A 250,297-nucleotide genomic window follows, 5' to 3' on the forward strand; every position below is an offset into this window, starting at 1 on the left:
ATTCGGTGGTGTGCGTCCAAGTACCGGGGCTAGCGTCGATTTCTGCACCGTTGCACTGTGGGTAGCAATTCCATAGCTATCCCATAGTTCCCGCAGTCTCCTGCGCCCATTGGGATTGTGGGTTAAGATCCCATTGCCTGATGGGACAAAAAACATCGTCGCAGGTGGTTCTGGGTACAGCCTCACTCCCTCCCTCCCTCCCTCCCTGCATGAAAGCAACGGACGGCAGACAACCATTTTCGCGCCTTTTTTCCTGGGTGGGTGAACACTGCAGACTCCATACCACGGCAAGCATGGAGCCCGCTGAGGTCAAGACAGCACTCATGAATATTGCAAACACCTCGCGCGTTCTTGTGGAGTTTATGCTCAGCCAGGACCAGAAAAACGAGGCGAGGAGGCAGCGGCGGCGGCAGCGCAGCGACAAGCATGATGAGGACATGGACACGGACACGGACACAGAATTCAGTGAAACCACAGGCCCCGGTGCTTTGGAGATCATGTTGTTAATGGGGCAGATTCTATCCATGGAACGCCGATTCTGGGCAAGGGAAACAAGCACAGACTGGTGGGACCGCATAGTGTTGCAGGTCTGGGACGATTCCCAGTGGCTGCGGAACTTTCGCATGCGTAAGGGCACTTTCATGGAACTTTGTGACTTGCTGTCTCCTGCCCTGAAACGCCAGAATACCAAGATGAGAGCAGCCCTCACAGTTGAGAAGCGCGTGGCGATAGCCCTGTGGAAGCTTGCAACGCCAGACAGCTACCGGTCAGTCGGGAATCAATTTGGAGTGGGCAAATCTACGGTGGGGGCTGCTGTGATGCAAGTAGCCAAAGCAATCACTCAGGTGCTGCTACGAAAGTTAGTGACTCTGGGAAATGTGCAGGCTATAGTGGATGGTTTTGCTGCAATGGGATTCCCTAACTGTGGTGGGGCAATAGACGGAACCCATATCCCTATCTTGGCACCGGAGCACCAAGCCACCGAGTAAATAAACCGCAAGGGGTACTTTTCAATGGTGCTGCAAGCACTTGTGGATCACAAGGGACGTTTCACCAACATCAACGCGGGCTGGGCGGGAAGGGTTCATGACGCTCGCGTCTTCAGGAACACTACTCTGTTTAAAGGGCTGCAGCAAGGGACTTACTTTCCGGACCAGAAAATAACCGTTGGGGATGTTGAAATGCCCATAGTTATTCTTGGGGACCCAGCCTACCCCTTAATGCCATGGCTTATGAAGCCATACACAGGCAGCCTGGACAGGAGTCAGGAGCTGTTTAACTACAGGCTAAGCAAGTGCAGAATGGTGGTAGAATGTGCATTTGGCCGTTTAAAAGGTCGCTGGCGTTCATTATTGACTCGCTCTGACCTCAGCCAAAGAAATCTCCCCATTGTTATTTCTGCTTGCTGTGTGCTCCACAATCTCTGTGAAAGTAAGGGGGAGACCTTTATGGCGGGGTGGGAGGCTGAGGCAAATCGCCTGGCTGCTGATTACGCGCAGCCAGACACCAGGGCGATTAGAAGATCACACCATGAAGCGCTGTGCATCAGAGAAGCTTTGAAAACCAGTTTCATGGCTGGCCAGGCTACCGTGTGAAATATCTGTTTGTTTCTCCTTCATGAAAACCCGCCCCCTTTACTGACTGATTTTCTGTAAGGAACCCACCCTGCCCCTTCCCCCAGCTTTCTTTCAAACCAAATAAAGTCACTATCATTTAAAAATCATTTATTCTTTATTAATAGATTAGAAAAAGAGGGAGGGAACCCGGGTGGTATTTGGGAGGAGGATTGCTGGGAAGGAAAAAGCCACAAAGAAAAGGTTAAAAAAATGACAGCCTTTTGCTTGGGCTGTCTACTGGGGTGGAATGGGAAGGTGTACGGAGCCTCCCCCCCCCGCGTTCTTACACGTCTGGGTGAGGAGGATACGGAACATGGGGAGGGGGGAGGGTGGAACAGGGGCTGAAGCGGCAGTCTGTTTTCCAGCAGCCGTTCCTGAACCTCCACCAGACGCCGGAGCAGCCCCAGCGTTGCATCCTTCATCCTCTGGTCTTCCTGCCGCCATCTCTCATCTCGATCGTCTCTCCTCTCCTCACGTTGGTCCCTCCTCTCCTCACGTTGGTCCCTCCTCTCCTCACGTTCACTGACTTCTTTCCTATACTTTGAAACTGTTTCCTTCCACTCATTCAGATGAGCTCTGTCACTCCTGCTGGATTGCATAATTTCAGAAAACATGTCCTCCCGCGTCTTCTTCTTACGACGCCTTATCTGTGATAACCTTCGGGATGGAGGAGGGAGGCTTGAGGAATTTGCAGCTGCTGTAGGGAGGGGAAAAAAGAGAGAATTGTTTTAAAAGCTACATTTTGCAGAACAATGCTTATACTCTTTCACGGTGACCAACACTGTTCACATTACATAGCACATGTGATTTCTGTGCAAGGTCGCATTTTGCCTCTTAATGCTGAGTGCTTGTGGCTTTGCTGCTAGAGATCACAGGTCTGGGCAACAGAATTCGGCTTGCATGCGGCCATGGTAAGCCATTGTTTTACAGCTTCTGCACCCTCCTTTCCCACATACCAAGCATAGCCTGTAGAGTGCTGCAGAAGCCTGGCCAATCTCAGCCAGTTGGGGGAGGGGCAGTGTGGGGGGGCTTGTCTGGGCCCCTTCAGGCAAGTAGAGTGCTGCGGTTTTTCTGTTAACATTCAGCAGCACCAGAAAACAAACTAACCCCCCCCCCCGCCATGAATTCTCTGGGATGATCACGGTACCCCTCCCCCCACCGCATGGCTGGTATCAGGGAAGATCCCTGCAGGCACCAAACTACCCCCCCCCCCCCGCCGCCGACCCCCCCCCTCGCCATGAATTCTCTGGGATGATCACGGTACCCTCCCCCCACCGCGTGGCTGGTAACAGGGAAGAACCCTGCTAGCCAAACGCGGAAAACTTCAGGGCCAATTTCCCATCTGCGCTTGGCTAACTGCAGGGAAGGATTTATTTTCCGCCACAGGCAAACAGCCCAGTAGGAACGGCCACCTCTGTCCCCTTAATTAAGTTCCCGTATTTCAACCAGGTTACCAGGAGTGATATCACTCTCCTGAGGATTACACAACAAGATAAAGAACGGATGTTGCTTGAATGCCAGCAAACACCGGGACCATACGCTGCTAGGCTTTGTCAGGCAATGATACCAGATTACTTGCTGCAAGCATGGCGTGGTCAAGTGTCCTACCATGGAGGAGGGAATAAGGATGCACTGCCCAGAAACCTTCTGGCAAGGCTTTCGGAGTACCTCCAGGAGAGCTTCATGGAGATGTCCCTGGAGGATTTCCGCTCCATCCCCAGACACGTTAACAGACTTTTCCAGTAGCTACAGACTTTTCCAGTAGCTGAACTGACCGCGAATGCAAAGTCAGGCAAAGTAATCATTAAAAACCGTTTGCTTTTAAAACAAGTTTTATATTTTAAAAGGTAAACTCACCTGAGGTCCCTTCCATGGGGTCAGAGTCTTGGGTACTGGCTTGGGAGGCTTGGGAGGGTACTTCAGTCAGGGTGAGAAAAAGATCCTGGCTGTTGGGGAGAATGGAGTGCTGTGTGCTCTCTGCAAGCTCATCCTCCTCCTCCTCCTCCTCTACCCCATCGGCAGAATCCTCAGGCGTCGAGACTATCCCCGACCCAGAATCCACGAACAAAGGTGGGGTAGTGGTGGCAGCCCCCCCTAGAATTGCATGCAGCTCGGCGTAGTAGCGGCATGTCCACGGCTCTGACCCGGAGCGACCGTTTGCCTCCTTTGTTTTTTGATAGGCTTGTCTGAGCTCCTTGACCTTCACGCGGCACTGCTCAGAGTCCCTATTGTGGCCTCTCTCCATCATGCCCTTGGAAATTTTTTCAAAAGTTTTTGCATTTCGTCTTTTAGAACGAAGTTCTGCAAGCACTGAATCCTCTCCCCATACAGCGATCAGATCCAGTACCTCCCTCACGGTCCATGCTGGTGCTCTTTTTCGATTATCAGCCTGCATGGTTACCTGTGCTGATGAGGTATCTGTGGTCACCTGTGCTCTCCACGCTGGGCAAACAGGAAATGAAGTTCAAATGTTCGCGGGGCTTTTCCTGTCTACCTGGCCAGTGCATCCGAGTTCGGATTGCTGTCCAGAGCGGTCACAATGATGCACTGTGGGATAGCTCCCGGAGGCCAATACCATCGAATTGCGGCCACACTAACCCTAATTCGAATTGCTAAAATCGATTTTGGCGCTACTCCGCTCGTTGGGGTGGAGTACAGAAATCGATTTAAAGGGCCCTTTACATCGAATTAAATGGCGTCGTTGTGTGGACGGTTACAGGGTTAATTCGAATTAAAGCTGATAAATCCGAATTAAAGTCGTAGTGTAGACCAGGCCTTAGTTTACTGCCACATCTACCTGCCTACATGGAAAATAGTCTCTTCCCCAAAAATTCATTACTTAAAAATATAATAAAACCTCATGAAAATGATGGAAGTCATGGGCCCTGACCATAAAGCATCAAATGAAAAGAATTGGCCACTGAGCTCCCACACCTTAATCTATTGTTCACTGATGAGATCCTTAAGGCTCTGTAATTTATCAGACTGCTATCACCACCACATATCTGCTTGCCTTCACACTTTTCTTATCAGTGCCTCCAGAGCAGTTGTCACCTTTAAGAAACTTGTATTACTTAACATACAGGCAAGAGAGGTATTTAGGGCAATTCAAAATGTAAGGGAGATCTCTTATATGTATGCTCTTGGTATACACAAAGTCTTCACAGTAAACCTTTAACTGTTTTATTCTTCTATTAGGTGTTAGGGGTGGGCATTCCATGCAGCACTAACTGCTGCATTTAGCATGCTAATTCATTTAATAGTTTTGTAATCCTTTAGTTTCACCACTTGGAAGAAACTAGGAGCTTTAATTAAGAGGTAATGTCAATGGAATAAGAACAATTATCACAGGACAATGGACTCCTGCAGCTTCACAGCCTGAGGCATTTGAGGAAAAATAAATGTTGAAATGAGGCACAAGAACTGCGGCACTGCATCTTTTCTTTTTGCTGTTTCACTGCCGTCCTTCACAATGTCAGCTGCAGTGATAAAACAATAGGCATGGCTACAGTTTATAGTATGGTAGTAGTCACATTACTTATGGACTGTGGGGAGGTGCTCAGATACTACAGTGTTAAATGCAGTATAAGAACCTATGCAGACAGTATAAGATGGGTGCTACAACTCCATCTCTTTGTGAGGATGAGGCCTTAGGCCAGGGCATCAGTGCAGCTACATCCATTGCTTGCCACCAGTGGTGGAGTTGAGTCCCTAGGGTAGGCAAGTTCCTAATGCAGAAAATTTATCAGCTGCTGGTGTTTTTAACTCTGTTGATTAGACCCTCTCAGACAGGTTACATGTCAGTGTTAAAAATGCCAGGCGCAACTGAAAATAACACTATAATCTCTTACGGGGGCTGACGCAATGGCCACTGAAGTCAGGGCAAGTGGGAGTCTGCCCATACGTATTGAAGCAAGTTTATATCATGCTTTTCATCCTGAAATCTCAAAGTCCAAAGACACCAGGAGGAAATAATTAGGAGTACCGTCCTTTGTGTATATCTTTCCCCTAGTTCCACTATCCCTTCTTCTCTCCCTTTGTGGCACTTATATTTTTCTTGGTCCTTCATCATGTTCCATGTTACTCTTGGCTGCATTAGGGCTTATGTAAATCAGGGATATCTGCAGTGGTGTAACAGTCACCCCGGTGCAATCCCCCACACACAGTCACAGGGTACCAGTGCGAAACATGCCAGTTTCCCTAATCTAGACAAGCCCTCAGGTGCATTCAGTGTCCCCCCTCAGGCAACTTTTTCATTACCCATTTGACATCCCCCCCTCCACACACCCACACACCCTGTTTCCTTTCTAGTTCTAGACCAGTGATTTTCAGCCTTCATTTGAGGACCCCTACAATATTTCAAATGGAGGTGTCGACCCCATTGGAAAACTTAGACATATTCTGCGGACCACAGGTTGAAAACCACTGCACTGGAGAGTGTCTCCCCTCTAGTCCCTGGGAGAGTGAAGGGGTTGGGTGGGAGAGGGGGGCGGAATGGGGTCTCCTGTACTGAGCTGTCTGTTCACACTGACAACGGAGAAAGGAAAAGCCATGAAGTTAGAGCGTGACCAGTCCCTGGTGCATTAAGTTACTGCCCCATGGCACAGAGAATTGGAAAGCCTCCAGGGCAGCCATTGTAAACGGATTAACCTCAGTTTTGGTTTGCTCAGGGCCCCCTCCGGCTCCGAATGGATGGGAAACCAGAGCGAGCCGGCTGTGTGTGAGCCTGCCATGCATAACAGTGTGCACCGGCTTCCCCACCTCCCCGGGCAAATCGCTCAGCGGAGACAGCAACAGACACAGCCCCAGGAGATGGGGGAGGGGTCTGAGAGACTCTTTCCTGTCACTATCCAAACAGCGATTTTTAAATCCTATTTTGTCCCTGGGGCAAACATCTGTGTTCAGAGGGGGCCCATTGCCCACAAGCATCGGGATCACCCCTTGTTACCCCGCCGCAGCGCAGCGCAGCCCTTCCATTTGCCCGAGCTTGAGCTGCTGGCCTCTCAGGTAACAGGTGGCAGGTTCCCCAGTCAGGCTCCAAGGGCAGCAGAGGATGACTTCATAGGGGTGGGGCTCTGCGAGGCTGTAGTCGAGGTGGCAGGCAACCTGAGTCAGGGAACAAGTGAACTTGTGAAGTCAAAGACAGGTGAGCTGAGCTGATAGGCAGCTTTTACACTCACCTGGGAAACAAGCACTAAACTCAGCTCCCTAAGAATCGACATTCTCCCAAGGAAGAGGGTTGTCACTGCTGAAAATGGAAACCAAAGAAGCCCCTGGGAAAGAAGGCATGGGAGCCAAGAGGAAGAATTTGACCTTCTTGAAGCACAGACTGTACATGGTGGAGAGAAGGAAGACAGACACTGTTGTTGAGAACAGTGTTTCTGTGGACCAGGGTAATTCTGGCACTTTGAGGAGGAGCCAATCTGACAGGACAGAATACAGCCAAAAGTTACAAGGTAACAAAAAATTACTTATTTATTATTTGTATTGGAGCCCATTCAAAAAGCTTAAAATCTAAGTGACCATTCCCCCTCCCCCCGCCCCACTATGGTAACCATTCCTGGCTGGTTTTATATTTATAAATAATGCCACTTGCACAGGATTCCAAATGGGATTCATATGATGCCCAGCTTTTTAAAGCCTATGTATAAAATATACATGGAACTGAAATCCTACTCTATATGTTAGCCATATTATCTACCAGTTCTTCAGTATTTTGAAAATATGTCTCCGCATGAGCTGATAGTCTTTTGTGGAATGGGATATACACTGTCAAACTAATAGAGGTGGGAAGGGATATTTTTGTTTAAGTTAAGCTTGATTAAATTTAAAAGAAAAATGTGCCTGTTCATCTCTTATCTAGATTGAATATGTCTGAATTTCAAGTATATCAAATTACACGCCTTTAATAGTTATATGAACTATGTCATCAGAATACCTTTTATGGCAATAATCTTGTATCAGTGGAATAAAACAATAATGTGTTTTAATAAAATATGTATGGTTTTGGTGCATTTAATAAAGGAACAGCATTCCCTCAAACGGAAAATATAATGTTCATAGCTACTGAGCTGTTGAAATGCAGTTAACAGGTCTGGTGATGACATTCCCTTTCAGTGACTAAAATGCTACCTATTCAGATGTAGTAAGTAGTATGAAGAGCTTTAGGTTAATTTTTCCTCTCTGCAATACTGACTTTAAGGAGAAATTCACTATTAGTTAATTTGCTGGTGCTTAGTGAAAAACAATTTATACTTTGGAATTTGAGTTACTTACAGCTTAATATTTTGAGAAAACAGTAATACTAATACAATTATATCAGTAAAGTGGGAAAAATCTTACTTCATTGTTCTGCCAAAAGAGAAAAGGAACTTAACTATTAGCATATACCAGAATACATGATAGGTGATCTTTATTGGACGTGCTGCTCCTTCCTTTCACACATATTAGGCTTGAGTCTCTTCTCACTTATATTACTGTAAATCAGGAGTGAGGAAGTCACAGAAGTCTATGGAGTTACAGCAGTGCAAAACTAATTTAAAGTGAGAGAAGATTAGAGCTACTGGGTTTCAGAACTATAGTCCTCTTCTAGTGAATTCAACGAGAAGTCCTTTGGCACCATAGAGACTAACAAATTTATTTGGGTATAAGCTTTCGTGGGCTATAACCCACTTCATCAGCCCATGAAAGCTTATCCCCAAGGTGCCACAAGGACTCCTGGTTGATTTTGCTGATACAGACTAATGCGGCTACCCCTCTGAAACCTTCTAGTGAATTGTCATTCTTGATAGCAAAATGAACTGTAACTAATTTGAAAAGGGCCGTGCAAATTTATACTTAGCGGATCTTTAGCAGAGATAATTTAGGGTTTATTTGTGGGGAAGAAAATCTGCAGGGCTGGTCAAACTTGTTAATAAAAATAAGATCTACAGAAGCACTGATGTGACAGTTAACAGTGTCTTATCAAACATTCTCTGAACTAGTGTTTTTTTGGGTGGGGTTCAGGCAGGGTTTAAGAAATTTTAGTTTAAGTGAAAAATGCTAACTTGATAGATCTGGCCACATTCTCTGAATGGATAGAGAAAGGGAGGCAACCCTGCCCTTTCTACAATGTGTCTCAATCCCGTTGAGAAGGCCTCACACATGAAAGGTCTTGTCTACAATGGTATTTAAGTTAAGGCTGTTTATATTAGGAACATTTGTGAGAGTTTTGGCTGTGCAACACCAGTTGAAACCTCCAATGTAGGTGCACTGTACTGGTGGAAAATAGGGCTCTCTAAAAATACCACCCCCACGAGGGGCATAGCTACCAGTGCTGGGAGCATGTGCACTGTCTATACTGGTACGTTACAGCACTGAAACTTGCAGCGCTCAGGGGGGTGTGCTTCTGTATCATAGACATAGCCTAGATGATGAGAGCAGCTATAATCCATGCTATAATTGTGCTGTTGTCATCCAGCCCTTTCACAGGCACTAGAATTTAAAGGTTGTTAGGCACACAGAAAAATGGGTGCAATTTGTATGAATAGAATTACAGACATGAAAAATCCACAATTCTTAAGGATCTAGAGCCTCCCCGTGGATTTCCATTAGATTTTGCCATTTTCTACAGAATTTTTTTCTAAACTTTCATCTAAAAAGAGTTACTAGATCTCTGGTTGCAAAAGATAACCAGGAGCATTCAGTTAGCTTTGTGAATCGAGACATTGAAACAACAGGATTACAAGAGGTGTGAACTTCCCATTGTAAAGGCTTTTCACTTTAAAATTTAATTAGCAACACAGCTATGGAAATATTAACTAATGATTATACCAGAAACATCCAGTTAATGCACTTATCTAGTGTGAGTGGTCATTCAACATCTTGATGTTTCATTCCTTTAAAAAATTCCTTTTGAGAAAGGCTGTACATTTTGCATGTCAAAGCATCGTTTAATTATTAAATTTCACAATGCATTACAAATGTCAGTCAAGTCTCTCAGTATCTTTTGTAAGGTAGCTAGGTACTATTAGCCCCATTTTACATATGGGTATACCTAGACACCTACTGATTGATGTCACAGAGCACCTCAGTCAGTGGCAGAACCAAAATAAAAAGGAAATTGGTTGGAATTCAGGAGATCTGTGTTTGTTTTCTGGATCTGCCACAGACTCCTTGGCTAAGTCATTTCTCTATACCACAGTTCTCCCCCTGGTAAAGTGGGGGTAATACGTTACTACTGCACATGATTTCATGAAGATAATTCATTAATGCTTGTGATTTATTTAGAAACATTGATGGGGATCTTATATGTGCTTAGATGCGTCTTAGGACTTCTGACTCCCAGTCCCCTGAAAATAATGTCATTTGCTTTTGACTGAATAATTGAGGAAATTAATACTGTCCTTAAAAATCATATAAAAAGTAATGGTAAGTTTGTCAGTTTTTAGAACAAATTGTTGGTCTCCTTACTAGTAAGATTTGGTCTTTCCTATAAAACTTGGACCAACAGCAGTGAAAGTCATTGTTATCTATGTAAACATGTATGTATTGCATCATAGCTGGGCTTGGACTACTCTAAGGCCTCCATCCTGCAAACACTTTTGTACTTGAGTAACTCAAGTTCAGCGAGTGTAGTTACTCACATGCATAAGTGTCTGCAGTATCAGGGCGTAAGCGAAGCCAGGTCTACACTTAAAAATTAGATTGACCTAGCTATGTTGCTCAGGGCTGTGAAAAATTTTGCACCCTGTACAACACAGTTAGGTTGACCTAACTCCCTGTATAGGTGCTGTTAGGTCAATAGAAAAATTCTTCCATTGACCTAGATACCCCCTTTAAGAAAGATGGATTACCTCCATCAGCTACAGCGCTATAGCTGTGCTGCAGTCGTGTAAAAATAGGAGGAACACACAAAATATTTGAAGAGATTACTTATGTTACGTTTGTTTCTTTTAAAACCTAGATATATAAGAGCTTGGCATATTATTGTCTGAGGGATTATGGAAAAAATGGGTTTCCAGAAAGTATCTGATTTAGGGATTTGCAGTATTTTACTTTAAGGTAATAAATATTTTTGAAAAATCTTCATGTTGGAAGTCTATCTAGTATTAATACCCTTGCTTTTGACTTGTCACTTTAGTGGTGTACTGATCAGCTGTACTGTCAAATTGTTGGCAATATTCTTGGAGGGTAGCAGCGCTACCCTTTGATGTTATAAGAAGTCAGAGAACAGCCCCTCCCCCAGCCTTTTTCTGAACAGCATGCCTCTTCTTCCTGTCAGCTGACTGCTTCTCCAACCCCCTCCTCACTGAAAGCCCACATATTTCTCCCCCAATTTCCTTATATGCTTTGGACTATATTTAGATTTTAAATATACATAGAGCTAATTTCTTATTGTACTGCAAAATTTGTTGCTCTTTGGAGCAGCTGGTTTCTTGATTGAATTAAAGTCCAATTACGAGTAAAAGTTTGCATAGCTTACACTAGTGCAGAAGATACGCCTATGTAAATATACCCATTGTCTTGAGATCATATAAGGCAACAAGTCCACTTGTCCTTCCATGTTCAAATTTCTATTCAGTGGGCATAGGTCTGCTTTTACTTGCCCCAGTGTAAATCTGGAGCAACTCTGCTGAAGTCATTGGAGTTTCACTGATGTAACCTCTTTGGGGAACCATTTTTGTGTTCTATGTTTGTACAGCACCTAGCAGAAAGGGGTCCATGACTGAGGCTCCAAAGGGCTACTGAAATAGTCTTCACTCCCTTAGAGTATGTCTAAGACCCAATGTTTTTAAAGTGTATAGAAATTCCATCTCCATACACATGGTCAGACCCACAAATAAAAGTTTTATTAATCAAAACTGTTAGATCTTGGGTCAGAGACACCTGACAATCCTTGCAGACGATCCATGCCAAAGCTTGACATGTGCATATCATTGGATGTAGCCCTTCCTCAGGTCTTCTGTTACCAACATTAACCAAGTAGCATAAGACTGATATAAATACACCAGCCCATGACATAGTGGAAAGGATTATTTGCAGGTAATAGCACTAACAGTCAAGGCATTCTGCTGTCACACAGCAATAAGCTTTCTCTTCCAGCACATTCCCATGGGGATCTCTCTAGTCTCCTGTCAGTACACACAGAATTAACAGTCTAATGTCAAGGAACTGAAGAAAGGAATTTCATATAATATGTGGATTTTTTCTATACCTGATGCAAAACAAATAATGACAGAGTTTGTAATTAGGTAATTCAACCATCTTTGGTCCTGATGTTCTGAGAAATCTCATTGCTCTGGCAACTCATGCAAACTCACATATACTATAATATTCCTCTTCTTGTGTTCTAAATACTGTATTTTTTCTTCTTCTTATGCACTGGTTACTTTCATAGCTTCTTCAGGCAGGGTTAAATTTCCCTGACTGCAGAGTGTCAGCATAAGGTTTATGCACCACTTAAGTGCCACTTGAGCCCTCAAAAATAGGCCATGTACTGACCCTTTGCAGAGAGGGCAATTTCCCCCTCTAGGACCACTAGTTTTGTTTTACCATATTATACTCACCGACATATATCCCACCATCAACTCAATTCTCCAACTCTCCTCCAATGAGAATATTGGGTATGTACACAGGAAGTAAGACAGGGCCCTTGGAGCAAATCCAGCATCCAACTTGAGTACCTCATCTGGGAACTTAGAAAGAATCCTACTCCCAGGGCTGCCCGCTCTATGAAGTAGAAGGACTGGAGGATGGTGGATCTTCTGGCTCTGGCTTCTCCCAAAACAGGCCCCAACACTTCCTGCAAGTTGCTGTACAGTGAGGGAGCTATTGCAGAGAAGGGATCTATTGTGTATTGCACACAAGGTATATAGCTCCACAGATCCTACCCAGACTCTCCTACTGCACCTGTGGAGGTAAGTGCAGGGATTTGCCTCTTCATGATTAGCTTTGAGGGATGTTTTTAGACTGCATATTTGCAAAAGGAACAAGTAAAACACAGGTAGCTCCTTAGACAATGTCATTACTTGGAGAATGTTATGCTCATATAACCGGACATCTCTAAGGACAAAGGGACTGTATTGTACAACAATGGCACTGAGCCTAAGCAATACTTCTTCTTTCTCCTCCCCCAGCCCTCACCAGACTTATACCACTGTTGATGCAGGTGCCAGATGGAAAATAAAGTCTGCCTATATTTGAAGTATGTGTTTGCTATAGCTGCATTCCTCAAGCTTTCCCTCTTTCCCTTCTGACCATAGAATGCTATTAATATCCTCAAAGGGCTCATAGATTCATAGATTCTAGGACTGGAAGTGACCTCGAGAGGTCATTGAGTCCAGTCCTCTGCCCTCATGGCAGGACCAAATACTGTCTAGACCATCCCTGGTAGACATTTATCTAACCTACTCTTAAATATCTCCAGAGATGGAGATTCCACAATCTCCCTAGGCAATTTATTCCAGTGTTTAACCACCCTGACAGTTAGGAACTTTTTCCTAATGTCCAACCTAAACCTCCCTTGCTGCAGTTTAAGCTCATTGCTTCTTGTTCTATTCTTAGAGGCTAAGGTGAACAAGTTTCAGAGTAGCAGCCGTGTTAGTCTGTATCCGCAAAAAGAAAGGGAGTACTTGTGGCACCTTAGAGACTAACAAATTTATTAGAGCATAAGCTTTTGTGGACTACAGCCCACTTCTTCGGATGCATATAGAGTGAAACATATATTGAGGAGATATATATACACACATACAGAGAGCATGAACAGGTGTGGGTTGTCTTACCAACTCTGAGAGGCCAATTAAGTAAGAGAAAAAAACTTTTGAAGTGATAATCAAGCTAGCCCAGTACAGACAGTTTGATAAGAAGTGTGAGAATACTTACAAGGGGAAATAGATTCAATGTTTGTAATGGCTCAGCCATTCCCAGTCCTTATTTAATCCTGAGTTGATTGTGTCTAGTTTGCATATCAATTCCAGCTCAGCAGTCTCTCGTTGGAGTCTGTTTTTGAAGTTTTTCTGTTGTAAAATAGCCACCCGCAGGTCTGTCATAGAATGACCAGATAGGTTAAAGTGTTCTCCCACTGGTTTTTGAGTATTATGATACCTGATGTCAGATTTGTGTCCATTAATTCTTTTGCGGAGAGACTGTCCGGTTTGGCCAATGTACATGGCAGAGGGGCATTGCTGGCACATGATAGCATATATCACATTGGTAGATGTGCAGGTGAACGAGCCCCTGATGGTATGGCTGATGTGATTAGGTCCTATGATGATGTCACTTGAATAGATATGTGGACAGAGTTGGCATCGGGCTTTGTTACAAGGATAGGTTCCTGGGTCAGTGTTTTTGTTCAGTGATGTTTGGTTGCTGGTGAGTATTTGCTTTAGGTTGGGGGGTTGTCTGTAAGCGAGGACAGGTCTGTCTCCCAAGATCTGTGAGAGTAAAGGACCATCTTTGAGGATAGGTTGTAGATCTCTGATGATGCACTGGAGAGGTTTTAGTTGGGGGCTGAAGGTGACAGCTAGTGGTGTTCTGTTATTTTCTTGTTGGGCCTGTCTTGTAGGAGGTGACTTCTAGGTACTCGCCTTCAGCCCCCAACTAAAACCTCTCCAGCGCATCATCAGAGAAGTTGCAATCCCTCCCAGTTTGGTATCATCCGCAAACTTAATAAGCCTACTTTCTATGCCAATATCTAAGTCGTTAATGAAGGAGGTTGAACAGAGCCGGTCCCAAAACAGACCCCTGCGGAACCCCACTTGTTATGCCTTTCCAGCAGGATTGGGAACCATTAATAACAACTCTGAGTATGGTTATCCAGCCAGTTATGCACCCACCTTATAGTAGCCCCATCTAAATTGTATTTGCCTAGTTTATCGATAAGAATATAATGCGAGACCGTATCAAATGCCTTACTAAAGTCTAGGTATACCACATCCACAGCTTCTCCCTTATCCACAAGGCTCGTTATCCTATCAAAGAAAGCTATCAGATTGGTTTGACACGATTTGTTCTTTACAAATCCATGCTGGCTATTCCCTATCACCTTACCACCTTCCAAGTGTTTGCAGATGATTTCCTTAATTACTTGCTCCATTATCTTCCCTGGCACAGAAGTTAAACTAACTGGTCTGTAGTTTCCTGGGTTGTTTTTATTTCCCTTTTTATAGATGGGCACTATATTTGCCCTTTTCCAGTCTTCTGGAATCTCTCCCGTCTCCCATGATTTTCCAAAGATAATAGCTAGAGGCTCAGATACCTCCTCTATTAGCTCCTTGAGTATTCTAGGATGCATTTCATCAGGCCCTGGTGACTTGCAGGCATCTAACTTTTCTAAGTGATTTTTAACTTGTTCTTTTTTTATTTTATCTGCTAAACCTACCCCCTTCCCATTAGCATTCACTAGGTTAGGCATTCCTTCAGACTTCTCGGTGAAGACCGAAACAAAGAAGTCATTAAGCATCTCTGCCATTTCCAAGTTTCCTATTACTGTTTCTCCCTCTTCACTGAGCAATGGGCCTACCCGGTCTTTGGTCTTCCTCTTGCTTCTAATGTATTGATAAAAAGTCTTCCTGTTTCCCTTTATTCCCGTAGCTAATTTGAGCTCATTTTGTGCCTTTGCCTTTCTAATCTTGCCCCTGCATTCCTGTGTTGTTTGACTATATTCATCCTTTGTAATCTGTTTTAGTTTCCATTTTTTATATGACTCCTTTTTATTTTTTAGATCATGCAAGATCTCATGGTTAAGCCAAGGTGGTCTTTTGCCACATTTTCTATCTTTCCTAACCAGCAGAATAGCTTGCTTTTGGGCCCTTAATAGTGTCCCTTTGAAAAACTGCCAACTCTCCTCAGTTGTTTTTCCCCTCAGTCTTGATTCCCATGGGACCTTACCTATCAGCTCTCTGAGCTTACCAAAATCCGCCTTCCTGAAATCCATTGTCTCTATTTTGCTGTTCTCCCTTCTACCCTTCCTTAGAATTGCAAACTCTATGATTTCATGATCACTTTCACCCAAGCTGCCTTCTACTTTTAAATTCTCAATGAGTTCCTCCCTATTTGTTAAAATCAAGTCTAGAACAGCATCCCCCCTAGTAGCTTTTTCAACTTTCTGAAATAAAAAGTTGTCTGCAATGCAGTCCAAGAATTTGTTGGATAGTCTGTGCCCTGCTGAGTTATTTTCCCAACATATACTTGGATAGTTGAAGTCCCCCATCACTACCAAATCTTGGGCTTTGGATGATTTTGTTAGTTGTTTAAAAAAAGCCTCATCCACCTCTTTCACCTGGTTAGGTGGCCTGTAGTAGACTCCTAGCATCACCCTTGTTTTTTACCCCTTTTAGCCTAACCCAGAGACTCTCAACACTTCCATCTCCTATGTCCATCTCCACCTCAGTCCAAGTGTGTACATTTTTAATATGTAAGGTAACACCTCCTCCCTTTTTCCCCTGTCTATCCTTCCTGAGTAAGCTGTACCCATCCACACCAACATTCCAATCATGTGTATTATCCCACCAAATTTCAGTGATGCCAACAATGTCACAGTTGTATTTATTTATTAGCACTTCCAGTTCTTCCTGCTTATTACCCATACTTCTCGCATTTGTATATAGGCATCTAAGATACTGGTTGGATCTTGCCTCCCAGTTTTGCCCTGACCCTCCTTTCTCCCTGCCATTATAGCCCACACTCCCTCTTGTTTCCGACCGATCTCCCAGGTCTCCATGTTCCCCACTTACCTGTGGGCTTTGCTCACCTGTCCCCGTTGAACCTAGTTTAAAGCCCTCCTCACTAGGTCAGCCAGTCTGTGTCCAAATAGGGTCTTTCCCCTCCTCGAAAGGTGAACGCCATCTCTGCCTAGCAGTCCCTCCTCGAATAGCATCCCGTGGTCAAGGAAGCCAAAGCCCTCCTGGCGACACCATCTTCGCAGCCAGGCATTCACCTCCATGATGCATCTGTCTCTGCCCGGGCCCCTACCTTTGACAGGAAGAATCGAAGAGAATACCACCTGCGCTCCAAACTCCTTCACCCGTACTCCCAGAGCCCTGTAGTCACTCTTGATCCGCTCAGTGTCACACCTCGCAGTATCATTTGTGCCCACGTGGATGAGTAGCATGGGGTAGTAGTCAGAGGGCTGGATAATCCTCGACAATGCTTCCGTAACATTTCAGATACAGGCCCCCAGGAGGCAGCATACCTCCCGAGATGAAATGTCAGGGCGACAGATGGGCGCCTTCGTCCCCCTCAGCAGAGAGTCTCCGACCACCACTACCCTACGTTTCCTATTCACAGTGGTGGCAGCAGACCTCCCAGCCTTAGGGGTACAAGGCTTCTTCTACTTTATTGTAGGGGGTGATTCCTTCTCTCCTGTATCAAGAAGAGCATAACGGTTACCTATTACCACAGCGGAAGGGTTCAGAGCAGGGGTGGAGCACCAGAAGTAACCAGCTGCCAGTGTCCACCCTGAGCCATCTCTTCCTCCACCAGGTGTATCAGCAGTCCTGTGTACTGGGACAGCTACCTCAGCTGTCTCCACATGGACACTGTCCAGGAATTGCTCGTGGATTCGGATGCTCCTCAACCTAGCCACCTCCTCCTGTAGCTCTCCCACCTGCTGCCTGAGAGATTCCACCAGCAGGCACCTTTCACATTGAATGGTCCCCCCAGCCTGGATATCAGTAAGTGGAAATTGCAAGCTACAGTCTCTGCAAAACCACACCAGGATCTGGGTAGAAGCATCCATGCTCAGACGCTCTGTCTGGCTACAGGCGCAGGTGGAGGAGACAGAAGCAGTGCTGGCACAGGTGTTGCAGGTCTTCCTAACCATCGTAAGCCTCCCTCTGTCAAACTCCCTCTCAAACTCCCCTGTCTGCAGCCCCCTGTCTGTTGAAAGGGTTGTTTAAGCAAGAAGTTTTGAATGTAGTTGATTTATAGGTTTTAAGGGGAATAAAGGGAAAACAGATAGAACCAACAAGGGACCCTCGCTCCCTTCCCAACTCCCTTGCGAAACTCCCTGTTAGCAACCCCTGGTCGCAAAAGCTCCCAGGTTACTTGTGCGCTGCTTTATAAAGCCCTGGCCTGTATGAATGCCCCGCCCACTGATTAAGGCTCAGCCAATTACCAGAGGCTTCTAGCTTTCAGACCTTCCTTTGAAGCTCACGCTTCCAACTGCTAGCCACAGCACACGGTCCTTCAAACAACCAACCAACCAACCAAACAGACTGACAAACACAAGCTCAGCACACACAGCAAGTAACCCCCAAACACAAACACACACACACACACACTACAGACAGTCACTTACCCCAAGGGTGCCTTATTGCTCCTCCTTCACCTGGAGAACTCCCTTACGAAACTCCCTGTTAGCTCAAAAGCAATCAGCTGAACATAAAACCACAAGTTCTGCTATAATCATTGATTCAATAGCTCCCTTTTGTATTGTATAGAGACAGGCACATCCAAAGTAAAAAAGTAAATATAGTTAGCAAAAATGTAAAGTTATATTACAAAAATACAAAGAAATATATTACAAAAAATACAAAGAAAACAAGATTTACTGAAACTTCTCCTAGCTATTTCATGGTGTTGAGGTTGAGTGTAGTTATTTCCTGGTACCTGTATTATGTACCATATATTAAGACTAATAAGTGAGTACTGACAATACAAGGATTGAATTTGATCAAGCAATTTGAATGACAAACCAAAATATTAACTCAAGGGTTACATCTGGAAACCCAAAATGGGATGCAATAGTTTTATTTTGTTCATTAAAAAAAAAATTATAGTGTAAGATTAGAATGTTTCTTTTCAATAAGTCTGTTTACATTCACATTTCTAACAATGTCCTATTAATCCTGATAGCCAGACAGAGTGATACTAGCGAGATTTTCCATGTTATCTGGTGCTTTATTCACAAGATAGATAAATTATTTTCACATGCCACCTCAATGGAAATGTTGATTTTTGTGCAGAGATCGCTACACATAGAACTTAAATGGATTCAATTCTGCAGTATTTTCAGTGGTTCACTCTGAAGTTTTAAATATAGTTACAAATCAAGATTTCTATAAAAAAAATGAATGCACTATTGCATAGAAGGAGCAGACGGAAAGTTCTGGCCCTATGTTTTTAGCTGGGAAATGAGAAGTAATTGGAAGGAGGCCATGAAAAGGTACAAATGACCCCTTTGTTCTCCCCTTTACCGGTGTGGGCCAATTGCTGGGTATAACAACAGCCTGTTCATTTATTCCACTTTGCAGCATCTATGATGAATGGGTATTATAAGTGGATGCAGCTCCACTGAAATCAGTAAAATTGCACCGGCTCACATCAGGGCTGAATTTGGCTTAAAAATCTGCATCAATTGGGCCTGGAGAGGAGAAACCTCCTTTGCCTAGTTTGCCATTTTGATGGCAATGTTTCAACCTGAAGAAGAAAACATTCACCCCTCCTGATCACCCCTCTATTTGCACATAAAGGCTGAGAAGCTCAATGGTGGAAATAATGATTGCCCAAGAGGAGAAAAAAACTTTAAGCAGAAAAGTGCCTAACTGAATAGGTCTACAAATTTATTCAGCCTCATCCTTTGTGTTTGCCTCAATTTTGATATTTTCAAAGAAATGCTATGATAAAAAAAAAAAAAAAATCATGGCCACACAGGCTTACTAGTAAGTGTGTCATATAATGAGGGTAAGATTAGCAAAATAACTGCCATTTCTGAAGATCCAGGGTCAGCACTCAGCATAATTATAGAAGATGATGATAACATGTCGGATCAATAACAATTTATGACCCGTGCTAAGGAACAACTCAGAATATTCCATCTTGCAAGCTTGTTGGTTCTCTCACAAACATTATCCCAAGTATCAGAGACATAGTTCTTCATTGTCTTATGCAGGCATTGCTGGATGTTTATGACTCTTCTCCTCCTAAACAGTTCATTCATAAACTACAGAATGTTAAACACTGGTTATCACCTTGCAAAAATAAAAGATACATCTTGTTATTGGCTCGTTAGACAATAGGGTGTACACAAGATGTTGACACAAATAGCATAAGAGTATGGGTCTCAATACAGGGTTCCAGTGTATTGCCACTCAGCTGTAAGTCTCTCTGCTGTCAAACGGTTATACGAGTATTGCACTGATACTCAGTAATGGTATGTCCATTTTTTTCTGATTCTATACACCATCTTGTGGCTAGCAGTATCTTAAACACCCTCCAAAGTCTTTCTTCATATTAAGCAACAGAGGGTCCTGTGGCACCTTTAAGACTAACAGAAGTATTGGGAGCATAAGCTTTCATGGGTAAGAACCTCACGAAAGCTTATGCTCCCAATACTTCTGTTAGTCTTAAAGGTGCCACAGGACCCTCTGTTGCTTTTTACAGATTCAGACTGTATCAGATGGCTACCCCTCTGATACTTGACACCATGCAAGGCTCTTCATATTAAGTGTTTTTTCCTGTGAAAAAGAGGTAGATCTGTGCCTACAGATAAAATACACAATCTGTCTACACAGCTCACACAATATATCTGCCAGATTGGCAAACCAAATGCCTTACGAACCTGTGAAAGGAAGGAACCTCATTACAGACAAATTCTCTTTCTTCTCTACCTGTAACACATAAATATGACTCATCAATATCAAAGGAACATTTCCAAATGTCTGGGATAAAAATAGGTATTTTAGGTTTATTATAAGGGAAAATAGTCATGAGTGGCCACATCCCCATATCTCTGCCCTTTGGATCCTTTGTTACTGGATATCACAGCTGACCTCATTCTCCTAGAATTTCTCAGCAATGTCCAAAGGAACCTATTCTGATAGAATTACAGATTTCATCATCATTACAGATACAGGCATAAATATATGTAAGGTAACTCCCTTTTCTTCATGTGCCAGTATATATATTTATGCCTGTATCTGTAATTTTCACTCCATGCATCTGAAGAAGTGGGGGGTTTTACCCACAAAAGCTTATGCCCAAATAAATCTGTTAGTCTTTAAGATGCCACAGGATTCCCACAGTGAAGCTCCCCATTCCAGGGCAATGAAATGACATGAGTCTGCTGCTTGTTTAGCCTTCCTTGCTTCAGCCAACGAGGCAGGCTTTATCTTTGTCTGAGATACACCAAGCATCTGAAACCACTCTGAAACCAAGCATCTTCGATGACTCTGAGTAGACTAAACATGTATCAGTGACTCAAACCAGAGGCATGACAGTGGGAATAAAGGTTCTCACACTACAGTTCTCACAAGTGTTCTGTAATAAATTTTAACAGAAAAGATGGCCCCACAAGCTGGGTCCTTGTCACCCGTCACTTCACTGCAGGAGAATGAAGAGCAGCTGATCAGGCGAATGATGGCCAAGAGAGTAAAAATCATTGCAGAACTGGTGCAGACAGAGAAAGACTACCTCAATGACCTGGAGCTGTGCATCAGGGAAGTGGTTCAGCCCTTGAGAAACAAGCAGGTAAGAAAGTGTTGGGTTTATTTGTTTTGTTTTTTGGAGGAAAGGCTGATTTGACACAGATCTGAATTTACCACTGCTCTGTCTACAATCAACAATAAACACAAATGTCTGCCAAGGGATATGCAGGAATGGCATGGTGCCAGGTACAATTCTAGGCATGACTTTTTTGAGGGGGTGGGGCTTGCGGCAGGGAGGGCAAGCAGGAATACTTTAAATGCTCAAGGCTTTCAGGGTGAAGTTCATTTCACCTGCATAAAGCTGGAATAAATGGGGCAGAAACAGGACTGCAGCTCAGACCTCCTCACCCTGAACCCCATGCCCATTATTCCAGGCTATGAACTAGAATAGCAGCCGCAGCTCCTCCACGCGGCTTGAGCAGCCTGCTGTGTAATCACAGATTACACATCCCCTCCCCTGGCTTTCTCCCATCACCATGGAAGCTCCATTATACAAATTTCCCCAGTAAGGGGCTTGAATGTTATGATCCTTCACACCGTGGTGAATTTCACCCTTGAAGACCGCTTTTATTCAAACAAACTCATCCTGGTTGCTTGAACAGCTGTTGTGGGAAAATGCTAGGCAAGGCAATCCAGTGAGTCCTGAGGTATTTGCATTTTAGATAGTGAAGCTACATGTAAGCAGGATGGATCAGATTACATCTTTCCTGCAGATCTTGCAGTTCAGATTATACCCATTCTTCTCTTCCACAGAAACTTCAAACTTGCTGGGCTGCTATTCAGAGAGAGCACATTTTCCCCCAAAAGCTTTGCAGTTTTGGGCAAACTGTGTGCTGGAGTACCAGCATTCCCTGCAGGAAGGAGCACTCATATGCTGGGTGTGCAACAGGTTCTGGCAGACAAATTTAACTTGTCCTCCTACCTCACAGCCTACCAGGCCAGGCAGCTGGTATATGCTAGTAGCACAGCTCAGAATCCACAGTAGGTCATTAATCAGTTATCTGAACTGTGTATATATGATTCCATATGAAACAGTTTGGCTGCTTAAGTTGGGCCAAACTATTTTTCAACTGCCTTGACTCCACCTCTCCTGGAATCCTACCTATTTTAGGGATGACAAAGTACATTAGAGGGTTGTGATTTGTGAAACACTCTAACATGTTGCTCTAGAACAGCCTGATGTAGACCCTGCTGGTGTGCTCTATAAGGTAAGGTACTGCGCCAGTAGGGCCTGTAGCACACACATTAGAGGAGTGTGATGTGTGATTTGTAAAGTGCTCTTATGTGCTTTGCTGACACCATGTAGACAAGCCCTTAGAGACCCTGGCACCTGCTGGTGTTATTGAGAGGACAACATGTCTCCTTGTCTCTCTTCCTCTCCTCACTAGCTGCACGCATCAATTACAGTCTTGCCAATGTTGATGTGAGAGCTTTCTCCTCTGCAGCTCCTGGCATTTGGAACCACCTTATGTATCCATTTGCTGCTCTTCATACTGAAAACATTTTCTCCGTTGCCTGCTACTTTTAGCAGTTAGGCACATATACCAATTTGGGCCTTTGTCATTATGTGCCCGTGTATTTCTGAATACCACATACACATTGCATTAGGTAAGATATCAGAGATCCACTGTTAAAACACAAAAGCTTATAAAAATAAGATCACAACCCTACATTTTTCATTTAATATAATCTGTATTTTTTTAAAGCAGGCTTTAAGAATGTCATATGCTTTTAAGATTATTTCTGGAGGTGAATAACCACATTTGAAAGCTTGTTTTTTATTTATTTGAGGGCAGACTGCTTCAACAGAGAAAAAATAGTGTCTAGAAAATTGAGCTATAGATAAATCTTTCACATTTCCTAATGGATCAAAAATGTTGTTAATCTCTATAATCAGAAATTAACTACATAAGCAATTAAAACATGGTGTTGATTCTGTTACTGTAACATGCAATTTGATTCTCCTGGACTCCTTCTGTAAGCTGCTGTGTAAACACACAGTTCTATTACTAATGGATAGGCATGTTCAGAAGAACCAGCATATCTGCCAAAATCAACACTGCCTTTAGTTTTCTGCCTTTCCACATACTGGGTAACTCTAATTGTTCCATAACCTTAATCACTGTCCTTCTGTCCATGGAAGCAAGTTGCCAGTATGAAAAGTATATTTTCTAATTTTTTTTTTCCTATTTCAAAATAAGCAGTGAGATAATTTTGCCCTATGTATTAAGATTTCCTGCTAGTGTAAGTTGGTTCAGCTTCATTGAAGTCAATGAAGTTGTGCCAGTTTGCATCAGCAGAGGGTCTGGCACACAGATTATGTTAATGACTAACTATAAATCTACATATGCAGTATTGTTGTAGCTATGTTGGTCCCAGGATATTAGAGACAAGGTGGGTGAGGTAATTTTTTATTGGACCAACTTCTGTTGGTGAGAGAGACACGCTTTCAGGTTAGGAAGAGGTCTTGGGCCAGAAGTTGGTCCAATAAAAAGTATTACCACACCCACCTTGTCTCTTTAATAACCATAAATATTCTAGCCAAAATACACTGCCTTGATTTTACTCCTATCACCTCACATAAAATGGCCTCTTCTAGTCCAGAAAGGCTATTTGCCTGATATTTGGCACCTATGTAAACAAACAATCAGGGCTCAGTTTATGTAGTCTTTATGGGTAACATGATAAAGGGATCAGATTCTTTCATAATTGTCACTTTCAGTTGTACTGTCTTTTTTTCTTTATGATGAAATAAGTAAACATTTTAGCCAGCTACAGCTCTTCCTTTAGCTAGCTAATAATATTTACTTCTCTCCAAGACACACATATTCCCTTTAGGAATTGTTCAGAATAAGTTTAAATACACTTGATAAAGTGCCCCTTGTTAACTGCTTTAGCCCAGCTGTATTAATTAAAACACTGCACATGTGTCCTTGAAATTGCAGCAAGGATGTTTACATAGGCTTTTGCAAAAGTGGCATGTCTTGGAGTTTTGAACACTTGAGAGGCTAAACAGGAAAAAACCTGCACTATTCAGTGTCCCTCCTTCTGCTTCTATCAGTTGTTGCTCAATATTTGTGTTCCATCAGATTGTTAGGTTTGACGTGGATGGCTTGTTTAGCAACATTGAATCAGTCCATCAAATATCAGCCAAACTGCTGTCATTGTTGGAAGAAGCCACAGCAGACGTGGACCCACCCATGCAAGTAATTGGTATGTTTACTGTCTTTTTGAGTCCTACATAATGGTATGAAGGGATAATATAAGAACATTTGTCCATCCCATACCCCCACCAACCTTTGTTCTAAGCTAGTGCCACTCCCATTGGGAGCAGGCCCTTACTAAATCCCCATAATGATTCATAAAAATAAAAAATGTACAGCCTATCTAGTGATGTATTGCATTCATATAATGTAGCCCTTACTCCATCCTTACTTGATTTCAGTTGGGGAGTAAAAACTTTAAAAGGAAGTCCTGACTAGGATGCCACAGGTACTAACTGCAGGGTCACCCCATCCCCCCACCCCACCTTTGGCATTTCCTACTTAGATAATTAGGCAAACTTTCATATCGTACTGTGATAGTAAAGAATTTAAACAAATGATTAGAAAAATAAAAATATCAAAACATCGTTGTACTGATGTTTACTTACAATATATTATTCAGCCAAGAATTATTCGCATTTGAGCATGGCGAATAGACAAGTGGTTCTCAAACTTTTTTTCCGTGGACCACTTGAACATTGCTGAGGATCTCAGTGGACCACTTAATGATCTTTCCAAATGTTGTTTGTACCATTAGCTAACTATTGTAAAGCACTTTGGATAAAAGCGCTATATAAAAAAATTAATAATAATTAATGAGTTTTTTTGTTCTACAAATAAAAGCACACAACTCATTTTAATATCAGTAGTCTTACCTTTCTGATGCGATGGATGTGCCTTCTCTTCCCTGCCGCAGTAGCTCCTGAGCTGGGGCTAGGAAGGAGTGTGGGGGGGTCTCTCCCTCTCTCCCCCGCCACGGCAGCCCCCAGGCTGAGGTTGGGAAGGGGGGGTGTCTCCCTTTCTCCCCCGCTGAGGCTGGGAAGGAGGGCTGTCTCTCCCCAGCTGCAGCCCTTGATCTAGGGAAAGTCGCCTCTTTCTCTGGCCGCCACAGCCCTGCATGCCCCAAATTCCCCCCACCCCCTCTTCTCACCCCACTGCCTCCCCACCTCACCCCACTCCCCCTCCCTCCTATTCCTCCAAAGGCCATCACCTCACCTTACCTGTGCATCTTCTCCAGGGTCCAGGCACCTAATTAGTGAAGCCACACCTGCACGGCTCCACTAATTAGATGGGTGGCCCTTCATTCTCTTGTGTTCAGCCGCCCAGGCGCACACCTTAGAAGGAACTATCCACGGACCGCCTGAATGGAGCTCACGGACCACTGGTGGTCCACAGACCACAGTTTGAGAACCTCGGGAATAGAGTTCCAAACAGGGTGTGGTCAACAAGGGAAGGTAAAGCAGAACACAAGCTGTACATTTATGCCTGTAGTTTGCAGTTGTTTTAATCAGATGGACTGATTACATGCATCATGACAATCACCCATTCAAGAGTTCTTGTGTGGTTTTAAGGATGTGATAAATCCACTCTTTAGGTTATTAGACACTACAGGCCAATTATGGCGATGCAAGCCTCTGGAATCCTGGAGTATAGGAAGCACCTACTGTGCTCCCATAGTTGGAGAGAAAGGTGTTTTGCCTCCATAATCAGGGCTGGCTCCAGGTTTTTTGCCGCCCCAAGCGGTGAAGAGAGAAAACAAACAAACAAACAAAAAAGCTGCGATCAGCAGCACTTTGGCAACTGCTCTACCGTGCCGCTTCATTCTTCGGTGGCCGGTCCTTCCCTCCGAGAGGAACTGAGGGATCCACTGCCGAATTGCCGCCAAAGATCCAGACGTGCCACCCCTTTCCATTGGCCGCCCCAAGCACCTGCTTCCTGCGCTGGTGCTGGGAGCCCGCCCTGTCCATAAGGCACAAAACCTCCAAGGGCACTAGGGTAAGTGTGCTCAGCTGTGGCACTTCTAAAAGTGTGGAGGCAGCACTCCCATCAGTGAAAACCTGCTAGTGCTTACTGGTGCATAGGAAGGACAATTCCACCCCCTCACCCCCTCTTGGCCTATAGCAGAGTCCTACTGCTTGCATTCCTAAGCATAACCAACCACATTATGGCTGTCTCCTGCATAGGTGCACTGCAGAGGGTTTCCTTGTGCTGTCTTCCCCTCACAGCCAGCATGATTTACTCCTAAATATCCACACAACAGTTTTATTGGATACGAAATCCAGTTTTGGATAATAAGAATTCTATAAAAATTTTATATACTTGAAGAGAGATTTCACTTTTAAGTCCAATTTATTTTCTGCATCACTTACTCGCAGATCTGTGAGGGCTTACCATGAGATTTGCTCAGCATTGGACCCCTCTTTGTGGCAACATCTGAGGATTAGCACTAGTCAGGTCCGATGCCCCCTGCCAACAGTTGTTCACACCACATTCCTCCTCCCTCTCCAGGACTCATGGAGCTCCCTCTTCATAACTCAGCCCTCCAGCCAAGTCACTGTCTAATCTGCCCCTTCCAGGGTATCAAAGGCCCACTGTATCAGCTGTCCATATGCTGTTTCAGACAGTCTTCTGCTCCAACGCTGGGTCCTATGCCACTTCCCTAGTGGCCGGTAGCTACTCTATGTCTAGCAACTCCTGTTTGCTTGCTCCAAAACCCTGTTACTATTTTCCTAGACTCTTTCCTACTTCCCTCTTTGACTACTTGCCAAACTCTGTAGCCTCAAACACACCTCCCTTCTCCCAGGGAGTGACTGCGGACTATTTCCTCTGCAGCACCCTTCTGCTTCTCATCCTGGTGGCTTTTCACAAGTTCAGTCTGCCCCTGCCCCTGCCCAGCTGGGCTTCACAATCAATTAGTGCTTGTTTTTCAAGCCTAAATCTCCTTCCAGGTGCAGTTGACCAACCTATAAAAAATAGGAGTTAGCAGAAAACCTTGATTAGTATTAGAACACAGGAAAAGAAGAAACATTTATTATTCTATAGTTTCAGCTTCCAAAATCTGTTAGTGCTTTCCAAGAGTCAAGAGAATGAAACCTGAGCAACAGAGATGGGAAAGAATTCTTAGCCAGACTATTTAACCATCTTTGTATTTTGTCAACAGCTACTTAACTTCAACAACTAATAAACATTTTGGGGACAATACATTTTTGTTAAATATGCAACACCACTACCCAAGGTATACGATAATACATTATATAGGCTTTGAGACAGCCAGAAGATTCTCCAGTAAAACCAGAGAAGCTCAAAAATGGCATTCCTTGGGTTTTGGATTAAGACAGAAGAGATCCTTCTTCTTCTGTCTCAGAACTGCCCCCAGAAGGCAGCACCAGCCCTTTTTACATTGCCTGCTGGGCCTGGCTCGTCTAGCTGCTGGAAGACCAATTCTCATTGGGTCTGCTAGCAGCTGACCCTGCGTGGTCTCTCCAGGCAGCTTCTGGAGGTCTAAACTGACTGCTGTTTTCTCCCAAAAGGTACCTCTTTTGGGTACGGTGTGTCAAGGTGGGAGTGCCTCCAGCAGGGAGGCATCAAATGCCTGGTACACCCCTTCATACCAAGTTTAATTCAAATACCTTTTGCAGACCCAATTTAATGAAAGCTGTACATGAAGCTTAGCAAATGTGCTCACCTCCCATACTCAGAACTCAATCAAGTCATTACGCACAAAGAGTAGTCAAAGGACAGTTTGGGGTTTTTTTGTTTGTTTGTTTTTTCCAAATTAGTCATAAGCCTGAGGCAACATGCTAGAGAAAAGCCCCATGTGCTTGCAAGAGAATTGAGAAAAAACTATAATTTGCCACAGATTTTAACACATATGATGCTTGGCCAAAGTACTGATCTTAGTAAGTCTGTATCCTGTTTGCCAAGGCAAACAGCTAAATGTAATTTGATGAGACTGTGCTGTTTGATGGTATTTCAATAACTGTGCGTCATGGTGATTCACACACCTAATAAAAAATGTTGCATTCTATCAGGCAGTTGTTTCCTTCACAGCAAAGGGAGTCAGTGTTTCGAGTCCCTACCGTGTCTGGGAGAAAAGACAAACAATTTCATGAATTTATTAGGTTCTATTTAGCTATTTACATGGAAGTAGTATGGACATAAGAGCTATTTATGAAACTATATGTGGGTCTGGTTCAGATGGATGGCTAAACCATATTGTGTCAGTGACTAGAGTGGGAAGGATAGAGCTGGAAAAAAGTGAAAGTGATTCCTTCTTGTACGCTTAGTTTCTGAAAAAGGGTGGTCATATCATTATAGAGAGTTAATTTAGCCTTTGGCATCCCAAAGGGATAACTTGTGAAGATAACTTTGTTTGTGGGGTTCTAATATTCACTGTGTGGGATGTAAAAACAAGCCCTTGAAAAAACAATTGTCTTGAGGAAAAGGAACAAAAGAGGATCCCAAAAATAATTTCTGACTCTTTAACCCATTCTCCAGTGACTAGGGGCTAAAAAAATATATTTAATGTAGATATTTTCCAATGTACAATCTTTCTCTTGAATCCAATCAGTCAGTGTAACATTAGACTGCGCTGCTAATTCACCAGTCTGACAACCAGAAATGAGATAGGTCCTGTCTATATTAGAGAAATTTGCACTGGTGTAATAATATCAATGTAGTTAATTACACCAGGGTAAATCCCTAACATAGACACACTTACCCAAGTAAATTGCACCAGCATAAGCTCTACCTTATATCAGTGCAGTGTGCTCACTAGGGGTTTGGCCTGGCAAAACTACATATTTCTCTAATGTAGAAAGTTGCATATTTCTCTAATGTAGAAAGGACCATAATGTAGTTGGTTTCCATTTTAACGTCCCCTGGTTCTTGTATTAAGAGAAAAGGCAAATAGGAGCACCTCACTTTACCTTCTCTAATGCTATTCCTTGTTTTGTGTACCTCCATCATGTCCCCTCTTAGTCGTCTCCTCTAAACTAACCAGTCCTACTCCTTGTCTACACTTAAAACACTGCAGCGGAGCAGCTACACCAACCTACGCCAACGGAAGGGCTTCTCCTGTCAGTGTAGGTATTCCACCTCCCTCAGGAAGAATTGTCCCATCAGCCTAGCTTTGTCTACATTGGGAGTTAGGCCAGTTTAACTGTGTCGTTCAGGGGTTTAGTAGTTATATTTACTAAATTTCCTAGTGTAGACCAGGCCTTAGTCTTCTTAGGGCTTGTCTACACTTATCGGGGGATTGATGCTGCAGCAATCGATGCATCAGTGGTCGATTTAGCGGGTCTAATGAAGACCCACTAAATCAACCGCAGATCACTCTCCCATCAACTCCTGTACTCCACTGGATCAAGAAGAGATGCTCTCCCATCGACATCACGTAGTGTGTAAGTAGAGCTAAGCTACGTCGATTTGAGTTACACTATTCATGTAGCTTAGATCAAATTTCCTCTGTAGTGCAGACAAGGCCTTATTCTCTCTCCATTCCTAAGTTTCTTCATGCCTCTAATTATTACCGGTATCTGTCTCTGGACCCTCTTTTTTTTCTGTATCTTTTTTTAGACTGGGTGACTAGAACTAAACACAGTATTCCAAATGAGGAGGTGCCATTGATCTACATAATGACTTTATATTATTTTCTGTCACATTCCACACATCATAAAATATTGTTTTCCCTTTTGAATATATTGAGCGCAGATTATACACACTTTCCAGGTTTCAGGGTAGCAGCCGTGTTAGTCTGTATCCTCAAAAAGAACAGGAGTACTTGTGGCACCTTAGAGACTAACAAATTTATTAGAGCATAAGCTTTCGTGGGCTACAACCCACTTCTTCGGATGCTTATAGAGTGAAACATATATTGAGGAGATGTGTGTATATATCTCTCCGCAATATATGTTTCACTCTATATGCATCCGAAGAAGTGGGTTGTAGCCCACGAAAGCTTATGCTCTAATAAATGTGTTAGTCTCTAAGGTGCCACAAGTACTCCTGTTCTTTTTGAACACACTTTCCAGTTCTCCTCCTCTTGTATATTTTTTCTCTCCCCATTCTAGTGACTGGATGTCACAGGAATGTGAAGTTTTAGAAATTTCAGCAAGGCTTCAATTTACCATTTGACCCCTTCTGCCCCCTTCCCTTTGTTGTAGAAACAGGAAGCACCACTTAAAGTTGTGGGGAAAGGTTGTTCCCTCATTCAAGCCTTTCTGGGGTTTCATCTCCAAGATCAATTTACCAGAGCATTCTAGAATGTACAGGAGAGCAGTCAGTGTTGGATTCCCCAGATTACTCAGAAGACTGAGACTGGAAGTAATACCAGTCCCCAAAGACAGCACAATAGTTTGGACTATATAGAGTATACTGGAAGCTGCCATAATAATTTACCTATGTCTGTGTTGGTTGCTTCAGTTCATATGGTCTGGGATGGAGAAGAACTTTAGACTTAGGAAATACGTCTATCTCTATAAAGATCTATCATTTGAGTCAAATCAGTACATAATCACAACATAAACTCCAGTTAATTAATTTGGCATAGTGGCACACTATACTACTGCACAGATTTTGTGGAGCTCATTTATTTTGTGGGAGTGAGTAACATTTTTGGTCCTATTTGGGAATCTGCTGAGATGAACTGTGAGCCTGTAGTTGGCATTTGTGATGCTGAAAATAAAACTGTTGCTCTTATCAGAGACTAATGCACTAAAGGTTGTGCTGAGCAGTCACAGCTCCTATTGAAGTCAGTGGAAACTATGAATAGTCAGCATCTCAGGGCTTGTCTACACTACCGGCCAGATCGACAGGCAGTGATCGATCTAGCGGGGGTCGATTTATTGTGTCTAGTATAGACGCAATAAATTGACCACCGATCACTCTAGTGTCGACTCCGGTACTCCACCTCAACAAGAAGCGCAAGGGGAATCGACAGGAGAGCGTCTCCTGTCAACACACCGTGGTGAAGACATCGCAGTAAGTAGATCTACGTATGTCAACTTCAGCTACATTATTCACGCAGCTGAAGTTGCGTAACTTAGATCGATCCCCCCCATAGAATAAACCAGCCCAAATCAAAAGTAAGGGAACAGGACCCAGCGAACGTTTGTATTGTTTTCCTTGCACTTTTGGATAATAATGGTCTATATACAGGGTTAATGGGAAAGTCAGTCTGCAATGAAAGTTGCTAGCTGTTGGTATTAGCATTTATCACAGAGAAAACAGAACAGACATGATGTAAGTACCTTTGCCTCCAGGATTCTGGTAGATTTCTTATTTGTGGTCCTACACTAAGTGAAATGAACTTGGTGGTCTTATCTCAGTCATTGTTGTTCCCCTATTCACACCTTAAAACCAACACACATTAGACAGCCCAGTTAACCTTCTCTGCTGTGGAAAAAAAACAGAGCTGTTGTTACTGTGGAAACGGAATCACTTTTCACTTCAAGCCAGAGTGGTTCATACAATGTATTATGAGACGGCATTCCTGAACGGTCAGGCTGAAAGGCAACACGTACACTGCACCTGACAGCTCTGTGCTTGACCTGTGAATGGTGCGATGGATCCCAATTAATGTATCATTCTGCTTTTAATTTTAGTCATTATTACTATAACTCCAATGGAACCTTCTTGTTTATAATTAGAGAAGAATTTGACTGGTTGCCACACAGTTGTAATTTTTCTATAAATGCCCAATACAGTAGTTCACATTATAATTATTATTTATTATGTGCATTCTAAGGTACATCTTGCTGTTGATCCTGGCACCATTACTTAGGGTTAGAAGAACAAAAAATAAAACCACCCAGGAAAACAGATGTACTCAGCTTACTATCTCTTACTAACAAGGAAACCAAGCTAAGAGGTTTAGACTGGGGGCGCAGGCTGAGGGAGTTAGGCACACAAATCCAATTTATATTCAATAGGAGATGGAAGCACATTTGAAAATCCCAAATATAATCCTTAAAGGTAGAATGGTGTAGGGTGTGGAGCTGCGGGGAAGGGAATGTAAGCATGTTCCTTTATCCTTTTCCATTTTGGTTGCATATAAGCCTAAATGGTATATAATAATGACTCCAGTCCACAGTATTTCTTTGGTTCTCAGTGATGTGAAGAAAAACTCTATCCTGGGCCTCAACTGTTGTTGCTTCAGTATTCTACAGAACAAATGAAAAGAGAAAAACAAATAGACTAATGGGAGGCTGGAATTGTTATTCCCATTATGACCCATTTAGGTTTATATGCAGCTGAAAAAGCATCAAAAAGAAAATTAGCATGCTTACGTTCCTTCCCCTTGACGCCCACGCACACCACCATTCTTCCTTTAAGAGCTAAACCACCCAGTTTGGTTTCCTTGTAAACTGAGGGGGATTGGGTGCAGGAGTGGGGGAGGAAGAGAGCATTTCATAGCTTTCCCTGAGGGAATTTTTGTTTTTTTCAAACTGTTATAATGGTGCCCAGCTATGACAAAGATGAGCAACTGAGGAAGGCATATAGTAAATAATGCACATACACACACAAGGTAGCTTCTAAGGAGAGTAAAGTGGAAACCAGCCTTTTTAGCTCATGACTAATGTGGAAAATGCCTTCTGAGATGCTGTTGCCTGGCTTGACGTGCTTTGTTTTTCTCTTTAACAGGAGAAGTGTTTTTGGAGATTAAAGGCCCACTAGAAGACACATATAAAATCTATTGCTACCACCACGACGATGCGCACACCATGCTCGAATCCTATGAAAAGGATGAAGAACTGAAACAGCATTTAAAACACTGCGTACAGTCCTTAAAGTAAGATCTTTTCAAATGATGATTCCGTCCATAGTCAACTGCCTGGCAGGAAACATTTTAAATGGATGTAGATGAAAGGTCCCCTGTAAATCCGGAGTTTTATGAGGCTTGCTGGGAGCTCTGGCTTATGCTGCTTTCATGAAAAGATGACAAGCCAGGGGCCATGATTAGATTTCTTTCTCTCTAGGATGGCCAAAAATAGCACAAGGAAGGTTTCTCTTCCCTTAGCTTCCGTGTCCAGACTGGCAAAGAAATGCGGTATCATAAAAGGTGTTGAGAGAACCTTGTCCAAGCCCCCCAAAGACCTGTCACACACGCCCCCCTATCTTCTGTAATTCCATCAAATGTGTGTGCACAGAATAATGTCACTGGAATTAAAATGTCATGTGATTGTAGCTATTTGCTTTCTCAGACAACATACTCGTGCTTCAGTCTCCCTACAGCTTTCTCAGGCTACAGGGATTAGAAGTGACTGCACTATTAGATACCTTGTGTTGTGGGTGTTAGAATTCACAGTTAAGGCATGCTGTGACTGCCTGAATGGCAAGTGAATTTGCTCAGTTCCACAGCTTCAATTTCCAGTTCTCTAGAGAAGTTCTATTCAGAGTTGGCATGGAACAGGATGATGTGACTTAATCCTAAACCCAGCCATGTGAATCTGAGCACCTCAATCCCAACCCACCAAATTCTCTTTCCATCTCCATTTTGTCATCTAGTCCAATGGCCTATCTCTGATTGTGGCCATTGCAGGATGCTTCTGTGGGAGGAAACCACCATAATGCATCTAATTACTGGATTCCCCCATTCAGAGCTTTATTAAGCTTTTCATAGCTGGAAGTGGCTCTAAAGTACATCACTATGAAGCCTTTTTTTCTACTCTGTTCTTTCCTGGTTAACCCTTAATCTTTTTTCAGGAACTAATGGGAAAAAATCACTATGTGTATTGCATTGTGGTTTTTGCTCCCCCCCCCCCTTGGTTTTGTTTACAGTGACTAAAGATGACAAGCAGAACATTTATATCCACTTCAGCAAGTGTCAGAAATGTTAGTTAAAAAAAAAAAGAGTTGGAAGTACTCAATTAAAATGTATAGCTGTATTCATCTAAATCTGTAACTATCCTGTAGAGAGTACGGCTCAGAAGGGGGAATTAACTAGAGTTCCTACTAAAGAAGGCATAGATTCCTTTCCTCCATGAGGCATAACACATTCAGGTGCCCACAACTGTTATTCTTGCAAAATTTCACTTCTTAAAAACAAAGACATTTTTGTTTGGGCAAAGTATTGCCAAATTTAAAAAAAATACTGAAACTGGATCCAGATGATTAAGAGGTGGAGCTGCTGCTTCTCAGCTGAGCTATATCCTACAGTATTAAAATACTTCCATATTAGGACTGTCGTGAGGTTTGTGCTCTGCACACCTGTGCTGGCACACTGTATTTAATTATCCTTGTCCAGTCTCTTACACCGCATGCTGATTGCTGAGGAGTTTCAACATGCCAGAAATTCCATCCAAATTGTAGGTGATACCTTGGAGATAACAGCATTAGTAAATTCTGTAGAATCTTATAATCCAGTAGTGATATTGTGCATTAGCTTAGCCTATGGAATTCATTTTGTATACATTAAATGTTGCTGGTGATCACCTGCTTTACTTTTAGCCAGAAGCATCTTGGTTACCAAAGAGAGCTCTCCCAAAGCTATCACTGCAGGAACACTACAGCACTACTATATCAGCTTCCTGATGCTCAGTTAGTCAGCTGTAGTTGAGGGGGCTTTGTGCTGGGCAGCCAGTTGGCAATGGGTGATGATTTTGGAAGAGAATATTGCTCGGCACTGGGCAACAGAGAAGTCAGGTATGAAGAGATGCTGAATTTCTGATTCTAATGTGTTGTTTCACTAAACATACCATCCTGTCCAATGGCCAAACTTCTTCTGTATGTTAAATCATACCTTTAATAAAATATCCCATGTTAATGTATCTATGTGTGTTTGTTTCCAAAACATTAGCACACATCCCTGCATATTTTTGGTGTATAAATTCATAGTATTTACACATCTGTTGATTTTGAGAGTTAATCTACAGAAAGAGTCTTTCAGGAAGTAAATATTTTCATTGGGGAAAAAAAAAGGAATCCCAATAAAAATACAAGGGAACTTATATTCTAAAAGACTGAAATACACCGTCCATCTTTCATTCTTTACAATTGTATTTCTATTTAAAGAGAATAGAGTGGACATATATATAGCCCAAGAATTTACACACTTCCTTTTATTGATTAGTGATTTTGTAGCTAGGACTTAAACATTAATTACTGCTAGCACAGTACCCTCAACTCCCTCATATAAACTATCTATGAGATGGTTGAGTTTTATCAACAAAGCCTGATTTATTAAAGTCCTTACACATTAAGGGCTGTATTTTCAAGAAGATGTGGGGCCAGATTCACTGGTACCCACTGGCTGCTTTTTTCTTAGGAGGAAGCTAACACTTGTTTTGTTTTTCTCCTTTTGCAGAAAGATATATGAGGAAGAGTAAGTATCATGCCAACTTTTTTGTTGTTTTTTTAGAAAAAAAATCTAAATTATCTCCAGATGTTAAAAATGTTTAAAATTGCATGTATGGAAATGTTCAGAACAAGAGCATCATTTTAGTAAACCAGGTAATCCTGTGCAGCAACAGAAATTAGATTTCTCCTAGACATTCGTGATAAAGTCTTTGACTTTTAATTTTTCCTAATCTATCTGGTTTTCTAATTACTATTGCACCTGCTTTGCAGTATCTTTCAAAACTGGTTTATGAAGCTACTTAATCTGGTTCCCAGTCCTTCCAGCGCCCTTTATTTTATCGCCTCCCTTCAGAACAGATGTATTTCTGTGATTCTAAAGCATGCTTCTCAAAAAAAACAACAACAGTGCTGTCCTTTGAAATCCTAGACTAGCACAGCAAGGTCCAGTGACAGAGATTTGAGCTCTGGATTCAAAACCTCTCTAGACTCTTCTCAGAATAAAATTCTTTCCGAGCTAATGACTGTCTCTCCTGCCTTAAATAAGGCAATAAAGAAGGATACATTCCTAGACTGTAGTTTTGGGAGACCCACAAGCCCAGGGCCATCAAAATGGAACAAATCTGAAGATATCTTGGGAGAGGAGTGAGAGAAGAAAGTGCTTGAACTGAAAAAAAAAATTACAATCCTAGGCAAAAATATTAATTCTGATAGAGAAGAGGTAAGGTTATATTGCTCTCCTAAAATTACTCTGCTAAATACCTTATGGGGGTGGGGAAGGAACACTTGAAAGCCAGGAAATTCTAAGTTAAGGCTACAGTCATGGGGGAAAAAAAAAAGCAAATAGTTGCAAGTGTGAGTGTTTGTGTTTATAGCGTGAACTGGCCATACTGACTTGCACTGCACTATCAGAAATTAACATGCACTTTTATCCCTCAAAGAATGTCCAGTAGAAACACTAAATTGTGAGTTTCTCACTGAGTTTAAATCGATCAAGGATTCATAAGCAATTACCTCTTAGATGCCAAATTGTGCCTGGTCCTTGTGTGGTTGTGATTGTGACAGGTGCAAGGAGCCATTCTCCTGAGCGAGGACCAGACATAATCACAGTCCATGTACTCAGGAATGCTAAGGAATATTGTAGTCTATGCACTGCAAATACCTTCTCCTGAGGTGTTGCAGTGTCATGCCACCCCTTCCTCAGGATTGTGGTTAAAAACCACCACTGAGCCCTTACCTTGTAGCAATTTGAAGGAGGTTCTGTGGCCTGCAATGTGCAGGAGGTCACACTAGATGATCATGATGGTCCCTTCTGGCCTTAAAATCTGTGAGCTTGTAAAAAGGATTGCTTCAATGGGATCCATTGCTTCTTCTTCCATTCCTGCTCTACACAACTGGTTTATCCTGATTTAGAAAGTACACTGGTGTTTACCCCAAGCATCTCTGAGGTCATTGGAACTGTGAGTCTACAGATTGCTTTTCACTGTAGTATAAACGGGAAAACATCGTCTTCAGTGTCAAAGCATACTACACTTAGCCATCAGTTGGATGGGTTACTCCAGCTGGACAATCAAATCTAACCGAATTCTGTGCTTATTTATACCTGTGCAACCTCATTGAGTTCACTGATGTTGCATAGGTGTAAGTGACAGCAGAATATGGGTCATAATGATTTATTTGCCCTGTAGATTTTGTGAAACAGTGAATTTGCACACACAAAAATAATGTTTAAGTAACATTACAAGTTATGACAAACACACACAGCAATAACTTAATGTGACCCCAACTCCACCTTAACACGTTTTCTGCTAGTGTGTTCCACAATGGAATTATATATTTCATAAAGAGAGCATGCCAGACTTAACATTGAATAGTATATTTTTTCCTAGTTTGCCACCATGACTATTTAGACGCACGTATCCATAGCCCCACCCATCTATGACTTTATTTTGTTGCATGCAGTGCAGAGGGGTGTGCAGTGGAACCCGATGCAGTTAAACCAGCTGTGTTTACATGACTGCAAAGCAACAGCAATGATTTGCAATGAGATTACTGCAGCTACTTATGGCACTAAACTACTTGCTACATTCAGGATAAGACTGGGTGGCTACAGTGGCATTACAAATGAATTATTAGCTTAATTTTCTGCACAAAAGATGTCACAAGTCGTTACACATCTGTTTAAATTGTGTGGCAATGCAGTGTTCTGATTGGCTGCAGTGTATTCTAAAGGGGTGTATTAGAAACAGGACTAATCTAGGGAGAGTGGTTATCGTAAAATAATCTTACTGAGTAGAATTAGATGAGTTGAACTTCGTGGCATTTTGTGCCGCAGGGAGTCATCATCTCGCAACAAACCTACTATCTTTCAAACCATATTGCTAGGCTGTGTCATGCAGATATGTGAACAGAGGGCTGTTTATCACTTGGGTGGCTGTCCAAAGTGCAACTGTATGGAGAGAAGACACTTGAAGATTTCGATTCATGAGGCAGCTTTTAAAAGATTTGCATTCATGGGGCTTTTCAGGGAAAACAATAACAATTTAAGATTATTTTTATTCCTGCTGCCAGAAGCTAAAAGAAGGGAAAACAGCTTTATATTTGATGCAGGATAGATGGGGAGGAGGAAGAGAAAAGAGAAACGATGAAAAGGTTTGGGGACATCAAGAGGCTTTAAAGAGCATTTACTGTTAAAACTCCTTTTTTCATGCAGGACTTTTTATACTGAGTGCCTGTGCATGAGAGATGGCTTAAATATGCAGATGCCTCTTCTCCAAAGCATCCAAATCATGACTTAATTAGTCAACAGTGCTCCAGTATATTTTTATAAGTGGAAGCCAAAGTTCGTTCTTTCTTTCTTTCTTTCTTTCTTTCTTTCTTTCTTTCTTTCTTTCTTTCTTTCTTTCTCATCAGCTGGGTTTATGGCTGAACACAACAAAAGTTGACAGTTTGCAATATTCAGTGGGTATTCCCTCTATGTTCCTTTTATTTTCCATTAACCCGGTCCCTCCCCATGCTCAGACATTCTGGCTCACCTCTCATTAAATCTCACATAGTTAATCTCAGAACTTTTTTCCTTCCAGAAATTCTTTCTTTAGGATGTAATGGAAGCACTGCTCTGTGTTTCTGTCATGAAAAGCTGCATTACAGTCAGGGCTCCTGTCTTCTTCACACTATTATCAATAGCTCCCTTCTTTCTTTAAAGTGCAGACCTACAAGAAGGTCCCCAGCAGTTTATACGTGATTGCTACCAACATGGGGTTGTAGCAGAGTTTCCCAGTGTGTCCAGAAATTTCTTTCCTTCTCTTTCTCTCTGGAAACACTGTCACTGTCATGAGTGAAGAGGCAAACAGGCCCTTTTTACCCACGTGCTGCAGAGGAAGCAAATTACCACAATACCTTTCCATAAAAGAACCTGCAAAAAGAGGTGGGAGCAGGGCTTTAGAATGTTTGCCACTTGGTGGGGATGGATTGTGTGGGAAAGGAGGGAGTCACAGCATGATAGGAGTGGGGTCAAGAGCTCCAGATGGCTTGGATAAGCTTGGGGTAAACATCCAAACTGGAGAATCCAGACCAAATTTTGAATCCTTTTCAAATTTGTCCATCGCTAGCTGTAATCCACCAATCAGCAACCAAAGCTACTAGTATCGACCCTGTCACTTCTGCAGCAGAAAGCATAACAAAGGACTGTGGTTACAGAGGCAAGCTCAATGGTGTAAGGTACACAACAGTTAGTGGGTGTAAATAAGGAACTTTGAGCTGATGTCACTTTCACACTGAGGTGCCTAAATGAGTATGTATGTAAATGCATACTTTAATACATTCTTTTTGTTAGTTATTTTTCCTACTGCATCCCTCTCTCCCAGGCTAGGTGTGTAAAGTGTGCCATACAGACTCCTTTAGCCTCAGTGGGCCAAATTCAGAGGTCATGTAGAAATTATATGTAAGTAAGTAGATGTGAGTCTAAGAAAGTCTAAGCTGGTGTAACTTTCATACTGAGGGAGCCAGAAAAAGTTTTCAATTTACCCCAACCCAGACTCCTCACTAAATGTGTTTCCTAACTGTTCCATTTAAATGGGAATTGCACCTGTGTAACTGAATGCAAAACGACAGGTTTCAGAGTAGCAAAACAAGGCCCCAGTTTTGACATCTTCAGTAATTAAAAACTCAACTGTAGATTTTAAAAGGTAATAACTTCACTGACTAGATAGGACTAATGCATTTTTTTCTTCAGGGGGTTGCCATTTTACATGACAGTTCTGTTTGTTTGTATAAATAATAGAGGAAAACCAAATTTAATGGACATGGGATCCCTGATGATCAAACCAATACAGCGTGTGATGAAATACCCTTTGTTACTGTGCGAGCTCTTGAATTCGACTCCTGCTTCCCACCCTGACCACAAGGCACTGCAAGATGCCTTTGCTGCTGTGAAAGACATTAATGTGAACATCAATGAACTTAAAAGAAGGAAAGACTTAGGTAGGGAACAGAGATGGTATATTCCTTTCTCCTATTAATTGTATTCATACATTGTAGCTTTTGGCTGGTGATTATGGGAGATGGTTTCAGCTCCAATTATGTTACCAAGGATATTGTTTTCTGGCTTTATCTGGGCTACAAAACCTGCTGGGTTTTGAGATACATAACTGGTGTATAGACTGCATTGTAGTCTCAAATTTAGAAACAAACATCCAGGTTGGATCACTAGGGATGTAAATTTCAAAAATGTGAAAATGAAGATAGTTCAGTATTGCATATAATACATTATACTAATGTCAGTGATGCTCCTGCAAACATTAATAATAATTAATAAATAAAAAAAAAATTTAAAGACCTGCCATATTTAAGCCTTAACTTTACTACCTCTTTCCAGCATTTTCACACACGATTACAGCAAGGGATATCAAAGTCTCTTGTCTCAAATGGTCTTATATTAGAGTGCAGAGCTGTGTTAGAGCCCTATGAATACAGATTATTAATGTTGTGAAATTCTCTGTCTACAGTGTTGAAGTATAAGAAGAATGATGAAGAAGAATCTCTTAAAGAGAAGTTTTCCAGACTGAATATTCACTCCATTAGCAAGAAATCCAAGAGGGTTACTAGCCATCTGAAAATTCTGACAGGGGGAGAGCCTCAGGTACTTAGTCAGCCATTTGCAAATTTGCATTGAGGACTTCATAATGTTACTTGTTTTACGGTATTTATCATGTCATTTTCCGTATGTCGCATCAAAGATGAAAAGATATTATGACCCTAGATTGAAAGGAAAACCTTTCAATGTGTCCTCCATCTTTTCTTTTGGATCTAGCCTTTTCTACAAATCTCTGACCTGCAGCAAAGAGGTACTGGTCAGCAATTCTCAACAAAATGAATATGCAAGTCAACGCTCAATAGATGGGTTGGTAGAAGATATTGTAGGTGCAGGATAGCTACAGAGGGCATTTTCTGTGCATTTTATTCAGCATCATTCAGATCCTAGTACACTAGGATCATCAAACAAGACTTATATGCTGATTAGTATGGGCAATGTGTTTTCCCCTACATGCATAAGAACCTTTGACTGTCAAAATGATTAGATGACTACACATTTTTTAAAATAAATCTGCTGCAGTGTGTTGAATGCAAATAATTAAAACACTACTTTATTGTTCCATTGCCCTAATTAAATAATTTTTGGTTTATTGGGAAAAAAATTTCAAAAGCACCTAAGCCATTTGGGAGGCTAAGTCCCATTGACTTTCACTGAGACTTAGGCTCCTAAGTGACTTATTTGCCTTTGAAAATGTTATCCCAAGAAATAATTTAATTAGGGCAATGAAAATATAAAGAAGTGTTTTAATTTTTCACTTAAGCCCCATTTTCAAATGTATCTTAGGTGCTTCAGACATTGTGTCTCAATGAAAGTCAATGGGACTTAACCTCCTAAATGCGTGAGTTGCTTTTGAACATTTTATCCTGTATACTTTACTATGATTGCTTATCTAAGAACATTTGACCTTTGAAAGGTTACCTGCAGCCTTGTGCTTTTTTTCTGTTTCTTTTTGAGGAGTCGTTTCTCCCTCCCCACTCCCTGCACCTCCCCATTCTCAATTTTTTTTTTAACATTAGAAATTCAGATTTACTTCTGTTTTTCCTAGAAGGCTCCATGGCAGACTGGGGGATTAATAGGATTATGATATCTGAGATACAGTGGCATCTGACTGAGAGGGGAAATGATTTTTATTCAGTCTGTTAGACCTATTTACTATTTGTTTTTGTTAACACTTTTTGAATTCTAAAAACTTGAGAATCACTTTGGAAAAAAGATGCCTTTGTTAAAGATTCAGCATTCCCTCTCCTATAATTGGAAGCTGAGAAAGCTCATGACGCACATCTCTGAGTCTTTCAGTGACTCTGACAGTGAAAGCAGTGAAGACTAGACTTGACATTTCTCATATTTCTAAGGTAAAAAGCAAGCAGAAAGGAAGAATTAAAAAAAATAAAATTTAGGCTTTCTTTATATACCATAAAGAAGTAAAACAACCCCTTTAGAGATAATGGGACTGTAACATGTACAGGGCCGCACAGTGCTACAGAAATAATAGCAACAAAATTTCTGCACAGGCAGTAGTTGCCCACATCTGCATTAGGGAGCACTGGAGGAAGCACTGCTATGATGTGAAAAGACTTACGTTGTTACCTATTATTTCTTGCACAAATTGTGTAAACATAAAAAAGGAGGGGTTCATTGATAAACATAGATGTGCCTACAATTAAATAACTTCATGCTACCTTAATGCTCTGCAAAACTCAAACTCTTTATCAGACACATTCCAGTATCCTTGTTTTTTCCTCTCTTTAGACCTGATAATTGTAGGTGGGTTTGGAAGAGTTACTTCAGTACAGTAATCCAGCTTCACAGAGAGGAATTCATGGGCTTTTCTTTAGATTTTTCTAGCAGACCTCTGGCCATTCCTTTCATTAGTTCACTGCTGCCCTAACCATCATGTAAACATCTATTTCAGGTAAAAGACCAGACCTTTAATAAGGAGGAAAAGCTATTTAGAAGTTTAGAAAAGACTGTGAAATTTTGCATGAAGAATATTTCATTCTCCCTACAACATCTACAGGTGGGTATATCACACACCCACACCTCTATGAGCTATGCACACATAAAACATATATGTGAACAGTTTAACACACACTTTTCACAGTGTCATATAATACCAAATCCTAAATGGCCCTGTAAATATGCATACAACCCAAAATGCAGCAGAAATGAACAAAGGTGAATTTCATATTTTCTGAGTAAGCCCTAATGGTGTGGAATAATCTGCTAAATTGAATGGAGATAACCCTGTTCCTTGAGAAATGTACAATAAAACACGGGATAATATATCATAGGATACAATCTTGCACTGGTAAGGGATGGAATAGATAACCAAAGAGATGAATATTATTGCAGGGTTTGCATGAACAAGTATACTGTATTACAGCAAATTATCAATCTATTTTAATTTTCCCACCTTATTCCTTTCTAGGATTCCATGCTTCTAGCTGCACAGATTATAACTGAACTACAAGGTATTTTACACCACAAAGATGATGAAGACAATGGCTGTTCAAAAATGCTGAATAGCATTGGAAACCCCTGTGAAGGCTTTGTAAGTTCATGAAACATGCCAATATCACACAGCTATCAGCATGTATGAGCTGTGGGTCATACATACAAATATGAAGGGAAAAGAGCAGAAAAAAGTAGGTCTCCATTAAAAATACTGAGAAAAATATAACTTTTCACTTAAGTTTCTGTAGGAAATAAGATACGTTACAAAAATTCGTGTCAGTTTAAGTACAATGTAAGCTGGATCAGGCCTCTGCTTAAACTAGCAGTGTTGCCAACTCACACAATTTTATCATTAGTCTTATGATATCTGGTGTTTACTTAAAGCCCCAGCTCCTGGAATCATATGAATATGTGGGAATTGCAGCTTTTCTTTTCTTTTCTTTTCTTTTCTTTTCTTTTCTTTTCGTTTCTTTTCTTTTCTTTTCTTTTCTTTTCTATCCCTGGTGGTTGCAGAGAAAAAGATTGAAAACATGAGCTCTAACGTTTAAAGGCAAATAAAAAAGAACCCAATATATATAATTTTTAACTCTCATGACTTTTGGGGTCTGACTTGTGATTTTTGAACTCCTGGGATTGGCAGTACAAGCTAAGCTTCAGGCTGGAGTACATCTTTCAAGGTAGGGAAAACGTCTGCCTGAACCAGGCTTTCAAGCTAAACTAACATTTTCAAGCAAGGGGCAAATTTTATATCTCCTTACTCTTACACCTCCTAAACTCCAGCCCACCAGTTTCCCTCCACCTAACTCAAAATGGAGTCCCTGTACTAACAGCAAATACTCTCAGTGACAAATCACTCAATCCCAACCAAAGAAAGGACTACTAGTTATATTTTTTTACTAAAAGATAAGCTGTTCCATTCCAAAACCAAACCACCAAAATGGGGTCTGTAACTGCAATTCTACTTCCTTTCTAATTCCACCATTTAAAATAATTGCATCATTTAAAAGTATATTTTAAAAAATAAATAAAATGAATATAGTGAAGAAAGGAACACAGGAATCGCCATTCTGGCTTATCACAATGGTCCACTGAGTGCAGTAGGTTTTGCAGTAGTGGCGGGTATGAGATGTTTCAGAAGAAGGCACAGGAATCGCCTTAGTGGACAATTATGGCATAACCTGTGCATAGGGGAAGTTTCTGCTTAACCTCAGTAGGTTAGAAGTTGGGCTCATGACCTGACGCATGAACGTTTATATCCCTTCAAAAAATTTTTTATCTTATCTACTATAACTGTAAATGTTTACAATATCCATACAGATATATTTTCCTTCATTTAATCCTAGTAGGAGTTTGGCAACAAGGATATCTAGAGCAATAAGTTCTAAGGATTAATTATGCATTAGGTAAAAGGGTATTTCCTTTTATGAGTTTGAAACTGCTGCCTTTCAGTTTAAATAGCCCTGTGCTTTTGTATTGTGACAGTAGGTAAATAGAAGTGCCTGATTTACCTTCTTTATCCCATTCATTATTTTGTATACCTGAATCATGTTCCCTTTTATTTATCTCCTTTGAGAACTAAACAGTCCTAGCCTTTTCAATGTCTCCTTATATGGAAGTTTTTCTATGCCTGTAATCATTTTTCTTGCCTGTCTCTGAACCACTTCTATTACTGTTATATCTATTTTTGAGGTAGTCTGACCAGAACTGAATGCAGTAAACCAAGCAAGGGCATATCACTGACTTATATGTTGGAATTACAATATTTTCAATCCAATTCGTTATACATCCTAACATTTTGTTTGCACTTTTGACCACCATTTCACCAGGAGCACAGATTTTTATTGTGCTGTTTCATGTTTTTTTCTTGAGTACTTATAGTTGAGAACCCAGCTATGGAGATGAATAATTTAAATTATTTCTTTCCAGGTGCATTACCTTGCATTTGTCAATACTGAATCATCTCCCTAGCCCTCTTAGTTAGGGACAAATCAAGAATAGCCTCTCCTTTCCTGTGCTCCAGAACCAACAGTTCCAATAAACAACTGATTAAGGTGCTGAAAAATTGTTTACCTAAGTATTTGTCATAGGTGCCAGCTTTTCACATGAAAATGGAAAGCTTTCTCCACAGAACAATTAAATATCAAAGGCAGTACCAATGTGAAACTACCACTGTACATCAGTCCTCACCTTGAGGGACCACTCCTGGACATGATGGACATACAGCCTTTTGCAGCAATGGTTTTTGTTATGCAGGAGCCTTCCTTCTTGTTAGTGGACTGAGTCTAGCAATTAATTTCACAAAACTATCCAGCAGCCTTTAGAATCTAGATGGTAATGAGTATCAGTCACTAGCAGTCTGTGTTGGATGTGAACCAATGACCTATAGGTGAAACAATCTTTAAGCCTGATATTAATCTCTTGAGCAATCCAGATACCCATAGGCATGGTTTTTAAAAAACATATATATATTTTATTTAGCCACCAGTACTGTGAATTTATGACTCACTTTCAGTAAACTAAAGGAAACCTTACAAGAAAGCATACCACATTTTAATCAACTCAAATCTTTCTATCTGTCTGTGTAGGCATTTATACTGCATCATCAGGATATTAGACCTATCCTCAGCAAAGTGGTTGTTCCTTTATTTTATTCAGTGGGAAAGACTGCCATTTAATTGAGATTGCACTGCCTCATGCCTCGGATGGTCCTTCCCAGTTTAAAGGTCCCGGTCCCAGTGAAGCTTCACAATATTTATACTGTGGCTAGCACAGGGGCCTGGAGGCAGGAATTCCTGCTTTCTGATCCCAGTTCTAACACTCATCCTTTGTGTGCCCATTTAATTTGTCTGTGCCTCAGTTTCCCCATAAGGATAATAATAAAGCCCTGTGCAGTTAGAATTGTTACTAGGCTGTCTGGAGGTGCTGTCGGGCTTAATTAGTTACTGTCGGAAAGCAATGTGAGTGCTACAAATGGGTGAATGCAGTATTATTATTTTTGCTTTGTTTTTAACTTTAGAACATAATTGTAAGTGCTACAAATGGGAGAATGAAGTATTATTTGTTGGACTGATTTTTTGCTTTGTTTTCCCTTTCCCAGGTGGATCAATTGGAAAAGCTGGTTTTGACTCCACTCTCAGCTCTACAAACCTTGTTTCCAGGCCCCCAGAAGCTTATCCAGAAGCGTTATGACAAGTTGCTGGATTACAATGGCTACCTTGAAAGGTCAGCAGGAGATGAACTGAATCTGGCAAAGAAGGACTATGAGGCTCTCAATGCACAGCTCGTGGAGGAACTTCAGGTGTTCAACAGGACAGCTAAGAAGATTGTGATGAACTGTCTGCATTGCTTCAGCACTCTCCTCAGGGACATGATGTCCTCAGCATTTCAGTCCTATTCGACCATTGTGGTGCCTGTTCCGGTGAGCAGACTATCTGTGTGCACGTGTATGTATGGTATTTGGCCAGAGGTACTTAAAAACCCACTGTCTGTTCTGGTGATCACAGTGGATATTTTTTTCACATTTCATGTCCTTCACCCATGTCTGCTTTGAGCTTTTTTGTTGTTGCTGTTCCTCCAGTAGTAGCAATGGTAGGAGTCAGCAGTTGCTAGCATTTTAACCCCTGTATTATTTACCGCTGCCCTGAGCAATGTTAGATAACCCACTAGGAAGAATGCCAGCAGCCACTGGAATCCCTTCTACACATGTGCTCCCACCACTAATACTGGTGGAGCCGTGGCGTGTTAGCAATGGTAGGACAATGCTGTTGTCACAAAAGCCTACTGCAGACACCTCCTTCAGAGTAAGGAACAGCTTTCTGGTTTGGTTACAATATCAACATTTTAAATATTTTGAGGTGTATTTACACAGTGCCCGCCTGAGCTGCATGGAAGTGTATTGGTTTGCATAACATCCTATTCACACACAGCATTAATCATAACTCTAAGATATGGAGCCAACACTCCATCTAAATATAATGACTGAGTTAGGGTGAATATCAAACAATGCTAGAGTTTTGTTGTATTTCCCCCCCCAGAGGAAATAAGTCATCTCCTTGACTCAGGGTATGTCTTCACTACCGGCCGGATTAGCAGGCAGTGATCGATCCAGCAGGGATCGATTTATTGCCTCTAGTCTAGACACGATAAATCAATCCCCGAGCGCTCTCCCGTCGACTCTTGTACTCCAGCTCGGCGAGAGGCGCAGGCGGAGTTGACGGGGGAGCGGCAGCAGTCGACTCACCGTGGTGAAGACACCACATTAAGTCAATCTAAGTATGTGGACTTCAGCTACGTTATTCACATAGCTGACATTGCATAATTTAGATCGATCCCCCCCAGTGTAGACCAGGCCTAAGAGAGTCCGAAGGGTGTCCCCACAGTTCCAACCCCCTACACTCTGAAGAAGCCATGTTCTCCTGGCTGATATCTGGACAAGTTTCCACACCACTCCTTAGTAAGCCATAGAGGTTACCTTTGGGTGCTGCACTGCACTCCCTCCAGGGGAGGATCAGGCTATTTCCCAGCCCCTGTCAAGTTAGAAGTGAGAATCCATGCAAGGGTTCAACACAGAGCTTTGCAGTTTAAGGGGAAAGTGAGGAATTTTCTACATGAGGAATTTTCACAGTATAACTTGAATTAACTTTTACATTGATATAACAAACCAGTGCAAAAGACAGTGTGGACACACTTATTTCATTAGAAGAGTGGTTTATTCCATTTAGCTTAAATCAATTAGAAAACAGATTTAATTAAACCAAAATAAGCCTTCCACACCAGGTTAAATACATCAGTATAAATTCACACTTTAAGCTATCCTTGAGCAACTTCCTCCTGTAGACAAGCCCTATATTATTAAAGAGGGCTTTATGTTTTTGGGAAAGCTGTGTATACCAGGCATTGTTTTCAGTGGGGATTTTCCCAGTGTCACTTTTAAGTTCTCCTGTTTACATCATGTTTCAAATTAGGGATGGGCCTGAGCCAAACTCACAGATCCAACACCACAGGGGCAAGTTAAACTGACATGACGAGTTTAAATCGTATCGAGTTAAATAGATACTGGTTTTTAAACTGATTGAAAGTAAACTGATAGCACTTCTGTGTATAGACAAGCCCTAAACAGCAATGATGTTAAGATCATGCCTTCTTTTATATCTGCCTGATGCCTAGCTCCTTGTGGGCAATACCAGAAACCATAATAACAACAACTCAGATTTCATGAGTCCTAGTGCTTGATCCACTAGATTAGAGCTACTGTTCCTTACCTCCCTATCCTATGTAATGTACATGAGATCTAATCTTCCTATTTGCAGCTGTCTTCTTCAAATATCTGTGAAGTACAAAATCAGGTGTTGGAAGGGTTTCACAATCTAAATTTTGTAAAAGAAAACAGCAGTGCAACATTTATTGAGAGAAAACTGAGCTTTGAAAAGAAGAAACCTGCTCCTATTCAGGTGAGTATCATGCCTCTGTCAGTGAAAATTTAACATGTGTCAAATGCATCATATTTTGATTCTCCTGGGGCCTGGGCATTGATTTGCCACACAGAGTTTAGGGCCAGAAGGGACCACCAGATGATCTAGTCTGACCTCCTAAATGGGGATCCAAGCTTGCTCCCTGGCTTTTGGGGCCTGAGCTTAAACCTCAATTCCTGGGATGAGAGTGCTACAGTGACCAGTTACTCTTTGGTGATTTTCAATTGTCTTTTCGTTACCTTTGCTTTTTGTCACGTAATCACCTTGAGACTTTTCCTGATCATCCCATAGCTCTTAGCTATGTATCAAGCTATGAGCTAACCCTAAGGGTGTGACGGGTTCAGTCACAGAGTGAACTGTCACTGGATAATCTGAAATTACCTCTGAACCCGTTTTCCCTGACAGCTTGGGACTCCAGAACCTGAGCCAGACATGCTACCCTGCTGCAACACAGACCCAGGTCTGGTCCACGCCCCCAAAGCTGAGACAAAAAACTGCTCAGCAGGTCACCTATTGCCAGCACCCAGACACCCAGTTCCCAATGGGATCCAAACCCCAAATAAATCTGTTTTACTCTGTATAAAGCTTATACAGAGTAAACTCATAAACTGTCCGCCTCTCTGATAGAGAGATATGCACAGCTGTTTGCTCCTCCAGGTATTAATCACTTACTCTGGGTTTACTAATAAACAAAAGTGATTTTATTAAGTACAAAAGGTAGGGTTTAAGTGGTTTCAAGTAATAACAGACAGAACAAAGTAAGTCACTAAGCAAAATAAAGCAAAAACATGCAAGTCTAAGCCTAATACATTAAGAAACTGTTTACAGGTAAAATCTCACCCTCAGAGATGTTCCAATAAGTTTCTTTCACAGACTAGACTCCTTCCTAATCTGGCCCAATCCTTTCCCCGGTACAGTCCTTGTTAGTTCCAGCTCAGGTGGTAACTACGGGTTTTCTCATGACTGGCAGCCCCCTTTGTTCTGTTCCACCCCCTTTTATAGCTTTGGCACAAGGCAGGAATCTTTTGTCTCTCTGGGTCCCCACCCCTACTTCTAAATGGAAAAGCACCAGTTTTAAGATGGATTCCAGTATCATGTGACATGGTCACATGTCACTGTAAGACCTCATTCTTCATTACCCATGGGCTGACCCACATGTCCACAGGAAGGCTTGCAGGTAAATAAACCACCTACAACCAATTGTCCTAGTCAATGGGAGCCATCAAGATTCTAAACCACCATTAATGGCCCACACTTTGCATAGTTACAATAGGACCTTAGAGTTATACTTTATATTTCTAGCGTCAGATACAAGAATGATACATGCATACAAATAGGATGAACACACTCAGTATATTATAAGCTTTGTAATGATACCTTACAAGAGACTTTTTGCATAAAGCATATTCCAGTTACATCATATTCACACTTATAAGCATATTTCCATAAAACATATGGAGTGCAACGCCACAAAGAGTATATCTACACCATAATCACAGGCTCCAACTTCTCAATGTGCCAGGGGTAAATGCTCACGAAATTGGAGGTTGGGGTGTGGGAGGGGCTGAGGGCTCCGGCTAGGGGTGGGGGCTCTTGGGTGGGGCCAGAAATGAAGAATTCAGGGTGTGGGAGGAGGTTCTGGGCTGGGGCAGGAGGTTGGGGTGTGGGTGTGGGGGGTAAGGGCTCTGGCTGGGGGTGCAGGAGGATGGGACAAAGGGGTTCGGAGGGAAGGAGGGGGATCAGGGCTGGGGCAAGGGCTTGGGGTCCTGGAGCGCATCAGGGGTGCAGGTTCCGGGTGGCACTTACCTCAAGCAGCTGCCGGAAGCAGCAGCATGTCCCCCCTCCAGCTTCTACGCCTAGGGCAGCCAGAGGGCTCCACATGCTGTCCTGTCCGCAGGTGCCGCCCCTGCAGGTCCCATTGGCCATGATTGCCAGCCAATGGGAGCTGTGGGGGCAGTGCTTGGGGCGGGAGCAATGTGCAGAACCCCGTCTGTTCTATGTGTAAGAGCTGGAGGGGGGACATGATGCTGCTTTTGGGAGCCGCGCAGAGCCATGGCACACGTGGAGCGGGGCAAGCCCAGGATCCCGCTCCCTGGCAGGAGCTCGAGGGCCAGATAAAAATGTCTGAGGGCCAGATGCAGCCCCCAGGCCATAGTTTGCCCACCCCTGCACTAGAGGATGTTGGGTGAGCTAATGGAGAGCTGCTGGTGGGTGCTCAGCACCCTCCATTTTTTCACTGTGAGTGCTCCAGCACCGGAGCACCCATGGAGTCAGCGCCTATGACCAAAATCTTAAATCAACCTATGTTAGGTCAACTTACAGCCATCGCAGTAGTTACTGTGGTGGCTGATGTCCGCACTACCCTTCTTCTTCGGTGGGGTGTGTCCTCACCGGGAGCACTTCCACCGACTGAAGAGGGGCAACATGGAGGGCCAAAAGCCAGGGCTTTCAGCTCCCTACTGGGAGCCCCACTGTCCCTGGGGGCTTCTCACACTCTCACTACCAGCTGGGAGTGGGGGGAGGGGAGCCATGTGGGGATTCTCCTCTCCGGTGGGAGGATCTACGCCCAGAGTACCAGGACCTCCGGGGGCAGCACAGCTCCCAGTGGGTAGCCTGGATGGCAGCACCACTTGGAGGGGAGACCTGGCAACAGCCCAGCTGGGGAGCTGGGAGCCGGCTTTCTTGTCAATTTCAGCTGAGACATGACAAGACAGCCAACAGCCAATGTAAGGAACGCGTCACCCTAACTACACCGACATTAGCCCTATGCCTCTTGTGGAGGTGGAGTTATTATGTTGGAGTAGTAGGGCACTTACATCAGCAGGAGCAAGGCTGTAGTGTAGTGTCGACACTGACATAGTTAGGTCAACATAAAGCATTTATGCCCAGGAACTAATTCTGTAGTCTAGACCCAGCCTAAGACTGAGCATGCAAGTTATAGTTGTTTCACTTGTTAAATATTCTCACACATACATTAATCTTGCAACGTTTATTTTGTTGAAGTTTTGTGAGTGGGTTCAATGGTTTTATATAGCTAGAGCAGGAGCGGAAAAATCTACCATGGAATTCAGACATACCTAGCACACAGAGTAGTCTAGAAATGTACAGAACTGCAGGAGCTCCACTTAGTATAATAATAATTAATACGTTGCCTTTTATATAGCAATGTCATTTAATATAATATCACAGTCCAGGGCTCCTGATTTGGCTCCTGACTTGTAATATGTTATATGACCTCAGTACATTATGCCAGTTTTTGGGTTACTTCAAAATACTTTCAGTCATTTTACATGGGAATTGTAAGTGCACTGATACAGAGAGACAAGGTGAGTTAGGTGATACCTCTTTTTGGACCAACTTCAGTTGGTGAAAGATAAGCGTTTGAGCTTACAGAGTTCTTCAGGTCTGTGATCGCTTTGTGAAAGTGTTCACCCACAGGTTTTTGTCTTTTAATAATTTTTCTGTATGAGTTCATTTGAGAGAACAGTGATTGTCTCATTTCACTATGCTCTTAAGTGAACTCACACAGAAAAATGATAAAAGACAAAAACAGTAGGCGAACACTTTTCACACAGTGATCACTCTGTATCTGACCTCTCTGTCTTCAGTCTCAAAGGAAACCCGCACAACACCTTTGAAAGATGAGCTTGGGAGCTTAAATTAATAAATCTGCTAGATACTAAAAATTATGGACAGAATAAAGACCTTAGATTTATGGTTTACAATCTCTAATCCACTTAACCCCCCACCCACCTTTTTTTTCTTTTCCTCCTATGACTTGGAGAGGTGTTAATGGGTCACTTCACCTTGAATGTTCCCTTGAAATATATGTTAACTATTCATACAATCTGTTCCACCTTGTATTTAGCTGTGTCACTTGGAGTATATTTCCCAGACCCGAAGAACAGCTCTGTGTAAGCTCAAAGTTTATCTACCTCACCTACAGAAGTTGGTCCAATAAAAGAAATAAGATGGGTACGGTACTATCTCTAATATTCTGGGACCAACACAGCTACAACAACACTGCATAAACCAAATACCTGACAGTTCACGTCCAGTACATTTTTTTTATCCTTCAGTGACTATAGTTTCAGCCATTAGTGCAACAGGTGACAACACACACCTACAGTTCACACAAAACTCACAGGTTTGAGAGCACAGTTTAGGAAATTTATACTCCTAACTGACAATGGGCACGTAAGTGCATGCTCTGCCTGTTCAAATGTAGATTGCTGCAATCAGACTGGTGTGCATTAGTTTCATTTGTACACAGCTGTTAATCCAGAAGTCTTAAAATACATTGCTTCCAATTAATGTCTCTTTTTTCCCTGTTTTTAGCCTGAATCTCCACGTCAGACAGAGAGCCAGAGATCCAAGCTACTGTCTATATATAGCACAGAATCACTATATCAAGCTAAGCGCAAATGCAATGCCACACAGGAATTTGATATTGATTTATATGAAGGTGAGCTGGTGGCTGTTGTTGAGCAAAAGGATCCCTTTGGAAGTACAAGCAGGTGGCGTGTTGACACAGGAAGTAAGTCCTTTGCACAAACATCCCAATAACAGCTTTCCTTTTGGCTTTTGATTTTCTTTTCAGTCTAGGCCCATCTGTTTATCTCTATCAGATCAACAGTTTGTAAAAACAGGTGACTGAAACATATTTGAAATAATTTTTCTTTTCTTTTTAATCTGATATCTAGTTCATAAAGGGTATGTGTATTCCTCCTTCCTGAAGCCCTACAATCCAGCCAAGGTGCAGAAGGATGTAGCAGAAACCAGTTTCTGTGATGACGATTTCGATAATATCAGCCTTTTTGTCTCTTCACGGCCTACCAATGATAGCAGTGCAAGAAATCTAGGACATAAGAGGAGTGACAGCAGCTCATCTAATAATAGCCTATGTGAAAAACCTACAATTAATGGGACAGAGACTGATCACGACATGGATGATCAACATGTAAGCATAATATATGCAGCATATCTATCTATATCTGTTTTTCCTATTCCAAATATAAAAGTTGTGCACTACTGCTTACAATTTAAAGGGGAAACCTTAGTTTATAAAAGGACTGTTCTAATCTATTAGGATGCCATAGGATTTCACACAACATTCTTACCCTCCAGGTCCTCTGAGGTAATGTTCGTTGGGTTTTTAATGAACCACACAATGTGTGAAAAGGTAATCAATGCTTATGTGTTAAATTGTGGGATTTAGCCATAACCTTGAATTGAAAGAAGGGTGGAGCTGCAACACCCCATGCAGACCCAATGGCTCTAGCTGCTCCTGGACAGTAAAGCCACCTCCCCGCCCTTACAAAGAGAGCTGGGGTAATCCCTACTAAGGCAGCTAGCTCTGCTTTGTGCTGTTTTCATCTATTTTACTAAGAAGGTCATGACCATTCTTTTCTGATAAGGAACCCTATGCCTTTATCTAGAGCAGGTTGCTGCAATGTGTGCCTTATAGAACATCTGGTGATTGAGAGAACTGAAGTGCTCAAGTTAGCAGCTGCTAGATTTAAATGTGTGGGACCTACCCTAGCTCAGTCTTGTTTATTTAGTCTGGTTCTTTTTCAGCAGTGACTTAAAGGGCTGAGTATGGTTTTTCTGGGGATGTACTATAGACTCATAGACTTTAAGGTCAGAAGGGACCATTATGATCATCTAGTCTGACCTCCCGCATGATGCAGGCCACAAAGCCGTCCCAACCCCTTTCCCTTGACTCTGCTGTTGAAGTCCCCAAATCCTGTGGTTTAGAGACTTCAAGTAGCAGAGAATCCTCCAGCTAGCGACACCTGCCCCATGCTGCGGAGGAAGGTGAAAAACCTCCAGGGCCTCTGCCAATCTACCCTGGAGGAAAATTCCTTCCCAACCCCAAATATGGCGATCAGTAGAATCCCGAGCATGTAGGCAAGATTCTCCAGCCAGACCCTCATTGGCCATTGATACTATTTACCAGCGATGGCAAGCTGTTCATTTGACTAAAATCATGTTATCCCATTAAACCATTCCCTCCATAAACTTATCTAGCTTAATCTTAAAGCCAGACAATGTGCCCCCCTTGTGGCCAGAGGTGGCCTTATAAGCATTTTGCTCCTGTTAGCCCTCCACTTGTGCACCCCTTAAAAGAACTACACATAATCTCTGTTTTGGCTCATAGCACCCCACACCTAGGGCTAGTTTAATAACAGAAAATGTGCAAGCAATCCTTGGAGTTCCCAAAATAAAGTCCATAACAATAACATAAACATTCATACTCAGCCATGGTTCTTCTGCCACACCTATAGCTCTTCCTCTTTCCCAATCTGCACTACCCAAAGCCACCAGTCCCAGCCTTTTGGGCTGGAGCTCAGCCCTCCAACCCTGGCTTCCTTCTTTTTTACGGTCTCCTTTGTTGTTTTTGGTGCAGCAACTTCATTACCTGAGGCCATGGCCACCACTTTTTTCTTTCATTATTCACCACATTATATATATATATATATATTAATCTATTCTCTCTCTCTAGTATCCCTAAGGAAACACAGCAAGGCCTTTTTTGCACTATTCCATTTCCCTGACATTCTCACTAGTCCCTTTAGGGAAAAAATCTTTGATTCCGAGCCGACTCAATTTTTCATAAAGAAACGTTCTTTCCATAGAATGTTGCCAACAGTGCCAGAGAACATGATCAACAGTTTCTTTGGTTTTGCACACTTTACACAGCCTGTCTTTATGTCTTTTTAATAAGTTTAACGTACCATTTAAGGCACAATGACCTGTTAACACTTTAAAAATTACTACTTCATTTTTTCCACCATGATTGTGGAGTATAGTATTATCTTTGATTTTTTAGCATACATCATAGAACTTTCATCCTTTTGTTTCCTTAATCCATAGTTCTTACCACTCCTTTGCAACCTCCTTCATTTTTGAATTCTTGTCTATTTAAGGTTATCTTAATATGTACCTCCTCATTTTTTACAGCATGTTTTGCTGTTCTGTCAGCCATCTCATTTCTAGATACTACACATGGACCACAGCTCAAAGAGCCAGGAAGTACTGGAATCCGTGCTATTGTCATGGGCAGTGGGTGGAGCCCCCCTTTGGGGAGCCTAGCCCCCGGCTCCGCCCCTTCTGCCCACGGCCAGAGCCCCAAGACCTCCTTCCCTCCTGCCCGGAAAAGCCCTGATCTGGCCACAGGGCAGCCTGGAGTGTCCCCCTCCCCTCGACTGGAGGAGCCCCGGGTTGGCCGCAGCCCTAAGCCCCCCCCCGCCCCCAGTCCTGAGCCCCGGACTGGCCGAAGCCCCAGGTGCCCCACTCCCCTGCCAAGAGGAGCCCTGGGCTGGCCAAAGCCGTGCCTCCCCTCCCCTCCCCAGACCCAACCCACGCAGGGAAAAAGCGTCTGTTAGAAGATGCTTTTGATATGCCCCATGCAGGTTCCAGGGTGGCTGAGGAGGGGTATGGGCCTCCTCAGGCGGCCCAGAACCTCATGGGGCATAATAAAACAAAAACTTTGACGCCAAACCCCGCAACTGGGGGTTTGTCCTATTATACCCGCCACCCATGGCTATTGTAATAGAGATATCTGCTTGCATTATTTCTGTAGTTAGGAACATTATTTCATTTATTATGGCATTTTGACTTTCTGAAGTTCCTGTTCTGATTGTCATTGTGACTGACAAGGAATCAGATAAAATTACAGCTGCAGCCCATTGCACATCTCTTATCAATGCTCTGTACATCGTCAATACATTCTTATTGGTACCTCATTTGTTTCCAGCTACATTTTAAAGTAAGTTCATCCTACTTTACACTTTTGTATGATATTATCTATGTGACTGTTCCAAGTTAATTTATTATCAAACATTGCTCCAAGAAACTTAAACTTTTGAACTACTGACTTTCTCACCATTCTTTCCTAATTTTCTTCCTCGTTAAAAGTATTCTCTTGGTTTTTGCAAGTGAGAATTTAAATCCCCAATTATTTCCCCACTTGGAAATTCTCTGGAGTGCTTAATTTGTCTTTTCCACGGCTACTCTAAGTCTTTTATGTTTAGTCCATATAGCACAGTCGTCTGTGAAAAAGGAAATACCTATTCCCATCTGCATACTTTCCGGGAGGTCATTTATCATAATGGAACACAAAGTAGGGCTGATAACTCTCCCTTGTGGAGTTCCACTTGTAAGCCTGTCCATTTTTGATAAAGCTGTTCCCACTTTGACGTGTATAGTTCTATCACTTAAAAAGTCCCTTATCCACCACACATTCTCCCTTTTATTTCAATTTTGGCTACAACAGGAGGCCTTTCCTTCCCTCCATAACATGTAATCTGCTTTTCCGCTGTCCAGGCAGATTATCATAAAGTTCTTAGTCCTTATATTTTTTTTGTACCTCTGTTTCTAGTCTCAACTGTGAATTTTCCTTTCCTGAAACCACGTTGAACCTCATTTTTCTCCAAGCATTTCACTATCTTATATTTATCATTTTCCCCCTTATTTTCCTCACACATGATGTGAAAGCAATAGGCCTATAAGCATCTGGTCTTATATGTACCTTGCCTGGTTTACTAACTGGTCTCAGCAAAGCTTGTTTCTAGTCTATTGGCATTACTCCTTTCCCCATACATCTTTATATTAACTGCAATAGAATCTTTAGACTCCCTTCTGACCTGTGCTGAAGCATTTCATTACTTACGGTATATTATCTTTACCTGGAGCTGTATTTTTCCTTTTCCTAATGGCTACAATAAGCTCCTGCATACTTAATTTTTTTATGCATCATCAGTATATTCTCTCCAGCCATTTAATAGTTCACAGTTATCCTCAATAAACCTCTTTTTTCATGAAACTCATTGTTTTGATCAGATCAATACTGACCTTTTGGAATTCTTTTGCTAAAATGTCTGCTTTTCCTAAATTGGAGATCTCAGTTTCATTGTTTACAATAAGAACAGCTATACATTTACTTTTACTTTGAATCCCATTCATTCTGTGAGTTTGCTTATATTTCTGAAAGATTTGAATCTTTGTCGATTTCCCACAGAAATTTTCTCCAACTTTCTTTTTTATTGTTTTTTTGATAATCCTTTGTGCCACAACCTTACACCTTTTATAATTCATTAAGTCTTTACTATTAATTGTGTGTTTTGCTTGCTTGTTTGCCTTATTTTTTTCCTTGATTGCTAATTTGCAATCCTCATTCCACCAGGGAACCGGATTTCTACACTGGGGGCAATTTGATGTTTTGTAGATGGCCAGATCAGCTGCTGCTGTAATTCTTTTTATTATATCATCACAGAATTCTCCTAAGTTGCTACTTATATACTTACTGCAAAAATATTCATAGCATTTAATTTTGAAAAGGTCCCAGTCAACTTTTTGAAAATTCCAGCTAGGAACTCTTTTTGTGTGTTTGACATTTCCTCAACCTTGGTACTCAATATGCATAGGGAAGTGATAACTTCCTATTTTGTCTTCTTTATAAAATTCCCAGCTGCATTTACTAGCTATGTTATTTGTTGTAGTTCCTGGATCCAAAACAGAAACGGAGCTGTTCACGGAATTAAATCTAGAAGGTGCTCCTGCATTCATTAGCAGCAGGTTATATATATCAATAAATTGTTCTAATCATAGTTTTCTTACTTTTCCATATTTCATTATGACTATTATAATTGCCACAAATTGTGAGTGGGTTTTTTACATTAATAACTAATTTTTCTAGTTCTAAAATAACTAATTTTTACATGGATTATAAACAAAAATCTATATATGTTTTTGTTCTGCATCGGAATCTCAGTAGCACTATTTTAAAAACTTAGTTTCTGCACACCCTTTTGACATTGCTAAGTCTTTTATGAATATACAGACCCCTCACCCCTTCCTCTGGTAGCCACTTGATTCCTCTAGAGTATATCATATCCTGGTAGATTGAACACAAGTTTACTTATTAGCTATGTTTCTTGCACACATATAACATGAGCCTTTTTTCCCATTTCAAAGATGGCTTTCTTAAATTCCTCTCCATACATTATTAAACTATGAGGATTCCAGCTAAGGATCATTAAAACCTTTAATAAGCTGTATTATTTTCTTCATTTAAAATTGGGTGAATGCGGTCTATCAAGAGATTGTCTATTTTTAGATCTTTTTCTGCTGCTTTTGCTATGATTTTAATCCTTTCATTTTTTCTCCACGTCTGCAAGGTGCAGTTAATTACTTCTTAATGAATGTTATAAACTTCCCTTTATCTACAAGCAATATATCATCTCCCATTCCTCTCATATTCTCCTCCCTGCCCAATATATTTTTCTTTTTCTATTTTCTGCAGTGGCTACCTTTTGGTAGCCTCAACATATGATACTTTTCGAATAATTTTAATTGTTTGTATTTCCCTAGCTCATTCTGATACTGTATATCCTTTATATGCAGCACTGTGCAACTAGGTTCTGTTTCCTCCACCATCATAGCGTTTCACAAGGTGGGGGAGAGGAAATATAGAACAATAGATACCACAGTTGGATCCTAGCCAGGATCATCCCTCCCATCAAGCATGCCAGGTGGTATAAGACTCACGCCCTTATCTGCAGGGTTGCTATGCAAGAGCCTTACCTGCTGCACCACCAAGTCAGATGAGGGAACTACAGATAAGGCTACACCCACTGACTCAGCTGGGTCAGGTGACTGGCAGCAGACTTGTGCTTGGACACCACCAGGCATAAAGCTTCCTGCTCCTGTTCCACTCCCTGGCTGAGCAACTAGTTGCTGGGTTTGCTGCTGAACAGACCCCTGAGTCTAAGTTCCTGCTGCTGGTTCCTCACCCTAATTCCAGTGGGTGACTCCAACTGGACCCTTAGTGTCACTTCTCACTCCAATTCTGGCTTAATCCTTGGCATGGCTATTGATTCTGACCCTAGCATTGACCATCTTGGCTCCTGACTCTGGCTTTGATCTATGGTGTGACTTCTGAATTGACCCTGATGCTGCCCCCTGGCTCTGACCATTCGGTCAAGCTGCCCTATTATGACTGACAAAGTGTTATGTGTACAGCTGTAAGTGGCTGGTTTTCTCCCTCTCCCACTAAATAGTCATTTAACAAAATACTTTCGTTGCCTATTGTCTTTTTTATATCATCCTCGGACAATCCTAGTGGCACTCCATACGTCACCCTCTTGCTTCAGTCAGGAATTTAGCCAGTTGATGAGTAACCTTCATTTTACCTTAGGTTACATTTTAAAGAAGTTTTTCAGCTTGCTCCTTATGTGTACATTTTATCAATAGATCTCCACTCTGCATTCTTTTAGCTTTTTGTACATCACCAACACTTTGTTTTATCCATTCTGCCATTTTCGTTGGGTTAACATCTCCTATTTTCACATCTTCTGTCATTGATTTGACAATTATGAAATGTTGACTTTTATCCTGTTTTTCATTTAATTACTTCTTTAAATCCTGATATATTGAGTCTTTCCCCCCCCTTTCTCCTGATCTAAGACCATTCCTCATCCCCCTACTTCTTCTCCTTCATAGTCCAAGGCAACTTTCTCTCTCCCCACACATCCTCCATTGTCAGTTTCAATGTTCAACCTCATTACAACTGGGGGCCAGCCGAAGCAGCTGTAGCTCATCTTTGTTCTGAGGGAGAAGGTAGCCTATAGTCTGCCTCCTCACCAGAAAATTCCTCCTGATAGACTGAAAGAGAGGGAAGCCCTAACCCACACTACAGGTCTCCTGACACCAGTCCCTTAAAGAACAGTGTCCTGGGATTTTCCTCCCATCCACCTCCTTATTCCCTGGGACCACTTCCCTTCTTCTGCTACCAGGCCATTTTCTGGGCCTTTGTTCATTCCAACTCCCTGGAATGGGGTCTTCTGGCCCCCTCTACTCTTAAAGGGCCAGTATACCCTGTTACAGGGGATTTCGTTGGGTCTTTTTGTCGAAATTATCAGTTTTATTTTGTATTAATGCCTTTTTATATAAAATGTACCCCATTCTGAGTACATTTTATATATTAAGATAAAATTTAACTACTTTATGTCCCATTAATTTATCAGTTCAGGTTTCATTTCTGCTGGTTGTTTCTTTTTTCAGACTTTCTATGCTGTTTATGCATTTCAAGCAAGAAGCCATCAGGAACTTAGTCTTCAGGAGTACCAGCGGGTTCGGATACTCCAGTTTTCTGACCTGAGCGGCAATAAAGAATGGTGGTTAGCAGAAGCCAAAGGACAGAAAGGATATGTACCTGCTAATTACCTTGGGAAGATGACATATGCATAGGAACAGAAAGGATTGTTGGGACTATTTTCTCTGAAATAGAGACTCATAGTCAGAATAATAATCTGTTATAATTTACATCAAACAGAGTGAACGCACATGTGGTTTATAACCAAGCTATAATATCTGGAGAGGTACATAGGCTACACTGAGAACTCCTACACGCTAAAAACCATTACTTTGTCAAGACCTGAGGAAGTGTTTAACAAGATTCTCTCTTAGTAACATACTTCATAAGTCAGGAGTTAACACACACATACAAAGCACAGCTAAACTTATACCTTTCTATGGGTGCCTCTCCAACATATTTAGCAAATAATATGTGAACCCAAGAGAATTAACCTTGGAAAAGGATAAATTGTGTCATCAGAATTGCTGTAAAGACTCTCTTGTTCAGACTGAGATGACTATTCCATCCCAACTCCCTATTAATGCTCAGAACATTACTTTTGGGCTGTGAACATTTACAGGAAGTCCATCGAGCCATTTATTAATTATTAGAGATGAAAAAAGTTGTCTTTTAAGAACATTGTCCTTTTTGGTACTTGATCACTCAAAAAGAGCTGTTTTAAAACTTAAAACCTGGCAAGTACCTAACCTTCACTCAGAGAAGTGCACTTTGCCAAATTTGGAATAAAAAATGTTGGTTGAGAAATAAGCAAGTTATCTTTTGACAATGACATATATAGCATGCACAATGCGTAATTTTTCATAACTTAAATCTGTACTATATAGATCTAGATATATGCCCCACTAATATGTTTATATTTGGAGACCTGCACATTGCCAAATCCTGATTATTTGCAGTTATTAGACTTTAAAATAAAATCAAGTGGTACCTTTATTTGAATGCTTTATTGCAGTGGTTTTCAATCTGAGGCCCCCTAGAGGTCCCCAGACTATGTCTAAGGGGTCTGCAAAAGGTGACTATGAAAATAAAGTTTTAGATCCCAGAAAAGGCATTCTGTTTTTCTGATCAATCAAAAGTATGTGAATACTCCCACCTACAGGTCAAAACCTGGAAGTGTTGTCATTACCATAGAAGCCCACAGTTTAACGCCCTTTCTCACATTGCATCAAACGCCATGCTGAGCACATGCAACATTTATAGTGGAATTCTGTTCAGTCAGTTTTCAGTCTAAAACTTTTATGGTAGGGTCCAGGGACCACAGGTTGAATTTTTAGAGGGGTCCATTTCCATTTGAAATGTTTTAGTGGACCACAAATAAAAACAGGTTGAAAACCACTGCTTTATTGCTTGTGTGACCCCTTTGGGGGTGCAAGTCTAGTCACTGAGAGAACAATGCCTTGAGGAAGTGCATCTAGGTGCCCGGACTCATGGTGTGTCACGGTATCTTCTTCAGATGCTTCTATTACTCTTGGAGTATACGACCATTAGATTGGACAGTGGAAAAAAATTAAAAGTATTTGACTGTGCAATAATTAGATTTTCTAGTGTTTGCAGGATTAGGGGCCAACCTTTATCACTAAAATAGCTTTAAATACTCTAATATCATCAGTGAACACAGAAATACAAAATTATGAGGAAAGATGTGATCACTGCAGTACTGCTCTTATAGGTTCCTATCCATTACACAGTGGAAAGACTCCTGTGGACTACAGTAGTCATCAGATAAGACCTGCAGCCCACCTCTGACCTGAAATGGTGACCTACTAACATATAAGCCCTTGTCAGGTATTTTCTGTCCTACAACATCATTGATGACTGACCGTGATAGTGACAATACAATGAAAATTGATTATCAGACTGAATGGTCAACAATACACATAGGCAACAGTCATAGGCAAAGCCACTGACTGCATGTTTCCTGCTCCCCTAGCCCAAATGTACTATTTAAAGATAAAATGAATGAAACCATTTAATAGGATTCAGAAAAAAAAGAGACTACCAGCAAAGGAAGGATGAGAGAAGGTAGATTTGCTCATGAAGTGCAAAGAGGTCTGTCAAAAGAAAAATCTAGCTTTAATTTTTCCAAGAAAGGGAGAGAGACTTGTTGAACTCGCAGAAGAGGAGAAGTGTGGCAGGTCATGGAAGAACTTTAGCCCTCTGTACATTGTATGACAGAAAAGGCTTGAGAGTTCACTGGTATGGACATACAGATTTTGGTATTTGAACTTCTGTGATTGATCACAATCCAAATGATAAATAAATAACAATGTGGTTACACTGCCTTATTTGTGATGCACAGGATTGTACCTAGCTGTTGCAATTTCCATGAGTGGAATGTGCCCATCCCTTCAACAAATGTTACCATCTCATTTGATCTGTTCAGAATGCAGTTGATATTGTAAATAATATTGTCTTTATGTCAAGTAAAAATCAAAAAGCTTTGGGGTAGATTGTTATGTCAGCTTGGTGCTGCGCAGCCTTCATTATATTTAATGGGGACTATGGGCTCAAAGCCCTGCGCGTAGAGTTGAATATACTCCAATAACAAATTGCACTAATTTTGCACTACAAACAACAAAAAAGTTTTGTTATTGGAAAGATCCCCCACAAGAAGTTTTTCAGCATGTCTTATATTTCAGAATATCTTAATTAGAGAGGATCTGCTATCTGCAGTAGCTGAAAACTGTTTTAAAGTAGCTGAATTGTGTGTAATAGGCTTAATAAGCTCCTACAAGCACAGTGATGAAGCTTTGTATGCTAGGGACTGTAGTTAAATGAAAGAACTAGGGAGTAAGATATTAAAAAGGGACTAGTGATTTTGGATGCCTCAGTATTTGTGTGCCCAGCCTGACCCATCTTAAAGGTCTCTGATTTTGAGAAAGTGCTGAGTATGCACACTATGAATATCAGCCACTTTTCAAGTGTCTCAGATTGCATCCAAAATCACTACTCACTTTTGAAAATCTTGGCCTAAGTGTCTTGATTTCACAAGGAATGAAGGACTGCACTCTAGTACTAAAGGATGAGCTTTTCAAAGGAATCTGAGGGAGTTGGATACCTAAGCCCTATTGAATTTCACTGGGATTTGGGAGCCAATTCCCTCAGGCCCTTTTGAAAACTCCAGCCTTAATTGCTGGTGCCCAGAATATATTTTGTATATTTTAGGATAAAAATAATCTATATATCTTGAATTATATTCGCTTTCTTCCATCAACCACAATCACTTTGGAGTCACAAAAAGTTTCATTGTAATGTACTCCGTATTGACTGATGGGATTGGCTTTGATCATTTCTGAAACCTTCTTCAGTTTTAACTATTATAAATGAATGAGAATATATTTATTTTGCCAACTTTTATCTGTTTTTTAAATAAATAAACTCAAGCCAAGAGCATTGCCAAGATGATGATGAGAAGCTGTCTGAATTAATGCCTTGCCTACAGTGGAGGAATTTGGCAAAAATTCTAATGGGACCTGCTTAAAGCAGATCTAGTTGAGACAGTGCTTAGAACGCTAGAGATCCATCTACATTAGGGTTCCCTACATCGCTAACATCAGTGGAGGCAAACTGGTTTTAGTAAAGGTGTGATGGGGGTGGGGGGGAAAGAGGGGCAATTTTTTTCTAATGCAGACATGACTTCAGTGTTTGAAGGGCCTGCTCCTGTTAATCAATGACAAAACTCTCATTGACTTCAATGGAGTAAGAGTGGGCTCCAGTTTAGTAAACCAATAAGGCACCAATCTTGCAAACACTTAAGCATGTGCGCTTTACTTACTTGAAGTCAATGGGATTGTGCACTTGCTTAAGTGTTTGTAGGACTGGGCGCCAACTTTGTCACAGTGTTTCTTCTTCGATAGGATTTTTTTTTTTTTTTTAAAGAGATGCCATTGTGCTCTGCACAGCAATTTCAAGCCCAGTAGTTTCCAGAGCCAAACAGGGACTCAAGTTTTATCTTTGGCAACCACCTACTGCACTATTTTCCTTTTTGTTTGCAGTCCCTGTCCTAGACAGGATATTATTCACATTTTCAGTGAAAACAATATTGAGAATTATTCCTTCCAATACTTGTTTTTAAATTAATACATTTCAGTGCGTTAGCATCTATGTCTAAACTTCAAGAACACTCCTGCTTTTACTTTAAGAAAGCTCAGAAAAAATGCATATAATAGGCCCAGTCCTGCAGTGGGATTGGGTTTCCTGTATGAGAAAGGGCTGCAGGAATGGACCCAATAATTGCAATAGAAAATATAGCTATGACAATGCTGAGTGAATCCAGATTTTTTTATTGTAAATTCCATTTACAGCAATATTGTTTGCACACAAATTTTTAAATTCTCCTTTTAAATTATTGTAACAATAAAGATATATTTTTGCACTTTTGTGTTGTCTTCTTTTAAAAACAATAAATTTCTGCCTGAAGCACAACAGAACATAGATCCAAGACCTATTTTCCGTTCTGTTATCAACTAGAGACCATGCTGTGATCATGATGGTAGCAGAGGAAATGAACAGTTGCTTCAAACACTGCACTTGTCTATATTTATCTTATCAATCTATCAGTATTTATAAAGTGCCATTTAGGCACTGAACAACGTTTAAAAATACATTGAGAAAACTGCTGTGGAGCAGTTAGTTCGGTTCTGTCCTTCCCTAGCTGTAATCTAGGCTACTGATTTGTGAACATTATTAGTTCTCTGTCTTACTCGTGGATCAATCATGAGTTGTAATAGTGAAAAGCATGTTTCATTCCTGGCTCTCAGAGAACTTTGTGCCAGATTCTGATACGCTTACTCACAATCAATAGCACTTTGCACCATAAGATTCCCAATTAATTCCAGCAGAACCACTTATAAAGCAGCATTCAACGAAAGCAAAGTGATCAGAACTTGGCCATTTCTGAAGAATAAGCCTCCCAACACCTCTCAGAGGTAGGAAAATAGTAGACCGCCTATTTACAAGATGGATAAGTTAAGACCTTGGCCACACTATAAATACTTTGCCAGTATAGTTCTATTGGTATACTTGTACCAGCAGAGCTCCCTATTGCAGACATAGCTTACACAGACAGAAGGAGTTTTACCTGTCAGTATAGTAACACCACCTCCCCAAATGACATTAACTATGCCAAAAGCAGCGCTCTTCTGTTGGCATGGCTACATCTACAGTGGGCATTTTGCCAGCATAGCTATGTTGGCTAGAGGGTGAGTTTTTTCCACATCCCGACCACACAGCTATGCTGACAAACATTTGTAGTGTAGATCTGGCCAAAGGCAGAGAGATGCTGTTACTTCTAAATCACACAATAATGCAGAGTCAACCTAGAACAGGGAGTGACAACCTTTGGCACACAGCCTACAGGGTAAGCCCCCTGGCGGGCTGGGCCGGTTTGTTTACCTGCTGCGTCTGTGGGTTCGGCCGATTGCGGCTCCCACTGGCCACGGTTCGCTGCTCCAGGCCAATGGGGGCAGCGGGAAGCGGCGTGGGCTGAGGGATGTGCTGAACCTGCTCTAATTTTTCAACATCCTTCTTGAAGTGTGGACCCCAGAACTGGACTCAGCATTTCAGGAGTGGTCACAGTAGGGCACAATAGAGAATACAACTTCCTTAAAGGTTTTTCATCAAACTTCCCAAAGTCAGTCACAGACACCAAATAAAGAGAGTTTTGTTCTCGAAGGAGAATCGTTAGAAAAGTTATGAACATGTATAAACAAATGTAACATTGTCTGCATCCTTAATTATAACTAAGGTTAAGATTTTGTCAGTTATTTTTAGTAAAAGTCATGGACAGGTTGCAGGCAATAATAAAAAAAAAAAGCCGTGACTATCACTAAAAATAATGGGGAGAGGAGGGAAGGAAGAAATGACACCTGGAACCCTATGGAGGGGACTGACAGCCCGAGCCCCACCACCACAGGGGCTGAGGCAGCTGCGGTTCGGGGTCTCCCAGCTCCGCCCCCGCCGTTGACAGCTGAAACCGAAGTCACGGAAATCCAGTAAAGTCATGGAATCCATTACCTCCGTGACTAAATCGTATCCTTAGTTATTACATCACCACTGGCAAATGCTACAATACATTGTCTATGCAAACTTTAAACAAATATGAACAAACGTTTCTTCAAACTTGAGAAAGGGGACATGTTTAGTCCGCTAGATCTGAAGCATACAGTATATTTACAGTCTGTTGCAGATGGAGAAAATACACAGATTTACATTGTTAAGCATATTATAGAAAAAAAGAAGCCAATCTAGAAATTAGCTGCATGGATATTTATTAAATGAATTATGTTATACCTCACACATATCTTTGTTTTGAAGAAACACAGAAACAAGATTTACAGACAGCTCTATTACTTCTTCAGTTTCTTTTGGGCAGCCTTCTTCTTGACCATTTGTAACCTTTTCATAGCATTGAGCTGTGATTCCTGAGAAGTAGGGCCCTTTAGGGACAGTGACTGATTGCCAGAATCTGCACTTGATTTGCTGGTGCTGCTCCCGCTGTTACCTGTTGTGCTACTGCTTCCATTCCCACTATTCACCTGGCTGCTGCTGCCTGGGGCCGTGCTGCTAGGACTAGGAAGACCTACTTTGCTGACATTGTCACTGCTCACTGAACGACTCAGACCTGTTTTCCCCAAGGTCAGAGGTGGAAGAGGTTTTAGTTGAACAGGGTTTGTGTTGTTATTGGAAGCTATTTTTGACCCTAGTCCTGTTTTAGATGTTGTTAACCCTGACAAACCCACAGGTTTCTGGTTATTAGAGGAGGCTGCAGGTTTTCCGCTGGTACTCTGTGCTGTTGATCCCAGTTTGGTGGTTGATGGACCGGTGGAGGAGGTTTTGGCTGCAAAAGCCGCCCATCCAGTAAGGCCACTGGTTGCTGAAGAGGAAACACTGGTACCGGTTGAGTTCCCCGAAATTGCTGCTGTGGTCTAAAATCAATCAATCCTATATTAGTAATGTCTGAACACATAGCAGGAATGGTTATGATCAAACTTCAGTTTCATATTCTTTACACAAAAATATCTATTAGACAATATTCTGATATTTCATCCTGGATTATCTCAGTCAAAAGCAACACAGAGAAAGGAAAGGAGACAGGTGCAGAGCCTTTGTCTTCCCTGAAAATGAAGTTAGTATTATCATTTCTTTCCTTTTTCTAACCAGTGAACAGCATACCATATGGCACAATGATCCTTCACTAAACTCTATAAAAAGGCAGTCTATCTGAAGTAATTAAAAAGATCAACACTTGTGAAGTATAAATGAGAAAGGCAGTCCACTAGATTGTATGTGATTCTGTTACTCTGAGCTGCTTTTTAAGAAGATAACAGATGGTCTATCACATAATCAGACCGCAGGCAATGAAAATAATGCAGATACCAGAGTCTCTTGATCATTTTATAAAAACAGTATTTTCCCCCAGCCCTCCAGATTCCTGTCCGCCTGTACCTGCCATGCCCCCACCACATACACACTTAAACTATTCACAAAAGTTACTGGATTTGTTTCCATTTAGTGTTTCTGTTAATGCGCTACAATAAATAATACTCAGCACTTATATAGTGCTCTTCATCTTCCAATATACCTCTACCCCGATATAACGCTGTCCTCAGGAGCCAAAAAATCTTACCGCGTTATAGGTGAAACCGCGTTGTATTGAACTTGCTTTGATCCGCCAGAGTGCGCAGCCCCGCCCCACAGGAGCACTGCTTTACCGCGTTATATCCGAATTCATGTTATATCGGGTCGCATTATATCGGGGTAGAGGTGTAGCTTTAAAACAGTAATTAATTTTCACAACACATTGTGAATAGTTAGCCTTTGTTTACATTTGAGGAAAACTGATACATGGATATTAAGTAATTCACCCAAAGTTATTCAGTGAGTGTGAGTTAAGGCTTAGGGGTTCTCTGCTCCAATCCTCTGCTCAAACCATATTTCCCCCCCCCCCCCCCCCCCCGCAGCACATCCATGAAGTTTCTAAATGTTGAGAATTATGACTGAAATTAGGCATTGATCCTGCAATTATTTATGCAAATAACTTTTCAGATGTATAAAGTTATTCACATGAATACTTGTTTGCATCATAGGCATCATATTATCCATATGGGCTCCCATACATGGAAAGCAGTTAAACATATGAATAACTTTCTGCACGTGAATAGTTCTTCTGATTTCAGCATGCTTCGGCTTAGTCTACACGTAATACTTACATCAGCACAACTATATTAGCCAGGGTGTGAAAAAACCAACCCCCTATGGAAACAGTTATGCCAATAAAATCCCCCCATGTTGACGCGGCTATTCTGACAGAAGAATGCTTCTGTCGACATCGCCAACATCATTCGGAGAGGTAGTATTTGTACACCAGCAGAAAAACTTCTTATGTCATTGTATGCTGCAACTACACTCGCTATGCTGGCGTAGCCATCCGTAAGGTAGACATTGTGACACTGGCAGACCAGGTGCCAACTCATGCCAAGGCCACTGGGCCTTGCTGAATGCGACAAATGTGTAGCTGGAAACCAGTCTGGCTTGCCTGTGCGTTAGCATTGTTAAAATAGATATCAGAGTTACAAGAATGTGTTTAGACTTCATGAAATGCTTGTAGGATGCTGCATGTATTAATCTTAATTATAACATCTGTATCCCATGTTATAAGATAATATTTAAGTGTTTGCTTTGGAACTATAAAAATGTTTGCTAAGACTGTAAACCCCACAGTCAACAGACAAGCATTACCAGGTATGAAATACTACAAGAGGTGTCATCTCCTCCCCCCAAAAAGAAGGCCTATAGACACCAGTCAAACTATTGTGGAGCATCAATGAACAAAAGACTTTGTTGATTGCTTCCCCCAACACCCATGAAGTGAGTACCCATACAAGCCTTCATCCCACCACAGCTTGAATGCTGGGGGAAGGGAATAAAAATCCCTGTTAAAGAGAAATTGTGATCACTATGCTGCTTGAAATTCAGAGAGGGCAAAATTTCTAAGCAAGAGCAAGAGATCCCCAAGCTGATTGGTTTGGATTAGCCCTAAAGGATATATAGAGCTTGCATATTATAACAGCTACTATTATGTTTTGGAACCTAAGACTGTATCTCATTCGTGTGTGTATGTTTACCTACTTTAACCTTGTAAATAATTCTCGTTTCTTTTTCTTAGTTAATAAATCCTTAGTTTATTACAGGACTGACTGTTAGCACTGTCTTTGGTAAGAGATCTGAGGTGCCACTGACCTGGGGTAAGTGTCTGGTCCTTTGGGACTGGGAGTAACCTGAATATTGTTTCGACTTTTGGTGTAAAAGATCATCTATCACAAAGGTAGGCTTGCCTGGGTGGCAAGATAGATCAGACTGCCCAAGGGGACAGTCTGTGACTCCATGGTAAGGCTGTTATAGAGTTTGTGGAGTTCCCACTTGTTACTTGGCTGGTGAAATCTAACTATAGAACATACAATCAGTCTGAGGTTTTGTGCCCTGCTTCTTGACAGTCTGCTCTGAAGTTGGCACCCACGCTCGTGGGCCACTCCAGACAGCTTGACTGACACAGCCTTACAGTTTCACATGCACTTAAATGCTTTGCTGGACTGGGGTCATAGTTTATTGTTGCTGTGGCTTCTGGTTTATCTCCTTTTATCATCTCATGACAATCTTTAACACAGAAAAATAACCCAGAGAAGGAGAAACATGAGACAAGGTAGAAGAGGAAGGGATCTCACAAATTAGATCTTACAGAAGCAACAGGGCTTCTTCAGTATCATAAGAGAAGTCTTGCAATTGCAAATGTATGCATGTTACTTAAGAAAGGATGTGAATTGCTGTCCTTTCTATGAGCGTGAAGATTTCTTACTTTTATAGAAATGCCATTTAAAAAAACAAACCAGAATAATTTACGTTTTTTCCTCCTTATAAAATAAAAAAGTCAAGAAATTGAAAATTCACTATGTTACAGCACTACCGAATACAGATAAGGACCTGTATTTTCATTTGGGGTTTTGATCACGTGAAAGAGCAAGGTGGCGTTCTGACAAAGGAAAAAAACAGCTGTACAAAATTTAAACAAGAACATTTCATATATGCAATAAAATAAAAGCACTTAGAGAGAGAGTTTAATGTACAGCACCTTGACTTCTGTCCTCTTGAATGCTAGGAAAGTTGTTGGGGTATCCAGCTTGAGCTTCAATTCAGGTTTCTTTACCAATGGATCTTTCACAGTTGGTGCTACTGAAACTACTGCAGGAGCTGGTTTCTGAGGTGGTTTCTGAGTCTTTTGAGCCTGCATAAATAATAATTAAACTCAAATTCGTTATGTTTCTGTACTAACGATGAAGATTTAATCAGAGTGACAATAGAAAACATGAATATTATGAGATCACAACATTAGCTATTAGAATACTATCTTAGATGAGACCTGGAAATTAAGCATTGAGAAAACAGGTCAGGTGGAAACCCAACTTAGATTTGTAGGGAGGTTTCCAGCTGACAGGTAGGTGGGATTGAGTCCCATACCATGGGAAGATACCAGCAACTGAGAGGCATGCTGGGTGGGACCATATATTTGAGTGGGCAAACAAAGGCGGGAGGAGGAGTCAGGAGTTAGGCTTGATGGAGGAGTGTACGGAACTGGAGGATGAAAGGACAGGGAAGGAAAATATTGGGAAAGGTTATGGTTTGAAACCAGCTTCTGGGAAGCAGATTGCAGGGCTCTTTTCAGAGAAAGCAGGTAAGGTGGCAGCATTTTTGTTGAGGTAGCAAAAGGAAACTGTAGCCTGCAAAGGGAAAGCTGACGTATGGCAGTTTGACTGGGAGGTGAGTGAGACGCTCTGTACCTCGGGGGAACACACTATGCCCCCATGTTCATCTTTATAAAATGATTGTGTAGTATCCAATGCAAAGTTTGTCATGTTGGGTGTCTTTGGAAGGCTCATGATGCACTAAGCATGGTTGTTATAGTGATTTTATAGTAACTGTTAAGTAATGTTTTAGAAAGGTTATAAGTTATAATTTCATGTATATAGTTATGAGGCTGAAAATGTATTCTCATGGCTTAAACCAAGCTTAGGCAAAAACTCTCCAAGAGCAGAGAGGCAGTTCACACCTCATCAGGGCATGTATGGGATAAGCCCAGCCCAGTCTCACAGGAACAAAGGATACTGGCCTAGGAAACAACAAAAGGATCTGTTAGACTCTCAAGTGAGTCACCCCCCCCTTCCTTTGGTCAGTTTGGAACTGCGATGAGGTAATGCTCACCTGACTCTGAAAGGAGGGAGGCAAAGCCAAGAGGGAAGAAAGAACACGATAAAAGGGAGAGATGTTTGCCATGCGCTCTCTCTTCCACTTACATCTACAGACATCACCACCAAGCGACTGAAGCGCTGATCAAAGGGGAGAACCTGGTTGAAGAGCAACCAGCCAGCCTGTGGTGAGAAGCATCTAAGTTTGTAAGGGCATTGAAAGTGTTAAGATCAGCGTAGAATGCATTTTACTTTTATTTCATTTGACCAAATCTGACTTATGCTTTGACTTATAATCACTTAAAATTTATCTTTGTAGTTAATAAATCTGTTTGTTTATTCTATCTGCAGCAGTATGTTTGGTCTGAAGTGTGTCAGAAACTCCCCTGGGGATAATAATTTGGTACATATCAATTTCTTTGTTAAATTGATGAACTGATATAAACTTTCAGCATTCAGTGGGCATAACTGGACACTGTAAGACAGAGGTTCCTAGGGTAGTGTCTGGGACCAGAGATATTGGCTAGTGTCATTCGCTTGCACAATCCAAGGAGCAGCTTACATGCCAAAGGCCATGCGTGAACAGCCCAGGAGTGGGGGTTCTCACAGCAGAGCATGGTAAGGCTGGCAACCAAAGTCAAGGATTGGAGTGACCTAGCAGACTACCAGTCCAGATAACGCCAGAGAGGAATGTCACAGTGACCGTGAAATATTTATATCGATGGATGAGAATGGTCCTGCAGTGCAATTTACTGAGCACAAGTAAGCAGTCCTGAGTTCAAAGGACTGAAGATAATCAAAGTAGTAAAACGACTACTGAAATCAATTAACTTTCACTGGCTATAGCAAAAACATTTTACATGAGATTTTCCTAATAGAAAGGTCATTTCAACAGGGAACATTTTGCCGGGTTATCACAAAGTAGTTTCAAAATTTAACAAAATTTCTTCTGTATAACGTCTCAGTTTTAAAAGGTCTCAAGATGAATGAGCTGATGATTTATGGTTTGTGCAAATAAAGATGTTTTCTTATTCCAGTAATAACTTACTTTTATGTTATTTTCAGCTTTTATAAATTGTTTCTAATACTGAAAGACACTTTTTACCAACAGATTTTGACTTGTTATGAAACTCAGAAGTCAACAGTCTGCTTACTAAAGAAATTAGTTAGACGCTATCAGATTTATTTCTTATTTTGGCTTGTGAATCTCTTCTGTGCTAATGCTTTTGTTTGCTTGTAACCTTTAAGCTGAATCCCCAAGAAAGCTATTTTGGGTGCTTGGTTTTTGGAATTGCTCTTTTAAAATCTAGCAAAAGCCTAAGTTCCAGAAGTATTTTCTTTCTTTTTGTTTTTAATAAATTTTACCTTTTTTAAGAACAGGATTGGATTTTTAGTGTCCTAAAGGGTTTGTGCATGTTGTTTGATTAGGTGGTAGCCACAGCTAATTTCCTTTGTTTTCTTTCTCAGATCTTCCCCGGAGGGTGTGTGTGTGTGAAAGGGCTTGAGGGTACCCCACAGGGAGGAACTCCCAAGTGCTCCTTCCTGGGTTCAAAGGGAGTTTTTTGCATTTGGGTGGTGGCAGCGTTTACCAAGGCCAGAGAGAAGCTGTAACCTTGGGAGTTACAAGCCTGGAGTGGCAAGCATTAATTTTTAAAATCCTTGCAGGTCCCCATTTCCTGCACGTGGAGTGACAGAGTGGGGATTTTAACCCTTTACAGGTAAATCAAGCAGAGAACAGATACTAAGAGGGATTTTACAGCTAACTGGCTGATTGGGTGTCCATAAGGGAGCTCCTTCAGTTGTCACACAGGCCAATTGCTGTCTCCAATTACTACTCATGTTAAACAAAAAGCTGACTCTTACCATTCTCTTCATCTGCCTGGTACAGCGGGCACAATACCACACGAGGCGAGGATCATTGACTTCTTTGTCTGTCACCTGAGGTTTATGACAATCCTGGTGGTAGAGATTATGGCACTCCTGACACTCTACTAACTGATTTCCAGAAGTAACTGTCATTTGCCTGCAGAACAAACAGTTGAGAACACGTTACTGATGAAAGCACTTTAAGGTTATCTAGTCTTAATCTTTGCAAGGCTTAATATAAAAAATTAGAAATATTCTTACGCTATGGATACACTTTCTATTCTTAGCAAAATGAAAAAGATCCTTTTTCTACTGTATGAGTTCTTCCTAACAACCATCTTTCAAACTTTTTGTTGCTTTGAAGTAGACTCTAAAGAAAAGCTCAGAATTTTAGATTATTATTATAAACACATCTACAAGTCACCTGTAAAGGAAAAAGTCATTTGGTTTGTTCCCTTATGATGTATAAAGCTCTGAAAAATGTCCTATTACTATTACTAATACTATTACTATACCATCTGAATGCCTAGGGAACAATATTGTTGTAAGATGTTGAACTGTATTGCTCAACAACAAATAGAGTCTCAATGACAATCATTCTTATACTCCTGGGGGAATTCTGTGCCACTGTGCCTGTGCAGAATCCATGTGCCATTCAGAATTTCCCTCTCCCCCCCGCCCAGAAAATACATTCTGCCAGAAAGGAGTTGCAATTACTCCTTTTGACCACCAAGGGCTGCTGTGGCACCAGAACAGAGAGCAGCCACCCCCAGGCTGGAGCAGCCCCAGCTGCAGATAGGGAAGAGAAAGAGGCTGCCTTCCTCACAGCAAACTGCCCATGGGGCCAGGTCAGGAGGCACAGAATATGGGGGGATGGACAGCATGGGGCACGTGGGGCTGCTGGGGTGTGTGTCACAGACTGGTGTTCCGAAGGGACAGTGTGGGGGACAGACTGGGGCGGGGGCGGAGTGGGGGTGGACAGGGGGCTGCAGGGACACATGGGGAGAGGGAAGTGGCTGAGTGGGGGTGCAGGGACACACAGGGATGGGGGGTATAGGGACATATGGGGATGGGGCAGATGTGCTTGACTGAATGAGAGAAGCTAGGGGTCAGCATGGCAGAGGCTCCCTAACAATCCTTCCCCCCACCCAAAATCTGTTCCATACTTCTCCCACCCACACTCAATAACCCTCCAAGTTTACACCCAGGCTCCTTCCCAGCAATTACTTCCCTCTCGCTGAGCTCCTCTGTTATCCTTGACTCCCCTCCTTCTCAGGGAAGTGGGAAATATGTTTCTGTACTGTAGTTTCAATGAATTATTACTCAGAGTTATGTATTAATATGCCTAATAAGGAATCTATTTGTCAAAAAACATTTCCTTTTTTGTTGTCTGTATTGTTACAGACATAGTTGCTGACAGGTATTTTAAAATAAATTACCAAAATAATTGAAACTGGTGTGATTATACTGTGCTATTTTGACAAGTAAAATATGCAGAATTTTAAAATATTGTGTGTGGAATTTTAATTTTTTTGGCACGGAATTCCCCCAGGACTAATTCTTTCAGTTAAAGGAGTCAAAAAAACCAGGATGCAAGTAGTACACTATTTTGTGGAACTTTTAGTAACCATCCTTCGCTCCGCATCACAGACAGACATTAGAAACATAAGACAATGCCAACATCATGGAGAGATGGAACAGAAAGGATTAGCTATGCAGTTCTGCTTTGAAACAAATATGTAAGCTGGTGATGAGGACTTAGTTTTGTGTGGGCCTCTGCTGAAAAGAATCACATTGTATAAGTGACAAATTAGTGACGTACATAAGACTGGAAGTATGTCTGTGAAATAGTCAAATTGCATTTTCCTAATGATTTCTTCTTTCAGATGACAAATCAGGCTATTTAATTGCTAAGCTGCTTTTGCTCATCTCCCTGAGGAGCAGGTACCTAGGTAACCATGGAAACTCTATTTGTGGATGGGTGGGGAAAGGTAGTACCTTTTTTCTTTATATAACAAGGAAATGAAATCAGAAGATGTTGTCGATATAGCTGTAAGAACAATTTCTGAAAAATATCTATTTCTTTTTTAACTAGGCTATTTAAAAAACAAAGAAAGAAATGTTTCAGAAATTCTGGGGCACATTATTTATATTCAGGATATTTCAGAAGCCATTTGATTCTTGAAAAATAGATTGGGTCCGAACAAAGCATCTCTGTTTCAACTGCATGTGACAAGGGAACAGACTAATCTCCATATTTTAAAACTATAAAGGACAATTTTGGACGGATTACCAAAAAAACAAACTTTTCATGCCAAGAAAAGTCAAAGCCTGTCTTACTTTAAGCTAGTCTTTAAATCAAGGGACAGCCTGAATGGTTTTGTATCTTTCAAAAATGGAGACAAAATTAATGTATTCATTACAGTTTAGAAGGCTATTCTTGAAAAAAGAATGCGGATTCTTCCTAAATGCTCTTTCTTTGACAGGACTTCAATGTCACCTGCAAGTCACACACAACATTTTCCCTTGTAATATTTTTGCTTTTGATTCTTTAAGGTTCCCATAACTAGTGACTTGTGTTTTTTCCTTAAACATCTGTAGGCGGAAGGGAGGGCCAGGCATTAGAGCCGGGGGAGGAAGGGGGGCAAACTTTTTGGCCCGAGGGCCACATCTGGGTATGGAAATTATGGCGGGCCATGAATGCTCACGAAATTGGGGGTTGGGGTGCAGGAGGGTGTGAGGGCTCCGGCTGGGAGTGCGGGCTCTGGGGTGGGGCTGGGGATGTGGAGTTGGGGACGCTGGAGGGCCGGATGTGCGTTAGAAGGAGGGGATTTTGTACTTCCCTCCCATACTGACATTAAAAAAAAAAAAAACAGAAAAGAAAAGAAAATGGGGGTCACTCTAGAACTGCTACTTGCATTCCTCTAATTTGCAAAGCTGCACTCAGATCTCACTCTACAATAGTGCGAAAAGTGAATAGGCAGTCTCACTGTTAGTGCACGTTTCAGGGAGTTAGAACACTTCCATTCTAATGCTGGCTCTGCAGTGACTTGCTATGTGACATTGAGCAAGTCACTTCATTTCTCTGCATTTCAGATTCCCTATGTGTAAAATGGAAACAACACAGATAGCAGTACAGATAAACGGGCAAATGACTCTTTTTTTGTTCTGTATTTGTACACTTCCTCACACAACAGGGTCCTTGCCAGGACTGGGGTTCCTCAGTGCTACTGCAATGCAAATGAGTTATAATAATAATAATAATATTTGGGCTCTCCTTTTCTTCTTAATGCAGTTTAGCTAAGTGTTTCACATTTGGATATGAAGTTTTCATTAGCAGTTAGCCAAATATTATGAAGTTTCACTTTCAAAACACTAAGTATTTGCTTTACTTTACAGAAGAATTCAATACCTTATTGTTAAAATGTTGTGTTTAACATTGACACTTTTTTGTAGATTTAAAAAGAGTCTAAACCATATTTGTTTACAGTATTCAATATTTCTGCTCAGATTAAACAAAAAAGCACCAATGTTGAAGCAGGAGTTAATACTGGAAATCCCAATCCTAACTGAAGCCTCACTCAGTAAGCCTTAATGAAAAAAAAAAAAAAAACTTTCTAATTCAAGGCTATAGCAGGACACAAGTATTAGTGTCCTTGAGTAGTACTGTGGAAGCAAGGACAGGTAAATAAAATATTTGACAGAGTAAGAACGCTTCTTACATAGTTGTAATAAATCTAATAAACAGCATCTTATCTGCTGTCTTAAAATGTGGTTGGGATGTTGTGCACAGGCCTGTATTCTAAGTTGCCCCAGGTAACAAAAGTTCAACTCTGACTATTAAATACAATTTTTATAAAGGTAAGCAAAAGTTGAAGATAGAAAGACTGGTCCAAACTGTATTGTTTCAGTTAGAAGAACTAGGATAAAGTTGTGACAAATATGGCAGCTTCCTACAATTTTCTTGAAAAATCTTATTGAATTCAGTTTAAGTATCTTTGGAGTCCATTGTACTAAATGTAAAGTTTAAGTGTTAATTGGATTTCTTGGGAAATACCTAGAGGAAAGAATGTAAATTCCCCATTTCTAGTTATGCAAAAAACCTGATTTTTGAAGTTATGCCCTGAGCAGAGGGCCTCTGTCTGCCAATTATCCGTGCCCAGAGACTGGTGACCAAAGGCCAAGGCTATGGCTACTCTAGAGTTTGCAGCTGTGTCACTGTAGTGCTGCTAGTGCAGTAGCCCTAAGCCAACAGGAGAGACCTCTCCTGCTGACCTAGCGCTGTCCACACTGGTGCTTAGGTCAGCGTAACTTACATTGCTCAGAGGGGTGGCTTATTCACACCCCGAGTGACATAACTTATATCGACATAAGGTGTAGTGTGTACGTAGCCTGAGCTGTATAAAGAAACAGCTAAAATGGCCAGACTTTGTTCTGGTTCTGAATCTGAGACAATTATAGACTTGTAACTATGGTGAAACCCAGTTGTGGGTTTTGAAGGACTGACACCACTGCCTGAGGTTGGATTCGGGGGTGACTTCTAGTTAGCTCTTTAGCATGCATGTGGGTTCTTTTATTGTTTTAATGCTTTCACCTTAAGAATAATGTGCTTGTTTAGAAAGAGCTGTGTGGTAACTTATAATCGCTGGCAATTACACTGGGCATAGCCTCCGCAGAGAGAGTTAAGTGCAGCTGGTGGCCTTTTTGGTAGTCTGGCTTGCTGAGGCTATCACAGTGTAAATAAGGGAACTCCAGTTTCTGCCAAAGAGAGATTCATAGATTCTAGGACTGGAAGGGACCTCGAGAGGTCATCAAGTCCAATCCCCTGCCCTCCTGGCAGGACCAAATACTGTCTAGACCAGTGGTTCCCAAACTTTAACAACCTGTGAACCCTTTTCACTAAAATGTCAAGTCTCGTGAACCCCCTCCTAAAAATGAATATTTCCAGGGATTTTCTCCTTTACCCGAGTATAAATTATAAAAGCAGTGATCTTGGAAATATAAAATTTGTTTTTATGACATGCTTATTACAAACTATTTATTAGTAAACATTACAGTATTTTTATTAGAATCAAACGAAATGCAGAGACAACATTTCTCAATACTTTAAATGACTGCTTCTTGGAGCAGCTAGTACAGGAACCTACAAGGGGAGAGACAACTCTCGATTTAGTCCTGAGTGGAGCGCAGGATCTGATCCAAGAGTAACTATAACAGGACCGCTTGGAAATAGTGACCATAATATAATAACATTTAACATTCCTGTGGTGGGAAGAACACCTCAACAGCCCAATACTATGGTATTTAATTTCAGAAAGGGGAACTATGCAAAAATGAGGAGGTTAGTTAAACAAAAATTAAAAGGTACAGTGACTAGAGTGAAATCCTTGCAAGCTGCATGGACACTTTTCAAAGACACCATAATAGAGGCTCAACTTAAATGTATACCCCAAATTAAAAAACACAGTAAAAGAACTAAAAAAGAGCCATCATGGCTTAACAACCATGTAAAAGAAGCAGTGAGAGATAAAAAGGCATCTTTTAAAAAGTGGAAGTCAAATCCTAGTGAGGTAAATAGAAAGGAGCATAAACACTGCCAAATTAAGTATAAAAATGCAATAAGAAAAGCCAAAAAGGAGTTTGAAGAACAGGTAGCCAAAAACTCAAAAGGTAATAACAAAATGTTTTTTAAGTACATCAGAAGCAGGAAACCTGCTAAACAACCAGTGGGGCCCCTGGACGATCAAGATACAAAAGGCGCACTTAAAGACGATAAAGTCATTGCGGAGAAACTAAATGAATTCTTTGCTTCAGTCTTCACGGCTGAGGATGTTAGGGAGATTCCCAAATCTGAGCTGGCTGTTGTAGGTGACAAATCTGAGGACTTGTCACAGATTGAAGTGTCACTAGAGGAGGTTTTAGAATTAATTGAGAAACTTAACTGTAACAAGTCACCGGGACCAGATGGCATTCACCCAAGAGTTCTGAAAGAACTCAAATGTGAAATTGTGGAACTATTAACTAGGGTTTGTAACCTGTCCTTTAAATCGGCTTCTGTACCCAATGATTGGAAGATAGCTAATTTAATGCCAATATTTAAAAAGGGCTCTAGAGGTGATCCCGGCAATTACAGACGGGTAAGTCTAACGTCAGTACTGGGCAAATTAGTTGAAACAATAGTAAAGAATAAAATTGTCAGACACATAGAAGAACAGAAATTGTTGGGCAAAAGTCAACATGGTTTCTGTAAAGGGAAATCTGCCTTACTAATCTATTAGAGTTCTTTGAAGAGGTCAACAAACATGTGTCTGTACTGTGTACAGATGTGGTCCCCTCATCTCAAAAAAGATCTACTGGCATTAGAAAAGATTCAGAAAAGGGCAACTAAAATGATTAGGGGTTGGGAACGGGTCCCACGTGAGGAGAGATTAAAGAGGCTAGGACTTTTCAGCTTGGAAAAGAGGAGACTAAGGGGGGATATGATTGAGGTATATAAAATTATGAGTGGTGTGGAGAAAGTGAATAAGGAAAAGTTATTTACTTGTTCCCATAATACAAGAACTAGGGGCCACCAAATGAAATTAATGGGCAGCAGGTTTAAAACAAATAAAAGGAAGTTCTTCTTCACACAGCACACCGTCAACCTGTTGAACTCCTTGCCTGAGGAAGTTGTGAAGGCTAGGACTATAACAGGGTTTAAAAGAGAACTGGATAAATTCATGGCGGCTAAGTCCATTAATGGCTATTAGCCAGGATGGGTAAGGAATGGTGTCCCTAGCCTCTGTTTGTCAGAGGGTGGAGATGGATGGCAGGAGAGAGATCACTTGATCATTACCTGTTAGGTTCACTCCCTCTGGGGCACCTGGCATTGGCCACTGTCGGTAGACAGGATACTGGGCTGGATGGACCTTTGGTCTGACCCAGTATGGCCATTCTTATGTTCTTATGTATTACATTATGAAAACAGCAACACTCTTCCAAGATCTCACTTTTGTAGCTTGTATCATTTTGAATAAGCCTGTTATAAGACAAGGCTCCTATGTTTCATCAAGGAGTATCAGATGTGAAACAGCATGAAGGTATTTAAGAAGCCAATCCAAAGAGTTCCTCCTACACCAGCATTTGGGGCTTGAGCAGTCCAGACAAACAACGCACGTTACAACAAAACTTAAACTTGTTCTTCATAATAATTTTAAAAGCAAGATTAGCTGCCTATTTAATTTTAAGAACAGCAAAAAATATCCACCTCCCTTTCCATTCCTTATAAGGAGTCTTGAAGTTTAAATCTCCTCAGTGTGATAGATCTGCTTAGCTCTCGGAAGTCCAGGGGCTCCAGGCTGCTGGCCCTGTGCTCCCTAGCAATGTGTGCCATTAGGAGTCTTTTCCCGGGAACCCCCTGTAAAATTTCGTTAACCCCCAGGGGTTCACGAACCCCAGTTTGGGAACCACTAGTCTAGACCATCCCTGATAGACATTTATCTAACCTACTCTTAAATATCTCCAGAGATGGAGATTCCACAACCTCCCTAGACAATTTATTCCAGCGCTTAACCACTCTGACAGTTAGGAACTTTTTCCTAATGTCCAACCTAGACCTCCCTTGCTGCAGGGAGTTCCATCTTTTGCAACAGAGCTATAAACCCATAACCAAAAAGGCTAGTTAAAAGCAATGCCTTAACAAGCCTGACAATGGTAAAAGTTTGCCAAGTCATGGAGTGGCTAAAAAAACATATGCTGGGCTTGTGCTTCTCCAGCAGCAAGACTGCAAGTGAAAATCAGCTCCACAGACAAAAGCTGCATTTTCTTTCTTGGCTGTTCTTTTACCTCTTCTTTTGTGCATGTTTTTTGTCTTAAAAGAAACCGGATCTGACTTCGAGGACAACAGCAGCAGTAACATCTCAAGACCATCTAAACTCAAAACCTTTTCCCCTCAAAAGGACAGTTAATACCATTGTTAATACTATCTAAAAAGTCTGTCAAATAGGGGTAAAAGACTCTATTCAGCTAAAAGGGAATAAAGTAAATTGTTAAAATGAAAGCTTTACTTAATACTTGGCATTTCAAATGCTTTAACTGTTTTTCCTTCTTTTTCTGTGTCTTTAATAAAAGATTAAAAAGACTTTCTCCCATTTATAACAATCATCATAAAAGTCTGCAATAACTTGACACAAAAATTCAAACCACAATTAACTGTTTGAAGTTGTAACTGCAACAACTTATCCATTGTTGGACCCGAGATACTCCTTAATTAACACAGCAAGAGCCTGAAAAGTGACTGAATAAGTAAGTAAATAAATAAGATACATTTTCTTATTCAACAACTTTGATCCGTGTGTGTGTATTCACAAAATACGTGCTTGCTACTTTTTCCTTCTACTAGTCCTGCAAAGCTTGTACATCACCAACAGAATTGTCACTTAAGTTACAATTTCAAAGTCATTATTAGTAGTGAAGATGCATAAGTCAGACAAACCCATCTTGACTCATGAATTCCAAGATAAATTTTCAGGGCTGGCCATTCAAAAAAATAAAACAAAAACAAACCATTTTTACTTGTAAACCAATTGAAAATCATTTTGGAAACATGGAAAAACAAACATAGAATGTTATCAATGTCACTTTTAAAACACTTCAGAATAGAGCCTAACTTGAAGCGCACTGCTCATAGGTAGTGATTATCTGTAAAGTTTGGCTGCCAATATTTAAAATGAATACTTGTTGTGCTATATTTATATACTGGCTACTTAAGATGTTCAATGATTCTCCCGCTCCACCCAAGATGCGCAGAAGTCTTATCATTAGCAAAACATTGTTATGGTAAATAATTCCTCCAAAGACTTGATATTTGTCTTACTGTGACTTAGAAATTTTTCTTCTTAAAGGCCTCACATTTCAGGAAAACATCTGTATTCAGGAAGCCACTTAAGCATATGATTAATTTGAGGTATGTGCTTAAGTCCCATTGAAGTGCTTTCTACAATCAGGTCTAAGATTATTTATAAAATAAAAAAAAACTCTGGTCTAATTTGATATGGAGATACTGAGAGACGACAAATATAGAACTAATTTGTTATTTTCATAGAAGAACTCATTAGAAGAAGTGTGTGTGTCTGACAAAGCATGAGTCACTTACCGGCAAACAACGCAGGCTAAACCCATTTCCATGGCAAAATCATCAGCACTGGTTTCATCAAAACTAGACAGATCAGGCATGGATAAATCCTTGCTAGTCTGGACTGTGATAGGGGACGAACGAGTCTCTTGCTTCTCTAGCCTGGGTTTCTTTGGAACATCAACTCCTTCACCAATTTCCACTTTCATCTATTAAACACCACACACAGAGATGGTGAAAATGTGAAAAGTTAGTGGTTAGTTGTTATCTAAACAACTAACTGGCATAATTAATTTACAAATACAAGTAGGTAAATTATGCGCTGTGGATCTGCACAATACATCTGGCATGCTTTCCTAGAGATAGAAATACATGCCCACCAAAACATTTGCGAACTAAAAGCATAGAAAAGTCATCAGTTGTACAACTTACAGTGATTTGTAAAAGATTCAGTGGTCTTATATATATATATATGTATATATAAAAAACATATTTTTATTGATTCTTCTCCTCCCAACAAAAAGTAGTATATAAAGACATTTGGGAAAAGTTATGATAAATCCTCTGTTGTACTGTCGGGTCTGTGCTAACTTATGATCCTATGGAGCGAGAGGGACATGCTGCAGATGCAACTACAATGAGTCAGAATAGCCAAGTTCTGCATGAACAATTTGGTTTTGGATGAATAATAATTTTAAATTCAAGCACAAAAGGAGCTCTTTTAGTCCACTGTTATTTCACTATTAGAACCAAAATTGGGCTTACTTTATCAGCAGTCCTCTTCTCTGTTTCTTTTTTCACCTTTTCTGTTGCGATGGGCTTGCCATTATTGTTGCCTGAAGGCAGAATGGACGAAGCTTTAGGCTCCTGCTTACTGGAAATTGGCTTGGTAATAGACACTTTGGGTTGCTCTACTTCCTAAAAAAATGAAAAAAATGCTGATACACATAACACATAACAGACTTGCTACTTGGCAACTGCTTAGGTCACAAATCTAGGTAAGCATCATATTTTCTATACACTCATTTAAAAAATGGCACAACATTGTATAACCAGTCGTATAACAAGTGTTTCCATTTTTTTTTTAAATCTTCTCAGAGGTAAATATTACTGGGCTCTAGAACAACATTAACCAATCAAATCACATATGTGAATAAGTGTACCTTGGCCCTCTGGAGTGAATTCTACCCCACCTCCATCTCCTCTTACTAGTCACCATTTCAGAGAGAAGTTTGTTTATTTTTCTGGATCCCTAAGTGCATCTTCCCTTTGGAACGTTAATATCAAAGGTAAAACTTTCATACTTCCAAAATTCATAGCCACAATGAGCAGATATTTTCAGATAGTTCTGATGACAAAATTCAATTTACGTAACCATATATAAATTGGCTTCTGGTGTCAGTGAAAATCAATATCTCATTCCTTCTGGGAGGAAAATATTGACCTTTGCTTAATCTTGGTCAATATTTATCTCTTGGGTCAATAAATCTTGATATGCATCTCAACACAAGTCAATAACTGCTTATTTGTGTCAGTGATGGATAATAATCAGGTCAATTTTGAACATAAGTGATTAAATTAGTCCCCAAAGCCAAAGCAATGTGTGTGAAAATCAGAGACTGAGCAAGGTGCCATGACTGAAATTTCAGTTCCTTTGGGAACAAGAAACCACAACTGGGCACTTAATACAGGTTATCCACTTGGCAGTGGAAAACAGTAGGTTATTGGTGGGGTCCCTTTAATATAATATTCTCCATCTTAAAAAGTATTTAGTACTTGTTTGCTTAATGCACTACTGGAAGAAGCTCAGACACTACAGTGATGAGCATGACATAAGACCCTATACTGAATAGAACATGACACACAATTTTTTTTCATTTGTCATGTGCGCTAGTTGTTTTGGTTCTGCAAATCATTTTGACTTTAAAACCTGTCCCTCAACTTTTTTTTTCTTCTTGCCGCATACAAATTAATCAACAGAATGTACAGAAAACTGATGTGGTTTTACCATTATCTGGCTACACTTCTTAAGATTTACACTCATCAACAATAATTAACCTGCATTTTTATGAGCTTTTAGTTCTAATTTTTGATTCAGGATGGATGAGCAACATGGTACAGAAGTAATAGACACACCACCACCAAAGCCAGGATAAAAGTATTCAGAAAGCACCATGTTACAAAGAGCCCCTCCCACCCTAACAGGGAACAGCTTTCTTCCAAGACCAGACACTGTGCCACTGAAGTCAATATGAATTTTTCCTCTAACTTCAATGGCACCAGAATCAAATGCATAAAGGTCAGTGATCAAGTAATAACATAGCTACTCCGCAAGTCTGTTTTCTCCCCCTTTCTGACTCTCATAGTTCTTCAGCTATAAAACTTGAAACAGGAATAGCTGGAGCTTTAATACTGCATATAAAAATGACCTACGTGTTCTATTCATGTGAATACCTTTTGTGAAGGACGATAGCTTGAATCAGTTCCTCTGGCCAAAGACTCATCAAGCAGAGCTTTTAGCTTTTCAGCAGAATCCTTACTCTTTGAATGCAGGAAGCCCAGGGCTTTCAAAAAGATGGGATCAAGTTCCAGGTTCACTGTAGCAGCCATAGTAGCTTCTTTGAAAGGAAATGAAAAAGAAGACATTGAACTTTATTCATATGGAGTACAACTCAAATAACACAACAGCTAATAATCTTAAAGACAACTCTTTTCAGGTACAAGAAATGGACACATTATTTATTATATCAGTATAGAAATAGATATGAATTTAAAAAACAAAACGGATAAACAAAGCCACAAAAGCCAACTACCTTCCACCTCCATTAGGAGACAATGAATTCACTGCCTTCTAGAAAAACAGAGAAGCAGCATCTTATCCCACAGCTGAAGTAATGTCAGATTCTGAATTTGGCAACCCCAAAGTCAGAAAATCAAATGTATTGTATTTATGAGAATGCAACCCGTATTTCAGAATATCGTTATTCAGAACATAAGCAAAATTCAAGTGCAATACATTAAAAGTGAGTGACAGCTTCAAGAAAAGAAATTACTAGGTTGTAGATTTCCTCCTTATATAATAAAATACTAAACTTTCATTGCACGCACACTGCCTTTCATCTGGTTGCTCACTAACACCAACGTATATTTAGAAAAACAATTTTCTTTGGAGACACAATTTCACTTTTTGAACTTTTCAGAACAATAGCTTCTCATTATAACACCTAGAACAGTTACTTCACAATTTTTGGTTTAAAAAAAAAATGATAAAATCTAGATGTCAATTGCTTAATTTTAACTGACAAAGCAAGGAAATTAAGTATGCAGGCTATTATTTGTCCAAGTCCCTTTGTGATTATTGATTACATTTGATGACACGTAAAAATTATCTAGGGTATGAGATGCCACAATATACAATGAGGTGAAGTGAGGGAAAGGGACAGAATTAATCTAAAAACATCTTTTCTTGATAGCAGCAATTTTTTTCCACATCTGAGTTTTCTCTGCTCAGTTAAGCTACATAACTAATTCTTTCTACCTAGATAAGCAAAGAGCTGTCAGTATCAGCAACATAAATTCCAGGAAAGGGCAATTACATAAGAGATCTTCCTTACAAAAGAAGAAATTCTCCCAAATCAGCAATATATCTTTATTATTTCAGTTTAAGGAAAGCTACCGCAAATAAAGGCTTCCGGTCTCTTCTAAAAAGCGTGAGATGTAAGTATTCTTAATCCCTTTTATCATCATCCCACATTTATTGGGATTTCTTATTTCCAACCCTATAATTTAGAAAACTCTTTTAAAAAAGAGTGTTCATGCCACTCTCCTAAAAAGTACAGCTTGGACATGTACTCTGGTTCCAGCTTGCAGAGCCTTGCCTGACTGAATTCTTCTTGATGTTAAGCACAGTGAAAATAGTGAACTTTAACCTCTCTGGACAATCCACCAGCAGTGGCAAGCTGCTCCATCATTGCTTGCCTGGAAGTCTCCAGGAGTCTTTATCTCATGCTGGGCTTTCACAAGACACTAGAGAATCACTCTACCAAGATCATCAAGGAGTTCAGCATATAATAGACTTCATAAGGATTTTATCAATGGACCCAGCAGAGAGCTAAGAATTCTATTCAGAACCTTTTCTCTATTCCTTAATCATTGCTTCTTGTCAAATCATATCTCAGTGGCCACAGAACTTCTACTAGTATCTCCAAAACACCAGTAACTCTGGTTTTGTACTGATCAAGCAAAGACTACAGTATAAGCCCATCTCAGAGCAACTCAGTTTCCCTTTGATGTATATAAAAATGGAATTTAATGTACATGGAAAGTGGTTATCCTTCTCTCTCATACATCCACCTATGGTAACTGCTCAGGCCACTCTTGTGATCTGTGGGCTGTATTACCTGCTCTTTTTCTTTGTTCAGTATTTACGGTCTGCGTTTCAGTAGCATAGACTGTATCTCTAGGTCTCTGTTAAATCCCCAAAGATATGAAGTATGTGGGATAACAGAACCCTTATCACAGACATTGGAATAATGCACTGCTTGAGGAACTTGAAGTTCCTTTCTTGTGAGTTTTCCTGTTTACAAGGCTCCATATAACATATTGACATAATCAGAACAGATATTAGTAACCAGCAAAACTCAGGATGTGATTTCTTGAATTAAAAGAACTCTGAGAAAATGACTATAAGCAATGTTGAGTCCAATAGCACAAGGACAATTTTGTTTTCTAACAGGTAACAGTTCGTAGATCTAATTCTAACTTCAGCTTTTAAGAACTCTACTGTCAAGGAATTGTTTAAAAAAAGAGCACTGTTTGTGTTCAATCCTTTGATCTGCATACCATGGCTTTCTATCTCTCTTCTGACCTCCAGGTTAATATCATAATAATGCTGCATACCAGTACTGTCATAGTTAAGAATTTGTCTCTCTCTACTATAATCTCTCATTTTCAGGGGGTTTATAAGGCTATTTAAAATATGCAGCAGGCTGAAACTTGGCACACAAGGGCTCAGCATGGAAATGAATTTTCAATTTAAAAAGATCTATTTTGTTGCTTTGTAAGATAAAGAAAGTGGGAAAATTTATTTAGCAGAGTGAGATGCTCATATGCTAACTTAAAAATGGACTTGATCTGCAAAAATAAGGTTGATGATCTGCTCTCCTTACATGCACGGGTCTCTTACTGGAACACAACAAAAAAGGAAGTTTTATACTGGCCCATTGTCTGTCTGATCCAGCATCTTGCCATTTACAGTGGCCAGTACTACAAACATTACAGTAATGAAAGGAAGGACGATCCAGTGGTTAGGTCACTAGACTGGGGCTTGGCAGACTGGGGTTCAATTTCCCCCCCGTCACAGTCTGCCTTGAGCCAATCACTTAGTCACTCTGTGCCTCAGTTCCCTATCTGTACAATGGGGATAACAATATTTCCATACTGCACAGTTATGAGGAGAAATAAAGTCAGTGAAGCACTCAAATACTATGGTAATGGAAGTGATATAAGTAGTATCTTTAATAATATGCAAGAAACCCCATAATGGACAATTATGAAATAACCTCCCACTTATGAAATAACCACATTTCTTAACTGCTGTCAGTGGTTGGCTGAGTAAGGCCTGAGAGCTTATCTCTCTAATCTAAAGAAAACAAAATACAAAAAACCCTCCACCCCATATAGTGAAACCAAGGATATTCTCATTCATATATATGTCTAATACTCCTCTGAAGCCTATAAACCTTGTGGCCTCAATGGTATCTTGTGGCAATGAGTTCCACACTAATTATGTACTACCTGCAAAAAGTATTTGCTTTTATCATTTTAAATTTATTCATTTAAATTTCAGTTTAAAGGTCCTCTTGTTCTTATATTATTGAAAAGGATAAATAGAAGCACCAATTTCATTGTTCATATTCTATTCATTATTTTGTATATCCCTTTTATGTCTCTTCTTATTCATCCTCTCTTAACTAAATGAACCCAATCTTTTTCACGTCTCTTCATATGGAAGTCTTGCCACTCCTCTAACTATTTGCATTATCTGATTATGAACTCCTATTTATGTCATATCTTTTTTTGAGACAGGGTGCCAGAACTGAACACAATATTCCAAGAAAGGGCACACCACTGATTTATATGACAGTATTATAACAGTGCAGTATAATCAATCCTATTCTTTATAAAACCTAACATTGCTTACTATTTTGACTACTACTAATTATCAAGAAGAGCTTTTTCATTTACAATAACAACCTAGGTTGACTTCAGAAATAGCTTAGAATCCAGAAATGTGAATTAATAGTTCAAGGTGAAACGTATTGGAAGGAAAATTTTGTAGCTGTCAATACTAAATTTCACTTGTCAACATGCTGACAATTCACCTGTGTTTTTTTGGTTCCACTATTCATCACAGTCTTCTCTGGTTTTGACTAATTCAATAATTTTATGTTTGCAAATTTTGCTTTCTCACTGCACCCCACCCCTTTTTCAGACCACCAATATATTAAATACCCACCCTAGCACACTGCATGTACCCACCACCCAATATAACATACTGCCTGGCTAAAAACTGACCTTTTATTCTTACTCTTTGTTTACAGTTTTAGATCTATGACAGAGCACGACCTTTCACAGAAAGGCTTTAAGCCTCTCATTAGAGACCTAAAAAGCTTTTTGGAATATACTATATTAACCAGTTCTCCTTTATCCATTATTTAGTAAATTACAGCAATATAATTTTTAAGGCTGTTGAATAATTGCAGTTAACTCAAAAAAATTAACTGTGATTAAAAAAATTAATCGTGATTAATCGCACTGTTAAACAATAGAATACCAATTGAAATTTATTAAATATTTTTGGATGTTCTTCTACATTTTCAAATATATTGATTTCTATTACAACACAGAATACAAACAGTATAGTGCTCACTTTATATTATTTTTTATTACAGATATTTGCACTGTAAAAATGATAAACAAAAGAAATAGTATTTTTCAATTCACCTTATACAAGTACTGTAGTGCAATCTCTTTATCATGAAAGTGTAACTTACAAATGTAGATTTTGTTGTTGTTACATAACTGCACTCAAAAACAAAACAATGTAAAACTTTAGATCATACAAGTCCACTTAGTCCTACTTCTTGTTCAGCCAATTGCTAAGACAAATAAGTTTGTTTACATTTACAGGAGATAATACTGCCCTCGTCATGTTTACAATGTCACCTGACAGTGAGAACAGACGTTTACATGGCACTTTTGTAGCTAGCGTTGCAAGGTATTTACGTGCCAGATAGGCTAAACATTCATATGCCTCTTCATGTTTCAGCCACCATTCCAGAGGACATCCTTCCATGACGATGATGCTTGTTAAAAATTTGTGACTGAACTCCTTGGAGTAGAATTGTGTCTCCTGTTCTGTTTTAGCCACATTCTGTCATATATTTCATGTTATAGCAATCTTGGATGATGACCCTGCACATGTCCATTTTAAGAACACTGTCACAGCAGATTTGACAAAATGCAAAGAAGGTACCAATGTGAGATTTCTAAGGATAGATACAGCACTCGACCCAAGGTTTAAGAATCTGAAGTGCCTTCCAAAATCTGAGAGGGACGAGGTGTAGAGAATACATTCAGTCTTAAAAGAGCAACTCTACAATGCGGAAACTATAGAACCCAAACCACCAAAAAAGAAAATCAACCTTTGGCTGGTGGCATCTGACTCTGATGGTGAAAATGAACATGCGTCGATCTGCTCTGCTTTGGATCGTTATTGAGCAGAACCTGTCATCAGCATGGACGCATGTATTCTGGAATGGTGGTTGAAGTATGAAGAGACATATGAATCTTTAGCGCACCTGGCACATAAATATCTTGTGATGCTGGCTACAACAGTGCCATGCGAACACCTGTTCTCACTTTCAGGTGACATTGTAAACACGACGTAGGCAGCATTATCTCCTTCAAATTGCAACCAAACTTGTTTGTCTGAGCGATTGGTTGAAGTAGGACTGAGTGGACTTGCAGGCTCTAAAGTTTTACATTGTTTTATTTTTGAATGCAGTTATTTTTTGTCCCTAATTCTACATTTGTAAGTTCAACTTTCATTATAAAGAAATTGCACTACAGTACAGTAACTCCTCACTTAAAGTCGTCCCAGTTAACATTGTTTGATTGTTACGTTGCTGATCAACTAGAGAACATGCTCGTTTAAAGTTGCGCGATGCTCCCTTATAACGTTGTTTGGCAGCAGCCTGCTTTGTCCACTGCTTGCAGGAAGAGCGCCCCGTTGCAGCCAGCTGGTGAGGGCTTGGAACCTGGATGGACCGGCAGCCTCCCTATCAGCTCCTCGTTCCCCTACGTTCCCTGTGCGGCAGCCGCTCAGCAGGCTATCAAATGCCGGCAGTTCAGCTGTCCCTCCCCTCACTGCCATGTGCTGCTCCTGCCCTCTGCCTTGGAGCTGCTCCCCGGAGCCTCCATCTTGCTGTGCGGGGGATACAAGGGGGGAGAATAGGGTGGCAAATGTCAGGGTGTCCCGCTCCCCCTGCTCCCCACTTACCCCATCTTCCATAGAGGCAGGGCGGACACCCGACAGGGCTCGATGGAGGGAGCTTCCTGGCAGCTGCTGCCGTCTCAGCTTGTTGATCAACTTAGAAAGGGAGTGTACTTAAGAGTGGGGTCAGCCTACTTAAAGGAGCAATGCACAACTCTCTCTCACACACAGAGCGTGTCTCTGTCTGCCATGCTGTCTCCTCTCCCTCCATTTGTGCTGCCTTATAGAGTGTGAGGCTACATTAACAAGTTAAACCTCGAGGGCTCAGACAATTGCTAGTTCATCATTTAGCAGTAAGGCATTCACTGGGAAATATCCCACCCTCTGACTTTACCACCTCAACCAAGCTGCACAATCATCATTGCTGTGTGTGTGTGTGTGTATGTGACCATATATATATATATATATGGTCTTTTGTCTGGTGAAAAAAATTTCCCTGGGACTTAAATCACCCTATTTACATTAATTCTTATGGGGAAATTGGATTTGCTTAACATTGTTTCGCTTAACGTCGCATTTTTCAGGAACATAACTACATCGTTAAGTGAGGAGTTACTGTATTTGTATTAGGTGAATTGAAATAAACTATTTCTTTTGTTTGTTACAGTGCAAATATTTGTAAAAAAAATAAATATACAGTGAGCACTGTATGCTCGGTATTCTGTGTTGTAATTGAAATCAATATATTGGAAAATGTAGAAAACATCCAAAAATATTTAAATAAATGGTATTCTATTATTGTTTAACAGTGCGATTAATCGCAATTAATTTTTTTAATTGTTTGACAGCCCTAATAGTTTTCCTTTGCAGAATAAGTGCTGGTTTGTGTTTTATATTCAATTTTCCTTGTACTGCAGTGCAGTTCATTGGTCTGTAATTACCAGGACCATTCCAATGCCTTTTTATATGAAAGTTAAATTTGCTACTCTCCAGTCCTCACACAGAGGGAATTATGTTAAACTGAATTTTTTGTTAGCAGCTCAGCCATGTAAGTTCCTTTGGAACTCTGATTTTCACCATTTGGTCCAGCGACTTCTTGTTCTTTATCAGTTTATTCCAGCACCCCCTCTTCCGAAACCAAAGAATACCTCCAGCTTTACTATATGAAAAGTAGGGGTCTAGAGCATGTATCTCCAAACGTTCCTTTGTGATTAAGAGAGATGCAAAGAATCAGCTGAGCTTTTCCAAAATTGCTCCCTTCTCCCTGATAGCCCAGGAAACCCAACAATTCTCTTGGAGGCTACCTGCTTCTAACGCAGTGGTTCCCAAACTTTAATGGCCCGCGAACCCCCTGCACCGCTTCCCGCCGCCCCCATTGGCCTGGGACGGCAAACCGCGGTCAGTGGGAGCCGCGCTCGGTCAAACCTGCTGACGCAGCAGGTAAACAAACTGGCCCGGCCCGCCAGGATGCTTACCCTGGCGAGCCGCATGCCAGAGGTTGCCGACCCCTGATCTAATCCCTCAACCTGCTGTCTGTCTGGTTTTAGATTGTGAGCTCCTGGGGGCAGGGATTATGCCTTCTTCTCTATATGGAAAGTACTTATCACATGATGGGGTGCTACCACAAATAAAGAATAACTGTCCAGAGCCAAATCTTTCAGTTTTATTCCAATGTTAGCCATTTAACTAGTTTGCATTTAACTCAGGTGTGAATATACAGGCTGTGTCTTCAAAGAAAAATGTGTTTTAATCTTGAAAGAGATTTAGTATTCAAGTGAAATTCAAAAATCATATATCAGAGGGGTAGCCGTGTTAGTCTAAATCTGTAAAAGGCAACAGAGGGTCCTGTGGCACCATTAAAACTAACAGAAGTATTGGGAGCATACGCTTTCATGGGTAAGAACCTCACTTCTTCAGATGCAAGTGACCTCTTGCATCTGAAGAAGTGTGGTTCTTACCGACAAACGCTTATGCTCCCAGTACTTCTGTTAGTCTTAAAGGTGCCACAGGACCCTCTGTTGCTTTTTTCAAAAATCATACAATCAGAATTGGAAAAGACCTGACAGAAACAAGTCCCTGCTAGCTGTTTATAACAGCAGCACCCAGGAGCACAGCTAATGAGAACCTTCCATTATCAGTTACTATAGTGACCTAAACTCAGCACTGTCTACAAAAATCAAGTATGCGCATCTGTGTGGCAGGATAGGGAAATTATTCATTGTGTACAGCAAAAAACAAAACTGCACTGAAGATTAAAGCAAAATAAAGTGGCCATTCTTCTACGGGGAAACTTCAGCATTACAAAGGGGCAGGGAAGGGGCCTCATCACTAGATCGATAATAAACCATTGGTTTGTACAGTGGTAAGTTTCCTAAAAGGCTGAAAACGTAATCGCGTAGTCAGGAAACCAGGAAGCCAAAGGAGGGGGAATTGCTCGGCCCAGTGATCAGCCCCCCTGCACTGCAAGAACCCGACGCTGCCCCCCTGGTCAGACAGCCTGAGCGCGACTCCCAGCCGGGCCCGGAGGGAAGCCTCGGCTCTGGACCGTGGCAGCTCGCCCAGCCCCCGGCACTGGAGGGGTTTCTCGGCACATCTGGGGTGTATCCGCGGGCTCCGTCCTTGCCCGGGCTGTGCAGCGCCGAGCTCGGCCCGGCCGCTCGCGGGTTAGGCCCAGCGCGACTGCCGGGCAGGCTGGGGAGCCCGCGGGACTCACGGGGACGGTATGGGGGGCGCAGCCTGTGGCCCGGACCTGCCGCCGCCCTGGGCCCACCTCACCCGGCTCCTCCCAGGAGCCTCCGCCCGCTCCTTACCCCTTGTCGCTGGCCCGGCTCCGTCCCGCTTGCCGGTCCCCGGCGCCCGGCTAGTGACGCAGCGCGGAGCCCAGGCGGCGGGAAGGACCGGCGGGCGGAGGGACCGCGGCGGCAGCGGGCGGAGGAAGAGGCGGGGCCAGGGAGGAAGCGGCTGAGCGGACTGAGGCGGGGGACCGGGGAATCTACCGCGTGGGGCCGGGGCTGGGGTAAGCGGGGTTGGGGCGTGTGAGGCCGCGGAGCCGAGCCCTGGGCAGCGAAGGGCTGAGGATGTTGTGTGAAGCCGACACGGGGAGGGGCAGGTGCTGAGGATGTGGGGTGCACCCCTGGGGCACAGGGGCCCCAGGGAGGGGCAGGTGCTGAGGATGTGGGGTGCACCCCTGGGGCACAGGGGCCCCAGGGAGGGGCAGGTGCTGAGGATGTGGGGTGCACCCCTGGGGCACAGGGGCCCCAGGGAGGGGCAGGTGCTGAGGATGTGGGGTGCACCCCTGGGGCACAGGGGCCCCAGGGAGGGGCAGGTGCTGAGGATGTGGGGTGCACCCCCGGAGCATAGGGACCCCAGGGAGGGGCAAGTGCCGTGGATGTGGGGTGCACCCCTGGGGCACAGGGGCCCCAGGGAGGGGCAGGTGCTGAGGATGTGGGGTGCACCCCTGGGGCACAGGGGCCCCAGGGAGGGGCAGGTGCTGAGGATGTGGGGTGCACCCCTGGGGCACAGGGGCCCCAGGGAGGGGCAGGTGCTGAGGATGTGGGGTGCACCCCCGGAGCATAGGGACCCCAGGGAGGGGCAAGTGCCGTGGATGTGGGGTGCACCCCTGGGGCACAGGGACCCCAGGGAGGAGCAGGTGCTGAGGATGTGGGGTGCACCCCTGGGGCATAGGGACCCCAAGGAGGGTCAGGTGCTGAGGACATGGGGTGAACCCCTGAGGCACAAGGTCCTTTGTGTGGGACAGGTATTGAGGACATGGGGTGAATCCTCTGTTACATGGGGTGACCATAGTCATTCATCACAGAGGCTACCCCTCTGGTACCCAGTATTTTTAGTCTCTCTACATATAAAAATATTTTCCATTTATCTGGTCATTATTGTGAGCTTTTTCTGAACTAGGGTTCATTGAAAATTTTGCATGGAAACTGTTTTTGACCAAAAATTGTGTTTTCAATTAAGTGAAAATTTTTACAGAAAGTGTGTGCTTTCTTTGAAATTTTTTTTAAATATTTCATCAGAAAACTAGAAATGTTTAACTTTTTCCCAGAAAGTTAATTCTTTAATTGTAACACTTTCATTTTTTTCAATCAGCTGTATTGTATACTCTATTTTTGTACCATTCTTTTTGAAATAAGGTGACCAGATCTAAACACAGTATTCCAAGTGAGGACATACCATCAATTTGTGTAGTGTAAATATTTAATGTATTTTTCTATCCATTCTTTGTACAGAAATCCTTAAAATCCTCTTCCCTCAAGTACTTAAGGGACTGTTCATGTGAGTAAATTACTCCCAGGCTCAAAATCTCTAGGATTTGGGGTCTCACATTATGTCAACTTTTTTGTTTGATTATGGGTTGTTGGTTTTTTGGTGTTATTTTTTGACTGCCATTGCACATGGTTTTGATGTAGAGAAGAGGATTTGTGCCTTAATTTCAGCAGTAATTCTTATACGAAGAGAGACTAAAAATAAGTTTGTCTTTAATTTTTCATGTGTCCCTTATTTTCCTGAAGTGTATGTAGTGACTAGGTGATTTTAGTTATATTAATGTGCCCATCCTAAATTCTATTGTTGTTTTTATATCATTTTTCATCTGAGATACTTAAAGAACTTCACAAATGATATAAAACCCTCTGAATTTTACCCTATTTATTGATGGAGAAACTGAGGCACAGAGGTTAGGTGACTTCCCCCTGGTCACACAGCAAATTGATGTAAATGGGAATATAAATTTATATTTCCTGAGTCTGATGTCTTAAAACCACAGGTACTATTTTTGCTGTGCTACATATTTATTGGAATAACCATTACATTTGTAAATAACTAAATGTGTTGTGATACATGTTAAATGAAAAGAAACATTGTCAAATGTTGTCCAGAGTTATATTTTTTCCATAATTAAACAAACAAAACGTTTTGCAGAAACTAAGAGCAATGGAAGTGTTTTCATTTTTTGTTTATATTTTCCTGGAAACATGTTTTTAAACAGATACACAGTCCTCTGCAGTGAAACCCAAATTTGTAGCACAGTAAAACAGACTTAGGTGATATTTAGCCCATGTTGGAGAAATTTTAAAAAGTAAATAGCATAATTAGTTAAAGTAAATTGGACTTTTAACGTTTTTCGTTCTAACCAACTAAGCTTGTCTTAGTTCTATAGGTAAATAAATTTGTTTGTTTACAATATCTGCTCTTTAAGCTATGCAGTATAGCAGATGTTGTTAATTATTTGTATTGCAACAGCAGCTAGAGGCCCTAACTGACTCTGGGGCTCAGTTGTGCCTAGTACTAGTATAGAGTAAATGGCAATCCCTCTCCCAAAGATTTTACACTCTAAGGGTATGTCTACACTGCAATAAAAAGCCTGCAGCACTGGGTCTCAAAGCCTGGGTCAATTGGCTCGGGCTTGCAGGGGTTGGGCCATGGGGCTAAAAATTGCAGTGTAGATATTTGGGCCTCAGCTGGAGCCCAGGGACTATTGTGAGGATGATGGATCTCAGAGCCTGTGCTCCAGCCTGAGCTTGAACGGTATACTGCAACTGTTAGCACCACAGTCCGAGGGCATGGCTACACTTGCAGATGTAGAGCGCTTTGAGTTAAACCAGCCTTCGGAGAGTGCAGTAGGGAAAGCACTGCAGTCTGTCCACACTGACAGCTGCAAGCTCACTGGCGTGGCCACATTTGCGGCACTTGCAGCAACATTGGGAGTGGTGCATTATGGGCTGCTATCCCACAGAGGACCTTTTCCCATTTTGTCGCTGTGGCTTGTGGGAAGGGGGCGGGAGGTGCAGGGCATTCTGGGTTCTGTCCCAATGCCCCGCGATGCATCGGTTTGCATTCCAGCAATCCCTCTGCTTCCGTCCACATTTGGTGCCATCTTTTGTGCTGCGCGCTCTGTCTTCCCTTTCGGTCTGCGGGAGTAGAGCCCGAACTTCTTAGGAATATGCTGAGGAATGTCGCCAGCATATCACGTTTGGCAGTCGAGTTACTCCTTAAGATCCAAAATGACAGTGAGGACTCAAGGACAGTGATATCAACTTGATTAACGCATACAACACGAGATTGCTTGTGGCATTCACGGACATGCTCACCACCGTGGAACGCCGCTTTTGGGCTCGGGAAACAAGCACTGAGTGGTGGGATCACATTGTCATGCAAGTCTGGGATGAAGAGCAGTGGCTGCAGAACTTTCGGATGAGAAAAGCCACTTTCATGTGACTGTGTGATGAGTTCGCCCCCACCCTGCAGCGCAAGGACATGAGATTGAGAGCTGCCCTGGCGGTGGAGAAGCAGGTGGCTATTGCAGTCTGGAAACTGGCAACTCCAGACAGCTACTGATTGGTCGCTAACCAGTTTGGAGTGGGAAAGTCTACCGTTGGAATCGTGTTGATGCAAGTTTGTAGGCCATTAATCGCATCCTGCTCAGAAGAACCGTGACTCTGTGTAACGTGCATGACATTGTGGCTGGCTTTGCACAAATGGGGTTCCCTAACTGTGGAGGGGCGATAGATGGGATGCATATTCCAATTCTGGCATCAGCCCACCTAGCATACAAGTATGTTAATTGGAAGGTGTATTTCTCTATGGTTCTCCAGGCGCTTGTGAATCACCATGGGCATTTCATTGACATTAACGCAGGCTGGCCCGGAAAGGTGCATGACACATGCATCTTTCGGAACACTGGCCTGTTCAGGAAGCTGCAAGCCGGGACGTTTTTCCCAGACCAGAAGATCACCATAGGGGAAGTCGAAATGCCCATTGTGATCTTTGGAGACCCCGTTTACCCTTTAATGCCGTGGCTCATGAAACCCTACACAGGGACCCTTGACAGCAGCAAGGAGCGGTTCAACAACAGGCTGAGCTGATGCAGAATGACTGTGGAGTGTGCTTTTGGCCGTTTAAAGGGCCGCTAGTGCTCTCTGTATGGGAAGCTGGACCTGGCCGATGACAGCATCCCTGCGATTATATCCGCATGCTGTACCCTCCATAACATTTGTGAAGGAAAGGGTGAAAACTTCACTCAGGCATGGACCTCGGTGGTTCAACACCTGGAGGCTGAATTTGACCAGCCAGAGAGCAGGGCTAATAGAGGGGCCTAGCACAGGCTTCAAGGATTAGCGGTGTCTTGAGGGAGCAATTTGAGGCTGAAAGCCACCAGTAATGTCTGGTGTCCTGCACAGGAGTGAAGTACAGTGGTTCCAATGTTAGTAGGAATCTGTGTTTGCTACGCTGACTTGCAGTGCCTGTTGCTTTCCTGGGCTAAGATATCTTTTACTTCATGCAATAATAAAGAATGTTTTCAAAGCCAAAAAATCCATTTATTGAAAAGAAAATTCATTTATTGAAAAGAAACAGATCTTCTTGGGAAACAGAAAGGGCAAGGGGGTGGGATGAGGAACGGTACAATCACAGATTTGCGTATGTCCTGTTATCATACTCACCCTTCCTGTCTGAAGTGCTGTGCCATGAGTGCTGCACTTCAGGATGGCTATACTGCATGGTGATGGGGGTTGAGTGCAGTGGGTAAGGGTCGTAGTTTTCAGGGCTGGGTGGTGAAACTACAGGTGTTGGAGGCAGCTGGTGGCGATAAGAAACCGGATGTTGGGGAAAGTAGGTTGGAGGTGACATGGGGGCACCAGAGAAGGAGTTTTGGGACAAGAACTGTGGGTGGGGGGGCGGGCGCGGTAGTGCTCCACCTGCATGGCTACGAGCGCCTGGAGCAAGTCCACTTGGTGCTCCATGATGCTTATTAGCTGATCCGTGCTTTGCTGCCGGAGCACCGCGCTTTTGTGCCAGCGATCCGCATTCTGCTGGTGGATCCTCCTTTCACTCTTCCTCCACTCCTGCGCTTTTAGATTCTCGTTAAGTGAGTGTTGCATTACTTCATGCAGCATGTCTTCCTTGCTTCTACGTGGCCTCTTCCTGAGTCTTTGCAGTCTCTTGGCCGGTGATAACACGGACGGCTGAGATCTCAAGGTTGCATCTGTAAAGGCAAAATGCAACACTGAACAGAGGCAGCATTGTTCACACCAGACAGAGCAATGATTCCCCCGTACTTAAGGAGGGCAAACACAGTCTACACAATAGCATAATTTGCCCATCCAAAGCAAGCGCACATAACCCACGGGAGCCCCAAAATGGTGAGTAAGCACAGGGTCCAGGTGGAATGATTGTTTCATGGCTGTACTGTCCTCTGGGTTTCTGTGCCTTGGGGAGAGCCAACAGCTGTTTTAATGCGCTCTAACTCACAAGTGTAGCCATGCCCTGAGTCTCACAAGCCCAACTCAGCTGCAGCTGTGCCGCTGGTCTTTTATTGTAGTGTAGATGTATCTAAATAGACAAGGGAACGGAGAGAAGGGAGAAGATAATATACAAGCAGAGTGAACAATATAATGGTTTGAAAACATTGTGTTAATTTTGTGATTTTTTTTTTTTTTTTAATGTTTTGGGTGTGGTTTTATAAGGAGGATTAGCTAAAGGACAAGAGAAAGGAATGGTGGTGGTGGAAGGATATATAGGAGAGATAAAGAGGAAGGGGGACATGGAGTGCAGGTACATAAGGCTGATGTGGAGAAACTGTGCAGGAGGAGTTTGATCAAGCAGCCAGTCTGCACAGGGGAGAGAAAGTTAAGCATATGTCTGATGATGTCACTGGTGCCCAAAGGCATGCTGCAGCTGCTTATAAGTTTTAACAGTACTGAGAGAATGATTTCAGCTGGATAATTAAAAGTTTGGCTGACATGACAGTCAGGATGGCTACAGAGCCCTGTCTCAGTGCTACAGCTGGTTTTGTGAGGAAGGAGTCATTTGCAGGATTGGAGTTCACTTTTCCTTACCTGTGTAATTTAACACGCACTTTTGATTATTAAAACTGAAATAACTTAAAAATTAGGGTTGTCAAGCGATTAAAAAAATTAATTACGATTAATCGTGCGATTAAAAATAGTATTCTATTTGAAATCTCTTTGGATATTTTCTACATTTTCAAATATATTGATTTCAATTACAAAACAGAATACAAAGTGTACAGTGCTCACTTTATGTTTATTTTTGATAACAAGTATTTGCACTGTAAAAAAACAAAAGAAATAGTATTTTTCAATTCACCTAATACAAGTACTTTAGTGCAATCTCTTTATTATGAAAGTTGAACTTACAAATGTAGAATTATGTTAAAAAACAACAACCCTGCATTCAAAAATAAAACAATGTAAAATTTTAAAGCCTGTGTGAGTTAACTGCGATTAATCGACAGCCCTATTAAAAAATCTAATTTACTTTTCACCATTAATGCTATTTATATTTTGCATTTCTCTTGTCTTGGATTGTGAGAATAGGCACTAATTAGGGCTGTCGATTAATCACAGTAAACTCACGCAATTAAGTAAAAAAAATTAATGGCGATAAAAAAAATTAATCGCGATTAATCTCAGTTTTAATCGCACTGTTAAATGCTAGAATACCAATTGAAATGTATTAAATATTTTGGATGTTTTTCTACATTTTCATATATATAGTATTCTGTGTTGTAATTGAAATCAAAGTGTGTATTATTTTTTATTACAAATATTTGCACTGTAAAAAACCAAAAGAAATAGTATGTTTCAATTCACCTCATACAAGTACTGTAAGGCAATCTCTTTGTCATGAAAGTGCAACTTACAAATGTAGGGGTTTTTTTGTTACATAACTGCACTCAAAAACAAAACGATGTAAAACTTTAGAGCCTACAAGTCCACTCAGTCCTACCTCCTGTTCAGCCAATTGCAAAGACAAACAAGTTTGTTTACATTTACAGGAGATAATGCTGCCCTCTTCTTATTTACAGTGCCACAGAAAGTGAGAACAGGCACTTCTGTTTTGCATGGCACTTCTGTAGCCGGCATTGCAAGGTATTTACATGCCAGATATGCTAAAGATTCATATACCCCTTCATGCTTTGGCCACCATTCCAGAGGACATTCTTCCATGCTGATGAAAAAATTGTTAAAAAAATAACGCGTTAATTAAATTTGTGACCGAACTTGGGGGAGAATTGTATGTCCCTTGCTCTGTTTTACCCACATTCTGCCATATATTTCATGTTATGGCAGTCTCTGATGATGACCCAGCACATGTTCATTTTAAGAACACTTTCACTGCAGATTTGATAAAATGCAAAGAAGGTACCAACATGAGATTTCTAAGGATAGATACAGCACTCGACCCAAGGTTTAAGAATCTGAAGTGCCTTCCAAAATCTCAGAGGGAAGAGGTGTGGAGCATGCTTTCAGAAGTCTTAAAAGAGCAACACTTGGATGCGGAAACTACAGACCCGAACCACCAAAAAAGAAAATCGGCCTTCTGCTGGTGGCATCTGACTCAGATGATGAAAATGAACATGCATCAGTCCGCACTGCTTTGGATTGTTATCGAGCAGAACCTGTCGTCAGCATGGACGCATGTCCTCTGGAATGGCGGTTGAAGCATGAAGAGACGTGAATCTTTAGCACATCTGGCATGTAAATATCTTTCGCAGTCAGTTACAACAGTGCCATGAGAACGCCTGTTCTCATTTTCAGGTGACCTTGTAAACAAGAGGCAGGCAGCGTTATCTCCTGCAAATGTAAACAAACTTGTTTGTCTGAGTGATTGACCCAACAAGAAGTAGGATTGAGTGGACTTGCAGGCTCTAAAATTTTACATTGCTTTATTTTTGAATGCAGTTTTTTTGTACATAATTCTACATTTGTAAGTTCCACTTTCATGATAAAGAGATTGCACTACACTATGTAGAAAACATCCATAAATATTTAAATAAATGGTATTCTATTATTGTTTAACAGCGTGATTAATCGCGATTAATTTTTTTAATCACTTGACAGCCCTAGCACTGATCAGTTTCACTTTCTTTCTAGTTAGTGTTTACATTTGGTTCTCATGCACTACTAAGAACACTCAAAATGGGTTGCAAACACTATAGAGAGTTATTCAAAATAATTTTTTCCACTTTCTTAAAGACAAGTTCATGGACATATTTTTCATGGTCTTTTTTTCAGAAGAGCCCTGAATTTGGCACAACTTGAACTGACAATATCTGTTAAAACCTTTTTTATGTTTAATTATTCATTAATGAATGTGATACGCCTGACTGCAAAACCCACTAGTCCCATCCATATGTCACCTATTGACACTTAATAAAAATACTTTGCTTCTTTACTGAAACAAGAGCCAAGTATAACTTTATATAATGTTTTGAACAGTAATTACAGGCATGTGTGAGAGCCCAGCGTGTCCAGAACACTTTAATAATGACTCTGTCATCTCTGTCTTACACACTTTCAAACTTCTTGTGCTAGAGGAAATGTAATGACCCAACCAAGCTGGAAGAAAAAGGTGATCAGCAAAAAATTCCTTCCTCCTCTTAGTTCTCTTCACATTACTACATTCTGATTTTCAAAAGGATGACAACTATTTGAAAGTGTATATCTAATCCCCATAATTTTTTCCTGTCCAATTTTGCTTACATTTATTATTGCTCTACTCTGCTAAGAGACAGAAAAAGGAAATTTAAAGCTGGAAGAAGAAGAGGAAAATGCCAGTGAATGAGCATCTGATTTAGATCACCTTGAGCATGTGGTTTTAATGACATGAGGCAAGGGGTTAGTGCTTCCAGCAGGAGGAGCCAGTGAAACTCACTATGGCCTAGTGTAACCTTGGAAAATTAACTGTTGCTGCAGAGAGTATCAGCAGTATCTGTACATGGTTGAACAGCAAGTATAGACCAGGATAAACAACAGAAACAATTATTTTATTTTCTGAAATGATGCTGAACATGGTTTGTACTGGTCTACATGTGTACTTTTACTGTGTTCAACTGAAGCCGTTGTCAGCAATATGGTAACTTTTCTGGTGTAGGCTTATGTGAACTACATTTTTAACCATATTTAATGTGCCCTTGTATAGTGTTCATATACAGTTGTCATTTTTTAAAATGAAGATGAAGGCAGTATCATTAACTATAGAAACTGCAGTGTTAAAGGGAGAGAGAAAAAGCTCCTATTTGAGAGAACAGTTAACTGGGAATAAAAAGCAGGTGCTTTTGAACATAGCAGGTGGGTTTGCATTGATCACCACCATCTGTCTGAGGCTGAATAAGAAATTTCCTAGATAAACGTTTGAGGTAATGAATTATCTGTTTCATGACGAAAAGGTTTTTGATGGCTAGGAGAGTGAGAGCAAGAGAAACTTGCTGGATTAATCTAATCCTTCAGACTTCAAAGATGAATGAAAAATATAACTGAGAGACCAAGCTGAGCATATAATTGTGTAGTTGGTACAGTTGACTGTGGAAGTTAGAGGTCAGAAAATATACTGCCCAATTCTTTGCAAACTGGTTTGTGTAAGCAAGGGAGGAAGGTTTTCCTAGCACTCCTTCTGAAACTGGAATTGTGATATATTACCTGCTCATAGAAGTTGGAGGTTTGTTAAAGATGACCTTCAAAGGATTTTTTCAACAATTGGCTTTTTGCCTTTTTTGCTTCTTTTATGATATATAAAGAAGGCCTGAAAAGTTTGTTGTTTTGAAGGTTTTTTCCCCTAATTTTTTTTTTGTTTTTGTTATAAATATCAGGAATATCTAATGTGCTCTTCTCTGGTTATGCTGGAGGACCCTCTGGAAGGTCTCAGGGATGTTTATTGAGACTTCTAACACCTTAATTGAAAGGGTAAGGAGGTTGAATCTTTAACAGTGCTCACTTTATTTGGGATTTTAGTAACTGAAATTACGTAGCTGTAAACATTAAAAACAAAAAGTTTTAAACACTGACTAAAAATCTCTTCCCCTCTCAATTGCTCAGATTTCTCTTGGCTTTTGTGATGTCACCATTTCGGTAGTTTTCCAGTCATCACAGAGTCTTCCAGCCTTGCCATGACCTGAACGTTTTATATGAAAAACAAGAAGAATTAAATTAAATTAACTTAAATTAAACAAACCCCAAGCTCTACTTTCAGACCACCTTTACATATCATAAAGAAACAAAAAGAAAGGGCATGAGCACAAATTTCTCTCTTCTTCCCCATTTACTGCAGATTATCTTTAAATCTTGTGTGGAGGTTTCTGATGCTCTGTCACTAGAGGCTCTATATAAAGAGCCAAGAAAAAGCCAGAAACAACCCAAACTCTCTGTGGTGACCTATTGTATATCTTTAGAGGTTTATTCTTTTTCTCTAACAAATTGTTTTGATTTAACCTTGTTTGAACTATATTCTGAAAATTAATTCTATATTAAGATATTAAGGACTGGAGTAATTTTTATGGAACAGTATTTTTTCTCTACTGGAAAGACATAGTCTAAAGCATAGATATGAAATGGACAGTGATAATGTACCTAAAAAGGTATGAGTTTTTTTTTCCTCTGTCAAACACTCTGGAGAATTTAAGATTTAATTTAAAAACATTTTCTTAGCCACTCTGGTTGCAAAAATAACTTTCCTAATATGAACCAATATAGTGTTGTCTTCTCTGCAGACAAAGAACTCTGAAACTTTCCAAAAAAGCTCTGAGAAATGTTGTGCCACTGTTCAACTCAAGATAATGTTCTCTCAGAAGCCTAATGATGACACATTAATATCAACATTGTTAATTAGTTCACTGCTGATTATTTTAAGGAAAACATCTAGTTATTGTGTTTTGTTCGTTCCCAACAACATTCAGTAGAAATAGACTAAGAGATGGCTGCCCTCACCCCAGGAGTGTTTTTTAAAGTCTCCTATTGTAAGCAGTGAAGCCCTGTAATAGATTAGTCCTTCCTCTGTCTGACTCTCAGAACCTGAGTCTACACTCAGTCTGAGCTTCTGTCTGCAGCCAGCAATTGCTCATCATCATCTTTTCTCAGTGCAGTCTTTGATAGCTGTTTCCTACACAGTGTAGTACACTGAGAATCTACCAGAGAGCAGCTGGGGAAAGAGCAATAAGCAAAGGAGGCTCTGTTAAGGAGATTGTAGTGGGAGAGAAGAGGATACATTGTAATAAATCTCCTTTTGATGCAGGCCCAGGGAAGTGGGGAGAAAAAGATCTGGATGATAAAAGATGGTAAGGTGAGGTGTGAAATTCAAAGGGTGGGGGAATTATTATATTATTTATTAACTGCTGGCAGGGTACTTAGCACTATATGCATGATGATATTGCAATTCTAACGGTGTTTACATCCTACAAGACAGGCCCAAGTAAGATAAGGGTGAACCAGAAGAGGTGTTCATTGTTGAATATAACTTTGTTTTTTTGTGTAGTTTGGGAGAGGGGGTGCAGACTAGAGGCCAGCATGGTTAAAATGGCGTAAATGTGAAGTATTGACACAAGCAGAGTTACTTCGCACTGGTGTAACTACATCAGACTCTGACCATAGGAGTTCAAGCTGCTTCAAAACAATTCAAGAAACCTGACATTTTTGGGGGGTTCATTGTGGACAGAGAACAGAATGTAATTTGTTTCATTCCATAGAATGAGTTTTATACTGCTGATCTATCTTAACTATCTCATAAGCTGAATTCAAGAAAACAAAGGAGAGAGACCACTTAGGCTGTGCTTTCATTAGCAATTTTTTAAAAATTGCCCCATCATTATCACTTTTGCAGCTTCACCTTTGTTGCAATATTGGGAATGCTAGTTTTAGACTGGCTGCCTGTGTGTTAACCACTATGTCATTGAATCTTGTTCATGGAAGGTCTAAACCAGGAGTCTCAAACATGCGGCTTGTGGGCCGCATGCGGCCCGCGGAGTTATTTCCTGCGGCCTGCCATAGGCACCAACTCCACCAGCAGTCAAGCTGCCCTCCCCCCTGACCACATAAGGAATAGATACAGGTGTTTATATTTTATTAAAAGCTCACTTCGTATTACAGTTTTTAAAAAGTTAATACATTGACTTTTAATAGCATACTATATTACTCTTCATTTTTTTCATTTTTGACTATACTTTTGTATCATTGTATGAAAAGGTTTCAGTGATGCGGCCCTCGGGCCAATGTACTAGTCCTCATGTGGCCCTCGTGGTGATTTGAGTTTGAGATCCCTGGTCTAAACCAGATAGCAATTAAAATACTGGTGGCCGATCTGTACTAGAGTCTTTATGAACTGAGGGTTTTTTTGTGTATGTGGTTACACGGATATAGCTGTATCAGTGGAGAAACCTAGTGCAGGTGTTCCATACTGGTATAAAAGTGACTTGAACCAGTGCAGCTTCCTGGGGATAACTACACTAGTACAAACCCTACCCAGCATAGACATGGCCTTCTGTTGTCACCATTAATACCATCAGTGGTGCCGCAACAGTGGAATTTAAGAAAGGTGGTAGATTCCAAAAACAAAAAAAGAGAAATGAAGAATTAAGATTTATAGGGTGAAATCCTGGAACCAGTGGAGTCAATGAGGGTTTTGTCATTAACTTCTTTAGGGCCAGGATTTCACTCATATACTCCAGAAGGGACTATTGCGATAATTGAGTTTGACTTCTTGCAAGTTTAAAGATGGTGTATATTTCACCATGGCTGTCAAAGCATCTTTGAAATTTGAACTTGAACTCTCTGGCATTGAAAACGAAATCTGCCACTATGCCACCAAGTCAAGATGGACAGAGGAGGAGAGAAGCAGCTGGATGATGGAAATAGTGGTTTCCTAAATGAGTCCAATGCTATTGTTTTCCTCCCCTGAGTGAAGCTCATCATGACATTTTTGGGAGGTCCACTATTGACAGAGAACGGTATATTGTCCTAAATGGACTCTATTTAGGAATGTTATTTGTTCAACTCCATAGAATGAGTTTTAATTCCTCTGATCTAAATTAACTATCTCAGAAGCTGAAAAAGAGAGTGGTTTCTTCCAAAATCACTATAAACCTCAAGTACTTCTAATCTGAGGGAGAAAGTGATTTTGGTGGGGAGAAGACCCTAAGCTGCAAACATGTATGTGAGTTAATTACAAGCCTTAAATATTTGTAAGATTAGTCCCTTAGTTACCTGCTCCAGAGCTCACACCTATGTTACAATATTATAAAGCAGCAGCACTCCTAAAATAATTTATTTTTCATCAGTTCATAATTTACATGTAGTTTACTTTGGATTGAAACTGCCTAAATGCAATGATTAATGATCATCAGCAAAGTTGTTTCAGCCATTCTTTTGTGTACATAAGTCCTAAAATTCCAATGGCTGCCCCTGTTGAAGCTGTTAATCGTAATATTAACTAATGCCTATGCTTTCAGGTTTTTTTTTCCCAGGGGAAGGGAATTAACTTCTCAAACAACTGTCACATGAAGGCGTAAAAATTGTTAAATGTAAATGTACTCTTTGAAGACTTACATAAAGGCATTTTATATGAATGGCACATATCCTAAATATGTATGACACTCAAAGGTCTCTTGCTGCACTGGATAATTATGGCTTTAAAAAAATTAGTTAGGATAGCTAGTGGAAAATCCACGGTTTATGTTTTTAAGATCTTTCTTTTACGAGACTTGTAGAGACTTCAAATGATCATTTACCAACAAAAAACCCAACCCAGTTTCTATTGCTACTTGATTGTGGAAACAGCTTTCCTTATGTCTCAGAAAACTCTGTGCAAGCAATAGCAGCAGCATGGGTGAGCATTACGTCTTCATTGAGTAGCTGTTTTCAAAACCTTGTTAGAAATCAACTAAGGATATGCTTTCACTGCAGAGTTAACTTGGTTGATTGGTGACCGGGTATGAGCAGCCATACTGCACAGCGATACTCTTTACAGTGTCCTCCCTAGTGCTGCACTAAGTGTGTGATCAATCACTTTAAAAAAATACCATAATATAACCATTGCAGTAATTTGGATCTTTACTTTAGTCTCAAAGGTGGACTAGACATTTTTTCATACAGAAGTCCTGGAACAACAGTTTTGGCCCAGTTATAGTGATGTTATTAAATAGATAATTTTTTTAAAGAATAATATTGGTCCAGAGTCATTTGCTTTCTATACAAAACATTCATAATGGCATCTTTTTGTACTGTTAAGATACCCTTTCTCCGCTGATGTTATTTGCATCTACGATTGCTTCAAAAGGGTGCCATCTAGTGGTCTAAAGATTGCAATATGAATTGCAATTTATAAGGCAGTACCGTAGATGGGAGTTTTATTAGGTGGTGGTGCAGAACAATTATTACATCATAATTCTTAAACTGCCTGGGAATAGTGTAAGATTGATAGAGGAAACTGTGACTCTTGAATGAAGTATTAAGGAAATTGAATTGGTTTTTTTTCATATGATGACAAGAATATTAATGTGAGCCATGAGTATTATTTTAATTAAGTCAAACTTCTCTTTAAATGAATTGTGTTTGCTTGAGATGCACACATATAGGATTCTTGAAGTGCATTCAGCTTGTCTGTTTTTTGCTTGCTCGTGCCTTCAGTGAATGACCTTACAGAAGTTGGATTTCATTTGTAGTATAGAAACTAATGCTGTCTTCTGGTTACATGAATATGTTGTATTGGCCTTATAGTGATCTCAGAAACACAAATCTGTGCCTCATAAAATCAGCTGCTATAGTCATGCACGCATGAGCAGTACCAGATTTTTTAAAAATGCATGAGAATACTAGGCGAGATCTGACTACTATATATTTGACTTTTAGAGCGCTTGTTCCCATAATTGCTAAGTGCTTGCTTACACATTTTTAAGAATACCAAATAGTAAATTGCATAAAACCATTCAAAGGCTCAAGTTTGATTGAGTTAAATCAGTTTGATCAAAGTGATTTAAATTACTGTTTTAATAGGGATTTAAATCAGTGGGCAGGACATCTTGATTTAAATAATTAATGGTAAGGTTGTTTTGCATTTGTACTTTGTAGTTATTTTCCTAAAGAAACATTGATTCTCATTGATTGGTAATCATTAAGGCATATTGATTTGCAACTAGACATAGCCTTTACACTAAATTTGGTACTTCTTTTTGCTAACAAGGATGGTACAGATGGTACAGATTTTTAAAATATTGAATGAATTAAAGTACACTTCTACTCCGATATAATGCGACCCGATATAACGCGGTAAAGGAGAGGGGTGGGGCGGGGCTGCGCACTTCGGCGGATCAAAGCAAGTTCAATATAACGCGATTTCACCTATAACGCAGTAAGAATTTTTTGGCTCCCAAGGACAGCGATATATCGGGGTAAAGGTGTACTTGTTTTTGGCCACCATGCCCTTCACATTTTTAGAACTAGATTAATCCTCTCTCATATTATTTTTATTCATAGATTGGAAGAAGAAAACAAACTTAGGCCGGAATAGGTTGTTGTAATTTAAGTATAGGTTGTTGTAATTTACAGTTTAATTATAAATAGGTTATTTTGAAAAAGAAATGTATGTAATTAAAAATCCATTTTTTATTGTTTTTTTTTTAATTATTGAATTTTTCTGCACTGGGCTTTAAGAAAACCAATGTCCTTTTTTCAGGAATAAATAAAAATGGACCAAGGTTTAATACAAATACAAATATTTTAAAATAATTATATCAAGATCACATGTATGGAGGAAGTAGACTTTGTAATTATAAATTACAGCCAGTTATTTAGTTTCCTAATTTATACTGCTTCAGGGGCAGTCTGGATTAAAGGTCTGATGCTGGAGCTCACAAGGATCATCCCCTGACGAAACACACTGTCTGCTATGGATGATGCTGAGCAATAGGTAGCTACATGTCCACTCGGGCAACCAAGTCAGTTTGCCCCAGTTCCTCATCATCGGACTGCCGTAAGGCTCAGTATTTGCGCTGACGGTTTTCAATGTTTACATGAGCGACACGCCTCCAACGAAGTCGTGCAAATTTGCATATGCGGATGACCTTCCCTGGCAACTCAAGCTGCCACCTTCAGTGACATCAAGTCCACCTTGAACAGGGACCTAAACATCATAGAGGAATATTTCTGGAAATGGAGGCTCAAGCCAAATCCTCACAAAACAGCAGTCACTGCATTCCATCTTGATAACAGGAATGCTCAGCACACCCTGAAAGTGACCTTCTGCGGCAACAGTGTGTGACATGACCTCACTCCGACCAATCTCAGAGTGAAGCTGGACTACACGCTAACTTCCCACGACCATCTGAAGAATGTAGCCGCCAAGACGAAGACAAGGGTCAACCTGGTCCAGAAACCGGCAAGCACAAGCTGGGGAGCATAAGCATCGGTGTTACAGACATCAGCGATGGTCCTTGTGTACTCTGTAGCCAAAGCCTATGCACCGGTATGGACCAGAAGTAACCATACTTGACTTATTGATGTCCAACTAAACACTGCAGTGCGGTGCATCACTGGAACCCTCAACTCGACCCCAACACCTTGGCTGCCAGCGCTGTCGCACATTGCACCGCCATCCATTTGCCATGATGCCATAACCCTTCAGAAATTTCAGAGGATCGTGGAAAATGAACATTTTCCCATCCACCAGGACCTTAACAATGTCCTTCACATCTGCTTGAAGTCACAAGCTTTTTTTGGACCCAGGCATTTAATCATCAACAATGCAACTTCAACCCTGATGAAGCTTACAAAGCTGAATGGAATTCACAAGAAGTCACAAATAAACACCGCATGAAAGACCCCATGCAGAAGATCTCTGGCTTCAATCTCCCGCAAAGGTTATGGGTAGCCTTAAACTGTATCCGCACAAACCATGGCAGATGCGGATATTTGCTGCAATAATGGAAAATTAAAGACTCTCCAATGTGTGACTATAGTCACCCAGAACAGACCATGGAACTCAATGCCCAATTCACAAATATGAAGGAGGCATTGCCAGCAGTACACTCTGCTACTCCAGATGCAATTATCTAGCTTAACTATCTAAACGTAAAATTATAGTTGTTGCTCTACATTTACCTCAGCCATACGAAGAAGAAGGGGCAGAAGAAATTTGGAAAGGATAGGAGACAATTGGGAAGTTAAAAGAATCTAAACCAGCAGTTCTCAAACTGTGGGGTGAGCCTTCCAAGAGACATGTGGGAATGTGTCAAGAGAGGCATGAGCTGTGTATTTTGTTTTTATTTTTTAAGTACTCTGGCTGTCCGCTTCAGGTGGCTGGGGCTTGTGCAGAAGGACCAGGCACACTCAGGAGGCGGGGATAAAAGGGACAGCTGGAACCCTGCCACCTTGGCCCAGGCTCTCCTCCTCCTCCCCCCAATCCCTCACCTGGAGGCGGTGGGGCTCTGTCTGTCAGCCTCCGGGGTGGCAGGAGCAGTACAGAAGTAAGGGTAGCAATGGGGCGCTAAGTCTGCTGTGAAAAGTTATATTGACGAATATCACTTTCCACATTGCTACCATTACTTCTGTGTTCCTTCTGGTGTGGCGCTGCCTTCAGAGCTGGGTGCCTAGCCAGCAGCCTCTCTGCTCTGCCTTCAGAGCTTGGTGGTGATGTATGTACTTGGGGAGGAGGGTGTAAACAAGTACAGACACAAAGAAGGGTCAAATAAGTTTGAGAACCACGTCTAGACCCATTTCTGACAGTTCAGTCATGATCAGTTTGTTTTCTTTCGTGACAGATAACTGCTAATATATTCCCTCAAGCTTTTGGGGGTGAGCATCTATTAGCAGAGAATAGATGAGTTTAAATACAGATGGGTGGCTTAATACTGTGCCTTTTCTACACTTAGGCCTTGATAGTGCAAATACATACACATGAGTAGACCTGTGTGAATACAGCTAGAGGATTGGGACCTTAGTCATTGAGTGTGAGTGGGGCTCATTTATGAGGTGTTAAATATATATAAATACACATCTGGATTCACTTATATCTCAGAGGGGACTGCAGTACACTTCTTGTTATTTCAACTGGCAAATATTTAAAAGAACGCTTGTCTCAAGTTAAAATCACCTGTCTCAAACAGGTGCAATGGTCATTATTTCAAGTCTTTAAAAACAAAAACAAAAAAACGTAAATGCTATATTCTTTATAAATATTATTGTTCTGACTTCTATTTTAGGTACTTCAGCTCTGAAGGAAAATGAAAGGCGGGGTTACTGAAGAACATCTGTACCTGGCGTACTCCCATCAATTTGAAGATTGCATCTTTCCTCTCCACACATCAATATCCTTGTTTTTGCTGTCCTACTGTGACTGCAAATTATTCAAAGTTTTCTTAGTGCCTGCTAGTGACAGTACAGATGACCAGTTATTTGGCAAAGCACAGCCTGATGACCTAGAGGTCCACTTCATCTCAAGGTGTCAACTCCCTTTGGTTGTCCAGAGTTGCTGTTTGCCTGCTATAGTTGAAGAAAATGGCAAATTCTGTCGAGCTGGTCTTTCTGTTGTGTTGAGGCACATAATACAGAAAACATATGAGGTAGATCCATCAAAGAAGTTGGTTTTGGAACTTTTGGGGTTTAAAAAGACGTGCCTAAAAGCCTGTGCTGAAGTGAGTGCATCTTTTTCTGTTACATATTTAAATATAGTTAACACTAAAAATTGGGTTTTAATGTGGGTGTCTGCTAGAATATCCAGTTAAGATATTTTATCATACGGTTTCCGATTGTTGGTACAACAGTGGCTATATTGATTCTGGTGAATGGTAATGATTAAAAAAAAAAACACCCTAAATATTTAACAGACTATAAGTAGTTTAAGATTAAAAATATAGGCCAGATCCTCAGGTGGTATAATGTAGTGTAGTTTCATAGAAATCAATGGAGCTATTCCATTTTAGACCCATTGAAAATCTGCTGCTATGTGTTTTAAAAGAAATTCAGTTTACTTTTTATCTACCATGCTCAGATTTTAGGATTGTGTGAGAGAGCTGGTGTTATTACTCACCCCTAAATCAAATCAGTGAATTGTATTCTTTATACACAGGTGTACAGGATGACATCAGTTCTTCTAAGATAAATACAGAATCCTGAACTAAGGGCTTGGAAAGTGTGTAAAAGAGAAGATAATATTTAAATCTAGTTACATAGTAGTGTAGGTCCAGAACCAAGCTTATGGGCTACATGTGCTAGGAAAGGCTTGATTATTTACAACTCGAGCCAGTCTAGTTCTAACATTTAAAAAGTTAAATGTAACAACAAAACCCCTTTGTTTTGTACCATAGAAAGTGAAAGGTACTGCTGTGCAAAAAAATCCAATAAACGAAAATCCAATGGTAATGTAGGTAGGGGGCAGAACATGTTCAATGAAGAGCCTACTCCATACATCCCAGAAAGGGAGGTCAGGTACTCTAAGGCTAGGTCTATACTACCCGCCTGAATCGGCGGGTAGAAATCGACCTCTCGGGGATCGATTTATCGCGTCCCGTTGGGACGCGACAATCGATCCCCGAATCGGCGCTCTTACTCCACCAGCGGAGGTGGTAGTAAGCGCTGTCGACAGAAAGCCGCAGAAGTCGATTTTGCCGCCGTCCTCACAACGGGGTAAGTCAGCTGCGATACGTCGAATTCAGCTACGCTATTCACGTAGCTGAATTTGCTTATCTTAAATCGACTCCCCCTGTAGTGTAGATGTACCCTAAGCTGTGAAACTCTTTAATGCCATTTAGAAATTCCGTGTACTCATTTACTTTTTCAATATGAATGTTATTTGTCTACACCATCTTATTTAAAAGATCTGCTTATTTGTTCTCAACTTTAAAAAATAATACCTTCTTAAACTGTTCCTACATATATTCTGTCATAAGGTAACCTTTAGTTCTGGTCTATCCAGTGACCTGAGCTCTTTCAAGTTTAATTGTATAATAATGCTTCACCATGGCCATATTTACTCTGGACCAAATTCTGTGACATTAATTTGTTCTATCACCATGAAATATCCTTCATTCCTATTCCCCAAAACAACAAATACAACTGTTGCTTATGAAAATACTCATTGATGTAAAATTTATTGTTGCTTATTTTCACCCCTGATTATTTTTGAAGATGGGTTTTTCATTATTGTACACTCTCCAGGTGCCCTAGCTCCACGCTCTGCCTTTGGCTCCCATAATGTTGTCCAGATGGTCCAGCACAGATCCTCCTTTTAGTTCTTAGTGGTCTTCAGCAGCTTATCAGGGCCGTGGCTGCTCTGCTATTCTCCACCTTCCTTGGTCAAGCCTATGCTTCTGTCTCCTCTACTCCCCGGCTACACGCTGGACCAGCCTCCTGCTTGCTGCCTAGGTCCAGGATTCATTGCAGGGAGCATACGCGAATCTAATTAATTTCTTCTCGTGAGGAAAACTGCAGGGCAATAAACAGCTGCAAGCAGTTCCCAGTAGCACAGTTTGACAAAAAGTAAACAAAATGTTGGGTTTCTGGCTGCAACAAAATATTGAATTCCATAGCATCTTGGGAAAATGCCAGATTATGCAGCCACGTAATTGTGTAGTCTTAGCGTTCTGCTTTAGATGGATGGGACAGTTCATGTTCAAACTATTATTTCAGATTTTCGGCAGATCCAGATAGATGACACTACATTGGTTTACACTTGGTGCACATTTTAGAGGTTTTCTCTACAACCATAAAGACTGGAAACGATATTTCTTTTTAATGAGAATGCAGTTCTGCAATAAATTTAATGGCTGTGGAATATGCAGGGCCTTGCCCTGAGAAAGATAAAATACGTCAAGCACATAATCTATTAGGTTCCGATCTCCTGTATACCCTGAACATCCAAAACTCTCTTTGAAGCCAATAGGTATCAATGAGGCTGTATAAACTGAAGTTAGTACCCATTTTGGGTTTGCAAGGAATGAAGGATCAGATCTTAAATTTATAATCCCAAAACTGGGGATAAAATTATTGAAAATGCCTAAGTCCCATTTACAGAATACATTTAGGTACTTAGGGTCTTAAATTTCATTAATGGGACGGGTTTTTCTAAGTTAGTTAGGTGCTTTTGAAATTTTTTCCCTGGATCTCAATTTTGTTAAACCTTTCCATGGGTAAGCCCCTTCATTCCATTCATTACTACATTTTATCCTCCTTTTACATTGGTATAGTTCCTTTGAAATGCCATTATAATTGTGTAAAACTAGAGTAATATAATGGTAAATCTGGCCCGCTAGATGATGCTAAAATATGGTGAGTGGAGGTAGTTAGGGGAGTTGTATCTTTTAAGTCTATCCATGTATATAGTTAATAATTTAGGATCTTAGAAGTTTTTTGTATTTAACAATAATTTCTGTTAACCTTTAATTTTAATACATTTTAAATTACATACACTCCTAAAATTTGGTATTTTAAGGAATTATGAAATTTAAGCAATAACCCAAGAGACCAAACAAAAAATAGTTGCCTTGTAAAAAGGGTCTTTAACTAATGATCAAGCTAAATTGTACTGGCAAGATTGGGCTACTGTAAACCATTCTAAGAAGTGGAGTTGTCCACTGAACATAGTACTTGGTGCAGATTTGACTAATAATAAACTTGTACTTTCTAATTATTACTGTTGCTAGTTCAAGAATATGTACTCTTATCAGTGTTTATATATAAACAAAGGATGTGGAGAGCTTTTTGTTCTGTCATTTGAAGTGTTAAGGGACTTTTTTTTTCCACTTGTAGTACAGGTAAGAATTGGATTTCACTGATATAAGATTATTTAGAGATATTTTGGGGAAAAAAAAAAACCATGGACACAGGTAAAGATCAAATTTTGGCTTGATATATGGTGCGATTCCTAAAAAGGGGCAGCATTTAAGTGTGTAGTTTGCAGACTAATACAAATACATTGGGGCAACAATTTCCATGAAAATCCATAGCATCCCAATGAAAAGAGTTTATAATCTGAGATTATGCAACTAATTTTGTGTGTGTGTGTGTGTGTGTAGAGAGATGTTGCAATGGTGAAAGAGTGACAGGAGTGAATTAAGAGACTCTGCTAAAGAAGAGTATTTGATGCCATAAATTCTGGATTATTGCACCAGTGAATAAATCAAACAAGAGGAGACGTTTGAGTTTAAAGACAGTTGTAAAAAACTTAAGTAGAAATAATGGAGGAAAGTGGGGAAAGAATTAGAAAAATTGGAATTTTGTTAAGATATCATTACAGTTGGACTCGTATTTCTTAAATTTCTGCCATCACAAGCAGAAAAGCATTCCCAACATTGTGTAAAACATTTCTGAAATAGATTTTCTGTAAAATAAATGGCATTTGTGGGATTCATTGATGGTGCGATATTCCGTTTTTACTGGCACTCATTTGAGATGACCAATGTAATTTAGTCATGGCTTCATCTCTTCTGGATAATACAGCCATCCCAAATTGATGCCGATAAGACATTTATACCACACCAGACCACCATTAATTCTTTTTATATATAAAATTTAGTTTCCAGACTTATAATGGAAATTAGTCTATTAAGGGTTTAATGTAAACTAACAAAAGCAAGGAAATTCAGAGAGCTTAAACTTCGTGCTGTTCACCTAAACCAATGTAGCATGCGTGTGTGTGTGTGTGTGTGTGTGTGTGTATATAACTTGAATTTCTGACATTGCAAGTACACATGGGAAGGGGTGTGTGCGTGGCATGTTAAGGATGGAGTTTCAGCTTTACATGGAAGCTCTTTACAGGATTTAAATCATGCCCTTAATTTTGAATGTCTGCATTATAATCCAAACAGTTCTAATGAGACTGTGCTTGTTTATGTTTATATGACAGGTTAGTCAATGGACCAGACTTTGTGAGATCAGCATCCCTCAGGCTGTTGAGAGCTTATTGAATGCGTCTCCCGATCAGTGTCAGGCCATTCCACCTGAGGTTTTGCTTCTTGAGAAGAAGCTAGGAGAACCTGTCAGAGTGCACAATGATGACAAAATCCGAAGGCAGAAACTTCAACAGCAAAAGGCAGGTGATAAGACTGCAGCACCTGCCCTCGCTAAAAGAGCAACAAAAAATCTTAGCCCAGAAGAAGGAACAATAGTGGAAATCAAAGACCAAGAAGAAAGTGCAAGTTTGGAACTGAAAGTAGCTTTCTCAAAATTAGTTGTGCAGGAAATACCTGCTACAACCAACAGGGAGCCCTCGCACATCAGGAAAACAAAAACCTCTGATCTCCCACCTCTGGAGCATGTTTTTGCTGAGGGGCTTTATTTCACTCTGGCAGATGTAGTGCTTTTGCCATGCATCCATCAATTCTTGGTAAGAAAACAGCTTCTGTAGTTAATAAATAGTGTCCATATCTGTTAGAGTCTGAAAAGTTACACAACTACTTGATATAAGACACAGTCAAGCAAAGTATTTACTGTGTAACCCTACACGGCACAAAATAGTTTCCCTTAATTGTTTGTATGTGTATCACAGGGAATGAAGAGTTTTCGATATCAATACTAAAATGTAAAATATATGAGACAGTTGTTGGTAAGGGGCCAGATGAATCCTATATATTTACTAATAGAGTGTGCTGACATATACTTCTGGTTGACAGGATGTTCAAAAAAGTGTTTCTTTTAATACTTATTTCAAGCACTTTCATTTGCCATTTATTTTTGTGCTGTGTGTCTCTTCACAATTGTCTGGGTCTGCTAAAGCATGTCATGTCTGCCATTTGAAACTCGGTGTCACTTGGTGTCTGGCTCCTTTAAGGGGAGATGGGGCCAGCCTCACTTATGCCATAATTAATTAGCTGTTTCCCAGACTGAGAGGGTGGGACTAAGGAGGTTTAGGTGATACTTAATGGACACCAGGCCACATAAGAGGGTTAAGAAAGCTCAACTTGGGAGGAACCACAGAGAGCTGGCAGGCTTCTTTGGAAGGTTCTGGGTGAGGGTCTGCGGTAGACTGAGGGGACTTCAGGGAAGGAGTCTGGGACTCAGGAGTCTATCACAGAGCCTCACAGAGACGCTGAGATGGTGCTAGAAACTCCAGGGAAGAAGTCTGAGAGTTAGGGCTCTATCCTAGAGCCAGAGACTTTAAAGATAACCTGGAAACTGAGCCCGGGACAGGCTAGAAAGGAGCCCAGGTGGGGAGAAAGTACTTTCGTTTGTTGGGACTTAATTTGGACTTCCTACCTCAAAAGAGAATTGAGGTCAGAATGACCCAGCTGAAGGACTGAGCCACATGACCTGCCGGGAAAGAGAGAAAATCCTTGGGAGGAGGAAACTGAGGCAGGGAGTTCCTGCAGAGTCATGGGGCCAGAGATGCTCCATGACACTCAGGTAAAAAGCTGTGACATCCCAGACAGTAGCCTCTTCCATACCTGAAGTTGCGTACTGAGGAGAGGGGGAAGCAACAGGCTGGGGATCAGTTGTGATCCAATCAGAGGGGTGTGGCAGGTGAGAGCACTACATGGAAGATAAAAGGAGTCTAATCTGGGGATCAGGACCTTCATATGCTCAAATAATCTTAATTTTGTCCCTCACGCTGAGGATACCTCCAAATCAGGAGATACTTCTATTTTCAACAAAACACATCTTTCTCATCCATTACACCAAACAGTTACCATAAATCTAACTAGATTTTATGTTTGTTAATAACTGATTCTACACTGCTGTAACATTTAAACCTAACTTCATCTTTACATAGCTACAGTAAACAATTCCTGTCTTTAAAACCAGACACAATTGACAGAAGGAGACGTGTGGGTATCTTTACTGACAGTAATCAGATTCAGAACAGTCTTATGAGACAATTCCCCAGAAATAGTTAGAATTTCAAAGTGTTTTAGTAGGGTTTGTCTTGCCTAGGAAAAGTAGTCAAGTTTAGGTCTGGCTTAACTAAAATGTGCTAGTTAAACCTGACCTTAAACTCAATCTTTTTCCTACTATAAATGGAAGGTAATACTTAGTAGTTTTAATCAGCTGGTTGAGTTGTAGCCTAAGCAGTGTGAATATTTACTAAAGTTGAATGCATCCACTTTATGATAATGGAATCTGTATGTTCTCATTAAGTCCAAAGTATAAATGGGGGGAGAATTATAAAATGAATGATTTAACAAGATGAGAAGCCAAAATCAAGATGTCTTAGGCAGCTTTTTAATGGACATTCTTTTAATGAAAGTGCATTATAATGTGGGTAAAACAAAAGTAAGTAGGAGTGAGATAGTCATAGCTGTAATTTTCCTGCATGCTAATTCTGGCAACAGCATATTGGTGGGGCAAGGCAAAATTTGATTTTGATACAGTTTTGTTGTTTCTCTTGTTTATATGAATGTTACCCTGAATTGAAACATTTTTCAGCTGAAACATGAATCTTTATGTGATCTTTTCAGGATGTGGGTAGACATGTCTTAAAGAAAACGAATGTCTCTTAAAAAAGTGAGAGGGTTTTTTATGGAGGAAGTGAAAGGAAAGGAATGCAGAGATGACAATGGCATTTTAGTGATATAGCACCTTGTCTTTCCTTTCACACAGCAAAACTTAAGTGTTATTCAAGTATCATCCAATGGCAAACTTCCTCAGAAGTTAGTATTAAAGTTTGACCACTAGTAGTCTCTAATTTCTTGATTTCCTTGGAGCTAAATTTTCAGATTTTTTTTGTCTTTAAATATTTCCTTTTATAATACCTGATTCATTTTGACTTCTGACGGCCAGATTGTTTGTTCTCCTTTAAAAAAAATTTATACCTAATTTTTCTTTTTTACTCTTCTATCATTATTTCGCACTTCCTGGTACATTTCCTGTGAGGCGGAGGAAATATTCCTTTGGCTCTGTTGTGGCGATGCCACTGATTTATTACCTGTCCAAGATTGGTTTTGCAACAAGTACACTACTGTAGCACTTGTTGCTAAGATGTCTATATATAGGATGTCCTGAGACAATCATTTTGAGGGGTTAAAACTTAGAGATTGTCTATGCTGGGATTTCTTTGCATCAGTTTAGCTTTACCATTGAAACCAAGATAAACCATACCTCTGCAAGTCACTTTTTACACTAGTGCAGCACATCCACACTATGGGTTTGTATTGGTGCAGCTATGTTGGTGTAATTATCTGGTGCCAAAACAATCCCATGTAGACAAGATGCAAAGAGGCTTCAGGCTTAACAGCCCATTGAGTTGAATGGAAGCAGCTCTATTATAGACAAATCGTGCCAACTCCACTGATTGCAGAGATCCCTCTTTCACTGTACATAGTTGAGTAGGGTGGCACGATGGCACAGGGCAGGAGGGCACAGAAAAACATGGGCAGAGTTAAGGAAGTGGACATCTTTGTGCCCAGTGGGGACACCTTGGATAGTGAGATGTTAGCAGTGTCTTGGGTGCAAGGGGTGAGTGTAGTCCACCCCTATTGATCCGTCATATGCCCTCTGTGATTTGGCAGTTGTAGTAGTTGTTCTTCATCAGGAAAATATTAGATAATATGCTGACTCTAGACATAAATTTATTCTCTATTTTTTGCACAAAAGGTCTTATATCGTCATTTATTTTTACTCTGAGTAATTCTAGCACAGCACTTACCCTGTATTTCATTTTCAGGGAATGCACTTGAATGACAGAGGTGAGAAAACGAGAGAATTGTAGCATCTCCACACTTATAAAATGCACTTGAAAGAACATAGAAATGATATCTGTTTCATTGGTGATATTCAGTATTTATGCTTCAGGAAAGTTTGATATCTGAACTGTCAATGAATGCCTGTCAGAGTTTGTTGCCAAAAGGAGAGCTGTGTGAGTTTAGGGTTTGTATTTTGCTAATTTTTCTGCTGGTGGTTGAAAACAAAAGCAGTTCTGGGAGAATATACTGTCAATCAGGTTCATAGAAGTAATCTCCAAAATCAAGAAAAACACTTACTCACATTGGTATGTGCAGTAAAACCCACTATATAGCTTTTCTTGGTAAAAACATAATCTCCAGATGACTGTGTGCATTGTCACAAGAATTTTCCACCCAAGAGTAGCAGTAACGTTGTTCCTTTGAGTTGTGAAGAAGTTATTTTACAGTAGACTCCAGATTAGAAATACGTCAGTGTTTTTTTGTTTTTGTTTTGCAACCATAGTTAATTGAGGATTATCAATTACCTTTATAAGGATTGTTTCAACCAATAAAAGCTACAAAGCAAAATGTTTTCTTAATATTTTAACAACGATCAGACCTTCCAGCCTCATTCATTTTTCTAAATAAGCCTAGCATAATTTTTTATGATTGTTTGACTTATTGATGCCATGCCTGGGAAGGATTCTGGATCAGATGCTCTGTGGATTTCAGTAATCCAGTAAAACCTGTCTGAAGAATTACAATATGTATTGCTAGAAGTTATATGTTTATTTGCTGTTTCTGTATGGCCTTGGAGCCTTAACCTTGTACAGCTTGAGAGTCCTGTGTGAACAGTTGCATTTAATTAAAGGTGCGGCCAGAATTCTTGGCAAAAATAACAAAACAAAAAACCACCTCAAACAAACAACCCTAACATAGATCTAGTACACCTGCCATAGCAAAACCACCGTTCTCTGAGATGGGCATCTTGCTGCTGCTCCATTTTATATATTGTGCATTTATGTTGCCTTTTTTTAGATCATGATCTAAAACTGTGTTTTCAGGTGCTTATGATTTAAATAAAAAACTAACTCTGGGGTGAAACATGGTGAGGCTACTTTACTTACAGATGTTTATGCTGTGTCTCCTACTGCTCTATCACCCATATTTGATAACTTATAACACAGTTTTGCCCAGCCCTCTATTGTATTGAATCCAGTTGTTACACTATTGTGGACAGAAACAGCAGAGTTGAACATCCATCTTAAAATGCATCTGACCACTTACACTAACAGGGTGACCCAGACCACATTTAGACTATACCTTTTTCAGTCATTGATTTTGTAGTTGCTAGTTCTTTACACTTCATCATTATTTTTACCTTTAAATAAAGAGCTTCAGTGGGTACATGTTTAAAAAGTACAACATGGCAAATATTAACAAGTCATAACTAATTACCAATATAAACATAATGAGGCCAAAGACTTGTTTTTAATATACTTGTTCCATTTATACTGTTTTCTCAAGTTTAGCCTTATTTAGCAGTTATTCTTTCTATTAATTGTAGCTGTTAAATTTAATAAAAGAAGAATAAAAGTACACCTCTACCCCGATATAACGCGACCCGATGTAATACGAATTTGGATATAATGCAGTAAAGCAGTGCTCCAGGGCGGGGCTGCGCACTCCGGTGGATCAAAGCAAGTTCAATTATAATGCGGTTTCACCTATAACGCGGTAAAAATTTTTGGCTCCCGAGGACAGCGTTATATCGGGGTAGAGGTGTATTGTTTTTGATCTGGGAGAGAAACACACATAATTCAACTCTTATTGTCAAGTAGAAAAGCACATGTTGGAATGGTTTTCTAAAGACAATTTCCTCAGTGAAGTAAATCTTTTCCTACACATGTTCTAAATACGTGGACATATTTTAATATTTAATTAAATATCTTGATACTTTTTAGTCTTGTCTTTGCACTCTAGTTATTACTAATTACTTATGATTAATTTGTAAGAACAGTACAAAAAACACAGGTAAACTGTATGTTTTTTTTGAGCATTTGGTAAGTGTCCTTTACCAATTCCTGCATCCAAAACACACACATACGCTCTATTTCTTGCATGTTATTTCTTTTCTGCTTTTGTTTACAATCATAATTTACGGTCTTCTGTTTTGTAGCATAATCATTTCCATGGCAACAATGCATAGTATCTCACAGGCCAATGACCTCCTAATTTGGCTAATCTAATTTACAAGAAGGGCTAGAATAGTAAGACATCTTGTAGAGAGAAAGACTTGGAAAAATAGATTCATTTAAATATATAAAAACACTGTCAGAGAGGCATTTCCATTGTTACATTTCCATTTTTTTTCCAACATCTGCCAAGTTGTTGATCTAACTCAAATAGCTTGAGAAAAGTTTGTCTACCATTCAACTTCATTTTCTTTAGAACTATTAAATGATTGTACCCTAAAGTTTTATAGAATGAAAGTCATAGCTCAAGGTTTTGTTTTCCTGAACTTTTTTAAAAAAATTTTAAATCGAGGAATATTTTCTGAAGGAAAGCTATTTTACATCTCACTGCTTTAAAAAAAAAAAAAAAGCCCAAACACTCTGACATCTCTGTAGATAATGTTGTTTTGGTTAAGCTTATTTTTTTTTTAAATATTCTTTATCTTCTCTGCTATAGTCTCCTTTTTCTCATTGCTGCAGCTGCAAGAAGACAAAGTTTGGCAGTAATAGAGCAGACTGGTGGCAGATCCAGAGGAGAAGAGGGTAGAATTGGAGGTACTGCAGTGGTGGAGTAGAGTAGCAGGTTCTAGGGCTCTGCGGGATCAAGGGGGAGCAGTTATGGCCGCTCAGTGAATCATTACTTTTTCCTGGTGGCTGATATTTTGTTCTCTAGAACTTCAATTTTTATGGAGGGGGAAAAAAAAAATCTAGTCCCTTTGTCTGCTCAGGGAAGTAGCAGAAAACAATGAGATGTGGAAGGAAGAAAACTGAGGGGTAAATAAAGACTAGGAGAAAGTAGAAAGGGGGCACAATGTGTCAGTGTGGAGAGAACCAAGGATGGTAGGAGGCAAGAGAAGGATGCGTGACACCAACAAACTGATATAATTGATCTCTCTGCAAAATGGCCAAAATCTCGAAGATTATTGCTTGTAGAAAGCATAGATGTTCTGAAATTCACTTTCTGTCTTAATGATGTAGGAATTAATATTAGGGTTGTCAAGTGATTAAAAAAAGTAATCGCACGATTAAAAAATGTAATTGCGCGATATTAAACAATAGAATACCATTTATTTAATTTTTTTGATGTTTTTTACATTTTCAAATATATTTGTTTCAATTATAACACAATACAATGTACAGTGATCACTTTATATTTATTTATTACAAATATTTGCACTGTAAAAAACAAAAGAAATAATATTTTTCAGTTCACTAATACAAATACTGTAGTGCAGTCTCTTTATCATGAAAGTTGAACTTACAAATGTAGAATTATGTACAAAAAAATAACTGCATTCAAAAATAAAACCATGTAAAACTTTAGAGACCACAAGTCCACTCAGTCCTATTTCTTGTTCAGCCAATTGCTCAAACAAGTTTGTTTACATTTGCACCAGATAATGCTGCCCACTTTTTGTTCACAATGTCACCTAAAAGTGAGAACAGGTGTTCTCACAGCACTGTAGTAACCGGAGTCGCAAGATGTTTACATGCCAGATGTGCTAAAGATTCCTATGTTCCTCCGTTCTGGAGGACATGCATCCATGCTGATGACTGTTTCTGCTCCATAACCATCCAAAGCAATGATTTTCTTTTTTGGTGGTTCGGGTTCTGTAGTTTCCATATATGAGTGTTGCTCTTTTAAGACTTCTGAAAACATGCTTCGCACCTCATTCTTCTAAGATTTTGGAAGGCACTTCAGATTCTTAAACCTTGGGTCGAGTGCTATAGCTATCTTTAGAAATCTCATGTTGGTACCTTTGTTGCGTTTTGTCAAATCTGTAGCGAAAGTGTTCTTAAAATGAACATGTGCTGAGTCATCATCCTAGACTACTATAACATGAAATATATGGCAGAATGTGGGTAAAATAGAGCTGCAGACATACCATTTTCCCCTCAGGAGTTCAGTCACAAATTTAATTAACGCATTATTTTTTTAGTGAGCGTCATCAGCATGGAAGGATGTCCTCTGGAATGGTGGCTGAAGCATAAAGGGGCATACAAATGTTTAGCATAACTGGCATGTAAATACCTTGCAATGCCGGCTACAAAAGTCCCTTGTGAACGCCTGTTCTCACTTTCTAGTGACATAAATAAAAAGTGGGCAGCATTATCTCCTGTTAATGTAAACAAACTTGTTTGTCTTAGTGATTGGCTGAACGAGAAGTAGGACTGAGTGGACTTGTAGACTAAAGTTTTGCATTGTTCTGTTTTAGAGTGCAGTTATGTAACCAAAAAAAAAAAATCTACATTTGTAAGTTGCACTTTCATGATAGAGATTGCACTACAGTACTTGTATGAGGTGAATTGAAAAGTACTGTTTCTTTTGTTTATCATTTTTACAGTGCAAATATTTGTAATAAAAATAATATAAAGTGATCAGTGTACACTTTGTATTCTGTGTTGTAATTTAAATCAATGTTTGAAAATGTAGAAAAACATCCAAAAATATTAAAATTTCAATTGATATTCTATTGTTTAACAATGCGATTAAAACTGCGATTAATTTTTTTGAGTTAATCGCATGAGTTAACTGCAATTAATGAACAGTCTTACATAATATTACTTATTTGCATTTCGGTCCTACCAACTGACTTTGCAAAATCCTATATCCATTGCTGCCCCATCATTTTAAAATCAATTTAAAATGAACAGATTGTTTCAATACAGATTATTTGATGATGGTGCAAAATAAAAATTACAGACTAGTAATTTAAAAATCCAGATACAGCCAGTTCCAAATACGACAAGGTCTTTTGTCTGATTTTGGCATTAAACCCTTCCTTGTTATTTACACTCACAGTAAATTCTCCCAAGAGTTTATTCACTGTGACCTTATCCTATGTAATCCATCCTATGCATTTAATTCCCATTGGCACTATCTGAATCATATGTGTAAGGAGTAGGCTGACCAGATAGCAACTGTGAAAAAACAGGACGGGGTGGGGTGTAATAGGCGCCTATATAAGAAAAAGTCCCCATAAACGGGACTGTCCCTATAAAAACGGGACATCTGGTCACCCTAGTAAGGAGAGATGTAAGCTAATTGGTTCTCATTTTAGGCCATCTATAACCACTGAAAACTAAGACTGAAATAAATTGCCCTATTTCAATTTAAATACTTGCACACCACATCTCCAAGTCAGCAGGAGAGAATGCAAGATTTCCTTTCTACCACTTAGAAATGGCTCTGTCAAGTAAGCCTTCAGAGTTGAAATATTGTCTGTAAAATGGCTAGCACACTTTGAGTGCTATATAAATAACAAAATACAACTATATCTATTTTAACTATGTATCTTAGGTATTTTGAAGCCCGTTTTCCTTTCAAAATCAGTTAAAATATGAACCAGAATTAATTATGGTGAACCATACTCAACTTTGTTTCCTCCAGCTTTCTTCTGCTTTTTGGAATAACCAAGTGACTACTTGGTCCAAACAGGTATTTTGGTTGACCATTCATACTTTACTTTTCACTATTTAATCCTGGATTCTTCTTCTGCACCCTTTTAAAGCAGAAACATCATTACAAACCAAAGTTATAACTGTTATAGTAGGAAGACTCCCAGGGGCCAGACTCATAATTATGATCCAGTATTTGGGCAACACAAAGGTGTTACAGAATCGGTCTGCAAATATTCCAGATTTTGGGGGAAGGGAGGCTTCCAGGTAGTGTGAAGTCAGCTTCTGCCCCATCCATCTGTCCACCAGCATCCATAACATGTTGGGGGAAAGGGAGGAGCAGAGCTTTGCTCTATAGTACAGCTCTTTTCTTCTGTGGATTGAATGCAAAAAATTGCAGTACTAAGTAAGGTTTTTGCTTTATTGTCTAGGTTTTCATCAAGAAACACAACAAAAAGCTATTAGATTTGCCTCTGATATCCAGTTGGTACAACAGAGTTCAGGAAGTGCTTGGAGTAAAGAGTGCTGCTGCCAAGTGCAATATGCTGTTTCTCCAATTTCCAGATTTGCCGTCTTTCCCAGATGAGCAGCTGAGAGACTTCTATACAATTCCTGATGACTTAGAGGAAGAACATGAAGATTATCAGTTTATAGGCGGTCCAAGGCCAACCATGACAAAGTTAATGGTAATTCAGCATTTTCATTTATTATTTTCAATAATAATAATCATTATTATAGTTTTGCCTGAGTTTAGGATAGTACAGATCTCTAAATAGTAACTGATTAGAAGTGCTTGGAAAACACCATTGGAAGCCTTCATCAGTTCATTAAGGGCTACCTGTATATTCTGACTTCTCTCGGAGAACTATTGAGCTATATTTTTTTATTTATATATTGTGGCAAAGTACCTTCTTCTCCTCAGCAGGCTCAGTCCTTTTTAGCCTTGGAGACCCAGGCTTGGGCAAAGCAAATCCTTGTAGGTAGCACAGGGTCTGGCTGTTCCTTCCCTCAGTCAGTCCCTTGTGGTTGTTTATCTTTCCTTCTGGGGACAGAGTGCGGCCCTCCTTGCTGGAAGGGTTCAGAGCCTTGCTGCTCCTAACTTACTGGCAGCTTCCCTGGTTCTCTCACTCTCTCCCCCCCCCCCCTTTCCATGCCAGGGAGGGTTTAAAAAGGTCCCAAGCAGTTGGAGCCAGCTGAACCTAATTACTTCCCTAGTAACCCCTTGCCCAGCTGAACCTTATTTCCCCATGGTTCTCTCTCTTCAGTGGCTTGGGAGAGGCCTTTTTAACCCCCAGGGACTGATTACTACCCCCCTCCCCTTGTAGCTGTTTGTCCTGGGTTTGCCACAATATATTTTTGTTATTTAACTTCTGAATAAAAAATGATAAAGTTTATGACCGGAGGAAACTAGATGTTAAAATTATTAAAGTACACGTTGGTATTGGCATATATATATATATATTATGAAACAAAAAAAAAATTAGGCTGTTATAGAACCAAAAATAAAATGCTGCTTTGGTATTTCGTTTTAATATTCTGTCTTCTATGATTTTTTCAGTTGTTTGTTCAGAGCTATGAGTACCTGGAGACCCAAAGAAAATGTAAAAATCTCCATTCATTTCTGCATAAAAGATACAGGAAGATGAAAGCCAAAGAAAATATAACTGTATGGAATGGAATGGCAGTAGTCCAACCATGTAGCTAAGGGATCTTAGAGCCTGATCCTGCGCCATTAAAGTCGATGGGAACTTTGCTACTGACTTCAGTGGGCATAGGCTTAAACCATAAGGCCTGTTTGAATCTGTCTTTGAGAGATCAGTTTTTTTCTTACCCACAGGAAAGCGGTATTGAAGCAAAGTTTTCTCCTCATCCCTGCCCTAGGTGGACCCTAGATTGGAACAGTCTACCAGCAGCAGTCAGTCCTGGAGAAGGTAGGGTCTTTCTTTTTGTATTTTCTTCAAGCTATTTGTATAAAAATATATTTCTTCTAATAAAACTACATAATGATTTTGTAGGAACAATGGAAGTGTACAGTACTTGAATGTATGTTGTTTTTTTTCCTTCATGTCCAATGTTACATTTTCCACTGCAACTTCGTGATGGCATACTAATCAGTATTGTGAGTATTGTTATGAATTATACACTCCCCCTGAAGCATCAGCAGATTCTAGTCACTTGCAAAAAAAATCTTACATTAACTAGACTTGGAAACTTTACATGATTTTTGTCTTGTGTAGGTTTACGATTTCCTCTTCCACTCCTCCAGCACATTAGGTTGTGTTCTCTGACTTCATAGAAGAGTTGGTAGGTTTTTTTTCATGTGTACAGTTCCGTGCACCATTGGGCCCTTTAATTCTTATTCGCATCTATAAATTCCTGTGAGCTCAAATACCTGCATACTGAATTCTCCTGGGACTCTGAATGTTTTTGTCTGGTTCATGCCTCAGCAGTATTTCAGAAAATGATCTCTTCTCAGAGCCTTGACAAATGTGTTTGGAACCTCTTGAGGCGTCTAGTTACTCAGACTACAAATGTGTTTTCTTCAAGGATTCAGACTTTTTTTCCTTCACAGGAGAGAACTCCTCAGCCTGCCAGCCATAGCGTTGTTTCACAAAAATCATTGCTATCTATTTTCCTTTTCCTCCTGTGCGCTGTGGCTAAGACAAATTTTCCTCAGATAGATAAGTAATTCTTCACGATTGTTTTACCGTCACTGCTTTAAAAATAAGAAAGTAAAAAGTAAACTGCCAAACCTCCACTGGAGGGGGAGTGGACAGAAGTGTAATTCAGCCTCTCTTAAAGCATTAATCCTAATATTTCCTGGTCCACAAAACGCCCCTGAACTTCTGAGTTTTATCTTAAATTTTAGAAACCTTAATTGCCACATAAAATGGAATAATTTCCAATTGCTTTAAATGCAAGCTATGGACTGGATACAGGAATAGATTGAAAAGATTTATGTTCTCTGATGTCCCTGTGATGTAATCCCAGAGGAAGTTCCCCAGACTCTCAACAGCAGGAAGAATCTGTCAGTTTAAAGTGTTCTGTGTGCTCTCAAGAACTTGCTGTACATCTTCATTAAATGTATAGTTGTGGTGGCTTCCTAGTTAAATTGGCACGGCTTCAGTTTTGGGCAAGGCCAGAGAAAATTAGGCAGTGCCAACAGAAAATGCCCACCAAATCTTAAAAAAAAAAAAAAAAATCTAGGTCTTGCTTTCAACCACAAAAAAATGAACTGCTAGTGTTGGACTAGTGTTTTCTAGAAGGAAAGACTTGTGCTTTTTGGCAACTGGGTCTTTGAATTCAGAACAGGAACATAATTGTCATCCTATCCTTTCTGAGATGTACGACATCATGTCTCCAACTGATACGTTATTTTATGTACCTATTTTTTTTATCTAGATTGCTTAACCCAGTGGCCAGAAGGATACAATGTGTTTGCAGGAGTGCACTAAAACAGTTCATAATGTTAGAAGTCATGGTGACATTTTGCTGGCATCTCATCTACTATCCACTGTCTTCCAAATGGTTCATAGAATATCATGGTTGGAAGGGACCTCAGGAGGTCATCTAGTCCAATCCCTTGCTCAAAGCAGGACCAATCCCTAATTAAATCCCCAAATGGCTCCCTCAAGGATTGAACTCACAACCCTGGCTTTAGTAGGCCAATGCTCAAACCACTGAGCTATCCCTCCCCCTAGTTTATGGTTACAAACTTACCATAAACTATTCATAAAGCTGTTGGAATTGCAGGGAATTTTTGTGGGAATCTAGTTCACTTACAGGCTTGCAGGTGATGTCATGGACTTGTTCTATATCAACTGATACAGGTAGCAGGTTCTGTCTGTTCATATCGGTTAGTAACCTCTGGAATTTTTGTATTCACACCACTACCCTGTTGGCAATGGTTGTTTTTGAGATTCCAATTTACAGGCTGGTTTCCTGAGCAGACATTTCCAGAACATCTGGATTCTGAATGGGAATTGCATTAGGGTGTCATAAAACAGATGTTGGGACATGCCTATTCCAGATTTACAACTGCAAAATGAAGAAATACATATCCAGATAACAGGGAGTTCTCAGGGAAGGTACTCTAAAAATGATGGCCTAAGGGCATATTAGAATCTTAATGCCAGTGTAGTGCTTCTGTTTTTATGTGAGCTTTTCTAAACAGACTGTTGGGATCATGATGATAATTTTGGCCTTTTCCTGACCTTTTACCTTGCTACATAGGTGCTGGAACTCCGGGTGCTGGGAGTGCTGCCGCACCCCTGCCTCGCTAGGACGTTGGCAGTCTGCTGTCCATGGATTCTGTGTAGGCAGAGAGCACTTAAAAACAGGTCACTGGTCCTGAAGTACTTTTGTCCTTTTCATGGGCGGTTTGACTGCTGAGAAATACAACTTGTATAATAGAGTTTCTCTTAAGTCCTACATATACTACCAACCTCCAGGAAGCTAGTGAAAAGTAACATCTCTCTGCAAAAGTGGGAATGGTTTGCTTTCTTTTTCTTTTTTTTTTTTTTGAAAAGCACAAACATTATCTTAGAAACTGGTTGGCCAGCACACTGAAATAACAAAGTCAATCCACTTAAGACCCATAAGGACGTATACACACACATTTCCTCTTTCCATAGAAATAAGATCTCTTGCCATGTAATATTATTTTGTGATGCCCTTCAGTTCAGAAATTGGTGGCACCTGTGTTTGATGTAGGTGCGGTCCTCAAAGTCCTGACAGCCCTTAGCTGCTCCATGAATAGATTTATGGTTTATAATTTAATATATCTGTCTTCCTAAGACTGACTTTCTGTTTCTGGTTTCCTGCTGAGAAATTCTCTTACTGGAAAGTTACGCAACTGCTTGCATTATTGTTGCCCAGTTTCTTTTAATATTTGAAGGAAAAATAACCTTTTAGATAGGATCTGTCAGCATTACACAATGCTGTTTCAGACTTCTTGTCAATGGTGGCTAGAGCTCTTGTGTTAAAATAATTTTCTAGTTTGGCTGATAAATTGCATAAAGGTGACAGGTAAAAGTTATATTAAAATATTCTAACATTTGTGAAAGTCAAATTGATTTTTTTGTTTCCTTCCTGTCTTTGAATATTGGGCTGGCAGTTTCCATTCGCACTGTATCTAGGTGGCTGATTCCTTCTTTTGGATAGGAAAATGTCTGAAGAGATGATTCATAAGGGCCATTATTTTTTGGAAGTTTCTCTTGTGCTGCATCCAGTTCTCTGGGGGGGGAAAAAGTCATAATTCACAGAGTATCCTGCCCATCCAGCTAAATCAGGGGTGGGCAAACTTTTTGGCCCAAGGGCCACATCTGAGTATGGAAATTGTATGGCGGGCCATGAATGCTCACAAAATTGGGAGTTGGGGTGCGGGGTGTGTGTGTGAGGGCTCCGGCTGGGGATGAGGGGTTGCGGGTGCTCCGGGCTGGGACCGAGGTGTTCGGCGGGAGGGAGGGGGATTAGGGCTGGGGCAGCGGGTTGGGGTGCAGGAGGAGGTTGGGGGAGCAGACTCCAGGTGGCGCTTACCTCAAGCAGCTCCCAGAAGCAGCGGCATGTCCCCCCTCCAGCTTCTACGAAGAGGCACGGCCAAGTGGCTCTGCACGCCGCCCTCTCTACAGGCGCTGTCCGTGCAGCTCCCATGGGCCATGGTTCCCAGCCAATGGGAGCTGTGGGGGTAGCGTGCAGAGCCCCTTGGTTGCACCTACACGTAGGAGCTGGAAGGGAGAGGATATGCCACTGTTTCTGGGAGCTGTGCGGAGTGGGGCAAGCCCCAGACCCCACTCCTGGCTGGAGCGCCGGAGCGGGTCAAGCCCCGGACCCCACTCCCTGCCGGGAGCTTGAGGGCCAGATTTAAAATGTCTGGAGGGTCAGATAGCTAAATGGAGGAAGAGTGGTGTTTTTTTTTTTTTTTTTGAAGCGGATACCTTTTCCTGCTGGCATGCTTGCTGAAATAGTCACAATAATGGTATCTGCACAATGGTTATGAGTGTTTTATTCAATCCTAGTTTGCAAAAAAAAAAACCCCAACATTTCTAGTTTTGTATCATCTTTGGAAATATTATTTAGGGAAGGCATAGCTAGCTCACCAAGTGTGCCAGCAGTGGGAGGTTTCTGCCTCCCTTCCCTCCCAAAACAACTCTACCTTCTTTAGCAAGTTTGGTGAGGGACCCCATGGATTATGATTTCTGTACAGAACAGTGGAGCCATACTGATGAAAAAAATAGATAGGTTAGAGAACTAGTGTTGCCTTTCAATTAGATTTAGCTACCTGTTCAGCTCTGCTGTTCTGACTGTGACTACATTGTATGTCATCTGCTTTTTTACTGATGGAGACTGATTGGGGCTATATAAATTCTCAGTATTTTATTATTAGACCCTACTTGACATGGTAGGAAAACAAAGTGACTGGATGTGACAAGGTTTTAAATCTGAGTTTGAATAATGCATTTCTATTGTATAAAGTGGCTTTCAAACAGATTACTCCTGTAATTTGGTAAATAAAGTTCCTTTTATTAATGTTCATATAAATTAAGAAACGGGAGCAAATATTTCAATTCAGATACACTTTGTTTTTATCCACAGTTAATTTAATTTGCTGCCAAATAGTATTTTCATTTAATAGTATGAAAAATATACTTGGTACTAGCTTTAAACTATCTTAAATTAAACATTAATACTTTGTATTCTGTTGTGAACGTATTGAAGTTCATAAAATACATTTTTCACTACAGAAGTTTAATTGGACCACCTTGCTGTCATAGTTACTTATTACAGCAAAGAGCTTTTGATGATGGCAATACTAGTACATTTTATTTAGGTTGAAATGAATTTCATTCAGTGTTTTCTGAATGGGATTATTTACTTTAGCAAAACTAAAGATTGTAGTATTGTGATTTGAATTTCACTCACATTATATATCCAATTGTTAAATAATATTTCTAAAATAAAATTACCGGTAGGTTAATATGTATTAAGCCTTTATCACTCTTAATTGGAATGCAATTTCCAAAAGTGGTACTTTATTAAGAACAAGGTAAAGTAATATTTTAAATTTTGGATCTACTCCTTTTTATTCCTGACGTTATGTGGACTAACTTCACAAAAGCAATTGTAGCAACCTGGTGACATTTATGAATCTTTGACCTCTGCTTTCCTCAATGACAGATTATCACAATATTTGTTCATATTTCATGTATTGTATATCTAACCTTGCTAAGTATTTCCAACTTCATGTAAATAAGGTACTCATCAGATGTATTAATATGGCACTTGCAGGTGATGGTCATAGTAACGCTTTTAGACATTTATAAGTCTGCCATAAAAATAAAATTTAGCATACAACTTTGTCTGTTGTAAAGTTTTTGTGAATGTTACTATGTATTCCCTGACCTATCATTTATTTAATATTCAGCTTTTCTTCCCCAGTCCACTAATTAAAATGAGGGAGTAACAGTGGAAAAATACTCATAAAATATAACTTTTCCTTTTTCTTTATATGCCATTATAAACTATTTCTGTTCTCCATTTTTGGAACCTAAAAGCATTGGCCAACATTTTAAAAAATGGGGAGGTTAAGTTGGGTTCTTAAATCCATATTTAGGCTCCTAAGTATGTTTGGTCTGAATTTTGAAAAGTGGAAGCTGACTCCTTGTTTACTATTTCATATTATTTCTTTGTATTAAATATTTATATTACTGTGGTGTCCAGAAACCCCACCGAAGACCAGATACCCTGCTGTGGTAAAATAAAAGTAGACATGGTCCATACATTGCAAAATTTATAATTTAAATGCTTTTTTGCTCTTCATCCAAACTGTGCCCTTCCTCTGTCTTATTGGTGAGGCAGAGGAAGAAGAGAAGTTAATTAGAGAAATGTGAGCAAACGGACAAGATGAATTAGGCATTCAGGAACCATTGTGCCTGGTTGTGACTCCAGGATCTTTGATGTCAACTGGCAGAAGGCATAGGGGTACAGCGATCCCATGGGTTCACCAGAGCAGTCATGTAAGTTCTCAATTGAAAGCCTGTGTCACACTGGTCATAATCATTGAGAGATGTATATATGGAATAAAAGTGAGGGGTAATGTAAGTATACTAAAAACTATGTTTTATAGGTCTGTAGTTACACTAGCTATGAGTGATCTGCTTTTTATCTTGAGACAAACTTCTCCAGACAGGAGATGGGAGATGCTTATATCCATGGTGGACCAGTATGTATTGTATGTCATACAATAGGAGTCTGTTAGCATTCTAAATCACATGCTAATGAAGAGCTGGCAGGGTATTCAGAAAGAACTTATCAGTAAGAAGTAAACATTGGGGGGACCTCTATTTTGAGGTGAACATCAGAGGTCTATTCTGGTATGTTTGAGAGTGCAGAGAGATACTTTAGCATCCTTCACCTAGGAAGTAAACTAACAGTGGGTGTTCTTCATGAAAAAGGATTCTCAGCCAAGTTTGGTTGAAAACACTGGAAAGAACTTTGGGGTGAGATAAGCTTCTTTAGACAGGGGCAAAACTTGTTATATTTAAGCTCAAGAATATGTGTTTATGACTTTGTTTTATACGTAATGATTTGTTCCTATCTCTCACTGATACTTATTTGAATCTCTATTCTGTCTTAAATACATTTCCTTTTGTTTTGTAATTGAACGCAAGTGTTGTGTGTGCTACAGGAACAGTGGTCCAAGGTAAAACTGGTTAAATGTGGCACACTGTTCCTTTGGGTACAAAGGATGTGGGTATCCAGTGATCAGAGGACATTTTGAAGGGACTCGGGGGCTGGGGTGCTTCTGTTGTCAATCTGCAAGGCAAAGACAGGGCTGGAGTAGCCTAGAGGAGAGTGCTTGAATGGCTGACTGTGCTAACAACCAGGTGGCACATGCAAGACTCCCCCTCAGGTGGTAAAGTGACTCAAACCTCTGGGTGCCCTAAGAAGCATCACACTGGGCATTATAGCCCAGTAATTCTGAACAGATTAGAAGGGTAGGATGGTTGGAGGAGAGGAAGTAAGAGGATATTAGAGTTGTAGGGAGCAAATAGAAGGATGGGAAAACAAGGTGGAGTGAGCACATAAAGGTGGAGGTGGTAAAGATGAGAATAGAGGATGTATTGCAAAATACATCAGCAAATCATGTAATAGAGTAGTAGCAGCAGTGGGAGCACTGTGTTATAAAATAAAACAATACTTAGCTCAATAAGAATGTGAGGTCAGTATTGAGCAAGCTTAGTGTCATGTGACAGTGTGTGAAAAATGTCTTCTGACAGGTTGGTGTCTGAAAAGTTAATTTCTGTGAAATGACTGTAGTGTGTGATGATGGTATTCTCTGGAAGATTTAAGACGAGGTAGGAGACTATATTTGAACAGGCTTCCCACCCAGATGGAAGAGCTAGGGAAGGGCCTTTGTGACTTATAGGCTCTGGTAGGCAGCATTGCAGGGTTCTCTACCCTCTTAGAATTGTAATTGGTCTTGAGCTGGATCCCTTAATTTGAATTATTGTCTGTGCTCCTGGCTCTATTTATTTGTAGAAGTGTTTTTACCTTGAATTTAGTTTTTTTATGCCAGACCTTGTCAGTCTTCAAGAGCCAGGGACACAGAGCTACCCTGGAACTAGTATTGGTGATTCCTTTAGATTCACCTGAAGCATGTTGGTAGTATGGGGAGCTTTCACAACAACTGTCCTTGTTCTACAAAGAGATAGGTGATTTGAGTCTCCAAGGCTATCACCTTTCCTAAGCACAAAATTCACTTTGAAAAGAAGAAGGGGAAGGGGAGAGTAAGGAGAGAGAGAGATATTTTTTTTTAAAACAAACATTTTTCACTTCTCTTTGTTTTTTTAATTCAGTTGTGAAATTCAAAACCAGACAGTAACTAACTCACAGTCTGCTTGTTTGGGACATGCTTTGCTTAGGTGTAGGACTACAAGCTGTATGTAACATATAGAAACTGCAGATAGTAAGTTTGTGAATTTGACTTACTGAGAGTCCCACACAGGGTTTGCTTATCTTATATTATCTGTATGTGGCACTGGGTTATTTGTAAGTCATGCTCTGGCCATTAACATTTAAAGATGTAATAAAGTTTGTTTTTTTTTCTGACAAAAGGGAAAATTAATTACAGATATTTGGCTAGCACATGGTCATTCTTAATGTGTATTTTTCAAGGCGCTAGAATGGCATCCATCAGGAATAATAATCTCTACCAAATAAAAGGGCATTTAGTTTTGGAGGGCAAAAAATGCATTTTGAAAGTCAGGCAAACATTGATCTTGGAGGCAGATTTCTCATTCTTTTAAAATACGGTATTGTAAAGCAATTTTTCTTCTCCTCTGAGGTCGGTTCTCAAGAACTGAACTTATTGACCACCTTTAGTGTTTTGTAAATACAGAGCATCATATCAGTTATTTTTCCCCATACACACATGCACATATCCTCACCCTAAGTGCTGATTCCATAGGGAAACTTTATATTCCAACATTTTAGATAAAGTATGTGGAGGTCTCTTATATTAGGAGGTATCTTGAAAATAAAGTAAAATGTTCAGGTGAGGAATGTAATAGGTTTATGTGAGGGCATATGAATATTTGGTTTACTCTTTGTTTAGAGGTGGCCAGTAAAAATAAAATAAAATAAATATTAGTAGTCAGACTTCTTTTTTCTAAGATTGTGTTTTAAAAAATTTGAATGTAGTGCATGTTAAAATTGTCAGATTGACAACTCTGGAGAATGAAGGGCTCTGTTTAACCTCAGAACAGATGCAGCAGCCATTCCCGCTTCCCAACACTGCTCTGCTAATGTGCTTCAGGCTGGACCTAGATTAGATCAGTCTCTGGGATATTTTCTGCTGGCATAACTCCATTAGTTATGTCATCAGAAAATTTGGCTTCTATGCAGCCTTTGGTGTTTGCAGAGACTGCCAACAGGGCAAGTAATTGTGGTTTTTATGATTTCTATACTTGTCTACTAGGAAGTGGTCTGATCGAATCAACTGATTGGGCACCGACCACCAAAAACCATCAGATGGCAACAACTTCTTGACCTGGGCTGCATCAGAAATAATAACTTATTTCATTTCTTGAGTGATTTTGTCCCCCTTATGTTCATAGATTCATGAATTTTAAGGCTAAAAGGGCCGTTGCACCCAACTCCACAGTCAGATTTCAGCCAGCCAGTAAAACAGAAGGTTTATTAGTCAACAGGAACACAGTGTAGAACAGAACTTGCTAGCACAGAAATCAGTGACTTTCAGCCAAGTCCATCTTGGGGAGTCCTGGGCCAGAAGCCTTGGACTCCCCCTCTTCCAGCGATGCTATCTTAGACGCCCCCATTGCTCCTCCTCCTTGTCTTTGTCTCGCTTCCCGGGCAAAGAGTCACCTGGTCGTCATCTAGTTGCATCCCCCTTCTGGGTCTCAGGTTACGAAGGGCACTTGTCATAGCATATGTGCAGGCAGCTGGAGCAGCCTCACCTGCCCCAGAGGTCTCAGCCAAAGTCACACACCCCTATTCCCACCACCGAGGTATTGGTGCAGCACACAGGGAAACTGAGGCACATACAGTATTCATGCAAAACAGTAAAACTCACATAGGCGCAACAGTAAGGGTATGTCTACACTACGGGATTAATCCAAATTTATATAATTCGAATTTTGGAAACAGATTGTATAAAGTCGAATGTATGCAGTCACACTTAGCACATTAATTTGGTGGTGTGCGTCCATGTACCGGGGCTAGTGTCGATTTCTGGAGCACTGCACTGTGGGTAGCTATCCCATAGCTATCCCATAGTTCCCGCAGTCTCCTCCACCCATTGGAATCTGGGTTGAGATCCCAATGACTGATGGGGCCAAAAACATTGTCGCGGGTGGTTCTGGGTATATCCTCCCCCCTCTCCAGGGAAGCAACGGCAGACAATCGTTTCGCGCCTTTTTCCTGGGTGAACAGTGCAGACGCCATACCACGGCAAGCATGGAGCCTGCTCAGCTCAAGACAGCAGTTATGAACATTGTAAACATCTTGCGTGTTATCGTGCAGTTTATGTTGAACCAGAACCTGCAAAACCAGGCGGCGAGGAGTAGGCTACGGCAGCGCGGCAGCGAGAGTGATGAGTATATGGACATGGAATTCTATCAAACCGCGGGACCAGTGCTTTGGAGATCATGCTGTTAACGGGGCAGGTTATAGCTGTGGAACGCCGATTCTGGGCCCGGGAAATGAGCACAGACTGGTGGGACCGCATAGTATTGTAGGTGTGGGATGATTCCCAGTGGCTGCGAAACTTTCACATGCGTAAGGGCACTTTCATGGAACTTTGTGACTTGCTTTCCCCTGCCCTGAAGCGCCAGAATATCAAGATGAGAGCAGCCCTCACAGTTGAGAAGCGAGTGGCGATAGCCCTGTGGAAGCTTGCAACGCTAGACAGCTACTGGTCAGTCGGGAATCAATTTGGAGTGGGTAAATCTACTGTGGGGGCTGCTGTGATGCAAGTAGCCAAAACAATCACTGAGCTGCTACTACGAAAGTGACTCTGGGAAATGTGCAGGTCATAGTGGATGGCTTTGCTGCGATGGGATTCCCTAACTGTGATGGGGCGATAGATGGAACCCATATCCCTATCTTGGCACCGGAGCACCAGGGTACCCAGTACATAAACAGCAAGGGGTACTTTTTCAGTGGTGCTGCAAGCACTTGTGGATCACAAGGGACGTTTCACCAACATCAACGTGGGCTGGCCGGGAAGGATTCATGACGCTCGCGTCTTCAGGAACACTAATCTGTTTAAACGGCTGCAGCAAGGGACTTACTTCCCGGACCAGAAAATAACCGTTGGGGATGTTGAAATGCCAATAGTTATTCTTGGGGACCCAGCCTACCCCTTAATGCCATAGCTCATGAAGCCATACACAGGCAGCCTGGACAGGAGTCAGGAGCTGTTCAACTACAGGCTGAGCAAGTGCAGAATGGTGGTAGAATGTGCATTTGGCCGTTTAAAAGGTCGCTGGCGATCGTTACTGGCTCGCTCAGACCTCAGCCAAACCAATATCCCCATTGTTATTTCTGCTTGCTGCGTGCTTCACAATCTCTGTGAAAGTAAGGGGGAGACCTTTATGGCGGGGTGGGAGGCTGAGGCAAATCGCCTGGCTGCTGATTACGCGCAGCCAGACACCAGGGCGATTAGAAGAGCACACCAGGAAGAAGCACTGTGCATCAGAGAAGCTTTGAAAACCAGTTTCATAACTGGCCAGGCTACAGTGTGAAATTTCTGTTTGTTTCTCCTTTATGAAAACCCGCCCCCTTTATTGACTCATTCTTTGTAAGGAACCCACTCTCCCCCTTCCCCCAGCTTGCTTTCAAAGGAAATAAAGTCACTATAGTTTAAAACTCATGTATTCTTTATTAATTGAATATAAACATAGGGAGAGAACTGACAAGGTAATCTGGGTGAGGTTTGGGAGGAGGATAGGAGGGAAGTAAAAGGCCACTGAAAAAATTAAATATTATGACAGCCTTTTGGTTGGGCTGTCCACTGGGGTGGAGTGGGAGGGTGCATGGAGCCTCCCCCCCCCCGCGTTCAAACACGTCTGAGTGAGGAGGATATGGAACATGGTGAGGGGGGGAGTGAGGTTATACAGCGGTACTCGCAGCATTAGCCTTAGTGGTGGGGAGGGGAAATGTTCATGAATCAAAAAGAGACTACAGCCAGATTAGTCATTCACTGGAATGGTTGATAAAACTCCTGTTGACTTCAATGAACTTTTGATCTGGTCCTGTATGCCTAAGGATTTACCTTATTTGAATAATCTTTCTCTTTTGTGGAACTTCACTTTGATTCTAGATTACTGTTATTTTAATGTCAATTCATATTGTTGCTATATTGAATATAAACCAAATTTGTGTAGAGAGATGTCTTCAGGCAACATAATAGCCTCAGTGACTGACAACTCCCAAATGCTTTGGAGAATATCCATTCTGGATGGATAATAAGCTGCCCCCAGTTATTATGCAGTAGAAATTTAGAGTAATAGAGGAAATAATGCTACAGAGATAAGATAGGAAAGCAAAATAAACAAACCTAAAAGAGTAATTCTGTTGTAATTTTAACAAGTTTAACACCTACTGGGCCAAATTCCCTGCCGAGGTAAATGGCTGCAGGTCCATTGATTTTAATTACCTATTTACACCGGCAGAGTTTTTGGTCTTTGTATTTAAATGCACAGATATCTGTTACTGTGTCCGATAAGTAGCTGAAAATAAACCTATGCAAGAAAAACTTGGAAGTGGTAAAATAATTTCAGTTAAGGTTGGTCAACAAATGTGTTTGGTGGTGTTTTGATGCGAGGACTTGTGTCTGAATATGGGAGTCGTTCCATTGACTTCAGTGGGCTTTGAATTCAGGTCCTGAAAAACAGACTCAAGTCACATTCCCCAAACCTCAGACACATCAGAAAAGTTGTGTGTATAATAAGTCTTCCAATAAAGAAAAGGCAATTCTTCTTCAAGAGGTGTCCCACTCCAGGTGTTGGTGCGTCCCTGCACCTTTGCTCGGAGATTTTTTACAGCAGTACTCGTACCAGTCGTGCATGCGCAGAGCCTGCCCCCCCACTCTGAGTGTACCTTAATAGTACGCATGCACGACTGGTCTCCTCAGTTCCTTTTCTACCATCCCCAGCCTGAGATGGAGCTCAGCAGACTTGTTAGAGACTTTCTCTTCCTTTGTTCACATACCTTCCTTGTTTGTTACCAGTAGTACTTAGATACCTTCCCCCCCATCCTTTTCTCTCTAAAACAAAACAAAAATAAACAAAACAAAAAAACACTTTTTTTTCTCATTCCTGTCAGCGTCAGCCGCTTCCGACATGCCTGGCTTCCTAGGCTTTAAGCGCTGCTCCACCTGCAATGATGCCATCCCTCTTTCGGATGGCCATTCAAAATGTATGAAATGTTTGGGGGAGTCCCCACATCCCCCAAAAATGTGCCCACTGCAGCAAGCTTAAATCCAGGGCATGTAGGGACAGGGAGCAGCTCCTCCTTCAGAAATCCTTAGGGTCAGCATCGGACCCGGGCGCTGACTCAGCTACACGCCGCAGCCTCCCCACCTCAAAGAAAGACAAGAAAACTTCAAAAAAGGCACCCTCTCTCACCTGCAAAGAGAACTTCGCGGGAGAAGACTTCCCCGGGCAGGTCTAGAGCCTCCTTCTCAGCGATTCCCTGGCTGAGCACTTTTGACATGCTGGGCTCCTCCAGCGCCCCGTGAAACCCGCCGGTGGCTGTGGCAGTAGCACAAAGCTCCGGTGCCGAGGCTTCAGGCTTCCAGTTGCCTGCCTCTCTCATGGCATCGTTCGGCCATGTCAGTGGTGCCGACACATGTTGACGTGCCTGACCCCCTGCAGGCTATTTTTGCTCTCCTGTCACCAGCACCCGCTGAGCTGGCTGGCAGTGAAACAATGCTCAGGACACCAGTGCAGAAGAACCTTTCTTCACAGCAGATTCCTCTTGCACAGCCCTCACCTCACAGAGGAGCTCCTGCACCGCAATTTAGGTGTCACCTATCCTGCAGTCACCCATACTTAATGCCTACTTCTCTCCAAATGCTCAGTCAGGGTCCAGACAGCCTTTCTCCAGTGATGAGGAAGCAGAACTGCAGGGGGAATTTTGACCATATCAAATCTCCCATCCTCAGACCCCAATCAACAGAGATCATAGAAAAATTACCTCGTCATACTCTCAGGACCCTGCCCCATGGTATGTAACCCCCTGGATGGCACCACCCATGCCCTTCACACCGCAGTGGCAATATTGGGATCCATGGGCACCTTATTCTCGAGATCACACTTGCTATGCCACCACAGCCACACCTGCCCGCCACTGCCAGCTGACGAACCCGCCGCTGACGTAAAGCACCAGGCAGCACTGTCACAATGTAGGATCAGTCATGACCTGCCTCCAACCCAGTGGACCCAGTTGTTACCCCAGATGAAGCCTTATTTCCTCCTCCCCCGACATCTTTGGATGACTTCTCAAAATTTCAAGACCTTTTCAGAAGAGTTGCCAGTGAGTTAAGAATTAACTTGGAGGAGGTTCCTGAACAGCAGCATGAGTTAACGGACATCCTGAAGCCCCCTTCTTCTTCTAGGATTGCATTACCGATCAACGCAGCCCTTTTGGAACCTGCTAAGGTCATCTGGCAGACTCCCGCTGCAAGCCTACCTACCTGTAAGCGAGTGGACCGCAAGTACTTCATCCCTTCCAAGGGCTCTGAATTCCTTTTCACTCATCTAGCACCAAACTCGCTGGTAGAAGACGCAGTCAACCTAAAGACCAAACACCAGTTTAGATCTACGTCCGAGCAGATCTAATCGCTTATCGCTCCACCCCATCCGGCAAGGACGATAAGTGATTAGATCTGCTCGGACGTAAAGTATATGCATCTTCCACCTTACAATTTCGCATTGCTAATTATACTGCTGTTCTGGCAAAATATGACCACAAAAACTACAACAAATTCATGGACTTTATTAATGACGGTTCTGGAAGAAAAGAAACAACAATTTATGTCTCTAGGTTCTGAGGGGCAAATAATCTCGCGTACTGTTCAAGCGGCCCTTGATGCAGCCAATGCTGCAGCAAGATCCACTGCTACAGCAGTGGTCATGCTCCGAGGTTCATGGCTCTCCTCCTCTTCCTTTCCTCGAGAGGTCCAGAGTACCATTGAAGATCTTCCCTTTGACGGCGGCAAACTCTTTGCCTTCACGACCAACGGTGTACTTCATTTAATGAAGAGCTCAAGGGCAACTCTCCGATCCCTAGGAATTCAAACCCCTATGACCAGAAGGAGACAATATCGATATCAACCTTACCAGCATCCACACTACCCCACATATACCCAGCAATTCCATAGATCACATGAGCAACAGCAATGCCAGAGACCTAGATACCAGCGTCGCTGTCCAAATTCTTCAGCAGCGTCTCAACCCCCTCCAACAAATAAGCAGATTTGAAGCCTTGGTCGAGGGTATAGAAAACAATGTTCCCATTTCAGCACTTACGCTGCATGTCCCTGTTTCTGGACACTACCTACAACCATTCTCCCATCAGTGGCAGAACATTACCACCAACAAGTGGGTTATAGAGATCGTCACAACTGGCTATTCCATCCCTTTCCGATCCTTGCCTCCTATCCACCGTCTCTCCCCGCCCCTCTTCAAGGACCCCTCTCATGAGCAACTGCTCCTCCAAAAAGTACATCATCTCCTATTGGGAGCAGTGGAAGTTGTGCCCGAACAACACAGAGGGAAGAGTTTCTATTCCCATTATTTCTTAACAGAAAAGAAAACCGGGGGATGGTGACCAATCCTCGACTTCAGGCAGCTCAACAAATTTATCAAAAAGCAAAAGTTCAAAATGGTTACCCTCACTACTATAATCCTAGCACTGGAGCAGGGCGATTGGTTTTCAGCCCTCGACCTACAGGATGCCTACTTTCATGTGACTGTATATCTGGCCCACAGACGTTTCCTTCGTTTTACCCTCTGCTCAACACGTTTTCAGTACAGGGTGCTACTCTTTGGCCTATCCACCGCTCCCCATGTTTTTTCCAAGCTCCTAGCTGTAGTCACTGCCTACCTCAGAAAACAAGGGGTCATAATATTTCCTTACCTCGATGATTGTCTCCTCAAAGCCTCAAACGCTCAACGAAGCGCTTCGATACACACAGCTCACCGTCGCTTGCTTCCTATCCCTTGGCTTACAAATAAACAAAAACAAATCCACATTATCTCCTACCCAGCACCTGGAGTTCGTAGGAGCACGCCTCGATTCCCAGATGGGAATAGCATCTTTCCCGCCCGACCACTTCAACACCATAAAACTCCTGGCCACAAAACTTCACAACAGTCCTCAGGTCACTGCTTGAGACTTTCTACAACTATTAGGTCACATGGTCTCGTGCTCTCGTGGTCAAAAATGCACGACTATACATGAGGTGCTTCCAAGCTTGGTTGGCCACGGTTTATAGACCGAATGTACACGCTCTAAACAAGCCTTTATCGATACCTTTCAGAGTCCTATGGTGGACAGTTCCCTCCAATTTCTGCTCAGGAGTCCCCTTTTTCCAGGATGCTCCATCCCTCATAATGACTACCGATGCATCTCTCACGGGGGGCGGGGCACAGATGGCCCACCATCGCCTACATGTTCTATGTAAACAGGCAGGGAGGAGCTTGCTCTCACTCGCTTTGCACAGAAGCTATGAAGCTCTGGAATTGGTGCCTTGCGAACAACATCCGGATATCAGCCGCCTATCTTCCCAGGGCTATGAATACCACAGCGGACGAATTAAGCAGACGCTTTCCCTGGGATCACAAATGGGAGATAAACGACACGATCATCTGCAACATATTCCGCATTTGGGGCTACCCAACCATAGACCTTTTTGCAACTGCAAAAACCACGAAATGTCCCAAATTTTGTTCTAGAGCGGGATTGGGCAAACATTCCCTGGGAGATGCGTTCATGATCTCATGGGACCAGGACTTACTATATGCATTTCCCCCGATACCGGTTCTCCACAGAGTTCTGACAAAGATACGAACAGATCATGCCATGGTAATTCTGCCCCATTGTGGCCCAGACAACCGTGGTTTCCGTTCCTTACCAGAATGTCAATTCGCCCACCAATTTCATTGCCCCTCACTCCGAACCTTCTATTGCAGCAGCATGGCCAATTCTTCACCCAACCTGTCCATGCTTCACCTCGAAGCTTGGTTCCTACATGGTTCTCCCAAAACGAACTAGCATGCTCTGAGGAGATTCAGAGAGTGCTCCTACAAAGCAGAACACAATCTACTCACATTACCTATCTCTGAAAGTGGAAGCGATTCACACAATGGTGCTCAACTAAACAGCTTCCTCCTACTTCGGCACCTCTTCCACTCATACTTGACTACCTGTTAGACCTTAAGCAATCTGGCCTTTCTTTCAGCTCCATCAAAGTCCACTTAGCTGCTATTACAGCTTTTCATGACAAGATCGACGATACCTCTGTTTTTGCTCATCCAATCAGCAAGCATTTTCTCAAAGGACTCCCATCCCTATACCCGGACATTAAACCTCCTACTCCTGCGTGGGACCTTCACTTAGTATTATCCTGCTTAACTTAATAACCATTCGAGCCACTAGCTACTTGCTCCCTTTTACACCTCTCTATGAAAACAGCATTCTTAATGGCAATCACCTCCGCCAGACGGGCAGGAGAAATAATAGCTCTCATGGCGGACCCACCGTATGCGCTGTTTTTTAAGGACAAGGTTACCCTCTGGCTACACCCCAAATTTCTTCCAAAGGTGTATTCGTTATTCCACATCAATGAGCCAATACACCCACCAACCTTCTTTCCTAAGTCACATGCAAACTCTTTTGAATCCACAATGCATACGTTAGTTGTACGCAGGGCTTTGTCCTTCTATTTGGATAGAACCAAGCCCTTTAGGAACTCCTCTAGACTTTTTGTCTCCATTGCGGAGTGCTCCAAAGGGACATCTGTTTCTACCCAGAGACTTTCAAACTGGATTTCTGAGTGCATCTGACTGTGCTATCAGATAAAGAAAGTTACGCCTCCAGCCGGCATCAGAACTCACTCCACTAGATCTGTGGCTTCCTCAGTGGCTTTTCTATGCAAAGTTCCTCTGGCTGACATCTGTAAAGCAGCCAATTGGACTTCCGAACACACATTTGTGAAGCATTATGCCCTTACTCAAGGCCCTCTCTCTGATGCACGATTAGGCAGAGCTGCCCCAGAGGAAGATCACTGTCGACTCTGCCATCCCCAGGATAGACAGCCGACTGCGACCTGACATTGTCGTGATTGACACAGAAAAGAAGGAGGTCCTAATGTTAGACGTCACGGTGCCATTTGAAAACAGGTCACCGGCCTTCCACGAGGCCCGAGCACGGAAGGGTGTCGAAGTACACCCTGATGGCTGACACCCTGAGAACCCAGGGCTATGAGATCCAGATACACGCCCTGATCATGGGAGCCCTGGGCGCGTGGGACCCCCACAACGAGCCGGTGCTGAGAGCGTGCAGAGTCGGTCGACACTATGCCTGGCTCATGAGACAGCTTATGATGTCCGACACCATCAGGTGGTCCAGAGACATCTACACGGAACACATCATGGAACACTGCCAGTACCAGCTCGAGTAACCAAGACCGCTGACTATGGAAATAACCCACTTCCTTCCCTGACGAACCAAGGGACATACCCCACTCATGTACTTATTTGCTACACTGATACTGACTTGGACTTTTAATACAGTCCATGGGTGGTGTACCCGAGCCCACTTACCACTGACGCTTTAAAAACTTCCGCACCCCTATCTTGGTCTATGTTGGTTATATGATATGTATATATCTCGTGATCCTTGTAATCGATACCTGTAATCCCTCATAACTGGAGCCTGACCCCAGATGTACAGTACCTTCCCTCTTAACTTGTGTATATTTAATTTTAAACATTAACTTTATTAAAAATTTTAAACCTACTGCATTCCTACCAAATCTGAAGTCCCTACCTCCTTGAGATGCACTGCTTTTCAGTCACCTGGAGTGGAGCACCCACAGGGACACCTCTCAAAAGAGAAGAGGAGGTTACTCACCCTGTGCAGTAACTGATGTTCTTCGAGATGAGTGTCCCTGTGGGTGCTCCACTACCCACCCTCCTCCCCTCTACTTCGGAGTTGGGGTAGCCTCCATTTTAGAGAAGGAACTGAGGAGCCGGTCGCACATGTGTACTTTAAGGTACACTCAGAGCGGCGGGACTGGGGGAGGGGGGGCAGGCTCTGCGCATTCGTGACCGGTATGAGTACTGCTGTAAAACTCTCTGAGCGAAGGTGCAGGGACGCACCAACACCTGGTGTGGAGCACCCACAGGGTGCTCCTCTTCTGCTTGCAGATTGCTGTACTAACCCTGAGAGTGTTAGAGGGTTGGCTGAAAAAAAACAAAAACAATAATTATTTTTCTGGGCTGTTAAATATAGGTGACTTTTGGATACCTACTGAAGTTGTTTGGTAAGTATTCACAAAATTGAGTGGCAGCAAACATGTTATATGTTCACAGTCTCACTGAATTCTCAATAATATTTTGAAGATTTGTGGCATATAGTAATGACAAGACTTCCAAGTTCCTTTTGTGATATATAATAAGAGTTCATGATACGTCACACAGTAACACCATTTTACTTAGTGTCACAGATTAAACTGTTTTATTTTGGCATTATCTTTAGCACAAGTTAGACATGGGAGAGGCTTTCAGGGGACATAATACATGAAGGTATTGATCTTTTATTAAAATTCCTGACAGTCAAGAGAAATATAGCAGGATTGCAGGAGCAGAGTCTAAAATGTGGTGTTTTGCTTTAAAAATCAAGTCTAACAGTGCCCCTAAAATAAGATCCAGGAAGTAATTTATTCTATAAAAAAAGAGTTAAAAGAAACACTTGAAAGTTCTCTATTTCCCTTCCAAGCCTGTCAGAACTTTTGAAGGGCTTTGAAGGTTTACTTTTATAGTTTTACTAGCCTTTCTCCATCTCAGGCATCCTAAAAGCAGGAACTCCATCCTTCTTTTTTAGCTGATTTTTCCATATCAGACAGTTCTTTGCCTGCAAACCACATGGGTAACAATCCAAGTGAAGCTTAAATGAATGAAGAACTGCTTCTCATTAAACTCTCCCTACTGCTGCAGTTGAGTTCCATACTTATTTTAAAAGTCTGAACAACATTTACAGTTGCATTGTATTTTTCCAGTCTGAAGTCTGGAAAACTCAGAGTCTATCACCTTAGGAAAGTTGCATCCATCATGACAGAAATTCTTAATAAGCCCTTTCTGTAACTATACCTCACAGATATCCATCATTTCAGATCCCCAGGTTACCTGTGGGGAATTCGTTGTCCCCTTATTTTATTACTGAAAATTATTTACATCTGAAATAACTCTATCACCTCAGTTTCATTATTATTTTATTTACTCTTAAGGAATGAGTCCCATAGAATTTTAGTTTTGTGTGTGATTTTTTTTTTTTTTAGTCCTTCATTTTGGCACTTTGTTACATCTGGCCTTTGGCAGGGTGAGAGTTCGTTTGTAACTGAGTGCTTATCTACATGGTGCTGGCAAAGCAGGGGTGTGATTAGTAAAGCGCACTAATGTGCTGTGCTCTACATGCCCTGTTTAGACGCTGTGGGCGTGCTCTAAAAGGTACCTAGTTCAGATAAATTTAATCTTAACAGTTCTGATGTTAAAGCAAACTAGGTCTCTTTTAGAGGACGCCAGCAGCACACAACATGTTAGTATGCTTTACAAATTGGACCTTTGTGGCATGCTTTGCTGTGCTGTGTAGACAAGCCCTATCTGATACCTCCTCCTAATTTCACAGATACATACAATATTAACTTTTCTCTAAGCAGTTTAAAGTTATGAATTCACATACACCTATGAGTTGTATGCAGCTAGTCTCTTCTAAAATATTCTATTACTACTGCTCTTCGATCCTATCCTCACCCATCCAACTCCTGTTTATTTTGCCTAACCTGTTTTATCCTTGTCTTTTAGTCTTCAACCTCTCTAGTACAGGGACTGTTGTTTATATTATATTTATGAAGTGCCTAGTACAATGAGACTTCAACCTGTCTGGGACCTCTTGGTGATGCTGCAATATACAGTAACTCCTCACTTAACGTCCTCCTGCTTAACGTTGTTTCGAAGTTACATCGCTGCTCCATTAGGGAACATACTCGTTTAAAGTTGTGCAATACTCCCTTATAACGTCGTTTGGCTGACTTTACAAAGGCGCATTGCACAAGTTCCTCTTCTCTGCCTCCTCCCCCTCCCTCTGTTTGGCGGCTGCTTCTCTCCAGCTGCTGGCTGTGCAGCTGCCCCTGCTCCTCCTGAGTCCTCCGGCCTGTGCTTGCAGGGCCGCATTCCGAAAGGGACTTTAGAGCTGCAGGCTAGGACCCCGGGGCCCCCTTAGCCCAGGGCCCTGCAGCCCCTAAAGCCCCTCCATTCCGGGTGGCCCTGCCTGCCGGGGAGATGGGTGGGGAAGCTCCCAGAATCGCGGCCATGGGGGCGGTGCCGCGCTGCGCAGAGCCACCTGCACACCCCCTGCACCAAACAGGAGCTGCCCCAGGTAAGTATTCTGCACCTCCTGCCTGCCCCAGCCCTGAGCTTCCTCCCGCACCCCCACCCTGGGCGCCCTCCTGCACCCTAACTCCCTCCTGACCCCGTACCCCACCCTGGGCACCCTCCTGCACCCTAACTCCCTCCTGACCCCGCACCCCCAGCCCTGAGGGTGGAGGAAAATGGAGAAAAAAAGAATGAAAAATGGGGCGGGGGAGAGAGAAGAGAGAATGCTCCCCCCAGAGGGGCCCCCCAAAAATGAAGCTGAGCACAGGGCCCCACTAACTCTAAATCCGCCACTAGTGGCAGGGGGAGGAGCGCGGAAGTGCTGTGTCTCCGCTGCTCCCCCTCCCTCCCAGAAAGTCCTAAGTGCTGCCAAACAGCTGTTTGGCGGCGGGGAGGAGCGGGGACACGGTGTGCTCCAGGGAGGAGATGGAGTGGGAGTGGGAAGAGGCGGGCCTGGAGTGGAGCGGGGACGGGAAGAGGCAGGCCTGGAGCATCCCCCGGCAAAGTCAGCACCTGTTCTTCTGGGGAGAAGCTGTTGCTGTGCAAGGTGCTTCCTAGCGTCCTTGCCTGCCTCATTGTCTGCAGCGGCCTGTGCCTGTGTGGGGTAAGCCAGGGGCACCTCCCCACCACAGTACAGTACTGTACAGTATATAATGCCTTTTGTCTGCCCCCCCAAAATTTCCTTGGAACCTAATCCTCCGCATTTACATTAAATCTTATGGGAAAATTGGATTCATTTAACACCGTTTCACTTAAAGTTGCATTTTTCAGGAACATAACTACAATGTTAAGTGAGGAGTTACTGTAAATAATTTATAATAGTAGTTAATTTTGTCTGTTACTAGATATATAGTTGGCATCCCTCCATCTCAAAGGACAATGGTGTAAGCACCAAAGCAGTTCAGTTACTAAGTGTCATGCTGCAGTGTCCAGAGTGGCTAAAAAGTCCAATTCTTGAGTGGTAGTCCTTGCCACAGATGAGCAGGCATAAGGTGCAGAGCCAGATGATGAAACAGGCACACTACAAGTGCTTGGGGCATTCTGCTCCTTCCTCTTTTCTCTCAACTTTTCTCTCTCTCGGCTACCCCTTTTCTGCCTCTTTGAGTCCCTCCATTGTAGCCTGTTGCTAGCTCTCTCTTCCCAGCTTGCAGTGTCAATGTTGAAAGTTTTCAATTCCTCTTGCAAACATCCTTGATCCTAAGGCTGGATCACCCAGTGGCCTTGGAGCATCCACAAGCTCTGCAGATAGGAGGTCCTATGGAATGCATTCATCCAAACCATGGCCAAGCCAACCAATTCATCTGTTTAAGAATACCGAATAAGCTTTTCAAGTACTGCAGTATCAGGAACTTGGGTTTCCCACTTGCTACTTAAAGTATGACAAAGACAGCAGGGATGGAAGGTGGTTAGCCTTCTCTCATGCCTGCTGTAGATGGTCCAGGTCTCGCCACCATACTGCAGCATGCTCGGGATGCACATCTGGTAAAGCCATATATTGGTGTTCAATGTCAGTTTCCTGTTAGCTCTCATGTTCTTGCTCAGTTGACCAAATGTAGTAGCCGCCTTTCTGATGCAAGAGATAACCTGGAAACAGGTTTTTCAGTATAGTTGATCCTAAATAGCAGAACTTGTGCACAATTTCTAGTGTAGTGCCAGCTATTAAAACTTCTGGTGCAGTCAATATACTTTGTGCCATAGCCATTGTCTTCTTTAAACTGATGATTAGTCCAAATTCATCACAAGCTATCGCAAAGCTATTGCAAAGTTTCTGGAGCTCCTCTTCATTATGTGCACTGAGCCCTGGATCATGGGTGAAAATAAATTCTCTTGTCAACAGATGTTTAACATTGATTTTTGCTCTTAGATTAAATAGATTTCCATCTGTTCCTGTATGGAGATATGTACCTTCACTGCTAGATGAAAAAGCATGGTGAATGAGCCAAGGGAAAAATATATTGAAGAGCATTGGTGCCAAAACACATCCTTGTTTGACACTGCTGCAGATTTCAAAGCTGTTAGATTGAGCACTGTCATACTGGACTATAGCCTTCATGCCATCATGAAAGTCTTGAACCAAACTACGGAGGATTGGGGGGCAGCCAATTCTCTAGCAATTGAAAAAGGTCCTTTTGCTGACCTAGTCAGAAGTGTTTGGAATATCTATGAAGGTCACAGAGAGAAACTGTGCTGATGTACTGGATGTACATGTTCATCAAGAATTTGGTTTGTTGAGAATGACCTATGCCATGCCAGTAATAGTGAAGAGAGAGGTCCTTTCGTTGTTGCGGTCACTCCCATTTCCTTTATTTTTATCTAATTTTATGATGGCATCCTTCATGTCTTGTGGTACACCTCCTTCCGTTCAGCAGGCAATCAAGATGTTATGCAGTTATGTAAGCACAACGTGTCCTCCTTGTTTCCGTACTTCAGCTGGAATTCCATCTTTTCCTGTGGCCTTTCCTGCTGCTAGGAAGGTGATTGCCTTTTCAAGCTCATTTATAGGTGGTTCTAAATCAAGCACTTAGATAGTTTGGAGCCTGGGGATCACAGTTGAAGCCTCTTCAGAAACAGTGGTTTCATGTGAATAAAGTTTGTGATAGTGTTCCTCCCAGTGCTGCATCTGTTTGCTTCTGGAAATGATAACTCCATTAAGAGATTTAAGTAGAGGAGTGTTTTTGGCTAAAGGACCTATTGCTTTGTTGATTCCATCACTTAACTTCTAGATCTCCATTCTTAAAGGATGCTTGTATCAAACAAGGATGATTGAGCACATTGCCTTACTGTTCATTGCAATATGTTCTTGGCCACTCTGAAATTAACACTTCTCTGGAGAGGGGTTCATGTTGTGGTGGAGGTATACCGTAGAGTGTTTGGCTTCAGTGACAGGGAGCATTTCTTCAGAGTATGCTGCAAACCAGTCTTTATCTTGTTGATGTTAACCTGTGGACAGCATCTTTGTTTAATACAATGGGATTTCTGCAGTGAAAGCCTTATTTTTCGGGATAGAAGCCCATGGTCTGTGTCACAGTTTGCACTCGGAAAACTGCAACTTTGGAGAACAGCCTGGGGTGTTTTCTATGGGTGATCATTAAATCCAGTTGGTGCCAGTGTCCAGATATGTGGTGTCGTCATTGGGACCTTCCAGCAATGACCTCCTTAGAAGTAGGTGTCGGTAATGCATATTCCTTGGTAGGTGCAGAGCTTCAGTAGTCTTTTCCCATTGCCATTCATTTTTCCCACTCAGTGGTGGCCAATGCATAGAGGCCACATCTTGTGAACTGAGCTGACTCTAGTATTGAAGAATCCCAATAGATAGAGTCGCGTGGCCAATGGTAGCTTAGTGATGATGTTATTGAGTTATGATAGAACAAGTCCTTCCCTTCAGAAATGGAGGGAAATGTTGGAGTATATATACTGATGATATTGGCAAAGCCACCTGTGGTACATGTTGTTAGTGAAATGATAGTGATGTGGTAAAGGGAGATTCAACTTTGAATGCTAATGAATTTTTGACCGCAAAACCCATGCCATGTTCACAGCAGCTTTGTTTTTTTCCGTGCCAGAAAAAGATGTAATGCATCTCATGTAGAGAACCTGTGTCAGCTAGTCTGGTTTCACAGAGTGGCCATGTCGATGTCAAGCTTCTCCAGTTCTCTGTTGATGATGGCAGACTTTTTAGGGTCATTGACCTCCTCTAAGTTATTTGAGTGCACGTTATCCTTGCATTCCCACAAGAAAAGTTTGAAGAGGGCAACCATCGTACCCGAATCTTTTGTGTGTATGTGTAGGCAATGAATATGAGGAGGAAAATGCTTGTCTAAGGATCAAAGCCCCATTCTTAACATTGCTGACTGGACCCAAAGGCTTGAAGATCAAGACCTTTGGAAGCCAGGACAACTGCAGGAGATGCCAGATGACTGAACTGAGTTACCAACCACTTAATGTTTTCTTCACAGCAGATTGGGTTCAGGGTTTCTTCTAGCCTTTGTTCAACCAAGAGCCAGCTGGAAGGCAGCAGCACAAGATGGAGATTACGCCTTTATTTTCATTCCAGTGGTCTTTCCAGTTGAGTCACTGGGGACGCGACTCACACTAGGTTGTACTGGGCTACATGGTACCAGGCATTACATGCCAACCTGATCAGCCCAGAGTCTGTTATTTAAAGGTATGGTGACTAGTGAGCTATTAAAATCATGTTGTTTCATGATTACTGAAATAATCCTTGTTACAAAAGAAAGTAAGTGGATCTACATTACTGGGGATTAAAATTAGTGGTCACATGAAGATTTGATGCAAATTAAATGGTTCTTATCTACCACTGAAAATATTCATAGTCTCAGTATAATATACAAGTTACTAACATATTGTGTTGAAAACCAAGCTAGAAAGAGTAATAACAAGTTCTAGTGGCCATATTTTGAAGATTTATATGTGTAGACTTAGTGGCAAATTCATTGGTGGTATTTGGTCCTAACTGTGAGGTGGGAGGAGGTGGAACAGTGCTGTGATGAGGTTGAATGGTTCACAGTTTGTACATAGGATGACCAGTAATGCTGTGACACATCTGAAAAGAGTTGCGTCTGTTTTAATGGAATGCTTTAGGGAGTAATTTAAAATTCATAGAGGAATGTTTAGGATCAATTCGTCACGTGAATTATGCTATAATGCAGGATTAAATTCTTGATGATCTGAAGTTTGCTAATCCCTACAAGTGAGCATTTACAATTCACAAGTTATTTTCACAACTGTGTGAAAAATCATGTTTCCCAGAGGTTTCTTATATATATGTAATAAGTATATTCCTTCTGGCCTTTGTGCGGTGTTATGCTTGTACAGTGGAGTCGCATCATAGGCGCATTTAACTTACGTGATTTTAACTATACTGCGCGGCAAAACAAAAAAAAAAAGAGAAAAATAACCATTTAAATACTGTACCTGTAGTGAGGTGATTCCGCCCGCCATTCCACTCAATGAGCATTTGACTATACGCGATTTTCACCTCATGCGCTGACTTCAGAACCTAACCCCTGCGTAAGATGCGACTCCCCTGTACTGCATATATCTAAGGAATTGGAGTTAATCACTGCCCTTTTTCTGTAAAAGGGAATTCTGATTGGGGAAAATGCCGTACAATAACAGATTTACAAGTGAAAACAATTTCTAGCACTCCTCTTTGGAACATATATATGTACATATATATGTACAAAGTAATAAATGCTTGATGCAATCATATTTCATTATTTAATAATTCTGAATACAGTGTATTGTGCTTTTTACTCACTATTAGTGCTATTTGGCAAATATACATGCCTAGATGTGAGCACCAGAAAATGCAATTCTTTGTCATACAGAGACAACTACAACACAATAAAATGATTAGCTCTTGGCATAGTGATTGTGAGTTAGTTTTCCTGTCAGAATGAGGATTCTTAAAATTTATATCCCAAGCACAATAGTTATGGGAAAAAAAAACCCCACAAACTTCCTTCACAATAAATTGTTGATTTTTTTTTTTAGAGGGAGTGGGGATGGTAATAATTGCATTTTCATTTGTAAAGTTTTTTTTTTTAAATGTTTTCTCACTTTGAAACTTCAGGGTAGATTTTAGAAGCATGTAAAGGATTTAGGAGTCCAAATGCTATTGACTTTGAAGGGGACTTGTGCTCCTAAATTCCTTAGGTGCTTTTGAAAATTTCTCCTTGAATGTTCTCTTTTATATTGTATCTTTTAGGACACATCTGCCACTGAATAGATGTGTCTGGTTTTCATATTAAAAACAAAGCAAAAAAATTGGAAAATATTGTGCAATCAAAAATGTGAATGATGATAAAATAGTAGATCTTGTTTTTCTAAGGGGATAGTAACAGCATCACGTGCTTGGAGATAAGGCTGGGGAAAGATTGTTGGAGAACTTGGAATGAAGATTTAGGATTATTTTAATGCAATAGGTTTTGTTTATTACAATTCGTTATATATCGAAGATAATTTAGTCTTAAAGTACTGTATTGTAATAACAGTACAGAAATAGTTTGTTCTATAGGTTTAAAGTGTTAACTTCAGTCCTTAGTAAAATATGGAACATATTGAAAAGAAATCTGTAAAAATCTAGGGCCTGATTTTCAAAAGCCCTGAGCACTGACAGCTTCGTTTCAATGGGCAGTACTGAGCTTCAGCACCCCTTAAGATTACTTCTGCTATAGGTCATAGGAATTATGAGCAATAAGCAGTATGGGGTTTTAAGAACAACTCATGTTAGACAATCTGATGAAATTATAAATAGTGGACAGAAGGAATGCAGTACTGTGGATGTAATATATAACATATGCACTTATACAGTAATAGTAACTAGGCTTCAGTGAAGTGTATGATATAATGTCTCATGAAAACTTCCTCACAAAATACATTCAGCTGGGCTTGGATATTAAATAATGTCATGTGGGCTGAAAAATGGCTGAAGCATTCTATATAATAATGATAAATGGTAATGGCTTGATCTGTGGAGTTTGGCCAATGTATGACAGACTCAAGACTGAGTTAAGTCAGTTCTTGTTTAAAATTTTTATTAGTAGTGCAGAAGAGGGGTTAACGAACATCTTAATGAAATTTATAGATGCAGACAAACAGTAGTGATGCAAGCAAGAAAAGAAAAATCCAGAGTTTTAGAGAAGTTGGAAATATGGACCGTAAATAACAAAATGAGATTTCAGCTTGGGAAAAATGCAGTAGGAACATCTAGAAAAGAATACAGGCCCTGTCTTTTTTGTTCTGTTTGTACAGTGCCTAAAATAATGGAATCCTGGCCGTGGGGCCCCTTGGTTTTACTGTAATACAAATAATAATCCAAAATCCAGATAATCAGTGGAAAGGAGATAGTTGGATAGCAATGGTGTCATGCCAAAAAGAGATTAAGGGGTGGTAGTGGATAGTTTGTAATATGAGGTAGCAGTAAAAAAGCTAGTGCAATGGTATCAGTGCTTTTCTGTGTGATGCTGGTAGAAGAGTACCTAGCGAACAGGACACCTGAATGCTGTGTTGCGTTTTGGGCATGTCAGTCTCAAAGATATTCAACATTTTTGTTGCTGTTCTCTGAATTGCCTCCAGTTGGTTAAAGATCTGGAGAGGTTTACTTATGATGAAAGATTAAGAGCTAAAAATGAATAGCCTGACTAAACAAAGACATGGGGAATATGATATTCTCCCAACGAAATCCAGTCATTTGAGACATTTTAAAGCTATAGAGAGCACATATTTTAGGAAATAATCCTGCATAGGTAGGGGTAATTGCATAGCTTTTTCTATGTGAAATTTTATATGTATATGTAATTTTATAATTATATATATATACACGTCATGTTATTCTTTCTTTGAATGCTCCAAAAAAGTGGGGTGGGGACTATTCAAAAGGTACTTGATATATCATATATACTAAACTTTGTTCAGCAGTAGTTCCTGGGCTGTATCGTGGACATATCTATGCATATGAATAATTTTACTCATATGAGTCATCCCATTGAATAAAATGGAATTTTACTCATGTACCTAAGTGTTTACAATATAAGGTCTTAAGTTTGTTCAATTATTACTTCAATTTAAGTAGCATTTTGGATGGTTTAGAATGAATATGTTTGTGTTGTAAAGAACCCTTTCATATTTGTATTATTATTTTACATTTCATATTTTCAGTAAAAATAACTTACTTCCATGTTTGTTGCCTATCTCACATTTCTGTTAAAACTAAAAGAGTAAAAAATGCTTGTTTCTAAAATTATAGAAAATACACTTTTTGGTTGCTTTGAATTTAGGCTCCAATCCTGTTCACACATAACTTTACTGACATGTGCAGTGAATGTTTGTGATGCTTCCCAGGGGTACCCAGGGTTATGAGTCTTCTCACTACCACGTGTTCTTAGAGTGAGGGGGCCTTCTCTGTACCTACAAGGGTCAGCTCCCAGACTCTCCCAGCCAAAGGCAACACAAGAACTCCCCTCTCAGCCCATGTGGGCTTCACTATCCCTCATGCAGACTAGTGATAGGCATACTCCACCTCTGAGTCCTCCAAGTGTCCCCCTGTGGTGTCCAGCTCCTTATCCACTGGACACTCACAAAATTACCAGGCCTGCTGTTCCCAAAGGAACAGTACACTGCAGTTTTAGTCATATCTTAGAACATAGCTCCATTTAACATATGTTTATGGAGAAAACAAGTGTAAGTTTACTTAACAAAGTCAGAGATTCATTTGATAGCAAAGACAATAACTGGTTACATATAAAACAAAATAATAATTGCATTGCAGTGTCTAAACTTAAGTAACAAAATGCCTGCTTGTCTAATAAGGTACTCTTTAACCCAAATGCTTTTCATAGTGTTTTTTCAACCAGGATGTTTGAAACCCTTCTCTCATGAAGTTAAGCTCACTGTCAGATTTTCTCCGCAGATAAAGGATGTCAGGGTGTCTTTCTGCATTCCCAGATATACCAGACAAGGCCTCTGATCTTCACCTGAAAACAAGGTGTCCCTCTTCTCCTGCTAAATTTTCTTTTGAAGTTCCCCACAAGCTGCTAATTATAGGGTTACCATACGTCCGGATTTTCCCAGACATGTCTGGCTTTTTTGGTCCTCAAATCCCCGTCCAGAGGGAATTGCCAAAAAGCTGAACATGTCCGGGAAAATACTCCCAGCTTTGTTTTGCCGGCATCCCTGCCCCAGTCCCCTGCTTACCTTAGAGCGGCTCTGGCAGGCTGCGAGCTGCAGGCGGATTCCCCTGTGGCGGCGGCTGCTGCTGCTCCCCCCAGACATCTCAGCTCTGTGCAGCTGAAGAGTGGAGCTGCCTGAGCGCTACCGGCTTCACGGTTTGCCGGGCATCCCCCAGACCTCCAGACCTCCCGGGCTCCGGCTGCGCTAGGGAAGCGCCTGGCCGGGGGCGCAGGGTCTGGAGGTCTGGGGGCTGCCCAGCAAACCGTGAAGCCGGTAGCGCTCGGGCAGCTGGTTCGCGTGGCTGGAGGGAGGAGGGGGAATGCGGGGTGCTCAGGGGAGGGGGCGGAGTTGGGACGGGGACTTTGGGGAAGGGGCGGAGTTGGGGGCGGGAAGGGGCGGAGTTGGGTGCGGGGAAGGGGCGGGGCAGGGCCCCGTGGAGTGTCCTCTTTTTTTAACATTTAAATACGGTAACCCTACTAATTAGTATTTAAATCAGTATGCTAATAGACTTCTGTTGTAAGACACACAATACACAACGGTCAGCTAGGGAGGGTAAGTGTCTCCCGCCTCCGTTTGGAGAAATGTCTCAAGGCACACTATCTGTGTGTGACTTGCCTTTAACTACAAGGCCTTAAGAACATAATTTCCCTATATAGAGATATCTCCTTACATATTATCCACACACACATTTCACAAAGATTATGATAGCCTGTGTGACACAAACTTTCAGCAGAAACCTTACATGCCACCCTTTGGTGACCTATAATGTAAATTCCAGGCCCTGGGAATCCCTGTAACCCGTATACCCCTACGGCAGTGACACTCAATTAGATCTACCGTGGGCCAATTTGAGAATTTTATGACAAGAGGTGGATCATTTGCACAGAAGGCTGACCCTCTCCCCCCCAAAAAAGTTCATATGCCAATAAATAAAGACCTTGACTGCAACATAAGTATTAGTGTTTTGATCTTTTAACAAATTTTATAAAACAACATTATTATTTGTTTGTGGCAATCTCTAATGGGAGAAGTGACATTGATGATCTCTGACAAGCTTTGTGAAGAGTGGTTTGTCGGAGGTCAAGGCAAGGTGCATGCACAGGTGAAGATGCTTATCTGTCAGGCGATTGTGGTGTTGTTTTTTTTTATAATATTCTTGGTAGAAAACCCAGATTCGCAGAGGTACTTTGATCTGAACGTTGTTAATAGATAGAAGGCTAGATTCTAAGTATTCTGAAACTGGTCAGCATATTGAGTCCAGAAATCACAAAATCCCACTTCTCTGAATTTTGCTCTGAGCTCTGATGCCTTATAGTTTCTAATTGAAAGGCACCCTCATCAACTGAATCAAGAATGTTCTTTGCTTTAGAAGGGCAAGGTCCATCAGCGGAGACAACAAACTGATCACGAACAAATAAAAGCAAATCCTTTGGAATTTTAAAATTTTCAAATTGCATGTTAAAGTTTTTGGTCAGAGTGTTTAGGAATCTTGCATCGGTTTCATCGAAGTATCATCTGTAGCAACAACACACAGTGTGGGAAAGTGCAACATCTTTCTGATTAAGTCTGTCTGAAAGATTTCAAGATTCCTCTGAAAGGGGCAAACTTTTTCAAGCAGATCCCCAAGACTGCTTGCATGACCTTGAAGCTGCAAGTTGAGGGAATTCAAGTGACCAGTAATATCTCACAGAAAAGCTACCTGTGACATAGAGGGGACATCATTCCTAAAAATTCCAGGAACTCGCAAGCCTTGTTGGTCTTGTGGTTTGAAAGAAATTCTGTTTCTTTTTGAACTGCACAAAACATCTCTAACATGTGCCCCCTACTTAACCAGTGAGTGTTGTGCTGCAACATGTCACTGTATTTGGCTGAAATGTCTTGTAATAGAGTTCTAAAAAGACAATGTTGCAAGCTAGAAGTTGAGCATATATAGTTCACTAATCTCATCACAATACCTATTGTTTTTTTCAAGTCTCCAGACAATTCACCACACAGGACAGTCTGGTGAATGATGTGGTGAAATGTATTTAATGAAGCTGCCATATGTAAAGCAAAGCCCTTCTCTTTCCCTGTCATGGAGGGACCTCTGTCTTTAACAAGCAAGTTTACTTTCTGCAGATCTAAACCATTTTTTTCAAAAAAGCCTTTTACCTTTTTTAAAATGACCTCTCCTGTGGTGTAGATTTCTAATGGTATTAAGTGCAAAAATTCTTCCTTGAAAATTTCACCATCATAAAATCTAACAAACAGCGATAGTGGGAAGTGTCACTTAAATAGCTTGATTCGTCCCCTGCAAGAGGCATGTTTTTGGCGTTTTTTAAATCGGAAAGTGATGTCGACACACAATCCTCGTAAATTAGCTCCAGTATTTGCACTGCCATGGAAATGGACAGGGGAACTTACTTCACATGGTTCACAATGTCATCTTTGTTTTTATCTCCGGCATAAAGCTCCTCCAGCATTTCCAGTGTGCACTCCTTTACAAGGAAAGGCTTTTTCTTTTTAGCTAGCCCCACGTTATCCAAAGAGAAGCAGCTGTTGCTTTTTCCTGAACAGTCGCTGATGTTGTGAGAACAACATTTGAAGTGAGATCCGAAGACTACTTCAGATTTTCAATTTTGTCATGTCTTGCAATGCTGCCAGGATGCTAGGCCACATTGCAGTTACTGTGCTTGTTTCAAAATGGTACCTCACATTGACAACCTTGTAGATGAATACAGTGGTTTGGCGTATTAAACACAAAGGTTTTTCTTTTAAATGGGGTGGCATAATAAAAAGAAAATCCATTTTTCATTTTGGGTTAAAAACTTGTTTTTCACTGTCTACTTTGCACCGTTTACTCACATGCACATTTATTTTTTGCTTCGTGTCCATCACTAATGAAAAAATGGGCGGTGTCCACATCTGGGCCCTGGGCAAACTTATATTTTGGCGCCCTTTCTTTGAGTTCAGCCCCAGACGGCAGGGCTCAGGTTGTCAGCCCTGAGTGGTGGGCATATGCATAGTTTGACTTCTGTATTTGTCGGGGCAGGGCCCAGTGGGGCTCGGGCCAGTCCCGTGCAGCAGGGCCCAGGGAGGGAGCACAACCTCCAACCCCTAATTCATCTCAGCAGGCCACCCAGCCAGGGCCGGCTCCAGCATTTCTGCTGCCCCAAGCAAAAAAAAAAAAAAGCCACAATTGCGACCGGCGACAGCAATTGGGGGGGAGGGGGAGCCGCGATCGGCGGCGGCAGTTCAGCGGCAGGTCCTTCGCTCCTAGAGGGAGTGGGGGACTTCCCACCCCCAAATTGCCGCAGGTGCCGCCCCTCTCCCTTGGCCGCCCCAAGCACCTGCTTGTTAAGCTGGTGCCTGGAGCTGGCCCTGCACCCAGCCAGTTTGGATTGAGGGAGGCACAACCAATAATTATAATTCAAGGTGGGGGGGGGGGGGCACTCAGCTAAAAAAGTTTGAAAACCACTCAGGGTGTAGCAAGGGGGGCGGGGCTAGGGGCTGTGTGCAAAGGGGGTAGCTCAGGGAGCAGACGGGTAGCTAGGGGCTGTGTGGTGGGAAGGTGTAGCTCAGGGTGCAGGGATGGGGTAGCTAAGGGTTGTGTGCAGGCAGGGATGTACCTAGGGGGCATGGAGGGATATTCATGGGGTGGGGGTTGAGCAGCAACGTCAGGCGCTTTATGCATCCAGGTTAGTTTGTCCACATGGGCTGTGCTGTGAGGTGTGAGGAGCTGCCTTGTTTTTTTAAGGTGAATTGGTGGGCCATGCAGGAAGCCACATTTGGCTTGTGGGTCACCTATTGAGTATCACTGCCCTGTGCCCTCTGCCAGTTGGCATCAGGAGGTCCTTGGGTCAGTGTTAGGCATGTCCTTAAATGTTTGCAGGACTAGGTTTTAGTCGGTGGACTCATTAAATATTAAGATAATCTGCTCTAAAATCCTTTGGAATTTCTTAAACAATATTCTTATTATCATTCATTGCAGAACTGAAATTACATCCTGAGATTTTAGACTGAGTTGCAATGTGTAGACATGATTAGAACAATTGAAATAAAGTTTTGGTATGATCTTCACTGGGAGGGCTCATCCATCAGAGATAGCCAGGATATATATATATATATAAATATAAACTACAGCCCAGTCTTTGCTGTGGTTCATAAACTTCTTATCTTCAACATCCTCCTCATAAATATATGATAAATGTTAAACAAATAGTCTGCTATTTATCTCCAGCCTTGGATTCACTTAATTTATTCAGTGTTTTTGTACACAGTGTATTGTATTTCTAGATTAGTTGCTAAGAAAGATATTTTTCACATTTTTGGTGGCTGCCTTTCTTACTGAATGATGACTTTCTTTATTTAGTCCCTGATGATGTGGTGATGCTTTTATTAGCTGCTGCTGGCATTTCTGAGGACTCTGAATTATTCAAGCTTTCTCATTATTGGAGTTTCATTTCTTCAGTTCCTGTTGTGCAAGTGACACATTTCCTTTTCTGTGGAAGCACTTTTTCAGGTCTTCTCCCAGGATAATAACTAGTCCTGGTTGTTTGTCAGTAAAGTACATACACCTGGATTTTGCATACAGGGGGGAAAAAAAGCCCCATATTAGTATAAGGTTAAGTTAGTCACAACAGTGAGGAAATTCAGAGTTAAGGTTCTCACGGGAACCTGATCTCTCACCTTAAATACATGCATTGCAATTCCACCTGTTAGGGCAACATGACATACTATACAGCAAATATAATATGGAAAATATAATAAAGAAATATCTTTTTTCTTTAATTTAGATTTGATATTAGATATTTGACATGTATATTGTGGGATTGAGTAATGAAATATCTTAAAACTTTCTTCCTCACCTCCTTTGGATGGTACTGTTATGATTCCAGCATGCCTGGTGCCTTTTGTTGTCCTTCTCTGTCCCCTAGTCAAGTTTATATGTTTCATACTCTAAATTGCATTGTTCCTTGCACATTTTTAAGGCGCTATGTCCCAAAATGTGACTATTTGAATGAGTACTCATACTTATTCGAATTAATGTACTCATACAGTTATTGTAAGGTCTCTTTTAAGCCAAATATCTAGAGGAAGGCGGTTTTCTGGCTAGCCTAGTTCTGCTTTTGTAATGCAGAGAGAAACTGACTCAGTTGATGCAGAGGATAGCGATCAGGGAAAGACTCATTCCAGGAGTCTAATGGTTGGAGATGCCAAGACCAGGGAAAATGACAAATCTGTTCTGCAAAGAGGTCTTCTGCTAAGTATGGTTGAAATATAATGACAGCCTGGTAGGTGAAATGGAGCCGGAAAACAGTGAGACCAACTCCATTAACATGGTGCTACCTTGGTACAGCCAAAAGGCAGCATGCAGAGATAGTGCTGTGGCATGGTGTGTAAACTTGTAGAAAAATGGTGGTGAAACATACCTTTTTGGGTCTTTTTACCCAGAGCAGAAACCTACTCTTAAGGAGACGGTGCACTGCTAATGGAAAGCTTTGATTGTTCTCAGCTGCAATGCTGTAATTTCATAGTGTTGGCTCCATATGCCGTCCAGCTGGAATAGTGTATTAAGAACTACAAAGACGCAGTCCTGTTCATGTCTTACTTCCTCCATAAGGTCCTCATACAAAATCAGCAACTGCCTTCCCTTCTTCAGAACTGCACTTCCATCAAATGCAGCAAAAAGTGAAAAGCTCATAATTAGAAAAGATCTGAACTTCACTGGCAAAGTATGTACAAAGCCAAATGAAGGCACCAGTTGTTAGGCTTGCTCCCTAACCAAGTGCATACACACATGCATACAATACATCCTCTATCACTTCTGATTCATTCACTTACATCCAGTGTATCCCCTTCTCCAGCTTTCCTCTAACTGGCTCCCAGGGACCTAATGCCTGCCCACTATGGATTTAGCCTTTGCATGGGATCAGCTGTTTCTTCCGAGTCAGACAGGAGCATGCGATCGTGGCAGAATGGGCAAATGGTCTGGGAAGTGATTACTGTCTGTAGTGATTATGTAGTTAGGCCTTGCTAGTTTCTACCTTGTACCAGGCTACCTGACCTAGACTTAGATCAGCCATCAAGACATTTTCCAGTAGTAGGTATGAGCATTCTTCTGAAAGTTTGATGATCATGTAACAGCCTTTCCAGCTTACAGGAAACTGATTTTTATCTAAATATCCTGTATAGTTCAAGATTCCTTTAATCACATCTTTGTTAATTGGGATATATTTATCATCTTCTGGATTTTTAAACTGTGGAATAAAATTTTAACATACAGTTTGATTCTTTAGGAATGGGGTGTCCTCTTATGGGGGCATGAACTCCCTTAAAGCCTTCTGCCCATTTTGGCTGTTACCCTGGCCCCATTGAAGTCAATGAGAGTGTTGCCACTTCAGGATCAGGATTTGACCTTAGATATTTTACTTAAGCTCCTTTGTAACTTGCATGAGGTATTCAGATACTGGTGATTAAGACCATATAAGTACCTGAATATTATTGTTGCTGATAAAAATCTGTTATGTTTAATGTCTATCTTTATTTTGTCGCAAAAGATTTGGAATATACTATTTATTATCTGATTAAAAATGTTGAAGTGTTAAGAACATTAATTTCCTTTACATTCTGCTGTGATGTAGTAATGACCTGAGTATTCTGGATGCTGTATAATTTAATTCAAAATGTTGCACTAGCACTGTTCATTTTAAATGAGTTATTCTGCCCACTTCATGGCTGTTTGCCATTAGTGCCGTGATATTTACTGATATAAAGAGCCTTCCTGTTTTTTTGAGGATTTTTGTTTATATTCATTCATCAGATTTTCAAATCCAGTTTTACTGATGTTTTGGAGTTAACTACTGTATAATTTAACCCAAAATTATTCTGACTTTCCTTTCTTCTAGACATAATATTCTGTGTCACCCAGTGACACTTTCTGGCTGTGGTCATTTCATGAGGACCCATCATTTACAGGCTGGTATTGTATGGTGACCAGACGTCCCGATCTTTGCTTGTTTGTCCCGCGTCCCGACCAATGTGCGGTTGGGACACTGGACAAACAAGCAATTTTGCCCTCCCGGAAGGGCTCTTGCCCCCCTCACCCCTCCATCCCCCATTGGCTCCCTCCCCAAATCCCTACCCTGGCCCCGCCTCTTCCCCATGCATGTGGCATTCCTCCTCCCTCCCAGGCTTGCCACTGAAATGGCGGCGCAAGCCTGGAGGGAGGGGGTGGTGGCCGGCTTCCAGTTCCTGCGGCTTGTGAGTACGGGCAAGGGGGGCTGGCCAGGGGGCTGCTCCCCCAGGAGGTAGACAGGGGGACTCCGGACCCCGGCAGCGGCGGGGGAGAGCGGCTCGAGGCCGCATGAGTGGCCATGTAAAGTTTATCGGCTTGGACAGGACCCTGGCCGGCTCCCCGCCCCGCGCCAGCATGTCGCGCCGGCCGCCACAGGCCAGGAAAGGAGCCGAGTTGCCCTCTCCCCCCTCGTCCTGGCTCCTCAGCTGAGCCCCCCCGTCACCCTCCCGGGGGAGCAGCCCCCTTGCCCGCCCGGTGCCCGTACTCACAAGCCACAGGAACTGGAAGCCGGCCACCACCCCCTCCCTCCAGGCTTGCGCCGCCATTCCAGCGGCAAGCCTGGGTGGGAGGAGGAATGCCGCTCAGCTGAGGAGCTGGGGGGAGGCGGGAGGGGGGACTCGGTTCCTTACCTGGCCTACGGCGGCTGGCGGGACATGCTGGCGCAGGGCGGGGACGCTACCCCCCTACAGGGCAGGGTGAGGAGCCGGCCAGGGTCTCCCCCCCCTCCCCCCCGACGCTAAACTTTACGTGCTCACTCGCGCGGCCCTGAGCCGCTCTCCCCCGCCACTGCTGGGGTCCAGAGCCCCGCGCCTCTCGCTCCAGCGTCTTCTTCCCTGTGGGGCGGCGGAATGTGCCGCATGTGCCCTGGGGCGGGGGGGGAAAGGCAGCAGCCCCCCCGCGCGTCCCGCTATCCCCCCTTCTCCCCCCTCCCCGGTGTCCCGATATTTCCCGTCAGTGATCTCGTCACCCTAGGTATTGCGACATTTAATTACCAGCACAAAAGGTCCTTAAATCAAGATTTTTTTCTTTAACTCTTTGCAGTTTTTTCCTGGCTTGTTTAAACTTTATTTTTTCCATATGATGTGGTAGACTCAAGAATATTCATGTAATCCTTTCATTTATCAGTGCAACAGCTATCCGAGGGGTAGTCATTCTCTGTATTTCTGCTATAGTGCCTGAAGCAGTCCTTTTTTAGAAAAGGCATCAAGACATCAGGCTTCCTGATCCCTGTTGTTATAGTGTCCAGCTGTGCACAATATATTCTTAAATAGAAGAGAGAGAAAAATATGAATTGCTTCAAGCTGAATGACAAATTAAGGGTGGGTTTTTTGTTTTTTTTTTAAGTTTCCATGAGCCAGGGGGAATGTAACTTTTGTAGTTTATACATCTTCACAAGCCACTAGAGGGCAGAAAGATCTATTTGGATGACAAGCTGTTAATACAGAGATAAATGGAAAACAACATCCGCGCAGACGAAGAACTCCCCAAAGGACATGCCACATTTTAATGGGTCTAGCTCAGTGGCTCACACTTTTTTACTGGTGACCTCTTTCACATAGCAAGCCTCTGAGTGCGACCCCCCTTATAAATTAAAAACACTTTTCAATATATTTAACACCATTATAAATGCTGGAGGCAAAGCGGATTTTTGGGTGGAGGTTGACAGCTTGCGACCCCCCATGTAATAATCTTGCAACCCCCTGAGGGGTCCTGACCCCCAGTTTGAGAAATTCAGGGCCTAATCCTGCTTCCATTGAGGTCAGTGGTGTAACTCTAGTTTACTTCACTGAGAGCATGATCAGGCTCTCATATACGTAGAGCCCTGCAAATCTGCGGATATCCACTTTATATCCGCGGACCCTGTTTGTGGATCGCAGATGGATGCGGATCCAAATTCTATATCTACAGCCCTCCAGATCTGCGGCTATCCACTTTATATCCACAGACCATGTTTGTGGATCGGATGCGGATACAAATTTTGTATCTGCGCAGGGCTCTACATATAGTGCTGGAGTTTGAGAACTTTGATCATAGTTCAGAGAACTTGTAATTTGTGTGACTTGGGTATGCTGTGATAATCTTATACCTACCATATTAACATGTTTCACGATCTATCATCTGTTCAACAGGATTACACCATGTCAGGCTATCAAATAATTATTGATGTGAATTTATTCTTAACCTGAGAAAAAATGTGGATTTTTTCTATTGTTTTAGTGAACTATAAATTTTTTTTATAGCAAAAACATTATGAAACACTACAATTGATTGATAAGTACAGTATGTATATAACATTGGGATAGTTTTATGAATAAATATTAGCTTAATAAGTACTTTTTCTGAGGGTTTTCAGGTTCCCCAATTCAGAATAAAAGAAACAGGATAATCCAAAGCAATTTTTGAACTGTCAGAACATTTTTATTTAACAGTGAACCCTTTTTTTTGCTGGGGTCTTTGTTGGATTATTGAAGTTCTATTTGACTCCTTCTTTACTTTCTTTAGTACTTTAAACACCTGAAAAAGGAAGTTATTTGTAAAGCTATTGTTTACTTTTATCACATGTAGTTGTCCTGACTCTTTACTAGAGACATATATAATCACATATAATCACAGTAATTAAAAAGATTTATATTCTTTAAAGATTAGCCTGTTTCTCTGAGAGAGGTGGGAAGATTTGCTTCAAAAACCTTCATATTGCAATTTAATTCGCTGTATTTGGAAAGTATTCCTAGCTGGCATGAGTTTATATCTGTTGAAAAGTCCTAGTTACCATTAAGTTTTGTGCAATATCAATAGATTTGTGTGGACTGTTTATTAAGATTTGGTCAGGAGTTTATGAATCATATTTTGCATTTTACTGAAGTAAAACAAATCTCATAGTACAAGGCCTTTTGTATGTAAAATATACTTTGTAAATTGATGCTTATGCTAGAAGTGTAGGTGTAATAGATGCTGTAAATGCAAGCATTGTACAAATGGCTGCACATACACTTTTTTTCATTTACCTTGGTCTTTCTTAAAAGTTCAGAGACAGATTTTGTTTCAAACTCTGAATCATTTATGACAAAGTCTGAGATCAAGAAGAGCTCTTCTGCTTGTTAAAGTTACTTATTATTTCCATCTGCAGTTGCAGTATTTTTAGATTTCCACGTTAAGAAGCATGAATGCATTGCTTGAACTGGATACAATCCCACATTAGACAGGTCAGGAGTTTTGTCTTGGCTCTTCCTGAAAGTGAGGTTTTAAACTGTGTGTGTATGTAGAATTCTAATCCGTAGTTTTGGAGAAGGCAATGTTGCTGTAAGAACGTATCAAATTTATATAAGTATTTTATTATGAGCAATTCATAATATGTTCCAAATTGTCTTTGTTACTCAAAAGCTTTTAATTATGCTAAGTAAAGGCCAGACTACTGTGTGTTCAGTATTTTTTAGTGAGGGTGGTATTAATTATTTCCTACTTAGAACACTCTTGACCAGATGCTCTGGAATAGCTTCTGAAAAGTAAATTTTTGGCTCATGTCAAATTTCTGGCATCTTCCCATAGCACTATCAGAAGGAGTCTTTTTTGATTTTTAAAGTATTCAACAGCAAAGACAAACAAATAGGAAATTGAGCTAGTCCCATATGTTAACACTTTGAATCATGGAGAAATAGGAAAATAGTAATGGTACTAAAAACAATTATATTATAATCTAAAGCAGTAGGACGTGGGTTTTTTTTTTTTTTTTTTAATCCCATTGATGCAGGAGGAGATGACATGAAACCTGTACTTCCGCTTATGCTAGCAATTTGCTTTAAGCCTTTAATACATCTAGGACTGGAAAGTTGGGCTCTGCACTGGTGTTGAAGTCACTTGGTCAACATTAATTCACTAACCCCACGAACACCAAAGGTAGAAAGTCATTTAGATGTTTTAGAAAATCCTACCCCTAAACTCTTTCCTGTGTTTTTGGACCTTATGGGACATTGATTGTTTTATTTATATATTTATTTATTTTGACTCTGATACCTCTTGGCCATACAAACTTAGATTTTTTGAGCTTTTTGGTCTGTTCTGACAGTCTCCATAAAGAATGCTGAAAGAGGCCCAGGCTTATTCTGGAGCAAGGGGAATACGATGAATTAGACAAAACTCTAATCTCGCTTCTCAACTGCTTTCCATGCTCTTGCAAGCCTTCTTTTCCAAACAAGTATAGGTTGAAAAAAGCTCAAGCTCCCCAGCAGGATACTACACTCATTGCTAATATAGATCTTGATTGTAATCTTTTGGTCTATATAACAGAAGCCTGGCTCAGATTGTGTAAATGGATCTGAAATACATAATTAGCTTTCCAGACTCCGCTTGAGAAGTTTGACTTCACCCTACCTCTAACTGTATGCTAATCAACATAAGGTACTGGATGCAATCCTGACCCCCCAGTGAAATCAGTGGGTTGTTTTGGGATGGACTTCAGGGGGGACAAGTTGTCACCCAGTGTCCAAAACAGATCCATATTCCGCAACCCAGCTCCTAGTGGGAGTGGGGTTCTGGTTATCTGAAGCTAGTCAAGACTTTTAAGGGAGGAACACTGTTCTATTGCCAAAGAAGTGATGGTCCTCATAGAGCAGCTTGGAGGATCTTGTTGTGCAATGGGGAAGAAGGGGAACTTTATAAATAAAATAATTACTTATACAGACAGTATTTCCCAAGTATTGTCGTGTGCATGTTGTTTTTTGATTTTGATAGAAATGGTCATTCTGATACTCCAAAATATTTCAGTCATAGTATGTACTGAGACTACCCTAGAACTATGTTCGTAAGTAAGAGTACTTCAAAGGTCCTGGTGGAATATGATTAAGAATATGCAGTTACTGCTTAGGGTGGTAGGTAAAAACTGTTGTCTACATATGGGACTTTGTGAGGTCAAATGCAACTTCATTGTGTTTAAAACTAAGCAGATGTTTTCTATCCAGGCACTTCAACTTCTGTTATGGTTGCTTGTCAAGAAAGTTATGAGGAAAAAATCTTTACTACGCAAATTAGAAAATCATAGGACAAATTACTTTAATATCAATGGTAAATCTCTCCATAACAGGTTGAATAGTTGTAATAGCAGCTTTATATATAATATTGGTCAGAAATATGTGCTTTCATTCTTTTAAATGTGAATATATAGATATAGATGTGTGGAGAGAGAGATAAATTAGTAAAAGGTTAAGGTAGTCATGACAAGATACTGGTTTCTTTAGCAATAACTTGGAAAAAGTCCATTAATTCCCTAGATATATTTATGACTGAAATGTATCTAGAACATATCTGAATGTAGACAAAGACCATCCAATGAAAAGTTTAAAGTCTGCGGCAACAGATGATGACATGGGTTTGATATGTAGCAGAGTTTCATGGCTCATTACCTGGCAGATAATAAAAACAAAGATTTTACTGTACATCTGTCAATCCTTGTTAAAGAATAACCTTTGCAAGTTAAAGTTATGAAGTTTAGTAACCTGCAAAAATCTCCGATATCCATCTTAAAAGTATTTTCAAACATTCGTACTCATATTTTCAATAAACTATAATGTATTGTATAAAAGACATGTACAAGCAAATGAATCACAAGGTTTGTCTCATCTTTTCTGCTTCTAGTGTCACAGAAGCACCAGAAGTGAGTGGGTCCCAGATATGGGGAGGAGAAATTGTTGTTCTGCGACAGTGGCCCAGGGCCGGCTCTAGGCACCAGCCTGGCAAGCAGGTGCTTGGGGCAGCCACTCCGGAGAGGGGCGGCACATCCAGCTATTCGGCGGCAATTCGGCGGACGGTCCCTCACTCCCGCTTGGAGCGAAGGACCTCCCGCCGAATTGCCGCCGCAGATCACGATCATGGCTTTTTTGGCTGCTTGGAACGGCCAAAACCCAGGAGCCAGCCCTGATTGTGCCACCTGCTCCTTGAAAGCCGGTGGGCATTGTACAGAGTACTGTATATACTCGTTCATAAGCAGAATTTTTTTAGTAAAAAAAGAAAGGACCAGAGACGGGGGTCGGCTTATGAACATGCTGCGCCCGCACCGCCCAGTCTGGCCCGCCAGAGCAGGCTGCGGCCGCGCAGCCCAGCCTGCTGGAGCAGCTCCAGCCAGGCCAGAGACATCCTCCCCGGCCCTCCCCAGATAAGGTGGGAAGGGATGGGATGGGGAGAGTGTGGGGGTCCCAGGCTAGGGGTGAGGTCATGTGGGGGTTGGTCACAGGGGTTACCCCCCGACCCCTAGCTTCCCCCCACCCCCAAATTTTTTTCCCCACCAGTTACTGTCCCAGCCCATCAGGGTAAGCAGCTGGTGTGCCAGGACACTTTGTTTATTTAGGTTTACCTCCGTGCCTGCGGACACTTGAGGTAAACAAACCATCTCGGCCCACCAGCATCTTATCCTGATGGCCTGGGAGCCAAAGTTTGCTGACCTCTGAATTATAGGGTCGGCTGATGAACGGGTCATAAAATTTTTCCATTTTTACTTATCCATCTTGTGGGGAGGGGGGTTGGCTTATAAACGAACTGGCTTATGATCGAGTATATGCGATAAGCTTGTTTTGACCCTGTCACCATTCTCTTGGTTAACCAATTTTGCTGAGCCAAGTCCACATTGTCCAAATGGTATTGATTGGAAAGTTTCAAGTAGGGCCTATGTGGATGCAGAGTTCTTGCAGGAGTTCTGTTGCCATGGGGAACTGCAAATCCACGTAGTGGCCCTTGGTTTTGGCATGTGTCTCTGGATAGTCACAGGTTTGGAGTCTGAATGCTCCGTCAAACCATTCAATGGAAAAGTACCATTATACTTGTCACCTCTACCAATAGGTCAATTTGGAGGAACTTCTGAGCGGAAAACAATGAGAGTTCTGCCCCATGAGAATTTTTCCCACAGCGGGAACAAGCTAGCTGTTGAATTACATAACTTTTGTTTTCCCAAATCAGTATAAGGCGCTTACAATTTCTCCTCACTTTTCAAGGGTCATCACTAAGTCCTCTCCCCTTCGATTGCTTTGTTCAAGTTTAATGAATAGCTGTATTTAACACCTCCATTTCGTTTGAGGTGCATGATCATTTAATTCATTTTGTTCAACACAAGTAGCTCTATACACTTCTTTAATAATTACTTAGTGCAACCTGTGTAACCTTACCTCTAACTAAGTAGTTTCTTTGCAGAAGATAATTCAGACCATCACGAAAATATTTCGTTGTTGCATTTTAATTTGAGGAATTGGACCAGATTTTGATCTCAATTACACTGGTTGGAATCTACAGTGATTCCAATCAACTCTCTGGAAGTACTCCGTATTTACACCACGGTTATTTAAGTTAGAATCTGGCCCATTAGGTCTAGTGATTTGAGCTGACCTGAAGGTGGTGCTCTAATGTAATTTTATAATTAAAAAAAAATACAAAATAAACCGATAAGTACTCTATATCCAAAGTTCATCTGAAGTAATGTACTCTGGATTCATTGTTTATAGGTTATTCTATTCCCTCACAAATCTCTTGGGCAAAGAACATTATTACATTTGTACGAGGATGAACTGGAGACTACAGCAGAAAATGAATGAAATCGTGTCCCCACCTAAGTTAGTGGCAACATTCCCATTGACTTCAGTGGAACTAGGATTTCAAACAGTATTTCTATTTTCTTGTCCAGGAGAAGTAACTTTAAGTAAACTTGACAAACCAACTCATTCTTTCAGCCAAATGTAATATAAAACATCGTACTTAATGGTGTTTTTTAAATCAACATGGAATAAGATCCGGAGCATTTTGAGGTTAAATCTTGAAATTGATGGTTCACATTGTTTTGATTTTTATTCATGAAGATGTAGTCAAATTGTAGCATTAGAACAGAAATGATCATTTCTTTACAATACCAGGAAGAAAACTCTCTATCAGTACACATCTAAGACTGTATCGATATTTTTTTTTGGTCTTTTTCAGAGGAAGGGTGCAGTACCCTTTGTGTTCCTCCAGGTAGTCACAGAACAGGGCTCAGCAGTTTTCTTTCTCTGAGTACATTCTCAAGTCATCATTAAATCTTTCATTGGAAGTTCTTAAAATACATATCTTATGCTTATAACTGTACAGAGTGCTGATACAAAGTGATTTACCAAGCTTCAAAAAGAATTTTAACATTCTAAGTTTAAACAAACAAAAAGATGTAGAAGCAACAATGTTAAAAAGCAAAAAAATGTTGATTATATTAATGCACCTATTTATGTTCCACAGAACTGATAATAGGATCCGTAGATTTCTCTGCTGTAATCATCATGTGTGAATTATAGCTTTGTTGAGTTCATAATAAACCTTGCCTTTATTGTTGCCTTTATATACCTGGTACATCACTTTGAAGCATCAGTGTTTCAAAGATACACTGCTGTGCTTCTCTGTGGTCTCTTTCTTGCACCTATGGAGTCTTCAGAGCAACATTCTGTAGATTCACTTGTAGGTCCATAAGCCATTTCAAGGCCTCCTCTTTGACATTGTGGATATCATCCATTTCACCTTTGAAACCATATTTGGGGCACTGCATTATGATGGTTTGGATGTTCTCACCGCAGTTGCACAAAAGGGAGTCTTTAATTTTCCACTTGTGCATCAAGTAGCCGCATCTTCTATGGTTTGTTCAGAAGCAGTTCAGTGTGGTCCAAAGTCTGCATGGCAGGTGGAAGCCAGGAGGATAGTTTGTTGGGTCAGTGATAATGTGCTTGTTGGAACAGTGGATGAGATCCAGACACTTAGCCATTCCCTGGCTGGATCCGGAGCTAAGAGATGATTTTGTGATTTCAGGCATTGTTGGGGTATGTTGTCCATAACCCGTCAGATGGGAAGTTCCAGGTAGTCTTCAGAGTGTTTAACTTCTTGTGCTCTGGCTATATCTCGACAGATAGGTGAAGGGTTTGATGTTTGCTAATACAGAAAGGCACTGTAGATGCATTGATTTGTAAAGTTCTCATGATGATTCACATTGTCTGATTTGGCTGCCTATCCACAAGTTGGGCATGACAGCTTCATGCACAGTACTCTGTAACTGAGTACACCATGGTCAAGGCCAATGTTTGTAGCGCTTGGGCAGTTGATCGCAGCCTGTTCCCATTAACTTTTGGATAATATTGATGTGAATCTTTGTTTTGGAGGCTACTTTCTTGAGGTGGCCATGAAAGGTGAGTGTGTGATCAAGAATGACACCAAGATATGTTGGCTTTGGGTCATAACACTCAGTTTCACCACAGAACTCAACAATCGGAGTGTTGTGTGAGATTCTGTTGTCAAGGGGGAAAGTAAAGACTACTGATTTGCTCTTCTGCAGTAGAACACAGCAGCAAAAATAGGGATAAATGGACTTTATTAAGAATTACTGCCTTATTCATGGGTATTCTGGGCATAATCTTGCTGTCTCTTCAGTCCTTGGATACTTGATTATTCCCAGGTTTATAATCCTTTCAAACTTTAAAACAAGAGTACTGGTCCAGAGAGTTCTAAGATGAGGGATTTATCATTATTACTTGTATTACAGTGTAAATGGGATCTACATGTTTTAATTCTCCTTCTATCTATCTTAAATACTTTATGTGGCCCCTGTCACCATAGTATCTGAATGTCTCATAATGTTTAATGTATTCATCATCAAAATGCCCCTGAGAGATAATAAAGTGCTATTATCCCCATTTTTCAGATGGAGAATTGAGGCATAGAGAGGCTAAATGTCTTGCCCAAGGTCACGCAATCTGTGGCTATCAGGGAATTGAAGCTGGGTCTCCCATATTCTAGCTAGTGTGTTAGAACATGGGAGACCCTAACCCCAGAGCAAAGCTTCCTTTCCTTGAATGAGACTAAACTTTATATCAGGTCACATTTATATTAATCAAGGTTCACTAACTATATTGTAATCTTGTTGGAGGCCTATTGTTTTTCTGATTAGTGAACAGATTTCCTGAGGTAGCTGATTTCTGTAGGCCTGGTCTACACTATGAGTTTAGGTCGAATTTAGCAGCGTTAAATCGAATTAACCCTGCACCCATCCACATAACGAAGCCATTTACTTCGAAATAAAGGGGTCTTAAAATTGATTTCTGTACTCCTCCCTGACGAGGGAGTAGCACCGAAATCGACATTGCCATTTCGAATTAGGGTTAGTGTGGCCGCAATTCGATGGTATTGGCCTCCGGGAGCTATCCCACAGTGCACCATTGTGACCGCTCTGGTCAGCAATCTGAACTCGGATGCACTGGCCAGGTAGACAGGAAAAGCCCCGCGAACTTTTAAATTTCATTTCCTGTTTGCCCAGCGTGGAGAGCACAGGTGATCACTCAGAGCTCATCAGCACAGGTAACCATGCAGTCCGAGAATCGAAAAAGAGCACCAGCATGGACTGTACGGGAGGTATTGGATCTGATCACTATATGGGGAGAGGATTCCGTGCTAGCAGAACTACGTTCCAAAAGACGAAATGCCAAAACATTTGAAAAAATCTCCAAGGGCATGCTGGAGAGAGGCCACAATAGGGACTCAGATCAGTGCCGCGTGAAAGTTAAGGAGCTCAGACAAGCCTATCAAAAAACAAAGGAGGCAAACGGTTGCTCCAGGTCAGAGCTGCAGACATGCTGCTTCTATGCTGAGCTGCATGCAATTCTAGGGGATCCGCCACCACTACCCCACCTCTGACTGTGGATTCCGAGGAGGGGCTAATCTCAGCTATGCCTGAGGATTCTGCGGACGGGGAAGATGAGGAGGAGGACGACGAGCTTGTGGAGAGCACAGAGCACTCCGTTCTCCCCAACAGCCAGGATCTTTTTCTCAGCCTTACTGAAGTACCCTCCCGACCCTCCCAAGGCGTTATCCCAGACAATGATACCATGGAAGGGACCTCTGGTGAGTGTACCTTTGTAAATATAAAACATGGTTTAAAAGCAAGCATTTTTTAATGATTAATTTGCCCTGAGGACTTGGGATGCATTCGCGGCCAGTACAGCTACTGGAAAAGTCTATTAACGTGTCTGGGGATGGAGCGGAAATCCTCCAGGGACATCTCCATGAAGCTCTCCGGGAGGTACTCCAAAAGCCTTTGCAGAAGGTTTCTGGGCAGTGCAGCCTTATTCCATCCTCCATGATAGGACACTTGACCACGCCATGCTAGTAGCAAGTAATCTGGTGGTATTGCATGACAAAGCCTGGCAGCGTATGGTCCCGGTGTTTGCTGGCATTCAAGCAACATCCGTTCTTTATCTTGCTGTGTTATCCTCAGGAGAGTGATATCGGTCATGGTAACCTAGTTGAAATACGGGAATTTAATTAAGTGGACAGAGGTGGCTGTTCCTACTGGGCTGTTTGCCTGTGGCTGAAAAGAAATCCTTCCCTGCAGTTAGCCAAGCGGGGGCGTGGGGGTCAGGGGGAGGGCGGCGGGAGATCATTGGTGCTGAGCTTTTTGCATTTGCCTATCGGGGATCTTCCGTGGGAGGGGTAAAGCGATCATCCCAGAGAATTGCCTCAGATTACCTCAGAGTACAGTACCAGAGAATCCAGGAATCCTGACAAAATATAGGCCCTGCTTGCCAAGTAGTACATAGGATCTTGGTTACATATTAGACAACCTTCATGACAGGTTGCTATTCCCAGGCCTATTTTGCTAAAATCTAGCAATTTGTTCCTGATCAACATGGTACTGTGTTGTCTAGTAGAAACAAAATAGAAATTCTATCTAGGAAATCCTGCTGGTTACGACAACATCTGTGACGTGTTTAAAGTCAGTTGGCTTGGATGTACATGATGAAATAGTAGTGTCTTCTTTCCAGTAAGAAACAATTCTTTTGTTAAGGATTATATGGGAATTGAATCAAACTTCTTGTAGAATGTTGTTGTTTTTTTTTTTTTTTATTTTGTCTGAACAATCACCGAGTTAATTCAGCTTTTGCAGGTTTTATGGTTTTTTGGCTTTGGCATTCTTTTCACTCTCATTTTTTTTATTTTCAAAGAAGTTGAAATTTCTGTCTGAGGTGGCTTGAAAGGTGTAGCAATTTTGGAGGGACCCCTTTCTACAGTACAAACATAAAGGGCTTTTAGAACCAAGTATCTTGATAAAGGTTTAATTGAAATTGTCTTTTGAATTGCTTCTGAATTGATTCTTGTAGTCTATTTGGCCTCTTATTTGAGACAGAAAATAGCTGTACTGCTTGTGTGTGTATCTGAGTGTGTGTGTGCATGAGAGAGAATCCTGGAAGTGTTATCTATCTTTGGAGATTTCCAGTAGCAAACTGGAAGTAGCAGAAACAGTGAAATTTTGAATAAAGTTGCCTTAGCAGCTTGGGTGCAAAAGATCATAAAATGATAGAGTTCAGGATTATAAGGATGATAGGAGGGAAAACAGCAGAATAAAGACAATAAATTTCAAGAAGGCAGACTTTAACAAACTCAGAGAATTTGTAGGTAAGATCCTTGGAAAGCAAGTCTAGAGAGGGGGAGGGGGAGTTCAGGAGGGTTAGCAGTTTTTTAAAGAGACATTATTAAGGGCACAAAGGCAGACTATCCCAACGTGTAGGAAAGATAGAAAGTATGGCAAGAGACCACCTTGGCTTAACCAGGAAATTTTCAGTGACTTGAAACTCAAAAATAACCCATACAATTTTTATGTATATATAAAAATGCCAAGGCTCAAAATAAGATTAAACTAGCTAGGGACATAAAGGGTCACAAGAAAACATTTTACAAATATATTTGAAACTAGAGGAAGATCAATGAGGAGAGAGAGGCAATAACAGAAAATGCAGCAATGGCCAAAGTGTTAAATGCCTTTTTTCCCCATTTTTCCCCAAAAAACTTAGCAGTGATTGGATGGCTAACATGAATATCAAGGTAAATGTGGCAGGAAGTGAGGAAGAGAACTAGTTAAGAATTACTTAGATAAATTAGATGTCTTCAAATTGGCAGGGCCTGATGAAATACATCCCAGAATACTTAAGGAATTGGCTGAATAGATCTCTGAGCCATTAGCAATTATCTTTGGTGATGTGTAGAGGAGGGAAGAGATCCCATAGGACTGGAAAAAAGCAAGTATAGTACCTATCTATAAAAAAGGGAAATAAGGACACTCCCCAGGGAATTGTAGACCAGTCGTCATTACTGGAAAGATAATGGAGCAAATCATCAAATAGTCAATGTATAAGCACCTAGAAGAAAATAAAGGGATAAGTAGCAATCAACATGGGTTTGTCAAGAACAAATCATGTCAGACCAGTCCTCCTCTGACAGGGTAATAAGCCTTGTGGATAAGGGGGAAGTAGTAGATGTGATATATCTCGACTTTGGTAAGGCTTTTGATACTGTCTCACATGTCCCTCTTATAAACAAACTAGAGAAATGTGGCTTAGACAGACCTATGACAGGGTGGGTACATGCCTGGTTGATAACTATACTCTCTGAGAATGTTTTTCTAATGGTTCACAATCAAGTTGGAAGGGCATATCGAGTAGGGTCCCACTGGGATCTGTCCTGATGTGATTCTCTTCAATATCCTCAAAAAATTATTTGAATAATGGCATAGAGAGTACACTTATGAAGTTTGCGGAAGGGGTTGCAAGCTCTTAGGAGGACAGGATTAGAATTCAAAATGATCTTGACAAACTGGAGAAATGGTCTGAAATAAATAGGATGAAATTTATCAAGGACAAATGCAGAGTACTACACTTAGGAAGGGATAATCAATTGCAGAAATACAAAATGGGAAATGACTGCCTATGAAGGAGTACAGCAGAAAAGGGCCTGGGAATTATAGTGGATCTACAGTGTAATACTGTTGCAAAAAAAGCAAACATCATTCTGGGTTGTATAAGCAGGAATGTTGTAAGCAAGCCACAAGAAGTAATTCTTCCACTCGACTCAGCACTGATAAGGCCTCAACTGGAATATTGTGTCCAGTTCTGGGCACCACACTTCAGGAAAGATAAGGACAAACTGGAGAATCCAGAAGAGAGCAACAAAAATGTTTAAAAGTCTAGAAAACATAACCTATGAGGAAAGATTGAAAAATTGGTCTTGCTTAGTCAGGAGAAGAGAAGACTAAAGGTGGGGGAGGGGGTCATAACAGTTTTCAAGTATTTAAAAAGTTGTTATAAAGGGGAGGGGGTGAGAATTTTTTTTCTCCTTATCCATTGAGGACAGGACAAGAAGTAACAGGTTTAAATTGCAGCAAGGGAGGTTTAGGTTAGACATTAGGAAAAATGTTTTAACTGTAAGGGTAGTTAAGCACTGGAACAAATTAGCTAGGGAGGTTTTGTAATCTCCATGATTGGAAATATTTAAGAACAGGTTAGACAACCACCTGTCAGGGGTGGTCTAGTTAATACTTAGTGCTGCCTCAATGCAGTGGACTGGACTCGATGATCTTTTAAGGTCCTTCCAGTCCTGCATTTCTATGATTTTGTGATATGTCAAATGCTGGAAAGAGCTGAAGCAAACCTAAGGCTTCCATACGTTTATCATATAACTGCTCAGGATGGAAGTCTAAATTTCCTAATAACAAGTCATACTCCTGTTGTCCGAGTCTCTCTAAATCTTAGCGGGGAGAGGTCTTCTTTTTCTCAAATGACTCATCCAGAGTTCTTTTGTAAAACAGGTTCTTTCTACAGTATGTGTGCTTAATGTTGTGAAAATGTAAGCGACAGGATTTTTATCCCAGTAGCCAGAACTTCAGTGCTTTTTGAGGCATGGCACCTCTTTTTTACTTCTGTTTTTGAAATTAGGAGAGAGAATGTTTAGTTTTGATTCATCGATCTGCCCAAATCACATAAGTACAGTTATTAATTAAGGGCCTGATCCAAAGCCCATTGAAGTCAAGGGATGCTGCAACAAATCTTTCTGTTGACTTTAGTAGATTATGGGTCTAGCATTTAAAGATTGCTTTGGGACCTATATGTGAAACATTTGCTGATAGCCTTGATTTATGAGTTCTTCCTTGGGAAATAGTTAAATTTTGAATCCATGAATGAGTTAGTACTAGGTAAATAACCAAATGTGTGCTTTCTCAATAGAACGAGAGATAGCTCAACAAAGCATCAACAAGCTCAACAAAATAGAGATAGCAAAGACCTTTTATGTAGCTTGCTGTCTGCCCATTGCAGAACTGTTACCCTTCATGATTTGTTTGATTTAAGAGTGCTTTTCAGACTTAAGTGGTGACCAACCTTTTGCAGTGCACGTACCATGAGCTGGTTTAGGATGCTATGGTGGGACTTTAGCTCCCTGCACAGGGCTTACTGGTCCAATGCTTGGCCCAAGTCAATGCTATTAGATCAGTGGTGGGCAACTGCCAGCACCGCTTCCCACAGCTCTCATTGGCTGGGAACGGTGAACCGCGGCTACTGTCTTGTGGCCTGCCAGTGGATTACCCTGGCAGGCGGCCTGTGGGCTGCAGGTTGCCCACCACCGTGTTAGATCCTCAGTCTGATGTATTTAGTGTTAATAAAATGATCTGTCTAACTTAAGTATTCATGTGACACCCATTATTGTAGAATATTGCAATAGGGAAATACTATTATCTCCATTTTACAGATGCAATACTTTAAATATTGTGATGCACTGAGAAACTACAGTAAGAGGTAATTTTTTTATGTGCCTAAATGAAGATCATGATGAAAAAAGCAATTCAGTCATTTTCATTTTTAATGTACAATTACAGCAATTGTGTATGCAAACTGTCCACTCGCACATGCAAATAGTCTGTTCCCTGAATGGCCATTTATGTTTAAAAATATTAGTTTGCGCATCTGCTTATGGAAATTAGTATGCAATTAACCACAATCACTTTTGAAAATCAAGCCCTTTACTATGTAGATAGTGTTACTATGGTAATAGAAAAGCATAGTGATAAAAAGATAGAAGTAGAAATTGAGGCTTTAGGGGGCTAGTTACAGGGCTTTATTTGGTCCTGTGACTTCTTAGAGTTTAGCTTTTCCAAAACATATAAGCCAATATAGCTGGAGATTCAACCATTAGTCTGAGGTTACCATTGACCTGAAGTTACATTTATTCACCTCTATTTTATTTTTACAGTGTGTTGTTGGAAAAGATGAAGGAGAATAAGAATGAGCTTAATGGAAAGACCTGAATGTGATGTAATGCTGTATATAGGTCATATGATGGATGTAGTCAGATCTTAATTTCATTCATTATATCCTCCTATTTCATTCATGCTTCCTTTTTTTGAAAGACTAGAAATGATTTATTGATTAAAAAATTAGACACACTCAGAAGACCTCACTGTAATAAACTTGAGCTGACATGGAGCAATTTTTAGCCAGTGTTATGTGATACTGAAAAACAGTTGTCCAAGACATACAACTTATCTGCAATACATGTCTGGCATTCCTCCTTGTATACTTGTGCTGGACACTTTGACGCAGTTGTGATCCCTGTTAATCTATATTGGAATATAGGTTTGCAGTGATTTATTTTGGATGAAGTTACTTACACCTTGTAGAGATGATGTATCAAATCTTCAAGACAATCAGGCTTTTTTTAGATCTTAGAGTTCAAGTGCTTTGTAAACAAAATAATTGAGGTTGTATTATTTCCATATTCTACCTCCAAAATCTTCTTTGTTGTTTAATAGTTAGCAGATTTGTTTACTTTCCACCATCTGTGCCTTAATGATGCTTATAAACGGTAGTGTAAATATTTTACCAGAGATAGGACATGCATACAGTGGGTAGTGTATATTGACGCAGACACTGAAGCAACGAGGCACACAAGCCAGAGTATGGTTAAATACAGACTCCACAACTTTATTAAACTATTAACCAGTGAGGAACTAGTCAGCAGGGTCATTCCAGTGCAGAATTCAGCTGGGCTCAAGTGGCCCCCCATTCTACAAACTTGAGGATGGGTCTGAAGGCAATGCCACTTCTACACCACCTGGCCTGCCCAGGGACCCCAGTGGATGCCAGAGTCCCAATCTGTCCCGCTCATCCATGCCATAGGTAGGAGAGATGAGGGGAACCCCACCCGAAAAGGGAGTGGTGTGTGTGTGTCTCCATCACTCATGGGTCTACCAGTTACACACTCCAGTTAGCGGGTGAGCATTGTTGATTGTGGAGTATATGATAGAGAACATTGTGTACTGTATACTCTCGCCCAGGGCACAGTATCAGGGTTGTTTAAAAAAATACCTCAAAAAAAAAAACAAAGTTTGTAGCTATGTGTGTTGTGGAACTAGCCTTCACAATATAAAATGATCAGTAGAGTTAACACAGTGATTTGTCCTAAAACTCATTGGTTGTTCACACGTCACTTCACCACATGTGGCCAGTCTTTGAGTCCCAAGAATTGGGCCTTCTAAAATGTCTTCATTAATTTTTCATCATTGGGGCTGGTGAGCAGATTTTATGCCTCAGTTTGTCGTCTTTCCTGACTCTCTTGCAAGGTTACGTTAACCTCTAGGAAGAGAGTTTATGAATATATACATTTTTGTCTTTCTCATAAATGCAGTTTCCTTGGAGTTTATTATTTTAATACAGACCTAACCATTGCTTGGTCTATAGTACGCTGAACATTTTGATGGTGCATCAAAACATTCTGGTTTCTACAGCATCATATTTTTACTTGCCAATATTAGTTTATTTGAATATGTTTAAAGGGATACTTCTAGCTTGGAAACTCATATATTGTAAGAAAACAAAATTCATTAGTAACACTGAAAAGTTATTAAAGTGAAAGAATTTTTACAGTGTATTTCACTTGTCAACATTTATGCCTTTTATTAGCTTTTTGCATTTTTCTCAGCTTGAACAATGAAAATGAATGAGGACAGTTTCACTTTAGTACTGTAGTGCTTCAAACACTTTGGGGAAATATTTCTTTATGAACAGAGTATATTTAAAAATAAAAAAAGCATAGAAACATTTATTTTGTTCTTAGTTTTTATAAAATTGTTCTTTTATAAAATTGTTGTTTTGGGCTTAATGCTCAAGTTCTGCAAACATGCATGTGCTTAGGTTTATACACATGAGTAGTGCTGTTGAGTTCATGTGTAAAAATTAAGCAGGTGAGTGCTAGTAGAATCAGGGCCTTAGTTTATTAGTGTCCATTTAAATGTATCTATCTAAAAGAATCACTGTGTAACATATTTAAAAAACTGGTGAGATTAATTTAAGGCCTACTTTTTATTTAATACAGAATATCTGTTTTGTGCCTAAAATATGCCACATACCGAAGTGCTCCAAAATATATTAATTTCCTATTGGATTTCATCTTTCTATGTATCTAAGAGGAACAGAACATAGTGTTCATTTAACTTCTGTCAACTATGTTATTTCTGGTCTCTTAAATTTAGCATTTGTTACTGATATTTGTTACTGATGAGAAGATTACTGTGTTTTTAAAATCAACTAAAAACAGCTTTAGGGTGAAATTAAGTATCACAAAAGGCTACTTAGTCCTGTCATAACACATCTAGCTGATGCTGCATGAATAAAATTAAAAGCATATTTTGTGAATTTTTTACTGATGCTTATGATAATTATCTTCTGTCACTCCAGCAATTTTTGTGTGTGTGGAAGAGTTGCTAAAATGGAATGTGTCAACCTCCAAGCGAATAAATATGATGAAATAAATAATAAACTCTTACAATAATGAGTCTTGTTTGTAGCAAATCTTGTTGTTTTCAAGTAATTTAAGACAATTTGTTTAACTTTGAAAAAAAGTGTATATAGGCCATATCCTCTGCTGGTATAAATCAGTATAGCTCTACTGATTGCAGTGAAACTATATCAGTTTACTCCAGCTCAGACGCTGGCCTTGGGAGTGTGTTTATGCATGCACGCAAACACTCTATAGACTTTTGTTGTTGTTTAAAAGTAAACAATAGTCCAGGATTCCTCCAGGGGGGATTACTTTGCAGAAAACCAACCAACCAAAAATAACCTACTCTCCTCTCTGCTTTTATGCAGACTTTTATTATATCTGGAAAACTTTATAATCAGAATTCCTACAGTCAGACTTCTATCTGTTTTTTCAGCATCTTTCGTATGCAGGTTTTTTTTTTTCTTTATTTAAAATGTTTTTAGGATTATAATATAGTAACGGATTTATTTTTTATTTTGAAGAACTGTATTTTTGAAGCTATAACAACATTCTCAGATTATAACTAGATAGCTGAATAATTAGCCATATTTCAAAAACAAAGGACCAGATCATTGGCCCCTGGTCCAGAGGCCATAAAGACGGCTAAACCGGCTTTTGAGTATTTCCTCCCAGCACTTCATTGCAGTCTCCGGCCCCGATTTTGCAACTTCTTGCATGCAGCCAGCCCCCCATTAACTTCAGTGGACTCCAACTGGGCATAGTGTTCTCCCACTCACAAGCTGCAGGACTGGGACCTCTGTTAGCTGCAGAAGAAAAACTGTATTCTACTTTGCCTCATCTGTCAACGGTCAGCTAAATTCTGATTCCAGAAGCTTTATGCTTGGTGATTATCACAGTTAAAAATTTGTCTCAGGTATCGTGGAATCACATTAAAAATAAAAAAGCATTACACATGTCTACACACCTCAAGTATTGGAAATTGCAATAGAGAATCACCATGTTAAGAGTCCTTTCCCCTGCCATTGGGAAAACAAATCAGCAGTTGCATTTACATTGGGCAGGTCAGAGAAAGAACACCTAACATTGTACTCCCCACTTGCAAGACCATCCTTACCTTCTTGCAAGTAGAGACAGAATAGTCAAACATCTCATTTGACAAACCCCAATCAAACAACAGCAATTGGTGTGCCAACGTTCTAAAACAAAAGCTCAGAGACAGAGCAGATAATGAGGATATGTAATCAGATTCAAAGGAATCGGTATAATTTAAGAGCTTTGGGCCAGCTTTTGGCAAATACAATTGATTATAGAAAAATGTAACATAATTAAGTGGGGAGCAAGGATCTGCATTGTAATGTGTTAAACAGAACTACTGTATAGCACCTTGATAAGAAAGAGGATTATGGAGTTGTGAAAATAATTGAAAGCTTTCCTCTAGTCATGTTAAAAGATAGCTCTGCTAGCAGATAGGTAGAATCAGAAACAAGATGTGATACTTTTATTGTATAAAGTACTCTGTAGATTCCAGTATTCCACAGGCAGAGTTTTAGGGCCCATCTAAAAGCTACTGAAGTCAATAGGAGTCTTTCCATTGTCTTCCGTGAGCATGGGATCATGCCCTTATTGTCTTGTTTATTCTGAATACAAAACAGAAGACCTTGAAGTGACAGAATATTTTCTGTCTAATAAAAACAGTAGATAACTCTCCTTTTGTAAATAGGTCAGAAAGTTTTGGGGACATAATATTAAAAATTAGGAAAGTAGGAGGAAGTAGAGAATTAAGACAAAACTACTTTGCTCTGTAATATGAATATGTTAAAGTGGGTATTAAAGGTAATTGAAACAAAGTGTATAGGGTCATTTTTTCAAAGGAGCTCCACACACAACAGCTCCCATTTTAAAAAAGTATCCAGATTTTCAGAAGTTCTGAGCACCTATCAGACCCACATGATGAGCACTCTTGAAAATCTGGTCATTTCATTTAGATGCTTAAATGGAAGTTGATCTCTTGAAATATGGTCCCAGTTGGAAGTGCTGGACACTTTTGAAAATCTATTCCAACAGTACAAAAATGTTCAGGAGATGTTGGCCTGTATCATGTCATCAGCCTTTAAGTAGAACTTTTCTTTGAAGCCAGTTGTGAGTTCTGTTTAAAAGCTGGAGTCATAATATTGCCCCAGATTTCATCCTCACAGAGATTTAGATGGATGGTGAGTTAAAATTTAGTGGGCTAGACAGCTGATGCCCATTCCTAATAAATGTTGTTTTTAACTTACATGTATTAGTTTTGCATGATATATCTAATAAATTCTCAGTCTGTAATTACATTTCAGATACTTCATCTCTGAACTAATTTGTTGAATTGTGTTTTGCAAAAACATTTCAAACAAATATATTTTCAATTTTGTTGTTTGTCATGGATGGTTTTGCTGTCACAATACTTCCTTTAAAACAGTATTTACAAATTAAAATATTGGATCTTAAACATTTAACCAGTGAAGATTATTTTATTTATACTGTGGTTTGCTTTATATTTACTAGAAATAATTTAGAGACTCAGAGAAAATAAAAGCCCCTAATATATTTAGTTAAAAAATAAAAAAAAATAACAACTGCCATTTCAGAAATCTAAACTTGTAAATATTTTTTTCCCTAGAAAGATAGCATGTAGGTTTAGGACTAAATAGCCAACTGAATACACATTATCAGTATTTATGTCACCTCATATCTAAAAATGAAACAAAGCAAGATAGTTGATTTAAAATAAAATGAGACTACTTGAATGCTAGGCTTCATACTATATAGGAACAACTGTTGAATCATTTTAATCAGTTAGGTATGGTAATATGCTTTAATGACAAATACTAAGGCCTCAATCTTGAAAACACATGTTCATGTGAGTACTCTCATTGAATTGAACTGGATATTATATGAAGTTATTCATGTGCATGCAGGATTGTTTTTAGGACAGACTCCTGTAAATCTGTGTTATGGAACTAATTAACTATATGTTAATAGTCTACCTTTAATCATAATGAATGTCTGAAGATTAATATTCTTATAGACAACAGAACAGCCAAGGAAGCTAACACTATTTATAGAATACAGGTTTTGTTTTTAAAATAATGAATCTGATGTTTATGTATGGTCAAATCACTTGTTAAATTCTTACAAGACCCTTAATCTGTGTTTTTAAATTGCATCCAACTATACCAGTGTTGTATACCAAACTATCACGGACAACTATATAAAGCAGTGGTTCTCAAACTTATTTGATCATGCCCCCCTTCTTTGTGTCTGTAGTTGCTTATGCCCCACCCCCTTCATAAGTACATATACCGCCGCCCAGCTCTGAAGGCAGAGTGGAGTGCAGCGGCTGCTGGCTGGGTGCCCAGCTCTAAAGGCAATACCGAACCAGCAGCAGCGCAGAAGTAAGGGTGGCAATGGGGCATTATTTAGCACTATACTGAATTGTGAATTTATCTAGTACTATGAAATCCCCTTTATATTTACTATTTTCTACAAATTGAGAGCCTTTTTACTACAAATCTCCCCTTACTTTTCAAAAAAAGATTACCTCAGAAGTGAAAATTTATTCCATACTGTCACTCCCATTGAAAAGGGGAAAATTCATTGTTATTTTTAAGGTGTGACCATTGCAAAATAATGTGAAGTGTTTTGCAAGGGAACTTGGGAGAAATGCAGAATTTTTATGATCCCGGGATTAATTTTTTTTAATCTAATTTCATGAATCTTTAGATTTAATGAAATGTTACGTATGAACTGTAGTTGATATGTATATGTGGATAGGTTGGGAAGAGAAAAAATAAAACATCAAATATTTCTTTGGGGACCTGGTTACCAGGCAAGCATTATATTTCTCCCAACAAACATTTGCAGAGTCTTTGTGCATGTGGGTCATAATGGGTGAAATTGACCTTTGAGCAGAGGGCCAGTGTATGACCTATGCACCTTATAAATAGAATTTATTTTAGGAAAGTTTTGCTATTGTGACCATTTTTATTGCTTGATTAAACCACGGAAATCATGAAAATGCTCACCTAATCCACTAACTGAATTCCAGTTGACTACACAAGATGATGAATTTTTATACTTGCCTGTTATAACAATGAAAATAAATTAGGGATAAATATGACCTTTCCAAAACAATCATTATACTAACCTACCAGCTCTCTTGCCTAACACCCCACTGAAGCAAAATTATGAGAGATCAGATGGGCTTTACAACATCCCTTGAAGCTCAGGACACTTGATCACTGTTGAATCAAAGGGAGAAGTGATTTCTAGAATTGAAGACATCGAGACTATTTTACCACCTACCCCCAGATTTTTCTGTCTAGAGACTGTTAGACTTCACTACTATGTGGTATGTGTGGAAGGCAAGATGGCCTCCTGGCCAAATACCATTTAAACAAATACCTTCTCTTAGAGTTGAATATCACTTGATGTTTTTAGTTCAGTGCACATCCTGTTCCTACAAATTGTGTTCATTCGGTGGAGTTCCGGAGTCGACGGTAGTGCATTCGGGGATCGATTTATCGCATCTAGACAAGACACGATAAATCGATCCCCAATAGATCGATTGCTACCCACCGATCTGGCGGGTAGTCTGGACGTACCCTTACTGGTATAACTGGAAATACTTACTAGTGTAGACAGGGTTTTATACCACACTATGTGTTGCGTCAGTGTTATTCACTAGCAAACTGATTTATATCTGGATCCTGAGGCTAGTTTGCCTATGATGTAAATATCATAGTAGCTAGTTTTATTCTTGGAGTCTTTTCTTCCTCTTCCCAAAGATAAAATGATTCAGTAGCATATTAAAAGAATGGATAAGGGATATTGAGAGGTCTGCTATACGTTAGATACAATAACTGAGGGAGAACTATATATACTGTCCTCATAACTGTTGTTGGAAGTTCATACTAGTGCCTCTACTCCAGGGTTTCTCAAACCCACCCCAAACCCCACTTTGCCTCCAGCATTTATAATGGTGTTAAATATATAAAAACACATTTTTAATTTATAACGGGGGAGGGGGGTGTCGCACTCAGAGGCTTTTTATGTGAGAGGGGTCACCAGTACAAAAGTTCGAGAACCACTGCACTCTCTTTAGTTATAAATAGGTTTATGGACCTACAAGCATATTTTATTTACAGCTAATTTTTTCTCTGTGCCTAAATTCCAGATCTGATGAGATGTACAGTTGAAATACAGGTGTTGCGTGTCTTCCTGTGCATTCTGGGTTAGTGAGAGAATCTTTAACAGAAAAGAGATGATAGCATGCTCCCCAAGAACAAAACTTTAGCTTTGTGTACATTTGCTTAATCCGATTGTATATATTAAGGTTAAAGTTCTTCCCATCAAATATACCAAACAAAAGTCCCTATGACAAATAGCCTTTATGTGTCTAAACTTACTTTTGTCTTTGATTCCTTATTAGGCCTATTCTGTTATGATGATACACATTCCATTTTAGTTGAAATGTGGATATTTTGAGCTATTTATAGTCTGATCTTCCTTGTAGAAACATTCCTTGATCTCCCTTGACTAGCATTTGTGTCCTGCTGGTTATTGTTTTGGCCAATATTGTGGGGTCCATATTTAGACTAATTATAATTTATTTTAATTGAGACATTTATTTATAACTTCACATCATAAATACAAAAACAATATAAATAAGTTTCTGGGGAAAACTACAGATGCTAAACATATTACTAACAATCCATAAACTTAAAAGTAAAAATTAAATAAGGTTCTCTGCAAAAGGAATATCTTTCACTTTTCATTTAAATGGAGTTTTATACATTAATTTTGAAAAACTTCTTGATTTATAAATAATTATAATAGGCACTACCACAAGATGGAATCAAATAATTAGCTGAACAGATATGTAAAATCTAATTTATTAATGAATATATCTTAATATTTATTCAATTTATAGAATACCAAGTATGTATAAGAATAAGTGGTCATTAGCTCAATGAATCTTTTAATTAGAAATTACATTTTAAATGATAATTGATAGATGGAGAGAATATAAGCCACTCATTCACCAGTGTTAGAAATCACATGGAATTTATGAGATAGTGGTATGTAGCCACAAATCTTTTATTTAATCTATAATTTTGTGTGTGCTTATTTCATTTTGACTGGTGGACCATGTCTTCTCACTGTCCATAGAAAGAATGTAGTTTTCTTTTCCAGAAGGTGGATATTTTGTAAAGTTGGAACTATGTTCTGAAAGTTAGACCAAGTCTGCTTAGATATATTACTTTGTTAGTGTTTATTTCTGAATTTTTTCTCAGAATTTATTTCTGAAGTTAAATGGGCGGGCATACCACTAGGACCCCATTTGCTATCAGGAATCTAGCTATTGGAAAAGTTAGAAAGCTGATGTATGGTAATGAGAAAATCATTTCTGCTGAAAAGGAGTTTGTTGTTAATTTCTGCTGGCTTCTAATCAACTCCAGAAGTGCTTACAAAAATCCAGCAGATAATCTATGAATGACTGAATATATGCCATTTATTCATTATATATCAATCTGTAGTTCCCCACTAAAGACTGTGGTCCAATATCTCCCTGTCAACAGGGCCGCCCAGAGGATTCAGGGGGCATGGGGCAAAGCAATTTTGGGGGCTCCTTCCATAAAAAAAAAGTTGCAATACCATAGAATACTATATTCTCGTGGGGGCCCCTTTGGGGCCCAGGGTCTGGGGCAAATTGCCCCACTTGCACCCCCCCCTCCCGGGCAGCCCTGCCTGTCAAAGTATTTCTAAGGCAGCTGTCACCATACTATTTTAATGCCACACAACAATTAAAATACATTAGGGAGAGTTGTCCTTCCTCCCTTCTCTGATGGAGAGAACCCAGTGCTAGAAGGGAGAGTGTAAGGACGTTCAATCTTATTCCTCCTTCCACATATCTGTTCATACCAAGTCTCCAAAATTTTGCTGGAGATACAAGCATTTGGCTTTTTTGTCTCTAGGTCTTGAGCATCGAACTTTGAATCTGAAGCATTTTGAGCACTCTACTGCTGGTCCCATAAGGCAGCCCTTGTCGTGAAGGGAACTGATCTTTTCCCTGGGCTGCCATCTTTGCCAGGGGCTCTTATTTCTCCTCAGTGAGTGGGGGACCTGGCTGCAAGAGGTAAGGTCAGGGATGTGGGGATTGGGAAATGGGTAACTGGCATGGTAACCTCAGATGCTCCTCGCCCAATCATCTGTGATAGATGAGTGTAATTCTGTGTGTCTATATTAATATACAAATCCTTTCTGTTTTGTGATCATTACTTTGATTGTAAAACTGCACTGTGCCTTCACTTTGACATTGACGTCTTGAAACACCCAAGAGGTGTCAGGAGAAATTCTTGCATCTAGCACAGGGCTAACAATGGAGAGCAATCAAGAGTTGTCAGCCTGGATGGTCTTCCATTCAGATGGAAGTATTCTAGTTCAAGGAGTTGGCAGCAGCCCAGAGGAATCAGTTTTCCCAGTCTGATACTGCAGGTGGGCTGGAACTAACCAGCAAATCACCAGATGAGGACCTTGAAGCCACTCAGGAGGGAACTGGAACTTTATAAAATGGCAAATTCTGATCTGAGCTGTTTCTCTTGCTGGCTATCCTTGGGGAGACCAGAGCCAAAAGAGAAGACTGGGTAGGATGGGGTGCGCAAAAGAATCGTGGACCCCTTGGAAGGCACTAAGATCCAAAGGAGTCTCAGGAAGGGTGAGGAAGCTGAGGGCATGGTCTTGCATATAAGTATTCATTTTTCTGTAGATCTGAATAACTTTTGTGTTTTGTCTATGAGGAAAAAGGATGTAGTTTAGAAGTGCCTTTGTAAAATCTGTGTCCCTCTTGCTTTAACTGTCACAGAGTTTCTGAAGGGTGAAACAGTAATCAAGAGTACGTATGGGGGAAGGAGCTCTGGAGAGGACGTGAGAGAGCTATTAGGGAGAGTTGGAGGGTCTGCACTGGTCTTGAGGCTTAGGACAACTGGGCTGCGGGGGCCCCCTTCCTAAGAAGGGATCGCAACATTGGAATGTGTATGCCAGGAGTGCGTTTGAAAGGCCAGATATATAGCCAGCGTATGGATGCTGCTCACACTGTACATTTAAAAGGATGTGGAATCCAAGGTTTGGTCTAATACAGCAGGCTCCTGTCCCTCCGCAAGAGGAAATCAGCCGTGGCTACAGCTGCTGTGGTATCCTCCCCACCCCAGTTACAGCTCTTCAGGCCTCCATGTCCCTACATCCAGTGGTTCCTCTACTTCCTGGCTCCTCAACTCCTCAGATCAGTGCAATGAGTAAGCATGTGGGTGCCTGGGTGCAGTAAATTACATGGCTGGAGGGATGAGAGAGCCAAAGAGGGAAAGGTGGCTTGAGAAGTGTCCTGTCTGTTGTCATTTTTGGCATTGTTTGGTAAGTGAGGGCCAAACCTCTTTAAGTTACTTGATTTAATTATCTCTTGTTAAGATAGGCAACGGTTTCCAACAAAGCAAGATATTGTGCAGATGGTCCATAAATATATACTTCATATCAGACATATTAGAAGAGTCAAACAGCTGGTAAAACAAAAGGTTCTCACAAAACAAAGTTACAACATAACCAGATGAAGGAGTGGGCCTTCATAAAACCAGTCAGGGAAATCAACTATTCCTCCTGGGATGTTTCTTCTTATCATTCCATCTTCTCCTACTTCCATCCATGCTCCCTGTTGTTGATTGGTCCTGAGAGAAGCTGGTCCCCCTCAAAAAGGTAAGTTTACATTTAGACCCAAACATGGTCAGGATCAGGTTTAGTCTGATGATCTGTGGTAAGGTGTTCCATAGCTAGGCTCCTGCTCCTTGAAAATAGCCTGCCCTATTGACCAAAGAGTCTTGTCATAAATCAGTTTAGTTGCATCATCCCTGTGGACCATAGTTGTCTTTGTGGGATAATAGACTTTGAGATAGCCTTGTGCTTTATGGACCTTTCAGGTGCAGACCAGGCCCTTAAATTCAATCTGGAAGTGGATAGGCAGTAAGTGGAGTTTGTGGAGCACTAATGCAATATGTTCACAATGCAGTTTTGTTAAGTATATTGCATTAGCGGCAATTTATGGAAATTAGTTGCATTTAGCCACAGGTAGAACCTGTGCAGTTAGGCACATCATTAACTAGAATGAAAACAGACACATGTAAAGAATTGCTACATTGTTCATCAGCCTGCTTTTATTCAGAAAAGCTTGCTATATGAGGACCAAACTGTCCAAGTCTCTCTGTTGTCCTCCTTCCTTCAGTTTTGAAATGTGAAATTTAGAGGATTTGAGTACTGTATAGAACTGGGTTGGTGCCCACATTAGCAGCAGAGCACACAGTTTTTATTTCCCTCTAGACCCTCGTCTCTATTTCAAAGGCTGATAAAGGGATTTATGGATTTCTTGACACTTTGTTTTCACAAATTGTCTAAAAGTAATGCAAAGGCCCACCCTGAAAAAAGCTGTGCAATGCAAGAGGGCTAGAATCTTTTTGAAGTTGGATTAGCTGTTAGCTAGGCAGGGAGTACCTTTTAAATTATAATTGTATAAACTCAGAGTCTTGGAAAATTGGGCTGATTTTTGTCTTTATTTTGGATTTTACAGGATTAGCTAAACTGGATATTTGTGAGCATGAGTTATATTCTTCTGAAAATCTGTTAAATTTATATTAATAAGGATAACTCTTCTTTGCTTTTATGTAAAAAAAAAATATGTTTGTATTTGGGAACTACCAGACAGTTAGCTTCTTTGAAAGTATTTTAATCTGTATTAATCCTGTGTAACAACAGTTCAGAAATACCACTGTTATCTTTATGCACCATTCAGAAATGATATTCAGAAAGTTTCTCCCTATTTAATTGGCTCTTTAAGAAAATTTCAATATAAGCATAAAAAATAGCTGATTGTGATTTTTTTTAAATGAATCAGGGATAGCATAATCTGCATAATCTATGTTATGTATATGAGGTATTTTCCCCCTGTCCGGAGTACACATAGTTAAAAAAAATAAAACAAAGCTACTATTTGAAAATTTTACATGTTTTTATTTTTTTTTTAAGTATGCTTTTCCGAAAAAGGAATGACATAAAATAGTTAGTGTTCACACATTGGTTGATTCTTGGTTAATCAGTAAAATTTCCTCTTGCTTCCTTTGTGTGAAAGAATTGTCTTGTTTTACAGCCTTTCCTTTGAAGTATGTACAATGAGACAATGGGTATTAGCCAAGAGACACTGGACTGCATCAATTAACACATAGTACACAGAACTGTAGTTTAACCATTTATTACTTTTGTTTTGTAACTTATTTAAACAGAACAAGGAAATATTTGTTTTAAGTTTCTTGCACTAGTTTGTTGTCAAATAGATTCTAATCATTTGTGGTTTTTTAATTATTTGTGTGCTTTATCAGGTTCTGGGTGTTGTGTATCAGGTGTGCAGGTGTAATATTTGCAAAGTGAAGACAATGAAAAGGCTAATGGGGGCAGGGGAAAGCTGGAAAATGAACCCCCAAAATGTCTTGATTCTATTTATATGGATAATTACTGTATATATGGCAAATATAAATGCAGCATAGCTGTTTGCAGATTATCTTTCTGAATAAATGTTAATGTATTAAAGCCTCTGAACATTCTTACAGGGAAACCCCTTGGATCAAAAGAGTCAAGACAGAGAGATACTAGGTATATGTCCAGCATTCAGTGCCTGAATTTAATAACTTAATTATACCCAAATGACACTCTGCCATCTCACTTGGTATTGGCCCTTACACATTCATCATCTCTTTCATAATATGAAGGAGAGTCAGAAAACACAGACCTAAGTAAGGGTGAGGAAAAGAAAAGTACTAATCAAAAACACACTTTTTTTTCAGTCTGTGATGCATACTTTTTGTGATACAAGCGGACTTATTTCAGGATACAATCCCAGAGGTGGTTCAAGCTTTAATACGCAAGGCCTGCTTTTACAGTAGGAGCAGGTGGCACAACAGAAAACAGATTCTGCTGTTAGAAGTCAGAGGATCAGAAAGCACTTGTCAAAACTCAGTGCTGTGGTTTAAAACCACTTAGAAAACATTCCTAGCTTTTATTAGGTATTTACAGTATTTCACTGTGTTTAATATTTACAAGAATACTTTTAACTTGCAGTTCTATTTTTAGCTTTGATTTTTTTTTTCTTTCAAACTGGACAAAAAAATATAAAAAGCTACAAGTAGCCAATCAGTTATTGCATGTTAAATGAAAATTGTATGATGGAAGCACTTCATCACTGAAAGTTTCACATGAACTTTTAAACCATCTTTTGCCTCTTTTAACTAATCAAAACTATATACATAACAGAGGCACTATTTTATAGATCAGTATTGATCCAGCCTAACAGTTTCCATAAATCTCATATTTACACAGAATCAGGCTAAACAAGCATTGATAATTGCAGTGGTGCACTGAATGAGATGGCAGACTAGTTTGGATTCTCCACAGAATATGAAGACAAGGAGCATTTGGTTTAAGTCATGCAACATATGTAAATGAAGTGTCTCATTCTGAAGTCTGTGTATAAATAAACAGCCATATTGTATACCGTATATACTCGTTCAGAAGCCGAATGTTTTTAGTAAAAAAGGGAAGCACCAGAGAAGGGGGTCGGCTTATGAACGGTATAGAAAGGGAGAGGTGGGACACAGCCCCTCCCCCAACAGAGGAAGCAAGGAGAGGCAGCACAGCCAGCGGAGCCAGAAGGGAAGAGGTGGGGCCAGAGTCTCTCCGCTTCTGACCACGCTGCTCTTCCCCCAGCCTCCAAAGCAGCTGCAGCTCCGGGGCTGGCAGGCTGCAGCCCTGTCACTTGCCCCCCCCCCCCCCCCCGAGCAGGCTGTGGCCATGCCGCCTGGCCCACCAGAGCACGCTTGTGGCCGTGCTGCCCGGCCCAGCCCGCTGGAACATGCTGCGGCTGCGCCGCCCGGTCTGGCCTGCCGGAGCAGGCTGTGCCACACTGCCCAGCCTGCCGGAGCAGCTCCAGCCAGGCCAGAGACATCCTCCCCTGGCCCTCCCTAGATAAGGTGGGAAGTGATGGGATGGGGAGAGTGTGGGGGTCCCAGGCTAGGGATGGGGTCATGTGGGGGTGGTCCCAGGCGTTACGCCACTGACCCCCAGCTTCTCTCCCCTCCTCCCCCCAAAAATGGTTGCTATTGCCACCATTGGTGCGAGTGAAGTGATAGTAGCAACCGTGTGAAATTTTAAGCAAAAATTCTCTAGTGTGGAAAAGCCATTTCATCTAAAGACTCAGAGTATGATTATTTTTCAAACTATCTCCAGATGCAATCTAAATAATAATAAATATATAGGTCTCCATTGGGTGAAAAGCTAGTGCATTAAAATACCCAAGTAAGTCATTTCATAAAATCAGTATTTAAAAATAATGTTTAAAGTGTTGGAATATAAGTAAGCTAACATAAAGCTACAGTGTTGCAGTAAAGTGCATTGGTTAATGTTTTGCTTTACACTGTAATAAAATTCACCTCAATGCAGAGGGCCAGCATGATGCCTGTGCCTCATTTAAGTCCCATTTAGTGGGACTAAAGAGGTATATAGGCTTTGTGCTCTCTCTTCACAGGAGTGATTTTCACCTACGAGTACGAACAAGTCTTACAGTGTATGCTCTATACTACTGTTTTTAATTTTCTCCCTAACAGCAACATGTTTCATAAAACAAGTAAATTAAATTGGTTGAAGAACTATGTAGATTTGCTCAGTACTGTTTTCATTCTTATTTAATAAATAAATGCAGATCAATCTTGCTTACTTTTTTAAGCTAAGAGTCTTAGTTTATTTTAACTTGAATGGAAACATTTTGGCAATCCTTTACTGTAATAGTTTCCCTTAGTATTATTTCCAAAAAGTAGGGTTTTTTTAATTGCTCTTTAATATTACAGGTTATAGCGTTTTTTTGTTTTTGTCTTTTTGTAAGGGGTAAATCATGTTATGATTGTTTATAAGGTTTCTCTCTTAAAAAAGTAAACTTCTTTACTTGACTGGAGCCTAAGCTGCTTAAAAGCTAATACCAAAATCAAACAACATGCCCTTTTCAAAGTCTAATAAAATGGGTCAGTTTGAGACAGTTTGAGACTGGAAGCCAGGGTCCCTTGGTCTCATTCTGATCTCATTTACACTGATGTAAATAAAAAGTAACTCCGTTGTTGTCAATGGTGTTAAATTGGTGAAAAGTTGTTGTGAGATCAGAATTAAGCTTTCTGAGATCTGAATTCCAACTCTGATACTGATTCGCTGAGCAAGCCATTTAAACTCTCTGTTTCACCTCTGTAAAATATATATATATATATATATATATATCTGACTATGTTGCCCTCTGGTGGCTGCAGCTCACAGAGCTCTGAAGAAGAGAAGGTAGGAGAGATGAAGATGGAGAGAGGAGAATCAAGAGAAGGAAGGAGAAAGAGAAGAAATGAAGAGGGGGCAGTAGTAGAAGAGGATGAAGAGGAGTCATTATTGTATGTTTATATGAAATTTTCAGCTTTCATGTTAAAAAACAGTCAATTCCTAGTCCTCAGGATTGTGGAAAAAAGCTTGAAAGTATGAACCTCAATGGATCAGAAAGCAGACAAAAAGATCCCAATAGTTGTTATAAAATCTGAGGAGTTTTAAACCAATCTCATGATTTCCAGTGTGCCCTGACTTACAATTTTTGAAACTTTGGGGTTGACAATATTGTACATGTAATGTCACAGTCCCACTAACCCGTGACTTTTTCACAGGTACAGGCTAGTGGGGATAATACTCACTGACTTTTCTCAGTATGTTATGATTCTTCATAATCCAGTGAAGAACAGAGTAAAAAATAGAGGATAAAAAGTGCTGCAGTGAGAGCAAAATCTAAAATGAATGTTAGCAGCATGTTTTGTTTAGTTTGTTTCTTGTCAGATGTTAAACAGATGCCTTTTGGGAAGCATGAAGATGTCAATTTGAGAAAAACAATTTTACAAGCAGGAATTAGCTACATTTAATTTTGTGGAAGCTTAGCATAAGTCTTCATGTGCCTTTAATAGCTCCCAGTGGTACTTGTTTCTTTATAGATTGATTTTGTTTGTTTTTTGTCCAAATAAGTTCTTCTAATACAGTTAAACTATAAAAAAAAAATCTGCCCACGTTCCTGTTTTAGTTGTTTAAGGGCACTTTAATAGCTGCTTGTGCTTTTGAGGAAATAATGAAAAAGGTATACATGAGGCAAGGTTATTTTTTTATGCCTGAAATGATAAACCATTTTACAAAGTTTAGCTTAACAGAGACCGGGTTAGGAGCAAAAGGAATGGCATGTAAGTTTAAAAATTAGAAAAACTTTCTCATATTGTTCAGCTCTTGACCTTTTTATTATTGACCCACATATTCAAAAATCATGATTTGTAGTTTGTTTTTCCCCTTGATTGTCTAAACATATTACTTAGTTTTACCATAAAAAATAATAATAAACAGATATTATAACAGTACATGCTTTAATGTTTTTCTTTAGCCTAACTTTTTGACAGTACATGTTAAATGTTTTCCAGCAAGATGTGTTAAGTCCTCTGTTTTATTCCTTGTTTGTGATATTGAAACAGATTTAAACGTGTGCGGACTAAGGCCCTGATCTAACAAACACTTGTGCACAAATCACTTTATGTACATTAATAGTTCTGTAGAAGTCAGTGGGAATATTTAAGTGTGTAAAAGTTACTCAGGTGTTTGCAGAATCAGGGCCCACACATTCTGTGTACCTACTAGGCAAGCATCTGCCTTTATGTCTAATGAGACTGCCAGCAACAAGTGCTGGCCTTTCTGTTGATGTTGTATAGAACACTGGGTTTTTCCCCCTGAGTATCTATATCACTTGTGTGAAAGGCTTAGACACGCAATGATCATGGAAGGTGTCCAGTGAGCAAAAACTAAAAGAAGCCAAAGAAGTTCTATTGTCAAGCCAGTCTAAAGGAGATTCACATGTTACTGTCTTCTCTCCATTTAGTGGGGGACTTTTAGGAGCATTTAAAGCTGGAGAAAAGTGTGTGTGTGTGTGTGTGAGAGAGAGAGAGATCAAGAAGTTTCAGAAGAAGTAGGCATTGACTTTTGCTTTGTTACTGACAGATAAGGACTTGTCTACGTGTTGAGATAATGTGCTCTATGGGAGTGTAATTTCTGAAGCACACTTACGTGTTGCATGTTAATTGATCCATGTAGACACTGCTGGTGCACTTTACTGTAGTGCTATTTGAAACAGTACGTTATTAAAGCGCACTAGGGAACTTGTAGTGCACACCAACAGGGCCTACACGGGTCAATTAATGCATGTTAGTGCACTTTAGAAATGACATCCCCAGAGAGCACATTACCCCATGGTATAGACAAGCCCTCTGTTTTTGCAGGACTTCAAAGCTTTTTAGTTCCAGAGTACATTATAAACTGCTATTCAGAAAAAGCATTCTTCAGAGCTTTGTGGATCATTCTGTCAGTGACTGGGTACTTCAATCCACCAGTTAAGAAAAAGTATTTCCTAGAAGGCAGGTTGATATTTTTATTCATAACATAATTTTCTGTCTGCATGAAAAAGGCATATTGTAGCACAGAGTTCATTTTATAAAATGGCAAGATATTGGTAGATATTTTGGAAGATCGTGTTTATTTTATGTTTCTGGATGTAATTAAATTCTCTCTCTTTTATACAAAAATGATTTCTCTTTTCTGTATAATGTTTTTGCTCTGAGAGTACATGACAAGAGGCGGAAGAGTAATAAAAGTAAAGTCTCTCAGTGAATATTACTATTTTTATTTATTCACTTATTTTCCACTTTGACCATCATTGTAATAAAACAATCCAAACAATATTTTATGGCACCATTGAGCCGTTGAAACTCAAATGTTGAAAAATTAAAAATTTAACTTGTTTAAATAGTTAGGGTGGCAAGCATTAGCCAAACTCTGCTCCTGTTAAAATCAATGGGAGTTTTACCATTGATTTGAAAGCAAGTTGTTAGCCAATGCTGAGCACTTCTTTAAAAACCATTGCCTTAGTCCACCGATACCTTCTGCTTCAGTATGTATAGTGTAAGAGAAGCTGAATCAGAAAATTCCCTGAAAGGGGCTAGCAACAAGGAATAGCAAGGGGAAAAGCAAATACCAAAGATTCCTGGTATGTTTTATTGTAATACAAATGCTCTTTTTCACGAGGAAGTTTTGCCAGAGAAGTATTTGTTTTGGGGCTCTATAAAAAACTATTTTTTTGTGTGTGTGTGTGGGTAATCCTGATATTTTCCTCTCCCAAAATGCACGTGTGATTTTTTTGTTTTGTTTATATCCTGCATCCAGTGTCACCGATGAAAGTGTTTAATAAATTACTACATTAATGCAAAAAAGCTCTGTAGGATTATAATTGCTTCCATTTAACATCCTATGAGGAATATTCTGAAAATTCATCTGTTCCACAAGTTAATTTTATTAGATTGTTAAAGGAAAACCCACACTGCAATCAGTAAAGACTTTTTGGTAATTTGTGTCTGGCTTTGGCTTTATCAGTATGAACTCTTGTAGTTCCAAAATTACACTATATTCCTGTCCTGTTATTCTTACTACTGCCAAGCCCAGCAGAATGTATACGTTTTTCTGATCCTTGACATTTAGTCCAGATATAAGCTTTTCCTCTTACATTTTCCAGTGTATTTTATATCTTTATAGGCCTCTAAAATTACATTAAAAATGTTAAACTGAATTGTTTTTAGCACTGATGTGTGTCAGACATGATTCAGAAATGCACAGTTTTCAAATGTAGATTTTCTTTCCTTCCTATGGTATTATTCCTTTAGCAACAAAGAGGTAGATGTTTCTCAAGGTCAAGAGACAGGTATATTGCTGGCTAGTAACATCACTCCATACATCAGTGTAATCTCTGATCATATGATCACCCATATGTCCCATTCCAAACTCTCCATTTGATTTCCCTCAATATAGGGCAATCTGTGAACCTTTTGATCACTGTGATGAGCAGTTACTCATGTGAGGAAGAGAGTTGTTACAAATTTCAAAATATGTAATCTGATACTAATAAGGGACATGCTTGCAGAGCTCTCCTTTTTAATACATCACCAACATGGACAGCTAGGGATGAATCATAAACTCATAGAAATGAAGGACTAGAAGGGACATTTAGAGGTCATCAAGTCCAGCCCCCTGTACTGAGCAGGACCAAGTAAACCTGGACTATCCCTGACAGGTGTATTTGTTCAGCCTGTTCTTAAAAACCTGAAGGGATGAACTACCCTTATAGTTACAAATTTTTTCCTAATATCTAATCTAAATCTTCCTTGCTGCAGATAAATCCCATTACTTCTTGTCCTACCTTGATCCTTGTCCTCTTTGATCCCCCTCAGACATCTCAAGACTGAGTTTTTTTTAACCTTTCCTCATAGGTCAGGTTTTCTAAACCTGTTAACATTTTTCTTGCTCTCCTCTGGAATCTCCAATTTGTCCACATCTTTCCTTTTCTGTGGCGCCCAAATTGGATACAGAATTCCAGATGAGGCCTCCCCAGTGCTGAGTAGGGCAGGAAAATTACCTCCCATGTTTTATAATATGACACCTCTATTAATACACCCCAGAATATTAGACTTTTTTGCAACTGCATCACATTGTTGACTCATACTCAATTGGACTGCCTAGTCAGTTATTCCTCTTTTTGTAGTTGTGCTTTTGATTTTTCCTTCTTAAGTGAAGTGCTTTGCACTTGTTATTGAATTTCATCTTGTAGAATTCAGGCCAATTCTCCAATTTTGTCAGGATTGTTTTAAATTCTAATCCTGTGTCCAAAGTGCTTGCAACCCCTCACAGCTCTTCACTCCATTATCCAAGTCATTAATGAAAATATAAAATAGTATCAAACCCGGCACTGACCCCTGAGGAACCCGACTAGATATGTCCTCCCAGTTTGACAATGAACCATTGATAGCTACACTTTGAGTACGGTCTTTTAATCAGTTGTGCACCCATCTTATAGTAATTTCATCTAGATCACATTTCCCTAGTTTGCTGATGAGAATATCATGTGTGACTGTATCAAAAGCCTTACTAAAATCAAGGTAGATCTCATAAAGCTATGCAACAGTAATATAATTACACATAAGAAAAGCAACATATTGCCAAAATCATTAAGGACAACACTGTGCCTTTTAGGCACAGCCCTGCATTGGGGGTCAGTACAGAGCTGCACTGCGCCAGAGGGTAAATGGCAGGTTGAGGTGATTTGTCTGCCTCTGAAGGACTCTCACCCACTCTGTGGATCCAGAAATGGCTTAGCCCTCAGGCTCATAAAATATTTCTGAAGAACAGATTTTTTGCTTTTGGAATGGACCAGGTTGTTGTACCAAGTGGTAGATACTTAAATTAAAATCCAGGCAGTGGATGCTGCCAACCTTTTGACATGGGTATTCACCTTCTTCCTCCATCTCTGGGGATATGTGCACAGACAGATGTATAACACACGCAATTGTTGCACACTCTGCTGTATTATCACCGGAGTCAGCATTTTTTTCAGAAACAAAGTGTAAATCAGAGGTTCTCAAACTGGGGGCCGGGACCCCTCAGGAGGTTGCGAGGTTATTACATGGGGGTTCATGAGCTGTTTTTAATTTATAAGGAGGGTTGCACTCAGAGGCTTGCTATGTGAAAGGGATCACCAGTGCAAAAGTTTGAGAACTACTGGTGTAAATGTTTCTAATGAAGTGCAGCTTAATATACTTTTTTGTCTCCTTTCTTTGGTATGGTTATAAAAAAGTATTTTTGTTTAAAGAGGAAAACAAATTAATAGATGCCCTTCACACTACTTCTGCAAATTTATGCACCCTGGATATGGAGTTCATGGCAGTCAAAGTGTGCATGAGTAATACATACTTAGCACCAAGCCTACTTAAAAAATTGTAGCAAGAACATTTTTCTTGCTGCATTTAGGTAATTGATAGATGGACATCTTTTAATTGTTGAAGTTAGCTGAACACTCTGTTAAAGTGGTATTCCTTCTGAGCAGGAAGCATATTTATTTACAGCTAACTGGCAGCAGGGCTGTCAGTTTTCATCAGCTACCTGGCAGAATTGTCTAATGAATGATGCTTTGTTTAATAATTGCATGGAAATTACTGTAAGCGGTATTGAATTGTGGATGTGGTTTGAAATGACAAATGATGTGTTTGTAGAAACTACTGACAGGCATGGGTAGCCATGACTTCAACTGTTGTGAGGTGAAATCTTCAAGGTGAAAATGACATGGTTTTGTGTTAGAGAATAATTAGGTGTACAGTATTACCAGTATCAAGTGTCAAAAAATCATGAGCTGGGCTTCAAAAAATCATGCAATTTATAAAATATTAAATTTGGGGTTCTTTTTATTTACTTTCTGGTTTCTGAGACTTTAGGATACACTGGAGTCATGTTTTCAAGCTTTTCTCCATTACCAAGAGGACAACAAACTTACTTAAAAAAAAGAAAAGAAAAGAAAACTGAGATATCCATGTAATCACATGAGTCCAGAAGCTGGAGCTTTAAGAAAACTATTGTGAGACTTGAGGTAAAATTGTGAGAACTGGCAACACTGCATGTATAGTATGTCATTCAGTGGAAATTATTTCAGAATTAAAATTAAACAGGGTTAAGCTCTCAAACATATAGTTATTGAAATTTACCTACTCAAGAAAACAAAAGTGATATTGAACCAAAGTATATATGGAAAAATCTGAAAATATTTTTTGGGCACTGAGTGACTTTTTACAAGGCCTCTAATGTTGCAAAAAGGTGATGTCAAATTGTAAGTTTTCCAGCATGCTAAAATGTACTAATTCTCTGGGCCAAACCAAGAGGTCCTTTAATGCTGTGAAGGCTTTTATATTCCTCATCACAGGATGTGGATTAATAACAATGTTCAGCTCATGAATCCAAAAGAATTATTTTTGTTGTGACCACAAATGAAAAAGAAAAATAGAACCTGCTGGGCATGTATGGCAGGCTGTCAGCAGAGTTTTACAAAAGAGAAAAATGTTTTACTTTGGTGTTGAAATGTACTGTGAGAAAAGGTCACATTCTTCAAGAAGGTTTTACCTTGTAGGAGTAAACTTCAAAGAAAAAAGTGTCAGGAGACTGTCTTATTGGGCTCTAAGAAAAATATATATTGCTTGCTTCTAGATTCTAAGAAGACTAAGAAAGAATAGATGAATAGGAGTATTTAGGCATGCATGATTTAGTTCAATTAATGGTCTGTTGTACTCAGGGAAAGACTGGTGTTTCACTTGGCAACCATCTTAACATTCTATACAGGTTAAACCATAGTTTTCTGGATTTTTGTAGCAAGGAAAAAAGACCTGTTGTGTCTGGAGTTTGGTTTCCAATCCTAAAAGGAAAGTTGTGTGTATTATTCATGACCATTTTTAGAAAGTGTAGTTGAGTCTTTCTTCCTTACATAACAAAATAAGAACAGCCATACTGGGTCAGACCAATGGTCCATCTATCCTTTCTTCTGACAATGGTTAATTCTAGGTGCTTCAAAGGGAATGAACAGAACAGGGCAATTATCAAGTGATCCATCCCCTGTCGTTTAGTCTCAGCATCTGGCTGCCAGGGAAATGGGAAAAATATTCTTTAATATATTTTTGGAGGTTGTGTTTTTACCTTTTGATTTCATATCAAGAAGTACCAAATGTTAGAATATGTCATGGAGATATAATGTTACATAGGAATGATTTTAAAAAGCACAATATGTTTCTAACACAAAAGTGTAATTTATGTTTTCTTAACTTTCTCAATGCACAATTAAATTAAATTGTGTGAGGTGATTTATTGTTCTAGGCTAAAAAAAATGAAAACAATTTAATCAAATGCCCAGATTATTGGATGAAATGCTATGCCTGGCACTAGTTCTCGTGTTACAAATGGGGACTACCACTTTTGATCAGAATGTGCAGAATTTCTTTGCATTTTTCTGACTTTGGAGCAAAAGTGCTTGTTTTTAAAAAAAAAAAAAAAAAAAAAATCTCTTCCTTCACTTTGAAAGTAAGGCCCATGCTCTGCAGGAAATCAAGGACAGTGCCTGAATGACAACAAAAATGGTATAATGTTTATATTTAAGTTTCTGAGAAGCCAGACTGGGAAAAAGAAAATTACCCAAGGAGGGTAAGTTACATGCCAGGGGACTACTTGAGGACCTTTCATCAAAAGCAGCACTGTCTTAGATTGATTGTTTTGGAAAACCAAGAAAATTGGTTCTAGCCAAGCCAGGAATGGATTGTAAGCTATTTTCTTTCATTAGTATGTTATGGAGTTTCAGGCATCAGTACCAGACCAAAAAGAGAAATAAACATTCAACTTTTTGAAGTTAGTCACAGTTCTCAAAATACTACTTTCTCTATTTCAGTAAGTAATTTTGAACTCTTACTTTCCTTTCTGGGCAGCTTAAAGTTATTTATAAACTCTGAAAGAATACTTTTAATGCAGAATATTTTTATTTAGCATAGATGAATATTGTACACATCTCAATATTATTGCTTACTGTACCATCTTCAACTTTTTTGTTTTCTTTGCATAGATGGCATAGAATGTGCTACTGTAAGAAGTTGATCTTTTATATTTTAGTTGAAAAATAAGAACTAGATTGTGATACTCTTTTACCACAAGTAGATCCATTGACTTTACTTACCATGAGCAAAGATATCACAATCTGCCCATAAAGTTGGATTATTTAATTAAAAAGACATTGCCCCAATTTGGTAGGGGAAAGAGGAGCTGCTCCTGCAGATGTGGTGATCAGGAAGCTTACATTTTCTTTTGAAACATGCTAGAAGTCATTATTTGGTACTTTGCTCTTGTAGTAAGTTATCCTTAAAACTCTATTCCCTTAATTCTGAGCAGAAGCTTATTTTTTGTAAACTAGACAAGCAAGGAATATTGCAGAAAAATAAAGAGACAGATCTGTTCAGTGGTTCAAGTCCAAACAAAGCCTGCCGTTCGTAAGCAATATCTAGCGCACACAACCATAACGCAAAGCTCAAAGAAGGCCCAGTATTTATATATCTGAGAATGTGGAACAAAGTAATCACATGTGATGTGCATGAAAATTTAATGAGAAGAAAAAAGAAGGAAAAGTTGTCTATATTTTCTTCTTACCTCAAAGATTAGCTTATGAATGGCATTTTGTAGAAATGTCTACAGCTCTGAATATTTTCTGAGCAAAGGGATGTTATGGACTTTTTCTTCATCTGAACAAATAACAAGGTCCCTCAACAGTTCATTAGTTTCACTGATACAAAGAGCATGTTTGGAATATATAAATGTTAGCCAAACAAATTAATTCCATCTCAAGAAGCTATTTCATGGCCTTTATCAAGTACTGTTGAAAGCAGCGAGGTTTTAGTTTTCTTTTGGATGGATTTAGGACATTCCAGTTGTTCTACAGACAGCTACAAGTAACATCTTATTCTACAAATAGTCATTTAAATACATGGGGACTACTTGTAGTGTAAGGTGGTACTCAACATGATTGAGAGTATCACAATCTAAGACAAGGTGCTTAAAGACCACACGTGATTTTATCCTGTAAAATCTCTGATCTGAGTCAAAGCTCAGTTTCTGAGCCTGAGTCACTGGGTGAAAATACACTTTAAGATAGAGTTGGAGGGTTTGATTACTATATAACAACAATTCACTTCAGTTTTTAATTGTTGGTGTGCAAAGCCATCTGGGTGCCTTAACAGGAACAACATGAATACATAGTTCCATAATGTGCTAAAGAAATACGTTGAACAATTTAAAAATATTTAGGCTGAGATTTTCAAATCTGCCAAATGTGATTTGTTGTCTAAATTGTCTAGACAGCTTGAAAATCTCATCATTAATTGTTAGGATTTCCAGTACGGTTTTCTTATAACTATTTAGAAAGTTAGAAATATTGTGGAATAGTTATTAAAAATTAGTCAACATCAATTTATTTCCTTTGTTGTCATCCTCAGGAAAGATGTCCAGTGATCGTGCTCTGAGGAAACAGCAGCAATTGAATAATCTGGTGTCCATGGTGACAAAATTATCTAAACCCGGAGATGTGGTTGTGGATTTTTGCAGTGGAGGGGTAATGTATGTTCTCTATATAAAATGCAACTTTATTGGGGTTTTTTTGTCTTTTACAATTCCAGTAGGACATGACTACAAATCAGAGTCTCATGGCGGATGGTCCTTTCAGGGGAGTCACGGACCAGCCTACCTGTGACAGGCTCCTGTAATGGAGAACAAGCCAATTTAGACTCACCTGCAAATAATTAAATCGCTAGACAGCTGTCTGGCAGCTAATTAGTTAATGAGCCTGATAAAAAGTTACCGGAGCCCTGTTAAGGTGGATGCTAGAGGCTGGAAGCTCCTGAGGACAAGAGCTCCCATGAGAGCTCAGTAGGCAAGTTCACCAGAGTAAGGAGCCTGGAAAGTGTGCTCCTAGAGAGAGGAGCCTGGCTGCTCAAATACCTGTAGAAAGCAGCTTCAGGTGAGTGCTGCAAGGAATAAAGGTAGAGACTGAACTGAACCCAGCCCCAGGAAGGAAGGCTGAGGTCTCTGACTTCAGGAGAGTGAAGATCTTTAAGTGACAGCCTGAGGCTGGAGCGGAGAGAAGGAAGAGACTTTATTTTGGGGGTATATTTAGAGTCAGTGTAGACCCCAGTGGGGACTTCGAACTGAGTTGAGTTATTTAAGAGTACAGAAGAAGGTTAACTGTTAACTGAGGAAGGGTGCCTGCATAGCCACCCTGAGAGCTTGAGGTGGTGGCTCTTGAGGCTGCCACATGACACAGGGCAAAGGTACAGACTTTGGAATCTGAACTGCTTTTACAAAGACACTGTCACTCTTGAAGGGGGTCATTGTGAAGGGGGTCAGATGCATGGGGTTTGAAAAGTGACTCATGTTTTTTTGGTTTTCACAGGGCCATGTAGGAATTGTTCTTGCTCACATGTTGCCATCATGCCAGGTAAAGTCTCAATACAAATATATGGACAATGCAATTTTCCAGACTTCGATAATTCACAACTTAAAAAAAAAAAAAAAAAGCCACTAGATGGAAACCACAAAGACTGCTTTAACAGTGATGATTTAGAGACTTTATTTAGGTTTCAGAGTAGCAGCCGTGTTAGTCTGTATCAGCAAAAAGAACAGGAGTACTTTTGGCACCTTAGAGACTAAGAAATTTATTTGAGCATAAGCTTTCGTGGGCTACAGCATCATCGGATGCATAGAATGGACTTTATTTATACAATAATGTGAGGCTCTGAATTTGTGCATATATCAATATTTGTTGTACTACAGAATTGTGCGGTGTGTGTCACCCATGATAAAGATAGTTTAGAAGAAGCAGCTTTCAAAAGATGCTAGTAACAGTGCCAAGTCCTCAGGGCCTGATCATCTCATTGGTGATTTAAGTACAAGCTTAACTTGTAGCAGCACATGGATAATTGTATCCCTGTACAGCAAAGTACTTACGTACATGTTTAAGTTCTCTGCTGAATTGAAGTGTTGAATTGAAGGCTCCCTGGAAGAGCCACTGCCCCACTTTTCTGACCCATCCTAGTCTGACTCCCCAACTTTCATACACTCATGACAGCAAAAAAAGGTAAGCACTGCCTTCCCCTTTGAAGGCAACTCTGTCCTAACTCTTGAGAAGATGTTTCCTTCATTGTGCAGGAAGTGAACCATAAAGGGTTGGTTCACTTCCAGCCACTTGAAGCATGACTAGCAGGGTTCTGATAACAAATAACATTGGGAACTAAAACCTGTAACTGCTCACCAGCCCCATTTCCTCAAACTTGTGTGGAGATTAGATGCAGCCTATACTTAGGGCCCTTTTTTTTTGTTTTTATTTTATTTAATTTTTCCCGGGAATTTATCTGTGTTTATTATTACAACAACAAAAACAGGTGAAAATCGGTGTAAAAACTATTAATATTTTTTCTGGGCAAATAGGGTTTATTTTGGTGGATGGAAGGATGGGGGAAAGTATTCAATAGATTAACGCTTTGGAGAATGGAATTCAATGTGATTTGCTGCAGAACTAAAACAGAATTCAAAACACAATGCCATCTGTGAGTTTAAGAAAACAATATATCTCTAATCCCCAAATAAAACTTTTCATTTGAATAAACAATTTACTGTTGTAGACTTAGAACTATTAGCCTATAAATATTTACATGTAATAAGTGGGCCATACCATTTGTAGCACATACACCCAACTTCATCCTTTTCTCCTGTTTTTGTTTTTTTAAAACTTTTGAATACTTCCTTGTGTTCTGAAACATATTCTGATACAGATCTTTGTTTTCTTCCTGTTTTAGTGTGTTAAATCTTTAAACAGTTATCTGCTAAAAGCTTGAAAAGTGTTCATGATGGGCGTGAGATTCGTCAGTACGTTCAGATGCGCACGCACTTCAGAGCTTGTGTGCGTGCCTGTTTGTTTATTGTGTGTATTCTCTAGACTAATACATATAGCCTTACTTCAACAGGCAGCTTTGAATTTGGGGGAGATCTCATCACCAGTCTCAAGAAATTAAGTAAAGATTTTACACCAGAATTTTGGGGTACTGCATAGCAAGTATCATTTTATTTTGATTTTAGAGCAATACTGCTGACTTATTTTCCTTTATGTGAAATCCAGGTGGTGCTGATAGAAAATAAGGAGTTGTCATTGGTACGTGCTAAAGACAGAAGTGATGAATTAGGATTACAGAATATTTGGTTCGTTCAAGCAAACCTGGACTATTTTAAAGGAACTTTTAATATTGGGGTAAGTGATTGATTTTTCAACTTTAGAGTCTACTGATTATTAAGAAAAAATGTTTCCTTCTGTAGGTGATTAAGTATACTTACAAAAAGTCCTGTGGCACCTTAAAGACTAACAGATGTATTGGAGCATAAGCTTTGGTGGGTGAATACCCACTTCGTCAGACGCATTTGTTGCTTTTTACAAATCCAGACTAACACAGCTACCCTCTGATACTATACTTACAAACAATTCCAATACTTGGGAATATGAAGCCAGGCATTTCTGATTCTATACAAACTTTTGTTCTATCAGCAGGAAATCAGCTTTGAATGTATTACAGTTAGGAGATAAGGTAATATTATCCCCCTATTCTTAGTTGTTTGTTGAGTGATCACACTATTCTCTGCAATGTGCAAAACACAGATGGAGGAAGATATTCTTGTTCCAAAGGGTTTGGTGTCTCAGAAGATAACTAAAGTATATTAGCATTGTGTGATTATATGGTGGAGATGTATTGTGATGTAGCAGGGTAAGTATTTTTGTTTGTTTTTTAATTAATCATAGCACTTCAAGCTTAGAGTGATTCATTAAAGAACAGTACTTTAAGGAAGGATTTGAAGATGGAAAAGCAATATTCACTGCACCAGGACTCAAGGTGGTGTGAAAGGTGCAGTATGGAAGATGGTGTAAAGAAGTCCATCTTTATATGTAGTGATGTGAACTTTAGAAATATTTTCAATAGAGAGAATTCAGAGAAGGATACCAAGGGGTAGTCAAGTAGAAGGTGTTTGCAGAGTAAAGTGGGAATAATAAGGCAAGATCAAAGTGGAGATATGAAAGGCCTCAAAGGTCAAGATCTTTAAAGAACTTAAATTTGATGCAAAGTTGAAAAGGAACAAGTGGATATGTATCAGAGTGAGTGAGAGGGGGAAAGGTTGCATTTAAAGGCCCAGACTTTATACCCAGGCTGGAATACGCCTAGTTTTCAGTGTTCTGACTACCATACAAGTCACCCATCCTGCAGCCTGTCCTGGCTGCAGCTTAGGCTGCTTACATAACTGCAGGTTTGTGGTTCATATGGCTCAGTGGTGCATCCTCCAGTGCTTTGCAGTGTGTTTTTGTTTTGTTTTTCTTTAATCTTGTATTTCAAGGAGCAAGTATGAAGGGTTGATTATTTAGGCCCATTCATTTCCAGCTATACAGCTGAACTATTTGTGCTATGGTATATCACAGAAATCTCACACTGGGAGCCCTAGGTGTTTTTCCAAAAGCCAGAATCTTCTTTATAATTTACTTCTATCCAGAACTTGTACACAAAACACGCACCTGTAGTTCATCCTTTAAATTAATCACTAGTTTTTGCATTCAATGTAATCTTTGTTCAGTTTTTCTGTTATTGAGATTGAGGCTAAATTAAATGTTCCTATGAGAGTTGTACTTTATAGGAGTATGTGTTATACTTCTGAGGTTTGTGGCTAGAGGAATTTTACAAGGTATGTCAGAAGATCTTCAGCTGAAAATTATTCAAGTCCTGATCTTTGTTCATGTTTCAGTGACTTGATTATGTAAGTTATTTACTAAGAAAACCTGGAGCATTGCTTTTTTATTGGGTCCAATGTCACTTTAGAAGTTTTAGCCTGGGCTCTAAGACTGCAGTATAAGATGATGTGCTACTCTTCGCTTCTCAGGATGAGGTCATTTCTCCTAGATAGTCTGGTTCACTTCAGACTCAAACTGGCTAATTTTGCCTTTGTGGAACAGAAGTGTAGTGCAAATATTTCACGTTACGTACATTCGCACTCTTATTTCATAGGTAATAATCATGTTCCATTGACAAAATTGTTATAATTTGCAAATAACTATTAACATGACGTAACAGCCAAGCTGTATCGTTACACAGAAATAAAACAATATAGAAATAATTGACAACTGATATTGTTCTTGAAAGATTCTAGAAAGACTTTCTCAAATGTAATAATTCTATATATCCTGAATCTGGTTGATTAGGAAGGAAGAATTTTAAGTTTCTCGTGGCATATTATTTGAATACTGTTTGTATAGTTCATAAAATGGCATAGCAGCAGCACAGACTACTTGACAGTGTTTGCATATAGAACATTTTAAACCAATCCACTCCAACTCAAATGTTCTTTAAGCATTGTGTAACTTTGTTGTGCTCAATGAAATATTCCTGATTGAGACTGTCATTGGTCATGACTTTGAGGATAAACATGGAAGTAGGCAGTTCAGTTTGTTATTATGGACATCCAGATGAATATCAAAATAAAGATTGTTTTTGTTATCACTGAAGAAAATAACCTGTCATGGTTCATTTTGTTGCTGTATATTATGTACTTGGAAAATAAGGAAGAGGCAAAAAATGACATTTTGTATAAACCTGACAAAGAAGTCTTGACCTGTCTGGATTTTTATTAGTAGGGAATATGTGTAACTGTTTTGAGCTACCTTCAGATAAAGTTGTGCTGTTCTATTTGGCTGCTAGCTTATTGTTAACTTCACATTTTCAAATGTAAGTTAAGAAGAACTTGTCTGCCAAATAATTCCTCTTATTCATCAGATCAAATTGCAATATTTTAAATGCATGGAGTAATGAAAAACAGGGTTCCAAAACAGAGTATTCTAATATATGATCTAATTCACGCTACTAAGCACAGCAAAGGTCTGGAGTCTGTAAGTAGGAATTGCTAAGCTGAATTGCTTGGAGTCCAAATTTAAATATCAATATTCAGAATACCCCTTAAGCTCTTAGCTATTTTTAATGATGTTTGTTATTTTATAGCACTGATACTGTCAGAACTGACCTAAGCAAAACAATTGAAAAGTTTGGCTTGGTTTTTCTGGTGCATTAGATTCTCTTTTAATCTGGCAAAGATACAGAAAAGAATGAAAGATTAAAGAGAAATATGGTCTCCTGAAAAGTCCTCCTTTTCCTGCCACTTGTCTGCAGATGATAAACCATGCTGAGGTGTCCCGACGTTCAGGACATGTAATGCATAGCAGTATTCTCACAGCATGTAGACATGCACTATCGCTACATCACTGTGTTGCTTCGGTGTTTGGGGAAGGGTCTCCATCATTATACTGTAATGTATACATTAAGGACTAAATTAATTAGTTGTCCAGATTAATGTGAAATCCAACAGAATAGGACATCATGACAAAACTCCATATTGGATGTTGTTAATGACAACCAGTTTTCAACTGTGTGGATTCTGCTGAGCTGAAAGGAGAAGTCAGTTGGCTTAAAGGTTATGCAGGATAAATAAAATAATTCTCTATAGATATTAGTTAGCAGCAATTAATTGTTTCTTTTATATGTATCAGATCTGTGTTTTAGCACTACACTGAAAGAAGAGCTCCTGCCCCGCACAAGGGAACTGGGAGAGGACAGGAATTAGTCAGTGTTGAACCTGGTAGCTGTGATTTTTAAAAATCTTCTCTTGTTTTTAAATTATTGTTCAGCTACTTTGTTTTTATATACAATGATGAACGGTCTGTTTGATACAACCGTAACACCTTTTCCTACAGTAACAAGCATATTTCTGATCCTTCTGTGTGCAGCTGTATTAACTACTACAGGTACTGATTGATTGCTTTGTTCACTGAGCTTACATAAAGCATTTTGCAGACAACAGCACATTATCTGTTTTATTTTGTTTTTACACAAATTTGGGATTTAAGTTATTTTACCTTCTGATTTCTGTAGTCAAAAATCTTATTGTGAACCTTTAAATGTGAGTTTAAACCTTGTTTCAAAACTGCTATGCTAAAGACTAATTAAAACACATTTATATAAGCACACACAAATGCATATCTGTGTGCAGAATATTCAATTAAAAGGAGAACATGCTGTAATTTCTCCAGTGCTCAGAGACCATAGAGAAAATTAACAACCATTAAAATGGGCACCTATTGTGCTCAAGTATTTGAGCATATATAGTACTTTTCTCCTCTACATGTGAATGGCTTGTATCAGTTGATATCCCTAGCCTTAATGTTCTTTTGATGTAGTCTATTGTGGGTGGATATTTTTCCATAGTACCTAGGTTTATGTTTTATAGTGACGGGGAGGAGTATTATTTAATACCGGTCTTGGTAATACACTGACTGGAATCCTGTATAATTATTTCATGTAATCCCATAACAAGATCTACCATTTATGTGGATACTGTGTATGATTAACTTGCCTTTGTCAAAATGGTAAAGTCAATGTAATCAGTCAGTAGTAGCTACCTATGTCCCTGTAACATATTTGTTTAGGGCCAGATTGTTTCTTGCCCCTGTATGGCTACATAATAGGGAATGGCACATGGGACTCTTCCTTGTACATGAACCAGGTGCTTCCTTCATAGGGGCCAACCCCAGTAGCAATCTGAGTTCCAGTGAGTGAGGGAAATGCTCCCTGGTGCGCTATTCACTCCAAAGAGCATGGAGGGGATATAGGGTTATGACTGGTCATTGAGGGGAATGCACACTGGGGTGGTGCAGTGGGTGTGCGCCTCCTGAATTCTGGGAAGTTCCAGGACAACTAAGGCACTGTGGTTCCACGCTGCCTCAATGCCAAGTTGTGCACTAGTGGCACAATCTGGCCTTTAATTTTTAAAATTTAGTCTGGTAACACAAAGATTGTGACAGACTGGCAAATTTTATATGGATATGATTATTTGTAGTGAGAGAGTGCCCAGAGGCCCCAACCAAGATCAGAGCCCCTATTGTGACAAGCACTGTACAAACACATAGTGAGACACAGTTCCTTCCCAAGGGCTCTTACAGTCTAAGTAGACAAGACAGACAAAGTAGGAAGGTTAAACACAAAGTGTTGAGCACCCAGCATTTGAAAATCAAACCTTGGTAAGGTTTCTCAGGTGGTACACCTGGGATCACTAGTCACCTTTGAAAATCTTGGCCATGACCTGTAACTTTTTTCCTCAGACCTCTGCAATACCAGGATGCAATATCAATATTAAACACTGTGTGATAATGAAAATTTGATTTCCTTACTTTCGTCATAGCTTTAGCTATCTTTTTATGGAGCCCTAACTAGGCATTTTAGTGCCTGGAGCAAGCAAGCATATTTGCGCCTCCCACCATTTTTTCCTTATTTTTCCACCCAGAGATGATGGGGGGGGCACCCAGGGTCACATCACCCCCCCCCCAGTTTTTTTGGTTGGACCCCCCCAACCCAGACAGGTTGGGTGGCCCACTGAGGTGAGTCAGGTGTTGGAGGTGGTGCTCCCTCCCTGAGCCCCGTTGCTGCAGGGTCGGCCCACGTCAAGCCCTGCCAGACCTGGGCTTTATGTGTTGCCTCTGTTTCTGCCCCATTTTTCCACCCTCAGCAGCTTTATGCGGCTGCCCCATTCATCCTGCCCTGGTTACGGCCCTGTCTTTTTGTATCCTTTTGTACGGTTTCCACTCTTGTTATTGTTTCCATGTATCTACAGATTTCAGTGCAATGAAGCAAATCACAAAGCCAAAGTTTTTTTTAGGGAGAATGGAAAAGAGTGAAGATTTCCTTTTCTCTACAGCAGCTGTGGCTAGATTTTGAGCACTGCTGAGAACCTATTAGTCATCTGGAACTCAAATCTCTCAAGATCAAGGCCATAAATTGTTCCTGAATTTCTGTGCATAAATCTAGTCTTCTTTACCAACTAATCTATCCATAGAATGTGTGTTCAGGTTTTTATAACATGCTCACGTAGTACAGAAAGTTTCGAAATATCACCGTGGTATGTCACCAGTCTCTCTCCTCAGTTTTAGATGGTTGAAATGTTTCATCTTGCATATTATAAGCAGTGTCCCTCAAGGAGAAATGGAATTTAATCCACTTGAGCCCAATATCCAAAAGGTCACATATTGGAAAACTGATCTAAGATCAAGGCTTCAGCACCTGAGAATCTAATTTAATTATTCACAGATCAATGTATGTCAAGAAATACTAACAAGTCAATACAGTCACAGAAAACATCTTAACTACTAATTATAAATCACAACCAAACCCTCAGCTCACCACTCAGACCGCATACTAGTTTTTACTATTTGTCTGTTAAAGATCTGCTGACCTCCTATGAAACACTTTATAGAAGCAGTTCTATCTTATTTCTTTTTTTGTTTTGTTTCGTCCCAGCACTTAAAGGAATTTTAACGAATGACTAAAAATGGTGGCTGATTAGCATTTTTTTCCATCACTAGGAGAATCTGAGAAATTTGTTATGTTCTGGATTGTTTTGCTTTCTTTATTTTCTGTTAAGAAAATGTAAATGAGAACATGATCTTTGTGCCTTAAGGGTTCATTTGTTCCTGTTGCTTGTTCTCTAAATGAAATCACAGTTTGTGACGTAATTTCCATCTTAGCCAATCGTGTAGTCAAACAGAATTGTAATATTATGTTAGGAATAAGCAGGAGGAACAGATTAATATTTAAGGCAGAAAGCCTGTTTTTTATGCACAAGTTCCTATAGAGAAAAATATATAAACAAAATTTGATATAAGGACAATTTATTTCTGTAAATTCCAATTTTTTTAAAAGCTACAGTTTTGTCCCTTATGATTAAGGCTAAGTTTTTGTCATGGATATTTTTAGTAAAAGTCACAGACAGGTCACGGGCAATAATGAAAAATTCACGGAAGCCCGTGACCTGTCCTTGACTTTTACTAAAAATACCCATGACAGCCTGTTCTTCCTGATGTGCCTAGCCCACTCTTTGGGCTTAGAGGTGGATAAATGACCCCACCTCCTCCTTCCCCTTTTGTGTCAAAGAAACTGACCTGCTTTCCACAGTGAGTGTAGTTATGACTAGCACTTGCAGAGATGTGAGGGGTGGAGCCTCCTTGTGTATTTCACATGCGCACACACTCAGAATCTGGCCTGTCATGATTAAATGACATGCTAAATGTTTTTTCCTGGTGTACAAATGCATCTCGAAAGAAAGAAAATTACAATGGAATGACAAAATCTTCGCCTGCTTATAGTCTCTGACAAACAAATACCTGTTTACCAAATACCTCAGCTAAAAAGGTGCTGTCTCATAAACCTAAATTTGATTAAATATATTTTTCCTCTTTCTTGGCTTTACAGAAACCAAATAGTCAAAAGTGTGTTAAGATTTTCTTTCAATGAGAGATGATACATAATATGACCTATATGTGTGTTCCTGATTATTGTATTTCACACATTGTTTTTATTATAAAATCTAGCTTTAAAATATTTCTGTACATTTCTAAGGATTTCTTACTTGGACTGAAATTCTTCACTAACCAGAATGAGAGTTTGTTTTAAAATGTATTTTATGTGTATCTTCAGTTGAGTTGGTATGGTATGTACCTACTGTAAAATGTGATTGGCAAGTAACTTTAGTTCAGCATCTATAGCTTCTCCACCAACATGAATGGTTCATGAAGTTCCTTTGGCATTAAAATGAGCAAAAGAAATGTCTGAGAGAGCCATGAGGCACACAAGCTGAGTGGTTGGGAATAGGCTCTTGCCTCACCAGGTAGCTTGCACCGCAGTACATGGGGAATTTTCTTGAGCTCTTTAGATGTTCAGGTAATTCAGTCAGCCAGAAAAGTGTTAAGAAATAGAGTTGTAAGTGAACAGAACAATGCTGTTAAGGTTTCCTTTTTTTATATATTTTAGGTGGCTCTGCATGCTTGTGGCGTGGCAACAGATATGGTGATTGAGCACTGCATCAAGGCTCATGCAGCCTTTGTCATCTGCCCTTGCTGTTATGGTTTCATTCAGAACACAGTGAAATTTACATTTCCACGAAGGTGAAGAATCTAGTTGTACAAGGGACTGGAAATGTAAAGTTAAATTTGCACTATAAAGAGGGGGGAAAATCAAAAGTATGTAAATGGACAATTAATGTCACCCAAATAATCTTAACTCTGCCCCATAAAGTTGCTGTGTCAACACTGAAAAACTATATGTTGACTTTAACTATCCAGGAGAAACAGGTTCTCCTCATCAGTGACCACAAAAATACCTACAGCCTTCTTTCCAGAAATACGTACTCGACTGAGAAAAGGGATACTTACTAATTCCTGGATCAGTGTTAAAACAGCTATTCATCACAGTTCACAAAAATTTTATATGCCACCAATTATATATGTGTTGCTAGATACAGTGCTAGTGAATCAACATGTACTGTACTAACCTCCAAATCCAAAATAATGAATTTATGGAAATTTCATGAAAACAGTAATGGGTAATGAGATGTGTGTGTGGTAGGGGGGAGTATCACATTCAGTCCTAGACACATAATATGTATGCAGTCAGTTACAATGGGACTGATTGACAAATATGTTACTGCAGTTCACCACCAGTGAAACCCCATTGATTAGGGGGGATTTACACTGGCATAAAACTAAAGTAATAACTGGTCAATCAAGCCCTCTAATCTAAGGTTAATCTTTTGATATTTCTACCACAAACTGTACTTATTGTCTTCTCCAGATTTAAGATGTCCATGATCATAACCCTTAGGCTTTGGCCTTTTTAATGCCCTTGGTCCAAAAATAACACATCTTAGGAAGTAGGTATATGGGAATGAAGGCTAAGTGTTTCAGGACAGAGTTAAGATTGAGTAGCTTTAATAGTGTATTTTCATACTTTCAGACTGGTTTATGGTTTTAAGTAGACTCTTACCTTTTGAATTTCCAAGGTTATAAAATTTGGGTTTTATTAGAAAATACACCACTCTTTGGGTCTATATTGTCTGACATAAATAAATCTTTCTATCTTAAAAGGGATTCATCAACCTAAAAATAATATATTTTTGTTTGAAAATATTTTTCTTACTACTTTTACAAGAAACATCTAAGATTGTTGTAACTAAACGTGATTAAAGAATAACTATTTGTTTTTTCAGTTTGATTACTTTGTGCATTTGACAGCACTTTATGTTCCCCCAGTTTTGTTCTATATCCTGTATAGTATGTTTCCTCTTTTGTTTGTCTCCATCTTTCACATAGCAAGAAGGAAGAAAAAATATTAAAAAAAAAAAACAGGATAATACAACTGTAAAGTTGCAAAAATGGGCAGAGGGATTTAGGGGTAGATATAATATTAGAAACTACTTTCAACTTATTTTTTAAAGGTCGACTAGATGCTATCATTTAACTTCAAGTTAATTACAATTTTAGGCTGGAAATTAATTAAGGTTTGTGAAGATGTTTGAGAACTTTTGCTCCAAGGTGCTGTAGAAATGCTAAGTGTTATGTTTTTTATTAACATTTACAATTTTAAAGGCTCTAAAGCACATAAGAGACTATCTAGCTCTCAGTGCAGCAATTCAGCCTTGGGACTACAATTTAATTTTCTTAAAGTTGGTAATATTAGAAAACATTCCACAATAACTGGGCATAAAGTATTTAATTCAATTCTAGTGACAAATAATGCAGTTTTATGGTATGGCAGACACAAAAGGCATGTGTGTATATACCGTAGGGCAGCGGTTCTCAAACTTCATTGCCCTGCAACCCACTTCTGACAACAAAAATTACTACGTGACCCCAGGAGGGGGTACCAAAGCCTGAGCCCACCCAAGCAGAGGGGGGGTCAAAGCCCGAGCCCCACCGTGGCAGGCTTCATCTTTGGCCCCAGGTGGTCAGGCTTGGGCTTTGGCTCCGGGCCCCAGCAAGTCTAACACCAGCCTTGGTGACCCCATTAAAATGGAGTCGTGCCCCACTTTGGAGTCCCTACCCACAGTTTGAGAACTGCTGCTGTAAGGGATATACGTGGCTATGATATAGAGTATTTATAAAAAATATGGACAAAGCTGGTTTCATAAAAATGTGTAGTATTTATAATGGTTAAAGAAAAAACTTCAATAAATAGTACAATAAAACATAAAATTACATATAATGTGCCTTTTCTACTCAAGTGAACTAAAGCTGTCATATTTTCTGCTTCTGAATACAGCTTCACAGCCTCCAGATAAAAATATTTTGTTTAAAATTCAATCAAGTGTTTAAAAATTACTTCTGTTTTCAATCTTGGTTATTTCCAATGTTGATTTAATCAATCTCCTTTTCTGTTTCAGTCATCGGTTCAAGGAAGTTTTATCCTATAAGGTATGTAAAGGTATTTCTGTGGTTAGATTTTCTTTTTGTGCCCTTTTCTGCATTTCCCCTGTGGTTTGTAGTGGAATGAATTTATCTTTTAATTATGAGGATGAACACACAATGTAATAATGTTTAGTAATTCAGATCTACTCACATTCCTTCCACTTTTTAAAAAAGGATTATTTTCAGTAAAATAAAATCAGATGATTAACCATAAAAGAACTTTATCCCTTAGTAAAGATAAGTAAAACACCCCTAAGATTCATGTTTTGACATGTTTCATTTAAAATTTTCTGGATACCACTCATTTTATAGACTTTGTGTAAGTATTGATTGTTCTTAGGTATATAGACCTAACTAAATGTATATTTATTTATTTATTTACTAAATGTATGTTTTGTATACTGCTTGCTTCTAGAGAACTCATTTTCCAATAGCTCTTATCTGAAAAATATTTAAAGAACTAGCTTTCTTTCTGTACAGCAACCTATTAAAGACAATACAATCTATTGTAAGCTTCAGATTTTTCTCTATTTAATGATAGTACTTCTCCTTAATTTGCACCTTGAGCATTGTATAGGCACTTTTATAAATAGGAATAAATCATAAATACAATTCTTTACTAAGATTGTTTTAGCAATTATTTTAATTAAAATGGCTTTCTAAAGTACTTAATATACATTTAATATGTCATATTTGATTTAAGATGAGTTTAAAATGTCATTGATCAACAAACCTTTGAATAGTTGTATTACTCTCTTTCTCTAATCATTCTTCTGTGTGTGACTGGGTGTAGTGTTAACTAAAAATTTTTATTTCAAAATAAGAGGACTTTTTGTTCAATAGTGAATTCTCATTCATGGACGAATGGATTTTACCATTTCTTTTGCCTAAATTTGCTTCATTATATGTAATTCTTGAGCCAGTTCTCACCTCTTCTGTAATCAGAGGTGATATGGGGGGTCACGCAGGGTAATATGCCCCCTCAGATTTCTGCCAGGGCTTATATGCCCTTCCCTGAATCCTGCTGCATACCACCAGAACCTATAAATTCTGCCCCCTCTTGCCTCCTCCCCCCGCACAATATAGAATCATAGAACATCAGGGTTGGAAGGGACCTCAGGTGTCATCTAGTCCAACCCCCTGCTCAAAGCAGGACCAATCTCCAGACAGATTTTTGCCCCAAAACCCTAATTGGCCCTCTCAAGGCTTGAACTCACAACCCTGGGTTTAGAAGGCCAATGCTCAAACCACTCGCCTCTGTCTGTAATGATCCTGTATTTGGAGGACCTACCTTGGAAATGCTCACCAGCATTTTTCCTTTGTCTTCTCAGATCTCCCTGTGGACATCTTAGGTTTCTTGATGTTACACAGTAACTTAACTGCAAAAAGTCCCTGAACCTTGAGAAACCTCCTTGAACTTGAACAGTAGGAAGAAAAAATCACGATCCTTTCAGTCCCTAGCAATAAATAAATAATAAATAATCTTAATATCTGTGTCAATGTCACTTTTAAAGTACTTTTACGAACTCCTTGTCAATGTTGTAAAAGTTTTTTGGGACAGATTTACAAATAAGTTAAGTCTGAGGACTGTTAGGTTGTCACATGCATTGTAGTTGTAGCCGTGTCGTCCCCAGCATATTAGAAAGATGAAGTGGATGAGGTAATATCTGTTATTGGACCAACTTCTGTTGGTGTGAGAGGCAAGCTTTCGAGCCACACAGAGCTCTTCTTCAGGTCTGGGAAAGGTATTCCAAGTGTCACAGCTAAATGTTAACTAATGCTAAACAATCTGTTCAGATAGCTATAAGCATTTTTATATATCATATTAATATATTGGTTAAAATTATTGGCTAGTGACTAAAGTTCAACTGTGGTGGGCAGACATTGCCTGTGTCCTTTAGTTCCCATCTTAAATTCATTTTTCTTATCTTCCTTTGAGAGATCCAAGGAGACATCAAGAAGAATGACAATTCCCATATAATGATAAATCTGATTTTTTTTTAAACCAATTTACTTTATTTGTACCTAACAAGACTTATAATAGACCAACAGGGATATAGCCTCTCTATGTCCATGGAATCCATTCACTGTTGGTCACCTTGGTCTATCTGCTATCATTTTACTTTTCTGATGGGAACATTTTGCCTTGATTCATTAGAGTTTAAAATTGCAAAACTAGGGCTATGATGGTTGTAGGCTTGCACCAAAAGACACTCAGAGGCCACATTTTTTCATCTTTCCCTGAGGGATGGTTGGAAGGTAGGAACCAAATTATTTCACATATTTAGCTTTGACAGTTTAGCAGAATTTGCTCTCTCCAGAGAGCAAGTTAACTACATGAAAAGCTGGATAGTTTTAATTGTGATGTTCGTTGTCCTGATAATGACTGCACCATATCTACCATCAGAAAATGTGACAGGTTGCTATTTTTTTGAAGGGGAAATTATATAGTCGTTACCTGGACGATAGTTAAACTTTCAGGTTGTCTTCACAGAAAAGTGAGATGTTTGTGTATTCACAAGCCAGTCCTCATTTTTCAAGTTAGTTGAGTGATAATGCTTACCTCAGAGTTCAGATCTGGTTTGACAGGCTGCAGAACTGGCAGGGGCAGTGGGCTCTCTGGGTTGGGTGGGGTAACCAGATGAAGGCAGGGAGCTCTGTTGTATGCTCATTCTTTATATGAGAAAACTGAGCTGAGCCTGTTTCTTTAGAGACTTTTAAGTTTGAGTGTGGCCCCATACCCTACCTAGGCTATGTTACAGCCTGAAATATAGTAGCTACCCTTTATTCATTCACTGAAATGACAACTGCTTAGCTTCCCGGCTCAGAGTTGTTTTTACTTGCTGCTGCTTTCTCTTACTTGGAGCCTCCTCCAGTACCTCTCCCCTTAGCTCTGACTGCCCCTCCTATACCAAAGCCAGGTGCTTTTGGAAGCCTCTGCCTGGTGGCTTAATTTGGGGTTTTTCTCTTAGCAGCTCTTCCTGCCCTGACCAACTGCTCCAGCTTCTTCAAGCTTCCCAAACAGCTGTTCCAGTAGCCCTAATAGCTGGTAAAATGTTAGAAGTCAGGCAGATACATCCGAGCTTGCAGTCCCTTCACCCAATGCAGGGACTGAGCCTTTAAAAATCATCTCTTTATATTAGGAGCAATGGTCTCAAGTTGCAGTGGGGGAGGTCTAGGTTGGCTATTAGGAAACACTGTTTCACTAGGAGGGTGGTGAAGCACTGGAATGGGTTACCTAAGGAGGTGGTGGAATCTCCTTTCTTAGAGGTTTTTAGGGTCAGGCTTGACAAAGCACTGGCTGAGATGATTTAGTTGCAGGTTGGTCCTGCTTTGAGCAGGGGGTTGGACTAGATGACCTCCTGAGGTTCCTTTCCAACCCTGATATTCTATGAATAACCAAGAATGGAAGGATAACCTAGTTTGATTTAAGAAAGCAGTGCTCATTTCAAGAGCTCTAACTTTGGTTCTCTGTTACATTCCATAGAAAAGTTTCTCATGTCCGTATTGCCATCTGACATTACAGAGAGCTCTATAAAGCTGGACAATTCTGAAAAAGTTCTTGCCAGAGGTGGTGCTAGCCCTTTGGGGACCCTAAGCAGGAATATTTTGCCCCTCCCAGCACATAATAAAAAGTGAATAGGGGGCTCCGTTTTGCTGCTTGGGGCCTTAAGCAGTTGCTTAGTCTGCTAATGACAAACACCAGCTCTGGTTGTCATTGCTAGGTCTTAGCCTTGAAATTTCAGCTGTCCCACTTAGTATAATTTTTAGGAGCATTCTTTTCAGTTGTCATTGCATCACAATCTTTCCCGCTCCCACTGCAAGAATGGTTAACTTATCTACCCCTGCTTCATTTGTCTTGCTAGCCAAAGGCTAAAAATGGAAGTCAGAGTCAGTTCTTGATATCTTATAAGGAGGTTTCTGCTTTTGTTTAAATTTATTTTGTGCTATAGAGTTAAGAGAGTTTCCCCACGTCAAGGTGTGGAACACTGGACTCCAATTTCAAATTGACTCTATACTGATTTAGGTGGGATTTGAGTAATGGAACGTTGCCCTGTCCCCAACAAGGGTGGTGGTGAATCTTTCCTGCTTCGGAATCATTACTGATAGGAGAGCAGGATGTTTGAGTGCCCCCGCACTCCAGTTTGAATGCTACCCACAAATGGGGAGAGGAGGTCCAAGACTGACCCTGTGGCAGTAGGATGGCTTGGCTGCCGATTGGTGCATACTGGAAGGATTTAAGTAGCCTGAAGTATGCCACCCAAGAACACTGCCCTGTTGTAGGGGCTGTGTCCAATTCCCCTGCTGAATGGACATAGAGAAGTCTGATCCAGAGACAAACTCACTGCCCAAAAATGTAGGGAAGTAGAAGTATGGGTGTGGTTATCCAAATTTAATTGGTATACACTTTCAAAGCCTGAAGTGGAGCTGAAATGAGTACAAGTATAAATTAATTTTCATAGAAAAATATTCTATACACGTAGTTTTCTGGTACCTTTGAATGTTTAAATAGGTTTTTTATGTTGAAATTAAACAACTGTTTTAAGGAGTAATGAAATAACACCATATTTCTGTACTTTTTATTCTAGGAGCACATGATTCTTTGCAGATTTGCAGATCAGACCGCTGTTCAGCTTCCACCCGAACGCAGACTAATAGGTTTGCATTTCCACAGATCAGCTGTTGTGTAGAATATGCGCACTATATTTTGTGATGGGCTGAGCTTATGATATATGGGAAGCACTGGTACATTTATCAATAGGGAATTAAATTGCTGTTTTCTCAGCGCACTTATAGCAGTGAGTGTTTCTATTGCTGCATCTTTTTTTACTGTGGTAGTGAAGCATTTTTCCTGGTTGAAGCTTTTTAAATATGAGCTAGAGTATAATTTGACATTTTATTGATCATTATGTCTCTGCACCAGCTCCTTCCCCCTCCATACCCTGAAAAGGGAGAAGACTTCCTGAAGTTCACTAGAGACCTCTCTAAAGCCAATCTAGCTCCTGTGAAAAGTATTTAGATACTCTGGCAATGGGTGGCAGTATGAAACCCCTAGATATATTAAACATGATATAGTAGTTGGTGATAAATCATTTAAAAAATTTGCTGACAAACATCCAGTGCCAGATGCGAACTGTCCAAGAATTGTGCAGAAAGTAGCAAAGATAAGAATATCTTTAGCAGATATATTGAAAACTTCTTTGAAATCGAAGGACTGAAGTGACAAGAAAGGAAGTTGCTGTAACTCCTGTATGAAGGGAATTATCAAGGAAAGATACAGGAAGGACAGACCTATATACTCAACTTCACTAGTAAGAACAAGCTAGATACATTAGTCAGTCAGTTTTTAAAGACTAAATAAGGATAATTAAATCTAGCAGCATTCTGAGAATGAAGCTATTTGGTTAGTGTACTGGCTTCCAACTCCTGGGGAAAAAAACAGTAATATATCTGTGGTAATGTGCAGTTCAGCTTTTAGCTATTTGATGTATTAAATAATAAATTATGTTTTTCTGTTTTACATTTTTATATTGTCATGATATATAATAGCAAAAACTACCTGCAGGTTGGGCATTTCCATGCAATTAATGACCAGCTGGGCTAATGTCTCTCACTTCCTTCAGCGACTCATTAAGTGCTGGAAAATGCCCTCACCTGTTGGCCATTATGGCTCAAGTCAGACATGTATTAATTAAAAAAGAGGGGCTGATCCAAAGTAAAGGGGAAGGCTATTATTTTTTCAAGGAAAGGCTTTTTACTAGATCCCAGATGCAAACATCCCCAAAATATAGACATTCGCTGGATGATATCTGAACCTAGATCCACATCTTACAGCTCAAGTCCATCTCTAGTTCTTGTGTAGGATAGTGACAAATGACAGATGTTCAAGAGCGGATAAAGAATTAGCTTAGCTGTGGCAGATGGATGTATCATTCCTCTGCAATATTTAATTTGCTAAAGGAAAAGGGAGACTACAAACTAGTTTCAAATAAAAAAAACCAACAACAATTCAAGCCAAGATAGGGCAGACGCTGTTGGGGAGTGAAGGTGGATATTCTTGGCTCAAAAACACTTATGAAATACATCAAAGGCAGTAGGAGCAACTAATCTAAATACATTTTTAAAAGCTGCATTTGTGGTATTCAAGGTATTTCCTATAGTTCAGACTACTAAAGGAAATACTGCAGATTCTGAGATGATTTCCAATTTTACTTAAAAATAGATATGATTGTTTTGCTATTCCACTGTATTTAGACAGAAAAAAATTGCCAGGGTTACAGCTGACAAGTATACTCCACTTTTGGAGTCTCCTCTTTTGCTTGTGAGATAGCCATGGGAGATGGGAAGGAAACTGCCAGCTCAAAAGAGAGGGAAGGGACATCAAATGAGCTTCTGTCAGCCTTTTGATACAAAATGTCAGGTGTTTTTGAATTATTTCAACTTTTTGTATGTTCTCTGTCTCATAAAAATTGTACACTTTTCCTCACAAACTTGTTTCCCCAAGGAGAAAAAAAAACACCTCATTGGTATTTCCATTTTAAAACTAACATTTTTCTATTCTATTCAATTAGACATTAGACTATTCTATTCTACTGAAAAATCTTTATGGGGGCGTGGTTGCTGTGGATTAAGTTTTGTTTTCAAATGACTAAACTAAAGGTCAGACCACATTTGTGTTAGATTCATGTTCTTTTGACAGGTCAAGATCAGGTATTGAAAAGCTACATCAAATGCACTTCAGATTTTCTTTTTAAAGAAGAATTTTAAATGATTGAAAGCATGGGAACAATTTTGGAGGGTGTGTGTGTCAATTTTGGAGGGTGTGTGTGTCTTTTTTTCTATATTTGTAGATAGTGAGAAAGTGGCTTATTCTGCCTTTTTTCCAGTCTTTTAAGGTTGAGAAAAAATGATATATGTAGCAATGCTTACTGTGGGTCACACAACTTCTGTAAAATAGTACGGGTTTATTGGCTTGTCATACTGCCCACGTGCCACCAGATAAACACCTCAAACTTAAAGGCCTGGTCACAACAGTTCAGCCTGTTTATCTATCAGTGGTAGTTATATAGTACTAATTACTGTTGGGTATCTGTGACTAAAAAACTGCTGATTTAACCCAAACAATTACCCAGAAAAACATAATTCCCTGTTAAATAATGAAGACCTCTGTACCCTCTCCATCAGGGCATAGTCACTTCCTTTCCCACTCTTCTCTATGGTGCAAACTGGGCATTTTGGTGCCCACTGTGCCCAATAATATCATCCATGCCCAAGCAGTGATGTCACCAGCATCAATCCAGCCTACCTAGTATTCCCTATCTGATCCCAGTACCAGCTCATATATCTAAGACAAATCCCAGTGAGACCAGCAGGGGAACAGGGCCCACGTTGTGACAGATATTCCAAACCAGTCTCCCAGGTGAACAATAAGTAACAATGACATCACTATAATCACAATTTGTGTGCATGTGCACGGAAGGAAATTTTCTTCCTAACCCCAAATACAGGGATCAGTGCTACAATGCAACTAAACACAGACCAAGCTTGGCAGACTTTACTATCCTTTACTATCCAAATTGTGTTTGTTTTAGTTTGAAAAAGAGAAGACTGAGAGGGGACATGATAGCAGTTTTCAGGTATCTAAAAGGGTGTCATAAGGAGGAGGGAGAAAACTTGTTCACCTTAGTCTCTAAGGATAGAACGAGAAGCAGTGGGCTTAAACTGCAGCAAGGGAGGTTGTGGAAAAAGTTCCTAACTGTCAGGGTGGTTAAACACTGGAATAAATTGCCTCGGGAGGTTGTGGAATCTCCATCTCTGGAGATATTTAAGAGTAGGTTAGATAAATGTCTATCAGGGATGGTCTAGACAGTATTTGGTCCTGCCATGAGGGCAGGGGACTGGACTCGATGACCTCTCGAGGTCCCTTCCAGTCCTAGAATCTATGAATGTATGAATAAGATTTATAATCCATTTGCCAAAATGGGGATGGTAGGGGAAGATCTATATCGGGGAAGCAAATATGCCTGCCGGACTGTCACATCCCTGAACTATTCCCATCCACCCTACCCCATTAATCACTCCCAACCAATCTGTGTCTCTACTGTGTTCAAAGCCACCAGTCAGAATTAGCTGTGTTCATCAGCTGAGGGGTCCAAATTCCACCAACCGCGGAACCATCTTACTAGAGGTGAAGCATTATGTTTTCTGTGTAACTCAGAAATCTGCATTTTAATTATGCAGAAGAAAATGCTTGTTACCATCCATTTGTTATGGAAAAATAGTAAGTAGATTGAACTCAGTACAGTTTAATATTTAAAGAGAAATGTTTAAATATGATATGCAGCTCTGCATCTGTGTGCCAGCTTTTGTGAAATGTACTGTAGTGACTCTTCGATCCCAAATGCATTAAATTGTATTATTTTGTCAGGCCATAGATAAAAGCATAGGAGTATGAAAAGGAGAGACTATAGTAGCTTTTGCATCTTGTTGAAGACTTTATAATTATGAATCTTTAATACATCTCAAGATACTGATGAAACTTTCTTGTAACGGTTGTGAAAATGCTGGAAGTGCCACCTTTTCTGTGAATTATCAGTTCAGATAGTTTGGACATAGATAGGAACCAAATGTACTGAATAATATTCACCTGAAATCTGTAAAGAAAACATATACCTTTGGCTTTACTTTACTATCCTACAAAATTCTAAACCAAGAACAATTCAGACTTTTCCTCTACAGTTGCTCAGATTTATTCCCAAATATGTTTCTAAAATGAAGTTTTTGTTTCGATTTCTAGAAGTACTTAGACTGTATGTAACTGATGAGGACAGAGACGTGCACAGAATTAAGCGGCAGTCTGCAATTTTTATTAAACTGTAACACAAGGGAGAGGGTGCTACCTGCTCACTATTCAGACTCTCCAAAACCCGGCATTTAATTGGTTCCAATACAAGGGTTACAGGGCTCTTTACCATACTTGGCATTAGGTAGGCTCATAATGCAAGCTAGGCTCTCCTCAGCCTACCCCCCCAGTACTCTGCTCTCTCTCAGTGCTAGCACCTTCCCCCCTGTGAGAGGGACAGGGGTTGCAGCAGGGTGAGGACCTCGACCCACAAAGGCTCACCTTATCACATGAGCCCAAGGTTGGGAAACATTCATTTTATTCTCTTAACTGCATTGGAAACTGGCTGCAAATTGCAATGAATAAACAACTCCACCCCAGTACCTCAGTTAGAAATTGACTGTGTTCCTACTCAACCCCCTGTGGCTTGAAGGTGCTTCAAGGAAGGCAAAAAACTCCCTGGTGCCCTTCCAATTGCCTCATGGCAGAAAAAATTCCATACTGACCCCCTAAACAGGCGATTGGCTAGAGCTGCAGCATCTGTCAGGCCAGGTTCCCATTCCTACTTCAAGTGGGTAGAGTGGGCTACTGTAATGGAGTTGAAAGAGGCTCCATATGACCCCTACTTTGGGCTAAATCCTGGGAGCTGGGGAGTGTTGGCCAATGAGCACCCCTCTCCCCCAGCAGGTCAGTGAGTTCCAGAGACTTCCATGGGGAGGAGTTACCTACTGTCCTTGGTGAGTGTCTCCCTCCCTTCTGCTGGGACTGTCCGCCCTTTCATCATTGGCCCCATCAAGTTCTCCCACCCATTTTGCTGGCGAGCACTTATTTTCATGTTGCCTCAAATCAGTCACCCTGGATAAACTTTGTTCAGTATTTTATTTTGTATTTTCTGTGGAAATGGGCTAATAGTTCTGTTAAACACTTTAAGGCTACATCTACACTACGGGGGGGGGGGGTCGATTTAAGATACGCAAATTCAGCTACGTGAATAGCATAGCTGAATTTGACGTATCGCAGCCGACTTACCCCGCTGTAGCGACGGCGGCAAAATCGACCTCTGCGGCTTCCTGTCGACGGCGCTTACTCCCACCTCCGCTGGTGGAGTAAGAGCGTTGATTCGGGGATCGATTGTCGTGTCCCGACGGGACGCGATAAATCGATCCCCGAGAGGTCGATTTCTACCCGCCGATTCAGGCGGGTAGTGTAGACCTAGCCTAAGATTTCCAGATTTTAGACAAGACATGAAGGAGATTAGGAAAATGGCTATGGCTGATGGGAAGTGGGGACCAGTTCCCCTCTGCCCCATCCTCCACCACCTGAGGAGCTGGTGCCAATCTTTCCCTAGTACCAGGAGCTGTCTTTACCTGCCACGTACACATGATGTATCCCACACCCCGTAATTTTGGGTAATAGAAAAGAACACATTGTGTTTCTCCGTCCATAAAGGTTTGTCATGTGAGGTTTGTGAGGCACACACGTAAAATAATGGTTGCCATAGAAATATTAATTATTTAATTAAGTAAATAAAAATATAGGTGAAATGGGGGAAAGCAGATTTAGAGATGTGGATTAGGTTGCATCTAGATTCTAAGTTATATACTGCTATGTAAATAACTTTTTTGATTTCACTAATAATTGAACAATGTTCATTAATGTTATTAATGATCTGGATGATGGGATAGATTGCACCCTCAGCAAGTTCACGGATGACTAAGCTGGTGGGAGCGGTAGATACGCTGGAGGGTAGGGATAGGGTCCAGAGTGACCTAGACAAATTGGAGGATTGGGCCAAAAGAAATTTGATGAGGTTCAACAAGGACAAGTGCAGAGTCCTGCAATTAGGATGGAAGAATCCCATTCACTGCTACAGGCTGGGGACCAACTGACTAAGCAGCAGCTCTGCATAAAAGTACCTGGGGATTACAGTGGATAAGAAGCTGGATCTGAGTCAGCAGTGTGCCCTTGTTGCCAAGAAGGCTAATGGCATATTGAGCTGCATTAGTAGGAGCATTGCCAGCAGATCGAGGGAAGTGATTATTCCCCTCTATTCAGCACTGGTGAGGCCACATTTGGAGTATTGCAACCAGTTTTGGGCGCCCCATACAGAAAGGATGTGGACAAATTGGAGAGAGTCCAGTGGAGGGCAACAAAAATGATCAGGGAGCTGCGGCACATGACTTACAAGGAGAACTGAGGAAACTGGGCTTGTTTAGTCTGCAGAAGAGAAGAGTGAGGGGGGATTTGATAGCAGCCTTCAACTACCTCAAGGAGGATTCCAAAGAGGATGGAGCTCGGCTGTTCTCAATGGTGGTAGATGACAGAACAAGGAGCAATGGTCTCAAGTTTCAGTGGGGGAGGGCTCGGTTGGATATTAGGAAACACTATTTCACTAGGAGGATGGTGAAGCACTGGAATGAGTTACATTGGGAGGTGGTGGAATCTCCATCCTTAGATGTTTTTAAGGCCCGGCTTGAAAAAGCCCTGGCTGGGATGATTTAGTTGGGTTTGGTCCTGCTTTAAGCAGGGGGTTGGACTAGGTGATCTCCTGAGGTTTCTTCCAACCCTAATCTTCTATGATTCTGATTCTTTTTCCAAAATGTTCCAAAGGGAACATTTCTTTGTAGATCATATATTTCTACTAAAAATTAAGGAAGTCTTTTAATGTTTCTGTTTTTGTTCTGGTATTCTAGGAAAACACTGTATGGGGCTGGTGGATCTGGATCGGGCATGGGCTGCAGAAGGATGCAACTACTCTGTCCAAGTGATGTCCATGGAGCCAGAAAGTTGCTCTCCAAAGAACAACATGGTAGTGGGTGTCCCTATTTAGGTTAAGAGATTTATATTTGATTTTAATTTGGGCATCAATTATGAACAATGCCAGGGGTTCAAACTTCTGGGAAGCAGACATCAAACATCCTGAATCCCTGGTCTTCAGAAAAGGAAGTAGCAGGAAAAGGGTTGGAAAGTTGGCTGCCTACAGAGCATCACAAATCCTACTTGTAATATGTTATTAAATGACTGCTGGCTTTCATAATGAGAATCCTCTGAAGCATTCACCTGCCTACAGAGTAATATCCACCAGGAATGAAATGTTTTATTTGTCCTTAATTGAAATGTGTTGTTTCCATTTTGAGCATTTAATGTTTTTAATAAAATTAAAGGAAATTTTGAAATAAAAAGTAATTTTGAATCAAAAGATCAAAATGTTTTATTTAAAAAATGTCAAAACAAAACATTTAGATATTTTAGATTTTTTTAAAACAAAATAATGTTGGCAAAATTGACACGAATTCACAAAATGTGTTTGTCGCTGAATCTGCATTATTCACCAAAAAAAGATGACACCTATATGCCTGATACCTCACCGCTAACCTTGGCAAGGATTGCTATTCATCTTAGATTGAGAAACTCATTGCCAGTGCTGGCTGATGTCTGTGCCATTCCTAAAACAAGTAATGGTTATATTTGGAAATGCTGAATTTTTATCTGTCATCTTCACTTATTTTTACTAAATTTAAAATTTGTACACAGTTGCATTATGGGAACCCTGTGAAAATATCAACCATATATATGTTACAGTAAAAGGAAAATGAACCTCTTGTGTAGTAGCATCTTTATATCCTAATTTAAATTAGTAGCATCATTCACTAACACAAATCAAAATAGAATATAATGAATTTGTTTGACGGATCTACTGATTTGGTGCATTTATGATTTTGCAATTTGTTTAAAATATAACTAAGGTTTGGTCAATGTGGATGTCACCTTAGCTCTTCAGTGAGTGTTGCACATGAATCTACAAAATACTTGTAGCGATGGGGGAAAGAAAAGCCATCCTCTGAAATTTTTTCTATCTTATGGTTACATCTCCAAAGGTCTAGGTGTCCTTTTTTGTGAATGGCAATGGAAGCCTACATGCTGCTTCATTTAGAGATGCAGGCCTACACAAGCAGATGTAACTTCGTACCTGCATCTTGAATTTTTGACTACACTATGATGCTTTTAGACTAACTTCTTGACAGGTCAGGGAAGGAAGTGTGATCTTATTCTTGTATCATTCTAGTAACAGCAAAGAAACTGCACATTGTGGGCTGAGAATCTAGCCCAAATACACCTCTGTCTCGATATAATGCTGTCCTCGGGAGCCAAAAAATCTTACCACGTTATAGGTGAAAGCATTATATCGAACTTGCTTTGATCCGCCGGAATGCGCAGCCCCGCCCTGCCGGAGCGCTGCTTTACCGCATTATATCCGAATTCGTGTTATATCGGGTCGCGTTATATCGGGGTAGAGGTGTATATAACATCATCTGATGTCTCCTGTAATTTCTCAAGCATACCCAAAGATAAGTTAGTTTTAGAGGCAGCAGTAACTTGTTTCAAGTCTGGATACCATCTCAGTTAAATTGATTTCTACTGAATCCAGGCATAAAGTGTGGAGAGAGGAAATTTTTTATTCGCTGCATGTTGCACCGAAGGAAGACTCGCCAGGGTAAGTCACACGGTGCAAGCTCCATTTTGTCTACTCTAGAGGCTTGCATCAGAGAGACATCTATCTAAGCAAGCCCTATGCTGTTAGTTTTAAGCCTGGTAATTGCTAAGAAGTGGATTTAAGGGGTAGGCTTTGCTGGTCACATTAGTCTAGTATCCTACTGTAACAGATGGTTTTCTATGAACTTACATTTATAAGTTGATATCATACTTATAAAATCTCTAGAGTTTCTATTTGAATAACCTGTCATTTTGTCTTGGATCCACCAATAAGGAAGAAGGGGCTGGGGCTGGGAGCTAACATTGAGCTAACATCTGCAAACATCTGCCCACGAGATGCCCATTGAATAAAAGGGGGAAAAAAAACAGTAATCCTAGGAAGCAGGGTAGATAATTCTGGGAAAACATCAAGGTAGTCATCTGTGTGTGGATGTCTTTATTTCTGCCCTTTTTCTTTCTGTGTTTCTGTTATGTGAGTTAGCTGCTTTCTAAATCTCTCAATACATTTTAGCATTGCTGTATTTATGTGAAACTAATAATACACAAATGCATACATCCTGGGTGCAGGCAGTATGCCTCCTTATTCTTAATTTAATCTTATTGAAATGCATGAAGATGACATTGATATTGTTCCGTTAAACTGATCTACTAGTTAATTACGAAAGACATATTTGTTGTCAAATTGTTTGTTAGCTTTTTCTACAGTGATGCATGTAAAACATTTTGTTCGTGGGGCTGCAAAAATTCTAGATTGGGATTTTTTCCAGGTACGTAAATACTAGACTTCCAGTTAGTTGTCTGATGGACCTTTAGAACATGCTTTCAAAAGTAATCTTATGGAGTCAATAGCAGAAATGGCACTTTGGATACCAGACTTCAAAGGATTAATATGATATTGTAATATAATGATATAACTGTGACAAACAGCAAGCTCTGCCAAGAGGCATAGTTACTCTCATTGTAAAAAAAATAATCTTGTTTCTTATATATACTATCTGCTTTAACTGTTTTTCAGCTAAGATTTTTTCTTTGGGATTAATGAACATGCTCTGCTCATGATTTCCGTTCTTCATTTATTAGAACCATATTGAACTAGAAATGTGTTGTTCCTTGAAAGGTTATTGGATATCTACGGTGACAGTCCATCAGTTTTATGTTCCTAAATCTTTTCTGTAAGCACAGATAATAGTAAAGTTTGAAAGTTCCATATGTGATTTCTACAGCAACTATGTTTTTGCCCATGAACCTGTGATGATTGTGTATGGGTCCATGTTTGCTGGTGTGTGACTCAATCTGAATTCCTCTAGATCAGTGGTTCTCAACCTATTTATCATTGTGAGCTGCAGGTTGAGAACCACAGCGCTCCCCTCTCACCCCCCCCCCCCCCCCAAATTTCCTCCGACAGACCCCTATGCCCAGTGCCTCCCGCCCAGAGACCCCTCCACAGAGTGGGGCCAGGAGCAGATCCCGACCCCGCGGAGCCAGCCGGCAGCTTGGACCCTTGCCATGTGGGCCAGCAGACCCAGACCCAGGCAGCTGGGAACCTGGACCCTGCCGCACTGCCCAGCGGCCTTTAGCACACAGCTGGGCCACAGCTATGTGCTAATTGGGCTGCATGTGGCCCCTGAGCCACGGGTTGAGAACCACTGCTCTATATTATCCCAAAATTACTTTGAAAAGAATGAAGGCTCCTAATAACATGTTTTACCTATTTACAGGGCTAGCTTTAAAGTAGTATTTATACAGTACATTAACAAAAAGGCACACAAAAACATTCCACATACAAAAACTTTCACTTAAACAATCAGCGGCTTTCATGGGTTAAATTCAGTAGCCTCTAGCAAGTTCCAAAATTATACCAAAACATTAAATGAAGCTTTAGGTTTCCTAAATGAATAACTGATTAAAGTTATATGCAGAAGGTGAAGCTCAGAACTTTTTTCATTTGACTTTTAATTATGTCTCTCTTATTGACCAGATGCATGACTCCATAGTTAAGGGTGTAAAAAGATGCCCCTTCCCACAATCCCAGGTTCTACTCAAAATGATTGAAAATGTTTGAAAATTCTCCTGGTTAATCTCAGGCTTGAGGAAACATATTTTGGGTAAATTAAAATAAATCACTCAAACCATTTTTCAGTGGAAAAGTAACAGGCTTCTGACTTTTGTAATATGTGTCAAATGGTTTATTTGCTAACTTGTAATTTAAAACAAGCATGGTCTCAAATGTAAATTTGTTACATACTTTCTTACTTCTTTAGAACTAGTGGTTGAGATGAGATCATTTGGAGCAAAACTGAACAGTTTGAGGTTTCTCTGTTAACTGACTAAACAGTCAGTGATTCCAGAGATTAAATTCTTCATCAACTCTTTGGCCCTCACCCATTAGTCTGTTTCATCTACTTTTTGCACATTGTTACAAGCCCTGATTGTGAACCTCTCCAGGGCAAGGACTGTCTTTTTTACTAGTTTGTACAGCACCTACTTCAATGTGGCCTGATGCTTGCTATGGGGTCCTTAGGTGCTACTAATACAAATAATGAATACCAATAATATTAATTAGTGGTCATTCCAGTAACTAACTTAATAAAAATAAGTTTCTAGCCATTGTTTAATATTCTTCAGAAAGGTAAGCCAGGCACCAGAGTGGAAAGTTTACCAAAACTCAGTCTTGTTTATCAATCACAGGTCCTGAGCCATTAACCTCCAATACTCCTACCATACATTCCCGCTTCCAATAGATGGCATCTTCTATCCTTCCCCTGTCCAGTACGCTCCCCATATGGCTTTAGCAGCTTCCCTGCCAATATCACAGGGATAAACTGTCAGTGTCATTCCTCTCTCTGGTTTTAAGAGTTATAACAGTACTATTCAGTATACACAATGGGTGAAATCCTGGCTGCATTGAAGTCAATGGCAAAACTCCCATTGACTTTAATGGGACCATAATTCAACCCTTTGACTTTAAACAAACGAGATGTTAAATTAACAAAGGGTTACAAAGAACACAGCATTTCCAATAAGGAGCTAAAAGGGTGTGTAAATTGTTGCAAGGTGTCTTGACTAAACGGCATTACCCAGAAACCCTCTCCCCTTAAACAAATAGGTTGCCAAGACTAACAGTAAAACAGCAGAGGAAAATGGCTCTGGAATGCAGCAAAACTGGACAAAAAGGTATGAACCCAGAACAAGCTCTCAGCACTGTCACAGATGGGTGAATTTGGTCAAAAGTATGAGATACCAGAATGGAGCAGACACTCAAGCAACATGGGTCATAGCTCACACAAGCACCAAGGCTAATGTGTAACATAATGACAACATGGAGAACACAGCCAGCAACTGTGTACAGAGTGTGGCCAAAGCAAATAAGACACAGGCACACAGTGGAAAGTCAATAATGTATTAACAATGGAAAAGCATTTCACAGATTGATCATAAAATAATCTAGGGTCATATCCTAAAATAAGCTAGGGTCCTACATATATTAGATTGCATTGCAATTCTGTTTAATCAGATCTTCCATAGAAATCTCATAAAATAACCATCATATCTACCAATTCAAGAACACACATGCACAGCGTACAGAGCCCAGCTTCAGCTCACTTTTTCTGTGTTGATGTCTGGGATTGTAAAATACTCCAAGACAAGACAGTGTCATTTGTTTGTCATGTTGATCAGCTATGTATGCACACTTCCTCTGCCAGCTCTAGTTCATCATGATTATCTGGCAACAAGTGGTCTGAGAGCACAGAAATAACTTAATGCTGCCCCTGTCGCTGCTGGTTATGCCTACTGTTGTGTTTATCACACCCTCTTTTCAGTGCATTTGTCCGCTCAGAGCATGGTTAGCTCCTCATTACCACCTTGGTTGATGCGCCAAGGTTACCAGTTTTGGTGCCAGTTATCCTCTTCTGATACTAAAAATGCCTTCTTTGTCCACTTTCAGTTACACAGTATAATTGGACAATCTAGCCCTATCAGGCTTTTTGTTTGGGCACTAAAACAATTTAGATAATCAGGCAGTGATACACGTAGCTATGAAACTGAGATAAAACTGATGACAAATTAAAATCTCATAGACATAAAAGCCTTAGGATACAGTGAATAAAAAAAGGCATTTCCGCTTCCTAGCTATGTATATCACACTTGCTGTAACTTAAGTCTAATTTCAGAAAAGCTCTTTGACTGTCTGTCTGTTTACTGTAATGCGTCAACATACCTAGTTCATGTTAAAATTCCCACCAAACTACATAGGTTGTAATTTCATCTGCTAAATGGTGGTGTCCTTTTGAATACTGATGATGGTAGAGGTTTTTTTTTCTTTTTTTCTCACAATACTTGTTTTCTAACCCAAATCTCATGCCATGAATATTTTTTTAATTGTTAACAGTTTTTCTAAGTATTAAAAGCCTGCTTTAGTTTAGGATTACACATCAATGTACTTCTAGGACACTGTATTTTATTTTAGCAAGTCATTGTTACTTAGCAATCAAAATTTGTAACACTTTTAAAAGTATTTGGTTGTTGCTATTTGTGTATATTCTTTTCAGACTATAATTAGGATTTTACTAGAAGGCTTAGAGAAGACACATTTTAGAAAGAGAAGAGGATGTTATTCTCGTTATGTTGTTCTCGTCAGTGTCTCATAGCCTATCATGAACTGATACCAATCTTACACTGGGTCATCTACAGGAAGTCACAATCCATAATGATGATACACTCCAAATTCCAAGTTATATCAGTAAAGCTGAAATGGAAACATCTCATAATAGACATCCTTAGGCTAATAAAAATTAACACAGAAACACTACATTACAGTATGTGAAAGACTCAAGAAACAACTAGGACAAAACATGCCAATAGGAACGTGTAAAATATATGTCGCAGAAAATTGCAAAAGCATTACATGAACTCTCCAGGGGTGACTTGAGAGAAGTGATGGGACAGTAAATCCCTCCCCAGTGGCAGTACTGTGATTCACTATGTGGAAAACCCAATCCAGGCTTACGTTCCCCACAGGGAGCACACTCAGTCCCTTGGAGGAAGGAATTAGTGAATGTGTCACACAATAGCGACTCTTCTGTACACTGAAAGAGAGGCATTGATGGGCTCTAAAGCTTCCCCAGGCCTTGGGTGAACATATTATGGCTAAGAAATGAGGTCTTAATATGAAATGTGTTTAAGCAAGGAGGAAATGGATGGATTTTCATGGTTAAGTGATAAATGTGGAGGAGTCTGGTATTAAAATGCCATATTTATGGATTATGAAGAAAGCCAGAAAGCAACTGCTTTTCCATTGAAGAACATCTTACAAATGTACTGCATGACCTTTATACCTCCAGACAGCTGAGATCACATGAGGTGAGGTGCTTCTTGTGTATGGATTGGAGGTGGGAGGGAGGGAAGTTGTTTGAGAGGAACACTCTCTAGCAAAGCTCAGCTTTACTGATTTTCAGTGTGTGTTTAAAAACATAGCCTTTTCTTCTGGCATTTGCTGGACTATGGATCAGTAGTGGATTATTTATGGCTGTTGGATTTGGAACAGTGAGAAGGGCTGCTTATGCAGTTTTATAACTAGATTTATTTAAGACCTGGTTGTATTCAGTCTGTGATGCATGCAGATGCAATGGCACATTAAAGATTATTAAATAAAATTATGTATATGCATTTTAACAGCTTATATCCAATGGATCGTCTTATAGATTTACAAAGAAAATATCCCCAAAAGATGTTCTGTGGTAACATCACCAACATAGTGCATACTGTGGCATCATATGGAGTGAACTCATGAGCCTGAGGACCTAAAAAGAAGAAAAAGGTAAAGTATAAAAGAATTGTATATAGTAAACACATGTTTTTTAATAAAATGCAGAATTAGTCTGTGGCACTCACTGCCACAAGATATCACTGGGGCTGAATTCTTGGCAGGATTTTTAAGAAGGAATAGTCTTTTTCAAGGATATAGAACATCCACTGTTACAATAGACAGGCTAACAAAATTATGAGGGATATAAGTCTTCATGCTTCATGCTCATACTGGAAGTGGTTGGCTATTTCACAACAGTCTGTTACAAAGATTGAGGGATATATCTATGAAGTGGGGCACCAGTGCTGGCCACTGTTGGAGTTACTGGACTAGATGGATCATTGTCTGATCCATTCTGGCAATTCCTGTGCTCCTTTCTTTGTAAATGCCCCTCTAATTGGAGCCTACAGTAACGGATCTTTTTTTTTTTTTAAGCTGTGCTGCTTCCTGTTGATGTACTGTAATTTTTGAACAGCTAACATTTTTTTTCCATGTACCTCAGCATAAATTGTAGATTCTATTTATGGATGGATATTCGCTTTCATACTCCAATTGTTATAGTTCATGAACTATAATATATGTCATTATAGTAGGATGGAAGCTATGATAGTGTAGCAGACTGGTAATAATTCTGGAATTTTTAAATTTTTTAAAAAGATTCATTCCACAAAAACTGCTCTAAAAGAACATTATGGGTCTTCAGCTAGTGGCCAGTAGTTATAATAGCTGCACGCAACTGTGCACATTATTTTTAGCATGCTCCCAGCTAATATGTACAAATACCTATAATATGTGTACACATATTGTGATGTCCAACTGCCTGTGTATATATGCAAATACCCATTTTAGGTCTGTGCATATTGTGTTGTGAATTTTCCTACTCTGCAGCAAAAGAGCATCCCTCCAATGGGGCACTTTTGGCAATTTTTTAAAGTACATGTATAAATAAAGAGAGTTGCCAATTACTACAATATCAGATAAAACAACCCAGCAAATAATAATTAACCTTTCTACAAAATCCCAACCAGACTCTCATCCCTGCATTGCCCAGTCCTATTCAATACCTATGTCATTATGGGCGAGGCAAAAAAGATGTTCCTTGTAGCAGGCTAACAAATTCAAGCTGTTGTAGACTAAGGGTAGAAACAAGTTCCAAAGGCTCAGTAACCTAATGAATAATTCCTTCTCTTCTATGCCATTAGATTTCCAATTTAGGCTCCTCTACTAAACTCCATACTGCAACAGTATGTCGGAGAGAGAGGCAGTCTGTTAGATAAGTAGGTCTCAGGCCATATAGGACTTTGTAGATCAAAACCAACATCTTAAAATCAATCCAGAAACCAATAGGCTGATTGTGGAGCACAGATTTAATATATTCACAAAAAGAAATGGCTTAATAAGTGGCTTCAAGTTCTGAATTGTGTGCATGCAGCCACAGAGGACTGCACAGTATTCTGTATGTTGTGAGCACTGAACAAATAATAGTTCAGAGGCTGGATATGGTCACACACATGCCATAATTGCCTGAACATATTACACATTCTTCTCATGTATGATCTTATGAGGAACTATTGGTTGGCAGTTAAAGCAAGAGACTAAGTGTTGACTAGAGCTGGGCATGAAACAGTTTTCCCATCCCATGAATATTTTTGAGTATTTGGAAATTTCCCCCCATTTTTGCTTCTGGATGAAACTGAGACTTTTGGAAGTTTTTTTGATGAAACACGAGAGTGAGTGAAACTCCCATCCCACAACAGTTTATAGCCTAGTAGTTATGGCACTCACCTGGGATGAGTGACTTGGGTTCAAGTCTCTGCTTCAAATCAGGCAGAGCAGGTACCGAACTTGGGTTTCTCACAGCCTCTAATCACCAGGCTATTGGTTGGTGTGTCTGTCTTGTTCTGACCAGAAATTCCATCCTAGAAGCGAGCAACCTCTCAATGAAACTTCTGTCGAACCTGGTATGTTCCTGTGAAGTTTCACTTTCAACAAATTGACATTTTCTGATGGACAAACATCTAGTAAAGTTCACAATCAGTTCTATTCAAGACTCCTAGATTCTGTTTCTGTCTCTCTTCTGCCACTGACTTCCTCTGTTTCTGAGAATTTTTTTAGCTTTTTTGTTCCTTAGTTAATTCATACTTCATAAAGATGTTGTGAAACGTAAGTGCTTGCAATATGCTTGTGATCCTCAACTAAAAGCGCTATGTAAATACTGCTGTAAGTATTATTGTTGTTGTTGTTATTATTGACAGTTAACCTATAGTGATCTCACAGAAAATAGAAGATATTGATTCTGATCGCTGTGAAGTCATCTGTAGACTTCATTGAGTGTTGGGTTAGGCCCTAAAACCACAAGATTATGCTCTGCTCATGTAACAGTGTCCCAGGATCTCAATCATATCCCTAAACATTGACCATGAACTGGCTTACAGATTGAGTCATATTTTAGTGCCTGTTCCAATGGTCTGTATCTCTCGACAATGCAGCACTATGGCCTTTGGGGCCTGCAGTGCGAACAGTGGTCTGAGTCCCAACATAACTCTTGAATATACAGTCATTTTGGTGCAGAGGAGTCTACAGGCTACCATTAGAGCAACAGTGTCATCAGATGAGCAGACTTTATAATAGAATGGACTACAGCTCTGTTGTTGCCCAGTAAGGGATTACAGAGTATGTAGTATCTATATCTGAATATAAAAAGTTAAACAACATTTTTTTAAAAAGGCACATTTTCCCTGAATATGGCCCTCTGGTTGCTGACATTGAATTTTGTCATTAAGTAATCTGAACAGAAGCTTCTCTTTACCTTGGGTGGGGGGAAGCTTGCAAGTAGATTTTCTGGCTGTTTTGATATACACAGCCTTTACATATAGGGATGATAGGATTTCAGGATAAATTACCTGGGGTATTGGATGAAAATCAAGACTTCCTATTTTTTGCATTTGGGTATTGAGCTAATTCTTTGACTGTTACATACAGAGATTTGGTTTAAATGTTCAGGCACAGAACACCACCACTACAGTTTTCATGAAATATGAAATAACTGTTATAAAAATGGGCAATGGATGAGCCAGAGGAATGCAGAAAAGAGCAGTACCAAAGCTAAGAACATAAGAATGGCCATACTAGGTCGACCAATGGTCTATCTAGCCCAGTATTTGGTCTTCCAACAGTGGCCAATGCCAGGTGCTTCAGAGAGAATGAACACAACTGGGTAATTATTGAGCGATCCATCCCTTGTCATCCAGTCCTAGTTTCTGGCAGTCAGAAGTTTAGCGACGACCATAACAAGGGGTGGTGTCCCTGACCATCTTGGCTCATAGCCACTGGTGAACTTGTCCTCCATGAACTTATCTAATTCTTTTTTTAAACCCACTTATACTTTTGTCCTTCACAACATCCCTTGGCAAAGAGTTGACTGCGTGTTGTGTGAAGAAGTACTTTCTTAATTTTAAACCTGCTGCCTATTAATTTCATTGGGTGACCCAGAGGAAATAATACTTCCCTATTCATGTTCCTCACCCCATTCATGATTTTATAGATTTTTATCATATCCTCCCCTTCGTTGTCTCCTTTCTAAGCTGAATAGTCCGTCTTTTTTTTCCTCTCTCTCTCCCTCCATATGGAAGTTGTTTCCTACCTCTAATCATTTTTTGCTCTTCTCTGTACTTTTTCCAATTCTAATACATCTTTTTTGAGATGAGGTGACCAGAACTGCCCACCGCATGGGTGTACCATGGATTTATAGATGATATTTTCTGTCTTTCTATCTATCCTTCCTACTGGTTCCCAGCATTCTGTTAGCTTTTTTTTTTTTTTTGCCTGCTGCTGCCCATTGAGTGGATGTTTTCAGAGAACTATCCAAGATGACTCCAAGATCTCTTTCTTGAGTGTAACAGCTAATTTTAGACCTCATCATTTTGTATGTATAATTGGGATTATATTTTCCAATGTGCATTACTTTGCATTTATCCATATTGAATTTCATCTGCCATTTTGTTGCCCAGTTACCCAATTTTGTGACCAATGACCAGTTTTTGTGAGCTATTTAATAACTTCCTTTAAAGCTATTTTAAAATCTATTTAGTTGTCCTCATTAATACCTAATTTCTGAGTGGCCAACCCCTCCAAAATTCATAGCTTTTGTGAAGTAATGTAACTTTTCTGTAAACACTGTCTACTTTTCATGTGAGTGCAGGTAATTCCTTTCATTGTAAAAAAGTGGAAAATGCTCCTTTGTTTTAGTGATCTTCCAGATTGTAAAATTTATTCTCTGTGCCCTCAGGCTCGACCCATCCAGAAAAGGTGGCTTTTACTCTCCCTAAGGATGACTGACAAGCATGATTAGGTAGCTGTTGTAACAAATGGATAAAACCAAGAAAATCAAAGCTGAACTTGACCTCCATGAAGCTGAATGAAAGTAAATAGCAATAAGCAGCAAATAGGATAAATTAGTGGCCTGAACCCTGAGGCCCCTTTTCCCCCCACCTCTCTTGCCCCTGCTTTGTGCTGCTGTTATAGTGCAAAAGGGAGTGGAAAGCAACTGGATCCCCTCAGTGGGTGCTGCAAAATGTCTGAAAACCCACCTGCTACCTGGAGCTTTTCAGCAATTCAATAGAACACTGTGGGTATGTCTACTCTGCAGTTAGACACCTGTGGCTGGCCCATGCCTGCTGACTCAGGCTCACAGGGCTCAAGCTAAGGGACTGTTTAATTATGATGCAGAGGTTCAGGCTTGGGCTGCAGCCTGAGCTCTGGTAACCGCCCACCTCACAGGGTCCTAGAGCCCGGGCTGCAGCCCGAGCCTGATCATCTACACAATTAAACAGCACTATCGCCCAAGTCCTGCAAGCCTGAGTCAGCTGGCACGGGCTAGCCATGGGATTGCTCATGTGAGAAAAGTTAGGTACATGCTAAATGTTTGCAGTATTGGGGCGCAAGATCATAATTTTGGGGGGGGGAATCCAATTATTAGCATAGTTTTCCTCTTTTACAACACAAGGTGCACCTCCGATTCTATATAAATAGTTTTTCGCTGATCTTTAGCCTTATTCTTCATTTTCTTCTTTAAAAATCTATTTGTATTCTCCCTATAATTTCACTACCGTTAGCCTTTTTAGAAGCAGAAACTGGGAATTTCACAAGTCTGTCATTCTAGCCTCCTGAGGAGCAACAACATCCTCTAGCTAAACTCTAAGAGAATATAAGAACGGCCATATTGGGTCAGACCAAAGATCCATCTAGCCCAGTATCCTGTCTTCTGACAGTGGCCAATGCCAGGTGCCCCAGAGGGAATGAACAGGTAACCATCAAGTGATCCATCCCCTGTTGCTCATTCCAGATTCTGGCAAACAGAGGCTAGGGATGCCACTGATGGACCTATCTTCCATTAATTTATCTGGTTCTTTTTTTAATCCTGTTACAGTCTTGGCCTTCACAACATCCTCTGGCAAAGAGTTCCACAGGTTGATGTGCGTTGTGTGAAGAAATACTGCCTTTTGTTTGTTTTAAACCTGATGCCTATTAATTTCATTTGGTGCCCCCTAGTTCTTGTGTTATGAGAAGGAGTAAATAACACTTCCTTCTTTACTTTCTCCACAGTAAAATGACACCTCATTGTTTGGACTGTTTCCCAGTGCCTTCAGGAGCTGACATCTTTGTAAAGTTAAAGGTCCTTTTTTCCAATTTGCACTATCTTCCCTATTCAGATTTCTGCAACGTATTTTGTGAGCTGTCTGGACAGTGGTTCTCAAACTTTTTCATATTGCAGAACACTTTCTAAGGTAGAGGGAGATCTTTTCATGGGCACTTTTCCCCTTCCATCTTCCCATCCTAATGCCACACCCTCCTTTTCTATAGCTATCCTGTATGGTTACATTCAAAAGTATTAGTATTAAAGAGAAAAGAAACTCAATTAAATGTCAAGTATCAGAGGGGTAGCCGTGTTAGTCTGAATCTGTAAAAAGCAACAGAGGGTCCTGTGGCACCTTTAAGACTAACAGAAGTATTGGAGCATAAGCTTTTGTGGGTAAAAACCTCACTTCTTCAGATGCAAGTCATGCAAGAAGTGAGGTTTTTAACCACGAAAGCTTATGCTCCAATACTTCTGTTAGTCTTAAAGGTGCCACAGGACCTTCTGTCAATTAAATGTGACAAGTGGCAGCGGCTTGGCTATTTCCCCCTATTATGTGTCTGCTCTCTAGCTCCTTTCTCTTTATGTAGTATTTTATATTAGTTAATTCCAAACCTCCTCATGCTACCTGCTCTATCCAGGACACTACAATCTGATCTTCCCTTTTATCTGCACCTCTCCAATTTTAGTGCCATCTGCAAACTACCTTTTTTGGTTTTTAGAATATTCCATGGACTTGTTCCAGCTTTTCTGACAGCCCTTCCCTTTCTGCTCTTCTCACTCCCCACCTTACCACCAGCACCAACACCTTGTTGTCTACTCCCAGGCATCTCCTCATCCCTCCCCAGAATTCCATGTTGGTGAAAGATATCCTCTGCTGCTCTACCTCAGAGCCCCAATTCAGCCAAGGCACTTAATACATGCAGGAGCGCTGCCAGCTTTTTTGCTGACAACGACCGGGGCAGCCAAAGATCCGGTCACCACCCTCAAAATGTTAGTGCCCTAGGCGACCGCCTAGGTCACCTAATAGGTTGCGCTAGCCCTGAATACGTGCCTAACTTTAAGCATGTTACTATTGAATCAGTCCCCAACTTTTCCATCTCCTCTCAAATCTCATTTTAAAGCATATCTTTCACCCTAGCCTACACCTCCTACTTTTCTCTCTTTCTGTTTTCTAATTACGTGTGATATTTACAATAATTCTATAAAAATTTTTGGAGGCAGTTTTCATAAAAAAAGCTGAATATAAAATAAAATTGTATCACACTATATTGTTTTAATAGACTAAAAGAGAATTGGCAGGGAGTGGTAGCTTCATATCCAAAGCTGCAGATAACCCTACAACTGCATCATTTCCGTTTGTGCTGAGCACTTAAACCCACCTTAAATCTATGCCAGCCTAGTGTCTCTCTTAATATATTCTAGAGACATGGATTATATGAACATTTTAAAGTTCCTTAAATCCTTGCTAATGAAAACAGCAAACAAAATCTTGAGGTGCACAGTATTATGTAAAACTCACAAAAGGTTGTGCTATTACTGACATGCTTTTCAACTTTAATCCAAAAGCAAACTGATCAAATAACTTTATATGAAATATATTGGAATATACTTGTCTAAAATATCCTTGCTTTATGCCCTAAAATCATGCATTCAACTTGTCAGTTGGTGTAAATTTGACTTCAATGGAGCTATTCTAATTTATAACATCTGAGCATCTGGCCCATTACATTTACCCCAGGATCCTGCCAGACTGTCACAATTAAAGGAATTAGGATCAAAGAACTATCAGACAACAGCTAAAATACCTACTGGATTGCCTATCTCAAACATCTTTTTTTCCCATAGGTTAGGCATTTTATTGCACCCATCATGGTCATATATACATTTTTTTTAAAACACGATAAATTCTATCTGAAAGAACTCTATGGCAAATGGAAGTTATCAGCTGCCCAAACTATATAATTGAATTCAGTATCCTTTAAAGAATTTCCAAAAATTAAAACAGATCTAAACAAAGGAATTGTTAATCCCATAAATATCTGGAAACTCACAAACAGGAAAATGAACACCAACATTGCTCTTTCTTGCCTGCTAAGCATCTTTGACATCCCAGAGTTTAACTTGGGTTTTCTACACAATACCAAAGCTATATAGAAACAGGCAATTTAATATAATTAGACAAACTTTTTTGGAATGCTTGCCTGAACTCACTTGACTCGGTAGCTCCAGAGGAAACTGTCAACAACAGGGGCCTGATTTTCTACTTTTGTGGCACTGACTTTACACTCGTGTATCTCCACTGGGGCCAATGGAGTTATATCACTTTAAAGTGAATGAAACAGAATAGAAAATAAGGATCCAAAGTTTTACAAATATCTTCAGGTGCAGCAATATCTCTTTGCCAGAACTCATAGCAGCCCATGTCCAGCCTGAAAACACCCCAAAGAATCAGATTAAAGACTGAACTAAGTCCTAGGTCACACAAAAATATGACGTTCTGTAGGTGTCTCTCTAGGTGTTTTAACCAAGTTTGTTGCTAGAAAGATACGAATGCCATTTCCATGACCAGTTTAAACAAGGCATAAACGTATTAGAAAATAATTTAGAAGGACCATACTATAGCTTATGCTATCATATAGCATGGTTCTGTAAATCATTTTACATTTGTCTATGCCTGCAATTAGTCAAGTATTTCTTGCTGCAAAGAATTTATATCTATTTAATGGATGATAAAGATTGGATTCACTGGGTGCTTTTGTCCAGAGAACAGATATAATGCCTCTCTGGCTGTTTTGGTCAGTTTTGCTTTCTAAGATTCTTGAGAAGCTCAAGGAGCTCTGACTTGTGAGCTGGACTCATGCCTCTAATGGCTTATTAAAGTCAAACAGTGTGGGATGGCTGGTATTAGGGCCATTGTTGGCTGAGATAACATTTGGGCAGCCTGCCATCTCCCTTCAAATGAGTTGCCATTAGGACCATGCTCAAGAACATGTCTTCATGTTGAAGATCTCACCAGTTATTGTCCCCTTATTGTTTTAGTTAAGGAGTTGTGGTGCTGCAAGTTTGGCTTCTTTTGAGGTTCTCGTGGTTTCTTGATCCCTAACAGTCTGCCAGGTAGCTTGGGTACGATAAAAAGACTTGCTATTGGGCTTTGTTTTTATTAAAAAAACAAACAAAACAAAAAAATCTTCCAGTGATGGGTAGTCGATAGTGATCGGGTATCCATGATGGGTTTTTTAAGGATCTATCAGTAGCTTTTCATATAGTTGAACATAAAGTTTTGGGGTTTTTCTTTACCCATCTATGGGCCCTTACTGGATTATGTATTACCAGGCAAGAGAGTGCAGTGTTGATGTTCAGGGATTTGGTATGTACGCCTCTGTTCTCACTTTACTGATAATTCACTGGGGAGGTAGAGGGGGCGCAGTGTTGGACAATTACTCATTAGCCTTGATGGCTCCCTTGTACCAGGGTTCCAGTCTGTCACCCACTGGAGGGTGATAGTGAGACGGTTTGGGCTGCAGTGCCATCCCTCCATGGATGATGCATAGCTTGGCATTTTTTAATTTAATTTTATTAAAATTAAAATAAAAGAAGTATCTGGATAGATGCAATGTGTAAAATGAGGCATTGAGACCTATATGAGGAATTTCAATAACCGATAACCTGAAGGCTTATAAGAGCCATACAAGACTCATTACATTATGGGAACAACAGGACTCCACGATTATGTAGAAAACCTTGTTACAGAAGCATGACTAAACCATGCTCCTTAAGATACTTAGCTCTACATTGATTTCATTGAACCCAGATGTTGTGGTGTGTCTGCTTTCCCAGTGCTTGGCTGAGCTAGGGACTTGGATGAGAGCAAGCTGGCTGAAACTCAATCTGGAGAAGACAGAGATATTGGTGATGGGTTGTGGGAAGCACTGTGTTCAATGGTGTCTACCCTCATTATTCAGAGGGCTTGCCTGTCCTTTGTTCAAAAGGTTCACAATGCAGAGGGTTCTCTGGATCCCTTCTTCTCAAATAGCATCAGTGGATAATCATGTTTTTTCTAGACTTCAGTGACTGGCACCAGGAAGAGCTCAGATAGACCCTGTTGTAGAGGACTTGCAAATCCCTTTTTGGGATTATCATTTTGGTCCCACATACAAAATACCTTTGGGACAAAGTGGACAAGAATCCAGTTAGAAAATTTTGTAGAAGAAACGCACAATAAGATAACTGTGGAATGAAACAGTGTGTCTTTCTGTAGGCCCCATTTCTTAATTGAAAGCTATAATTTATTTAAATAGGGAGAGAAAACGCTCAGTATTGGTAATGGAATCCAGGAGACTGCTGCAGAATTATCTCTAATGACAGAGTAGTCTTTAAAGAAACTTTAATTAAATATAAAAGTCTACTTTTAAAGAGTCTATTGCAAGTAGTTTCGGATGAAATAATTGTGGCACTGTCAACTTTTTGTACGTTTATTTCTTATAACAGAGAAAATTTCTAAGTAGAGATGGTAACTTTTAATTTGGTGCTATCATGTCTGATAGTCATGTAGGTGGGGTAATAGTTACGTATATTAATTTTATATATAGTAACTATTAGTTTAGTTGTGAAGCAAAACTGTGGAATTAAAACTAAAAGGCACATGGAAATAGCGGGACAGTTATACAGACAACTTGGACTTTGATTCTTTGCCTCTGCTCAACTTCTTAGGGATCCATGTATGCCACAAGTATTATAGTAAGAACAATTGAGAAAATATTCACATCATTGCCTAGAAATGAATATGAAATACGTTTTACACATATGCCTGAGTGTGATTCGGTGTTTGGGGTACTCTGGCACCTGTGGTCATTTTGTGTCAACTGGATAGGGTTCAAGTGCATATGGGGAGGAAGGATGGATTTGTGATTAAAGTATGGAGTTGGAAGGTATGAGATGTAGGTTGTGTTCCCAGCTCTGTGGCAAACTTCTTATGTGATCTTGGGAGCAAGTCACTTCATCTCTCTGTGCCTCAATTTCTCTTTATATACACTAGGGGGAGGATAATAGTAGTACCTTAAAAACAACAAGGAGTCTGGTGGCACCTTAAAGACTAACAGATTTATTTGAGCATAAACTTTTGTGGGTAAAAAACCTCACCTCTTCCGCCCAAATAAATCTGTTAGTCTTTAAGGTGCCACCGGACTCCATGTTGTTTTTGTGGATACAGACTAACACGGCTACCCCCGATACAGTAGTACCTTAATCACCTGGGTATTAGGCTTAATTCATTAATGTTTGTAAAACACTTTAAGGAAGCTGGATAGAAGTTACTGGAAGAGGCTGATTCAGCACATCCCACCAGCAGGATTTCTCTGGATCCCACGGCTAAATTCCTCCTGGAGCAGTGTCCATGGCTGGTGCTATGCAGTGTAATTGGCAGCTCCCAGTACCAGGGGAGGTAAATTTGACCCCCATTTTCTACTGTCACAGATAATTAATATAATTATGTATCTGTCCAACCACTTGAATTTTTACTTGTTAATACTACAATAAAAACACACCCAGCCTATTTACAGGAAATCTTCCATAAATTACTTTTTCCACTGTGAATGGCTAGGTCCATAAAGGGATCTCTTAGAAAACAGTATCTATGACCTCATATTAACTTGTATTTAAGAATAATTTTATCCAAGTACTTTTACTGCACCCATCATAGTAATATTGAGGGATCATGGGTCCAATCCTGCTCCCACTGAAGTAAATGAGAGTTTTGCCATTAACTTCAATGGGAACAAGTCCCATATGCACAAATGAAAAATGG

The 250,297-nt window shown here is 40.4% G+C and overlaps 3 protein-coding genes across 7 annotated transcripts; 2 read left to right on the forward strand and 1 right to left on the reverse strand.

Moving 5' to 3' along the window:
- Positions 1-6,785: 6,785 nt before the first annotated feature.
- Positions 6,786-64,717, forward strand: ARHGEF38 (Rho guanine nucleotide exchange factor 38). Its single transcript, XM_054029456.1, has 14 exons — positions 6,786-7,072; positions 20,875-21,065; positions 24,112-24,235; positions 32,710-32,857; positions 35,372-35,389; positions 39,644-39,843; positions 40,368-40,501; positions 42,369-42,473; positions 42,885-43,007; positions 46,008-46,328; positions 48,220-48,360; positions 52,720-52,918; positions 53,085-53,341; positions 60,448-64,717. The coding sequence occupies exons 1-14, from the start codon at positions 6,871-6,873 to the stop codon at positions 60,631-60,633; spliced, it is 2,349 nt and encodes a 782-aa protein (XP_053885431.1). The 5' UTR covers positions 6,786-6,870; the 3' UTR covers positions 60,634-64,717.
- Positions 64,718-64,804: 87 nt separating this feature from the next.
- Positions 64,805-94,166, reverse strand: INTS12 (integrator complex subunit 12). The gene is made up of 7 exons (XM_054029464.1): positions 94,064-94,166; positions 85,211-85,374; positions 83,522-83,674; positions 82,778-82,965; positions 73,642-73,801; positions 70,668-70,820; positions 64,805-67,467 (listed from the first exon to the last, which is right to left on the reverse strand). The coding sequence occupies exons 2-7, from the start codon at positions 85,364-85,366 to the stop codon at positions 66,889-66,891; spliced, it is 1,389 nt and encodes a 462-aa protein (XP_053885439.1). The 5' UTR covers positions 85,367-85,374; positions 94,064-94,166; the 3' UTR covers positions 64,805-66,888.
- Positions 94,167-94,217: 51 nt separating this feature from the next.
- Positions 94,218-232,201, forward strand: GSTCD (glutathione S-transferase C-terminal domain containing). 5 transcript variants are annotated; one of them, XM_054029457.1, is made up of 12 exons: positions 94,218-94,269; positions 112,252-112,683; positions 116,892-117,371; positions 126,707-126,961; positions 128,113-128,206; positions 206,846-206,961; positions 207,799-207,843; positions 209,521-209,649; positions 217,283-217,416; positions 219,690-219,720; positions 224,304-224,373; positions 231,250-232,200. In XM_054029457.1, the coding sequence occupies exons 2-12, from the start codon at positions 112,273-112,275 to the stop codon at positions 231,384-231,386; spliced, it is 1,902 nt and encodes a 633-aa protein (XP_053885432.1). In that variant the 5' UTR covers positions 94,218-94,269; positions 112,252-112,272; the 3' UTR covers positions 231,387-232,200. The 5 variants fall into 5 exon arrangements, with proteins under 5 accessions (XP_053885432.1, XP_053885437.1, XP_053885436.1 ...); XM_054029462.1 differs by lacking the exon at positions 94,218-94,269 and adding an exon at positions 95,354-95,543; XM_054029461.1 differs by lacking the exon at positions 94,218-94,269 and adding an exon at positions 103,910-103,972.
- Positions 232,202-250,297: the final 18,096 nt, after the last annotated feature.

This window comes from Malaclemys terrapin, chromosome 5, assembly GCF_027887155.1.
Source record: "Malaclemys terrapin pileata isolate rMalTer1 chromosome 5, rMalTer1.hap1, whole genome shotgun sequence".
Classification (NCBI taxonomy): Eukaryota; Metazoa; Chordata; order Testudines; family Emydidae; genus Malaclemys; species Malaclemys terrapin.

Bases quoted from the DNA above. Each gene is read 5' to 3' on its own strand.
- ARHGEF38 (XM_054029456.1), top strand. From the start codon at position 6,871: ATGGAAACCAAAGAAGCCCCTGGGAAAGAAGGCATGGGAGCCAAGAGG. The intron at 40,502-42,368 runs GTACTTAGTCAG...CATCTATTTCAG, and splicing joins TGACAGGGGGAGAGCCTCAG to GTAAAAGACCAGACCTTTAA. The intron at 43,008-46,007 runs GTAAGTTCATGA...TCCCTTTCCCAG, and splicing joins GAAACCCCTGTGAAGGCTTT to GTGGATCAATTGGAAAAGCT.
- INTS12 (XM_054029464.1), bottom strand. From the start codon at position 85,366: ATGGCTGCTACAGTGAACCTGGAACTTGATCCCATCTTTTTGAAAGCC. The intron at 83,675-85,210 runs GTATTCACATGA...TCATTTTTTTAG, and splicing joins GCTATCGTCCTTCACAAAAG to GAAGTAGAGCAACCCAAAGT. The intron at 82,966-83,521 runs GTAAGCCCAATT...GGTGTTTAATAG, and splicing joins AGAAGAGGACTGCTGATAAA to ATGAAAGTGGAAATTGGTGA.
- GSTCD (XM_054029457.1), top strand. From the start codon at position 112,273: ATGAAAGGCGGGGTTACTGAAGAACATCTGTACCTGGCGTACTCCCAT. The intron at 128,207-206,845 runs GTAGGGTCTTTC...TGTCATCCTCAG, and splicing joins AGCAGTCAGTCCTGGAGAAG to GAAAGATGTCCAGTGATCGT. The intron at 217,417-219,689 runs GTGAAGAATCTA...TTTCTGTTTCAG, and splicing joins AAATTTACATTTCCACGAAG to TCATCGGTTCAAGGAAGTTT.